Genomic DNA, 280670 nt, shown 5'->3' with positions numbered 1-280670 from the left:
TTTATAAAAATATTTTATACCTTGATTACTGAGGTTTTAGGTGCCCAATAAATTGTATAGCCAAGGCAGGAATTAGTCCTGACACTCAGAAAGTGTACATGAAAGATAAATATTTAATGTTATTAAATATTTAATTCTAACCTCATAATAGATTCAAGTATTCTAGATTAGAGCCAGGCATCAGTAGCTCATGCCTGTAATCCTATTCAGGAGGCTGAGATCTAAGGATGGCAGTTCAAAGCCAAACTGAGTGAGAAAATCTATGAGACTCTGATCTCCAGTTAAGCACCAAAACAAAAAAGACTGGAAATGGAATGATGACTCAGGTGGTAGAGAGCTACAGGCTTTGAGTACAAAAGCCCAAAGATAGCAACCAAGCTCTAATTTCATACCGCAGGATCAGCATACATACCCTAGTACTAAAATTCCTTTAATAAACAGCTAGCGGGGAGGAGTGGGGGAGGGAAATGGTGACAAAAACATGAGAAGGGGTAGCAATGTTTGTGGAGTAATGCATCTTCTATCTGGAGAATATAATGTAACCCTTCTATTAGTTACAATAAAAATATATTAAAGAAAAAAAACATCCAAGAGGTCAGCAATCCTTGGCAAGGCTAGGGAAAAACATAGCAACACAGTGAGGAGAAAGAAGCACAGTGGTCTACAGTAGATGAAGAAATCATACACCCCAACTTCCTTTTGCTTTCATTCATTCTATAAATAAATGCTCTAGGAGGCAGAAAATTTCCTTCACTATAATTTCAATGGGGAAGAGAGAAAAACTTTACACTTGTGTTCCCAGTGCAATCTTTATTGAAAAGTGCCCTAGGCTTCTGCTTAGTTTTTCCTCTTGGTTAATAAAGCTGCTTTGAGAGTTAAAGTTTGGCTTTTAAGAAAGAAAATACTATAGGTGCTCAGGGGAGGGATCCAATTAAAAAAACCCACAAATTCAGTCCATTCCTCAATAATTCTTTTAATCATAGATTAACAATTATAAAAATTATGCAGAGAATAGCCGATTTAGGTTCTAAGGCCAGAATGATAGATACATAAGAGGGTAATTAATAATGTTTGCTTTGTAAAAAGTTTTACTATTTGGAGTAGATATCAGTTAAATCTTTTGTAGAAATTTATTTTTAAAATAGATTGCCACCAGTAAAGCCAAGTAAATCATGACATAAAAAAAATTATGCAGAGAGCATAGGCAAGTGAAAACTTCCCACAAACAGGTACTAGGTCTTGCTTGCCAAGTCTGCTTTGTCAAGACTTCCTTCTTAAAAGTCACCTCAAGGTCATGGCCAGAAGGTATACTGGCCCAAACCAGTTCGGTGGAGGTGCAAGAACAAGGGCTCCAGGGAACAGACCAGCTAGCTCTGAATGGAGCACCTTAACCAGGTGTGTAGCTTGCCTTTATCTCACTCTGCACTAGGAGCTCCTTCATGTTTGGATGAGCCAATGCCAGAATGCACATAGTCTGAAGTTGGAAGCTGGGAGGAGACTGGCACTAAAAAGTCAGCAATATCTTGAGTGGAAATGAGTATCAGGACTGGAGGTGGGAAAGAGGAAAGAAGGGAGAGGGACGAAGGGAAGGAAGGAAGGAAGGAAGGAAGGAAGGAAGGAAGGAAGGAAGGAAGGAAGGAAGGAAGGAAGGAAGGAAGGAAGGGAGGGACAGGGTGGGTGAATGGACTAGGAAGAGGGTAGAGGACTAGAAGAAAGGGATCAAAAAGAGATGATGAAAGGAAGAGGGACAGGAGTGAATATGGTTAGTAGAACCTGGATCACTTAGGAAGGAGGTTATGCAAGAAGGAGAAAGAGAGCAAAGAAACAGGAATGGAAGTTACCTTGGAGAGAAGAAAGGACTAGGAGACAACCAGTGTGTTTATCTACTGCAGGAAAGAGTAGCCCTCATCAAAGTCAGGGGGAAAAAAAGCTCTTGTTGTTGTGAGGAAAGTAACTGCCACATTTAAGTTTTGATTCTACGTTGTTCCGACCAAAAGGTTAGGGCTGTCACTCACAGGACCTGCTGCACACTGCTGGGTTTGTTGGATTGCCTGTAATCCCGGAGAGGCAATGAATTGTAATGGTGATAATTCTCAGTCAAACAATACTTAATCCTTTCAAAGTGTTTCCTCTCTTGTTCCAGCCTGAGTCCCTGCATTGCCAGTAAAGCACTGAGGTGATCACCATTGTTCCTGTTCTACAGGTGAAGAATCTAAAGCTCAGATGAAATGATGGCTGAGAGTCACAGAGCCAGTAGTGGAATAAATAATCAGTAGAAATAACAGGTCAGTCAACATTCGCCAGTTTAAAGTAAAAATAATTGCAGCAAGATAATGTTGATAGGGATAGATAGCGCAGAACAAATGGCTTATTGAGTCTTTAAAAATATATGTATCACCAAATTAAAAACTCATTCCCTCCTTATCCATAAAGCCTGGCCTCATTTTTTTTTCTTATATCGGAGTATGTAACCATACTAGGTATATGGAATCCCTGAAGTTGGGCCACACATCTGGAACTCACATCTTGAACTCCTAGTTTGTCATGCACTAGCACAGGATTTCTGTAAAATGTTATAGCTAAAAGATATTTAGGACTCTGTGTGTGTGTGTGTGTGTGTGTGTGTGTGTGTGTGTGTGTGTGTGTGTGTGTAATGGGGATTGAACTCAGCCTGGGTACTGTCCCTGAGCTCTTCAGCTCAAGGCTACCGCCCTACCCTTGCACCAAGCCCTACTTCTGGAGCTAAGGATCTCAGGTCTTTTTGTTGCCTGGGCTGGCTTTGAACCTTGATCGTCAGGTGTCAACTTCCTGAGTAGCTAGGACTACAGGCGTGCCCACCACACCCTGCTATATTTAGGATTTTTAACAGATTGTGTGGTGTTTGGTATTGTTTCAACAAAGGGCAATGTCTGAAGGTAAAAACTCCTGGAATGTAACATGACACTGTGGATTGCAGACTCTTTCAGAGTTTCTGCACCATCCCAATCTTTACTTAGAGAAAACGATTGGTGAGAAACTGTTTAATTTAGGGGTGAGAAAGGAAAAGAGGAGTGGTACTAGGGGGCTTGAACTGAGGGACTTGTACTCTTGCTTGGTTTCTCTGCTCAAGGATGATGCTCTGCCACTTGAGTGCCACTTCCGGCTTTTGCTAGTTAATTGGAGATAAGAGTCTCTCAGATTTATCTACCCAGGCTGACTAGGAACCAGGCTCCTCAGATATTAGCCTCCTAAATAGCTAAGATTATAGGCGTAAGCCACCAATGCCCAGCTGAAATGTTGGTGTTTAAATGACTTATTTAAAAACTATTCACCCTTTCTGTCTGAGTTCTTGCTGTGTTGTCACCTTAGATACAGACCCTCTTTTCTCATTTATATTATTTCAAAAGCTAGTTTACCCCCTACTTTTATTCTTATGTGTTTGTTTTCCCAAACATCAGCTCACATAAGGCTAAGAAGCTTTTAGAGCATTCAATCTTAAAATCCGATTACATGGATCAACCTTCCTGTTGAAAACAACTTAAAGAAGAAAAATGGAACAAAACATAAAACATAGTTTTAAATCAACGAAGTGACACCAAAACAATAAGGAATTATCATGCACAAAATGAAAGAACATTTGTGCCAGTGGCTCACACCTGCAATTCTAGCTACTTAGGAGGCTGAGATCTGAAAATCATGATTCAAAACAGGAAAGTCTCTTGAGATTTTTAACTCCAATTAACCACCAAAAAGCCGAAGTGGAGCTATGGCTCAAATGATAGAATGCTTGAACACCAAAGTTCAGCAACAGGGCTCAGGACCTGAGGTCAAGCCCCAAGACCAGCAGCAGCAGAGGAAGGGGTGGGGACAGTAGTGAGGAAGACATTCAGGTTAAGAAGATATTTTTACCCTAGAGGCATTTGCATATATTTCCTAAATTCTAGTCTTTGATATTCTGTGTTTTGTTTCTGGGGCTCAGAACTCACTATGTAGGCTGGCCTCGAACTTGTGATTCTCCTGCCTTTACTTGCTATATTCTGGGAGAACAAGTGTGCACCACCGCACTCTGCTGGTAATGTTGGGAATCTAACAGAAGACTATAGAGCAGGCTTAAAGTCCACCACTAGACACCTGTAGCTCCCATTTAATGACGAGAACATGGGATACCATTGGGGTGGCACTCCCAGGACAGCTGATACAAATGCTCCTAAGTATACATTAGATACGCACGTTTCCCCCCATATCTGGATTTCTAGTCTGTTCTATGGAAATTGACTCTAGAATCTAGGTGTGCAAGCCCAGGCGTGCTTCTCAGTTCCAAACATATATCTTGAAAGTTTTTGTGCACAGAAAATACATTTCATCCCTTCTACTACTATAAAGAGCGTGGGATCTCAGAATAGGCTGTCCTGTTGTCTGTTGTCTTGTTGCAGTCAAACCTGCTGCACTGCAGGAAAAATGGGAGCAGAGCAAACCCCTAGCTTAAAGCATTTCTGATCATTCTTGGGCCTAAAGCAAATTCAGCAGTGATGAGAATTACCTGGGCATTTGTTAGTAACACACTGGTTTTATTTTATTGTATTGTAAAGATGATGTACAGAGGGATTACAGTTACATAAGTAAGGTAATGAATACATTGCTTGTCAAACATGGTTACCCCCTCCCCACCCTCATTTTCTCCCACTTTCTTTCACAGCCCCCCAACCTCCAATAACATACTTCTGGGTGTTCATTCCTTGGACAATCTGCTATTTTAGACTTAAAGTAAAATCCAGAAATCTGAGGTTTTTAGGTAACTCTTAGTTTCATGAAAAATTGGAACCATGGCTAGGGGTTCATATTACAGCAAAGAAATTACAAGTGAGGAGCTAGATTTGTGAAGATGGATGTACTGTGTTCATTCACATTTGAAAGATACAAGTGTTTACAAAATGATTTTAGATGTGCATACTATACTTCTATTGAGTGGGCAATGGGAAACATAGATATTCTAATTGTGAATGTATAGGGACTTTGTGAAGGAAACAGAAATATGCTCTAATTTCTAGAATGCTAGAAAGTGTATATCAGCTGAATACTAAAAGAAAAATGGAAGAGAATGAAAAAGGATGAATATGGTTGAAATAATTTGTTTGCACATGTGAAAATGGAACGATGAAACCTGTTAAAATTGCTTTAGGAAGAGAGTGGGGGGAAAGGAGAGTAACAGAGGGGGTGATGAGACTGATTGGGATGCATTGTAATCATGCATGAAATTTCACAATGAAATCTCCCCCTCTATGTTAAGAGAGAGAGAGAGAGACAGACAGACAGACAGACAGACAGACAGAGGCAGAGACAGAGAGACAGACAGAGAAACAGAGAGACAGAGACAGAGAGACAGAGAATTCCAAGATGAGAAAACAGTTTTGAGCAAATGAAGAAAGGTTAAAAATTAAAAAAAAAAACCACAGAACTGAACTCTGTTTCATTCTTTCAGGGAAAGTGTTGGGCTGAGAGTGTCAGAAGGCAGAGCAGGGAAGGTCAGGTGAGTGGATGCTCTGACAGCAGTCTGATCAAATTAAGGAATGGAAGGGATGAGGAAGAAAGGCAACTGAAACCTGAGACTCTTTTCCATGAGACAGAGAAGTCCAACATCAGAACAGCCAACCCCCATACTTTCAAGGGTCGCTTTCCAACTGCATAACTGACTTGAAAACTCCTGAGATTTTTAACTTCAAAATGGCAAATGCCTGGCTCATCCATCCACATGTGGATAGATTCTTCCATTTCCTTCCTGAAACTTTTAACACTTCTCTGCCTGCACTGACATGTACCTTTAGATCCAGCATCCTTCTTTTGGTTTGTTTTCTTGCTTGCTTCTTTCGTTTTTCCTTCTTTCTCTCTTCCCCCCTCCCTTTTTTTGTTTCCTCTGCTGGTACAGGGGATTGAACTCAGAGTCTAGCACTGTCACCCTGCTTTTCCACTCAAGGCTGATGCTCTAACCTTTGAGCTGCACCTCCACTTTCAGCTTTTTTGCTGGTTAATTGGAGATAAGAATCTTTTGGATTTGTCTGCCAGAAGCTGGTTTCCAAACATGGTCTTCAGATCTCAGCCTGCCAAGTCACTAAGATTACAGGTGTGAGCCACGAGTGCCCAGCCTATTTCATTGTTCAAGAATCGTGCTTATTCCTTCACTATGAACAATTTCTTTTTCTTATCACCAGCTTCCTCTATTCAAAATGTTTTCCCTTCTCTTTCACTTAGGTAACAGGTCCCTGTTTAAATAGTTTGTACTCAAAAAAAAAATCCTTTCTATTTCTTTAGTTTGCATTGTTCTCCACACATTACCTCATACAGTCCTCTCTAGGTTTTCTTCCCAGATCATTAAAATATCGAAAATATTTTAGATTAATAATATCTAAAAAATATCTAAGATACCCATTTGTGGTTTTGTTCTCTCTTTTTATGCCATAAGTTCTGTGACCTTGTGTCCCTTGCCACTCTTTAATCAATAGTTCTCTCCCAACACTTTCTTACCATTACTGTTTGTTTTGAAAAGATAGGGAGGAGGAAATCACCTTAACAACTACTAACGCAAGGCTTTCCATACCTCCTTCTCCAAGATCCTCGGCATTCTCAACCCCTTACTGCTTTTCCTGTCTTCTGCGGAGCTTGTACTTCAGTTTGGATCCCAGTGTCAATCAATATTGCAATGCTGCAATAGATAAATTGACTATTCCGATTACATCTCAGTTTTCTTTTCCTATAAAGTTAAGAACAGTAGCCTGCCTCTTAGGATGGTATGGAAGATTAGGGGTGTCTGTAAGTTAGCTCACTGTCTTGGGTTCCCCCAAATGTGGTAAGAACAAACTTACTTCCCCCAGGCCCCATACAAACACCTCCACTCTATGCCACAAAGATTCAAAACAAATCAAGTCATACAGTTACTATATGGAAGTTCTTCTGCAAAGCGTTCTCTAAGGAGATTTGGTTGGTGAAGATTCTAAAGCCACCCCCTGGAAGGGCTCCCACTATGGAAGTCCTAGGAGGCTATCAGGGCTTCTAATCTGCTGTCCCACTATCACTCCATTTTCCCTGTTTTCCTCTCCTCTTCTAGACTTGTGACCCTGCTGGGAGGCTGTTAGGAGTCAGGCATCTCAGGTCCCTCCCAACTCCTAAGCCCTTCAACAGGTCACCATATGATCCCTATACACTGCAAGTCTGAGAAATACTCATATGTAGGATGTAGTTTCTTTTTTGTGGGTCGTGGAACTTGAACTCTGGGCCTGGGTGTTGTTCCTGATCTCTTCGGCTCAAGGGGTAGGACTACTGCCACTTCCGCTTTTCTGTGGTTAGAGATAAGAGTCTCCCCGACTTTAGTGTCTAGGATGTATTTTTTTAACTTTTCTCCACTTATTCATAGTTAAGTTAACTTTCAGTCCCCAGAGCACCATTTCCTCTCTTCGTGTGGAAGCATCTTCGGAGGCTGAGCAGTTTAGTTGGCCCACAGGGCAGGTGGAGAATGAGATCAAAGTTAAGACCAATTCCCAGCAGGTCAAACATTCAATCCTTGAGATCTATGTCTGGCACCCCCAGCAGGTAGTATTGTGACATGAGTTCCACTGCTATGACCTTTCTACTTGCAGCTCACATGGCTTCTCTCTTAGGCTGACTTTATTCACCGCCTGCCACTTTCCACAGCAGACATTCCACATTCCTGGCATCTCCAACTTCCTTGGATATCCATTGCACTTCAAACTTCATTTTTATAGTTTGACCTGGTCCTGCAGGTACTCTGACCTCGTCACTTGGTGCCTGAACACACAGGCTTTCCTTTGAAATCTGGGCATTTTTATACCCATGAAACCAGCAGTACATGGTTAGTGGGTCTGCCGGCAGCTTGCGTGGTAGCTGGGCCTGCTTAGGCAATGGCTTGCAGTAGCCTCTGAGTACCTGGTCGGTTTATGACAGGTTATAACTCTGTTGCAGAGCGCTCTTAGCTCTCTTCTCAGACCAAAGTTGTTCGAATGAATTTACTCCTTTATATTCTGATAAATGGAACCTGGCCAAGCCTTAAGGCTTCTTTTCTGATGTCTCTGATAAGTGGAAGTGCAGGAGATGTGTGTGGCAATAAAATGTTGTGTTGTGTGTAGTTATGAGTTGCTGGCTTGTTAAAAAAAATCTGATATTTGATGTGTAGTTTATGCTATCTCCTGCTACCACTTCCAGTTTTCTCTGTGAAGTAGAATAAAGTTATTTCCTTCCCTGTAAAACTTTCTTCGTACCCCTGAGGATCTCTAGCTAGTTAGAGCTATTTACAGCTCGTTAGACTGTCCTTGCTGTCCCAAGAGCCAGGCACTCCTACCCACCCTCTACTCACCCATTCCTACTCACTGGAGAGCATTTAAGCTGTCAGTGCTTGACCAGCCATCTTAGGATAGTAAGTCTGACCTATGAAGCCAGTGATAATAGATAAAGAGGAAAACAGGCTTGTATCTAGCTTTCACATCCAGCCTTAGAAGGAGCAATGAGTTCACTTCCACCAGGATTATTAGGGATATTTTGAACACTTCAAAAAGAAGAGAATGAAGCTGGGCGTGGTGGCTCATGCCTGTAATCCTGGCTACTCAGGAGGTTGAGATCTGAGGATCACGGTTCAAAGCCAGCCCAGGCACTAAAATCTGTAAGACTCTTATCTCCAATTAACCATCAGAAAACTGAAAGTGATGCTGTGACTCAAGGGGTAGGGCAGTAACCTTGAGCTGAAGAGCTCAGAGACAGTGCCCAGGCCCAGAGTTCAAGTCCATGACTGACAAAAAAAAAAAAAAAGCTTTGGCTGGGAGTTTGGCCTAGTGCTACAGTGCTTGCCTGGCATGCACAAAAACCTGAGTTTGATTCCTCAGTACCACATACATAGAAAAGCTGGAAGTGTTGCTGTGGCTCAAGTTGCAGAATGCTAGCCTTGAGGAAAAAGCCCAAGGACAATGCTCAGGCCCTGAGTTCAAGCCCCAGGACTGGCAAAAAAAAATAAGAAGAAAGAAAGAAAGAAGAAGAAAAGAATGTGCTGGGTTCCAGTGTATCACACCTGCCATCCTCGCTATTCAGGAGGCTAAACTATAAAGGTCATAGTTTAAAGCCAGCCCAGGCAGGAAAGTCTTTGTGATTCTTATCTGTATAGGTGTTGCTGATGAAATCTAATGGAGAAAGTTCTTTAAAATTAGTTTCAAATCTCAGGTCAGGGCAGCAAATTAATAGAGAGATTTAGAAGTCTAAGCTGAGATTTCTTACCAAAACCTCCAGCTGAACAAGCCTGAACCAAGCCCAGATGGTGAATTCACATTCTTGCTGCACCTATGCAAATAACCTCCCCAAATCTAATGAGAACAGACTCATTTTGTGATCAAGAATCTTTGAGACTCTTTCGGTCAAAAGTGGGGAGACTGTATGGAAAAAATTGTGCTTAAATGAAAAATTATGTGTTGTCATTCATACTCACCTGGGCTGTCTAATTCTGATTCTGTGAACGCTGTTCTGCAGAGCTTTGAATTGTGGATCACTGGCAGAAATGCTAAATAATTCTTGTCCATAGAAATGCAAATGAATTCTGTCTGACTGCAAAACAACCCCAAAGCTCACTTTGGCTCTATTTGCTCATTCATTCTGATGTTCCTGATCTATAACTCTGTCTGCTCTGATTTTTCTTCTATCAGTTTCTTTATAAATACAATCTTTAATGGATGTCTATTCTTATATTTAGATGACAGGATTTTTATCTGCTTCTGAAAATTAACTTTTAATATATACTTGGAATTCAACAGCTGACCATGTATGCTCTGTCTTTGCCTCAGACATGGCGTCTAGGGATTTGAAGACAACAATATCAGAAGGATTTGTATGAGCTGGTGCTCATGTTTGTAGTCCCAACTACTCAGAAGTCTGAGATTCAGAAAACAGTTCAAAGCCAGTCCACACAGAGAAGCACATGAGATTCTATCTCTACAAAGGTCTTAGAAACAGACAGGCCGTCCAACTCATACCCCTGCTCATAGATCTCAGAATTACATCACTCATAGGCACAAGACGGGGAGAAAATATTTCTTCCACTCTGGCCTACAAAAACAAACAAAAAAACCCTAGCGCCAGAGGTAGCAGATGCCCAAGACACCATAATCCAAACTTTTACACTTCCACATGGTCCTACAGAATATAAAGAATTTAAATCTCTCGCTACCACCAAAAGGGGAAACTATGCAATGTCAGGGGCAGGCTGTAGTTTTAGGGTTAACAAATAAGGACAAATTTAAACTAACATTCATCACTTAACCTACTAGGCCTCTGAACTTAAAGAGCAAACCACTGAAGAATGGCTTTCCCAGGAAAAATACCTGATCATGCCTTGATTGCTTCATTCTCTGCTTGGGATCTTTAGTTTCCCTATCGCTGAAGGACTGCCAATGTGATCTTCTGGCTTGTTTAAGGGAAGGAGTTGAAGCTCGACGTTTGGTGATCACAGCCTCCTCATAGAGGGTCAACATAGGCTTTAGAACCTTCTGGTAACCGAGTGCCTGGCTCCCTTCTCTCCACACTGCCTTAGTGACTGGTTACTCAGCATCTAGGAAGATGCAACCCTCAGCTGGGTCTCCAGAAGTCTCCCCTCACTGTGGCCTCTTGATTATAAAGGCAATTGTCTTTATTTTCCAGCTCTTTTTTAAAAAATTACTACTTTTTTTTTATAAAAAGAAATACTGGCCTGGTACATAACCAATATTTCCCCTTTGGTCAGCTGAGGACAAGCTTCAAGATTTGGAATTACAGGAAGCAATCTCTTGCTCTGCCCTCTGGTCAACCTTGTTCTTCCTAAGAGTCCTGGTTAACTTTGATGGCACATCCGCAGCCAGCTGAGTTTCTATTAAATGTCTGAAATGAGCACTAAGAAAGCTCCTGCATGTAATTCAACTGCCATCAACACCAGGAAAATAATGATTTGTTTGAACCCTTTCCAGACCATTGGAGCTGAATGCAATATGCAGAATCATTTGTGTTTTGTTTTGTTTTGTTTTGTTTTCAGGAATCTTTGGATACTTACCTTGGCCACTTGATGTGATACTAAATTAAACAGAAACAAAAATGAATGGGCCAGCCATAGTGATGCATGCCTGTAGTCCTAGCTAGCAGATCATGAATTCCAGGCCAGCTCAAGCTACAAAATGAAATACTAGCACAAGCAAAATAGAGAAATAGACAGTAGCCCCAATGTAATTTGTAAGCCTTTCCTAGTGCTTAGTGTTTTTGAGACTTTATATTAAGATATTGAGGGGCTACTTTACTTCCTCTAAGTATGTCAATACTTTCTCCTGTCTTACAAGCCTTCCATACAACTACACTGTGTTCTGTCTCAGGAGAATAATCCGACAAGCCAAGCACTATGGATGGCTGTGACCTATGGGACTCTTAAAAAGGCATAAGGCTAGAAGAGGGTGAACTCCAGATAGGTGTATTTGGTAGGACCTACCTGTGACAGTCCAGTGGGGAGACTAGATGATAACCACTCAGGATAACTAAATGGTTGGCAGTCACCCCAGACTGCCACCATCAGAGCAGAGCTTAGAACATAAGAGAATTCCTCAGTGGGGCTACCAAGTAACCGAGAAGGTAAGCAAGCACCAAAGCAAGAGTTCGTAATCTTAGGACTGAAAGCAGATGCTCCTTCTCCACCTCAACTCCCTTTGTCTAGAGGCTAAGGAATTGCTGCCAGCCTAGAGGGAGATGAGACTTTCCCAGCCTGTTTGGCTGAATGCCCCACTCCATTACAGGTGTTGACTCCCCCAACACAGGTCCTTTATGTCCACATTGGGTGGATAGATCCTCTGTGGTATGCACTTACCACCTGGAGAAGAAATGAGTTTGATTTATATTTAAAATACATCTTGTGGGTCTGGGAAGTAGCTCAGTGGCAAAGTGCTTGCCTAGCAAATACAATATCCTGGGTTCAATCCCCAGTACCCCCCCCCAAAAAAAGACAAAAAAATATATTTTGATAGCTAGCAAATTAACTAGAAAGCCTACAGAGTGGGAGAAGATCTTCACTAACCATACAACGGACAAAGGTGTCATATCTAAAATGTATCAACAGCTCAAAAAATTGAATCACCCCAAAACTAATCTCCAAAGAAACAACTATTCCATTAAAGGATGGGCCAAAGACTTAAAGAGAATCTTCTCTGAAGAAGAAATACAAATGGCCTATAGACACATGAAGAAATGCTCAACATCTCTGGCCATAAAGGAAATGCAAAGCAAAACAACTCTAAGATTCCACCTCACTCCAGTTACAATGGCCAGGATCAAGAAATCTAATAACAACAGATGCTGGAGGGGATGTGGCCAGGAGGGATCACTACTACACTGTTGGTGGGAGTGCAAACTCGTTCAACCACTATGGAAAGCAGTATGGCAGTGCCTCAAAAGACTAAACATAGAGCTCCACTATGACCCAGCAATTCCACTACTTGGCATTTACCCAATCTTCCAGAAACAACGACATACTAAAGCCACTAACACAACGATGTTCACTGCAGCACTATTTACCATAGCAAAGATATGGAACCAACCCAAATGCCCCTCAGTTGATGAGTGGATCAACAAGATGTGGTATTTATACACAATGGAATTCTGTGCTGCTGTCAGAAAGAACGACATTGCCCCATTTGTAAGGAAATGGAAAGACTTAGAAAAAGCTCATATTAAGTGAAGTAAGCCAGACTCAAAGGAACATAGGCTCAATGGTTTCCCTCACTTGTCATACTCAGTAGAAACCTTGGGCTCTCCTAGCAGAGAGTTACAATAGAACAAAATCTAGATATATAAGGCCATATAGTATGACACTAAATAAAAGGACCTCCGGGATATAGAAACAAAAGCCATATAATGAGTGATCATTGTCCTTATGTTATCTCTCATCTTTTTTGCTGTCCCTTGGTTATCTCATATTGGTACAGTATTTCACCTTGTTATCTGATATATTGTATATATGCGTATTTGGTTATTTGAAATTGGATAGGGAAGGGGGGCAAACAAGATGAGGGGCGGGGGTCCGGGGAGTGAAATGGGGACCAAGACATGAGAAAGCGTGTCAATGTATGTGAAGTAATGCACCTTCTATCTGGTGAATATAATGTAACCCTTCTATTAATTACAATAAAAATATATGGAAAAATACATTTTGTAGCTGTTTCTCCTTATGCAGAGACCTCTAGTTTTATACTCTTCCCATGTTGAGGCCAGTGCCACCTTTCTAGCTTCTTCCTTTTCTGACCCTTAGTCTTTTCCTGTTCCCTATACTTTAATAAGAGCTTCATTGTGGCTTGCTATTTTTTAAATAAAACATAAAATCCAAAACATTTAAATTAAAAAATTATGAAAAAGGATAATTCTATGACTTGCTTTCAGACTAATGTGGACAAACATACCTAGTCATCAAATGCTGAGGCCCCCTTTTATCTTCTACTGTGGTGATAATGAATATGTACACTACATTCCCCCTTGTCTCTTCCTTCTTCCTGTATAAGCACATCTAAATCACAAACAGAAAATGAAATAGCCCAGCAATGGTAACTCACAACTGTAATCTTAGCTGCTTGAGAGCTGAGCGCTACATCCAGGTTCAAAGTCAGCCAAAGCAGAAAGTCCACTTAACTCCAGTTTGCCAGCAAAAAGCTGAAAGTGGTGTTGTGGCTCACTTGCTTTGAGCCACTCTAGCTTTGAGCTAAAAAGCAAAGGGATAGCACTCAGGCCCTGAATTCAAGTCCCAGGCCTGACACTAAATAAGTAAATAAATTTAAATCAATGTTTAATATTTCTGAATGAAAGGGTACATATATACATATTCGTATCATTTTGTATCTTGACATTCCTATGTGTTTATATTCACTTTTATGTTTTGCTTTATTGGTGGCTCTGACACTGTACATTTTTTTTGTCAGTCCTGGGCTTGAGCTCAGGGACTGAACACTGTCCTTGAACTTTCTCAGGGCTTCAGCACCACTTCCAGCTTTTTTTCTATGTACGTGGTATCGAGGAATCAAACCAAGGTCTTTGTGCATGCAAGGCAAGCACTCTATCACTAGGCCAAACTCCCGGCCCCACTGTAAATTCTTGGTGCCTTTTTTGTTGTTTGCTTTTTTTTTTTTTGCCAGTTCTGGGGCTTGACTTCCAGACCTGGGCACTGCCCTAGAACTTTCTCAAGGCCAGGGCTCTATCACTTCAGCCACAGCTCCATTTCTGGCTTTTTCTGTGTATGTGATACTGAGGAATCAAACCCGGTGATTTGTGCGTGTTAGGCAAGCACTGAACCACTAGGCCATACTCCCAGGCCCTCTTGGAAGGCACCTTGGTGCACTCTTGGTGCCTTTTTGTGGGAACAATCCAGAATTTGTTCCATTTTTCACACAGCCACAGGAAGGTATCATAATAAATGGAACTAGTATTTCTGGAAACAATATGAAGAACAAAATTTGCCCACGTTCCTATGAAAATACCTCCACTTGTTCCTGAGTTCTTTTTTTTTCAACTAATTTACTTTATTGTTATTATAGATGTGATGTACAGAGGGATTACAGTTACTTGAGTCAGGTAAGGAGTACATTTCTTCCCTGCAATGTCTTCTGTTTCCTCACTCTTTCCCAGTCCCTCCTTCCCATGTCCACCCATCAGTTATACAGTTCACTTTCACCAGGCTCCAGTGAGTTCCACTGCTTTACTTTTTCATGCTTTCCCCCTCAAGTTCTATACTCTACCCCCAACCTTCCTGAAGAGGTATACTTGAATGCACCATTCATAAAGAAAAGAAGAGAGAATCATTAAAAAATAGATAGATAGATAGATAGATAGATAGATAGATAGATAGATAGATAGATAGATAGATAATCTCGGTGCCTGTGGCTCATGCCTGTAATCCTAATTACTCAGGAGGCTGAGATCTAAGGATAATAGTTCAAAGCCAGCCACAGCATGGAAGTCCATGAGACTCTTATCTCCAATAAACTACTCAAAAAATAACTGGAAGTAGCACCGTGGCTCAAGTTGTAGAGCACCAGTCTTTTTTTATTGTAATTAGTAAAAGGGTTACATGATATTTGCCAGATAGAAGGTGCATTAATTCACATACATTGATACCCTTTCACATGTCTTGGTACCCATTACCCTCCCCTCCCCACCCCCCCACCCGTCTTGGTTTTCCCCCCTTCCCTATCAAATTTCAAATATCCAAATACAAATAAATTCAATATATCAGATAACAAAGTGAGATACTGTAACAATATGAGATAACCAAGGGACAGCAAAGGAGATGAGAGATAACATAGTACATTAAGGACAACAATCATTCGTTATATGGCTTTTGTTTCAATATCCTGGAGGTCCTTTCAGTTAGCTTCATTCTATATGGCCTTATGTATCAAGATTTTGTAGAGCACCAGTCTTAAACACAAAAATTTTCAGGGACAGTACCCAGAGCCAGAGTTCAAGCCCCAGAATAGAAAAAAAGAAAAAAAACCCAAACAATTAATATATATATATATACATATATATCTTAAAGAAAAGAAGACAGCCTCTTGCTTCCATATCATAGAGCTCATCTGTATATATGTATATACATAATTTTATGTTGTTATGATGAGGTGTGTAGGCAATGAGCCTTTGTGTTTTTGTGTTTATCTTTTAAGAATATCTTGGTTTTGTATCACATTATGTATCTAGAATCCTGTATAATTTATCATATCCCCAGTGTATTTTAGATCTAATTTCTGCATATCAGAGAGACCATGTGCTATTTGTCTCTCTGAGCTTACCTCATTTAACATGATTTGTGCCAGTTCCATTCATTTCCCTGCAAATGACATCATTTTATTCTTTCTAATGGCTATGTAAAATTCCGTTGTATATAGGTACCACAGTTTTTGGATCCACTTATCCATTTTGTGGTATTTGGGTTGTTCACATATCTTGGCTATTGTGAATAGTGCAGCAGTGAACACAGCTATGCAGGTGTCCTGGCTCATGATGTTCAGGGTAGATGCCCAGGAGCAGTAAGATTTCCCCTTGGGAATGGTTCCTCTCTAATCTTGATTGTGGAATATTGGGGCACCAACAGTTGGAAAGTGGAGGAGAACAGGAGGAATGGAGATACAGAGTGACAGAGTAAGCAGCCTTCTCCAGCAAAATAAGCAGAGCAGCCCGTGTGCTGGTGGCAGCAAGACAGTAGCTATGCAGAGTCAGGCATCGTCAAGAACAAGTGTATATGTCCAAGATCAGGAGCTGCGTTGGCAAAGGGCCAGTAATGCAATACACACGTGCTTGCGCACGCGCACACACTCACATACACCTCATGAACGTCAGTCCCTAACACAAGAGATGATACCAACAAACAGGCTTCTTTTTTTCTTTTTATTTTTGCCAGTCCTGGAGCTTGAACTCAGGGCCTCAGCACTGTTCCTGAGCTTCTTTGTCTCAGGGCTAGTACTCTATCACATAAGCCACAGTGCCACTCTGGCTTTTTCTGTTATATGATACTGAGGAATTGAACCCAAGCTTTGTTCATGCTAGGCAAGCACTCCACCACTAAGCCACATTCCCAGCAATTATTTAGAAAAGAAATAACCAACATCCATGTCCTTTTTATAGACAGAACATTAATTGTATTTTTACCATTGATTACTGATTTGGGAGGGGGGAAAAAAAAGAAAACAGGTGCCCAAGAGGTAGATGGTAGATTTCATAGTTTAGAGAAGATGTGGAAATAGAGAGATTCCATTGTTTCAACCTTAGGTCAGACATGTTTTGAAAAGAGTTTCTTGTCCCTAGCAGAAGAGAAGGAAGCTAAGTCCAAAATTACATAGCCAGAGCATTTTTTATAACTGTAGGATCTACACATAGTATAAGGAACTTCTGAAAGATTAGCACATTCAATCCCCTCCTCCAAGGAGTGTGTAGTATAGTAGAGATTGGAACAATGATACACAAATGGAATGTAGCAAATGATATATACAAACTCCTCTTTGCCCAAGAGAAAAGAAAGCCATGCTTTTTATGTTTTGGGGTTTTTTTTTTTTAAGAAAAGCAAGAATAATGTTTTGACTGAGTCTATCAAAAAGATTTGAATTAGAGATGATTGCAGAAGCCTATGTAAGATGCAATGAGATTTGAAAACTGTGATCATAGCAATGAAGCAAAAATCAGGAAAGGCATTTAGGAGATACTGCATGCCTAGCTTCTTCAAGATGTGTTGACTAGCTGTATGAGAGGAGATTGGGGGTGGGGGCAGCAGAGACATTTTGAGCATTAGGAATTAGAACAGGGAAGTAAGATGAACAGAAGTAAGGAAGAGCAAAGGAAATGGGGTGAAGATGGCAAGGTTACTTCTGGAAAGTCTGCTTTGTGTGGAACACTAAATAATGTATCCCATAGATTGGTGTTTACATAGGATGGTACACGAAGCATTCTGTCTGTCCATAGTCCTGCCTCTTGTTGAAAGATACACAGTGCAGCTTTGAAAGCCAGAACTTGGGATTCATGCCATCACCACCACCTCCTTCCTGTCCCCTCTTAATTTAGCTTTAGCTCCCTATGAGTAACTCCGATGCCTGCAGTTTGCTTTTCCTGTAAGTGCTGACGTGCTTGGGATGAGCCGACACAGCTGGAATGTAGGAGTACTCCATTATTAAATCTCTGTCCGAGGAGAAATGACTGAGTATGGCAAAGCAAGCTCTGCAGTTTTTTGGCCTCTCAGCACAATCCAAGAGTGTCAGATCTGGAGATTTATAGTCTCAAGTCACCAGTATCTATAAATCAAAGAAAGCATTCTTAATAAATGGAGTGTCTTCTTGGAATTCTCCACAAGTCAGCATAGACTTGCCTCAGTCTTCATCTACTTTGCAGTCATAAATTTTCTTCTCATTTCTGACAGCCTTCGTGTACTTGACTCTATTATTTAGTGTGTCTTGACACTTCTTAATATTTACTTTTCACTGTTTATAAAAGGCATCCCTTCTCATTAGAAATATAACTTGATTTGGAAACTAAGGGGAAAAAAAACAAGAAGTATGTGGCTCATGACAGGTAATAGTCTGAGGCAGTCTCCTTTTTCCTAGGCACATTTTGATTTTGAAACAGAACTGAGATCCTGCCTTGTGCATGATTTGGACTTCTGATAGGTTACCTATTATATTGTAAGCATTTTTACATTACTAAAATTGCGTAAGTCTTTTTACAGCTGTATAAAGCATCATGATAATGGCTTTGGTGTTTTTATTTGTATTATCTCATACACTGGTTGCTTAACATTTATGACAAGTTTTCTGGGCTATGCATGTGCATATGGATAGTTAGAGGAGGAAAAAGAAAAAGAATTTTAAAAAGTCAGAAGTTATGCTCAAAGGACATAATTGTCCCCTTCATCTCCCCATCTTTTTCTTTTTTATGCCAACAACAAGATTGAACTCAGGGCCTCAAGCTCTTGCTGAGTTTGTTTGTTCACAGCTGGCATTCTTCCAGGTAGCATAACCCCAATCTGGCATTTTTCTGGTTGACTGAAGAAAAAATTATTAGGCTTTTCTGCCCAAGCTGCCTTTGAAGTGGGATTCTCAAATCTCAGACTCCTGCATAGCTAGAATTACAAGCATGAGCTAAGGGTGTCTAGCTAAGTGACATAATTCTTCATTCAAACTTTCTACTTATACTTTTGCTACTAATATCTTTCTCTTCTGGGTTTTTTTGTATATTTGAGACCACCTGTGGCTCACATAATAGTCTGCCCATTTTAAAGACAAATTCTATCAAATTAAATAATTCATACTTTGTGTATAGTGGCCCTTCACATGTCACATACTGACAGCAATAATAAAGAATCCTGTCTTAGCAAAGGAAATGAGGTAGAAGTCAAGGTTTTAGGCAAAAAAGGTGCTGTCATGGAGATGTGCATATTCTTCAAATTCATTGACCATCTGTAAAGAAAAAATTTAAATAGCTTAGCATCAGAAGCTCACACCTATAATCTTAGCTTCTCAGGAAGTGAAATATGAAATTGCAAGACACAGGAAGAAAAACAGGAAACTCTTATCTCCAAATAACCAGCCAAAAACTCAAGTGGACGTATGGCTTAAGTGGTAAAGTGCCAGTCATAACAGAAAAATCTGAGTGAAAGCATGAGGCCCAGTATAAAATGGAAATATAAGGTATCACATTGTATCCACTTGTGTCTCTGCTAGTTATAAATTGATTCTTTTAAATCAGAATTATTCTTTTAAGTTGTGTATGTTTGGAGTTGAGAATGTGGCCTAGTGGTAGAGTGATTACCTAGCATGCACAAAGCCTGGGTTAGATTCCTTAGTATCACATACACAGAAAAAGTTGAAAGTGGTGATGTGGCTGAAGGGACAGAGCATTAGCCTTCAGAAAGCCCAAGGACAGTGCCTCCACCCTGAGTTCAAGCCCCAGGACTGGCAAAAAGAAAAGAAAAGAAAGGATGTGTATGTTTGATCTTTCTACCATTCCATGGAAAAATGTAAAAACGTGGGGCAGTGAGTAAAAGAGCTATCTTCTGACCTTGTGATTTTGTGACATGTTTCCAATGCAGTTTGCTCAAATTGATGTGAAAATGCTCAAAAATACTTCAGATCAAGAAGATGTGGTACTTTTGCCCAGTGGAATTCTATGCTGCCATCAGAATGAATGACATTGCCCCATTCGTAAAGAAATGTAAAGACTTATAAAAAAAATCATATTAAGTGAAGTAAGCCAGACCCAAAGGAACATAAGGTCAATGGTTTCCCTCATTTGTGATAATTAGTACACATCTAGGACTCTCCTAGCAGAGGATTACAATAGCGTGAAATCTAGATACATAAGGTCATATAGGATGAGACTAAACAAAATGAACTCTAGGATATGGAAACAAGAGCTTTATCATTGTGATTGTTGTTCTTAATGTACTATGTGAAGTTATTTCTTCTCTTTTTTCCTCTTATGGTTAATCTCATGTGGTTACTGTACCTGACTTTGTTACCTTTTATGTTGTATATGTATTTATTTATTTCTTTGAAATAGACAAAGGAAGGGGGAAAACAAGATGAATGTGAGGGGTGGAGGGAGGGAAAGGGGGACAGAAACATGAGAAGGGGTATCAGTGTTCAAGAAGTAATGCACTCACTAACTGACAAATGTAACTATAACCCCTCTATACATTATCCCAACAATAAAATACAATAAAAAATACTTCCATTCATAGATATAAGAAACTTCCTTTTTAAAGTTTTTTCTGTGAAGAAGATGTTTTAAATCAGAATGAATGTGTGATTTATATGTGTGAAAAGAAAATATTTCAAATCTTATCAGTTTCTTGTCAAATGTGTGATTTGTCTGCAAAAAAATCTATTACTTCTGTCTATTCCAGAATGATTTATATTTCTCAAATATAGAGGAGTCCTAAAAGGAACTCCACTGAAGGAGGTTAAATGCCACCAAGGATTAAATTGTGTCTTCAACCATACCCTGTTTTTCAGAATGGTCTTTCCATGAATCTCTCAGGGATAAGTCTGATTTTGAGAATCTGAATCAAGCAACATATCAGGGAGGAAAAAAAAAGAATTCTAAAATAAATCATGCCAAAACAATCATCCAAAACTTTCTCCCATACAGATTCTTGTGGGAGAAATGAGGGTGGCAAGAGACTTTGGGCCAACAGTTAAAAATCCTGTCTGACGCACTTGTTCCAGAATCAAGAAAGGAAACGAATCTGTTGCAATGCTCTAGAGAAATTCCTGAATGAGACTTCTTAAATTAATGTGCATAAATTCAGCATAGTAACTTTTATATTATATGTTCAGTTTTAAACACAGAAAGATAATGATAAAGGCATATATATAATATAACTGAACAATGTAATTATCTTAATCAAGATTTCTCCTTATTTGAAGCTTTTAATTAAAATAGAAAATGGAATCAGGCAGCGGTAGCTCAGTACTAGAATTCTTACCTGCCATGTGGGCGACACTGAGTTCAATTCCTAGCACCATAAAGAAAATCGTGTCTATTGGTTAAAAAAAAAGAAAAAGGTATCTGTGGTCATTAGTACTCAATAGTGGCAACATGCTTTATCTCTTATTATAATCATGCTTGGCATGATAGCATCTCTCTATAATCCCAGCACTGTGGAAGCTGAGGCAGGAGAGTTATGAATTTAAAGCCAGCCTGGGCTTCGTATTGAGTTTGAGGCCAGCCTAGGCTGTCTCAAAACCAAAATAACTTAATCATATAATAACAATATAATTAATATTAATGTAATAGTTAAGTTAATGTTCTATTCTAAATGGTCAGTTCCATGAGTCTCTGTGAAATAAAAGGAGTCATATAATTCAAGCTAAGACTATCCATTCTCTTCATTGTGCGTAGAAGTGAGGAAGGTCTATATAAATCCATAAACACCATGACTTACAATATAGTTATCCAAAATCAATGTTCTCTAATGATACAGAATTCTTCACAAAATACCCATGCGCAAGAGACACATGCTAGACTAAATAAAAACACCAGCCAGAATAATTTAGTGCAATGTCATAGGATCCTGGTGCTTTCACTATTATTTTTTTAATGATTGCATAAAGACAGTGATTTCCTCGCTGTGCGTGGTGGCTCACGCCTGTAATCCTGAGTAGACCTCCTAGTACTCAGAAGGCTTGATCTGAGGATCAAGGTTCAAAGCCAGCCTGGGCACAAAAGAACCTGCGATTCTTATCTCCAATTAAGTTCTAGAAAACAGGAAGTGGGGCTTGGCCCAAAGTGGGTAGGGCGGTAGCCTTGAGCTGAAGAGCTCAGGGACAGCGCCCAGGCTGAGTTCAAGCCCCATGACCCACAAAAAAAAAAAAAAGGACTAGGATTTCCATGTATCATCTTAAGACTAATTGCCAAAAAAAGAAAAGAAAAAGAGACACACAAACTCAGACTTAGAACATCTGAAAGTTCAATCCCCACACAGGAAGTGCTATCAACAGCAGTAAGATCAAAGCATAATCAAAACTGTGAATCATATGGACACACAGCTGGCTGGCAGAACACATAACTCCAGGGTAAATGGGCAACAGTAAGCAGTGCAAACCAACTTTTATCAGCCTGTAGCAGTGAGAACAATGTCCCTTGACTGCTAGCAGTTGTCAGCTCACAGCAGTTGAGCTTGCAGTGTTAGCCAAGGACAAAAGGCAGTGTTACAAAGTCAAACAAAATGGCAACCATCAGGGCTCTGCCGGAGAATAGGACTACATGTGTTGTCTCTGAGGACGAGGGAGATAGGACAAAGTGAGTCAGAAAAGGACATACAGCAGCTCCAGTGTGTGTGTGTGTGTGTGTGTGTGTGTGTGTATACATATATATATATATATATAAAGAATATATTGGGAGCTAATTTTATACACTCGTGTGTGTGTATAAACAAGTATTAGGAAGACTGAAATGATATAATTTGCACAGGGACATGAATGAGTCTGAAAACAAAAAGTTATACTGAGTGAAGGAAGTCAGGCCCAGAAAAACAAAAGGCACATGTTTTCTCTCATAAGTGGATCTTAGACTCAAAATACAATCTCCCACGTGAGCACACACAAGGTCATAACCATCTATACAAGACCAAGCTCACTAAAGTATAGTATATACAGTAGTAAAACTCCACAGGGAAATCCTTTGACTAAAAATATTATAACAAAAATAGTATCAGGAAGCCAAAACAGGGAGTGAGGGTCATTAGTGGGAGAGGAGAAGATGAATGAAAAACAGAAAGGGGGACAAACAAAGCAAGAAGGCTAATTGCACATATGTGAAAAAATAAAAAGAGACACTTTCTGTCACTTGTGGAGGGGAGGGGAGATAAGAGGTAGAATGACAGAAGAGTGACTGATAGACACACGTATAGAAAATTGAGCTCAGTGTTGCAGTGCTAGCCTTAAACCAAAAGCTCAAGGACAAGTGCCAGGCTTTGACTTCAAGCCCCAGGATTGACACCACAAACAATACACTGTACACAGAAATTGTAATCTCCTTGTACAACCATTTGCAGATAAGAAATACATTTTACAAATTTAAAACACCTTTTTTTTAGCACAACACTCTTTTTGTCCTTTCTGATTTAAAAAACGAAAATAAAATGTTCTTCAGCGGGGCATGGTGGCACACATCTTACAGTCTGAACGTGCAGGAGGACTGAAAATTCAAAGACAGTCTGGTTTACACAGCCGAGAAGTTGTCTCAAGAGCCAACACTGTCATAAGCCCATACATTTACTGAGGACCTCTGCACCCTCTATACATGCCTGAGTCTTCCCAGAGAAGCTGTTGAAAGGTTGGGGCCTGGTTCAAATAATAAAAGGCTATGTACCCCTTGAGTTCAAACCTCTGTACCACAAGATAATGAAGAGGAGGAGGGGTAAGGGAGGAAGAGGAGGAGAGAAGGAGGAAGGAAAGGAAAGACAGAAGAAAAAGTTGGGGAAGGAGGAGGAAAGGAACAGAAGGAGGTGTTACACTGGGTAGTGTTGAACTGAAGTTGTTAAACTTGAGATCTGGGTTCTCATTTATCCCTGTACTTTTCCCATGGCATCTCTCCACCTTTACAACTCATACATAGATAAACAAAAACAATTCCTAAAAGAAAGCTCAAGGGCTGCCGTGGTGCAGTTCAAATGGCACTGCAATTATCTAGCAAGTATGAGGCCCCATATGTAAACTCCAGTACTGTTGGAGAAAGAAAGGAACAAAGAGAGAAGGAAAGAAGGAGTGAAAGAGGAAGGGAGGGAGGGAGGCAGGCAGGTAGGCCAAGACTTGAAGGAAGATATGACAAGGAATATTTGGGCAGAAGAGTTGATAGTTGGTCTCAGATGGATCAGATTCATTTGCCCTGCTGACTTTAGACTCTACCAACACCTGCATCACAGAAATGCATGAATCTGGTTATGCAGGCATTCCTGAAGGAGTCAACTGCCACATTTGAGAAAGCACAGAAGCAAATTTTGACTTCAGTATAACAAGTTGCCAGTCAGTTAAGATTATCCCAAAATAGAACAGCCTGAGAGGTAATGAGCTCTCTGTCTCTGAAATTTTGCCAGTTCTGGCCAGATATGGGTAGACAGCGAGATGATAGAGGATGTTTTGGAGTTGGAATGGCAGATGGACTTTACGGCGTTTCACTCCTCTCCAATATTGAAGCAATGTGATTCCTCTGCCCACAAGTGAAAGCTGAGAGAGTTTCCAGTACTTCCCTTGAGGAGAACTTCCTGCCATGAGTGCATATATTTTTACCACCTAGGAAGAAATCACAACAGAAAGTGAGCAAGCTGGGTTAGATATTATCTTTACCCACGTTAAGGTCTGACTGTGGTTTCTCTCACAGGCTTGATTGCAGGATGAAAAAATGTTCTAGCAGAACATTATTTAGTTCTTCACACTTAGATTTTTAAAAATAAAACAATGAATCAAGCACTCCAGTTAATTAGTTCTTTCTGAGTTTTTCTAGATCTGCTAATCATGCTAGAATGACAAATAAATGTGTACTTCTTGCCAGAAGACCTTGAGAACCAAATTCTGAACTTCAGTGATTCAGGTTAGAGTTCTTTCCACCTGCTTAAAAAGCTGCTGTGTCAGGCCTGGAGTTTGGCCTAGTGGTAGAGTGCTTGCCTAGCATGCACAAAGACCCGAGTTCGACTTCTTGGTACCACATACATAGAAAAAAAAACGAAAGTGGTGCTGAGATTCAAGTGGTAGAGTGCTAACCTTGACAAGGCCCAAGGACAGTGCTCAGGCCCTGAGCTCAAGCCCAGGACTGGCAAAAAAAAAAAAAAAAAAAAAAAAAAAAAAAAAAGAAAGAAAGAAAGAAAAAAGCTGATGTGTCAATACTACATATTCTGCCTCAATGTCCCTGCTCTCTCCCCACTCGATCTCCCACTTACACTTTTTTGGTACCAGTACCTGGACTTAAACTCAGGGCCTCACACTCTTGCTTTTTTTTTTTTTCCAAGTCTGGTGCTGTACCATTTGAGTCACAGCTCTATGTTCAGCTTTTTGCTGGTTAATTGGAAATAAGATTCTGCCTGGACTAGCTTCAAAACTCAGTCCTCAAATCTCAGCCTCTTTAGACAATAGGATTAGAGGCCTGAGCCACCAGGTCCTAGGATCCATTCCTTTAGTTTGTAATCATAATTCATAATAATTATAGCTGCAGCAATCTAGAGCATAATGCAACAAAGTAGTCTATGAAGAAGTTGAATTTATTTTTCAGCTTGATCCCTTTATTTGATAATGTAGATGAATGAGAAACCCAAGTCTTTCTAGGAGATAGGAAATGAGCCTGTTCATGTTCACCCCTATGAAATATCCAGGTGAAATAAAGCTACTGTAGCATTCCCCACCCTCCATGAAAGGGTCCCTGCCCCCCCTCCAATCTCTCTATCCCTAATACCCCTTACACCCCGGAAACTGGGCCCATCAGATGTGGGGCAGTTAGAGGCAAGCAGCATCAATTAGGACACTGGTACCCCCACAGCGACATCACGTGGCCATACAGAGCAATCGTAGCGGAGGCATAAAGGGAGAGGATAACTAGCTTTACTAGTCATTTACACATGAATCATAGGGACTGTGACCCTGCTTGAACTCAGATGTCAAGGAGTAATTCATAACCATAACTCTGACCTAATTATTGGTTGTCAATTCCTTCATCTAAGCCACACATCCATGACCTTACTCAGTTTCCTATTCCTGAGACTTGCTAAACCAGATGATCTTTCTTTGTATGTTTACTTGTTCACATTGTTTATTTGCTTTTATCTAACTTATATGTCTACTAATTACCTGTCATCTCCTCTTATGAGAGTTTAACTTCATCAAGGCCAGAATCTTGCCTTTCTGATATGTCACTCCATCTACCGTTGTTATAAAAAATGTGCCTGGTAGCCAGGTTTGGTAATATACACCTGTAATCCTAACACTTAGAAATCAGAGGCAAAAGGATTACGAGTTCAAGGCTAGCCTGTGCTACATAGCAAGATCTTATCTTGAAAAAAAAAGAAGAAAAATAGAAGAGAAAAAGAAGTGCCTGACATACACAGATTTCAGTGTTGTTGGGTTATGTTTTCGCAGCACTTGGGGGATTGTTCTCTACCACTACTCCTATCAGATACACTAACACTGAGACCACATCCAGTCCAATTTCAGGAAATTTTTCAATGAATAGCTAAATGAATTATGCACCATAAAGTTACAGAGAAGAAACTATGCTCCCTGAGCTAGCATAGTAGTGCATGCAAGAAAGAGACTGTGAGTTCAAGGCCATCCTGAGATATATGACAAGTACATATCTAGATTTAAAAATATAAGTAAAAAGACCTGATAGCAATGACTTACACCAGTAATCCTAACTCGCCAGACTGAGATCCAAAAGCTCATAGCTCAAGGCAGAAAAATCCAGAAGACTCCATCTCTAAATAACCATCAAAAAGCCACCAAGCTCCAGGGTTGGGAGTTTGGCCTAGTGGTAGAGTGCTTGCCTAGCATGCACGAAGACCCGGGTTCAATTCCTCGGTACCACATACGTAGCAAAAAGCCAGAAGTGGTGCTGAGGCTCAAGTGGTAGAGCTCTAGCCTTGAGAAAGTCCAAGGACAGTGCTCAGGCCCTGAGCCCAAGCTCAGGACTGGCAAAAAAAAAAAAAAAAGCCACCAAGCTCCAGACAGCAGTGGCTCACCCCTGTAATCCTAATGCAAAGGAGGAAGAGATCTGAGGGTCACAGTTCAACGCCAGCCCAGGCAAGAACGTCCAGGATACTCTTATCTCCTGTTAGAACACCAAAAAGCCAAAAGTGGAGTTGTGGCACTAGCCTTGAGCTGAAAATGCTCACAGACAGTGCCCAGGCCTTGAGTTCAAGCCCCAAGACCAGCACATGAACAGACCCCCCCCAAAAAAAAGGGGGGCACCAAATAAGCAAACAAACAAGCTGAGCAAGCACAAAGCCCTGAGTTCAAATCTCAATGCTTGGGAAGGGAAATAGGAAGGGAGGAATGAAGGAACGAAAGAAGAAATAAACTTACAGCCTTGGTACTGCTCTAGGCAATTCATTTGCTTAGTTTTCCAACGTGCAGCCAAGGGCTCTCATCAATCCTCTTTCCAGATGAGGAGATGAAGGGCCCAAATGGTTAACTGGATGAGCTCTATCACCCTTGCCATGCTTGTTTTCCATTTTACTATTTGCCTCTCCCAAGAACACTTTCTTAAACATCTTTCCTCTTCCTAACTGGCATCAGTCCCCTTCCCTTGTTAACAGCATAACCTACATACAACTCTCAGTGCATTTAGGACATTCATCGTAACTCTCCCTCCTTGAAGGCAGTGATGACATCACTTTGTACAGACAGAGCACAGCCTGGAACAGATGAGATATTCACAAGTATTTCTCTGATAGGGAGTGAATGAAGGCGTGGGTAACCACAAATGGTATCACCACCCACACAGAAACTTTAGGCACTCCCCTCACTCCTCCCTGTACATCTTCTGCTTTTCTTCTGCAGGGAAAATCTCCAGCCCCTCGGAGGTTCTATGGTGTGCCACCGTGGTTGTTATGGAAAAGACAGACGGGAATAAGGCATTCCTATTCAAAAGAGGGCCAGGGGCCAGGAGTTTGGCCTAGCGAGGTAGAGTGTTTGCCCAGCATACACGAAGACCTGGGTTCCATTCCTCAATACCACATACATAGAAAAAGCCGGAAGTGGCTCCAAGGGTAGAGTTCTAGCCTTGAGAAAGCCCAAGGACAGTGTGTTCAGGTCCTGGGTTCAGGCCCCAGGGCTGGCAAAAAAAAAAAAAGAAAAAGAAATGGTCCAGTCTAGTCATGTGGAGAGGGAGAACAGCCGCAATCATAACAGCTGCCTTTCATATTTAGGGGAGGGCCAGTGGTGCTTTGGAAACAAAGAAGGGTCATCTTGGGTCCTGACACTGTTGTGGCTTGCTGAGTTTTGCAGGATAGTAGAAATGAGACAGAGTAACTCAATCTGTGGCCCACTGATGGGGAGGCAGAGACAGTGGGATCAAGAGTGAAACATGTGCCCATGTTTGTCCCAGAGCTAGCTCAATTGTAAGCACTTTAGGTTTTTTGGTGAGCTCTTTTTAAGACCATTAAAAGAGACAGAGGTGGAGGGATGCTGGTGGCTCATGCCTTTAGCTCATACTTGTAATTCTAGCTACTCAGAGGGCAAAGATATGAAGACCCTGGTTGGAAGCCAGCTTGAGCATATGAGTCCAACAAACTCATCTCTAATTAACCTGCAAAAGGCTGGAAGAGAGTTGTGGCTCAAATGGTAGTATCCAGCTTGAGCATAATGTGAGGCCTTGAATTCAAATCCCTGTACATGCACCACACACACACACACACACACACACACACACACACACACACACACACACACAAAGGAAAACTGTGATTACCCATGAGGAAAGTGTTTAAGGAAGAAGTGACCCACAGCCTATTTCTACATCCCACTGGAGCAGAGCCAGGATTCACTGGAAAGTGGAGAAACGTTTATGTATTTTTATTGGTGGTATTTTTTTTTCCTTTAACGTCCTTCTACACCCTCACCCTTTCACATAGAGTCTGGATTCGATGAAATGACTTTTATTGATGATGAGTGCCAAGTACTGTTTTAGAGCATATTAGACGAAAAGAAGAAGGAAACAACAAAAGCCTGGAAGGGAGGGCCCAGAGCTAGGCAGTGGATACAGAATTCGCTCCTAATTTGGATGTGAACGCTACACTGGGAAAGGGTTTATTTTAGGAGCAGACACGGGCACAGTGGAGGCAGGCGGCAGCAGGGCAGCGTCAGGCTGGGCTCTCTGTTTGGGGCAGAGCCCCGTCGGCAGCCCCAGGGCTCCCCGGATCTTCCCCGGTATCCTGCGGAGGTTGGGATTCCAGAGCAATCTCCAGCCCAGGCTGGCCTTCGGGCTGGCCTTCGGGCGGGGCTCCCGCGTTGCGGCCAGGCCCGAGGCGAGGCGGCTTGACCGGTGTGGGTAGAGGCGCTTCAGGGCCTTTGCGCCCAGAAAGGGCTCTCCGCAGGCTCTGGACCTTTTGCAAACCTGTGCGCCGCAGGCGCTTAGCCCTGGACTCCACCGGCTCCTCATCCGAGCTCTCTCCAACTTCGGCCTCCGGTTGCTCTGGACCCAGGTCGGACTGGTCAGCCGGGCCCGAGGACTCAGAAGCCTTCTGGAAAGCGCGGGCTGGGATTTCACCCTCCTCCTGCGGGAGACAAATGCGATCACATGGCCCCGGGGAGTCCCAGATCCGGGACAGCTCTGCGATTTCACCCGGGGAAGCCGCCCCACCCTTAACCAAGGCAGCCAGAATGGGGGAGAGGGGCGGAGCTGGCGTGGGAAGAGTGGGGGGGGGGAATGCAGAAGGAGGGAGGGCTACGAAGGCTCTCAAACACTTTGTGGAGTGAGCGAGGCCGGGTGAGGGTGGCAGACCAGGATCGGGGCCGCGTGGCACCACGCACATTCCCCACGGTTGTCTTCCTTTGGGCACGGGCTGGGACTTGGCCGCTGAGCGGCTGACGTGCCTGCGCTGGACCTGGGCGCGGATGGACGGGCGGGCGGCCCGGAAAGGGGAGGGATGGGGGCTGGGCGCTGGGGCCAGGAATGTGGGAAAGCCTGGGGAGGTCCCCGGAGGGCGGCCCAGAGGCAGGAAGAGGCCCCAGGTAGAGGGGACGCCTCAGGGCACTGACCTTGAAGAGCAGGACGTGAAGCTTCCCGCGCGCCACCAGCAGCCCGTGGTTGGCCTCCAGCCGCTGCACCTGGGCGGCCCGGTGCACCGCGCGCGCCTGGGCGGCGTCGGCGTGCGAGCCCACGCGCTCCGCCTTGGCCAGCAGCTGGGCCAGCGTGTTGCTCGTGGTGTCGTGGCTGCGGCTCAGGGCGCCCAGGCCGCTCTGGATGCGGCGCACCGAGCCTGCCAGGCCTCCCTGTCTCCGGGCCAGGCCGCCCTGCCGCTCCAGCAGCCCCTCCAGCATGCTGGCCAGCTTCTCCAGCAGGGTCACCACCGTCACCGCGTGCACGGGGCCTCCCGCGGGCGCCCCGGGCGTAGGCCCCGGCTCCACCGTGCTCTCCCCCATGAGCCCTGAGCGTCCCGCCGACCCGCCTTCCTGCTCTCCCTGCAGCCGATGGCGGCCCCTCTGCCTCCGGGCTGCCTTTCTGCCGGCTCCTCCCCAGCTCCAGTGGTGACTCAGGCAGGCGGAGTTGGCCTTCTCTTTCTCTCTCTCTCTTGGGGCTGGGGAAAGTGGAGGGAGGACAGGGGGGCGGGAGGAGGGCCGCGGACTCCTTTGGAGGTGCTCCGATGCTGCTGTCCCACCCAGGGAACCAACCATCGGAGAACCAGTTAGGCTCCAATCGCCCCCACTTTACTCTCCTGCAGTTCCTACCCCCAGTATGTGAACACACTCCCCCCCTCCAACTTTCTAAGTTTGAGTTCCAGTTCCCTGGCATGCCTCTTTCTGGTATGTTCTCTCTCCATAGCAAAGGGCGAGTCAGGGAAACTTTTATTTCATGCATCCAGTGGGCAGAGAAACTATGCTAGCAAGGCCAAAAGACACCCAGAGAGAGGGGTGCCTGCCACCCAGGTCCCTGGAGACTGTAGTGAGATGGGCCCACGCCTGCGCCCCTTCCCTCGGGGCTGGGCTGATGGACCAGGAGGCCTGGAATCTAGGCCTTGATGTAGGACTGCCTAGGTCCCACACTTGACTTTGTGGTTAGTAAAGCTGCAAAAATGAGCCGGCCTGTGAGTGGGCGGGGCATCCTGTGGGATTTTCCTACTAGTCATTGCCAAGGGTTAGCCCCGGGCTCCATTTCTGACTTCCTAGCTTTGCCGACTAGCCTTCTTTTTTCTTTCTTTCTTAATCTTTCTTGGGGCTGTTTGGTAAACCGTGGGTTCAAGTATGAACTGGTACCTCTTGGTTTTAATGGAGGTTTGGACTGTGACTCCTACTGAGAGGGTCGCCCTCCTCCCAAAATAGATGAGACTACCTGCTAAGAGCAAAAGTTGGGCATCGCTATCGCAAGAGAGAGGGAGGGTACACGGTGGGAGTTTTGAATCCGTAGGACTGTTGGTTTGTAAAAATCCCAAGCAAGGCTCAGCAAGCTGATTGTAGTTCCACAAATCCAAGCAATCCATTGATCAGAATCATCTCTCTGGCACTTCCTCTCCTCTTCAAACTTCGGAGAGTCTCTTCGTGAAAGAAATGGTAGAAGAAATCTGTCACTACTGTGGTCCTGTAAGATCTGAGGTCGGGCTTACATAGTAGTCAACTACGCCAGAAACCTGATGATGCTTGGTGTAAGAGAAAAATGGCTCCCGCAGGCCGGGAGTTTGACCTAGAGATAGAGTGCTTGCCTAGCATGCAGGAAGCCCTGGGTTTGACTCCTTGGTACTCCTTGGTGCTGTGGCTCAAGTGGTAGAGCGCTAGCCTTGAGAAAGCCTAAGGATAGTGCTCAGGCCCTGGATTCAAGCCCCAGGAGAAAGAAAGAAAAGAAAGGAAGAAAGAGAGAGAGAGAGAGAGAGAGAGAGAGAGAGAGAGAGAGAGAGAGAGAGAGAGAGAGAGAGAGAGAGAGAGAGAGAGAGAGAGAGAGGAAGGAAGGAAGGAAGGAAGGAAGGAAGGAAGGAAGGAAGGAAGGAAGGAAGGAAGGAAGGAAGGAGAGAGAAGGGAAGGGAAAAGACGGGAAGGAGAGAGAAAATGGCTCCAGAAGGAATCATCCCTGTATCTTTCTAGGGGGAGAGAGAGAGAGAGAGGGAGAGAAAGAGAGAGGGAGAGAGAGAGAGAGCGCCTAGTTAGGGATGTGCCAATGAGCCATCCCTTCAAACTGAGTTCAGTGGAAAACCCAACTCAAGCAGATCTTAACAGGAAACCCAATTCGAACATAAGTTAGCTACCATATTAGGCAAATTCTGATTTCCATAACTGGCTTCAGGGGAATGAGGGAGAGGCAGATGGCTGTACAGGAGAAGGTGAGAATCTTAGGCTTTCCAATCCCTCTTGGTTGAATGCAGTTAACCTATCAAAAGTCCTACTTTGAGGAATCATTTTCTAAGCCTCAGAACACTCCTTTGGCCCCACAAATCGAGCAGGTAAAATGAAAATGAGGTCTTGTGATTTCTGCCTCTCCTACCAAGATGGTTTGAGGAGGCAGAAACAAGAAGAAAGCATATCCTGTAAGGAAAACTATAGAAATATTTCAGATTTGGGACCAAGGTAGTGCAATCAGCAACTGAGAATTGATACGCTTTGAAAATATAAATGGATGCTTGTAGAGTGACTCAAAAGAGGTCACTGGGTTATTTGTGCCTTAGAATACTTTTGTCTCAGAGAGCAGTACAGCCTGATAGTCGTCAATTATTAAATAAAATGAAGCTCAAAGAATGAAAGATGTGTGTGTGAACTCATGTTATACAAGGAACAACCTGACCCTGGACATTATTTTCAGGTACCCCAACAAACTAGGGCATCCTTCAGGGACTTAATATTTGAATCAAAAGTAACTATGTGAGGGCTGGAGCTAATCCCCTATACAGCAGGGAATGAACTTCAGGGAACAGGCACTACCTTCCACCCTTTGTCACAGACATCCTGCCTGAGGAAGGGGTAAGGCCATTCTAAACAATGAGCTCTGTGCCACCGACAGCTATTAAAATCATTTTTAAAATCACTTAAAATCATTTTAACTGTGGGGCCGCAGGAAGTAAGAATTTTATGCCGACTTTATGCAGAAATTAAGATATTCAAATGGATATTCTACTTACAAATTCCTTTGATGGCAAAAATCAGGCACACTGCTTTACATGACCATTTTTATATTTATATATTTAGTGCATTGAATAGTGTCCCCTAAGAAAGATCTTCCTGAGCCTTAATTCTCAGCACTTATAAATATGACCTTAAGTGGATAGAGGACCTTTGCAAACATAATTAAGGATCTAGAGATAAGATCATCATGAATTTAGGATGGACCCCACATCTAGTGGCTACTGCCTTTGTGAAAAGAAAAAGACACAAAAACTTAGAAAAGAAGACAATGTAAAAAATACATATACATATACATATACATATATATATATGCAGAGATTGTAGCGCAGTCACAAGCCAAGGCATGCTAAGAATCACCAACATAAGTTAGGAGAGAGATGTGGCCTCCACTACTTCTTTAAAAGCAAGTGGCCTTACTGACATTGATTTCAAATCTCTGCCCTCCAGAACTATGGGAAATACATTTCTGTTGATGGTGATCATTTGTTATAGCAGCTATAGGAAACACATACTTGTAGACATCCACCAGGCAGGGAAAACAGATCATATATAACAATAACCAATCAAGTTGTGATAGGAGCACCATGCATCTAATGTAGGTCAGGCAGAAGTCGAGAATTTTGAAGGATTCCCTGGATGATGGAGACAACTGTTTGAGTGTGGGAGTTGGGCCACTCCTCAGAAACGTCTTGGGATGGAGCCCCTTTGTACATCACCTTTATAATAACAATTTTAAAGTTTTTAATGTCTTGGGACATTCCAAAAGGCAAAACTCCTGGAAACAGTTACTGAGTCGACTCTCTTGAACCTCTTTTCTGTAGTCTAAGCTAATACTACATTTCTCAACTACAGTCTCCAATCTAATCTTACACTTTACTAACTATGATAGTGAAAAATGACAAGGCAGATCTTTTGGGAACTCTCTGGCCTGAGGGATAGAATTGGGAAGGAAAGAGAGGCTGGAACCAAAATACCACAGGCAGCAATCCCAGATGGGTGATGATTTCCAGGAAATGAACTATTGCTGGAGCTCAGCAATTGCTTACATTTCCTATCAACACCCTCCTGGGTATCTGCAGGTAGGCCTGAGGAAGCTGACAACATCGCAAGCCACGCACATCTACATGGAGAATACGGTGCCATAAACTTAGTTGGATAGTGTTTAGGTACTAGCCTTCATTTGAAAAATAAGATCATTTATTTGGTATCTACAGAGGAGATAGTGGTTAATTGGTTAGAAAAATGGGAGAAGAGACTTTACCTCACACAAAGAACAGCATCGATTCCTCCATTTACCCCACTGCGGAACAACTGACACATTTTAGTCATACTACCCAGCACAAACTACCCTCCTGAATCTTTCTTATCCTATTTGAATTCATTTGATTTTTTGGAAGAACAGAAAGCTACTCTGAGTCAGACTGCATGTACAACAGTTAATTCACTAAGCCATTCAGGTATGGCACTTAAGGGGCTTGAAGAAGAGTAAAACTATTTCAATAGATTAATCTGCTCACCCATTCGTTTACCTGCTTACCCATTAGTTCAAAGATGAATGTGGTCCCTAAGAGGAGTGAGAATGATACTTGAGACTAATACCACAGGTTCCACTCAAACATAATGCTACCACAGTGGTCCATTTAATTGCCCTAAAGATAAAATACTATGTAAAATGTATCTGCCATCTGCTGTTTGACTTCACTTTGTAGGAGCTGCAGCTTAATCTTTGTTATTGTGGGGAGTTTTGGATGAAGGAACTGTTAATTAATGCAGGTATTGCATAGGCTTAAAAATGTCCTTGCTGTCACAAGTTATATCTAACTTGTATAATACATGAGCTAAAGAGCAGTTAGCAAAAGTACTTTTGCTCCTTAAGGATGTGGAAGTCTGCACTGCTCCCAGGCCTGTACCATGCAAGAGGAAACAGAACTAATCTTAGAGTTGTGCCCCTATTAAAGTCAATTCAGTCAATGACTGCTTTGCTATGGGATATGCACTCTGCATTTGTGGAAATAATCACAATGCAACATCCCCTTCTCCAACTAATATGAGCTAATAAGTCATATTTTAGAGAATTATTGTTGTTGCTGCTGCTGGGCACCACTGGCTCAAGCCTGTAATTCCTACCTACTCAGTAGGTTGAGATCTGAAGATCAAAGTTTGAAGCCAGCCAAACCGATACATCTACTGGACTCTTATTTCCAATTAACCAGGAAAAAAAAAAAAAGAAGTGAAGACATGGCTCAAGTGGTAGGGTGCTTATCATGAGCAGAAAAAAGCTGAACTGAGAACAGAAGGTACTGAGTTCAAGTCCCAAAACTAACACACACACACACACACACACACACACACACATGCACACGCACACACACACACACCCCACACATACACACAAGGGATCAATTGGGATGGGCACAGTTTCAAGTGTTTTGTTTATAGCAATTCAGTTAACCCTCACAATGCTTTGAGAAAAGCAATTTTACTATCCTTTTTCACAATAAAAAGACAGGAACACATAGAAGTTAGTTTAATTGATGAGGTCTGAGAAACAGCAGAATGGAGATCCAAACGGGCCATCTGCTCCTTAAACAAATAAACCATGCTACCAAAAATATCACAGCAGCTAGAACTGCAGTTTGAATCTAGTGAAGTCAATTTGATGGAAAAGAATGACAAACCACCTAACTTTTAATACATAGCCTTAAATATTCTCTCCGTTTCATGTGCTGCCCAGTGAGGAAGCTGTAAGGATTACAAAGGAGAAAGGAAATGTCTAGGAGCCTCTTAAGTGGCAAGTCAGAGTGAAAACCTAATCTAAAATAAGTTTTTGCCAGTCCTGGGGCTTGAACTCTGGGTCTGAGCACTGTCCCTGAGCCACAGCACCACTTCCAGCTTTTCTATGTATGTGGAACCATGGAATTGAATCTGGGTCTTTGCATAATAGGCAAACACTATCACTGGGCCAAATTCCTGGCCCTAAAATAAAATTTGTCTTCATTCTTCAGAGGCAGGAAGTGAAGCCAAGAGTGGATGGCTGCATTACAAAGCCAGACCAGCAGTCTGCCCAAAGGCCGTGTTACACTCATAGTGAACGTTAAGTGTGTTGAACACGAGTGATTACAGGCTAGGCCACGCCCACACCACCTGAGTCAGCGTGGAGCTTCAGCTTCACTAGTGCTGGTGGCAGCAGATATGTAGGTGTCTAGCATTGCCAGATTTAGCGAGCAAAAATACAGAACATCTAGTTAGACTCAATTGTCCAATTTAACTTGACAAATTGGAATCCATTTGAATGAAGCGATATGTAGGCACAAACTATGAATGGAATGTGAGTACATCCCATGCAACATACCAAAAATAACTGACTTGTTTATGTAGCATTCGATTTGAATTGGGCATTCTGTATTCTGTCGATGCGAGAAGAAATGCGAAGATGAGTGAAGAAAAATGAGCAGGGAAAGGCTACTCTGGGTTTGAGGCTCCTGGAGGGTTGACTTGAGGGTACTTGATTGGTCCTGGCACCTGCCAGAACCCTGAGGAAAGCAGACCCCTCCCCTATCTGGGCTCTGTTGGGAGGTCCAGGCCTCAGTACATACGTGTGATTCCTATCCAGGCCACTCCCTGGTACCCCCGGAGCACTCACTTAATCTAGGTCTTTCTACTTTTACAAAACACGTAAGCCAAGCTCCAATGGCTCATACCTAGAATCCTAACTCCTTGGGAGACTAAGATGTGACGATCACAGTTCAAAGCCAAGGCAGGAAAGTTTGTGAGACTTTTATCTCCAATTAACCAGCAAAAACCTGGAAGTAGAACTGTGATCCAAGTGGTAGAGTTCAAGCCTGGAGCAAAAAACGCTAGGGGAAAGCACCTAGGCCCTGGGTTCAAACCCTAGTACAGGCAGAAAGAGAGGAAGGAAGGAGAGGAGGGAAGGAGGGAGGTAGGGAAATTGATAGTGATTCTGATCCCATCAATGTCGCATAACAAATTGTTTCCCATTCCCATTTGTTCTCTCATTGTTGGAGTCTGTTCTAGAGTGAAATGAGATATTTTAAAATATAAGTGTGTCTTTTGAAGGCTGGATAACTTGGATAATGGTATATGACTGACATCAAGCAGGATCTCGGATGGATTTGATAAGAAGGAATACGGCCAAATATACACGAAAAGTTGCCTGGCAATCCTATCTGCCAATCAGCGCTTAGGCCCTAAGAAGCCCTGTCCACATCACCTAGCCTCTCTGATCTTCACACCCCTCCTCATGCCAACCACAAAGAAATGGTGTGCGACCAAGAACCTGCTAAAAATGCTGCTCGAGGATGCACAGGTGTTGGGGAAAAGTTGTGGACAAAGAAAACTCTTAAGATGGGATAACTGGTATTTTTTTAGTAGAAGTTGAAAACTTTTCCCCAACCTGGCCCCTTAGGGTCAGGGTGTGTCCCACAGCTCTCTCCTCAGCCCTGCCTGGGCTGGCTTTGAACCAGCATCCTCAGATCTCAGCCTCCAGAGTAGCAAGGATTGTAAGCATGAGCCACTGGCACCTGGCTCTGTCTCATTTTGAAAGTCACTCTCATTAGAATGAAAAGAGTAAGAAACATTTTAAGTGTCAACTTAAAGAAAGAAAAAGGAAAGGAAAAAAGAAGGAGAAATAGATGAAGACCTGAGTTTAAAAATCTCAGAAAACAAATTGACTTAAATATATGTATATACATTTAAAAAAACTAAATTTAAAGTCATTTAAATGATGATGTTGTAGGATTTCAAGTTCAAGTCCAGCCTAGGCTATATTGTGAGAGCTTATCTCAAAAAAAAAAAGTCAGTTTAAATTCTGATGCCAGAGTTGGGCATGGTGGCTCACACCTGTAATCCTAGCTACTCAGGAGGCTGAGATCTGAGGATCCCAGTTCAAAGCCAGCCCTGGCACTAAGATTCATGAGACTCATCTCCAATTAACTGCCAGAAAACTGAGCTGCGGCTCAGAGGGTTGGATGGTAGCCTTGAGCTGAAGAGCTCAGGGTCAGTGCCCAGGTCCAGAGTTCAAGTCCCACGACAGACAAGAAAAAAATCTGATGCCAGAACTGGTGATATGACAGAAGGTCTACCAGACAAGTACAAGGCCTTTAGTTTACATTTTACCTCCCATTAAAAAAAATCAGATGGTCAATGACATAAAAAAATCAATGATTACATTTAATAAGTAAAGCTAATCTCATTAGTAGAGAAGAAATGTTCACGGTATTACACCAAAAGAGACTACTTTCTAGTCACCACTAGTGAAAGAGTATGTACTCATTTTTTTTTTTTTTGGTCAGTCATGTGGCTTGAACCCTCAGCTTGAGAGCTGTCCCTAAGCTCTTCAGCTCAAGGCTATCACTGTGACACTTGAGTCATAGACCACTTCTGGTTTTTGGTCATTTATTGGAGATAAAAATTTCAGGGACTTTCATGCCTGGACTGGCTTTGAACCCTGATCCTCAAATCTCAGCCTCCTGAGTAGCTAGGATTACAGGTGTGCGCCACCAGCACCAGGGAATGTGCTTTTTTTTTTTTTGAATGTGCTTATTTTTAAACAAACAAACCAAACCGGGGGGAGGGGGGGTGGAGTAGTAAATTTGGTCTTTATTTTGCTTATCCGCTATGATCCCTCTCATATTACTCATGTTTTTAACCAATACCCACACTTGTCAGAATTTTCCAGGTGAACTGACTCAAACTGTACTATCTGAAGAATTTGAACCCCTGGCAAATTAGCTCAGAATTGTGCTGAGGTAGGAATTACCTTTTTCCACTAGAGATGCAGCACAAAAAGTCATGTCAGCCATGTCTCTATAGTGTGCTGCCCATATCCCTCCAGGCATTGATTAAAATGGATCCCAGTCAAGTATCACATTTTGGTAATGAGTGGATATCTGTTCAAGCTATGGAGGCTTCTGCAAAATGCTCTTTCCTGAATGAGAGACTCTGGACCACACCACAGAGCTAGATTCCACATCCACTTCCTTTTAAGTCTGGATGCTTATCAAACTACTTGCCAAAAAGAATCCATTTCTCTCAGAGACAGAACTAGTTGGTTGCAAGGGGCATGAACTCAGTTACACCTTAAAATGAGTTTGTTGAAAAAGATTCTTGGTGGCCATCCCAGTTTCAAAGCATACTACTGAAGGAATTTATTGAGTCTGGAGCCTTTCCTGAATTAACAAATTGGGGGAGCCATTAAAGGATAATATAGCTTATTTATTATTTCAATAGCTTTGTAGGCAGAGCAGGAAAGAAACCAGACCTTGATTCTGCACAATAATGGGACCCACTAACTCTGGGGAAAAGGCAAAATGTCCTTCTAATTGAGGAAATATATCCTTTCTCCATATGAGTTCAGATTGTACTCTCTAAAAATTAATGTCTATTCCTGGGAACAGTGCCTGAGCTACTACAACAATTCTATTAATCAAATGAGTTAATCTGATTCCTGCTCACACATGTAGGAATAGTGAAATGGAAATCTGGCCAGGAAAATCTAAGCCTATAACTCATTACAGATTGTCCTCTTCCTAGCCTACTTCCACTCCTATACACACAATTCTGCAATAGCAATCCTTTTTAACTGGTTGAAGTTCAGAGGTTCCTACCTCAAATTAACCCTCAAATTCCTCCTTCAGAATGTTCTGCAGTTGCCTTTTCCTTCTCCTACAGATGTTTTGTAATCCTTAACTTCTTGGCTTCCACCTCAAATGAGCCAGCACTGAAAGTTCTTTCAAAAACTTAACAGTAGCCTTCAACAAATCTGATGGACCTAATTTCCTCTATGTCCTAAGCCTGGATCCAGATTAATCCTCTCAAAACCCAAGGACCCTCAGAAATGCCTGCAAACTAGAATAGGATCAGAGAACCAGTCTTTCTCTTCCGATTCTCAGGAGCCTCCTAATCTCTTACCATTGCCCTTTCACTGACTTATTCTGCTTCTCCTATAGCGAGGCTTCCTGTGGCTACTAATCAACAAAGCCCACAGTGGGAAAAGGATCAACCTATTCTAGCTAAGGACTTACCACCAAATGATTACAGTTACTGGTTTTGAATCTTAGAAAACTTTCTTGTAAGATGAAGAGAAGGCATTGATCAGGACACACTGTATGCATAAACTGCTTTGTTGCATGGCAAGTCCTTTGTACAACTACTTGATGATAATAAAAAAAAAATTAAAGCCAGGCATGGTGGCTTACACCTGTAATTCTAGCTACTCAGGAGGCTGAGATCTTATGATCAAGATTCAAAGCCAGCCCTGGCACAAAAGGATCTGAGCCTCTTATCTCTGGAAAACAGGAAGTGGGGCTTGGCTCAAGGGCAGGCGGTAGCCTTGAGCTGAAGACAACACCCAGGCCAGAGTTCAAGCCCCATGACCCACCAAAAAAAAAAAAATGAAAAAGAAAGATGAAGAGAAGGCATCTAACTGGTAGCCTTTGGTTGGGTCTAACCAGTGATCACTCAGGGGTGAGGTAAAGAAATATATATGGTTGCTGTGGACAAATTTTACCTAGTCTGTAAGGGTATACTAGTACATTTTTCATTGCTGTGACAAAATACCTGTGAAACAACCTGAAGGAAGAGTCACTTTAGCAGATGGTTCCATTGTTTCTGGTCCACATCATATAAAGCAGAACCTCGTGGCAGGAGGGGGGCGGCAAAATTACTCACCTCGTGGCAGCCAGGAAGTAGAGACAGACGAACAGACAGACAGACAAATGAAGAGGAAGAGGAAAGGAATGGGAGAAGAAGGAGGAAAAGGGGGGAGGAGGAGGAAGAGGAAAAGGAGGAGGAGGAAGAGGGAGGAGGAGGAGGAGGAACAAGCCAGAAACACAGAGTCCTTCAAGCCCTTCAAGTCTCATCCCCAAATGAGTTACTTCCTTCAGCCAGATCCCACATTCCACTCCTCCTGGGATAACCCATGCCAAAGTGAGAGCACTCATGATCCACTCTCCTTTTGTGGGATGCGTCATATGGTAACCACACAGTTGTCACAGTCCTCCCAAACAGGAAGGATCACTAATGTCCTACCTCGCATCTACACGTATAGCTAGCTAGCTTACAGCTGGTTCTTACCAGCTCAATAAAACAATAGAAAGGGGATTGTGCCCATGCCAAACCTAAACCTCAGTCTTTCTAAAGGTACCTGATTCTGCCGTTCACACAAGGCTTAAGTAGGGTCACACAGCTTGGTCTCCCATGTCTCTCCATCCTTTAACCAGAGAATAACACATAGCAGACAAGGGCCTCCTAGACTAGTCAGTCCCAGCTGATCAGCTGACAGCCCGGAAGTTCATGAGAAAGTGTACATGGTTGTCATTTTAAATCATTAAATCTTGGGGTGGGATTTTTTTATGTAGTATTAGATACTGATGACAATATATGTGATTCTATAGTAATATTAAGGGCATACACATTGGTGCAGGGAGCTGCAAAACAAATAGAGAGGGGATACTTAAATCCAGAGTTAGTGTCTCTTCCTATGAAGAAACATTTCTTTAAAAACTTTAATTGGGCCAGGCTCTGGTGACTCATGCCTGTAATTCTAGCTTCTCAGGAGGCTGAAATCTGGAGATCACAGTTAGAAGCCAGTCTAGTCAGAAAAGTCCATGCGACTCTTATCTCCAATAAACTATTCAGAAAAGCCACAGTGGTGCTATAGCTAAAGTGGTAAAGGGCTAGCCTTCAGCACAAAAATGCTCTAGGAACATGTCCAGGCCCTGAATTCAAGTTCCCAAGAAAACCTTTAACTGGGAACAGTTGACATTGTCCAAAAAAAAATGCTAATTTCCTAGCTTATGAAATAGTAGCCCCTCCATATAGCACCTTAATAGAAACAATGGCATTATTTTTTAAAATAAAAAATTTTAACAACCCATACCAAGATAGATAGGTATAGACAGATAGACAGACAGACAGATAAAAATTTTACAAAAGACAAGAGGGATAAGGGAAAAGAATAGATTGGGGTGGTTAATTGAAGTATATTGTACATATGTATGAACACATTACAATAAAATCCTCCTTGAATTATTAATGTGTGCTAATAAAAGACGATTTTTTTGCCAGTCCTGGGGCTTGAACTCAGGGCCTGAGCACTGTCCTTGGGTATTCTGAAGGCAAGCACTCTACCACTTGAGTCACAGTTCCACTTCAGGCTTTTTCTGTGTATGTGGTACCAAGAAATTGAACCTAGGGCTTCGTGCATGCTAGGAAAGCACTCTACCACTAGACTAGGCTCCTGGCCCCCAAAACAACAACAAAAAATTAAAAATAAAATAAACCACTCTCTTTATAAGTTAAACAAAATCACCTCCAGGACTGCATTTTTTCATCAATAGTGACCGTGTTTAATGGCCTGTATCCTCTGTGCTTAGCATAAATGTTATCATACATCAAAAGTGCACTCACTGAATGAATGAATGAATCAATCAATCAGTCAATCAATCAAACATAAAAAGTCAGTTTGGAACTAGTCAGTCTGGTGATGACAAGGCTTTGCCTCTAGATGGCCTGGGCTAAGGAAATTTCTGATGGGCCTTCAAGGTTAATTCTTCCTCCCTCCAGGGAGTCTGGTCAGAGGCCACCAATCTCTGTCTCAGGAGTCACCTGAGTGCACCTGGGCCCTATCTTGGGACCTGAGCCAACTGCCCCTCTAGATGTGAAGCTTTGTTGCCATCTACTGTTCACTGTAAGGCCTGCAAGTCAAACTGAAGGAGGAAAGGGGAAAGGCAACCACTGTGGTTTGACCCTCTGTGAAATCTCAGCTATTTGGACATATACTCCCCCCAGCCACTCCCCCCATACATACACACATCTTGCATGGGTCCAAAATTAATGAAGGGAGCCCCTTACTTAAACTTCCTGTTGACTAAAGACCCTTTGACATTTCATAATCTTTTATTTTTACTTCATTTTAGAATTAGCAGACATTTGTATGTAGTACGAGCAAGTTTCTCCATGGCATTTTGATATACACACATAATGCACTTTGAACAAATTCACCTCCTCTTCTGTATTCTATTCCTACCCTCTCCCTTCCCTCCTCTTTCAGACAGCATTTGGTGGGTTTCATTTTGCCACTTTAGTGAATATTCATGTAATGTCCTCGGAGCTTCTTCACCCCTCAGGGTGAAAGCCCTTTCATCCATTCTTTTAGAAGCAAAGATCTTATTCTTAGTTTCCAGAAGTTGTGACCCTGCTCAAGTGACCCGAGCTTCACCTTCCATCATCTCAAAATAGAACCTCTCATTCAGAAACCTAATGACCACACCCAAGAATTAGAGATAGACAGGAGCAAGCGACTCCTGTCACGGGATGGATTTCTTAATGAGCCCATAAGAAAAAGATTCTGGGGGCCGGGAGTTTGGCCTAGTGGTTAAAGTGCTTGCCTAGCATGCATGAAGACCCAGGTTCGATTCCTCGGTACCACATACATAGAAAAAAGCCGGAAGTGGTGCTGAGGCTCAAGTGGTAGAGCTCTAGCCTTGAGAAAGTCCAAGGACAGTGCTCAGGCCCTGAACTCAAGCCCAGGACTGGCAAAAAAAAAAAAGAAAGAAAGAAAAAGATTCTGACATTGCTGAAGCAGAAACACAAACATGAACCCAAAAACCAGGGTTGCTGGGGTTATTGCTAAACATATATAGAATTTTTTAAAACATTTTTAGAAAGGCATGCACGTGACTATCATAAGATAAACATGAATCCTATTGACATTTTTGCACTTGGTGTGTGATTAATAGTGGTTTATTTTTAATAACATGGGATAACTATAATTTTTAAGTGTTTGGCACTTCAGCAGTCTTAATCCCCAGCCCTATCCCTTGAGGATCTGAGCCCAAGCCCCAAAGTCTGTGACCACAGGTCTTTAATTACAGTCTAGCGGGCATGTAAGCACTAGACAGTCCCTTCAGACTTTCCAGAAGCCTTCCTTCCTGCTGCCCACCTCGCTCGGGAGACCTCCTGAGTCTCTTGTCTCCGGACTCTGCCTTGTACCTTGTCCCCGGGCCCTTTGTCCAGGCTGCAGCCACAGCTGTGCCAGGCTCCATAGGGAGGCTAGGACTTGGCTGGTCTAATCTGCACAACCCTAGGACTGTCTCCCCTGTAAACCCACCTGCCTCTGGGGTGATTAGCAATAAGCCTCGGAAAAGCCTCTACCCCAGACGGATTATGTGGGCAGCATCACAGATAAACAAACCAACTTCCATGTTAACTCCACATCCCCTGAGGACATAGCACAGAGTTCAAAGTAAATTTGAGTTAGGGGAGAAGGTCAGGGGGTCAGATACACAAAACTGTATGCAACTCACCACTCGTTGCCACGATCCCTTTCCCCTTTTCTTTTTTGTCATATTCGGGCCCATAACCAGGCTCTCCTGCACTTGACTGAGCTGGGAACACCTGCCCTGGAGGCTCTTTAAACATTAACCATGGTAGTGGGTCACCAACCACCCCAGGCCTAATTTTTTCCCCTTTGACAAACAAGAGCCTCCAGCTCTGAGGATTCTTTTAAGAGGGAAAAAAAGCTCCCACTTGTTTACCAAATGTATGGTAAAAGTAGCCATTCAGTCCATTCATTCATTCATGTTTTTAAAATATTAACACAAATTACTTTTACAAAGGCAGTTCATTGAAATAGTTACATAGAAGCATATATATGTAAATATTGCAATATATATACAATATATATATAATGTTCTGTGATCAAATTCACCCTCATATTATTCCTTCTCAACTCCCCCCATCCTTTTTCAGTTTTGAGTGTATTTCATTATGATACTTTGATAAACAGATGATAGATAGATAAATTGATCCTTGTCTCTAAGTGCGAAACAGACACTAAACAAACTATATTGTATTGGTACTGGGGCTTGAACTCAGGGCCTGGGCACTGTCCCTGAGCATTTTTTTTTTTGCCAGTCTTGGGCTTGAGCTCAAGGCCTGAGCACTGTCCTTGGACTTTCTCAAGGCTAGAACTCTACCACTTGAGCCTCAGCACCACTTCTGGCTTTTTTCTATGCATGTGGTACCTAGGAATCAAACCTAGGTCTTCATGCATGCTAGGCAAGCACTCTACCACTAGGCCAGACTCCTGGCCCACTCTGAGCATTTTTTGCTCAAGGCTATCTATCACTTTACCACATGTTCCATAGCTCCACTTCTAAATTTTTGGTAGTTAATTGGAAATAAGAGTCTCTTGGATTTTTCTGCTCTGGCAGGCTTCAAACTGTGGTCTTCAGATCTCAGCCTCCTGAGAAACTAGGATTACAGGTACAAGCCATTCACCTCTGGTCATGGTTGTTTCTTATGGAAAATGTGCTCTGTGCTATAAAGGAGATGGGCTTCTGTGTGTCAGGCCTAAACTCCAAGCACTCATGGTAATATAAAAGAAACACATAAGGTACAAAACTAGGGGCCAGGATTGTACCCTAGTAATAGAGAGCTCGCCTAGGATGCATGAAGCCCTGGGTTCAATTCCTTGGTACCACATACTCAGAAAAAGCCAGAAGTGATGCTATGGCCAAAGTGGTAGAGTACTAGCTTTGAGAAAAAAGTGTCAGGGGGAAAACAAGATGATTGGGAGAGGGTGGGGGGAGAGAAATGGGGACAAAAACCTGAGAGGGGATATCAATGGGTAAAAGCACGTACTAACTGACAAATATAACTGTAATCCCTCTATACATTATCCCGACAATTTTTTTAAAAAGTGTCCAAGGGGGGCCGGGAGTTTGGCCTTGTAGAGTGCTTGCCTAGCATGCACAAAGACCTGGGTTTGATTCCTCAGTTACACATACATAGAATAGCCAAAAGTGGTGCTGTGGCTCATGTGGTAGAGCTTGGGAAAGCCCAAAGCAGTGTTCCGGCCCTGAGTTCAAGCTCCAGAATTGGCAACAACAACAAAAAAAAGTGTCCAAAGACAGTGCCCAGGCCCTGAGTCCAATCCCCAGGACTCGAAACAAAGAAAAACATAAGTAAGTAAGTAAATAAACCAGGCTGTAGCTCAAGTCTGTAATCCTAGCTACTCAGGAGGCTGAGATATGAGGATCAAGGCTCAAAGCCAGCCCAGGCACAAAAGGACCTGAGCCTCTTATCTCCAATTAACCTCTAGAAAATGGGAAATGGGGCTTGGCTCGAAGGTAGGGCTGTAGCCTTGAGCTGAAGAGCTCAGGGACAGTGCCCAGGCCCAGGGGTAGGGTGTTAGCCTTGAGCTGAAGAGCCCAAGGACAACACCCAGGTCAAGTTCAAGCCCTATGACCAACAAAGAAGGAGAGAAAGAAAGAAAGAAAGAAAGAAAGAAAGAAAGAAAGAAAGAAAGAAAGAAAGAAAGAAAGAAAGAAAGAAAGAAAGGAAGGAAGGAAGGAAGGAAGGAAGGAAGGAAGGAAGGAAGGAAGGAAGGAAGGAAGGAAGGCAAGCAAGCATAAATGTATTGCCAAGGATCATAATCCAGATGAGTAGCTGATTAAAGCTCCTTCTGGGAGAGTAGATTACAGAAGACTTTCATTCTAAATGAAGTTATTTTGTTGAGGGGGGATGTGGGGAGTGAGGCATGGTCTCATTAGGAAGCCCAGACTAACCCAAAACTCAGGATCCTCCAGCCTCAAAGTTTGTGAATCTCCTCGTTCGCTTCCTGAATGCTGGGATTGCAAGCACACAACTCCACATCTGGCTAAATTAAGTTCTTAAGAATGTTTCAGAGACTCTCAAGGACTAGAAAAATAGAAATCTAGAGAGCCAGGTGCTGGTGGCTTACGCCTCTAATCCTAGCTACTCAGGAGGCTGAGATCTGAGGATCATGGTTCAAAGCTAGCATGAAAGTCCATGAGACTCTTATCTCCAATTAAACAGCCAGAAAACTGGAAGTGGTGCTGAGGCTCAAGAGGTAGATTGCTAGCCTTGAGCTGAAGAGCTCAGAGACAGAGCCCAGGCCCAGCGATCAAGCCCCAAAACCGACCCCTCCCACTGCAAAAAAGAAAGAAAGAAAGAAGGAAGGAAGGAAGGAGAGACAGACAGACAGACAGACAGACAGACAATAGGGTTAGGGTACATGGATGGTGCACTAGATTAGTGAGAATGAGCCAAACAAGAGGGTAGACTGCATTTAGAAAATGTCACAGAAGGTACGATGCCACTGGCCAGGAGAAAGGAACACAGGTTTCTTAGAGAAACCTAGTAAAGGGCTAATAAAAGGCAAATGAATATGTTCACCCATTCGTTCAATCACTCATCCATCTGTCAGTGAGTCACTTTACTGGGCACTGGGGACACAGTAACAGAAAATAAAATAGATATTTGTTTTTTAAAGAGGAAACAGATATACAAAAAGCCATTACAAAATGCTAGTTAAAACACATGAACGGATTGTCAGTGGCTCACTCCTACAATCTTAGCTACTCAGAAGACTAAGGTGTAAGGCTTACGGTTCAAAGCCAGCCCAGGCAGTAAACATGAGATTCTTAGCTCAAGTAACCACCAAAAGCTTAAGTGGTAGAGCATGTACGTGATCACCAGAATAATGTGGGGTGTGTGTGTGTGTGTGTGTGTGTGTGTATTAGAGCTTGAACCAGGGCCTAGATATTTCCCCTTAGCTTTTCTTTGCTCAAGGCTGGCATTGTACCACTTGAGCCACACATCTACTTTGGGATTTATGCTGTTTAATTAGAGATAAGAATCCCATGGACTTTCCTGACCAGGCTCGCTTTAAATCATGATACCAAAATCTCAACCTCCTGAGTAGCTACAATTATAAGCATAAACCACCAACATTCAGTTTTTAAAATATATTAAAAAAATAAAATATATTTTTTAAAAAAGGAGCTAGAGGCATGGGTCTAGTTGGTAGAATGTCAACCATGAGCAAAATAATAATAATGAAAACTTTATAAAAAGCCAGAGTATAAAGCCTGAGTTCAAATTCCAGTAGCATACACACACACACACACAGGAAAAAAACTAGGGCTGGGAATGTGGCCTAGGGGAGAGTGTTTGCCTAGCTGGGTTCGATTCCTTAGTATCACATACACAGAAAAAGCCAGAAGTGGTGTTGTGGCTCAAGTGGTGGAGCGCTAGCTTTGAGAAAGTTGGCCGCGTTCAAGGCCCAGGACTGGCAAAAAAATAAAATAAAAACTAAAAATGAAAATGAAAATTAGAAATGTAGGCGTTCTGGCAGGATGTAAAAATACACATTTCCATACCTATATCTATATGTAATACTTACATTACACACACACACACACACACACACACACACACACACACACACGGGCCACCCTGCTAGTTGCCCAGGTAACAACGTCACCGTCATTATCCTAGGAGAACCGGGTGGCCCAGCACCCAGACTCCAGAGCTACCAGGGAGCCCAGGCCCCGCTCTGGCCAACTTCACCTCCTCCTATTGAAATATGAGAGTTACCTTTCCCATTGGCGCTGATTCCCTGCCAAAAAATAATACTAATAATAAAATGTTTCCAAGCTTCATCCAAAATTGGGTGTCACCTTTGAGAGTGTGCGTGGATGTGGGCATCACTGCTGCAGATGGCCCTGGAGGAGGGGTGGAGAATGGCGGCCACGCGTGGCCACACATCACCCGGGGTGTGTCACGAGCAGAAGGGAGGCTGCTGCCGGGCATCCAGATCTAGTCCAGGACCCCAGGGGTTGGGGGAGGATGGGATGAGACATCGTGCCATTGTGCCATTTCAATGCTGTGCTCTGGAAAACTGACCAGAGGAGAGCCACCTATTTTTCTCATCCTTCACAACAACTTTGAGAAAGTGCCGCTGTTTACCTCATGAATATATACACTGCTTGTTTAATGTTGTGTGTGTCTGTGTATCTGTGTGTGTGCTGGTACTGGGGCTTGAACTCAGGGCCTTGCATTGTTATGTAGCTTGTTTTTGCTCAGGGTTGGTATTCTACCTCTTGAGCCACACCTCGACTTCCAGCTTTTTGCTGGTTAATTGGAGGTTTTACCAAAAATCTCAGACTTTTCTTGCCCAGGCAGGCTTCAAACCAAGATTCTCAGATCTCAGCCTTCTCAATAGCTGAGATTACAAATGTGAGCCAGTAGTACCTGGCTTGTTTAATATTTTAAGGTAGTTATTAAAAACAACACTTTTAAAGACTCTAAAAAGGACGATAAAAGTATGTTCATACTTCTGGGAATGGAGCAGCCTGACTCCAGTTACCAAGTTACAAGTAGGGGACAAACACAGTAGACAATTAGTTTTTAAGTTTGGAAAGAAAAAAGCAATAAACTCTAAGAGTTTTTTGGGGTTTTTTTTTGTCATTGTTGTTGTTGTTTTGCCAGACCTGGGCCTTGAACTCAGGGCCTGGGCACTGTCCTTAGACACTTTCTATTCAAGGTTAGTGCTCTGCCACTTGAACCACAGCACCACTTCCAGCTTTTCCTGTATATATGGTACTAAGGAATCAAACCCGGGGCTTCATGCATGATAGGCGAGCATACTACCACTAAGCTATGCTCCAAACTCCAAAACTTAATTTGAAAGAAAAAAGGAAGCAACTCCGAGGCTTAAAATAAAGGGAAAAATGAAATTTCTAAGGCTTAATTTAAAAGAAAAAAAAAGGAAAAGGAAAACTCTAAGGCTTGAAGAGAAAAAAAAAAAAGGAAGCTCTAAAAGAGAGTTGGAGTTGGAGAGGGGTGTAGGCATGGGGGAGGGTTAAATGGCTCTAGGCCTGCTCACTGACATCCTGCCTTCCCTCTCCCCCCAGTTCTCCTCCCAGAATGCACCTCTGCTTCTCCTCCCTGAGGTGGCAGGCTTGCTGTCACAGGAAAGGCACTTCCACCAGAGAGACACTAATCAGGGAGTCCAGCCAGCTTGCACAGTAGGAGGGGGCCTTGGAGAGGTGCTGGGGGAGCAACTCACAGTGGTGTTCCCCCTCCCTCCAGCTTTCAAGATCTGTATCTCTAAAAACAAAGCCACATGCTCCCTCACCTGGGAACTTATTCTTGGCTCTTTAACCACGCGTTATCTTTAGTAGGTTACGCAACTTTTCATGGTTGTCTTCTTTTCTTTTTTTCTATCTGACCATGTATAGTCTGCCTATGGGCTGGTGTCTCAGTGCAGTCTTTTCAGATCAGCTGTTTGGGTTTGGCTCAGTGGCTATACAGTGAGTCTGGCTGGTCTGGAACTCTCCATCCTGCTGCCTCTGAGGATTAAAAAGATGTGCGTCTCTAGGCCCAGCTATGGTAGTTTTTCCAACTTTTATTGCTTAAAGTGTTCATAAACAGTCAACAGGACCTGCAGGTTGTGGCAGGCCTCTCCCCCAAAGCTTCAGTACAATGCTCACCTGCAAGAACACAGTTCTACTTGGTACCTTTGGGGAATTCAGTTTCCATCATTCCTTTTCACGCAGGCCATGGCTAAGGCTAACTCATATGACCAGCACCTTTCCACCTTTCCGTCCTCTGCCTCCTGGGTTCTAGCTGTTTCCCACTGCCCACCACTTGCCACATCACCATAAATATGACAACTGCTAACTATTTTGGGGGGGAGAGGGGCATTGGTAGTATTGGGGATTGAAATCAGGACCTAGTATTTGCTAAACAAGTGCCCCACCACTTGAGCCACACACTGATATTTTTTTGTTTTGGGTTTTGGGGTTTTTTAAATTTTTTTTTGTTTTTTTTTTATTGTTATGGTTATTTTCAAGATAGGCTGTCTCTAGGCACACATGGCCTGGGCTGCAATCTTATTTGTGCCTTCCTGTGTTGCTGGTGGCAACAGGCCTGTGCTATTACACCTTGGCACTGTCTTCTCCTCATTGCTGGAATAAACACAAGGGCATACTTGTCCACTACTCTGCTCAATTGTTGGTTAAAATGGAGTCTCTGGAACTGTCTTGCCCAGAATGGCCTTGGACCATGAGCCCCTGATCCTCTCTAAGAGCTCTAGGATTACAGGCTTGAGCCACTATGCCTGGTTAATTCCTACCTTTGTACTATCACTGCTCAAGCTATGGCCTCCAATCCAGTCCCAGTGCACATACTGTTTGTTACCTGCCTATGTGAGATCAATTCAGAGACCGAGAGTAAGGCTTTTATAACAATTTCAGGGCCAGGAGTTTGGCCTAGTGGTAGAGTACTTGCCAAGCATGCGAAAAGACTGGGGTTCGATTCCTCAGTACCACATACATAGAAAAAGCAAGAGGTGGTGCTGTGGCTCAAGTGGTAGAGCTCTAGCCTTGAGACAGTCCAAGGACAGTGCTCAGGTCCTAAGTTCAAGCCCAGGATTGGCCAAAAAAAAAAAAAAGGAATGAAACTTTTATAACAATTTGATAGAATTATAGTATGTCACCTTATTAATAAAAAAGTGCACTTAATATAATATCATATTCTGACTTGGATCCAAAAAGAGAAAAGGGACATTTGTGTGTAAATGCTGAAATATGGAGTTCATTGTTTAGCTATTAGCACTGTGCCAATGTTCACGTGTTAATTCTGACCAGTGTGTCCCAGTTACCTAAGAGTTTAGTGTTAGGGCAGCTGGAGAAGGGCACATAAATCTCACAACCTTCCGCTCTGTTAGTAATTTCTTCCTGAAAGCATTTAAATAAATGTTATGAATTTATTTATTTATTTTTTGTCAGTTGTGGGGCTTGAACTCTGGGCCTGGATATTGTCCTTGAGCTCTTCAGCTCAAGGCTACTACCCTATCCCCAGAGCCATGGTGCCACTTCTAAAGGTTAATTGGACATAAGAGTCTCTTGGTATTTAGTGCCCAGGCTGGCTTTAAACCTCGTTCCTCAGATCTTAGCCTCTTGAGTAGCTAGAATTACAAGTGTGAGCCACTGCACTTGACTAACTTTTATTTTTAAAGGGGTTTATATCATATCATTTTTTTAGTTTTGTTTTTCTGGAAATTTATCTTCATTTTACAATATGTTAACCCATACCCCGGTGCTGTAATTCTACCTACTCAGAAGGCTGAGATTTGGAAGGGATGTGTGTGTGTGTGTGCCGGGGCCAGCTGGCAGCAAACCAGGGTTCGCAGATTGGGATTCCTGAAATAGGGGCAAGAACTAGGAAAAATTAAGAGAGACAAACAGATGGAGTTCGGGAGGACTACAGCCCAAGTCAGCAGTCCAAGAAGGCTGTGAGCTCCAGACTGCCACCTAAGACTGTCCTGTTTATTTTAAGTTCCGACCTTAAATACTCTTCTTAAAACTAAGGAACTGCCAGAGGCTACATTTATACAAAATAGTAAACAAGTCACATATAGGATGAATGAGAAAGGATTAACATTGCTTAAAGTCATCCTGATAAGAACTGATTGACATTGCTTAAAGTCATCCTGATAAGAACTGATTGACATTGCTTAAAGTTATCCTGATAAGAGTTACTTCCTTGTGTATACAGTTGTGTAGGTCCAAGGTCAGGTCCAAGGTCAGGTCCAAGGTCATTGACCCCACAGTCGGTCCCCAACATGTGTGTGTGTGTGTGTGTGATTATTGGGCATTTGAGCTACATCTCCACTTCTGGCCTTTCGCTGGTTCAATGAAGATAGAGTGTCTTCTTGGATATGTTCCTGTCCAAGCTGTCCAATCGGAATCTTCACTTATCAGCCTCCTGAGAAACTAGGATTATAGGCGTGAGCCCAGCAGGATTTCAAATAACTAGAAAACCATGCTAGGGGCATGGTGCATCTGTTGGGGCCTGACCTTCATCTCTGAGGCCTGATTCTGGCTCAGCAGCCATTGAAGGGCTTTGGCCAAGCATTCGCTCCTTGCACCTCTCTTAAGGCATCTCTGTGTACATGACTCAACTGAGCCCCCCCGCAGCTTCGAGGGTCTCACAGCAGCGCAGGTCTTGCATGCTTTCCTGCACTTGTCCCACCCAGTACCTAAAAGTCCCCTTAGTGGTAACACAGTGGCCCTCTTCCTATTGGCTAGCTTCCCAGTTCCCACCTTCTCTCTCCCCAACAGTATATAACTAATTAATTGTCTGATGCAATAAAGAGAGAACAGCAGATCAGATCAGATCAGCAGAGATCAGCAGAGAGATCTGATGTGCTTTCATGGTTAACACAACTCCTGACTCAGCATGGTTTTTTCTTCCCCGGTAATTGGGGGAAGGCTGGCTCATCGATACTTACCATCGCGCTCAGCTCGGGGGGACTACAGGCTGGCCCTGTGTGTCCCTCCCCGTTCCCTGTGTTGCTCCCCAGAGAGCAACAGTGCATCGACAGTGCCAACCAAGCAAGCAGAGCAAGCACAAGGTCCGGAACTCAAGCCTCAGTACCATCCAAATGAATTTTAAAGGTCAATCTGTAATGAATTCAGTGTGGAAGCTGTTTATTTCTGTTTTCTTTTCAGTGCTGGGGATAGGCCCTTACGTCTCACACAAGCTAGGCAAGCACTCCACACCACACGAGCCACACCTCCAGCTCCAGATGGAAAAGGTTCCAAAGTGAAAGGAGCCTGTCACCGTAAAAGCTCACAAAACATGGCCCTACACACTTTGCATTCCTCACAACACTAAGTCAGGAGTGGGAGATGAAAATAGCCAGGTACACAGATGCAGAGAGGGACCCCATTACTGCCTGAGGTAAATAAAGTCACAGCCCCAAACTCTGTCACCTCTGCAATAGTGGCACAGGTCAGTGCTCTATCATATGTCAATGCTGTCACTTCCCAGAGCTCTATCATCTCCCTGCTGTCACATGCCCAATATGGTTACCCTAAAGGTCTATCACAGCAAGCTCCTGGGGAGCGTCACTCTACAAAGACTGATGGGACAGGCCCAGGGTTTCCCAGTGTGTGACGAGTCCCAGGATTAGCTCTTTTCACAGGCCACAGGCCCCTTGTCTCTGATGGTATCTGGAATATGACAAGGTCCTGGGGCGTGAACAGACTGTGGAATGTCATGTAGTGAGCAGATCTTGGCAGGGATGAGTTCTGGTTATGACAGAGCACGAAGTAATTCTGTGTGGGGTTTCACAGGGTCTGAAAAACAGAAGCATGCATGTCCACAGTGGACTCTAGTTTGGGATCTGTGTTGTAATAGCAATGGCTGTGTATACCAGAAGTGAAAATGTGCCTGGCTCCACAGACTCCATTTTCAGAGAAGTTTGTTTCTGAACTCCAGAGCTGCTGTCTAAGCTGGTCCTCCTCCTGGGGTTTGAAAAACCAGGACACACAGAATTCAGTTTCCAGGGGTTCTGCCTTGGGTCATCACCCCAGAGAGTTTCAGCAGGTTTCACATAACCTCCCTGAACCCCTCTCCAGCTTGGTAAATCCCAAGCTGGGCAAAGCTGCACCTGAGCCTGTCTCAGCTGAGCTTCACCGCAAGGACAGTCTGCCCACCTGCTGCGGACTTTCAGTTCAGATGTCATGTGAGGCCACAGTGCCATCTGCTGTCCATTGTGAGTCATGCAGGCTGTGCCAGTATTGTACTTGACTAAAGGCTACTGGAGAACCTTCCCTAGCCCAGTTCAGGATTATTTAAGGTCCCTCAAACCCCTAAGGACTGGTGCACCTCAACCTAACTCTGATGACTAAAGTCTCTCGCTCTAGCCAACTAGAGACTATGGCTTCTTGGTGGGTGAGTGTCCCTCACCCAGTCCCCAACCCTACCTCTGGTGACCAAGTCCTCTTGCTAAGACCCCAGAGAGTCCAACATGCTTCCCACCAGTTCTGAAATGGTGAGGGCTCCTCCTTAGGACTCTCTCAGTGACGTGGCTTCACATTCACTCCAGTGGGTGGACAGAACTTGTGGCTCATAACTCCTTGTAGTCAGGACCCTTAATCAGGCCTTGATGACCATGGCCTTCAGTGACCTGGAGCCTTCTCCTTTGGAATTCTCTGTGCCTGAGTGACTGGAGACCATGACCTATAGGTCTGGCTCCCCAAGCACTAAGCAGGCCACATCCGGATCTCCTATCTGTCCTCTGCATCCTTCTCCGGTCCTAGGAGAGGCCCATATGGCTCCCTTCTTGCACCAAGGCTCTCCATAATATGGGTCACTGCTTCAGATGTGCTACCCTCTTGCAGAGGGTATCCTCTGTGGGGTAATTCATCCCTATTCCTAGAATTCTGCCACCTTTGTAGGAAGTCCCGAGAGGACCAGACAGTGAAGCCTGGCCACCGCCCTGGGCTTCACCTCCTCTGGCCTCTAGGACCAGGTCATACACCTCTGTGCCAGCTTGCCACATCGCCCATAGACAAGGCTTTGATCACATCTGGGGCCTGGCTACACAAAGGCCAGATATCAGACCCACTGTGGTAGGTTCCTAGCCCCCCTGAGTTCACTTATTTATTTAAACAAATTGAATGAGCATTGATACATGTGAAGAATCACAACCATCCAGCTGTGGGGTGGTCATGCAGGGGATAGCACCACAGAGGGGGCGATCTGCATGGTTTAAGTTACACACACATCCAAGGTCTCCTTAATGCCTTCTATAACCTATTTTCTCTGTAGCACCCATCACCCTATCATCCAGAGAGTGAAGTGATCTGATATGGTGTGTGTAGGTACTAGAGCTGGAACTCGTGGCTCTCACTTGGCTTTTATGCTGCTGCTGCTGCTGCTGCTGCTGCTGCTGCTGCTGCTGCTGCTGCTGCTGCTGCTGTTAAAGGCTGGTGCTCTACCATTTGAGTCACACCTCTAGTTCTGGCTTTTTTGCCAGTTAGTTAAAGATGAGAGTCTCATAGACTTTTCTGCCCTGACTAGCTTCAAACCACAATCCTCAGCTCTCAACTTCCTGAGTAGCTAGGATTACAGATGTGAGCCACCAGAGCCCAGTCTAAAAGCTACATTTTGAAGGTAGATCAGAGAAGCCTGGATCCCTGCTGGTCGTTCAGTTGTTGTACCAGGCCTGCATTGTGGTGTGAGGACATGAAGAAGGACGAATGAGGCCTTGTTTAAAGCTATTCTCATGTTCAACTTTCTGTCCCTTATCAGGGAACTTAGTATTAGCGAAGAGGTCTAAGTTTTCTTAGACCTTTGCCCCTGGGGAGAAATAATAGACTAGGAGACAGAGTAATATGTAAATATGTGTCTTTTGTAAAAGAAAGAACACTTCCTTCCATTGGGAAAGGGATTTCCCTACATGCTGTCTGTGTGATCTCAGGCAAGGCACTTAACTCTGAGCCTGTTTCACCACCTGTAGAGGAATGGTAGAGACACAGTACTGCGCTGCCTTTCCTCTCACTTGGTCTGTGGAGTGAGTGGAAGCCACCTCCGTCGGGGTCAGGACTGTCCTCTCCTCACACCTCCCTTCCACAGGGGCCCCACCTTGCTCTCTGTGAGGCTTTCAAGCCCCGTTACCCTGAGCTAACAGTGTAGAGCTGATGTAGCTACCCAACCCTGTTCTGTTCTTGCTTATGGTACACACATAAACTCTGTGTCTGCATTTGTCATCTTTTTAATCCCCCCCCAAAAAAAAACTTGCTTGAAAGTAAATATACACCTAAACACAAAAGCACACATGTAAACACCATTCATTTGTGTGTGTGTGTGTGTGTGTGTGTGTGTGTGTGTGTGTGTGTGTGTGTGTAGTATGCTGGTACTGGGGGCTTGAACTCAGGGACTGGGCACTGTCCCTTAGCTTTTTGCTCAAGGCTAGTGCTATCCCAGTTGACCCATACCTCCACTTTTACCTTTCTGGTGATTAACTGGAGACAAGATCTCAGACTTTCCTGACTAGGCTGGCTTTGAACCACAGTCCTCGGCAGTAGCCAGGCTTACTAGTGTGAGCCACGAGCATCTAGCTAACAACACTTTAATGTTGAAGGCTTTTGATGCACCTTGCCAAATATATGCTTGTTGAATGCATGAATTATTTAATTAATAGAATATATGATTGTCTGCCAATACAAGTAGCTAAGTCACTGTCAAATATTTCCATCTTCTAAAGGAGAAAGGGTGGTGGGGTTCAAAGCTTCTCACATACCTTGTTCCTTTTTTTAAAGATACAGGTTCTTGTTTTGTAGCTCAGGCCAAGGCTGGTCTAGAGCATGTGAATCTCCTGCCTCAGTTTCCAAGTGCTGGCATGCACCACCATACCTCAGAAAGCTTCCTATTCTTTCCTTCTGCTTCCATCTCATTGCAATCATAACATTCTTTTCTTCTGACAATGAACAATCTGGTGGGGAATGGAAGACTGGAGAGAGCTGGAAATTGGATCTCACTAAATCAATGACCTATAAATCAGTGACCTATAAATACAGTATCTCTATGTGTAAGATAGAAGTTGATACTGCATTGTAACATACGCATATTTATTTATTTATTTATTTATTTATTTATTTATTCACTGGTCACCTGTGGCTCACATCTGTAATCCTAGCTACTCTGAAGGCTGAGATCTGAGAATCAAGGTTTGGAGCCAGCCAGAATAGACAAAGCTGTAAAGCTCCAATTAACCAGCAAAAAGCCAGAAGTGGAGGTGGAACACAAGTGATTGAGCACCAGCCTTATGTGGAAAAGACAAGTGAGAGCATAAGAGCCCAAGTTCAAGTTCCAATACTGGCACAAAAATAAAAAAATACCTTCAACATACATGTATATATGTATATGCGTGTATAATACAATTCTAAATGTTGAGAAGAATTTCATCCATCAGGCACTTAACTATAGACAGCATACATCAGATACTGAAAGACTTTCTCTGTCCTATGTATTAGTGTAGCACTAACTCATTAAAGCCTGACGACTTTAGGCTATGTATTATCTTCAGAAGTGACACATTTTATCCAGTCACACAACTACTGAGTAGCAGAACCAAGATTCTAATTCAGGTCACCAAAATCTAAATTTCTCTTAGCCATATCCACTCCTGTAGGAAATTGTACATACACTGTTGGAATCCTTTATCCTAAGAAACAATTTCTATTTCTGTGCAGTCTTAGCTTTCTAGGGCTCCCTAAAAAGTCCATAAGAGGGAGACATTTCTCCACCAATCCTAGGCTGCTGGCTTGGGAATTACAGATTCAATTTGTAGTCTTATGAGCAGCTCAAAGGGAGAAATGACTAATAAATCATTACCAATGTCTCAATACATAAAACCCAGGTAACTTTATGCAAATGCTGTACAAATGACCCTAAATTAACTAGAAAGTCATCTGTCCAATGAAGCAGTTCCTCTTGGGCCCTCGCCAGTCCTTCAACAAACCTGGCTCCTGCATTTCCATGGTAGCAGGAATTGTGTAAGCCTTAGGTTACACAGAACTTCTCTGGTAACCTGAAAATCTCCATATTCAGTTTCAGAGGTCTTAAAGTCCAGACAAACATAAAGAATAAGATGGTTCCCATTCCTCTTTTTGCCAGCCAGCAGTCATAATGACTGCTTGGTCACAAGTCACCCAGATTAAATCTGTGTCTTTATCCAAGACAGACACTGAAGAAAGAGTGTGGTAGACTCTGTGTGGGCCAGGTTTCCCTCAGGACTTATTCAGGTATGGTGCTAGAATCCAGGTTTTCATCATCAGTTTTACATGGGTGCTCGGCCCAGGAGAGTCACCTTGCTCAAAGCCATTGCTTTCTTTCCAATTTTTTTTAAAAAAATTATTATAAAGTTGATGTACAGAAAGGTTATGTTTAACGCAAGACAGGCAAAGAGTATGTTGCTTTTTTGACCATGTTACCACCCCTTCCCTCGCTCTCTCCCAATTTTTCCCTCCTATCCCCACCCACAAGTTGTAGAGTTCTTTTTCAAGTATCCAGTGAGCACCACAGCTATTTGATCACGCTGTGTCCTACCATTTCTGTGCCCCACATACCCTCCCAAAGACAGATAAGCAAACAAGACAAAAAGAAAGCCAAAAAAAATCAACAACGAAATAAAAACTTCTTGTTTCCATTTCGTGGAGTTCATTTCTATAAATATTATTTTATATGATCAGATGCACACAGACATTCACCTTTGTATCTGCTCCCAAGAATATCCTCCTTTGGTCTCACTGTCTGAGAATGCCTAGAGACCTGTATAATTTATCAAAACATTAATATATTTGTGTAAATACACACACACACACACGCAATAAGTTTTCAATTACGTATATTGTGAAGTACTAAACAGCTCAAAGGATAAGTCAACTTTAAAATGAGAGATTCAAGAATCTTTATTTTATTTGGGGGTGACATTTTTATCTATTACATATGAAAACATTCTTGCTGTGCTGCAATGCCACAGCAGATTTGAGCTGCTACCCAGGGCTGAATTATTCTCCTCTATAAGAAAAATCCTCTGTTAAATTAAAAACCCTACCAAACTGAAGTGGGGAAGAGAAGGGCCACTGCCTCTGCTTCCCCTCCCCTTCTCAGAAATCCATTGCTCTTTAAAGCAGGTCAGTTTCATTGCAGAGTGGGACATTGTGTAAGTATTTGTGACTGGACCAGCAAGGACCTCTGAAGCTTTTGTGACCATACTTGGTTTTTGTTTCTTCTCTGTTTTTGGTTTTGTTTTTTTGTTTTTGTTTTTTCCCTATCCTGTGGTTTTACAAAACTATTCAAGCTCCACTTCCTAAATTTTAGAAACTTTAATTGAAAATTCAAATTAAAAGTGCTGCTGGTGGGCCGGGAGTTTGGCCTAGTGGTAGAGTGCTTGCCTAGCATGCACAAAGACCCAGATTCGATTCCTCCGTACCACACACATAGAAAAAAGCTGGAGGTGGTGCTGTGGCTCAAGTGGTAGAGCTCTAGCCTTGAGAAAAGTCCAAGGACTGTGCTCAGGCTCTGAGTTCAAGCCCCACAACTGGCAAAAAAAAAAAAAAGTGCTGCTGGGCACTGGTGGTTCACATCTGCTGAGATTTGAGGATTATGGTTCAAAGCCAGCCTGAGCAGGAAAGTCTGTGGGAGTCCTAGATCCAATTAAACACCAAAAAACCAGACATGGACTCAAATGGTAGAACACCAACCTAGAGCAGAAAAGCTATGGGACAATGCCCAGGCCCTGAGTTTAAGCCAGTGCCAGCACACCCACACATAGTACTCATGACGAATCTTCACATGTTCTTTAAGAAAATCATGCTGGTTATCCCTGCTTCAGCATCCCCTGGGTTTTGATGCTGGACAGTCTGCTCCCATCTGCTTCCTGCCTTTCCTCCCTTGTTCTCTGGTGTAGTAATTTGGTAAGAGAAATGTATTCTGCTTCTTCAGCCCCACATCCCACATGACTTTGAAGTTTTATTATTGGAATAAAAATTCTCTGTACTGGCTTTTCTCTAAAACAACAAAAACAAAACAATAAAATTAAAGCAACTATAAAATTAAACCTAATAGTAGGGCTAAGCAAGGGGCTTAGTACTAAAGTGCTTGCCCGGCATGCACGAAGCCCTAGGTTCGAATCTTTGGTACCACATACACAGAAAAAGCCAGAAGTGATACTGTGGCTTAAGTGGTAGAGCACTAGCCTTGAGAAACTCAAGGACAGTGCCCAGGCCCTGAGTTAAAATCCCAGGACAGGCAAAATAAAATAATGGAAGCTCAGAATCTTCTTGTTTGTTTATGGTAAGATCTCTCACTATGGAACCCAATGGCCTCCAACTTGCCATTCTCCTGAGTTAGCTTTCTGATTGCTGACATTGCAAATGGGGGCCACCATGCCTGGCTTGTAGATGGTGATTCTGAGAGGACAGTATAGTAAATCTGCAGGCTCAGCTCCACCTGTGGTCCTGGATGATCTACTCTGGAAGTTAGTGCTAGGTATGCTCTGGGCTGGGATAGCCAACCCAGCTGGCAATGTCAGGATCAGTGGAACAACAGTGGAAAGGAAAGCATCAGCTGGCTTAATGAATTGGACTTTTGAGAAATGTGTAAGAAATAGTAACCACAGAAGAATGGAGTGGTTATTGCTAAGCTCAGCCTACACTCTAGAAAAGATAACAGAGTTTGAAGTAATTAATCAGCAAAGGCATTTACTGATTCTCTCCAATGAACCACTCAAAAGTCAATGCAGATCTGTGGCTCAAGTGGTAGAGCACTAGCTTTGAGCACAAAAGCTCAAGGATAGTGCTCAGGCCCCGAATTCACACACACACACACACACACACACACACACACACACACACACACACACACACACACACACTGAGAAATCAGGTCCACTAGCTGGCCAGCAATCTGACCGAATAACTGACTATGCTTCATGGCACTGCCTAGAGGAGACAGTTGGCTAATGCAGTGAATGTGAGGAGAAAACGCCACTCTAAGACATTCACAACAGTTCTCTTCTAAAAGCCAAGCCTGACAGGCAATACCACAAGTAAGAATGATCCATAGACAGCAGATGACAGAATGCTAGAGCATGCACTACAAAATTGAGGCCAGGTGTCCACATGTAACCATCAGAAGCCCGTTGGCACAACCCAATGGCATGAGTGAACTCCCACTCACCAAAGCTGACACAGTGTTTGGTACTATGAAGAGTTCAACCTGCCAACAGGAAAAAAATAAATAGCCACCTTCCCGATATACAACCATGCCTCAAGAGTAGCAAAGCTTCTTACTCATGAGTTGGCTATACTAGACTCTTCCTGCCTTGAGGTTGAAGCAACTTGTTTTGATGGGAACATATGCGTATTTCAGAAATAGGTCACATATTTCAAAAATGGACCTATGCTTTCTTCCCACCGGACTTCAGCCACCACCACTATCCAAGAGCTCGTAGTATTTTCAGACAGTAGGAGTTTCCTAACAGGTTGGATGAGTGCTCCCATTTTTGTTGAAGTAAGTGTAAAATGGAGCTCAGGGGACCCACTGGTCACATTACATATCACACTATCCAGATGTGACTGATACATTAATGCGACCTTCTATTGAATGCACAGCGTAAGATTAGAAGTCACACCTAGAAAGAACTGGAAACCATCTTCCAACATGCAAAATATACATTTTCTGTTTTTCTGGGACTAGGGCCTTTCTACACCGCCCAGGCTGTATATACTAGCCTGTCTCTGAACTCATAATGGTCCCACTTCAGCCTCTTGAGTACTGGGAATATAGGTGAGAACTGCAAGGCTTCTCCCTCTGTCTTACATTAACTGTAAAAATGTAAATAAAGCTGGGTACTGGTGGCTCACACCTGTAATCCTACCTACTGGGGAGGCTGAGATCTGAGGATCAAGCTTCCAAGCCAGCCCAGGGAAGGAAAGTCTGTGAGACTCTTATCTCTAATCATTCACCAGAAAATCAGAAGTGGCACTATGACTCAAAGCAGTAGAGAGAGCCTTTAGCAAAAGAGCTCAAGGACAGTACCCAGATCCTGAGGTCAAGCCCTACAACTGACAAAAAAAAAAGCCATAATCACTTGAGAAGGGCATAGATACCAAAGACTACAGTATCTATACCATCAGGTAAGCCACTACATTATTAAGTATGAAGCCAGGGCATTAAAGGCTTACACAACTCGCAGGCAGCAGGTTAAACTAATAAACCAAAAACCTCCAAGCAACAAAGTGGGCATGGGGCTAAAAGGGAACAAGGAAATAGGAAAATATATTGCACAAAGCTGAAAGGACAAGGCAGAGTGAATTTGGCCCTGAGTCTTTGGTGCAATTACTTTATATGGAAGGAAAAGGAGACCCACCAATCCAACGATTGTTTTAGAAGGTCCACTGTGTGGGAATTCTATCTCACTCTTTCCATTAAACTTTTTACTTATCACTTGCTCATTGTCTAGAACCTTCATTCTTCAACCATTCCCAGACATAAACTCAGCTCACACCCATCAGCGTAATAGTTAGGGGATCATCTAGGGCTGACGAGGGCAAGGCAAGACAAAGACCACAACTCTCTACTTTGCCTTTCCCTATCATTTTTGGTGTGTAGACAAAAAACAGAAGAGAGAAAAAAACAGGCATCCAGCAGCCATCTAAAAATGAATAATGGTGCTGCCATTCTCAAAGACATAGATATGAGGCTCACCAAAACTGATCTTTGCCAATCTCCCTTGGCAATTAATTGTAAAGACATATTGTTTCTGGCTGGTAGTAGTTTGTTTCTTTTCTGATCACTTCTGTAAGGAGTTCTGCGACGATTTGATAAGAAATACTGTATGCAGCACTGAAAGGTCTCTGACCAAGACTATTGTTTGTTAGGACCCAAAGGCAGTAGAAGCTTTGAACCCATAAAGGTGAATAGCTCTCCTGTGCAGGTTTGGTGATCTTCCTTTCTTCTTTCAGTCCCCTGTGGCCCAATGGGAGAGATAATCTGCTCCACAGCATTTTGGGTGACCCCTCAACTCTCAGAACAGAAGTGATCCTTAGCTTTCAGTATTCAGCGTTCTCTAGCTTTCAATAAAATCCCTGTCTCCTGGACAGGGATGATTCATGGGCTTATGCCTGGGCTCTATGTGGGTCTTTAGGATCCTGACTTTTTCTCTAGTTTCTTCAAGGGCACTGGAATCAGACTCTTATCAATAGGATCAGGAACTTCCTCTTAGTTACTAAGGACAGTAGGGCTGCATTGAAATTAACAAGGGAGGGGCCGGGAGTTTGGCCTAGTGGTAGAGTGCTTGCCAAGCATGCACAAAGACTGGGGTTCGAGTCCTCGGAACCACATACATAGAAAAAAGCTAGAAGTGGTGCTGTGGCTCAAATGGTAGAGCTCTAGCCTTGAGAAAGCCCAAGGACAATGCTCGGGCCCTGCGTTTAAGGCCCAGGACTGGCAAAAAAGGAGGGGGGGACTGACAAAAAATAATTTACACTAGCTCAGACCCCAGTTTCCTTCCCCCTGTTGTCTGGTGCTGGATGATCACTGGAGAGACAGGAAGACAGGACAATCCTGGGAAGTTCTCCACAATTGGGAAAACCAAGAAGGATGATAAATTCCAATAGCCATTGTTTACTCTTAGCACCCTGGAAGCTGATACTTAGTGTTCCACTTAGTGTTCTATCTTACTATGGAGCCCCTGGCCATCTGGTCTCCCTCTTGAGGAGATCCAGCATTTTAACTACTATCTTCTGTTGGCCTTAATCAGGTGGGGGGGAGGTAAGGGGAACCATGAGTCATTCTTCATATATTTCCTAGTACAAGAGAATAGACACAACAGACTGGGACTGCAGTTTGATTTCCTTGGGGAAAGAGATCATGGGCAAATATTGGGCTAGGCTCAGCTGCACAGAAAAGACAATGGCTCCCTTCTGGAGGCTGTAACCTCACATTGTGACTAACAATATGACCCAAGATTTTATGGGATGCCCAATGTAGATGGTGGGACTGGGCTTGTTACTGCTCCTCCTGTTCCTGGAGCTACTACCAACCATTGGTCACACTAGTAAAGAGGGACTAGAATGGGAATAGACCATCTGAATGCCCCCAAAAGAGAGAGCACAACTAAGGCCCACCACTCAAAATGGAAGCACAGGCACAATCGATGACACGAGTAAACAGTGATGAGAACCCAGATAGACCTCGCCCATTGTCTTGAGGAGGGGTGGAGAAAGACAAGAGACAGATGTCCTTCCTACCCACTCTGAGAGAAGGAAGGCACCGCAGAGAGTCTTAAGGCCATTCACCTCCTCCTCCTGCAGATGGGCAACATGCTTTTTGCTATGGACACACCCTTGGAATACATCTTCAAAACAATTTCACCCACAGTTCCTTAAAAGGAAAATGCTGAAATTTGTCTGCCCTCCTGCTTGTCTGCATTATCAACTGTAACACCACATTACAGTAAGATCTTTTCTGTTAGATGAGAGAATAATGTGCAGAAGCAGATTAAAGGCAGGATGGGTGGTGGCTAGGGGGAAAGCAAGATTAAAGGCAGACCTAGGGAGTGTGCAGAAGTCATTTTAGTATGTTAGTACGAACCACCTTCTTTGTTGAAATCATTTCAAAAATATCCTGCTCTTGGTAACTTCAATTTGTCTCTGTTTAAACTCAATAATTATTATGTAGATAAGATGTACTTGTACTTAAAAGTAAAGGGTTCTGTTCAGGGTCATTGGTATTTTTCTCAAGACTTGTAAGAAAACATCAGGGGTTTGGGGGGAGGTTGTTTGGTTTTTGTTGTTTTGTTTGTTTTGGGCATGAGCTCAGAGCCTGAGCACTGTCCTTGGACTTTCTCAAGGCTAGACCTCTACTACTTGAGCCTCAGCACAACTTCTCTGGCTTTTTTCTATGTATGTGGTACCAAGGAATTGAACCCGGCCCTTCGTACATGCTAGGCAAAGCAAGCACTCTACCACTAGGCCAAACTCCCGGCCCCAGAAAACATCAGTTTTGATTTGTGTCCTAGGATAATACATCACAGACAGGTTTGAAAGGGAAAATAGAAGTTCCAACTGTAAGGACTAAGGGAAATACAGGCCCGGAGGTGAGTTAGGATGCCTGACCTAAGGGGGACAAGTCTTACATTGCAGAACCTGGTAATTAGAGAGTCAGTCCTCTGACTCCTCTGAGAGGCTTACTATAAACAATGTGTGTGTCACCAATTTCATTGAAGGGTCCCTAAAATGTTGGGAAGGGGCTTTGAAAGAAGTTGTAGGTCTGTCACTCCCTACTAAGTTCAGAGACAAGTAGGAAATCTCATTGTTGGGAGTCTAGGGTGGCTGGTACAAGGTAAGCCCATAGGCGGGTAAGCACAAATCCTCCTGCCCACCCAGCTATGAGTATCAACTGGTAATCACACACGTGTAGTCTATTCAGAGGACAAGTGACAGGAAATGACTAAGTTGTCTTGTTGAGGCTCTGAACCAATTCTCTAAACCCATTGGTGACAGGAAAACATTGAGATGTCCTTTCTTCATCTTATCTTTAAGATGAATAACAAACCCTCTGTGGCATGCTGTCTGCTGGGTTTATTCTGCTACACTGAGATTCCACTAACTCTCAAACAAAAACAATGGGGATGTTTTAAACTCAACTGACAAAGGGATACTTGGAATCTGATTACTTAAATAATTGATAACTCACAGATCCGGGACTGTGACTTAGTGGTAGCGTGCTTGCCTAGCGTGTACAAAGCCCTTGGTTCTATTCCTCAGTACCACACAAACACAGAAAAAGGCGGAAAGGGTGCTGTGGCTCAAATAGCAGAGTACTAGCCTTGAGCAAAAGTGCTCAAGTACAGTGCCCAGGCCCTGAGTTCAAGCCCTAGAACTGTCCCACAGACAAGAAGGAAGGAGGGAGAGAAGGAAGGAAGGAAAGAAGGAAGAAAAGAAGGAAGGAAGAAGAAGGGAAGAGAAAGGAAGGGAAGGGAAGGGAAAAGATCATTAGTTCTAATAATGCTGACAATCCTACTGAGCATACAAAATGCAGTAAAACATACCTAAGTCATTTAATCACTTGCTAGCTATTTCAAAACTTTTACCCAAGGAAGGAAGGGAAGGGAAAGAAAAGGATAACTAGTTCTAATAATGCTGTCAATCTTACTTAGCATACTAAAATATTATATGCAATAAAACATAGCTAAGTCATTTAATCAGTTGCTAGCTATTTCAAAACTTTTACCATGGCTATTCTTTTTTTTTTTTTTTTTTTTGCCAGTCCTGGGCTTGAGCTCAGGGCCTGAGCACTGTCCTTGTACTTTCTCAAGGCTAGAGCTCTACCACTTGAGCCTCAGCACCACTTCTGGCTTTTTTCTATGTATGTGGTACCGAGGAATCGAACCTGGGTCTTCATGCATGCTAGGCAAGCACTTTAACCACTAGGCAAAACTCCCGGACCTTAATCATGGCTATTCTTAATCTTTTGTCATTACAGGTTTGATCCTTCTCTGAAGCATTTGCAGTCAAGCCCACAGAGGATGGTTCTCATAAATACTTACCTGCCAAACAGAGTTAGCCTTTCGATTTTAGTGGATTGTAGCTAAATCCTGCTTAGGAACTATTCCTATTGATCTCTCTGTTGCTTAAACTTAGCCAGATAGAGTTACAGGGACAAGATCCCTTACCCCATCTGTCATCCTCTTACACTCATGTGGGACCAGATCAACTAAAACAGCACATCATCACAGTAATGGGGGAAAAGAGAGAGAGAGAGAGAGAGAGAGAGAGAGAGAGAGAGAGAGAGAGAGAGAGAGAGAGAGAGAGAGAGAGAGAGAGAGAGAGACCTAAGACTTACCAGGACAAAGCGTATCCTGGCATACAGAGATAGTTGTGTAAAAAAAAAAAAAAGCTCAGATAAGACAGGATGTGGAGCTGGGCACAGTGGCTCATGCCTATAAGCCTAGCTACTCAGGAGGCTGAGATCTGAGGATCCCAGTTCAAAGCCAGCCCAGGCACAAAAAGGCCAGAGACTCTTATCTCCAATTAACCTCTAGAAAACAGGAAGTGGCACTGTGGCTCAAGGGGTAGGGCAGTAGCCTTGAGCTGAAGAGCTCTGGGACAGTGCCCAGAATCAGAGTTCAAGCTCCATGACCCACAAAGAGAGGGGGGGGGTATTGTCAGATTCCAAATGGAGACCCTTGTGCTTGCCCTTTCAAAAGTAACTAAAGCAGAAAGGTGAGAAAGAAGTAATGCATTAGTTTGATTAACTGTCACCAGGTTACCTGTCTACCTTCCTATGGACAGGAACTTCCACTCTCTCCTTTCACTTGCCCACTGTTTCCATAAAACAAAAATAACATCTACATAATAGACCATCTAAAGAACAAGAGTGAGTACTGGGTAAGCTGGCTCCACAATTTGGTTTCCTCCCTCAACAATAGCTTTCTTATGCGATCTCTGCTTGATCCTTCTCTGTGTATTTACAATCAGACCTAGAGAGAACGGTTCTCATAAATACTCAGTTGCCAAACTGAGCTAGCCTTTCAAATCTAGTGGCTTGCAGGTAAACCTTTCTGTGGTTTCTATTTAGGCCCACTGATTACCTTCCTATATCTGCTGTTGATTGGACTATGTAATTATAAAGGGTCTTGTTCATGTTGCTTCTTCGCCTAGAGCCTCCCAAACTTCCCTCAGTCAAGGAAATGGGATGTTGAATGAACCTGCAGTCTAACTTCTATAGAAGCCCTCTAGATCAGTCCTGGCAAAGGATCCCTCAACTGGCTACATCCTAATTTACACTCCTCAATCAGTAGGAAGGAATTAAAGCAGCCATCACCCTGTGTCCCTAATAGCAGTTGGGGTTACCTCTTGTGGGGAGAGGGTAGTAGAAGTCCATAGGTGATAGGAATATGCTTTGTTCTCATAATTCCACATTGCTCCCAAGGCCCACTGGTCACCTTGCCAAACCTGCCAGGGTTCCTTCCTGGTTCTCAGGAAACCTTCACCCCCTGACCTTGTCTGAAACTGTAGGACTGCCAGTGTCAGGATGATACCCCTACCATAAATCCTCAATGGGACAGGACGGGATTCCACAGAAGGATCTCATCCTCCCCTACTCAGTGGTACATGGAGTCCCGCTACAGCCATGATTAAACCCCATTCTGATCTGCAGAGGTCCCTGCTCTCCTTCCTTTCATCCTCTTGATCTTTCCTAACACTCAGGACTCAGTTTCCTAACAGTAGGAAAGCAGGAAGTGGGGGAAATAAGGGTGTATACAACTTGCAGATAACAGGTTAAGCTTAACAAACCCTACACCTCAGAGTAATGAAATGGGGACAAGGGGATAAAAGGGAACATGGAAGTAGAACAACCTGTTGAACAAGGATAGTGAAGTAGAAAGGTGATGTTGAGCAAAGACAGAGGAACAAAGAAGTAAGGATGAGGCACTGAGTCTTTGATGCCGTAACCCTGTATGTAAAGAAAAGGAAATCTACCAATCCAAACATTTTTCAAGGGCTCACCATGTGGGAAACCTAGCTATTTATCTATATTTCTTTTTTAAAAAATTTATAAAGTAATGCTGTGGCTCAAGTGGTAGAGCACTAGCCTTGAGCTAAAGAGCTCAGAGACAACTCCCAGATGAAAGTTTAAGCCCCAGGACCCACCAAAAAGCAAAAATTATATGTGTATGTGAGGTGGGGGAGAGAGGGAGAGAGAGCTCACACTAGGGCTTGAATTTAGGGCTTTGAGCTTTCCCTTAGCTTCCCCCACCCCTGGCCCCTGCCCCAAGTCCAAGGCTTGAAGTTCTCAGTTCTCAGCCTGGGTGCTGTCCCTGAGCTCTTGAGCCACAGCAGCACTTCTCAGGTTTTTTGAATAGTCTGTTGGTGATTCCGAGGAATCGAACCAAGGGCTTCGTGCTTGCTAGGCAAGCACGCTACAACTAGGCCATGCTTCTGGCCCTCTGGGGTTTTTGTTGTTGTTTTTAGTAGTAGTAGTAATAGTCTCACAGACTTTTCTTCCCATTCTGTGTTTGAACCAGAATCCTTAGATTTCAGTATTCTGAATAGTTGGGATTACAGGCATGAGCCACTGGCACTTGACTTTTTTTTTTTAATCTCTCAGTTTTAATTAAACTTTCTGATTACAGCTCACTTGCCTAAAAATTCATTCTCTCATTACTTTGTATCAAAATCAGTAGAGGTAATAAAGGTAGATTAAGAAGGAAAGATGAAGCTGGGAGTTTGGCTTAGTGGTAGAGTGCTTGCCTAGCACCATTTTCTTCTATGGTTCCACCATGAAGAGAGTTTCTGGAAATTACAGAGCCTTGGGGTCCTGCTATGGTGATGGTTAAAGTACAGTGAGCAGAAATAACCCATTTTGAAATATGTACTTATTCCTAACTAAATAAATCACTTCATCTTTAGGATAGAAAGAGTAATCAACTCATGACAAAGAATTCACTTTTGTGTTGGAAGCACAGGGCCATGCTGTGGATTTGACTATTATTGATGGGTTAGACCCTTGAAGGTGCTGAAACTATGTTTGTCCTGGGAACATAGTTTTATGGCAAGATAGAGGAGGAGATGGCAGATGGGGGAGTTAAATTAATAAATATTAAATGGCCAGATGCAGGCATTAAAAGTAAAGGAAAGCAGCTGGGAGTTTGGCCTAGTGGTTAATTGCTTGCCTAGTATGCACGAAGACCTGGGCTCGATTCCTCGGTACCACATATGTAGGAAAAGCTATGGCTTTAGCCTTTAGGGAAGCCCAAGAACAGGGCTCAGGCCCTGAGTTCAAGCCCCAGGACTGGCAATAATTAAATAAATAAATAAATAAATAAATAAAGGAAAATAAATAAAGGAAAAACCAAAATCAAGCCAGATGCCAGTGGCTTGTGCCTATAATCCTAGTTACTCAGGAGGCTGAGACCTGAGGATTGTGATTTGAAGCCAGCCTGGGCAGTAATGTCCCCATGAGACTCTTATCTCTAATAAACTACTCAAAAAAGCCGGAAATGGTGCTGTAACTCTCATGGTAGAACACTAGCCATGATCACAGAGTCTCAGGCAGTTTAAGCCCCAGAACCAGAAAAAAGAAATCAAAGAAAATTAAGCTTCCCATCCCACTACTCCTTTTAGATATTAAAAGAATAGGAGACATAAGCTAGTTATTCACACTTGTAATCCTAGCTACTCGAGTGCCTGAGATCTGGAGGATCCACTTTCAAACCCAGCCTAGACAGAAAAGTCCTTCTGAAATAACCAGCAAAAAAGTGATCAGTAACTAAAATGGAGAATGCCAGCCAAGCAAGCACACAAGCCTGCACAAAATCTGAATTCAAACCCCAGCACTGCCAAAGAAAAAAGAAAGAGGCCGGGAGTTTGGCCTACTGGTAGAGTTCTTGCCTAGCATTCACAAAGACATGGATTCGATTCCTCGGTACCACATATATAGAAAAGACAGAACTGGTGCTGTGGCTCAAGTGGTGGAGCACTAACCATGAGGAAACCCCAGGACAGTACTCAGGCCCTGGAAAGAAAGAAAGAAAGAAAGAAAGAAAGAAAGAAAGAAAGAAAGAAAGAAAGAAAGAAAGAAAGAAAGAAAGAAAGAAAGAAAAGAAAGGAAGGAAGGAAGGAAGGAAGGAAGGAAGGAAGGAGGAAGGAAGGAAAAGGAAAGAGAAAGAAAACATGAGTCTATCTGAATCTGCTCTTGCCTTTAAGATGTTAAAAAGTTGCAAAGTAGACAGATGCCAGTGGCTCACATCTGTAACCCTCACTCATCAGGAGGCTGAGATCTGATGATTGTGATTAAAAGCCAGCCTAGACAAGAAAGTCCATGAAACTCCAGTTACCAAACCAGAGAACCAGAAGGGACTCTGTGGGTCCAAGTGGTAGAGTGCTGGCCTTGAGCAAAAGAACTCAGAGACAGTGCCCAAGCCCTGAGTTCAAGCCCCACAACCAACAACCACACAAAAAAGAAAAAAGTTACCAAGCTTTTTGTAGGGCACAGAAAGAATCAAAGGTATGTCTGACAAAAAAAAGTCCTGAAGGTTACTTGTTGACCTTGGGTTTTAGTTCTGCCCCAGTAAGGCAGAATGAAAGTCTGAGGATAAGGACCACACACTACTCATGACCTACAGCGACTTTCACCTACTCAGCTCAGAAAATATGAAGGCTATAGATAGAAACCACCATTTTTAGTCTTTCAATTCCATTTTTAAATCGGGAAGCAGAAGGAAAAATGTGTTCCCTTTTTTAATATTGATCCGTATTTTATTCTGTCATGCTAAACTAAATCATTGTTAAAAACCCACACATTGGGAGATCTCTTAGCAATGCTTTTCATGCATGGATCTGCAGAAGCTGTGATTTTTGCAAGGAAACTGAGGGAAGCTGAGGAAATTCTTTCATCCTTCATCCTATGACAAGTCCAAGTGGTGGGTCCACTTTGGTGGATAAGGGGATTGTGCCACTTGGATGTACCTTAGAAATAATGAATGTTGAAGGGAAGATCACCAGGGAAGACCAGCAGACAGAGTATGGCCAAAAGAAAGTTTTTTTTTTTTACCAGCTGAGACTACACTAGACAGGTACCCCTCCAAAAGTGCAGTGCGCAATTTTGTCTCATGGTCCCTTTTAAGGCAGAAAAGCCCATTACCCGCCCCCCTTATTTGCTCTGGGGAGGAAAGTAACTAATAGTTCTTTCCTACAGGTGTAAGCCAAGCATGAAGTTACAGAAGCTAAAACAATACCGTAAGCAAGCTTGAGAGGGCTAAAACAATGTTGTGAGCAATCATAACTGGGACAACGTGACAGTTACCATTACATTTTTATAACTACTACTATGATCATTTTCACAACTGGTTACTATGGTTGCTATTTAGAAACAGAAAGGAACAAAGGCTAAATATTTATGTAAAAGTCAAACTAAGAGGAACTAGTCTCAGAGATGGGAGTGCAGCCCTCTCAGAGGGAGTCACAAATAACAAAATGGAATGATAAAAACTAAGAGTAAACTCTAAGACAGTGAAATGTTACTAACCCTATTACATGAACTTTCCTTCAGCTGCTCAGAGTGGTTTCAATAGAAAATTCCCTGCTAGCCAGGCGCAGTGGCTCACGCCTATAATCCCAGCCCCATGACCCACAAAATAAACAAATAAATAAATAATTCCTTCTATCAATGCTCTCCAAGAGTTTCCCTAAATAAAAGTAGCTCTCACTGGAAAAGTGGCTTAGTGGTAGAGTGTTAGCATACGTAAAGCCCTGGGTTCAATTCCTCAGTACCACATAAACAGAAAAAGCCAGAAGTGGCACTGTGGCTCAAAGTGGTAGAGTGCTGGCCTTGAGCAAAAGAATTTAGGAACAGTGCCCAAACCCTGAGTTCAAGCTCCAAGACTGTCAAGGGGAGAAAGGGAGAGAGGGTAAGGGAGAGAGGGAAGAAAAGTAGCTCTCTCATTTCAGAACAACCCCTAAGAGTTATTCCAGCTTCAGAATTCTCATAAGGTCCATAAGTCCTCCAGAAGAGATTACATCAACTGCATGATCCTTCTTGCCAATTGTGTCTCTACCCATCAATCTAAACTATAAAATACCCACGTATAAGGGTCATTATCTGGAACTGTAGGAATCTGTTATTCAGGAAGCACAAGTTCAGATTGTCCTGAACCAGTATTCCAAAACAAAAAGTCAGAAAAGAGGAAGATTATAAGGTCTAGGTTGAGAAAAAACAGTGACCAGATACATAGAACACAGATAAACTAGTCAGATAAAAGATAAAGAAAAGAATGTACAGGATGCTGGTGGCTCACACCTGTAATCCTAGCTACTCAGGAGGCTGAGTTCTGAGGATGGCAGATCTAAGCCAGCCCAGGCTTTGAAGTCCAAGAAACTCTTATCTCAAAATTAACCACCAGAGAACCAAAAGTGATGCTATGGCTCAAGGGGTAGGGTGGTAGCCTTGAGCTGAAGAGCTCGGGGACAGAGCCCAGGCCCAGAGTTCAAGTCTCCCTGCACCCCCCAAGAAAAGAATATGCACAAAGAATTTGATGGACCTACCTCATCAAATAAAGAGTACAAGAGTTCAATGACCTCTTGACTGTATTTTTTTTTCTTTTTGCCAGTCCTAGGCCTTGAACTCAGGGCCTAGGCACTGTCCTTGAGCTTCTTTTTGCTCTACCACCTGAGCCACAGCACCAACCACTTCCAGCTTTTTCTGTGTATATGGTACATATATACCTGGGATGAAGCTTTTGGGCACACTGTAATTTTCAAGCTGTTGTGATCCTCTAGAAACTTGCAGTCTAATCACTGTGGTGACCATAGTTCTTAGACAGTAGCTGGAATTGTTGTAAGGTGAGAATCCCTCCACCCAGAAAGAGACACCAGTATGGCTGAAAGAGGTTACTTTATGCTCAGCCTCCCTATTTCAGAATCATCTCTAAGTCTTCAAGTTTAATCCCGGCTGAAGGTTCAGTTAAGTCAGACATGGAGATAATAATGTTCCCACTTACTGAGTGGGTCAAGTCAACAGAGATTCAAGTTGAGCCTGAAACAAGGACAGAGTCAGGAGTTATAGATTGTTGACCCATATGCCAGGGTTGGTGTGTGCCATCTTGTCCTAATGGTAGGTGTCTCACCTTTCATATGCATAAATCACCGGGTCTGAAGTTAATTTATCTCATTATATGGATTTGGCTGTTGTTGGCTTTTTATGTTTTAATTTGGTAAGTTCAGAGGTGATCATGTTTTTTGTTTGTGTGTACCAACCAGTTCGAGGCTTGAACTCAGGGCCTAGACTGTCCCAGATCATTTAGCACCCTACAGCCACATTTCCACTTCCTGTTTTTCAGTGTTTAATTGGAGACAAGAGTTTCACGGATTTTCCTGCCCAGGCTGGCTCTGAACAGTAGACCTGAAATCTCAGCCTCCTGAGTAGCTGGGATTGCAGACAGGAACCATCAGCGCCTGGCTAGGTCGACATACTCCATTTGCATGAATTATCAGACTATCCAGATGCTGGTTGTTCATTTGCGTATAGATGATGTGAAGCCATTCCGTTTAAAACGGAATTACCTTACATCAAAACAACTGCTTTACAAGTCGAGAGCTGTTTTACACAACACAGAGTACCCCAGAACAGGCCCAGAACGTTCTCTGCGCGATAAAGACAAAAACAAAAGAGTCAGAGGTGCAGTTGCCAGGGGTCCAGGGGCGGAGCCTGGGCACCCACTCCGGCTTTCCCCGCCCTCTCTCTCCCGGTGGGCCTGGGAAGCTAGTCCCCAGGGTCTGAACGCAGGCCTGCACCCAGGCCACCCCCAGATCGCGCCGGCTGGGGCGCGGCCCCGTGACGCCGGCAGCCGGGCAGCGCCGGAGTCTCCGCAGCGGGCATCGCCCACACTCGGGCCAGCGGCCTTTCGGGCGGGCACGGTGGGCGTGGCCTGGCCGGGGGCGGGGCCCGGGCGGGGCGGGACACGCCCCTCCTCTCCCCACGGCCTAGACAAGACTCCCCGGTGCAGCTCGGATCAGCTGCTGGGGACCGGAGGAACAGGAAGGGGCGGAGCTGCCGAGCCGGCCGGCGTTCTCAGCGAAGGGTAACCCGGGTGTCCCCCTCGGAGCCACTGCGGGCCCTGAGGGGCAGACAGGGCCTCTGCGGGTGGGGTCTGAAGAGCCAGCCCTGCCTAGAAGTCAGACAATGTCCCGCCACGGACTGTCACCGGGCCAGGGTCATCCCAGGTCCAGCAGGGATCAGGGACTGGAGAGGTCCTCAAGGGCCCCTCATCTGAGACTCTTCTGGCTGGGACTCGGCCTGGCACTCATGCTGGTTCTGACTGACTCTCTGGTTCCCTGGGCCTCTGTCAGAGCGCATCCTCTTCCTGCTCAAAACCATCCTGCCAGGTTCAATGGCCTACGGCCTGATCTCAAGGATACCTTTGGATGGAGGAACCTCTCCTGCCCAGTCTGCAAGAGCCTATTCACTGCCATCAACTTCGGGCTGAAGGTGAGCACAAGGGGGAACTGTAGTGGAGAAGCTTGGGGGAAGGGGGAGCTTGGGGAGCAAAGCTGAGGTAGCATGAGGTCCAAATACATTGTTAGTGGGTCTCCAAAGGCATGGGTGGCATTTACCACATCTATACTGTTTGCTTTCCTTCCCCCTCCTGCATGCCTACATGCCACTCTCATCCTCCTGTAACCTTTATCAAGTAAAGAAACAACGTAAACAATGCCTGAGAAAGTCTGTGGGTCAAACATAGGCCTGAAGTGCCCACTTGCCCCTGAGCTAAAGAGGAAATAATGGTTTGGTGCTGCCTGAGAAACAGGGTGATGAGTAAGAGGCACTGAGGTCTCTATTGTGGTGGCACTGAGTACAACCCGGCCCCAGTTTAGGTACGGAGGCTCACCGCCTGGTGCCTTTGCTCTCTGTACTTCTCACTGGTACCTTCCATCCACAGCAAGAGCCCAGTATAATGTGGCTGGGCTCAGTGGCCACCAAGCTGTGCAAGATACTGAACATAGCACCACCCAATGTATGCCAGTCAGCCATCCACCTCTTTGAGGACGACATGGTGGAGGTGTGGACGCGCTCTGTGCTGAGCCCATCTGAGGCCTGTGGCTTGCTCCTGGGCTCCTCCTGTGGGCACTGGGACATCTTCTCATCTTGGAACATCTCCTTGCCGGCTGTACCCAAGCCAATCCCCAAGCCACCAGCCCCACCAGCCCCAGGTGCACCTGTCAGCCGTGTCCTCTTCCTCACAGATCTGCACTGGGATCACGACTACCTGGAAGGCACAGACCCTAACTGCCCAGATCCTCTGTGCTGCCGCAAGGGCTCTGGCCTGCCACCCACCTCTCAGCCAGGTGCTGGGTTCTGGGGCGAGTACAGCAAGTGTGACCTGCCCCTGAGAACCTTGGAGAGCCTACTGAGTGGGCTAGGCCCGGCTGGTCCTTTCGATATGGTGTACTGGACTGGAGATATCCCAGCCCATGATATCTGGCAACAGTCTCGTCAGGACCAGCTGCGGGCCTTGAACACCATCACGGATCTCGTGAAAAAGTTTTTGGGACCAGTGCCCGTGTACCCTGCTGTGGGCAACCACGAGAGCACACCAGTCAATGGCTTCCCTCCCCCCTTCATAGAGGGCAACCAGTCCTCACGCTGGCTGTATGATGCCATGGCCAAGGCATGGGAGCCCTGGCTCCCTGCAGAAGCACTTCGCACACTCAGGTACTGAAGGTCCATGGCAACCTGGGGAGGGAGGTGGATGAGTGACTGGAGGAGGGAACTTCTGTCATTTTCTCTGACTTCTCCGGTGTGCATCCTAAGCTTTCTCCAGTGCCCATTCTAACTTGACTCCACCTTTCCTTTCTCCCGTATCTCCAGCCACACTCTTTTCAAACAGCCAACCACATAACCAGTCTCCACACCCTAGGCTGCCATTGCTTATGCTGGTCCTCTCTAAAATGATTTTCCCCTCCTATTTAGACAACTTATTCTAACAAGTCCAAGTCACCTTCCCCTCAGAATGACCTGTGCTTCCTACCTGTGCTCACGTGTGTCTCCCCCTCAATTCCTAGAGCCCTCAGCACTCTAAGCTAGCCTGTGTGTGTGTGTGTGTGTGTGTGTGAGAGAGAGAGAGAGAGAGAGAGAGAGAGAGAGAGAGAGAGAGAGAGAGAGAGAGAGAGAGAGAGAGAGAGAGAGAGAGAGAGAGAGAGAGAGAGAGAGAGAGAGAGAGAGAGAGAGAGAGAGAGAGAGAGGAGAGAGTGTGTGTGTGTGTGTGTGTGTGTGTGTGTGTCCTGGGGCTTGAACTTAGAGCCTGGGCTCTGTCCCTGAGCCTTAAGGCTATCAGTCTACTGCTTGAGCCCTAGAGTCACTTCTGGCTTTTTCTGTGTATGTGGTACTAAGGAATTGAATCCAGGGCTTCATGTATGCAAGCTAGGCAACTACTCTGCCACTAAGCCACATTCCTATCCCATCAGCCACTCTTCTATCAGTACTGACCTTTGGTCTTCAGTTAGAACGTGAGCACTAAGGGAGGGTGTGATGGCTCCTTTCCAGCATGGAGCAGGGCAGGCACAACCAGGATTTTCAATGGGTGTAGACCCCTCTTGTTTGATTTTTGTTTCAGAATTGCAGGGTTCTATGCCCTTTCTCCACGTCCTGGCCTCCGCCTCATCTCTCTCAATATGAATTTTTGTTCCCGAGAGAACTTCTGGCTCTTAATCAACTCTACTGACCCTGCTGGACAGCTCCAGTGGCTAGTGGGGGAGCTTCAGGCTGCTGAGGATCGGGGAGACAAAGTGAGGGGCAGTGGTGGGACACTGGTGAACGTGGTGAAGGGTGGAAGGGTAGCTTGATATCCTGGTATCCCTAACATACATTATTTCTTGGTGGGGGGGGGGAGGAAATTCACTCTTAAAGAAACCCTCCATCAACTTCCCCTCTCTTTGGGTAGGGGTCCCTGGATCCCAATAATCACTCTTAACTCTCCCCTCAGGTGCATATAATCGGTCACATTCCCCCAGGGCACTGCCTGAAGAGCTGGAGCTGGAATTATTATCATATTATAGCCAGGTTAGCAGGGAGGGGGAGGAGGGGGAGGTATGGGCGTGGGAGTAGAGAGTCCATGGGTTGAGATTTCCTTGAACACCTCAGCGAATGCCTTGTGTGGTGGGGTTACTAGAGTGAACTAGAGAAAGTGGATCCTGACTCCCCAGACCTCTTCCTTCCCCTCCTGACAATCTTCTGAGGGCAGCTGTCTTCTGGATAGGTATGAGAACACCGTGGCTGGTCAGTTCTTTGGCCACAATCATGTGGATGAGTTTGAGGTCTTCTATGATGAGGAGACTCTGAGCCGGCCGCTGGCTGTAGCCTTCCTGGCACCCAGTGCTACTACCTACATTGGTCTTAATCCTGGTGAGTGGGGTGACAAGGAGCTTCTTTTGTCCTGAGCATAGTGGCAAAGAAGGGGGTGAGAGCCCAAGACCTCCCCAGAGTTGCCTCTGCTCCCTTCCCCTCTGGTCAGCCTTCCTTTCTTACAGGTTATCGAGTTTACCAAATTGATGGGAACTACTCCGGAAGTTCTCACGTGGTCCTGGACCACGAAACCTACATCCTGAACCTGACCGAGGCAAATGCACCAGGAGCCACGCCACACTGGCATCTCCTCTATAGAGCTCGGGAGACCTATGGGCTGCCCAACGCACTGCCTGCTGCCTGGCATGACCTGGTCTACCGAATGCGGGATGATGACCAACTGTTCCAGACCTTTTGGTTTCTTTACCACAAAGGCCACCCACCTGCAGAGCACTGCGGTGCCCCCTGCCGCCTGGCTACTCTGTGTGCCCAGCTCTCCGCACGAGCTGACAGTCCTGCCCTGTGCCGCCACCTGGCGCCGAATGAGAGCCTCTCCAATGTCCAGGGCTCATGGCGACGGCCCCTGTTCTGCTAGGGCCAGAGGGATCAGAGTGGGGAAAGTTCACATCTTAGGAAAGGAACAAAAGCCTGAGGGCTGCTGTGAGTCGACGTGGCAAGAACGCCGCATGGAAGAGCCCATCCTAAGGCCCCAAATATGCCGGGGAACAGGCCCTGCTTTCCTGGAGCCGGTTTGGCTGGATTTGGGAGAGGGTTTGGCCGTTCTACCTGTGCCTGGCACCAAGATTCTCCTGGATACTGTCCTCCCACAGCTGTGGAGCTTGAAGTCTAAATGCCCCCTGGGTAGCCAAACAGAAGCTGGGCTGCCACTGCCCAGGCCGAACCCTGCACTGCTGCTACTTGACCCTGTGAGGCTGTTCAAATAAAGAAGGACTTGGTACAGCATATCTCGACACCTGTCTCAGTTTCTTTTCAAGCAGGCTGGGCAAAGGGGCCGAGGGACCACCATCCCAAGGAGCTGGTAAGGTGGTGCAGTACACAGAGAGGAAGGCACGCAGCGGCGCAGACAGACTTTATTAGTGTTATCAGTACAGCAGAGGTGCCCATAGAGCAGGGGAGAGGGGACCCATGCCTAGACCAATCGTCTCCTCCTTCTCTCCCTGCTGGGCCTTATGAGGATGGGGCCTGGCCAGTTCCTCCTGCTCCACCTCAAACACTGGGAGGGGAGGGGGTGGAGAGCCCGGGGCTGGCCTAGCTTCCTGCTGCTCTCAGCATTAATCCAGTGTTATCACTTCCCAGCCCCTAGGCAGGGAACCCTAGTTACTGAGGAAGGGCAGCTTTGGGGTACCTGAGGCCCAGTAATGGCATCCAGAGCCCCTTCCTGCCCCCAAACCTTTTGAGTTCCCTGGGGCCCCAACACAAGCAGGTGGAGGGAGGAAGGAGGCTTCTTCATGGAGTCTGGGCTCCCAGACGTTTGGGTTTGATGGAGCCCCACAGCGACTGAACACCTCTGCGGACAGTCCACCCTACACGCCTGGCAACAGACTCTGCAGGGGGAGCTGGGAGACAGGAGGTGGAAGTCTGGGAGCGGGCATCCAGACACTTCTGGTAGCGGAGCTGCTCGGAGGCAAGAGGGGGCAGTCACTCTCCAGCTGGTCTCATGAGAGGTCACAGCACCACCCCGTACCCTACTTGCTTACCATGCACGCGGCCTGCACAGCCTCCGAAAGGCTGGCAGCGTTGGGCTCGCACCAGAACATGTGGCAGCAGAAGGAGGCTGGTCCGGCAGCCATAATGAATGCAAATGTGTGGACATCTCTGCCCACAGCCAGAAAGGAGAGGAACCGCACCCGACACTCCCCTAGCACTGCCTCTGTCTGGAGGGAAGTAACTCAGTTAAGAAAGGACATCCTTTGGGCGCTGGTGGCACCTGCCTGTAATCCTAGCTACTCAGGAGGCTGAGATATGAGGATCATGGTTTCAAGTCAGCCTGGACAGGAAAGTCTCTGTGACAATCTTATCTCCAATTAACCACCAGGAAACCAGAATGGAGTTCTGGCTCAAAGTGGTGGAGCCTTGAGTGGTGCTAGCCTTGAGCAAAAAAGCTCAGGGATAGTACCTAGGCCCCGAGTTCAAGCTCCATGACTGACAGAAGAAGAAAAAACAAAAAAACAAGGGACATTGCCCTCATGTAGGTTTCCCTCCCATGCCTTCTCCTCCCCTGGCTCTTTACCTGTTGGTGCAAGATGGTGAGGGTAGCAGGAGCCACACTGACATGACTTGGGGTCCACTGTTCACGGCTACTGGAGGACAGGACTGACTCTAGGGCGCCATTAATCACATCTACCCCTGGAAGAGATGAACAGGCCCATGGTACCATAAGAGTAGGGAAAGATACCCCAGCTCTCCCTTAGACCTGTCAACATTTCCAAGTCAAATCTGTGGCCCCAGCTCATTCCATCCCCACTCCACCAGCCTGCAGCCCTACCAAGTATCCTTTCCTGGTGCTCTTCAGTGACTTTACATTCTCCTGGGCTGGTTTTTTTCTTTTTTTTTTTCTTAAAATTTTTATTATGGTTTAATATTCTTCCCCATTTCTGTACATGGTGATTTTTTTTTCCTACCTTGAAACCTACCCTCAGTTTCTTTCTTTCTTTCACTGCCTCTGTCTTTTTCTCCTTCCTCCTCTGGAAAATTCTGACCAGCTGTGTGTGCTCATCTACATTCACACACTACACTGAGTCACACACACAGTCCCATATCAGCTAGGCCATCCCAAGACTCCTTTTTTTTCCCCCAAATAAAAAGATACTCATTAAAGAGATTTTGTTTTGTTTTGTTTTACTGTGTGACACTGAGATAATTCATTAGAATAGACTGTCTCTTTTTTGCCAACAAAACAACTGTGTGTGTATCTGCGTAAACAACTCTGTGTGTGTGGTGTGTGTGTGTGTGTGTGTGTGTGTGTGTGTGTGTGTGTGTGTGTGTCTGCATACACATATGCTAGTCCTGGGGTTTGAACTCAAGGCCTGAGAGCTGTCCCTGAGCTTTTCCTTTTTTTTCTCAAGAGGTAGCATTCTACCACTTAAGCTCCACTTTTGCCAACTGAGGTAGTTAATTGGAGATGAGTCTCTTAGAGCTGGAGTGGTGGCTCACGCCTATAATCCTAGCTACTCAAGAAGGCTGAGATCTGAGGACCGAGGTTCAAAGCCAGGCTGGGCACTACAAAGCAGGCCCAAAGTTCAAGCTCCATGACACCCCACCCACACACAAATCTTATCTTAGGGACCAGGACTAGTGATAAAGTGCATGCACAAATCCCTGGGTTCAATTCCTCGGTACCACATACACAGAAAATGCCACAAGTGGTGCTGTGACTCAAGTGGTAGAACGCTAGCCTTGAAAAGCCCAAGGAAGTACCCAGGCCCTAAGTTCAAGCCCTAGGACTAGCAAAAAAGAAAGAAAAAGAAAAATCTTATCTTACTTTTTAAAAAAATCTGTAATACACTGGGCATTGTGGTGCATACCTGTAACCCCAACACACAGGAGACTAAAGCAGGAACATTTCAAGTTCACAGGCAGCTGCAGTACATTGAACTACAGCTACAGGAACAAAGCCTTATCTCAGGACCATGCTTCTATCAAGGTCTTATCCTATTTTTGTTGGGGGGGGGGCAGTCCTGGGGCTTGAATTCATAGCCTGGGAACTATCCTTGAGCCCCTGAGCTTCTTTGGCTCAAAGCTAGCACTCTACCAGTTGAACTACATTCTGTTTTGTTTGTTTTAATCTATGCTGTAAATAGTGTTAGATAAATAACCTTTCCCTTAAAACATTATAGTCTCCATCACCTCAAATGACTTTTAAACATTCCATTCAGATGTTCCACTCTCTCTTAACTGTAGAGAACCAACACAGCATGCAGCCTGGCAGACATGTAAGTTCTAGTCCTGCTGTACAGCTGAGCTGGCTGTGTGAATGCTGTGTCTTGGTTCAGTGTCTGCACAAAAGGTATATTCTCCTGTGATGCATTCCCAGACCTTCTGGGCTCCCAGAAGTGGACTCTGTGGCCTCTTTGTGTAGACAAGACAAAGTAGAAGAGAAATGTTTCCCTTGAAAGTCTCTGGATACCCTGGTCTTGCTCATCTTACCTCTAGCTAGATGAAGGCTAAAATACTCTCCCAGGCATGTAAATCTTCAAAAAACTGGACCGGCTGAGGTATTAAGCCACATCATTTTACTGCTGCCTGAACTTCAAATGATATATGTAGCACTTAACATCTAATCTTGGCAAATGTACTGCAAGGCAGATGGGAAATACAAAGCAAGAGTCCACCTCCTCAGCACTCCTGTTACTAAAGGAGAGGCCTGTGTCCTGAATGCCCTGAGCCACTTGCCTGCCTGTCTGAATCTCATCCTTTAGATCCCAGCTGGGAAGCATTCTCCCAGGCAGGAAGGGTTGTCTGTAACAACTCCTAGCACAGTGTTTTATAACATCTGAAAGCCGTTTTGTCCATCTCAAGGACACAAACCACATTTCATTCATCTATATGTCTTTATTCCTTCTACACAACTTAAATGCTGGAGGAATTCCAGATATATGAGTAAACCACCCTCAAGGCAATACAGGCAAACAAACCAAACTGGTAAAACCAAGCAACATAAGAATCCACAGCTAGATGATAAGATAGGCAGGAGTAGATGAGCCTCAAACGCAAGCCATTTGGGCTAAGGATATCAGAGTTCATTGGGGTAGAAGAAACAGCAAACTCAAAATGAATATGCAAATAACCTTGGGGTGAACCTGGTCTAAGAGTCTGGAGAGGACTGAAAGGCAATGAAAAAATATGGAGTAAAATGTATATACTCACCACTAGCTCCATACTCACAATCTCCTAATCCTCTGTGTATTCTTTTTTATATAGCTTGTTATTTTCTAGCATAATTTACTCATCTTGTCCATCTCTCTCTACCAGAACATACATTTCTTGAAGACAGGAGTTGTTGTTAGTTCTGTTCTTAATGTATGTTAAGACCAACAATGGTGTCTGGCACAAATCAAGTACTCAATATTATCATTTGCTGAATGGATAAATATTTTTGCATATATGTACCAGTGGGGGGGGGGCTTGAACTTAGGGCTTTGTCCTTGCTTAGTTTTTTGGCTTAAGGCTGACATTCTACCACTTGAGCCATAACTCCACTTCTGGTCTCTTGCTGCTAACTTAGATATGAGTCTCTTGGATTTGAATGGCAGTTCTCAGATCTCGGCCTCCTGAGTAACTGGTGCCACAGGCACTAGCCTCTTTGTAAGGTTTTCGTCACAAAAATCATCATGATTGCTGGGCTGGTGGCTCACACCAATAATTGTAGCTATTCTGGAGGCTGATATCTGAGAATATCGAATCCAGATCAGGCAGGAAAGTCCATGGGACTCTTATGTCCAGCGAACCACCAGAAAACCAGAAGTGGCACCATGGCTCAAAGTGCAAGAGTGCTAGCCTTGAGCAAAAGAGCTCAAGGGACAGTGCCTAGGCCCTAAGTTCAAGCCCCCTGAGTGATTTTTTAAAAAATCACTATGATTTTAAGAAAAGAAGACAACCAGATTTTAAATCCTAGGATTACCATTTTCTGGTGAGTCTCATGCATTAATTCATGTATTCATTCACTAGACATTGTTGAGTACTTCTCCTCTTTTGACATGACACCTGATTATTCCTTGAAGGTGTTTCTTTTCTTCCTCCCACATCTTTCCTGCTCTCATTGTTCTGAGAAGCATCCTCCTTCTCCACCCATCTATTAAACATGGAAGACCTCAAGGCTCAGCTGAGCATTCCTTTCCTTCTCATTTTAGAATCTCACCTTCTGGGGTCAATCTCCTTATAACTTTGACTGTCTCTACAACCTAAGGATACCCAAACCTCCACCTAAGCCAGACCTTTCCTCAATGATCTAGACCTGTAGGTCAACTTGATCAGCATGTCTAACATGGAACTCCCAACAAAACTGCCTCTCTGAGATTCTGCAGCCTTCAGAGAATGGACTGACTATGCCATGAGATCCATATCCAGGAGCCGAGCTGTCATGTGAACACCTGTGCCTCTTACCTTCCAATCAGTTGGTCATCAAGCCTGTTGATTTTATATGTCTAAGTTACTTCTTGAGCCTATATACTCCTCTTCATCTCCATGGTTACCCTGGATACTCTCATGACTGATAATGACTATTCCAAGATACTTCCTAGATTCACCTCCACTTGCTCAACATCTTTTTTCATGATGTAGCCACCATATTTTTGGTACCAGTACTGAGGCTGTAACTCAGGGCCTGGGCATTGTCCCTTAGCTTTTTCACTCAAGGTTGGTAATTACCATTTGAGCCACACCTCTGTTTCCAACTTTTTGCTGATTAATTGCTAAAAAGAGTCCCATAGACTTTCTTATTTAGACAGGCTTCAAACCACAATTCTCAGATCTCAGTCTCCTGAGTAGCGAAGATTATGGTGTGAGCACTCAACGCAAATGCACTTCTTAAAAGCTTTTCAATGGTTCCATGGTTTGCATAAGTATCTCCCAAGGGTCCATGTGTTAAAGGCTCAGTTCCTAGCCCATGAGAGGTGGTGGCTAGCCAAGCACCAATTGCTTATCTAGTGGCTAAGATTATTGTGATCATGGTGCAAGACAAGGCCAATCCAAGCAGAAAAAAGTTTGCGAGATCCCTTTTAATGAAGAACTGACCATGGTGGCAGATACCTGTTACGCTAGCTATAGAGAAGCCTAATATAGATGAGTTGTGCCCAGGTAGGTGACCAGGCAGGTGACAAGATTCTAGCAAACACCAGTACCACCAAAAGAGGTGAGCCTAGCAGGATGTCTTAAGGTCATTTGGAATGAGCAGCTGAAAGAATCTGACCTCTTCTCTTTGCTTCCTGGCCAAAAGGAAAGTGGTTTTAGCATATGCTCTCCTGTGGTGTGCTGCTTCACCAGAGATCTAAAAACAATGGAGTCAACAGATCACGGACTTGACCCTCTGACACCATGAGCCAAAATAAATCTTTTCTCTTCATAAATGGATCATCTCAACTGTTCTGATAGTAAAACAAAAAGCTGACTAACAAAAATGACTTCTTGTGTCTCTTAGCATGAAGACCAAATCATTCACTATGTATGAGTCCCTCATATTCTGAAACCTGTCCAGCCTCCACCTGCTAGCTATCTCTCAGTGCTTCCCAAATACCAAAGTGCCTCCAACTTTGGACTCTCTCACACACTTCTCCCTCCCATCTAGAACAATCTATCCCTGTCATATCACTACCTCCAACCCACTTTACGACATTTGCTTCTAATTATAGTCTTTATGTCAGTTCAAATGTCACTTTCACAAGGAAGACGTTTGTGTGAAATTCTTGTTACACCTTGCTACTTTTTCACCTTGCATGACTCAATTTATTATTATTTTTTTTTTACCAGTCCTGGGCTTGAGCTCAGGGCCTGAGCACTGTCTTTGGACTTTCTCAAGGCTAGAGCTCTACCACTTGAGCCTCAGCACCACTTCTGGCTTTTTTCTATGTATGTGGTGCCGAGGAATCGAACCCGGGTCTTCATGCATGCTAGGCAAGCACTTTAACCACTAGGCCAAACTCCCGGCCCGACTCAATTTATTATTACATATTTATTTGTGTGATTATTTCATTCCTAATTCTTCTACTGTGAACTCCATGAAAGCAAGTTTATGGCCATTGTTCTCCCAGTGCCTGACACATTGTAGGCTTCAAAGTACCAAAAAAGCACACTTGCTACCTCAGTTCTTTACTTATAAGTAGGCATCACCAGATGATTACGCCTGTGATTCTAGCTACTCAGGAGGCTGACATCTGAGGATCATGGTTTGAAGCCAGCTCAGGCAAGAAAGTCTATGAGACTCTTATTTCCAATTAACCACAAGAATCTGGAAGCAGAGCTATGGCTCAAGTGACAGAATGCTAATCTTGAGTGAAAAAGTTCAGGGACAGTATCCAGGATAGGAGTTTAAGCACAAAAAAATAAAGTGAAAAATAATTTGAAAACTATTCATAATTACAATTTCATAGCATTATAAATAATTAAATGAGGGCTTTGAGTGCAGCTCAGTGGTAAAGCACGTGCTAAGCATACATGAGGTGGTATATAATCCCTAACACTGAAGAAAAATTATGTAAATAACTACTTTACAATTGTAAAGCATATTATGCTTTCTTCCCTGGACCCTTAGAGTTTATAATTGGTACTATAATGTAGTAAACCTGCAGTGTGTATATGTGTGTGTGTGTGTGTGTGTGTGTGTGTGTGTGTGTGCTGGCATGGGGGCCTGAATTCAAGGCCTCACTGTCTAGCTTTCCTGCTCATAGCTAGCACCCTACCACTTGAGCCACACCTCTAGTCTAGTATTCTGTTACTTAATTAAACATGAAGTTTCCCAAACTTTTCTGCCTTGGCTGACTTTGAACTGTGATCTTCCAGATCTCAGCTTTCTGAGTAGCTAATATTACATGTGTGAGTCATCACCAACACTCACACCTTTGTGGATTTATTACATGCAGGGTTTTGTGTTGTTGCTGTTGTTATTTTTGTTATTATTTGAATGCAGGGCCTGGGCATTGTCCCTTTGGTTTTTCCACTCACGGCTAGCACACTCTACCATTTGAACTACATGAAGCTCCACTTCCAGCCTTTGAGTGGTTTACTGGAGATGAGTCTCATGGACTTTCCTGCTCGAGCTGGCTTTGAACTTCAGTCCTGAGAGCTCAGCTTCTTGAGCAGCTAGGATTATATGTATGAACCACTGGCACCCAGCTCCATGCAGTTTTGACCAAACGCAGCCAAAAGAAAAAAATCCTCATGCATATTACTCTGCTCAGCTGATGAAGAGAAGCTCTGAGTCAGTCTATCATTAGAATATTGAACTGTATTCATCCTGAGTTTTCTCTCAGCCATGGTCTCCTTGAAGCCCTCCACCCATGGACACCAAGGATCTATTATAATGAACCCAGATCTAGGCTACTGCCTTGTATTTCCAGCCACCTAACACCTGTCTCCCATAAACACCAAAGTTTTTCCATGGGATAGATGTATAGGCTCATCTTCCTCTTCCACCAGCAGAGCAGGTGCAAAGGGGCAGGGCTCCATGTCTGGCTCCAGTCATGTGACAAATGCTAGTGAAGGCAAGCTCACTGCAGCTAGAGGAAGGGCTCAGAGCATAGCTGGGACTGAGATACATAAAGATGAGGTACATTTGCAGGGGAGGGGGTGGGGCAGGCAAGAAGAAATTAAACATGAGCATGATCCACTAGAAGAAACTGGAAGGCAAAAACTGGGAGCAGAGCCCTAGGATAAAGATGGTGGCCCTGCTGGGCACAATGGCTCATGGCTGTGATCCTAGCTACTCAGGAGGCTGAGATCTGAGGCTCAAGGTTCAAAGACAGCCCAGGCACAAAAGGACCTGAGACTCTTATTTCCAATTAACCTCTAGAAAATGGGAAGTGGAGCTTGGTTCAAGGGTAGGATGGTAGCCTTGAGCTGAAGAGCTCAGGGACAGTGCCCAGGCTGAATTCAAGTTCCATGACCCATTAAAAAAAAAAAAGCCCCCAAGAGAAGACACACATACCAACAGGTTTAGCAACAGGCACGTTCCCCAGGTAGTAGACTTGGAATTTCTGCACCAGTTCATTCTTAGGGGCAGGGAATTCCACTGTGGGAAGAAGAGGAGGGTCAGCTGTGGTGACAGATAACTTGCTGACTTCTAATAGCCAACACCAGGGCACGAGTTGGACATATGCCTGGCTTAGGGTCCCCTATGCTCCCACTCCCTCCACTGCCTCCCTTTAATCAAGGTCCTTCCACTTCAAGGATCCCAACTATCTATTCTCCCTGTAGTTTTGGGGGTGTTTTTGTTGTTGTTTTGTTTTTTTGCCAGTCCTGGGCCATGAGCACTGTCCTTGGGCTTTCTCAAGGCTAAAGCTCTACCATTTGAGCCACAGCACCATTTCTGGTTTTTTTCTATGTATGTGATACAGAGGAATCAAACCTGGGTCTTTCTGCATGCTAGGCAAGCACTCTACCACTAAGCCAACCTCACAGCCTTGCTGTGGTCATTTTTCTATTGGGTTGGCTTTTGAATGACCTATGTTAGTCAACAGGGCTAAGCTAGACCTAATGTGATTGTAACACTGACCTTGGAAAGGGACATCCACAAGTTTAGAGTGGTCGAGGGACAGTCCATTGACCAAGCAGCGTGCATTGCGCCTTTCAGCCATGATCTGAAGAAGGAAGGAAAGGAGGGGAGGAGTGGAGTGGGGGGTGGGGATTCCATTTAGAACTTCATCACCCTGGAACCCTCCCTCTCCTGATCAGCGACCCTACCCACACCCCGGTAAAGCAAATGTGGCAGCTAGTCCAGGGAGTGGAGGGGGCCGTGCCTTAGAGCAGATCTCATGCAGGCTGGTGGCGATGTTCTTGGCAGGTGCCTCACAGCGAAACACGTGGCACTTGAGCATCTGGGTCAGCTTATCTCGAGCTACGTAGGCAAAGTCCCTGTTGGGGGAGGGTCACCTCAGTGTCTCTTGGAACCATCAAGGGCTAAGCCTTTCCAGCACCCCACTCATATCATCCCTGCCAGTGCAGCATCTCCAAGGCTTCTGCCCTCTGGCGGCGTCCTGTAGGTGTGCCTTCTGGAGGGAGGGTAGACAGGCAAGCATGCAGAGATGATGGGTGGGGGTAGGGGAGGGGGAAACAGTCCAGCACAGCAGGTGGGATGGTATAGGGCAGAGGAGGTAAAAGAGCTGGGGTGCTTTGAGGTATCAGGTCCAGGATTTGAGGGGGGCACAGTTAAGGCAGATAGTCATAGTACCTCTCTCTGGGTCCGGCAGCACAAGAGAGGCAAGGAACAGAGTTAGGGAAGAATATTCTGACTGCTGCATAATTCCCCCTGCTCCCCCAGCCCTTGAACCCTGGGCCCTGGTCACACCTTCCACTGTCCCGCCCGACGCCCCACACACGGATGCTGACGATGGGCTGGGCATGCAGCAGTGCCTGGCTTTGTGGCTCCACCAGCTTTAGTGTCTCATCCTCCAGCTGCAGCAATAAGTCCTTCCCCTGCAAGCCCAGGAAGCAGATACTCAGCAATTCCTCAGCTGGAAAGGTGGCTGATCTCTGCCACCTGCAGCTCAGGAGAGGCTAGCTATCTCCAGGGAAACGGAGGTGAGGAAACCCTGTGTTTATGTCCAACCAGCCACCTTGCTCTAGTAGAGTTCATCTTTCCATGATGCCTTATCATCCTCAACTTTAAGCAACAACCCAGCCTTCATGATCCCCGCCTGTGGGATCCACCCACTCCACAGTCAGCCTCATGAGCGGGCCCATGCCCCCTCCCTCAGCCCTCTCTTGGGCAAGACAGATCTCCCATGCTTTGCAGTTCTCTGCCCACTCCCTCAGTTACTCCCACCACACCAGCTTAGGCCCTCACCTCCCCCCAGCCCCCAGACATGGGGTCATGCAGGTTGTTTTTGTGGTAGGAAAGCTGGCGGATGCAATTGTTGACTGCCACACTGCTACGTCCCGGGGCCAGCTCCTCCTCAGTCATCTCCACCCAGCCGAGGGAGCGCACGGCGAAACACTGCCAGACACAGAAGAGGGATGGGGGTTGTGGATCGTGGACCTTGGCTGGTACACTGGAGGTATCCTCAGGCACAGGACACAGAGAAGCCCTAACTCAGAGGATGGCAGGTGAGAGGCATTTCAAACTATGACACGAGCTCCCCAGACAGGAAAGGGAGAGAGAAGCACCTGAGCCAAGCTTGGCAGGGCCACTAAGAAGTCCCAGGCTGGTAGAGTTAAATAGTAGAGACACTGGACTCTATGCTGAGTCCTAACTGAAAGAACCTGAACCAGGGACCTGGGAACTTCATAGAGATCAGATTAGAGACACCCCCCCCACTCCCCCCTGCCACACACACACTAGAGTGCAGCATTGAGGGACCGTCCTGCATACAAAGGGCAGAATGGGTGATATTCCTCAACAAACCTTGATCCCTGGGTTGGCATTCCGTGGGGGCAGCTTCTCCTCCTCTTGGGGCAATGGTTCTGGACTGGAAGCAGATGAGAACATTTGTGTAGTGACCCTATGTATGGATCTGTCCCAGGCCCTTTCCTAGAGAGCCATCCCACTCCTCATCCTTTTATCTGGTGACTCACCTGAGACTCTGAGCTGGAAAGGGCACTGTCCCCTCCTCAGATTCCTTCACTCCCAAATCCATCGGGGCCTCCTCACTGGGCTCATCCTAGAAACAAGGGATTGAAGGATCAGGGCCAAAAGGAGACACCCCATTCTCCAGCTACCCCCATGATGAATGAAGCAGGTTCCTTCACCCACCTTCCAAAACTCTCCGTCCTCAAAGCCTTCTCTGTGTGCAAAGCCAGTCCAGGTAAGCTGGAGGAGGAACAGGAACAGGGAATGGGTGTCTCATCCTGATCTAAAAGCATATACCCCTCTATCTCTAGGCAAGAAACAACAGGCCAGGAAGCCTCACCTGGGACTCTTCTTGGGGGCTACTCCCCTGTGAGAGGGAGGCCCGGCCAGGGGGCTCCCACTGGGTGGTCCCTGTTGGGATGTGCCAGTAGTAGGTCCCTGAGGTGTCCTGGACCCTCATCCATCCAGCTGGCAGATCGGAATCCGTCTCGAAGGCGTTGGGGTTCCAGAAGGAATCTGTCAGGTGGGAAGGTTGGTAAGGATCAGTCTACCCCACAGACAGTCCTTGGATCCCCCTGTCACCAACATCCCCACCCCACCCTCCCAGAGACCTAATGGTTAAAAAGAGGTTAGGGAGGAGAAAGCTTTCTGCACAGCATGGCTCCTGCAGGACCACCAGGAGGTAATATGGCTCAGGTTTCCTCCTGGGTTCTGCAAAAACGAGGAAAACCAAGACAGCAGGGAAGGAAAAGAAGGAAGGGAGAGATGGAGGTGGAATGACCCCAATTAACTTTCTCTCACCTAATATACACGTCCATATCACAGGATAGACAAAGTTGTACACACTCACCAGCTCCTGCACACATACATATATGTGCAGACAGCACAGTCCTCTGCAGCCATCAACACAACTATGCAACACACAAGGAAATGCCAGCAGACATCACATACAGGTGTGCACAGAGGATCAGGTACAAACACAGCCAGACACTCAAACAGAGATGTGTATACATACAGCCGTCTATACCAGTTACTGTCCCACAAGTGCGCACACACATTCAGACATAAAAACACACCAACCCCTGACACATCTGTTCAGACATGACATTTTTGCTCTGACCCCCATCACACACAGATACAAGCGAGCATTCATACACATATATGCACATCATGCATGTGGGACCTACAGTACCACTCCTCTGCAAGCAGAGCTCCATCACCATCCCTGTACCTAGCCTAGGTTTCACCCACCTCTGCTCTTCCTGCCAGTCCCACCTCATGCCCACGCCCATGCTACCCCTCACCTGGGCTGTTATCCTGAAGGATGATGGCCAGGAAAAAGTCCTGGGAAAACATGGCGCTAATTCCCAGCCCCTCCTGCCTCTACCCTCCCTCTGTCACAGCCCCTCCAGCCCAGCCAGCTGGGCTCACAGCCTGGTTCTGGGCTGCAGAGAAAAGCTCATCCCGCCCCCTTCTCACCAGGGCAGAGCGTCTGCCAGGCTAAATCCTCCTCCCCCGCCAGGAGCTCTCTAGGGAGGGGCCAGGACCACCACAGGAGGGAACCTCCTTGGGGTGGAGATGGATGAGGAAGGGGGCTTCTCATGAGATCCCATCTTTTTTTTCCTTAGACTGGCCTTCTTCCCCCCCCCCCCCCCCGTGCCGAATCCCCACCCCACCCTCCAGCGGTCAGCTCAATACCACCATTAAGCCCAGTCTTGGAAACAAGAAGAGGCTGAGCCTTCTGGGAACATCCCAGCCACCTGGGGCCCTACATAAGCTACAGTTCTCAGCATCAACTGGGTGTGGCTTCAAGGCCCTCAGGGATCCCTTCCCTGCCTAGATCTGGCCTCACAGTTTGAATCCAACGGTGGTCCCCCAAGGCCCGGGACCTAGCAAGCTTGAGGCAGGGCTTGAGGCTTCCCAGTATCCCCCCTCCCCCCCTCACCTGCCAAGGCCCAGCTAGGGTGCAGCGTCTCCTCGGCAACCGCAGCACCAGGACCGGCTGGGAGCGCCCAGACTGCTGACGTGTTTCCCGTTACCAAGGAAACCAGGAATCCTGACTGGTCCAAGAGGGAAGCACTGAGGGACAGGCAGTCTCAAGACCCAGGCTGCTGGGCAACCAGGCACAGAGGGGCTGGGAGTAGGTGTGGTTACACTAAGGTGTTTGCACACCTGGTATGAGTAATTCAGGCCAAGGTGCCTTACCATTCTCAGCTTGCAAGTGGGGTGAGGCCACAGACACAGTGAGAAGGGGCTCTTTTCATCCATCCACATTCTAAGGCAACTATCACCGCCTCTCCAACCCCCACATACCCCCAGGTTAGGCCCAGGACTCAGCTGGTGCCTGATCTTCCTCCAACCCCCCACCTCCACCCTCCCATTGCCTGCAGGACTCTCCCGCAGAAACCCTCCAAGAACACCAGAAGCTAGGGTCCCCGCCATCCAAAGCCTGCTTCATGGAGGATATGACACTTCTGGAATCTGAAGGGGATTCCAGTTCACTGTCACATACACAACTCCACCTGCCATCCCTCTCAGCCTGTGCTCTCTGGCTTTAGAGAGCTTCATCCTTCCGATCTGTCCTGGAGGGGCAGCTTCTCCCCGCATGACCATCTGGGATGTCCTTCTGGAGCCTGGCACGTCTCCCTCCATGCACAACCCACTGGACCTTTGCTGCTACATGCATGCATTTAGTCTAGAAGGTACACTTTCACTGCTGCACTGATTGCTACAGACATGCACTCAAGAATTGAATGACTATGCCAGGTCTATCATTTGCTCAGAAATCCATGATTCATTTAATATTCTCTATTTCTCTCCGTCCCACTATACTCCAGCATTTTTGCCAGCATTCTTTTTAACCTGGGTTGCTACAATAACCTTCTAAGTGGTTTCCTTTTTTGTTTCATCTCCTCCAATCTGAGTTGCACACTACAGCTTAACCGAGTCTTAGGAGCTGCTAACCTAATCATGCTACTCTCCAGCTTAATACTTCTAACTGCTTTCTCTTGGCCTGCAGGATAAAACCCCAACTCCTCTTCAGGATTTATTGCTGTTTGTGCCCTGACAGTCTGCTTCTCAGCCTTCTATCTGACCACTCCCGACTCTGCTTAGCTCTCTCTGCTTGGGACATGTCCTTCATCCTCTCCCTAGCCTCATCTTCCTCCCTCCAACTTCAACTATAGATTGCCCACGCCTCCTTCAGACATCAGTGTTAAGGCTACTTCTAGAAAATGACCCACCTCCCTCCCCTCCATTGCATATACAAGCAGGTGCCCTCCTCCACTTACCCTACCTACCAGCTCATCATACTGCTAAGGCTGTCTGCCTATTTCTGTCTCTTCTTAGATGATGAGTGCCAAGATGTTCTTACTCAAGAACACATCCTAGCATTTAGGACAAAGCCTGGCACAGTGTATATGCACCCAATTCAGGTAATAAAATTTAGTCATTCATCATCCATTCACTTAATTCATTCAGTTATTTTGCGAAGATAGTGGGTTGAGGAGGAAGAATATTTTTGTTCAATCCTAACCCTTGGCCTATAGGGACTCAAATCTCTTCTATAGCTTTCAGGGTCAGAGCAACCTAGAGACAAAAGAGTTAGCAAATAACTCAACCCCTTCCTGGAGCTAAAATCACTCGCCCCTTGAGAGTGGTCTCACCAATTCCCCAGCCTGGTTGAAATCACTGCCCATGCCAAGCACACCCTTTCCAGCTCTTTAGCAGTCTACAACCCCACCGTAGAAGCTCAGAAAATCAGTCACCAATTAGCTCTGTAGGATTCACTAAGCATCCAAGGCTTTATTTGGCCAGGGACTCATGACCCCTAGGTTACAAGCTAGCCACCTGCTACCTGTAGACTAAAGCAAACATCAAACTCTGTGTAGCCCCTACGATGCTTTTGAAAACACCAGTTAGGCATTCAGATTTAGAACATTTCACATCGACATTTAACTTTCAATTTCCCGTGAACTGGCTCCACTGAAATTATGTTTTTCTCCCACCTCAACCTTGTAAAAACCAGCTGGAGTGAAATAGAGGCTGTTCCTTTTAAATGTAGGCAGTGACCATCGAGGGCTGCTAAAAATCACAAAATAAAAGCAAACAGACTTTGCTTTTGGTTGAAATGGTACTTCTTCCTTGCAGAAAAACACAGAAAAATGCTCAACCCTGAAGCTAAATGCCACCCAAAAAGTCAGAAAAGTCCAGAACATAACAGCACAAACAGCATGGTTTCTTAAAGATAATTAAAATAGATAAGGAGAAATGGAAAACTCATAGATCAAAAGAAACTGTAAGAGATCAACCATTTGCCTATATCAATTCATAGACTCTACCGTCTTTTAAAAGGCAAGGGAATATTATTAGCCAGTGGGGAGAATATAAATATTAACCAGATAGTTGATAATCGTAAGTAGCCACTCAGTTTTTGTGCAGATTAAATGAAATTGTGATTTCTTTTAAAGTGTTTGTTTTCTCCCTCAGAAATGCATATGTAAACATTTACAGATAAAGGTAATAATAGGGCCAGGAGTTTGGCCAAGTGGTAGAGTGCTTAGCATGCACAAAGACCAAAGTTTGATTTCTTGATACCACATACATGGACAAAGTCAGAAATGGTGCTGTGGCTCACATGGCAGAGTGGTAGCCTTGAGGAAAAAAAGCCCAAGGACAGTGCTCAGGCCTTGAGTTCAAGGCCCAGGACTGGCAAAAAAAAAAAAAAAAAAAAAAGTAATAACCTAGACAGAGGCCCAGAAGTAGGGATTGTGTCTACTATCAGGTATGAAAGTGACCCTTCCCTATTTATTTATTAGTTGGTTAATTGTTTATTTAGTTAGCCAGTGAACTTGTGTGCTACACAAGCATTCTACCAGTGACCTACATCTCCAGACCCCTGAATCTTGGCTTACACTCTAGTCCATGGGTTATGGACTACTATGTTACTTCTACCCTCTGTCCCTCAACTCTGTCTCTCTCTCTCTATGCAACATCAACAAAGCTGGAGACTGGGCTTATTTAAATGGGACACATTTAATGATGGATTTTCATAATATCTAGCAGCTCCCCCTGCAGAAACATACGGTTCCCCAACTCCTAGTCAAAAATCCTATTCCAAATACAATGGATACTGGCAGCGGCCATTGTGGCACTCTGCATAAGTCCTGTGAATCATAAGTGCAACACCCCACCCCAACTGTCCACACTGACTTGTGTGGGAGGTGCAGGCTGCTCCCTCCACACCTGGCCTGTTAAGTAGGGCAGGCCATTCCAAGTGTACCCTCAGTGCATTGAGCCATGTACGTTGGTGGTAGTGTATATACTGGTTGAAAGATCAGGCCCGGACTCAGACCTGGTTTAGATCTCAATCCTTTTGGGAATCCCATACTCACTATGACCTTCAAAAAGCACCTCTCTAGGCCTCTTCCTTGTCATCTGAAATGCTAGCATAGTAACCATATCTACTTCACAGTATTCTTTTTTTTTCTGGGGAGTGGGGGCGGTGTGGAGGTCATGGGGCTTGAACTCGCCTGGGCACTGTCCCTGAGCTCTTCAACTCAAGGCTATCGCTCTACCCCTGGGCCTGGGCGTTGGCCCTGAGCTCTTCAGCTAAAGGCTACTGAACCAAGCCCCACTTTCCATTTCCTAGAGGTTAACTGGAGATAAGAGTCTCAGGTCCTTTTGTGCCCAGGATGGCTTTGAACCTTGATGCTCAGATCTCAGCCTCCTGAGTAGCTAGGGTTACAGGCATGAGCCACCGGGCCTCGCTTCACAGCATTCTTAAGAGCAGTAAATACCATCAAGCTCAGCAGAGGGGCAGTTAATTCATCCGTGCTTGATAATCCAACCAGTCCACACATCAATTATGACAGCATGCATAATGAATAATAGATCAATCCATCATGGCATGATGAAGGATAGATCTGTCAAACTCCATTCAAGCTGAAAAGTTATACCCCGCCTGGCCCCTGAATGAAGAAGCCTAACTGCCTGCCTCATGATCTCCCATACCCCATGTCAATTCCACCAGGTACCTGTGTCCTCTGGGGAGCCATAGGAAGGACTGCCCTGGGATAAGGTGGCCCAGCTTGAGTCCTCATCACTGGCTGCACTGTTTCGCATGCCAAACAGGAGGCTGGCACTCTTGCTGTGTTCCCGAGGGCCATCTGTAAGGGCCTGGGTCCCAGAGGGGACTTGCACATTTTCCAGGGGCTCAGGCAGTCCTGGGGGAGAAGACAAGTCCTCCTCCTCCTCCTCCTCATCTTCATCATCCTCTTCGGCCTCTCCCGCTGCTTTCTCCACTCCCTCGTCTGACCCCTGCTCTTGGGTGCTGATGATGAGGCCAGATCCTCGAAGGCCTCTGTTGGCCGTGTTATGGGCTGAGAGCTCTAGCTCTGAGTATAGATGCATCAGGCCTTTGGGGCCCAGAGGTGCTGTTTCAGGCTCCTGATTGGCCTCTTCTGCCAGGGTCAGGGTCACGTTGCGGTTCTGGTCACGGTGGGCTGTGGCAGCCCGCCGGAGCTGGTTCTGGCCCTCCTTCAGCCACTTGGCATTGGCAGGGCCTGGCTCAGGCCCACCACCCTCCCCCATGGCACTGCGCAAGTCCTTTGGTCCCACAGCTGTGGCTTGCAGCTTGGCGTTAAGCAGCTGGTTGTGGGCAGCGTGCAGAGGCAAAGGTAGGCTGAGTGCAGGGCCTCCGTGGCTGTTGGCATTAATGGCCGACTGGCTCAGTGATGATGGGAGAGACATGGCCTTGGCAGATCCTGTGGGGTGGGGAGAGGAGATCATGTTGAGCCTCTGGACTGGACAACAGCATCCCTGCTTCCACCCCAGACCTGTGCAAATCCCTCATTTCCACATACTAGGCCGGCCAGCACACAACGATCCACGGCCCATGAGCTACTTTCCCACCAGAATGACAGGGGTCATCTTCTGCCCCTGTACCATCACCCCCCTCTCCCCCCACCCTGCCCCTGTCATAAGCCACGCCCAGATCTGTAACCCACCCCCTCTACAATCCCTAGCCTGAAAACTTTCTCAGATAGCAGGGCCAGTGACTGCTGGGTCGCACTGCCAGCAGAGCCTCTGCACAATGGCTCTCAGTGCATCTCTCCCCCCACAGCTCATCCAGCCAGAAGCTTACTGTGCCAGGGACACAGCTGGCATGGGGCTGGTTCATGCCAAGTTCTGGACACTGGACACGGACTACTCCTTTCCTCCTGCCATGCTACCACCCCAGGCCCCATCACGGTGAGCTCTCCAACCTGTGCTTGTATCATTGTAAATCAGGGCACTCAATAGACTAGGGTCCATGTGGAAAGGAGCATAGATAGAGAGTGTTAAGCTAGGCCTCTGAGGCATGGCCCAGAGGAAGAGCTTTCAGCTCCAATGTATGGCTTCTTCAGCCAGCCGAAGCTCTGTTTTGGTGACTATTCCTATAAAGTATCTCATCTAAGCCACCAGTCAGTCACCATGTCAGCCCTTATAATATCTGGATCCACTCAAGAGTTGGACCCCTCCAGCCATTTAGGCCTAAATGTCACCTCAGTAAAGCCTTCCCTAAGCACTCATTTTAAAATCTCAGCGCCCCCCCCCCCCTCTCCTCCACCGCAATCTTACTTTTCCCTGGTACCTATTACCATCTAACAAACCAATTTTAGTATTTACTTTATCTAGTGATTGTCTCCTCAGGCCTCTAATTTAAGTTCCACTATTAATGAGAATTTTTGACTTTTTGTTTTTTTGTGTGTGTATGTTGGTACTAGGCCTTGCACTCAGGGCCTGGGTACTATTCCTCAGCTTTTTCACCCAAGGCTGGCACTCTACTGCTTGAGTCACACCTTCACTTCCAGCTTTTTGTTAGTTACCTGAAGATAAATTCCTCAAGGATTTTTCTGTCTGGGCTGCTTTTGAGCCATGAGCTTCAGATCTCTGCCTCCTAGTAGCTAGGATTACAGGCATGAGCCACTAGTAAAGAGCATCTTCTATTTTTGTTTCAATGTAGTAGGCCTAGTGCTGAACATAGTGCTGGCCCTGAGCAGAAACTCAATAAATATTTATTAAATCCATGCATGAATTTATCCTTCCACCTCTCCTGAGCCCAAGAGATATAAAGATGCATCTCCTCTAGCCAGCCTAGCAAACACCTTGATTATGTCACTGTGTCTCAGTAGTAGTTCCTCAGATCCTAGCACAAAGCTAGCCATACATCTGTAAAATAAAATTTTAAAAGGTTTCTGTCTGTGTATTTATCTCACATAATCTGCTCAGGGTGGCTTCACCTCAGCAATAAGGAAGCTCTTGGTCACTGGAATACAGAAGGAAAAAAAAAAAACCAAGGCAGCTTTGCCTCCACCCAGAAGCACAGTAATTTTCCAAAAAAGGAAAGCAGATTGTGTCATTTCCTAGTTTATAAAATTAAAGGGCTCCATGCTGCCTTTGGAATAACAGCTATGCTCAATAGCAAGATACCCAGAGAACTATCTCAGCCAACCCCAGTGACCTCTCAGTGATCCCTCCCCTTCCAGCCTTCTTCACACCTTTTATTTCAGCCACATAAACACCTTTTATTTCAGGTTCCAGGATTCTGGAACCTGTCACACATGTCAAACAAGGCCCTGGGTCTTTATTTACACAGTTCCCTCAGTCTGGAATCCTTCTTCCCTTGTGAGAACCTCTTCTTATGTTTCAAAACTTGGCTCAGCAGTCCCTGCTCCTAAGCAATCTTTCCTATTTCCTTCCCACAGTAGGGACTGGACTGCTATTAGAATACCTGAGACCACATCTTACTCAATTTCACAGTCCAGTACTAAGGAGAGTATACTGTGTGTTGATGAGAATTGATGTCATCGTAGGAAAAGGATAGAAAGGGTAGATATTGGGAAGGGGAGAACTAGATTTGGGAAGCTTCTAACTGGCTGGGAATAGATACCAAAGAAAGCTTGTGTGGCCTCATGGGTTGAGGATGGGCAGAGACAGTCTTTGGGAGGGCGCTCAAGAACCATGTAAGAGCCCTGAGAGGGGGTGGGAGCCCCAAAAAACGAAGCTGAGATCCAGAAACAGAGACAGGAAGAGGATCTGCTTCAACCAATACCCTGATTCAGAGATCATTCAACAATTACATCTCCATAAGTTTTGGGAGGTGTTGGGTAAAGCCAGGTCTCTCAGAGGTCAGGAAGGGTGCTCTGAGAAGAGTGAGTGCTATGTGATGTTGGGACAGTAAAAAGCCAGGTTGACTTTGTAGAACAAAAGCACTGGGGGTGAGATGGGGAATGTTGTCAGTGCTGAGACCTGAGCATCAAGCCTGCCAACAGGGCCTCCATCACTTCACTTTCTGAGATTAAAAGAGTGATCAGCTACTCGATTTCTTTAAGAAGAAACAAAATCCAATCTCTCTCTATCTCTCTCTCTCCCTCCCTCCCTCCTTCTTCTTCTTCTTCCTCTCTCTCTCTCTCTCTCTCCCTCTCTCTCTCTCTCTCTCTCTCTCCCTCCCTCCCTCCCTCCTTCCCTCCCTCCCTCCCACTCTCCCTCCCTCCTGTTCTTTTGCTTCATACTCCATTCTGGAAGCATCTCAAAGAATGAAAACAATTAAATGAATTCTGGCTCAAGGCAGGAAGCTGAACAAAATCCTGGGGCCAAAAACTAAAAGTAGGAGCCATTAAGCCTAAAGAAACTCATACCAGACTAATGGAAACAGAAGCTGAGTCCTACTCAAAGTCAAGAGTCTTCTAACCAGATACTCTATAAGAGAGCAAGCACAGTAGTTGGTACTGGGGAGAGAGACAAATAATAAAAGGCTCCTCCCCTGGAGGAACTCTAGAGGGAGGGTCGCAGAACAACACAGTGCAATCTAACACTGTAGAAGTGTGCCTGATCCCTACTTGTATTCCATGTTTACTGCACAGATCATTATTATGCTGGGAGAACAAGGCATGCTCAAGTCTAAAGTTTCCTCTAACCCAGGAAGGAAGACTACTTAAGTCTCTTGAACCAATGCTTCAGCTCCCCCGGCCTCTCAAAGATGGTCTTCTGTCCTAGTTGACCCAGGAAAAAGAAGCTATTGGTTCATTTTCAAGCATACAAATTCAACAACTATGCAACAGCATTTTTCTTGCTAAAACCAAATGTTAAATCTATAATTTGGATCCATCCTGTCATGCCTTTCTAAGATTTTTTTTTTTTTGCCGGTCCTGGGGCTTAAACTCAGGGCTTGAGCACTGAGTTTCCTTTTGCTCAACACTAGCACCCTACCCCTTGAGCCACAGTGTCACTTCCAGCTTTTTCTGTTTATGTAGTGCTGAGGAATTGAACCCAGAGCTTTGTGCATGCTAGGCAAGCACTCTATTACTAAACCACATTCCCAATCCCCTTTCTAGGATTTTCTACTACCTTTTTTCCCTTTCACAAGTAAACCCTGAATCTATCTATTCACTGTTGCCATTTCCTTGCTTCCTATTCCTCAGTGCTTTGTGTGTTGTGTGTGTGTGTGTGTGTGTGTGTGTGTGTGTGTGTGTGTGTGTGTGTACTGGTGCCAGAACTTGAACTCACAGTCTGGGAGCTGTTCCTTAGGCTTTTCTGTTCAGGGTTAGTGCTTTACCTCTTGAGCCACAGCTCCATTTTCACCTTTTTGATGGCCAATTGGAGATAAGAGTCTCATGAATTTTCTTACTAGGCTGGCTTCAAACCATGATTCTCAGACCTTGGCCTTCTGAATAGTGAGAAATTACAGGCCTGGGCCACTGGAACCCAGCTCCTTGGACCTTTCTAATCCAATTTCCATCCCTAGCAAAATTCAGTAAAGCTTCTGCAGGTCAACATAGTCCTGTTGTCCTTTCATCCAATGGATTTCTGTGTTCTCAGCAGTATCTGACCACCTGAATTTTTCATCAGCTTTCACACACAGCTTCCACACTCTACATTCCTATTCTGCTTTTCGGGGCAGGGGTAGGGGTAGCGGTGTTTGTTTGCATCTGTTTTGGTTTTGGTGCTGGCGCTAGACAGAGGTTGAACTCAAGGCCTCGGTACTATCCTTTGGCTTTTCTTTTCTTTTTTCTTAATCTCACTTCTGGCTTTTTCCTAATTAAGTGCAGATACAAGTCTCCTGGACTTCCCTGCCCAGGCTGGCTTTGGATCATGATCCTTGGATCTCAGTCTCTAGAGTAGCTACCAGTACACGCGTGCACCACCAGCAACCAGTCAGTGGTGGTTTTCTTCTGACAACTCTTTGTTGGCTTCTTAGACTCCTTTGTTGCTTCATCTGCCTCTACCAGCCATCACAGGCTGAGTTTCTCATAGCTTATGCCCTTTTCTCTTATCCTATGTCCAATAGTGACATTCATTCATGCCCACAGTTTCAGTGTATCATCTACACACTGCTGTCTTCCAAATGTACAACTCCATTTCAGATCCTGCATTTGTGCTCTTCATAAATACCTTCAACATTCTACTTAGCCATTGCTATTTCAAAGGCCTCTCAAACTAATTTGTCCACTTGAATTTCTTATGTCCATCTCTTATCTGGTCTTCTTTTAGGCTCTAGAATTATGGAATGATGACTACTCATCCTTTTGCACAAACTTGCAGGAGGAATACCATCCCAATACATCCTTCTCCCTCACTTCTTACATTCAACCCATCTGCAGATGACAGTTTTCTGGAAACAAAAAAAAATCTGAATGTCTTCTACCCTACATCTCCATGACCATCCACATCTACATGAAGGGCAAAGACCTTAAGATCAAAATTCTCAGCATGCCTTAAACTACATTACTAGCCTGGCCCCTGCTTGCCTCTGCCCCTCCAGCACCCAGCTTTAGCCTCAACTACAAATGTTTGTGTTTTGTTTTATTTTGTGTGCAGAGGGAGGCAGGTCATGGAGATTGAACTTAGGGCCTGGGTGCTGTCCCTGAACCTCTTTTGCTCAAGTCTAGCACTCTACCACTTGAGTCACAATATCACTTACAGAGAGGGGAGCCTGGGTTTTGAAATCAGGGCTTCACCCTTTTTGACTCACTGCTAGAACTCTAACTCTTCAAACATGCTTCCAGTTCCAGCTTTTTTTTTTTTCTTCCTGGTTCATTGCAGATAAGAATCTCTCAGATTTTTTTTCCCAGGCTGGCTTTGACTCTCAATCCTCAGATCTCAGTCTCATGAGTAACTTGAATTATATAGGTTTAAGCTACTAGGGCCAGGACCATCATGTTATTCTTATTTGATTTCCCTCTGAGATTACCAGCTCTAGTCTATTTAGCCCATCGATCACATCTTTGGTACCTAACTCGGTGCTACCTTGTACATATCACGTGCTCAAATCCTATTTGTTGAATGAATAAATAAATGATCAGGTAAATATTTAAAATGACCACTCAGTGCTGTGTTAAAAATAGTTATGGAAAGATAAGCAAGAGGATGTGCTATTACTGCTGGCAAAGAAGAAAAGGGAGAATGGTATAGATTTAGTTTGATGTCAGTGGATATAAATATTTAGATAGTGGATATCACAGCTTTTGGTGATACTAAATGGACAGAGGAGAGGATGAGCAGTTAATCTGGAATGTTTCCTAGAGCTCTGGCCTACATAACTACCTGGAAAGCAGTCATTTCTGAGATTTGAAGGAAGAATAATTGGAAGTGGAGTAGAAGAGGAACCAGAGAAGATAATTCAGCCAGAGCTGCAGTTTGGGAATGCCTGCTGGATCTCCAAAGGGATTTCAAAGGATAGTTATATATATGCATGAGTCTGGATTTAAGAAGAGCTTTCTGGGCCCGATATATAAATTTGGGAATCATCAGCATATATATGAAATCTTGAAACCTTGGGAATGAATTTAAAAAAAAAAAAAAAACACCCAGGGAGAAAGTGCAGAATGAGAGAAAATAGGACCAAGAGCCTCTTCAGTATATACAGAGAGGAGGAGAGAACACAGGAAACTGAGAGGGAGTAGACAAAGCCTAGGAGAGAGATATCAGGGAAATGATCCAAGGAGAATGAGCTGGTGGCCCTCCAGTGGGATACTATTAATGGGTAAAGGGGATCACAGCAAAGTGTCCCTGGAGTTTGCCTTAGGAAGAGGTCCCCAATGACCTTGGCACATCCGGAGCTCCAGTGGATATCAAGACAGAGCAGAGTGGTTTTAAGAATGAATGGGGAGTTAAGAAGTGTAGACAAGGCGAAGTGCAGACAACCAAATCTGGGACTGGGGTGGAGGGAGGAGGAGAGGTGGTGGGGGAGGGATGTGTGCAAAATGCAAGAGATACACATGCTTCAACATAGATTTCCCAATAACCTCCGAGGTGGAGGTGGAAAGCCAGCTGCTCCTTATGGAGAACTCCCGACCGAGCTAGGCCTCCAGACCGAGCTGGGGACCTAGCGGGCCCCAGGGCACACCCCTCCGGTGGCAGAGGGCAACAGAATGCGGCTTGACAGATCCTAGGCCTCGGGCCTCCAGCTGGAATCTCGTGGCCCGCGTCCAACCCCGCCCTCCCCTCCCCCACTCGCCCCGCGCCCCTCGCCTCGCGCCCCACACATCTGCACCCTAAGCCACCCCCCGAGTGGGGGGCACTGGAGGTTAAGGATCAGGGGCCACTAGGCGGACCGCGTTGGACCCCGCGAGGAGGAGGAGGCAGGGGGACGGGGGTGGGGGGGGGAGAAAGCACGGACTGGGAGGGAGGGAGGGGGCCTGGGCCTGGCCGGGTCTCGAGGTGGAGGGGGCGGGGGTGCTGGGCACTGCGGGGATGGTGCTGCACCCCCACACACACCTCTACCATCCCGATGGCTTAAAATGGATGACCAGATCCGGCCAGCTGGGGTTACCCCTGCAGCTCCTACCTGCACGGCGAGGCCCCAGGCCCAGGTGGCGGAAGGTGGCCTCAGGCTGCGGCGGCGGCGGCGGCGGGGCTCAGGCTCCACCGCGGCTTCTCCATCACAACATCCCCCGCCCAGGAGCGCGCAGGCCGCGGGGCCGCGCCCCGAGCGGCGGCGGCGGCGGCGCGCGCGCGGAGAGAGGGGGGGGAGGACAGGGGGAGGGGCGCCATCTTGGGCCCGGCGCGCCAGCCCCGCCCCCGTCCAGGCTGCAGCCAGCCGGGGGAGAGGTGGGGGATGGAGAGATGAAGGGGTGCTCAGTCTCCCCTCCACACACACACACACACACACACACACACACACACACACACACACACACACACACAGACAGCGGGGTGCGCCCCACGGCCCCAAGCCCTTATCTCTCCCCTCCCCACCCCCTGACGCGCGCGGGGTGCCTGGGGACCGCTGCCCGGCGCGGCACCGCCCTCCACCGCGACGCTCCAGACTCACCCTGCGCGCCCCCCGGAGCTCCGGCGGCGCTGCGCCCCCGGCGTTGCGCCCCCGCCGCGCGGCGCACCCCGAGGCTGCAGCCCGAGCTGCTGTGGCGGGGGCCGGGATCGCAGCCGGGGAGCCGACGTCCCGGTGGGAAGGCGGGGAGGACGCGGCGCCGCTGATAATAATAGCTCGTATTTATTGGCCGCACACCCCGTGCCAGGCCCCGTGTGCAACCCGTTTCCACGCGTGGATTCCTCGCGCCGGCCCGGGCGGTTGGCCGCGGTTACTATTCTCTCTATATATCGTTTTGTTTTCTTATTTTTGTTTTTATTGTCGTGTGTGTGTGTGTGTGTGTGTGTGTGTGTGTGTGTGTGTGTGTCCCCGGGATGTAGGGGCTGAGATTCAGAAAGGCTAAGGCGACTGACTGGCCTGCAGTCACAGTGAGTGGCCAGGCCAGACAGGAGCTTGGCGGTGTTTCACCACCCCATCCTTGCTGCGCAGACCCAGCCTAGGCCTTGAAGATGGAAGAAGGAACAGCTACCCAGTCAGAATACACAAGAGGAAGGTGGATGTAAAGGAAGCTCTCAGGGGGACACATTGTTTGCTGCAGATCCTCCCTAGACGGAGGAACGGGTTCCAATGGTCAGACCCCAGACCCAAAGACTCTCAGGCGACCCACGGCTGCAGTTACCAACCGCAAGTTTTATTTTGTCGAATCTGTTATCGTCCTATTGAACAACTGACTGGAGATGTCTCTATACCTAAAAGGATCTCTAGATCTCAATTTATGGTTTCAGCTCCTTTTTATTAATGTCTTAAGGAGTTTCTCTAGGAACACACAGACACACACGCACACGCACACACAGTCTGAATGCAGCTTCATTTCATCATTTCCAATAAATGGCACCACTATTGATTATCTAGCTCATGCCAGAAACATCAAGGTTGTCTGAAAATATTTCCTCTTGACTTGAGATAGATATAAATGTTTTAACTTTCTATTACAGAAATTTCAAATATATAGAGAAGACTAAACGTAGAGCTTCCCTGTGACCCAGCAATTCTACTCCTGGGATTTATTCAAGAGACCACAAAGCAGACCACACTGAAGCTACCAGCACAACCATGTTCAATGCACAACCAATATATGGAATTAACCCAGAGGCCCCTCAGTGGGCAGATAGAACAGTCACTCTTCTTTACATTCTTTTTCTTTTTCTTTTTTTTCTTTTTTTCTTTTTTGCCAATCGTGGGGCTTGAACTCAAGTCCTGAACGCTGTCCTTGGACACTTTTTGCGCAAGGCTCGTGCTCTGCCACTTGAGCCACAGTGCCACTTCCAGCTTTTTCTGAATAAGTGGTACTGAGGAATTGAACCCAGGGCTTTGTGCATGCTAGGTGAGCACTCTACCACCAGGCTACGCTCCCAGCCCTTCACAGTATTTTAATTATCTTTAAGTAGTTGTACAAAGGAGTTGCTATTTTAAAAAGCAGTTTGTTAATATATCTTGATTGGTGCCACCCCTTTAACATTCTCACCCATCCCTCCCTATCCACCCTCATTTACTCTTTTAACAAATAATTATAATGCATGAGGCACTGTCCTTATTACTGGGAACACCTAAGGAACAAAATAGAGTTCCTCACCTCACAAAGCTTGAAATGTAAGAAAGAAAAGAGACATTGAGCAAGCTAGAAATATGATGAGTATCTTGAAGTGGTACATGATACTATGTAAATGGACCTAATTTAACCTAGAAGGTCAAAGAGACTTCCACCGGAAGTGACTTTTAAGTGAAGGGAAGGGATGAAGAAGGCAGAAGTCAATCAGAAGGAAAAATTATTTCAAGAAACAGAAGAAGTACAACAAAGCCAGTGTAGTTATAATTTGGATGGTCCCCACTGAAGTATACATTGAAATTTAATCCCTACCTTAAGGTATTACGACGTGGGGCCTTTAAGAGGTCATAAGGTACCAGTGTTGGTGGCTCATGCCTGTAATCCTAGCTACTCAGGAGGCTGAGATATAAGGATCATGGTTCAAAGCCAGCATGGTCAGGAAAGCCCTTGGGATTCTTATCTCCGGTTAGCCACCAGAAAACTGTGGCTCAATGTGGGAGAGCTCAGGGACAACTCCCAGGCCCTGAATTTAAGCCCCAGGATGGACAAAAAAAAAGGAAGAGTGGGAGAATGGGGAATTATAAAAACCAATTTGACTCTTTTTTTTCTTTTCTGCCAGTCCTGGGGCTAAAACTCAGGACCTGGGCACTGTCCTTGAGCTTTCTCAAGGCTAGCACTCTACCACTTGAGCCACAGCACCACTTCCAGCTTTTTTTTTTTTTTTTTGCCAGTCCTGGGCTTGAGCTCAGGGCCTGAGCACTGTCCTTGGACTTTCTCAAGGCTAGAGCTCTACCACTTGAGCCTCAGCACCATTTTTGGCTTTTTTCTATGTATGTGGTACCGAGGAATCGAACCCGGGTCTTCGTGCATGCTAGGCAAGCACACTACCACTAGGTGAAACTCCCGGCCCCGCACTTCCAGCTTTTTTACAGCATATGTGGTACAGAGGAATTAAACCCAGGGCTTTGTGCATGCTATGCAAGCACTCTACCACTGGGCCTCATTCCCAAGCTCCTCTGTCATTTTGTTTGTTGTTTGTTTGTTTCTTTGTTTGTCAATCATGCCATCTGGGCCTGGGCAATGAGCTCTGTGCTTGAGTTCTTCAACTCCAGTCTAGTGCTCTACCACTTGAGCCTCAGCCCTACTTCCGGTTTTCTGGTGGCTAATTGGAGATAGGAGTCTCACAGACTTTCCTGACCATGCTGGCTTTGAACTGTGATCCTCAGATCTCAGCCTCCTGAATAGCTAGGATTATAAGCGTGAGCCACCAACACTGGTACCTTATTACCTCTTAAAGGTCCCACATTGTAATTCCTTAAGGTAGGGATTCAATTTCAATGTATACTTCAGTGGGAACCACTTTTATACATCATATTTATACATCACATTTCACCATGTGATACATTGTGCCATCTTGGGACGCTGTAGAGTTCCTACCAGCAATACAGCCCTTACCAGATATAGATCCTTGACCTTGGACCTGCAAGCCTCTAGAATTATAAACTAATCAACTTCTTTGTTGTTAGTATTTGTTATACAATGGGTTTTTCAGTGTGATCATCTTGAGCAATAGCTACAGAAATAGATTAAGTCATGTTTAGAAGAAGGGCATAAAAACTGGAAAGGTACCACATCAAAACAGGTATGTTAGGCTGAGAGTTCTGAACTTTAAGGGGAAAGGAACATTGTCAGTGTAATCATCAAAGAGTTACATGGAAGCACCGAGAGTGTAGTTCAAGTAGCATAGCACCGCCAAACTGACTTCAAATTCCAGTACTACAAACAAACAAAGTTAAGTGAAGAGAGGTAAGCATGAAAATTGCATATTCACCTTGGCACTTTAGAAGATCATTTCTGGCTGATGATGGAGAATAGATAGGAGAGGAAAATTGGCCAGTTAAAAGCAAGAAGGTTCAAATAGAGGATGATGATGGTTAGACTAAAGATGGACACATTTGTGTAAGTTTAATAAAATACTCAGAAGGTCGAATTCAAGGACAACATTAATCAACTGAATTATTAGCTATAGAATTGTGGGAAAAGGGGTGGGGGAAGGAAAGGGGGACAAAAACATGAAATGGGGTATCAATGTGTGAGAAGTAATGTACCCACTACTTGATGAATGTAACTATAACCCCTCTGTACACTACCTCAACAATAAATTTTTTTTAAAAAATTGTGAAAAAAGATGGCATCTAGATTTGCTTTTTGCTTGACCAGATAAAAAATACCAGAAATAATCATTTATGTGCAGATGGCTCGCCTTCCAAGCTCTTGAGCAAGAAGATAACGTATTTAAAGGAAAGATCTTCAGGTAATCAAAGGCTCACAGATAGTATAGTGAGAATGGGGAGAGGTATCTAACCAGCTCAGTTCACATAAAAATCTTCTTGCTAATGCATTTGTTTCAGTCTTCCTGAGTTCATGATCTACTCTTGGACCTGCAAAGCTTCCAAGCCAAAGAAGAATCAACTTGTGTCCACACCCACCCTACTGTACCATTATTTCTTCCCCCTCTGGCATAAAAGTAATTAGTAGCCTGCAGATCATCTTGGATGTGATATATGGGTTCCTCCGAGAGAGAAGTCTGTTAAGATGATCACAATGGAACCATCAGGAGATATGGATTAAAGAAATCTACCCAGAGTCATTTACCAAGAGTAATGGCTTAGTGTCATTTGATTTGCTATGCTAGCCAACTAGCTTTGCCAGATGGCATTCAAGTGACCTATATAAAAAATAGAGTTTTCGGGGCCGGGAGTTTGGCCTAGTGGTTAAAGTGCTTGCCTAGCATGCATGAAGACCCGGGTTTGATTCCTCAGTACCACATACATAGAAAAAAGCCGGAAGTGGTGCTGAGGCTCAAGTGGTAGAGCTCTAGCCTTGAGAAAGTCCAATGACAGTGCTCAGGCCCTGAGCCCAAGCCCAGGACTGGCAAAAAAAAAATAGAGTTTTCACCCAGATGCCCATCAGTAGATTATTGGATCACAAAGATGTGGTATTTATACACAATGGAATTCTATGCTGCTATCAGAAAGAATGACATCGCCCCATTTGTAAGGAAATGGAAAGACTTGGAAAAAATCATATTAAGTGAAGTCCCAAAGGAACATAGGCTCAATGGTTTCCCTCATTTGTAATAATTAGTACAAACCTAGGACTCTCCTAGCAGAGGATTACAATAGCTCAAACCCAGATACATAAGGCCATATAGGATGAGGCCAAATTAATGGACCTCCAAGACATGGAAACAAGAGCTTAATTATGAGTGACTGTTGTTCTTAATGTACTATTTTTTTTTCTCTTCTCTTGTGTTGCCCTTTGGTTAATCTCATATTGTTACAGTATCTGACTTGGTTACCTGGTATATATTATATATATATATATATATATGTTTATTTGTTTATTTGAAATAGGAAGGGGAAAATGAGGGGAGGGGTGGGGGGGAAATGGGGACAAAAACATGAGAAGGGTATCAATGTGTGAGAAGTAATGTACCTTTTATCTGGAGAATATAACTGTAACCCTGTATACATCAAAATAAAAAAAATTTAAATAGAGTTTTTATTCCCACCAATAGGAAAGATGCTTCTTCTTTCTTCTTCTTTCTTTCTTTCTTTCTTTCTTTTTTTTGGCCAGTCCTAGGGCTTGAACTCAGGGCCTAGTCACTGTCCCTGAGTTTCCTTTGGTCAAGGCTAGCACTCTACCACTTGAACTATAGCACCACTTCTGGCTTTTTCTGTTTATGCAGTGCTGAGGAATCAAACCCATGGCTTCATACATGCTAGGCAAGCACTCTACCACTAAGCCACATTCCCAGCCCCACAAAGACGTTTCTTGAGAAAAGCTGGTTAGTTGATCTAACAAATACCTTTCTTCCAGGTGGTTTTCTTTTAAAAGATATATAAGAAAGTAGGGCTTTCTTATTACAATTATTAATTACTAAAATACTAATTGTTATCTTATTAATTATTAAAATTACAGGCGTGAGATCTCAGAAGGCCGAGATCTGAGGATCATGGTTTAAAGCCAGCCCAGGCACACAAGCCTGTAAGACTCTTACCTCCAATTAACCACGAGAACACTGGAAGCAGCACTGTGTCTCAAGTGGTAGAGTGATAGCCTTGAGCTGAAGGAACAGCACCCAGGCCCAGAGTTCAAGCCCCATGACCCATACACACACACAAAGATGCATTTTAAAAATAAACTTTCCCCATGTAGAACAGAAAGTAGTAATGAGAATTCAGTTTGAAGGACTGGAAAGAATGCTCTCAAAACCTTTCAATAGGACAGAATAGCACATCAGGTGAGAAGAGACAATGACTGAGAAATGAACTTGGAAAAACGTCAGCATTGAGGGAGCCAGTGAAGGAAAAGAAGGTCAAGAAGGAAACTGAGAAGAAACAGAAGAGTAAGACAATGAGCAGGAGAAAGAAATGTCGTGGAAGAGACCCCAGGGAGGAAAAACTTTCAAGGAGAAATAAATCATCAATGGTATCAGATGCAGCAACAATTTCCAATAAGTCAAGAAAAAAAAAGAATTGTTTGAACCTGGTGATCTGGAGATCATGAATCCCCATTAAAGCTGATGGTAGAAAAGCTGGAGTGTAAATCTGGGGGTACTATAGCTGTCCATCCACCAAAGCCCATAGAGCAAGAGGCTAGCCCGTCAGGAGGGGCTGACTCTAAATCAGATGAGACAGGCCATGGGCCCCAGTCTGGTATATTTCCAGGGCCCTCCCTAAATCAAAGGAGTAAGTTTACCACTGGAAGATGGGTTGTATTATACTCATTTTGAAGAAGAGGTCATTGAGGTTAGGACATGGAAGCTCTGAGGAACGGCTTCCAGACAGTCGATAGCTTCCCCCACCCCCCTCAAAAAAAAAAAAAGCCTCTAACCTCATCTGGGTTTAAAAGAAAGAGGAAGAAAAGAGTCCCACTTGAAATCTTTTCTGGTAGCCTTGTCAGTTTATGACCTGAGAAGAACCAAGGACTGTAACCTCTATGAACATGACATTTGCTAGCCTGTGTGGTGCAGATTCCATGGAGGAGTTGAAAAAGTTCATAAGACCCTGCCTTCCAACAGATATCTTGAGGGTCCAGGGTCCAGGCTTCAAAATAAAAAAAAAAAAAACACCCCATCCCAATTGCTGCACATCTGCCATTGTGCTCTACAACTGTGTTTCATGGTACCAATTTCCTGAATCATTTATTCTCTCCTCCTGCTCATCTCTAACACATAGTTAGTATCTTTGTTTCCCTGACTGGAAGCAACCAATGCTTGACTTTTTGTCTTTTGTTTACACTACCTGGAACCACAATCTGAGCCCCCCCCCCCACTCTCCAAGGTAAGGATTCTGAGCCCGTTCACTTAGTACATGCATAGTCATTCAAGGACCTTGGGTCTAATCTTAGCAGGTTTTGAGAGTCTTAGCTTTGCCTTTTACTTGCTGTGCAAACCTAGCATTTCCTCTCCAGTGTGGTCTTCTTTTTCATAGTCTATATAAATAGTTGGGAGAAAGTCTGTGGTCTAGGTTTAACAATCTTCTATGCAAGTTTGTCTCTTAACCCTCCTACTACTACTTCCCAGGGTCTTGTTTGAACTTCAGAACCTCAATAAAGGAAATTACAGGGAGGGGAGTACAGAAAGGGTGGGACAAAAGGTCAACAAATGCAGCAGTGGTACTCATTAGATGCTATGTTGAAAATAATCTGTACAATTTGTGGGTGGGAGGTGGAAGGAGAAAACTGGGAGAGAGGAAGGGAAGAAATGATGCTGTACAAAAAGAAATGTATTCATTACCTGACTTATGTAACTGTAACCCCTCTGTACATCACCTTTACAATGGAAGTTTATATATATATGTATATATATATATATATTAAAAAGAACCTCAATAAAGAAGTTACTCAAGTATTTCTATAAAGCATTTACTCAAGTAAACACTGTTTCACAACTGACGCCCCATGGTTCACAGGAAGAAGGATGGAGCTTTATTAGGAAGAAAGTGGAGTCAGGTCAAACTCTTGTTGGAGGCTGCTTACTGACTGCAGCCCAGTAGGCTTGATACTCTCTGGGGCTGGGGAAGGGTCTTAGCTGCAGTCAGTTTCTCCACATCACTGTAGCAGTATAAATTGGGGCCATGGATGAGGTATAAGCTGGGACCATTGGCAGAACATGATTTAGGGCTAAGGGACTTTTCCATGCACAAGGCCCCATCAACCTTCTCATGAGGCCACGAAAGCTCAGTCCACTTAGCTTGAACTCCTAACTTCAAATCCAGCCACCACAGCTGCCGTCCTGGAAATAAGAAACCATAAAATAGCTTCATGTCATAGCGATCTTGACTCAGCCCTTCTCATGCTCTGGTGGCAATCAATGCCACGGAGAAGTAACACCAAACGCCTCTCACCTGCCATGATGTAGAGTCGAGAAGAGCCAGGGCAGGTAAAGGCTGCATCCACAGTCTCAAGGCTGCTTCCATAGGGGCTCCCAATTTCCTTCTCCAGCCGTTTTGGATAACCACTGACTAGAATATAGCCTCCCTTGACCAGGAAAACATATACCTGAGTGCCCTAAAGGACAAAGAGCAGTTGTCAATATAGAGCTGGAGATTCTTGGCCCAGTTTTCATCTCAAGCCTTTTTCTGAACACATACCTGGATCAGATAGAGTTTGTCCTCCCAGGAAAAGGCAGCATCCACTGAAGAAGGACCATTGGGCCACTGATGAGCAATGGGCCAGCTATGCCACCCATCCTTGCTGGTATCCAGACGCCAATAGTGGGATCCTGTAGAATGTCAGAAGTGGTGCTAATTCTGGTACCAAAAGCCCACATACTAAAGATGTTATGATGACTCATGGGAAAGATAAAAAGTATCAGGGAGAAGAAGGAAGAGGAAACATGAGAAAAGGAAGTAGAGCGAGGGCCAGGAGTTTGGCCTAGTGGTAGAGTGCTTGCCTAGCATGCACAAAGCCCTGAGTTTGATTCCTCAGTACCATAGACACAGAAAAAAAAAAAAGAAAGCCAGAAGTGGTGCTGTGGTTCAAGTGGTAGAGCTCTAGCCTTGAGAAAGCCCAAGGACAGTGCTTAGCCCTGAGTTAAAGGTCCAGGACTGGAAAAAAAATTACTAAAGGAATTATCTAGCTATCCATTCACTCTTTTACTTCTCAGGCCCCTTCAATTGATCTTCTCTACTGAAAATGTTCTTTCCTCCAAACCTAATGGTTAATTCGCCTGACTGACTGCTCACCACTCCTTTCTTAAATCTGTCTGTCTGTCTTTCTCTCTCTCTCTCTTTCTCTCCCTCTCTCTCTCTCTCTCTCTCTCTCTCTCTCTCTCTCTCTCTCTCTCTCTCTCTCTCCCTCTCTCTCTCTCCCTCTCTCTTTCTCACACACACACACACACACACACACACACACACACACACACACACACACACTTGCTCTCACTCTCATCCCAGTGAGGGGCTTCAACTCAGGATCTGGACACTATCCTTTAGCTTTCTCAAGGCTGGTCTCTACCATTTAAACACAGATCCACTTTTGACTTTTTTTTGCCAGTCATGGGGCTTGAACTCAGTGCCTGAATACTGTCCTTGGACTTTTCTCAAGGCTAGAGCTCTACCACTTGAGCTACAGCACTACTTCCAGCTTTTTTCTATGTATGTGGTACCAAGGAATCGAACCCAGGTCTTCGTGCATACTAGGCAAAGCACTCTACCACTAGGCCAAACTCCCAGCCCCACTTTTGGCTTTTTTTGTTCATTAATTTTAGGTAAGATTCTCACAGACTTTCCTGTCTGTCTGGCTTCAAACTACCATCCTCAGATCTCAGCCTTTTGAGTAGCTAGGATTACATAGGATTACGAGTGTAAACCTTACTCCCCGCCATGCCCCCCCTCCCACTTCTCTTGTCAGTCCCAGGGCTTGAACTCAGGGCCTGAGTATTGTCTCCAGATTTTCCTATGTATGTGGTACCAAGAAATCAAGAACTGGTCTTCATGCATGCAAGGCGAGCATTCTACCTCTAGGCTAAACTCCTGGCCCAAGCCTTACACTCTTAGCTTTTTCATTCGTGGCTAGCACTCTACCACTTAAGGCACACCACTACCCAGCTTTTAGCTGGCCAAATACAGATGGAGTCTCACAGACTTTCTACCTGGGCTGACTTCAAATGGTAATCCTCCTATCTCAGCCTTCTGAATAGGTAGGATTATAGGCATAAGCCGATGGCACTCAGTTCTTATCTTGGTGACTTTCCAGATTTGTATTAGGCAGTTAGAATCCCTAATTTGAACTTTTCCACATGCCTCACTATATTGGTGATTATACCCACTCCTGGAGCTTTGAATATCACCTATAAGCTAAAGGCTTTTTGTTAAGTCTCCTCTTCTCTAACTGACCCTATGTTCAGGTTCAGGCTTAATGCTATTAGGCATCAAAACCTAACATGTCCAGACTGATTTTTACCTCAAACATGTATACACATGTACACATACACACAAACACTTCTTAATGTTTCCCAATTTTCGAAAAAGAAATCGTCAACCATCCCACTGTCTACTCTCCCAAAGACTCAGTTATTTCTTGAACCTTTCCTTTCTCGTCTCCACTATCACCATAGGCCGCTCTATCTAGTTTAAATTCCAGGACAGGTACAAAACAAACCAAAACAAAAAACTCATCTTTTCAGAACACTGATCCCTGGTCTTCTTTTTCACATTAACCTGTTTTTCATAACTCCTAATACCATATGAAAATGTTCTCTTTCTTCTTTCTTTGCTATTGTACTCTCTTCCCCCCCCCCCACCACCACTCTAGTGACTTTCTGAGGGCAGACATCCTGTCATGTCTCAGGGCCTAGGACGTACTTTTCTATGTTTTTATTATTTACCTTACTTTTGTATCTGATCATTCATATCAATGGCTCTCATGTGTCTAATAAATGTGTTCTCTTTACAAACTGGGGTATGTCAAGACAGGTCATGCCTGCTTTCCCTTCCTGCTGAACCTATCCTGTTCAGGCCTCCTAGTTTGAGAATAAGAGTTGTGTTTCTCTTTGTTCAGAGGAAGAAGTGACGAGTCTCCAAAGCCAATCTAGATTGACCAGCAACCACTTCAGCATGTTCTGGTATGAAAACATGGGGTCGAGCCATTCACTCTCCCTCTGGGAATCAGATCAGAACAGAATAGCTTTAGGAATTATCAGGAGGGTCTGAAGCTGAAAAATCATGAAGTAAAGAGAAAATGGAAAAAACACGATGGTCCCATGTGCCATCCAGAATTGTAAAGAACAGAGAGGGTAGAGGGGAAAGGAGGCAGATTTAAAGGAAGAGGCAGAGAACCAGCTTCATAATGAGCATTTTGGTGTTGCCACCAAAACCAAGTAGTCCTCACCTAGATATTTTTAGAAATATAATGGTGCTGTCCTCATGGTTGTATGCCCTCATAACAGCTATGGAAAATCTATGATGCTTTTCATCTAGGAGTCCAGCTGTGTCCTCTTTGTAGCCTTGTGGATTTGAAGCCCCATGATTTCTCCACAGCTGATTTTCTTTATATTTCAGTGTGAATAGTGTGCTACTGTTTCCTTGAGTTTCATTCTCTCTCTGCCTCTCTTTCTTTCTTTCTCTTTCTCCCACCCCCCACTGTTTACCCAGTGATTGCATGGTTCCACCATTACTGCATATTCACCTGATACTTACATGCTCTTATTATGTTACATGTTCTTAGTTTAGTTCTGTATTGTCATTATAAGTGTGTGTCATTCTAGTTACATATTTTCACTATAGTATACATTCCTGCTGAGGGTGGATGTATGTTTTCAGTAGAACTTGGCAATCATAATAGATCAGGTTTATCCTGGAGTTAAGGACAAAAAAAATTGTTTTCACTCCTCTCTGTTCTCGGTACTCACCCTACCTTCATATCTGATCATACATATATCTTAGTTTGAGTGTAATGAAGTTGATCATATCCTCTCTTGGAGATGGGAGAAACGATACATCACTACCTGCCTGACGAGTCTTAGAACATCCCTAGATTTCACTAGATGACTTAGTACCACAGGTCAAGGCAAGAGATGGGTGTGTCCATTGACATTCAGCGGAGGAAATGCCTTGAAGCCACCTCCCCAAAGTCAAGGGTATTCAGTGTTTCCTATCTGTTTCTCAGCAATGGAAACATGTCATCCAAGGCCCAGCTCTAGGAACTGGGCACCTGAGAAGAGATGGAGTTCTTGAAGATTCATTCAGGAAGAGCCCGAATATCCAGAAAAACAAGATCAAAGGGACACCAGGAGGCACAGACATGTAGGGACGAAGACACAGCATGAGTGAGCCAGAGGACTGACTCAGCAGCATACAGGGCAAGGAAGACATGAGGAATCACTGGAACTGAGAAGTCCACAGAAGGCATCGATGGCGTGGGAGTAGATGACCCTGGGAAGTGATCATGTGGATGAAGTGACAGGTCTGGGCAATGAGAGACAAAGTTGGAAAGCGTGCATCAGAGGAGGCATGGGTACAAACCTGTGAAAGTGGAAGACAGAGGGAGACAAAATAGAGGACATAGTATTGAAAACAGGATGCAAGTAAAAGAGGGAAGAGGACAGAAACTGAGGAGGTAGAAGGATCTCTCACCACTGAAGGCATACGCAGCACCATGGTTGTCTGACATCAGCGCAGTCAGGACCAGATTCGGGTTACAGCGAGTATACTCAAGACCATGGTGGGTGCTATTCACTTGGCCAGTTCTATTCCTGTGTCTGCTACCATGGCCTGTGGGAAGGAAAAGGAGAAAGAAACAGATCAGAAGACAGAGTGGAGGCTAAAGAGGAACAGATGGCTGGGGTTCGTCAGAGTGTGGATTTCCTCATAGAGGAAGAATGGAAAGAGTCAGAATGAAAATGAATCAGGGTAAAAGTCAATGTGTTACAATCGAGTTAACGTGACATCTGGGGCGCATGGAGTCCACAGGCTCAGGAAAGACAGATGAATTCCAGCAGGTGCCAGGGACTCACCTCTTCCTGGGCAGGACATGAAGTAATCTCGGGCATCCAGAGGGTACCTGGGAGGAACCTCTCCGGTGACAGGGTTGAAGCGCAGGAAGTTGTTGCCCTGGAAGCAGTAGTAGCGTTCAAGCCACCTCAGGGCAGCAGTGCAATTCCCAACAGCTGGCCAGGAACGTTCTTTTACGGTTTTTGTAGCCAAGTCCCAGAACCACTCGCGGTTACCTTTGTCCAATACATGAAAAACAAAACAAAACAAAACAAAAACCAACCATTTAGTGATGTTAGATTCTGACTGCAGTTAAGAAGAGTGACCCTCCAAACAAAAACTCAGCAGTAAGATACATATGATCAGCTCAACAATAGAGGGAGTCCAGAAAGTTCTCAAGGAAGGTGATTCTTAGACAGAAAGTTGAAGTACTAAGAAGACATACACGAGTGGGAAATGGAATTCTACAGAGGAGAGAGCCTAAAGTACAAGCAAATGGAGTAGATGGGGAATGACACCATTTTAGAAGCTTAGTGTTTAAGGCAAGGGAATGATAAAAGTCAAAATTGGAGAAGCAGGGCTGGGCATGGTGGCTCACACCTGTAATCCTAGCTACTCAGGAGGCTGAGATCTGAGAATCAAGGTTCAAAGGCAGCCTGGGCATAAAAGGACTGGAGACTCTTATCTCTAATTAACCCCTAGAAAATGGGATGTGGGGCTTGGCTCATGCAGCCTTGAGCTGAAGAGCTCAGGAACAGCACCCAGGCCAAGTTCAAGCCCCATGACCCACAAAAAGCAAACAAATAAACAAAAAACTGGAGAAGCAGGAGCGGTTTGACCATCATAAACTTTATGTGAAACCAAAGAGCATAGGTTTGTCCTAGGCTCACAGGAAACCATGGAGGAGGACTTTTCATCTAAGTGCCTTCATTAGAAGGATGCCCTCTCTTCCTCCTACCTGATGATGAGACCACAACTGTTTTCCCTGTTTTCCTTACTGAAACCCCAGCATGGCTACTCTCATCACTATTAGCATCATTACTCCTTTTCTTCTGTTTACTCCTTCTCCAGGCTCTAGGACTCTGGCTTCTAACTAACCTTGGAAGAAGAGGACGCCTTCATCATGACATTCTCCACGGTGACATTCCACAGCAGCATCCACTGGAAATGGGATTCCAGGAAATTCATCTTGGAGCAGCTTTGGATATCCATTCTGCTTCTCTTCAGGAGGATACACCCACACCTTGTCACCCTGCAGCCAAAAATACCCTCTTTTAAACTACCCTCTTAGATAGTGCCACTCTGCAATTACTTACAGTGTTTTTGACCTCTTGTTCTTATACAATATCCCTTGGCCTCCCCACCTCCTTTCAGTCTATCTATAGACAATGATGTGATATCTCTTGCACAATACATACTTGGAGTTTTACTGTGCAAACACAGTTACTATTACTATAACATGCATGTATCTGGCTTGTATATAACCAGATATTCCTGAGGCACACTTAATCTATTGATTTTGGTTATCATATAATCATTCATGCATTCATTGGTTCATTAAGTCATGCAGTCATTAAAGGAGCAATTACTAAATGACTATTACATGCCAAGTATTGAGAGGCACTATGGATTGAGGGGTGACTAGATCTCCTGTATAGAAGCAGAAACAATTTCTACCATCAGAGCCATGTATCCACCCACATGATCTAAAACAAAACAAAACATGCAAAGAGCGTTGGGAATCCAGGGGAGATACCTAAGTCTGCCTGGGAAAGCCACCAAAGGATTCACTGTGAAGAGGAAGAATTTGGCCCAAGAACTGAAAAATGAATGGGCAATGAAAAACGTCTGGGACAGGGGGGTATGGGGGGGAGGGTAATGGGTACCAAGACATGTGAAAGGGTATCAATGTATGTGAATTAATGCACCTTCTATCTGGCAAATATCATGTAACCCTTTTACTAATTACAATAAAAAATAAATAAATAAAAAAAAAAGAAAATGTCTGGGACAGAAAAGTGAAGACAGCAGTATATACAGCCCCCAAATGGGAAAGCATAGTAAGCCCAGAGAACTTTATGTAATCATATGACTAGCACACAATGAACATAGCAGGGGAGGAGACAGCCAAGGACCAGAGCCTTGAAAGCCCTGTAAACATGGTTTGCAGTAGACAGCACATAGTGGTGCCTTTGACACAATAAAAAGCATGGGAGGAACATGATTTGCAAGGACAATGTTAAATTTACTTTGGGGGATGCTGAGTCTCAGATACCTGTGAAAAATCTCAGTCAGGGATTTCTGCCAGGAAATTGGAAATAAATATCTGAGTCTCAAGAAAGGAGCCCAGATCTGGTGTTTGGGTTGAGATCACCCAGGGAGGGTGTGTGGAATGCATTGCTAAGCAACATTTGGGGAATCATTGAGGATGAACACCTGAAAAGAGAGAGCAAGAAGGATGTAGAAGCTGGAAATCAGGGCAACTCCAACCACACATGGCACATTAGGAGACTGTTCTCCTTCCTCTAAGGAGATGCAGCATGTGCCATGGCACTTGACTTAGTGAACACAGAAGTCAATATTTCATCTTTCACCTACTCCTTTAGCCAGGTGTTGGCAAGAGCTTGTCCTACATATGAAGAGGATTTGGTATGGTATGTGGAAGCCAAGGGAAGAAACAGATGTAAAAAAAGATGGCCTACTGTGTTAGGTATAACAGAGCCAGCTAGACTAGGCACAGGAGAAGGAAGCTTGGTATATATCAGAAAGAACCCTGTTGTAGTTTGAATGTGTCCCCCAAAGATCATTTGTTGCAAACTTTATCCTTAATGCAACAGAATTGTTGGGTAGAGCCAATGAAGAGGTGATTACATCATCATGAATGGGTTAACTGCATCCTTGTATTAATGTGACAACAAGAGTGAGGGCTGGGAGTTTGGCCTAATGGTAGAGTACTTGCCTAGCATGCACGAAGACCCACCCAGGTTGGATTCCTCGGTACCACATACATAGAAAAAAAAAAGCTGGAAGTGGTGCTGAGGCTCAAGTGGTAGAGCTCTAGCCTTGAGAAAGTCTAAGGACAGTGCTCAGGCCCTGAGCTCAAGCCCAGGACTGACCAAAAACAAAACAAAACAAAATAAAACAAAAGAGTGAGTTAGTTATCACAAGAGTAGGTTGCTATGAAAGTGAGTGTAAACTGTTTATGTTCTCTTGCTCTAGCCTTGTCTTGCCTTGGTGCTGCCTTTCCAACCATGCTCTATCATAGCAAGAAGTCCTTTGCCAGATGCCAATTCCATGCTCTTAGATTTCACAGACTCCAGAGCCATGAACCAAATAAATTACTGCTCATTTGAATCATCTTGTCTGAGGCATTCTATTACAGCAACAGAAAAATCTACTAAGACAAGCTCCGAGCCAGAGAAACCTGAGAGAAGGTCACAGATTGATTCCAGGTTGATTCCAGTTCTTTGTGGACACACTCTGCCCTTGGCCTAGCAGTACCTTGATCAGAAATACACTGTTGAGACTCCGACGGAATGCAGCATCCACAGAGCTAGTAGAATCCTTCCATCTTTCTGTGATCAACTCCCGGACCCATTTGTGACCTTTCCACACGAATTCACCTTTAAAAAAAAAATCCAGATTCACTGAGAGACCCATAACAAAATTTTGTGTGACTGAAATAGTTACAGAGAAGCTGCAGGTGAAATCCATGGATATTTCCTGCGTCTTCACACTAACGGAGACTCTGAAGAGGAATATATCCGAGGCCTGCAGAGCTCCTCCTAGATATTTTTGTGTATTTTCTGTTGTTTGAGATAAGGTCTTGTCATGTAGCCCAGGCTGGCCTTGAACTTATGATCCTCCTGCCTCAGTCTCCCCCATCCCTCTAATATGCTGGAATTACAGACATGTGCTACCAAGCCCAAACTCCCTCCTACCTTTGAAAAACAGCATGGTCCCGTTGCCATCCAAGGTGGTAGCATCAAGGCTCCAGCCATCAGAGCATCGTTCTAGGGTAGAGGTAAGGAATTAACAAGGTGAAAATCCAGGAAGATGATAAAACACAGAGACATACTTGGTAGGAATTGGAGCCTCACCGCTCACATCTGGGTCTGGTTTGGTTCCAGTTCCTTCTTCGGCAACGTCCCCCTGGGCACTAGCGATAGAGAGAACAGATAGATACCCGGGGTCCACTGTGACCCAGATCTCTTCCTTAGCTCTTGACCCAACCCTAAAGCCTGGTCCATGAATCCAACCCCAGACCACAATCCTCTATTCCTTGTCCCAGCTTTACTCACGTTGGAAGAGGGCTGGCAATTGCCAGAGACCAGCACAGGCCTAACAAGGCCAGCACAGTGGGTACTCTCAGTGTCCCAGCCATGCTGAGGTAGAGAAGCCACAGGACAGTTTTGGACAGCAGGGACTCAATTTATATAGAGTTGGTGGCAGCACCACCCCCACTTCCAACCCTACTGGGAATAAGCTGTGTCCCAGGACTGTGCTAATATTGGTTGATTGCATCACCACCAATAAGGTCAAGGTCTGAATAAAACTGACTCCAGGAATCCCTCTTCCCGGCAGTAGCCCCCATCCCCCTGCAGCAACCCCCACCCCCCCTGCAGCCAGGACAAGCCCAAGCTTGCAGTTGTTGTGACTCTCACCACACACTGGTAAATGAATCTGGGTGCCCTTAAACCTAGGAAGGGAGTAGAGTAAGGATTGCCATCCAATGGTTAAGTTTACTTCTACAGTGGAGAGGTGAGATTCTAGTTCACTAGAATCTGTGTGTGTCAACTAAAGCTCTCAGGCAACTAAAGAAACAAATACTTACATGTGCTTAGCAACCACACACTGACAAACTTACTCTTAAATACTCAAGAGAATAGCTTTCCTTAAGTTCCAGCCACTAGGGGTTTTCTGGCTATCCTAAGCCTTTTCAGCTTTATCTCTGAATACTAGTTGAGGGGTCAGTGATGTCACACCATTGCCAAATGTCCTAGCCTCAGTCCCTACTGGTAAAGAATGTCGCAAAAATGCCTGGAAGGCAAAGGCTGACCATAATGAGGCAGAAGAGGAGGTGTCTCTCCAATAGGGGGTATTTCCATTACTAGTAATTAGTCCTTCTTGGTAGTTTCTACCTTAGGGGAGCAATACTTTATTTACCCATCATAGAACAAATATAATTATAATGAAGTTTTCACAATATTTACAGCTGAATTTTGTCTTAAATGTTGCCTTCTCAATACACATTTTCCTGACCAGTTTATCCAGTCATTTCAGACTCTTTCCATATTTTTGTTATGTTATATGCTAAAACTTGAAATCATTTCAACAGTCTGCCTTAAGTTGTGCTTATTTGTTTTGTTGGCAATTGAACCCAGGGCCTTGTACATGCTAGGCAAATGTTCTACCAATGAGACACATTCTCAGCTTTGTTTTATAATTCTATGTTTTGGTTTATTTGTTTTGCTTGTCTTGTTTATCTTTTTTTTTTCAGTCCATCTTGGGACTTGAACTCTGAGCCTGGGCACTGTCCCTGAGCTCTTCAGCTCAAGGCTACCACCCTACCTCTTGAGCCACAGTGCCACTTCTGGTTTTCTGGTGGTTAACTGGAGATAAGAGTCTCACAGACTTTAATGCCCAGGCTGGCTTTGATCCTCAGATCTCAGCCTCCTGAGTAGCTAGGATTACAGCCACCACACCTGGCTTCTTACCTTTCTATCCCATTCTATTTACAATATAGTTAGGTATAAAGTAGCATCTAGTTGCTCACTAGTGAATGAAAAATATATCTCAAATGCTGACTAGTGTTGCTATTGTTGCATCCTAAATCCTGACAATGAAAATTAAATGACATTTTTTTTTTGCCAGTTCTAGGCCTGAACTCAGGGCTTGAGTACTATCCTTGAGTTCTTGGACTTTCTCAAATCTAGAGTTCTACCACTTGAGCCACAGCACACTTCTGGCTTTTTCTGTGAATATGGTATTGATGACTCAAACTCAGGTCTTTGTGCATGCTAGGCAAGCACTCTTCCAGTAGGCAGAACTGCCAGCCCCTAAATGACTTTTTTTAAGGTAAGCAGACTGTTAGTAACCAGATATGTTGTGACAAAGGACACTGTGAAACCTAGGTATTACAGATTCCCTCCCCCCCACACACACACTTGCCTTTTATCTGACTGTCCTGTGTCCCTCCCCACTGTCCCAGGCCCACATCTTTCCTTCCAGAGATCATACCTGCCATCTCTGGTACCTGTTCTCCTTGGTCATGCCTGGGGCCTTCTAGAGCCTGCCTCATTTACACCTGAGATTTGGCTGCTGTGCCAGAAGAAAATCATAGCTAGGATCAGCAATGGGCCAGGATGGATTCCTGGATCACTGTTCCCTAGCCAAGCCTGAAAGGTCCCCCGGGCCTGTCAGATGGCTCCATGCTCCTGACTGCAACCTTAGCAAAAGTTCTAGGATCCCCCCTCCTTTTATGTGTGGGAGGGTGAGGGGATAAAGCTGGGGATTGAACTCAGACTCTTGAATATACTCTGCATGCACTCCCCCATTAAGCTATACCTCAGCCCTGACAGCTTTTCTACTCTACAAAGATAGTACTCCACAAACTAAAACAAAAACAATGAAGATTTCTGGGCCCTCTGGAACAAGCCACCAGAGTTTTGCCATTGGTCTCCTCTCATTACTTACAAATGAAAATATGCTCTTAACGTATTTTCCTAAGAAGTCACCAGGCAAAGCTGAAAGTCTCAAAAAGCAATGATACAGCTTCCATCTTACCCTATCTTACCCTACTGCAGGGTATCTCTGACTAGACTTGCTCTACCCCAGCTGCCAGGCACTGGGCACTGGGAACTGTGATTCTTAGACTCTCCTTTACATTTTCTTTCCTCTCCTGTCTCACTTAGGGTGGCTTACATTCATTATCAGGACCTCCAGGGATTCGGCTCTTGGAGCCTTTCGCATACATGTGGTCTGGGTTAAAGCTCAAATTCTAGAGGGAGCTGAGAGGTAGAGGAGTATATCCATTTGGAAACCAGGGCTGTGGATGTGGTGGCCACCCTGGCGCTGACATTGGAGCATGAGAACGTGTGTCAAGTAGCCAAGGTAGGGCTGACCTTTCTATCAGTTGTCTTCCCTAGAAAAGGTCTCCTTTGCTATGCAGAGTTCTTCCTATCCTCAGGCTTAGATAAGAAGTGTGACTATATGAGCACCCAAGTGCCCCCTGGAGGCCAAAGGAACCAGTTCACGCTCACCAATCAACTCCAGACCAGGGCCCATCCAGTTTTGTTGTTTTTTTCTCTCTCAGAAATTGGCTCTATCTTTTCTTGCTCCTCTCAGCCATGGCTGTGAGGGATTAGTGCCTCACCTCTATCGGTTCTCCCTTCACCTCCTCCGCAAGCCTCTGCTCTGCAGAGGATATACGATCCTCAGTCTTCTCTCTTACACCTCTTCCCTCCCTGAGGCCTCAATCTCTTGCTTGATTTCTTGGGGACTTCTAAGCACATAGAAAGTCAACATTTTTCTTTTTTGCTACAGTCTCCTTAATCCAGTCAGCTTTCTGACTTCCCCCAGGAAGGTCTGAATGTGGGTTTTCAGCTGTCTTCATAGACAGAACTTTATCCTAGATGGCAGGGACCACTTTCAGCTGGGCATAGATAGACCAGTGATCCCTTGGAATGATTATGTCCAGCCTGCTGGGTCGTTGATCCGAACTGACATTTCTCCTGGGGCCAACTGAATGCTGGGTGAGCAGGGCCTGGTGCCTCAGCTGGATGTTCCACAGCAGAGACCAGATGTCCCCTTCCTTGGATAGAGGGCTTAGGGATAAAATTCAGGCAGCTAAAAAGAGCACACTGTTGTTGGGCGTGGTGGGACATGTCTGTAATCCTACCTACTCAGGAGGCTGAGATCTGAGGATCAAAGTCAGTCCCTGACTTTGAAGTCTGTGAGACTCTATCTCTAATTAACCACTAGAAAACTGGAAGTGGGCTCCAGTAGTAGGGTGGTAGCCTCTTGCTAAAGAGCTCAGGGACAGCGACCAGGCCCAGGATTCAAGCCCCACAATAATCCAAAAAACAAAAACAAAATAAATGAATTCCAACATGCTTTTTTTGGCTATAATGGATTTCTGAATAGCCTATTTTTGTTTCTATAATAATAATGGTAATAGGAATAGAATTCACTCATATCTGTTAGGTACCTATATGTGACTGGCACTGTGCTTAGCATTTGATATGGACTATTTCATCTCATCAAATACATATGTGTATATGCATATGTAAAACTTGACATGGTTTAAATGCTTTTATCCTTGCCAAATTCATGTGCTGGAAGCTTAGGTGGGATCTTGTGTTTAAGATAATGCCACTGTAAAAAAAAAAAAAGAAAGAAAGAGTGAGAAAGAGAGAAAAAGAAAAAGGGAAGAAGGGAGGAAGGGAGGAAGGAAGGAATTCAGTCACCAGATATCAAATCTACCAATACCTTGACCTTGGACTTCTGTTTCCAGACATGTGAGAAATAAATTTCTGTCCTTTATAAATTACACAGACATATGGACACCAGTGGCTCATGCCTGTAATCCTAGCTACTCAGGAGGCTAAGATCTGAGGTTCATCTTTCAAAGCTAGTACAGGCACACAAGTCTGTGAGACTCTTATGTCTAATGAACCACCAGAAGACCAGAAGTGGTAGAGCTCTAGCCTTGAGTTGAAGAGATCAAACCCCACAACTGACCAAAAATAAATAAATAAAATAAAAATAATAAGCAAATAAAATTATGCAGTCATTGGCATTTTGTTTTAACAGCACAATAGACTAAAACAATACTATTTGTCCTATTTTATGAATAAGAAAACCAACATTGGGTGTTTTGGTGTTTTATTGCTGTTTTGCTTTTTTGTACTAGGGTTTAAACACAGGCCTCCCATTACCAAGGCCCATTTTGCATTGGTGATTTTGTAGGTAGGACCTCATTTTACTCCAGGCAATCCTACCTGCACTTCCCTGATGATGACAGGCACCCAGATACCAACCTTCACCTGTAGTTAAGGGTGCCACCACATCCAGTCATTGAGATGGAGTCCCATGAACTTTAGTGCTCAGACTAGACTTGACATGAGCCCCAATCTCTAACTTCCCAAATAGCTAGGATTGGACCACCTGGAAATATTAAGTAGCTTAATCAAGTCACCTTGTTACCAAGTCTTAGAACCCTAATTTGAACTTTGGCTACCTGACCCCTCTGGCTGTGTGCCTAACTCCATAAAGGAATGTGCTAGTAAATATTTAACAGCTGATATCTGAAATGGGGAAAGCCCTGATTTGTAACATTTGCTAACTTCTTGATTAACCTTTCATAAACAATCAAGTTACAAACAAGATATGATAGGAATTGGAATGATGTGCAATAATGGACTAATGTATAGTTTTCTCAACCACATGATGCATGTGGTGTAAATAAATTCAGAGCAAAGGCAATGCAGTAAAACACAGCAAAACAAGATGTGACAGGTTTTGAGAAATCTTCAACTTGAACAAAAGGGATTCATATAGTTTAATTTTTTGGTGGTAATAGGGCTTGAACTCTGGGCGTGGGCACTGTCCTTGAGCTCCTCAACTCAAGGTTAGTGCTCTATCACTTTGATTCACAGAGCCACTTCCAGTTTTCTGGTAGCTAATTAAGAGATAAGAGTCTCTCAGACTTTCATGCCTGAGCTGGCTCTGAACCACAGTCCTCAAACCTAAGCTTCCTGCATAGCTAAACTTTTAATAATGGTAGGCTTTTAACAACAGCTCTCCAACTGATGCAAACTTGATAATCAGCTTTCACGAGCCTTTATGAACCAGGTCTAGCACCTCATCCACACATTGAACACTAGTTTACCTTCTCTCCTTCATTGCTGCTGCATCAGCATCTAGGATGCTTGAAATTCTGCATGTACTTCAGATCTAAAGAAGTATGTTTTCTGCTTCACAATAATGCAGGAAATTTGCTCCTTTCTCTAGGCCTCCTTAGTAGTACAGACTCTGTCTTTGCTTGCCTGCTTTCTGAAACAGCTTCCCTGAAAAACAGTCCTCATAATTACTCCATAGCAGAGCTCTTCATGTGCCCCTACTTAGCTGTTCTTTATTTCTTCTTGGACATAAAAATCAATTTTAAGCTGGGCACAGTGGCTCACACCTGTATTCCTAGCTACTCAGGAGGCTGAGATCTGAGGATTGAGGTTCAAAGCCAGTCCGGGCACTAAAGAACATAGGACACTTACCTCCAATTAACCACTAGAAAATGGGACATGGGGTTGTGGCTCAAGGGATAGGGTGGAAGCCTTGAACTGAAGAGCTCAGGGACAACAACCAGGCCCAGGGGTGAGGTGGTAGCTTTGAGCTGAAGAGTCAAGGACAGTGCCCAGGCCCAGAGTTCAAGCCCCATCACACACACACACACACACACACACACACACACACACACACACACACACTCCATTTTAATTCTGCTAACCAGAGAACACCACTACAATGGACCATAATGCATACACCTTTGTGTATTTGTCTAATTTTTTTTTAGAATACATTCCTAGAATTGAAAGACTACAGGTGATTTTTAAGATAGCCAGTCTTCAGGTTAGAAATACTGAAAGCTTTCTGTTTTTCATTCTCATTTCTCTCCTGACCTCACCATTCAGCTCCAATTTATTTCATCAGGCACTCCACTTGTTCCTATTGCTTAAGCCTTTCAGCACTTTACTCTTATGCTCTAATTCTAATCCAAAATCTTGGCCTGAATTAAATAATCCAACTCAAGACTAAGTCTCCAACATGGTTCCTTCTCTACCTCCAGAAGCCTTCCCTCCAGAAGTCATAGAGACTTCCTTACATGTTCTGAGTCTCCACAGATAATCCTCAAACACTCCAACACCTCCAGTCTCAGGACCTTTGTACCCACTCTTCCTTGGAAATCTGTCTCCTTTTATCAACATGGCTGATTCTTTACTCATTCCAAACCTGCAGGTTGCTGATTAAAGAGGCTTTCTGTGTCCACCCTGTATAACTCTAAACTCTCTATCATCAGACTGCATTCTTTTTCTTCACTCAAGCAATGATGACATATTTAGTTCCTCATCCTTTACTTGTCTCCTTTCCTAGTAAACTACAAGCTCCATAAAGATAGAGATCATGTCTGTGTACTTTCTCAGGGCCCATCACATTGTTTAAACAATACTGAAGACTAATTATTCGATAAATATTTGTTTAATATGGAAATCCTTCTGTACAACACCTTAATAACAATAAAGCTATATTAAAAAAAATTAAGCCAGGTGCTGGTAGCTCACATCTACTCAGGAGACTGAGATCTGAGGATTGCAATTCAAAGCCAGCCTAAAAAGTCTCACCTCCAATAAACTACTCAGAAAACGCCAGAAGTGGTGCTGTGACTTGAGTGGCAGAGTGCTAGCCTTGAACAAAAGCTCAGGGACAGCTCCTAGGACCTGAGTTTGTTTTATGCTGGCACAAATACACAGATACATACTTGTTTAATAACTAGATTAACCTTTCAGATACACAGAGGTGACCGACAGCCCTCTGTCAGTACAAGTTCCATATGTTCCAAGTAGTACGTCCTTTAACTTCTACAAAGATCCCATCAAGAAGACCCCTTCTACAGGAGCACGGACAGCTCTTCCTTGTCCTAGGCCCAGGACGTGTACTATCTAGGGCAATGTACCCTGACCCAGAGAGAGCCAGAACTGTCATTCTCCACCTCACTGAGTACCTTCTCCACTAATCACCATGCTTGGGCATGGGGCTCAGAAGATGGTGCAACTGGCCAGCTGGGAGTATGACGGATACAGGTTTGAGTCTACACTCTGCTTCATCAACAATATGCCCCCCTCCTTTTTCTCCCTGAGTTCAGTCTTTTGTAGAGAGGAAAAATCATCATTTCTACCTCTCAGGTCACTAAATAACATTGTTTCAATTATCTGTAGAATTAGTAGCCAAACTCTGACAGAGCAGAAGTTGAGAGGGGAATATGAGGAAAGAGCAATCACTTTGAAACAGAGGGTGATGGCATGGACCAAGACCTCAGTACTTTCGATCTGAGCTTTACATATTCCCTCGTCTCTTATGCTGTTTCCCTGGGTGAGCTTCAAGTCCCTAGATCTGGACCAGGGCTTCATGGATTGTTTTCAGACCTTGAAATTGTGTTCCATACAGCTGCTGCATCTTCCCAAGTCCAAGGAGGATAGGCCAAAGCCTGATCTATGTCCACAGGAGACTCAAGGATGCAGGGTCTAGGGATAGGAATCTGGAAAGTAGCAGAGGGCCCATCCTTTCTTTATTCTTTCTCCTGTAGTTTCAAAGAACCAAGCCCAGGTGGGGAGTCTGGGTCCCATGTCTGTCTGTTTACCCACCTCTTAGACCAAAGTTAGTCCCAATTCCCCATCCCTTCACAGCCTCATCCCAAAAGAACCCAGCAAAAACATCCTGGTGAAGACATTTATTTAATATGGGGTGTGGGGTATTGCTGTCTCTTGTTAGTGTGTATGGGGTGGTAGGGAGACAACCAGAGGGACTTCTGTCCTGGAGAAAGAGGCTGGTATGGCCCCAGGCTGGGGGAGGAGGAGAAGGGTAGGGGTGGTGGTAAAGAGCAGACTGAGGGTTTACAGGGAAGGTGTGTAAAGGGGGTAGGGTGAATCTCTGCACACATCCTTGATACCATAGTACAGGCCCACCCAGTCACCAAAGCAAGTACCAAATAAATAAAGTGCAACCGTGGGGGTAGGGGAGGAAAGGGAGGGCACCAGGCGTACCCACGCCCACAGCCCACATTCAGTGCTGCCAAGTCTGGCCCACCTCCCAGCCAGACCGTCTTGTCCAATCACCCCTGTGTCCATCCCTCTATGAGCCAGGCAGGGCCCCTGTGCAGCTACTGGAGGTAGCGATAGGCTTTAAAGCAGTGGTTGCCAGCATCCGCCACCACCACATGGCCATCCGAGGTCAGTGCCAAGCCCTGCGGGCCATAGAGTGGCTCTGCAGATGTGTTGATGTAGGACAGAAAGGAGCCAGAGCTGTCGAACACCTGGGGAAGGGGATGAGAAGGAGTGATGAAGTGAGAGGACGTTCTGGCAGAGCAGGGAGGGGAGGGGGCACTCTCACACCATCCCCGAGCCTTCACTCACCTGGATGCGGCTATTGCCCCAGTCAGCCACGATGATATTTCCATTGGAGTCCACAGCTACTCCTGTGGGGGCGTTGAACTGCCCATTGCCCTCGCCGTGGGAGCCAAACTTGAAGAGGAACTCTCCATCCGCATTGTACACCTGGTGGGGGAAGGGGCTAGGGACTGGGGACCTGGCCTTAGACACAGGGCAGGACTTGGAGGACGGGCTAAATCTCCAGCACTGAGGAACCCCAGATCTGCACACTCTACTGTCTACTGGACATCACAGTTGATATCCACTAGGCAGATCAAATCTAACAGCACACATCTTCCCTGGGAAGGCAGCTCTTCCAAATTCTGTCTCAAGGATCACACTACCCAGTGATTTTTTTTCCCCTCCACCTATTTCTCTGCTTAACAGCCAACAAATTCACACAACTCCTGATTTGGACTCAAATCCCTCTCTCAGATGTGTACCCTATGTATATACTACAACATCTTTATGTGGGTTCTCATCTGGATAGAGCTTCCTGTCTAGTTCTACCTCAGTCACAGTAATCTTTCTAAGACACAAAGAATTATATCACTCCCCTGCCTGTAATTCCTCACAGCCGTGGGGAAGAGCCAGCCCCTTAACAAGACACATATCCCTCATCTTTACCTTGTGCCCATTTTCTCTTCAAACCTCGCCTGAGCTACCTGTGGTCTCTATATGCTATAATATCTATAATATGCTCACTTCCCACTCCTGGCTCCTCTTGGTTCCTCTGTCTCATTCTCCCTCCTTCTCTACCTTCTGGTTAATTCCCAGTTGCACTTCAAGACTTCCTTTGAATCAAATGCCCTCCCACGGGTCCCTGCACCTCTCTCTCACAGACTCTGTCACAGCATATTGTGATTCCCTGGTTACCTTCTCTTCCTTCCTAAATTCTGTAAGTTAGAAAACAGGGAATGTGCTTGCTTGGTTCATTACTGTATCCCTAGCTTACAGCACTAGTGTCTGGGACAAAGTAGCCATGCCATGAATGTTTATTGGTTTGATGAATGATTTCAAGGGCCAAGGGGGGAGGGTAAGGGAGAGAGAAGTCTTAAGGAAGAGAGAAGGGACAATGCACAGTGATTATGGAGGTAGGGAGGACACCAACCTTTACTGAATGGTTATGGAAATCCGTTACTACAATCTCATTCTTGTTGTTCACAGCCACAAAATGGGGCCCTAAAAATAGAAAGCTGTCTTTAGGGCACTGAGCTTAGGTACTGACTAGAACAGAAGCATACCTGAAATGATAAGACTAGGACGTTAGGAGTGGGGGTTGAGATGGATGGGGCTGAGATCTCTGAGATGATGAGATTGGGGCATAGAGAAGGGAAGATCTCTAGGATCAAGATATAAAAGGAGAATTCTTTAGGGCCAGGGTACCCAAGGGAATTTTAGGGACTGGGGCATCAATAGGTCTTAAGAGCTGCCCTCCCATACCTGCAAAATGGCGGTCGGTGGCCCCACGCCCCCCAAAACGTCCAACTAGCTTGCCATTGGGCTGGAAAGTGAAGACACAGCAAGACTTGTTGTCGACTACAATGATATGCCCATTCCGATCTACGGCCACTCCTTTGGGCCCCATTAGGCGGCCAGCTCCAATCTTGGTCTGGAAGGAGATACCAGAAAGTGCTTTATCCTGACTGGCACAGAGAGAAACCTCAGCCTAGTATCAAAGCAGAGGCTTGAACTGGGGATGAACTGGAGATCAGGAGGCAGGACTGGACCACTTCAGGCTCTGAACACTTGGAGGTGAGCTTCACTGCTACCAGAGGTACCAAAACAGTAGGCTTCTCACCTTAAACTTGCCTTCAGGGGAGAAGATGCTGACCCAACGGTTATCATAGTCTGCCACAATAATGTCTCCATTGGTGTCCACTGCTACGCCTGTGGGACGCTGCAGCTGCCCAGGTGAGCGCCCTCGAACCCCAAAACGGAACTTGAACTGGCCCTCATTGGAGAAAACCTGTAGCAGAGGAGGAAGGGAAGGGGAAGGGAAACTGTGGGCACAGAGGGAAAGGGGCAGGTTCCTGAGAGAGGAGACTCTCCAATCAGCCTTCAGTGACACTGTGCTAAGTGTGACAGGAGACATGCTGTGAGGGGGAGGGCAAGCATGTGAAAGGAGTCAGGGAATGGAAGGGAAGGCACCAAGAGGACATGAGCTAATAGCACCAGGAAGGCAAGTGAACAGAAGCCAGGCAGTAGAGGAAGAGGAAACAGTGAGGAATTTGTGCAAGGTACAGAGTCTACTATAGCCTCTACTTGAGGACCTATCTAGGGTGGCTAGATTACAAAAAAACACTCAAGAGAGCAACAAGAGGTACATTTATCCTGGTGTAATAAGGGGTAAAATGTATGTCTGTCTGTCTGTCTTTTGTTTGTGGGACTTGAACTCAGGGTCCTGGCATTGTTCCTGAGCTTTTATGTTCAAAGCTAGTGCTCCACCACTTGAGCTACAGCTCTACTTCTATCTTTTGTATTGGTTGTTAGACATAAGAGTCTCACAGACTTTCCTTCCTGGGCTGGCTTTGACCCACGATCTTCAGATCTCAGCCTCCTAAGTAGCTAGGATTACAGGCGTGAGCCACCAGTGCCCAGAGAGACCTGATTTTTTGAGAGTGCCTTGGCTACCAGGAGAAGTCAAGACTAGAAGCTAGGAGTCCAGATGAGGAATGATTATGGTTTGGACCAAGGAAATAGGCTGGAGGGAAGTAGATGGGCTCAAGAAAATTACAGGAGGGTGATTCAACAGGACTTTGCAGCAGACTGGAGAGGGACGGGTGAGAGACGAGAAAATATGCAGGATCAGGCCACTCTGGATATGGAGCTAACAAAGTACCCTTCCTACAAGACAGGATAAATCCTTCACCTCTCTTCTTTTATTATCTCCTTCCACTCAAGATGCTCTGTTCTTTCCATCCTAAAAGCATTTCCTTTAATCTTCATTCCTCTTTAAGCTAAACCTTCTGGCTCCTTTCTTACAGCCAAAACATTACTCATTGCATAATTCTCATATGCTCTGCTTTGTTACAGGCTCTGGGGATACAAGATGAATCAGAGCCAAAAGCTGCTTAGAGACCTCCAGTTCTGGGCTTTGGCCTGAAGATCTCTGATCCAGACTTGCTCTCCTATTGGTAAGTTAAGACTCCATATCCTAGCCCCATTCTCATGGTTGGGTCTCTGGGGATGTTTATACTGGTCCCACTAAAACCTATTACTTCCTCCTCATGTGGAAGCTCTCACATAGCCGTGCAGCAGCACAGTTCTTGTTCCTCTATCTGGACAGTGCTGACAGCATGAGAAAGGAAACTAAGGAATAGATGCAAGGGAGCATCAGATTAGCAGTATGGTAGGATTCAGACCTCCTCCAATGAGAGCAGCTCAAATTCAGGCTCAACCTGGATGGGACTTTGGGAATCTTCTTCCCTTCTCATCTCCCTATTCACCTGGCAAACTCCTACTTATCTTTGGGTTCTCAGAATTTCCATGTCACTTCTTCAAAGGACATTAATGACCAGCCCTCACCTTCTTCAAATGAATATGCACATGTAAAGTTAGGTTCCCATGATGCATAATTTAAGTTCTCTTCACAGCAAATATCACTTTGCAGTCAAACAATTGCTATATATCTATATTCCCTTCTAAGGACAGAAGTTCTGCACTGGCAGAAAGCACATCTGCTTTGTTTGCTGTTGCATTTTTCAGGACTGCTATCCCTTATGGTACACTGTGGACATTCAACAAATGAATGAGTTTCTCAGCAAAACGTCCGCTGGATGTCTCTGCTTGAATACTGTAAAGCTATCCACATCTATATATGTAGATGTGGAACTCACCAGCTTCCCTCGCCTACTCTTCATTAGCAACATCATCCACCCAGCCCACCAAACAAATCTGGACCCTCCCCCCAAAAAAATCACAAGACAATAACAATGAACTAGGGACGCCAGTCAAGTATGGAAATTGCTATAGCAGAGGGCTGGGGGCAGTCAGAGAATATTGCTAACATTCTGCCTGAAAGGAAAGAGGGTATCTTCCTAGAAGAAATGATAACACTTTTGGACTAAAGACGATGACACGGGAATATGGATTTGTGCAAATCAAATTTTCCCTTAAGGCTGGGAGTGTGGCCTACTGGTAGAGCACTTGCCTACCATGCAGGAAGCCCTGGGTTCAATTCCTCAGTACCACATACACAGAAAAAGCCAGAAATGGAGCTGCGGCTCAAGTGGTAGAGCACTAGCCTTGAGAAAGCCCAAGGACAATACTCAGAACCGGAGTTCAAGCCCCAGGACTGGCAAAAGGAAATAAATCCTTGGGGTCGTGAATTTGGCCTAGTGGTAGAGTGCTTGCCTAGTATGCATGAAGACCCGGGTTCAATTCCTCGGTACCACATACACTGAAAAAAAAAAAAAGGCAGAAGTGGTGCTGAGGCTCAAGTGGTAGAGCTCTAGCCTTGACAAAGTCCAAGGACAGTGCTCAGGCCCTGAGCTCAAGTCCAGGAGTAGCAAAAAAAAAAAAAAGAAAAAAAGAAAAGAAAAAAATCCTTAAAAATCGTATCTATGCTACTACATAGATGTTTCCCCTCAATGAGGGGCTCTGCTTTCTCCTCCATCACAAAGGACCCAAAGGAAGAAAAGCTCATAAAAGGACTCCAAGCTTCAGCAACAAAGCGGGAGGGGGGGGCCGGGGGGAGTTGTCCCACTCCACCTGGGAGTCCAGCCCACACCAGCCCTAACCGCTCTGGAGCACGAGGAGCAAACATTGAGCTTTGGCTCCGAGCAGCTATGACATCAGTTGGAGGTGAAGGTAGAAGCAAGGAGAACTATTAAACGAGCGGCAGGTATTTGAAAGAGAGAGGGGGTTATGTCAGGCCTTCCCCTCATTACTCATATGAAAAAGATGGACAAGCACAAACCCTAGGAAGAAAAATCAGCAGTTGTTCTTTTTTATGCATGTGAGCATATGAACAGCCAGGTGATGCATGACAGAAAAAGTGTCTGAAATCACAAGGTTTGGGCTGGGAAACATCCCTGGCCTAATGGGAAGGAAAGGAGTCCAGAGAGGAAGATGGACCTGCATAGAACTCCAGTGCTGCCTCCACCCAATACCTCCTCACTATCCAAGCTCGGCCCAAATAGTTCTCTGTGCTACACTGGGCCTCTTCATTCCCCTGCTCATAGTAACAGGGCAAGTATAACAGTGGCCAGACAGTATTAGGAATCTGGTCACACAAGATTTTCTGGCACCTTTAGCCTATTAGGCTTAAAAAAAAAAAAGGCTGGGGCCAAGGAAGAAAAAACACTGAGAAAAAAAGACCACTGCCATCTGACCTCAGGTATCGAGTCCCTACTACTCAGCTACTGGCACCCCTATTGGGGCTTCCGGTCTATGAACAACACTCTCCAGGACTTTCCCACTTCCTCACCTGTATTTACAGCCTCGGCTAACATGAAATGCTTCACTAAGGGTCATTACATCACTTAATACTCCCAGCAACCCTGAGGTATTAGGTCTAGGCCTTTCCTAATTTTACACAGGAGTTAACTACAGCTCAAAGAGGCCACATGACATGTTAGTACCCAGTGGAGCCAAGACACTAGCCAGGTGTCTGATTTCAGAGCCTGGGAGTTTAACTGCTGCACTGCCTCCCCTACTACTGCCACTGAACCAGACTCTGAACTGCTACCAAGAGTAAAGAGTAGAACAACCATGTTTCCTGCTTTTTTTCTTTTTCTTTTTTTCTTTTTTCCAGTCATGGGGCTTGAACTCAGGGCCTGGGCTCTGACCCTGAACTTCTCTGTGTCCAAGGCTAGTGCTCTATCACTTGAGCCACAGTGCCACTTCTGAATTTTTCTGAGTAGTTTATTGGAGATAAGAGTTTCCAGGACTTTCCTGCCCAGACTGGCTATGAACCATGAGCCTCAAATCTCAGTCTCCTGAGTAGCTAGATTTACAGGCATGAGTCTCTGGCTCCCAGCTGTTTCCTGATTTTAAAAAGCTCACAGAGCCAAGCGCGGTGACTCATGCCTGTAATCCTAGCTACACAGGAGGTTGAGATCTGAGGATCGAAGTTTGAAGCCAGCCTGTGCACAAAAGTCTCGGTGAGACTCTTATCTCCAATAAACTATTCAAAAAAAAAAATGGGAAGTGGTGCTGTGGCTCAAGTAGTAGACCACTTGCCTTGAGCACAGACACAAAGAGGCCTAGGGACAGTGCCCAAGTCCTGAATTCAAGCCCCAACAGCAGGGGGAAAAAAAAGAAAAGAAAACTCACAGGCTCACAGAACACACAATACTCAGAGACAGAGACAGGACCACCTATTTGGTTTCTAGCCACTGAAGGGCACCTATGTGGTCAAATCAGACCCATTTAATTGTCTAGGTGATTTCAGAGACTCGAGACAGATAGCATTCATGCAGAAGCCAGGCTGAAATGTAGGAAGATAACAAGGAGGGCAGACTAGCATCCTCCCTACTGGGAGAAAAGGAAAGAAAGTACACCTGCCATTTGGAGGCTGGAGAGACAGAAGAAGGAAAGGAGGAAGGGAACAGATCCTTGGAGTCCGCAAGATGCCCCTGCCTGTGTCATGGCTTGGAGAAAACGGCTGCAAGCATAAGAAACTGTGGTTTCTGATTGAAAATATTGGCTACAGCTGTGGCTGTTGGTGACACATAGCTCTTTCGGGAATGGTACCCTTTCTGGTGTTGGGAAAGAGCAGCGAAGGGCTTACCTGTATACACTGGTTGTTGCTGTCTGCTACCACTATGCGGCCACTGCTAGCTGCAGAAACACCTTGCAAGTTGGTGAACTCTCCTTTCTCCCTTCCCCGACTGCCTATGGGAGGGAAGGGATGCACAAAGAATTCACTCTGGGGTCCCTTGTCAAGTCCCTCCCTCCTCATCCTGACCCCTGCCTAAACCAGCCCTCCCCGCCCCCCACCCCAATCTGGCTCCACTCTTGGCCATCTGTACCAACACGAAAGACGAGTTCATCCTCAATTGGGTTGTCCTTCCGTTTGCCACCTGTGCTGTACATGGAGCTGGGCCTACGCACTGCCTTCTGGCGCACATGGCTGCCTGGACCGCCTGGAGACTTGACCCGACGCTTCACGTCATCAGGAGAAGGGGGCAGGTCCCCGGGACGTAGGGCACGCACACGGAAGGGACTGCCACGCACTGGCTGTCCATAGAGCAGCACCGAGAGGAGCAGCTCTCCTTCCGTGCGCGCCGTGTACACCAGCTCGTATGTGCCATTCTTGTGGTCCACCACCGGCACGGGAAGGCGCGTGCCATCGGCCCCCGTAATCTCCGCGCGCAGCTCGGCGCTGCCTGTGCGTACCAGCCGCCCATCTTTGTCTTTGGTTGTGACAGTGAGTGAAGCAGGCTGGCCCACCAGTGCCTGACGCAGGCCCTCGCCGGTGGCCACTGTCTCGTGTGCAGTGGCGCTGGTGGTGAGCAGCGCACCCAGATTCAGCACGGATCGCCGCAACCCATCAACTTCAAGGACCAGTTCCAGCTGTGCATTCTCATGGGGCCGCTCCGGGAAGGCCTGAGCCGCCAGGGCTGCCAGCCTCTCTCGCATGTGCTTGCGTACCAGCAATACCTCTGGGGCCGAGCCCAGGCGCAGGGCTTGCTCGGCAAAGCTGCAGCTACTGCCGATGTGTTCCTGACCTTGGCGCAGTGTGTCTAACTGGGTCTGTAACACCTGAGGAGGCAGGAGGAGAAGCGTGAGTGCACACACTGGCAAAGAGACCACTGAGGAGACTGTATGGTACAGCCATGCAGAGAGATACAAGAAGGGGAGTGTGGACAAGGGCTCCAGATGTCAGCCAGCACCTACAGTAGGGCTGTGACAGGAGGCAGGTGATGGATGCTGAAGGCCAGGGACACCATGGAGACAGACAAGGCCACACCTCATAAAAGACAATGATGGGAAGGATGGGTGCATGAGTAGACACACCTTTTGCTTGGCTCCGCAGATGGTCTCTAGGTCGCTGACCAGAGCTTGCTTGCGCTGCTGCAGTGCCTGTTCCAGGTCGTCAAAGGCAGCACTGATCTGGGCCAGGGCCTCAGCCTTGCGCTCTTGGAGCTGCTGGCTGATGCCCCCGACTAAGGCAATAGCTGCAGACAGCTGTGGCAATCTGGGGAAGGGAAATATCTCACACAGGGTCACTGGCAGCTACCATCACCAAACCCCTCTGCCCGAGGATCTCAACTGCTGCCCTCTGGGACATCCTCTACTTGAGACCTCCTCTGACTTCTACCGCTGCCCTTCTGAGACCCCCAGGCCCCTTCCTCTTGTCTCGCCAGCATTCCTGCCCAGCATCCATTGAGATGTCATCCCACAGCCTCCTCCGCCCAACTCCCAGTCCAGTGCCTACCGGCCACGCACGGCCTCAAGCTGGCGCTGCAGGGCCGCCTTGTGCTGCTCCACCACATCCCGCAGCAGCACCGTGCCATGTTCCCGATGCTCCCCCGCGCGACATTCACCACACATGGCGGTCTCACAAGCTTCACAGTAAAACTCCATTGTCTGGTGGCGGCACAAGGACTCCAGTGAGGCAACGGCCAGTCACTGCACTTCTTTGCACCCTGCCCCCCAATCTGCCCTCCTCGCCCCCACTTTCCATGCCCCCTCTACCTAGACCACTTATCCAGAGAAGATCACTCAGACACATCCACTTGCACCGCCCCTCGCCCCTCCTTCTCCTCCCACCCCAAGTCCTGGCCTCACTGGGCCTCGCTTGGGCCCACCTTGCCTTCATGGTTGGGGCAGGAGAGAGGGCGGCCGGCCACTGCGCTGAGGGGGTGGGGGTCCTCGGGGGCGTGGGCTCCATCAGGTGCCTGTTGCATTGCCTCCATGAGGCTGCTGATGAAGAAGTTGTTCTGTAGGGCCGAGACACCCTGCTCAGGGAGGATGGACGTCTGCCGGCACACTGGACAGGACAGTGTCAGGCTCTGGTCAGGGATGTAGTTCTGGAGGCATCTGGCCAAGGAGAAGAGAGTCAAAGGGAGGTGGCAGCAGAACCCCCTCTAACAGGTGATGAGCCCCACCTCAAGGGCGTGCTATCCACCTCCTTTTGGAACCTCTCAGGCACGTAACACACCTCATCTGCCAGCAGGTGCAGAGGGTTCTGGAGAATGAACAGAAAACACACCCCTGGCCTCTCTGAGAGGAGCAAGCGTGTCTGCATTCTTCACAGCATGCACAAACACAGGCTCACCTTTCAAACATGTTTGCAAAACCTCAAGAAAACAGGTAACTAGCCCTACCTCTTATTCCTTTTAACCCCTTCAACATTTACTGTTTACCTTGACAAATCTGTGCCAAGCTCTTCAGGGAAAAAAAAATATGTCTCAGAAATAGAGAATTTCAAGAGGTAACTAGTGTAATGATTAGGAGTAAGGGTCTCATCTTGGAGGCATCTGGCCAAGGAGAAGGTGCTTAGCTTCAACTCCCAGATTAATGATCTAATACACTGCATCATTAGATGGTCCCTGATGCATTATTTTTATGAGCCAAGCAGTTCCTGTTGGTAAGCTGGAGATAGGCAATCATCAGAGTTCTTTAGAGGATTAAATGTATAGGACTCACTTACATTGGAGGAATAAAGGTAAAATGCCCGACCCATCAAAGCACTATGAGAATGAGTACTACTATTGCTTGTCATTAATGCAAGAAACACAGAGATGTGATCATGAGGCAATGCATCTAGCTCAGGTGGGTGGAGAAGGTGGCCCAGGAAAGCTCTGAAGGTGACACAAAAGGAATCTTTGTGGATAAATCACTGAGCAAAGGTACAGGGAAAGCAGCAAGAGTGATTCACATACAGAGGGCAGCACAAACCACAAAGTGTGGACACAGAAGTAGAACAAGTTGGAGGTGGCTAGAAACAAAGTCCAAGGTAAGAAATAGTGAGAGGAGCCCAGGAGATTAGCAATTAATCCTAGCAAGGATAGGGTCACTCAAGCATAACCAAGCTCCTCCTCTCCACCTCCCCTCCCAACCCTGGAAGGTGGAATTAGAAGGGAACAGACAACAGGCAAGGTGCGGTTGTACCATCATTCAGTTACCACTTTCTAGGTATGTATGTGTCAGAGGCTGTGTTTTGCACTGTCAGGTAACAGGCTCAGAAAGAGCTAATGGTCCGAGGTAAAAGAGCTAATAAGCTCTGGAGCCCAGACTTCAATTCAAAGCAGAGCATATGATTAACCAATGATCTTCTAATAATCTATGGCAGTGTAGAGTAGGTGGTGGAGCAAATTTGAGGAGTATTTAAAAACTACAGCACTGTGTACTTGGGTGTGAAGAGGAAGAGAGACAAGTCATGGCTGGACCCTGGTTTCCTAGCTTAGGTAACGGAAGGAACAGTGGTAACATTTACTAGAATGAGAAATCGATAGGAACAGCCTTGTTCTGGTTGGATCTACTGTGATGGCAGGCTATCCAGGTAAAGAGGTCCAGTAAACAATAAGAAAGAAGGCAGATCAGAGACAGAGATGAAGATGCCACCAATGCTGAGAGTGAGAGGGTGAGATCAGCCAGGAAGATACAGACCAAATAAGAGCAAGGAGAGACCCCTTTCTATCATAGGCATGAGCCTATAATGCTGGCTACTCAGGAGTCTGAGATCTGAAGATCATGATTTGAAGCCAGCCCAGGCAGAAAAGTCTATGAGACTCTTTTCTCTAATTAACTAGCAAAATGTTAGAAAGAGACATGGTTCAAGTGGTAGAGTCCTAGCTTTGAGCAAAAAGAAAAAAAAAAAAAAAAAGCTAAACAAGAGCACCAGGCCTTGAGTTCAAGGGCAGGGGAGGGGGAGAGTATCCCTAAAAATAAACCAGGAGAGCAAAGGGGCCAGGCAGAGAAGTCAGGGGAATGACAGCATGAGGGCAACAAAATCAGTCCAGAAGAAAGGAACAAGTCACCAGGGTACAAAACACCTGAGAAGTCAGGTAGAGAACAGGACAGAAAATCCCCTCTGACTTTGGCAAATCTGAGGTTACTTTTCTCTGAGAGAACAATGAAGGCAAGAGTGGGGGAAGAAAAGCCTGGCTAATGGAAATCAGAGAGTGAAGGGAAGAGTAGGTATCTGGACAAGGGATGGACTGAGTGGGTTACTGTTGTAAATTTGGAATAGGATATTTCCCCCACAGTGCTGGGGATTAAAAGCAGGACCTCATACATGCTAAACAAGCATTCTGCAGCTAAGCTCCATCCTCTGACCACTGCAATGGGGATGCCGAGCATGTTTCTACATTAAGAAGGTGCCAACAGAAGGGGAGAAGTGGAAGAAAGCAGAAAAAGAGTAACACAAAATCTTGGGGAAGGAGAATGGTCTAGTTGTCCTAATGCGGGAGAAGTGAGCCCATCTTCTGATGGAGGAAATAGAGAAGTGGACAGAGAAGAGTAGTGGGGGGGGGGGCGGATCTAAGTCAGAAGGAGAGTGGGTAACTTGCCTCCAGCAAGATCAACTACAGAGTGAAGGAAGGAGTCAGGGAATAGTGGTGCCTGGGATTTATCACTGAAGAGGTGTGTGTGGGGGGGGAAGCTACTAGAAACAGACATCAGATTGAAGGCGAGATCACAAATCTTTGGTGGGGAAGACATGTATAAAGCACAGTCTCCTATTCTCTTCAGTGTCTCCTCTTCATCTTCCCTACACCCTTTGTTCTTAATTAAAATTTAACAAACACTACATGCCAGGCACAACTGCAAAGTGCTTCACAAATATTAACTTATTTAATTGTGACCTACTTTTCCCTTCAGTCCTCTCAAGTAGAGAGTGGTTTCTGCCTCATACTCCACATTCCTTAGGGCCAGAAGGTGGAGTCCCTCCTCTTCCCAATTGGAACCTTCTATGTGCTGTCAGCTCACGCCTTTGAAGCTCATGCTTTCTGTCAATACTACCCTCCTTGTCTCTGCTGACCTAACAGTTTTCTCTCACTTGCTGAAGACTTTCCTGACTCACTCTCTTTTCTAGCATCTCCCCTCCCCAAAACACACATACTCTGCCACCATTCCTAGCAGCTCTGATGACACAAAATTACCCATTACCATTGTGATTTCCTCATTCTTTGACCTCCTCCCCTCGATGATTTTTTCCTCCACTTAATCTTTGCTGTCCACTCACAAGTTCCCACCACCATCCATATCTCATCAACTGTCACCTCTTGAACACTGAACTCTATACTCCTATCTTGCCCCCTGCAGCTAGCTTCTCTTTCCAGCTCACAGCCTAGCACTACTTCCACAAAACACCTTCAGACTCAATAGTACCTCCTTTCTGTGGCTTGCCATAATTTCTAAGCTGGTCTCCTGTTTCCACTTTTGCTCCTCTATAATCCATTCCCCCATACAACCAGAATAAGCTTTAAAATAACAACCAAAAACAGACCCATGGCCGGGCACAGTGGCTCACGCCCGACTCCTACCTACTCAGGAGGCTGAGATCTGAGAATCACGGTTCAAAGCCCGCCCAGGCACTAAAAGGTCCGTGAAACCCTTATCTCCAATTAACCACTAGAAAATAGGAAGTGATAAGGACCTCCAGGATATAGAAACAAAAGCCATATAATATGACTGTTGTCCTTAATGTACTATGTTATCTCTCATCTCTTTTGCTGTCCCTTGGTTATTCATATTGTTACAATATTTCACCTTGCTATCTGATATATTCTATGTATGCTTAATTGGTTATTTGAAATTGGATAGGGAAGGGGGTAATCAAGATGAGCAGGGGGAGGGGCAGAGGGAAATGGGGACCATGACATGAGAAAGGGTATCAATGTTTGTGAAGTAATGCACCTTCTATCTGGTAAATATAATGTAACCCTCCTATTAATTACAATAGAAAATATATGGAAAAAAGAAAACAGGAAGTGACCCTGTGATTCAAGGGGTAGGGCTGTTGCTTTGAGCTGAAGAGCTCAAGGACAGCACCCAGGCTCAGAGTTCAAGCTCCACAATGACAATGACAATGACAAGGACAAGGACAAAAATAAAAAATCTACCAATAGCTATTGGTTGGTTGCATTTTGAACAAAATCCAAATACTTTCCTAAAACAGACAAGTGTCAAAGAGACAGTGTATTTTTTCTCTCATATGCAAAAGCTACATATAAAATATCAGGATATGGGGGGCCAGGAGTTTGGCCTAGTGGTAGAGTGTTTGCCTAGCATGCACGAAGACCCGGGTTCAATTCCATGGTATCATACACATAGAAAAAAGCCAGAAGTGGTACTGAGGCCCAGGTGGTAGAGCTCTAGCCTTGAGAAAGTCCAAGGACACTGCTCAGGCCCTGAGCTCAAGCCCAGGACTGGCAAAAAAAAAAAAAAATATATATATATATATAATATATATAATATATATTATATATATATCAGGATATGATAAATTATATAGGAATCAGGCATTTCCACACAGTGAGACCAAAGGAGGAAACTCATAGGACAGGAACAGAAAGGCACAATGCCTGTCTGCATCTGAGCATATGATCATACAAAATAATACTTATCAAAATGAACTCCAGGAAATGAAAACAATGGGCTTCTTTTTTTTCCTTTTTGCTTTTTATTTTCTTTCCTTTTGTTCTTCTTGTTCATTTATAAGTCTTTGGGAGTACAGGGGAGCACAGAAATGAAGGAACAAAGGTGAACAGATGCAGCAGTGGTATTCACTAGACACTATGTTGAAAAATCAACTTTATAACTTGTGGGTAGGGATGTGAGGGAAACACTGGGAGATAATGCCGAAAGGGGTAACATTGTCTAAAAGGAAATGTAACTGTTTACCTGACTTACGTAACTGTAACCCCTTTGTACATCACCTTTATAATAACACTAAGAAACCAAACCAAACAAAGAAAAAAGAACAAGTGTCCCCCTGACTCCCAGTGTCCACAGTATCGCTGCAGCTTCTTCTGTCTGCTTGCTTTCCATCAATCTCTGGAGCATAAGCTCTTTGAGGATAAATGGATGAGTCTAAGTAAAGAATGAAGGCTCTGCAGTCAAACCTGTGTTCAGACCCCAGTTACTGATAGGTGATATAGTCTTCGACATCTTTCTTTCTCTTCCTCTGGGCTCTGTCCCTGAACTCTTCAGCTCAAGGCTACTGCCGTACCCCTGGGCATTGCCCCTGAGCTCTTCAGCTCAAGGCTACCACCCTACCGCTTGAGCCATAGTACAATATGTCACTTCTGGTTTTCTAGTGGTTAGCAGGAGATAAAAGTCTCATGGGTATTTAGTTCCTGGGCTGGCTTTGAACTGTGATCCTCAGATCTCAGCCTCCTAAGTAGCTATAGGATTACAGATGTGAGCCACCTCACCCGCTCCTTGGACACATTTCTTAGTTTATTTAATATCTGAATCTTGGTCTCTTCTTCTCTAAAATGGGGACAATAACATATCTATTGTGAACACTAAGCAAATAAAAAATGTAAATCACTTAGAAAGTCCCTGGCAAAGAGAAAGCGATCAATACATTGTAGCTATTATTACTATATTTTTTCAGTCACTGATTTTTCTCCCCAAGTGTTCAGTGATCTGGCACAGGAGAAAGCACAGAGATGTCCCAGTGTGGCTCTAAGCCAGCACTGAGTTTCTACAGAATAGTCTTAGTCAGCAAATGACATGAAGTTGGGTAGAATAGGTGCATCTATGCCAAGTCAGATACACTGGGACAGAAAGAAAGGGAATTGAGACTGGAATTGGTAATAGGAGAAAAGGGAGCAGTGAATGGGGATTAGCCTTGACAATAAGTCAGAGGTAACACAGGTGCAGTAGAAGCCAGAAGTGAAAGCCTGGCATCTAGGACATTAGTATCACTACAGGGGATGACAAGATGGAGGTCATGGTTGGGAGAGATTGCCACTGAGGTACAGCAGAGAGTGATCCTGGAAAAGCATTCAATAACCAAAAGGTATAAGACTCAAAGTCCTCTGGCTGATGGGAGAACGTAAATAGTGGTGGAGCTGGGATTACAGGTATATGCCACTATACCAGGCTGGAGCTAGAATCTCAAAGATCAGGGGTGGAAGGGAAGCATGGTTCATGCAGCGCAACCAGGTTCAGTGGCAGAGGGAAAGGTCTAGATCCAGAGGCAATGGTGCTGGTGCATAGCTCACTGCATCAAACCCTGCAAAGCCTTCTTGTGGGTCTCCAGGAGAATTTCCCTAACAGGCCTATCAAACTCCACCCAGTCTGGTCACTTCCTTCTACAGCTTTATTCCAGGGAACTTTCAATGACACTTACTCTGCTCAGACTTCTTCTAGAATTTCTTACCAAACATGAAAAGGCCTTTCCATGTCTTCCCTTCTCCCTAGAGTGCTTTTTGACCTCCCCAGTAGCTAATTAAACCCAGTTCATCCTCAGGACTGCACCTCAGGGAAGTGGTTTTCCAAAGTACAACAGATCTCACATGTTCAGCCACAGAGCTTAACACTTGGTTGCAACACCTTCTAAGGATGTATTATTATATTTATCTATAATCTGGCTCCTTCACTATATACTCTTTATAGAGATCATATCTGGTTTTGCTCATCACTGCATGCTCAATGACTGGGACAGGGTCTGGCTTACTGCAACTGGGCAATAAATATTCATAGAATGAATAATGAAAAGATACCTAGCTGCTGGAAGTGATTGCTTTTTACATGTCTGAAGACTGGCAGGGAAAGACAGACCTAGCTTCAACTATTCTCCTGCTAATCACAAACTGCTGGTGCCAGAGCTGAGTGTCTCAGAACTGTCTGGTCTCGTTGATGATGACAAAGGCTGTCTTGAGCTGTAGGAAAGGCAGGATCTGGATAGAACCTGACCCAGTGACAGTTTAGAACATCTGCTCTCCTTGCACATTCTTATCCGTGAACCCATCCCTCCTGCAGGATGGAGTTCATCTGTGCTTCCTCCCTCCACCACCACCACCACCACGCATGCACATTTCCCTATTTCCCTCTCTTACTAAAGGTTTACACACACACTCCCCTCTGAGTAGGGGCCTCACCTCTCCCTGGTAAACCCCCTCACCTTTCACAGAAGGTATGCAGGCAAGGCAGAACTTTTGGGCACCGGTACCGATCCAGGCAGATACTGCACACTAGGAATTGCTTGTCCATTGGCTGCACATCAGGGCCAGGGCTGTCCTCTCTCTTCGCCATGGTGATCACAGATAACTCCCACCACTTACACCAGCCTGTGAACACAGAGACATGGTCAGCAAAGGGAGGCCAGCTTTCTCTCCTCACTACTCAAAGCCCCTGCAGGGAAAGGCACCCCTTTCTTCCCTGCCAGGGAAGTGAAAGGGCAGTGAGAGGAAGGAACAAGGCAAAGCGGATGAGCTGGGAGATCCCTGAGTTTAGCACTGTTTCAGAGCACAGACTTGGGGTCAAACTGGCTTTCAACTTGGCTCTGCTGCTCTCATAAAGTAGGTAATGTCAGACAATTCATATAATCTTTCCAAGCCCCAGTTCCCTTATTTGTAATTATGCAAATAATAATCTCTCCCTCAATGTTTCTTTTGAGAATCTGAAATCGTGCATGCCTACTGCACAGTACAGGAACAATCATTTTCGCTGACATACTCACTCTTCATCTCTTCTGCCATCCCTGCACCAAGAAACCTTCCAGTTCCAGGTGAAGTGTCTCCCCTAGGACCACATTCAGCCTTTATCCCTACACCCAGAACCAACTCTTAGCACAAGTGCACAGTATCCAAGACTGGAATTGCCTCCCAGTTTATCCCCTTCTCTCCAACCCCAAAGTTACAGCCCTAACATAGGCCTTCACTCATTCTCTTTTGCAGACCAATCTCCTGAAGCCACGAGTTTCCCAAATGGTGTCTTGCTCTCCTTGTTTGTACCTTCTCATCGATTCCCTTTGTAACCAGAAAGAATTTTTAGGAAGCACAGATTTGATCTTGTCACCACCTCCCTTCTAAATTCCTTCAATGCCCCTCCATTGTGCAAAGGATAAAGTCCTCCATTATCCAGAGGATGAACTGGCCAACAAGGCTTAGTTTTGTCTCGACCCCATACCTTCCTCTCAATCTCATGTCTCTTGATTCCATGACAGACACACCAGTGGAGTTTTCTGGAAAACGCCACGCTCTCTTTTGCCACACTTTATGCCCCTCTGATGCTTACCTGCCACCAACATACCACTCGCATAAATGCCACTTCTTTGAGAAGACCTTCTATGATTTCCTCAAATGTGGTTAGGTACCCCATCTCTCACTTCTCAGCAAGTTCTCTGTATTAATCTAGTGATGAATTCAGCTAATATTTCTTTAGTAAGTACCTACTCTGTATAGGTGCTGGGGCAATAAAATATAGACAGTTACTCTCCTTGTGGTCAGCAGTAATAGCAATATTTGACTTTGAGGCAAACCTGGGGGGAAAAAAAAGTTTCTGAGACTCCACCTCAAAACCAATGGCTGGCTACATGTCATCCCTGGTGACACAAGGAAGTACAAGAAAGAAAATCACAGCCCAGGTTGGCCTAGGCATAAAGCAAGACCTCACCTCAAAAACAAATGTAAAAAGGAGCTCGAAATATGGCTTAAGCAGTAGCAGCCTTGTCTAGCAACCACGAGCCCCTAGCAAGTTCAAGGCTTATAGCTGCCAAAAAAGATTATATTCTTTACATGTATTTGTGATCAAGGAAGGACTCTGCAAAGGGGAACTTCAGCAGAGCCCTGAGAGAGACAGGTGGCAGGAGTGAGGTGAGGGAACAGGGATGAACGTTCATAGCCAAAAAGCTAAAAGTAAATAAAAAAAGTGTTTGGGTACTATGTGGAATAAGACTATAAAAGACTTGTAGGCAATATTAAAAGTACGATTTTAGGGGCTGGGAATATGGCTTAGTGGTACAGTGCTTGCTAGCATGCATGAAGCTCTGGTTCAATTTCTCAGCATCAGGGGCCGGGAGTTTGGCCTTGTGGTAGGGTGCTTGCCTAGCATGCACGAAGACCCGGGTTCAATTCCTCGGTACCACATACATAGAAAAAAGCCAGAAGTGGTGCTGTGGCTCAAGTGGTAGAGTTCCAGCCTTGAGAAAACTGAAGGACAGTGCCCAGGCCCTGAGCTCAAGGCCCAGGACTGGCAAAATAAATAAATAAAATCAACAACAACAACAAAAATGCTCAGCATCACACAAACAGAAAAGGCCAGAAGGCAGATGCCTTAACCTCAGCTATGTGGGAGAAATAGCTGTAAGAGGACCAAGGCTTAAGGCCAGCAACTGGTAAAATAGAAACCCTATCTGAAAAAATAACTAAAGCAAAGAAAGGGCTGGCATGTGACTGGAGAGTTACAGTGCCTGCCTAGCAGGCATGATGATCTGAGTTCAATCCTTAGTACTAAAAACAATCCATTTTTTTCCTGAGGTTAGGCAGCTGATAGCTCAATTCCAAAATAAACATCAATAAATTAGAAAGGGATTCTGGGAATTATAACAGATGAGGAGAAAGAAAAGCAAAGGTGCAATAAGAAAGACCAGTCAGGAAGCACCTACAGTTTTTCAGATGATAATGCTGGGTATTACAGAGCTATGGGAAGAAGGCAGCCTCACCTGAGGCATATTTGCAAGGCACAAAAGGACATCATGATGGATTGGCTGCAAGGAATGATAATGAGGAGAGGAAGGGCCAGAGAACAGAGAGCCAAGGCTGAAAAGGAGCTGTTGGGGTCTGCTAAGTTTGAGATATCTGTGTTATATACAGGTAGAGTCAGTAAAGAAGAAGCAGGATAAAGGTGCTCAAGGGACAAGCATGGGATGGCTATTGACTTGGAATTACTGGCATATTAATGGCACTGACAACAATGAGAATGAATTAGACTGCCTCAGGACAGAGGTTGGAGAGTGATGATAAAAGGGTTAGCATAAAAAAGTAGAGCTGGCAAAGGTGGAAGAGAGCTCACAGGGGCAGAGGAAGAAGCAAGAGGATAACTTAAGAAACCAAAGGAGAGAGCTTCCAAAAGGATCCCCGCCCCCCCACCCCTTTAATCTGGTTGTAAGTGGAAGTGCTGCAGTAGAAGCCAGGTCAGAATGACTGATGAAAAGATGAGTGATGAAGTTAATACGGCAGATGCAGACAATTCACGACAGAAATTTGGCCAAGATGGAAGGCAGAAAAATAACAAGACTGCTTTAAAGCAGGCAGTGAGTAGATCCAGACCACCACCAGAACACCCAAGTCAGATGCTTTATAGGCCACTCTACAGACAATGAATGAATGAATGAATGAATGCCAGACTCAGCTCAGAACTCAGAAGCCTATTGTTGTTTAGGGAAGGATGGGAGAAAAGCTGAACAGCATGAGTAGAGTGTGTGTGTGTGTGTGTGTGTGTGTGTGTGGTATGGGGGTGGGTGGGTGTAAAAGGGTAGGAAGGAAAGGGCGTGACTAAGAACATTCTCTCCTAAAGTGGGCGCTAGGTTCCTGAGGTTTTTCTCCATATATGACAAGTTCTGACTCTCAAGACTTATTACCAGGCCCCCATAGCTGGTCAGAGGGCAGACTGAGGGTTGGCAGAACAACAGGGAGGCCAGCTGGAGGCAAACTGAAGCTTTTATCTGGAAAAGGGGAGGGCTGGGCGGAAGAGTAGGAGTGGTCTGTTGGGCTCTGCTGGGGCAGCTGGATGTCCGAATCCACCTCTCTCCAAGCCCCAGGGGCTCTCCCAGCCTGTCACTCTGGGGGCAGGGATTGGGCTACATCCAAGGAGCCACAACTCCTCCCTTCTTTCCCCACCCAGATTTACAGGGCATATAGCTGCTGAGGCTACATCCCAGCCAGAATCTAGAATTCTCTTCCTCCCTTGGCCTATTCCTTCCTGCTCTGCCAACCCACTGTGCTCTAGAGATCTGCCCCCAGTAGGCAGGGGTTCAAGTGGACTGTTGATCAGCAGACGCTAGGAAGGTCGTGGACTAAGAGATCAATTTTAGCTTCCTTACTTAGTCTGCCTTCCAGCCTTTCCTGCATACTTTATCCCACCCATCCTTTATAGCTCAGTTTTAAAGGCAAACACACTGCCTTTCAACATTCACTCAATACCTCTGCTGGGGATACAAAGATAAATAGGGCCACAGCTCAGCCAGCATGGATTCTGGATTCTAATAAAAAAAAATTTTTTTAAGATTACTTGCAATGTAATGTGGCTAGGACCACAATGAGAAAGCACAAATTATTCCAGAAACACAAAGGAAGTACTATAACTTAGATCAAAGTCTGTACAGGGGTTCAATGTCAAGTCGCATCCCAGTAGAGAATTACAGGATGGTTTGAAGTCTACAGGTTGGATGGCTTTGGCCTTAGGAGGCTACATTTACTCGTGACAGGAGATGGCTAGCAATGGAGGTGGGGTTGGCAGGTAGGAGTTACAGCATATGCTTCGTGGGCTGTACTAAGGAACTTAGACTTGAACTTTTTCTGCTAGGAGATTAAAGCTTCATCCAAAAGGCAAAGGAAAAGTTTGGTATCAGTTGTCAGGAGGAGTTTGGGCATGGAGTGACATTAATTTAGAGGGGTCAAGAGTCAAAGGTTAGGAAACTGATTTGATTAGGGAACAGGCAAAGGGAAGACTCAAAAGATTTCAATAAGGAGAAATCAATAGAAACTGGTTTTATACACTGAGTAACAACAACAACAACAACAAGAAACTAAAAATGCTTCTGAGTTTTCCAGTGTCGAAAGTGGAAGAAGCACAGTTTGAACGAGTAGTAAGTTCCCTATTTAATATGATGAATCCACAGAGCTAACGGGAGAGGCATTTGGAAAAGCAATCTGGAGATGAGGAGAGAGGTCTAGACTAGAGTTATGGATTTGGCCATCATTGGCACATAGAGCTTCCTGAAGCCCTAGGAGTGAATGAAATCACCAGGAGGGCCTGTGACAGTGCTGAGGATAGGCTAACACTTAAGATACAGACCCAGGTGCCACATGTGGTAGGGTATAATCCCAGCACTCAGAGGAAAACTGAGGCAAAAGACTTGAGATTTCCAGGCTGTTGTGGGCTATATAGCAAGGCTCCAGGTCAAAACAAACACACAAAAACAGACAAGAAATGTATAGGCACAGAGAAGACTGAGGATATATAGCCAGACGAGGCAGAAGTAGAAAGATAAATGTCTAAGGGTCAAGGGAGAAAAGAGATCTCCCAACAAGGGAGTGACCTTCACTGAGAAACGCGGCAGGAGGCCCCATGATATAAAGCCCCAAAGAAGTTATTATTAACCTCAAGAATGTAGTTTCTGGGAGCTGGAGAAGAGGAAGTCAGATCCAGGGAGTTAAAGAAGAAGTTGATTTTGAACAAATGAGGACAGCTAGTGCCGACTCCACTCGATCTTTGACATCTGCAAGGACATTGTTTTCAAAGCTCCAAGTTCTCTGAATTCTCAAATAACATCCAATTTCCCCAGAACACTTTCTCCTAAGATCTCACAAGATTCTCAGTGTTCATGATTTGCACATTGTGAGTAGTGGTAACTAGATATTGTTGAGAAATGCTCTGGAGAAGTCAGCTAGTCTCCTTTGCTAAAAATGACTCACTTCTGCTCAATGGCCTCCAGGTGTATCTAATCATTGGAGGCCTCAGCAAAATAATAAACATCTGCAATCTAGCATATTTGGGACTTCTCAGAAACAAACGAACAAACAAAGCATGGGAAAGGTGAAGTCTTCAAATTGAAGAAACCCACTCAAACTTGGAGGGATGGGAAATGATGAATTTCATGGCATCCATCTCCAGGATGTCTGGCTACATAGGTGGTGAATTGATCATATGGTTAATGTTCTCTGGATGCACTCTAGTGTAAGTCCTAAGCCTGGGAACCAGAGTCACAGCTGAATCAGACATGCTCCCTATCTTTCCTAAGTTCCACACACAAACACAATTACAATATGGTAAGTACCATGATACTGACATGCTCAAATTGCTGTCAGCATCTCGAGCTTGGTGGGCAATACAGAAGGATCCCAGAACAATAGATATTTGAGGGAAAATCAGGAGACTGCTAGCTACATGGGGGAAAAGAGAATAAAGGAGGAGAAATATGAAACAATGCACAAAAGTAAACTAGTAGGACAAGACAGCAAAATTCAAAGAGGTTGTACTCTTCTTTCACAATCTACTCAGTATAAGTTTGCTGCATCTTCTTCAGTTGTTCCTCCACTGCCCGTTCCTTAAACATCTAATTCCATAGGGTTTTGGGCTTAGAATCTAGTCTCCTCTCACTTTTCATACTCTGCCTGGGCAAACTCATTATTTCCCATGGTTTCAGTTACTATCCAATTTCTAATAATTCCCAAAGCCTCATCTCCTGTTCCTAAAGACTCTCTTGAATGCCAGACCTTTATATCATGTGTATCTAGGCCATCTCTACCTGGGTGATGGAAAGGACTCGTCCAAAACTGAATTCATTACCCCTGACCTGTTCTTCCTGCTGTATTTCTCATCTCCACAAAAAGCACCATCGTTCACTAGCCTGAGCCTGGTAATCTCAATTGGGACTTCTTTTTTCTCCTTTCAGATACAAGCTTTCACCATATCCTAGATGCTGCCTCCAGTTTCCAGATTTACAAACTTAAGAGACTTGTCACTAATACCACGAACACAGATGACAGTGTGGATAGCTTTCTACCCTACATACCCTTACTTGCAAATTGGAAGGGAGAGAGTTTTCTCATTCTCAAAATCTAAGACTCCATGGATTTCTTTCAAACTCTGGGCTAGTATGGGTTGTAATATGTGCCCATGATTAAACCACATCATATGCTACAAACATGATGTGACTGCTAATTTCTACCATCAGGCTAGGTGTTTGAGGGTGGTCACAGCTGCTGCCCTCACCCACTTTCAAAATAAATGTTTGCTAAGGTGAAGTCACCCTGACGTTCCCTCTCAGCACCCTCCACAACCATAGTCTTCCTGAACACAGGCTGTACTATCCCAACTATATGGTCCATGGGCTCAAGTTCTCTCAGCAAGAATGCCATTGTCCTCTAAGTGGCCGAGGTGGTACACACAACACAGAAAGTACCAAATATATGTTGGTAACAGGAGAGCCATTTTTCAATCTTCTAATTCCCTCTCATCAGAGAAAGGCCAAACCAAAGGAAATAACAAGAAAAATAAAGGAAGGAGACTTCCACTTGATATAAGAAAGCTTTCCCCCACCCCAGTAGAAGGTAGTAAGTGCTGTCACTAGAAGCATGCAAGAGAGAAAGAGAGAGAGGGCATCTGTCAGTCCTGCAGCTTTGATTCCAATTCTGCAGCAAACCAGAGCCCTCAGGCTTAGGAAATGAATGGACACTGGTGAACTGGACAGACTATCAGGAAGAGATCTGTGAAGACAACCTCTGCACCCATTCTAACATTCTAGATCTATCTTCCTGCTGGGGCCAGTCTGAATGGTTGTGGTCCCCAGACCCCCGCCACAACAGGATCATATCCAGAGCCTGCCTTCAGCCGGACTGACCTCCCCAGGGTGCAGCCTGCCCTCCAATCTGCAACCATCTGTCCCTGCAGGTTTGCAGCCCAGGATCTGAAGCCAAGTCCAGGCGGGAGGAGATCAGAATCAGGGAGGGGCCCAGGTGGCAGGAGAACTAGAGGGGTCCTTTCATCCTGGCTGATGGGCCTCTGGGTGCCCCGGGAGGATGGAGAAGGGAGCAAGGGGTGGAGGTGTCTGCACGAGGGAGAAAGGAACCCTTCAGACAAGCTGGGCCACAAGATTCCAGAGTCTCACTCAGCAACCCCATCCACCCTTCACCCCGCCCTGGGCCGCAGCATTCGGCACCCGCCGCCAACACATGCAAGCCCCAGACCCCGCGCTCCTCAAAGGAGCCATCACCCATCCGCCCGCGCCACCCCCCACCCGCAAACACGGATCTCACGTGAGCGGCCACAGCCCCAAAGACGCCCCCCCACCGCTACCACGGACACGCCTCACGTGGACGGAGACGGGAACGGCTTTTGAAAAGCATCCTTGCCCCCACCCACAGACGCTCGGACGGACACACGGCCGCTCCGACCCGGACCGGACCCAGGCTCACGGGGACACCGAACGCACCCTTGGGGCCCGCCCGTCGCACTCACGGCGCTGGGAGCCGGATGGAAGGGCAAGGCCCGGACTGCGGCCGCTCGGAGGGGCCCGCGGCGCTGCCCTGCCTGCCAGCGCTCGTTCGTCCGGCCCTGCCCGCGGCGCCGCCCCACGTCCAGTGCCTCCGCCCGTCCCCACGCGGGCGCCGCCGCCGGACCAGCCGCACAGGCCGGAGGGAGGGGCCGGGGCGGGGCTGCGGATCAGCCGTGGGAGGGGGCGACTCCGGCGCCGAAGCCCCACCCAGTCCCCGCCCTCCGCGGCGCCGGCCCCGCCCTCCGGCCCCGCCCCTCCCGGCGCCCCTGCGGCTCCCGCGGGCGCTGCCTCTGCGGTACGGCTTGGGAGCCCGGCCATCCAGGAGCCGGATCCCGGATCTCCAGTCCCGGATCTCTGCCAGCTGCCTCCAGCGCCCGAGGCCGCCGGGGAAGGGCGGTGTGGTCAGGCGCAGGTGCCTTCAGGAATCGGCTGCGGGAGCAGCAGGATTTGGGACTGTGGGAGCCGCCTGGAAGCACCCTCGGTATGTTAGTTTGCCTTCCGCCGAACAGAAAAGAGCAGGGCCGCCTGCATCTCGGCACTGATCTTTGATCAAAATTAGGGCAAACCCAGAACCCCGCGAAAAGGGGCTTCCAGGATAGGAGGGGGACTTCATTTGGTTCTAGATGCCTCAGGAGACCACCCCTTCCTCCTGAGGAAGTCATGATTCTGACCTTATAGGAGTTCCTTTCTTCACACCAAAGCTCCAGAGCAAGTCTCAGAACCATTGCATTATGGAAAAGCAGCCCCGATAGAAAATAATAAAAATTATAAGTTAGCAGGGACTGTTTATTATGTGCCAAACATAAAACTATAATCATTTTACATACGTTATCTTACTTAACACTCATGAACATAATAGGTAGCTTCTTTTATTAGCTGTTTTATGACTGAAGAAATAAGAGTTCTAGTTCCCCAGGCATTAAAGTTGATCACTCAGAAAATGTTGGAACCAGGCTTGAGTCCTGCTTTTAGGTTCTGCCTGTTTTTGGAGACTCAGTGACTGCCTTTCTATTGAAAAAACTCTGCTAGCCCATAAAATGGGGGCTTAAGAGGATCCCCACACATACACACAAATAGTCAAGTTCCAGTCAAATAGCTGCTAACCAAAGTTCAGGAAGCCTGCTTGGGAAGTGCGGTATGGATGATAAAGGGCAAAGCCATACTCATGTGGATCCCAGTGCCATCAGGGCAAAGCCATACTCATGTGGATCCCAGTGCCATCAGACTACTGGCAGGGCTTCCCCATTCACCTTACCCTCCAGAAGTAGATGAAAAGAATGTTGAAAAATCTTGGAGCTAGCCTTGAACAAGGGGCAACAGACGAAACCAAAGTGCTGCTGAGTTCCTGATTAACTCACTTGGGTTCAGCTTGGAACCCTGGAGTGCAGCAGAGACAAGGGAACAGACCTTAAACTCTACCACTGAATTCCAGCAACCACAAGGAAAGAGCCTCAGGGAGGGTTCATGGTTGTTAGCTCCAGGCTAGGGCTACAAGATTACCTAAATTGAAGGAACAAAAGTGTGTATTACAGGAGTAAAGCTCAAATCCTAGACTTCTCCTGTGCCATCAAACCTAAGACTTAAAGGTTTCACAGGCTTGCCTTCTCTGAAGAGCACCAATCTTTAACCAGCCTGCAGGCTTCCTTTTGCCATGCCTTCTTCATTCAACTGAACTGTTACTTGGTCCCTTCGTGGATGTGGATCTTTCTGCCTGGCTGTCATCTACTCACTTTTTTAGGTCTCAGCTTTCAAACCAAAATCACCACCTCCAAGCTAGCCGCCCCTTGTCTGAGCTCTGATAGCATGCTGTGCTTCTGCTAGTACTTATGACCGCATCATAGTTGCCTGGTTACTCATCTATCCACCACTAGGTTTTAAGCACTGTAGGAAGGGACTATTTTATTCACTGATGTGTCCCCAGGGTCTAAAGCAGTGCCTGGCAAAATAAAAGCACTCAGTAAATATTTGCTATGTGACTGAACACATGAAGGTCAGCAAGCCCAACCCCCTCTGGGCCCTACTAAGCTCTGTAGCTGTCTTGGTACAGACCTGAAGGACAAATAATGCCTTAGTTCCAAATGGAACAGAGGGAGAACAGGCCTTCAGACTATTTCTGAAACCTGTAATTTCAGGTTCCTGGCCCCCAGGAGTTGAGTGCCTGGTAAGACTAAACATTTCTCTACCCAGTCCACCCTCCTTCTGTGCCCCACAAATTGACCTCACTGGGCCTGCTTTTATGAAAGGTTTATTCCTAGTGCTAGACCCCAGTCTTCCTGGGCTCCAAGCACAATTGGGTGAGTGGGCAAGGGGAGACCCAATCAGATGTAGGGTCAGAAATGGGGCTCCCCTATATCCCCATTCCTTTGATCCCAGTCCCCTTCACTGCAATGGTCACGCACAGAGGAGGGACAAAGAGTATTGGAGGCAACATCATTGGCCCAGGGGAGCGCAAGAAGAGCTGCCATTGGCTAACAAGGTCTTCTGAGACCTTGTCATTGGTCAGGGGGCACACCCCAGGAACTGGGGATGGGCCTGAGGAGTGATGTCATTGGCCAGGGAGTAGTTTTGTCATAGCCTTTGGCTGTGGAGTGAAAGGAAACAAATCTGGGAATGATGCCCAGTGGCCAAGAAGATAAAGGACAGGGCAGCAGCTTCTTCAGAAGAGGTGTGGCCCTCTTTACACCACAGCAGTATGGGCAAAATTGGTGTCAGGCCCCAGCAGAGAAAGGGAGCCCAAGCCAAAAGGTAAATGGCAAGGAATGTCCCATGTCCAAACTCCTCCACCCTGCGGCTGCCCCTCCCAGTGTCCTTCTGTATAGCCAAGTTGGGCTGGGAGCAGCTCACTGCTCCTCTAGCCAGGAAGGCTTCTCAGCTCCTGGAGGCCGCAGCTTGATGTTGAACTGCTGCAAGGTCTGCTCCAGTTGCTTCTGGTTTCCGGCAAAGTAGGCGGACACGGCATTGTGGAAGAGCAGCAGCTGCTTGTGCATCACCTTGATCTGGGGGTCCAGCAGGATAGACTCAGGCACCCTTCTTGAGGGGCTACGAGCATAGTCCAGGGACACTCGGGTTCTGCTCTAATGGTGCTCTTGGGGTGGGAATTGAACTCCACCCCAGGAGTCCAAGAAGAAAGGTCAATATGATAGAAGAAAGAAACCTCACTTGGGTCGCTGGGCCTAGGGTTCTTTTACCCCAGCGGAAGGGCAATTTTTCCCCCATCTATATCCCTGGGACAGTCACAAAATCCCCCAACAGAATAATAATCAGTGATTGGAAGGAGGGTGACCTGAAATGGCTCATGGTTGGAGGCAGAACATATTTTCTAGCCAAACTATATTCCCCACCCAATAATGGGAAGACTCTGAGGGGAAGGTTAGTGTGAGATGGGAGGATGGCCTCAGATCAAGGGGGTTCAGGGTAGGCACCTTGTTTTCTTCCAGAAACTTGAGCTTGATGGCCACATCTCCTCGAAGCTTCTCATACTTGTCCCGATGGGCCTGGAATGTCGCCTGGGCACTCTCAAGTCGACCACGTGTCCCTGCATCTCGGGGACCGAGACTCAGCTCCTCTAAGTCTGTTCGGTAGGCATCATATTCCAGCCTGGAAAGGGGGTGATAAAGGCTGGTCTCTACTCCTTTGTTCTTACACATATTTCCCTTTCTTTGTTGAATCATTATTCCCCCCTGGATGCCCAGACTTCCAACCATGCCAACCAACTTCCCAAATCTTGGGCCCTGCCAGTGCTCACACCTGGCAGCTTCATACTGTTTTACAGTCATGAGTGTGTCTTCCATGGTCTTGGTGACTAATGTGTTGATGCTAGAGACAAAGAAGTTCACAGCCCCCAGCAGTGTCTCCCCATTCTTGCACAGCAACTTCTGTGTCTCTGCATTGTAGCCAAATTCTTCCTGAGGGCAGAGGGAGGGACAGGCCATGAGTAACAGTCCCTACCTAGGTAGAGCTGTCCAGTTCTTCATTTCATCTCTTCCCAAAGAGGGATAATAGCCACCAGAACAACAACCAAGGACTGTCTCTAGCAAGGCTCTCATTGTCAGAAAGTTAGTCGGGCCATCCTGGGGTAGGAATGTGGGGGGAAGGGATTCTTGGAGAAGTTTACAAGACAGGAACAGGGAAAGCTAGTGCAGCAGGCAGGGAAGGAGCTCTGATTAGGCTGAGCACCAAAGGCAAATTCTTGATGATGTAGAGAAGGGTTATTTGTGAAGCACCTAGTGTGCTACCTCCCCCACCCATGCCCCCTCCAACTTCTGGACCTCTGTACAAACCCTTAGGCTGCCTCCACAGGTGAGTGCTGCTGGGGGCAGGGCTGGGCCCACCCTGGAGGGGTTCTCCCTGAGGGCTGCAGGAGGGAGGGAGGGAGGGAGGCTGAGGAGTGACTGCTGGGAAGGGCTGGGGCCCAGTCCCCCCACCCTCTTTGTTCTGGCTGAGGCACCTGAAGCTCTGGGGACTTCTGGCTGAGGTCAGCAAAGGCATCACCTAGTGCATGCTGGGTCTGCAGCAGGCTGTAGAGGTGGGCTGTCAGTGCCCGGCCCAGCTGCAGGACACTTTCATACTTGCGCTTCGTCTCACGCAGCAACTCAATCTGCAACTCTAGCTCCAGGTCCACAGTTCGGGAACCTCGGCCAAATCGCTCTGATAACAGCTGTTTCGTGCACTGATTGGGAAGTGGGAGGGGAAAAAGTCTGAGACCCCAGGCCATGCCACCCTTCCAAAAGGTAACCAGCTACTACAGCACCTCCTATATCCTAGTCTGAGGAATTTTAGGATCTAGGGAGGAAAGTATCTTTTTCCCTAGGTTTGGGAAAAGAGAGAAGTGCTTGAATCCTCACCTTGTATGTGTTGATGCCCCATTTCTTGACGATGTCAAACTTCTCTCCAGCGATGCCCCGAGCCACCTCATCTCCAGGGCCAGCAGGAGTGGTACTGTGAGATGGATGGCGGCCAGACCCTAAAGGACCAAGTTCTCTGACACCAGCCTCTCTCAGACACAAGCAGACACTTCTGTGGCCCTGCTTATATTTCCCTCCCAGTACATAAAATGGACCTCACTGAAGAAGCAGCTAAAGAGACTAGATTTTCCTATGCAATGGGGGAACTAGAAGCCTATACCTTGAGAAACAAACCCCATGCCAAAATGTATCTGGTATCCCTAGGGTGGAGTAGGGGTGTTGCTGGTATGCACAGCCAGAGAAAATATAATGACTGTAGGCAAGGAGGGGTCAAGGATGATGAGTCTAACAGGAAACTTGGTCAACACGTCCACATAGAATCCTAGGGTGAAATTCTCTCTAGTTTCTCTAGAGAGAAAAGTAAAATTCCAAGAAGCTTCATGAAGTTCCAAATCAGCCTCATGTTCCAGAGCTAGGGTATTCCTTTGCAGCAGAGATCTTACATAGGCTCGAGTGGCAGTAAGAGGACTACTCAGGGACTACATGCCAGTGGGAAGCAAATGGATAATACTTGGAGCTGGCCTGCGGCTGAAGAATCCAAGGGGTTCAAATGCACAGAAGTTCCCAAGATCTTCAGACTATATTACAGAAACTTTCTAGACATGTCCATCCTATGCTCCTCCAAACCAATCCAGCCCCATTCCCCTTCACACTTTCTGCCTCTGATCATTCATACCTGTGGGGATGAGTCCATCACCAGAGCCCCCATAGCCACCAGACACAATGCTGGTTTCATTGAGGTTGGGTCCTGATACCATCACCTGCTGAAGGTCCTATAGGCCAGAGAAGAGGGGGCGCTTCAGGAACATAGGGGCAGCTGAAACATTTTGGGGGTGGGAACAAGCTTAGATTGAAGCATCAAAAAGAGTACACAGGGAAGTCTGCACAGAGTCAAAATATGAAGATTTGTTAAAAAAAAAAAAAATGAAAGGACTTAGGTAAGAGAATGATAGTGGAATGCAAGCGAGAGCCCAGGGTTTGAAAGCTGGGATGGCTAAGTTGACCACACTGAGAAGAATCAAACAGAAGCACCTGCTCCAGCCCGTCATCTTCAGGAAGCTGCCCAGCCTCGCCATTCCCGTGGATGGGGATCTCCATCGTGGCTGCCTTCCCTAGGATCCCGTCTGTCATGGCTAGAGAAGGAATTGGAATCAAGGTCTCCACCCTTTGAGCGCAGCAAAGCCCAACACAGTTCTGGAAACTGGCCAGCGCTCCAGAACGAGGAGGCTTCCCCTGCCCTTTCTGAGGTTTCAGAGTTTGTCCTGGGATTTGAGTTTCCCTGGGGTTCGCCAATCCTACTTCTTTGCTTTGGGTATAAGTGCATTACTTCCCTCCACGGTGTGCAAAATGTATACACACGAGCCCTCCCGTCTCAGGTGTCTTCTCACAACCCCCAACTTCACCTTCAGTCATCTGGTCATTCAAAAGAAATACATGAAGTACGCGTCCAGGCAATGGGAATAAAGCCGTAAACAACAGAGCAAAAAAAGTCTGTGCTCTCTTCCAACTTATCGCCTGCACAGGTGTGTTCACTCCCACCAGGAGTCGAACCCCTGGCCGGGATGCAGGTGCTCCCGAGCTTTATAGGCATGTTCTCCAAATGCTCCACCTTCTCCGGTGCTCCTTTCGCTTTCCTCCGGGTGGTCTCCCTCTCTCCTCCCTCTCATCCTCTTCCCCAGCCCTCGCCACCAGGCCTTAGTTCAATCAATTGGTGTTATGTTGTCGGGGTCTGGTGAAGAGCCTCGCTTTCTCAGGGTCGAGACGACCCCTTCCAGAGTCAGTTATGTCTCCCAGGTGTGTGTTTCCCTGCCCCCCCTCCCCCGCCCCCCCATACACCTGGGCATCAGGTGTGTCCTCATCCTTGCCTAGGGCTTAGGGCGGCTTGCCCTCAGGGCAGGTTCTTGCGTTCCACTTCCCCTCGCTTAAGTAAGTCCCACTCACCTGGGCCGGCCGGGCCGCTCTTCCCCTCAGGGCGCCAGGCCCGGACCGCGCGGGGACCTCAGGTTCCAGTTCCCGTCGCGATCCTAGCAGCAGGTCAGGGATTCGGAGGAAGTGACGCCCTCTCTGGGCAGACGAAGCCGGCCACGTCGCAGATTATAAGGGCGGAAGTGACGTTCGCGGTGGTGGGCAAGGCGATACTGAAGTCCCGCCCTCAAATCCTGGAGGTGGGGAGGAGGGAATGGGGGGAAGGGCGGGGAGAGAGTGCGGTGACAGTTTACTTCCGGGGCGGGACCTAGATGTATCGGAAGTGACGCCGCCGCGCGTCCTCAGCGCGATGGATCAGCAGCAACAGCAACTGAGAAACGTGAGTGAGAGTTCAAACTTGTGCGGGGCTAGACGTCGCGTTCGCGGCCAGTCCCGCGTCTCAGGGGACAGAGGTCGAAGTCCGCAGAACCAGGCATCCGAGGGCTGGGAAGATGGGCTGTGGGATGCGGTGCTGGGGAAGCCCGGCGGCGGCGCCTTGCGTGGAGCGCGGGGCCCTTCTAGCTCTTTCTGGTCTCCTTCTCTCCCAGTTGCGAGACTTCCTGTTGGTCTACAATCGGATGACCGAGCTCTGCTTCCAGCGCTGTGTGCCCAGCCTACACCACCGAGCCCTGGACGCCGAGGAGGTGGGGAACTGTGAGGGAGCGTTACCTTCCATCCTCACCTAACGGCGGAGTACTTTTCTCCTCCCCGCCAATCCCCGTCCTCTGACCCCAGGATCTCACCCTAGACTGGGGCTGGAACGAGGCGCCGGGCTTAGAGCGGACCCCTTTGGCCTCCACTTCCATTCTGTCTCCCTTCCAGGAGGCCTGTCTGCACAGCTGTGCCGGGAAGCTCATCCATTCCAACCACCGCCTCATGGCCGCTTACGTGCAGCTTATGCCTGCCCTGGTACAGCGCCGCATCGCAGACTACGAGGCTGCCTCGGCTGCGCCAGGCGTTACCGAAGAACAGCCCCGTGCCTCGCCGGCAGGCAGCTAGCCATCCAGTCTCCCGAGGGGAGGTGCAAGATGGACCCTCAAACCGAAGGACCCAGCGGGACCTTGGGCTTGGTTGAAGTTTGTACAGAGAGATTGAGGCCGTTACCTGAAAGCGGTACCGTGGTTGTTCCTTAACCTGGAGCCAATAACCCGCTCTTACACTATTTTGTTTATATTCTGGGCATGGAACCTTTTTTTTTTTTTAATTGTTCCTTGGTTTGTTCTGTCATTGAGTGCATGTCAGCAGACTTCAAGCCCTGACAGAAGTTGCTGTAGAGAAGACAGACTGCCCATGAGGCTAACTTCAGAAGCAAAATATGCATTGCTTTCCCCCCCACACTTAGATTGTTTTATAAGAAATAATTGTACTGGATCATGGGGGGTGGGTACCCACTGAGCTTTTAGACATCACTTTTAAGAAGTCATTGACCACAGAGACGAAACTCGTAAAGTTTCAAGAGTTGTCCAATAATTTTAGCCTTCTGTTTGGATTGTTACTGTCTTCAGATTTCTTATCTCCATGGAATTAGCAGTAAATCCTTTAAGCAAAAAAGGATATTGTGTTTTTTGTTTTTTTTCTTAAGGGGCAATCAAGAAGGGAAAAACCACGATGCAGTCAAACTTGACGAAGAAGTAGATGGTGGTAGTTATAAAGGGGGAATGAACTATGTAAAAAAGTATAATATGTGTCACCTTGTTAATGCTACCTTAATATTTTGTTCTCTTTTTTTTGCCAGTCCTGAAGCTTGAACTCAGGGCCTGGGCACTGCCCTTGGACACTTTTGCTCAAGGTAGCTCTGTGTCACTTGAGCCACAGTGCCATCTCTAGCTTTTTCTGTGTATGTGGAACCGGGGAATCTAACCCAGGGTGTCCTAGGTGAGCATTCTACCACTAGGCTATGCTCCCGTCCCATTTTACTGCTTTCCTAAAATCTTATTCCACCTTTCTACGCTCTGTTCAACAATGTTCTCACAGTATGTGCTCTATGGATTTTTTTTTTTTTTTTTTTTTGGTCAATCATGGGGCTTGAACTCTGGGTCTGGGCACTGTTCCTGAGCTCTTTAGCTCAAGACTACCCCCGCTACTCCTTAAGCCACAGCACCACTTCTAGTTTTCTAGTAGTTAATTGGAGATAAGACCATCATGGACTTTAGTGCCAGGGCTGGTTTTGAACCTCAATCCTCAGAGCTCAGCCTGAGGAGCTAAGATTACAGGGGTGAGTCACTGGGCCTAGCTACTGTGGATTTTTTTTTTTTTTTTGGCCAGTTATGGGGCTTGAACTCAGGGCCTGTGCACTATCCTTGGACTTTTCTCAAGGCTCTACCCTTGAGCCACAGCACCACTTTCAATTTTTTCTATGTATGTGGTCCTGAGGAATCAAACCCCGGTCTTTGTGCATGCTAAGCAAGCACTCTACCACTAGGCCAAACTCCTGGCCCTGGATTTTTTTTTTTTTATTAGCATACATTAGTTGTGTAAGGAGAGATTCCACTGTACCCCATCAACTTTACTCTGTCATTATGTTTCCCTTCTAGCCTCTCCATTGTTTTTTCTTTATTGTCCTCATTTTTATGTCTATTCAGCATTCTGAATAACATATGCTCCTCATATTCTAGCTACCTTTGACCTCTGTTGTATTGTTTTCTTTTCCTCCATGCAAGCTGCTAGAAAAAACATGAATGCCACCAAATATTTGCAATCTTCAATCTCAACCAAGTCTTCATTTCACTAAACCCCCTTTAGAAATCTCTGATCTGGGCCTGGAAATGTGTTTTAGTGGTAAAGTGCCTAGTATGCATGAAGCCCTGGGTTCAATTCCTTAGTACAACATACACAGAAAAAGCCAGGAGTGGTGCTGTGAAAAAAGAAGTTCCTTGTCCATTCCTTCCCCAAATCACCATGACAGTTATTTTACTCTTACTTCTGTCCTCAAGTATCCTTATCAGGTAATGTTTCATTTTTTACAGAGGAATTATATGTGGACATTGTCTTCAATAATAACTTCCAGCCATTCACAAAGCAGATGTTCTGCTTACAGATCAGAAAGCTTAAATTCTCAGGTAGACTCTTTATTAAGATGTAGATCTGAGCCTCCAGGCCTGGTGGTATATGTCTGTAATCCTAGCTCATTTTTTACAATTAGCTTTTGAGAAAAGGGCTCATGTGTTCTGCTATCTCTTGAATAGAAAGGAAATACAATAGGAATGGAACATTGTTAATGAGAAATTTTCTTGTAACGTAGCTTTATGTCTACTCAGTATAACTATAAATGCAAGTAAAACAATTTGTGAACATCCTAACTCCCAGAGATAGGACATTAAAAACCGGAATATCGGGGTCGGGAGTTTGGCCTAATGGTAGAGTGCTTGCCTATCATGCACAAAGACCTGGGTTTGATTCCTCAATACCACATACATAGAAAAAAGCTGGAAGTGGTTCTGTGGCTCAAGTGGTAGAGCTCTCTAGCTTTGAGAAAGCCCAAGGACAGTGCTCAGGTGCTGTTGGTCTTCCTTAGATCTTGCCATAAAGTGGCAGCCATTGCCATAGTGAACAATGGCATAATCCTTCAAGTACAACACAGACATAGCCTCCCTACCTCCTTACCATCCTTCCAGTGCTAGAGATTGAACAAAGGATTTTGTACATATTAGACAAGCACCCGGATATGACCACTTAGACACATCCTTGGATCAGAAATAAAGGAATAAACTTTGACCAGCTTGCTCACATTAGCATAAGCATATTTGAGAGTGAGAGAGGGAAGTGGTGTTCCTGTTACTAGCTTCAGAACTTCACTTCCTGCTCTTTGACATCATTTTTTTTTTGCAGCTGTTCATCCATGTAACTCTCATTATTTGTTTTACTACCATTAATTACTGCTCCCTTGTTAGTTTCTTCTGAATAGCTATTTCTTGGTATATTGAGTTTGTAAACTTCATGTTTAGACACTCACAGCGTTTAGGTCTGTTAAGTTCCCTTGATTAGGGCAGAGTGGTAGAGTGCTTGCCTAGCATGCACAAAGACCCAGGTTTGATTCCTTGGTACCACATACGCAGAAAAAGCCAGAAGTGGCGCTATGGCTCAAGTGATAGAGCGCTAGCCTTGAGAAAGCCCAAGGACAGTGCCCAGGCCCTGAATTCAAGCCCCAGGACTGGCAAAAACAAGTTCCCTTGACTCAATCTAAGGAATGTTTTCTTTCATAGCCACCCAACAACTACAAATTTAAAAAAGAAAAGAAAAGAAAAACACCTAAACCCACTATTACTTGCACCTTAACTCCTGCTTTGCTTATTGGGCTGATATTTTCCTGTCATTCTTTGACATCACTTCACAACAACATTCATTCTCTCCAGTTATTCTGTCCATTAGAACTTTTCTTGACAGCTTGAACTCTATTTTCTTGCAATAAGCTGTGTTTTCCTGGTTATTTTTAAAATCTCTTTTTGGACCCTTAAATAAAAGACATTTGTGCCTGCCTTTAGATAACTAAACATTACCCAAACTACCATTGAGTAGATTATACACTATGGTTGCCAAATTCTGATACCTCAGCTCTTACAATCTAGGTTTATTTCACAGTTTGTAATTACAAGGACAGAGTTCAAACATAATAATTGGCAAATTAGATGGGCTCAATAGTGCAGTTTAAGCAAGAGAAAGACCTTTTATCAGAAGATACAAGTGAACTGGTAATTTGAATTAACTGCAAATAAGTTATAGAGGTTTGTTTTGTTTTTCCAACAAGATCTTAGTTATGACTCCCCAGGTTCTCAAGTCATCCTCCCACACTCAACTCCCAAGTGCTAGGAATTATAAGCATGTCCAAATACTTTTAACTCTTTCCTGTCTACCTCTATTAATACCAAAAGCAGCAGTCTTTTACTAGCTTTTTTGGTTGGTTGGTTGGTTTGGGGCAGTACTAGAGTTTGAAATCAGGGCCTCACACTTTCTAGGCAAGCTCTTACTACCATGATTCTAGCCCTTTTTATCTTCAGTTTGGACTGCTTTGAATGTATTGGGATTTAGCTTAGCTACTTTTAACTGATGTGCTGACTACATAATCCTCTGAGATCCAGTCTACTTGGCAGCTTTCTGATGCTTCTGTCTGGGACATAAGCCTTATCATTGTAACCAATGTGGAGCTTCCTTCATTATATAACCACTCCAAAGAATGATACAGGGATTAGTAGGGAAGGGGCATGGCTCCCTAGCAACAACAAACTGGAAGTTATTTATCAGAAAGGTGGCCTGTGGCCAGGTCTTGTTACAGGCGAGGCTGGGAAATAGCACTTTAATTCTAGCCATTTTCCCATTTGAAGATGGGGGGGAGTGGGGGGGAGGGAAGGCTGTTCCTAAGTAAACAGAGTTACCTATCAATTCCACTTCCACACTAGCCAAAATGAAGTAAAATATAAATAATGTACTTGCTTCACATGGGTGGCTTTTGTCTATAATCCTAACTTAGCTATTTGGAAGGCTGAGATCAGTAAGCTCATAGCTCCAAGCCAGTCTAAGCATAGACTTGATCTCAATAGAAGAAACAGAGCTACATGTAGCTACAACACCTGACATCCTAGCTACAACAGAAAGTAAATAATAGGATTGTGCTCCAGGTACATGTCTGGGTAAGAAAGGAGACTCTATCAAAACTAACCAGTGTATGTAGCCAGTCACTGATAACTCATGCTTGCAATCTTGGCTACTTAAGAGGCTGATTTGAGTATCCTTTCCTGCACAGCCCAAGCAGTAAAGTCCATGAGACTCTTCTTTCCAATTAACCACACACACACACACACACACACAATCTGGGGGTGGAACTGTGACTGAAATAGTAGAGTGCTAGCCTTGAGCAAAAAGCTCGGGAACTGTGCCCTGGCCATGAGTTCAAGTTTAATGGTACATCATTTACTTAACTGGTGCTCATCTACTTAATAGTATCTATGACTTTTAGACTCCTTAGCATCACAAAAGGCTTTTTCTGGTCAGGTCCTATGGTATTCAGTTATTGATTCTCTTACCTTTGGTTGTAAATATGATCATTTTATCTGCAGTGCTTGAGTACATCATGCTAATCCTGAACTCTGAATTCTGCCTAATTCACACACACACACCCACACACACCCCACTAATACTGAGTTAGGTTAAGCTCTGCTGATAAAGGAGTGTGGATGAGATATAGCAGCTCTTCTCTGGGAACTTAATGTGACATGAAAAAGATACTATAGGAAAAGTAGTCACCAGTTGTAAATGTCATCGAGAAATGTGTATTGTAATGGAAACATACCACAGTAAAATTCACCTTCTTTGTGGGATAGAGAGCTTCTCCAAGAAAGTGATTTTGAAACTGATATCCAAAGAGCGAGTTCAAATTAATTGCACAAAGCAGAAGTCCTTCCTTTCATATATTACGACTGTTTTCCTCTCTTCTTTCTCCCATTAGCATAGGCATTAACTATTTCATTGTTATGTTTCCATGTATATATACAATGTATTGCCTGCTATCCCTGTCCTTTACCCTCCCCTCTTTCTAACACAATTACAGCAAGTTTCATTATTCTATGTTCATACTTGTCACAATTGTTTTTTGACCATATTCGTTCTCTTTGACCCTATTCAGCTCTCATTAGTTCCTAACCCCCCCTCCAAAAAAAAGTGTCTATTTATCACCTTTTCTCTTGGGCATACTCTGATGATTCTATTTAAAATTATAACTTTGAATGCTGAGGCAGAAGAATCACAAGTTCAAGGCCAGTTTGGCTACACAGACAAAAACAAAGCAAAAGCCCAAACCTAGGAATTCATGTTCCTTGACTCCTCCTCCAACTTCTTATCCTGTTCCTTCACACAAGTTGTGTATGTTATTCATTGTTTGTTGTTTATTACCCGTTTTCCCACTAAAGTGTAAGTTCCATAAATGAGGACTTTTTTTATCACCATTGTTTTTTACACTGGTGTACCCAGACACCCAAAACAGTCCCTGATGTAGTTGATACTTAATATTTGTTTGAATGAATGGATGCCAGAGGGAAGGGGTCACAGAGCAAAGGTATATAGCAAAGGTATATAGAAACAAGGACCTCTCACTCCCACAACCACAAAGAACTGAGTCTTGCTGTCAAAACGAATACACTTGGAAGTGGATCCCTCCCCAAGTGCCTCCAGGTCAGCCCAGTCAATACTCTATTACACCCTAGACATCTAAGTTATAGACCTGCAAAAGCCTACGACGGTTTGGCTTTTTAAAAATTAATTATTTTTTATTTTATTGCTGGGGTGATGTACATAGGGGTTACGGTTACATTCATCTAGTAGTGGGTATGTTAATTTACTTATTGAACATTGTTACCCCTTCCCCTGTTTTTCTTCTGCTTTCCCTCCCCCCACCCCTCCCACTCATCTTGCTTTTCCCTTCCCTTCTCTTTTTCTTTTCTTTTTTTAAATTGTATTTTATTGTCAGGACAATGTATAAAGGGGTTACAGTGACATACATCAAGTAGTGGGTACATTACTTCTTGAACCTTGATACCCCTTCTCATGTTTCTGTCACCCTTTCCCTCCCCCTTCCCATCCCAGTCATCTTGTTTTCCCCCTTCCCTATTTCAAATAAACAAATAAAGAGTTTGGCTTTTAAGCTTCTTACTTCCTGATAATCGGTTACAAAGCTACATAACTATGTATAGTTTAAAATTCTCCAGGAAAACAAACAAACAAACAAAAAGGCAGACACATAGGCTAAGAAAACTATCTTATTAGCTGGAGAAGCAGAAGGCTGGCTGTATAACTCAGTGATGGTGTCAAATCATGATCATCAAGAGGAGCTCCAATTTGCCTCTTAGTTCTAGCCATGAAATAGATTGGCTGTGACTCTTCCACATTGGTAAAGGTGATATTTAACTCAGTCTGTCAGAGAAAGTGAGGTAGAGAGAGGGAGAGGGGGACTGGAGGAGGGAGAGAGGGAGAAGAGAGCTTTTACTTGAACAAGTGAAAATGGCTGGTCATATCCTGGAAGAACAGGTTTCTTTTGTGGGGAAAAAAAAGATTGTTTAGTTTGGGATATTTTAAGGTTTTTGTTTTTTGTTTTGTTTTTGCCAGTCCTGGGGCTTGTACTCAAAGCCTGAGCACTGTCCTTGGCTTTGTACCACTTGAGCCACAACACCACTTCCAGCTTTTTCCTATATGCCTACCACATACATACCACATACCTGAGTGCATATTAGGCAAGTACCCTACCACTAGGCCAAACTCCTGGTGTTAAAGTTTGAAATGCTTAATCAGATATCCAATTGGAGACATTAAGTAGTTGGATGTACAAGTTTGAATTTCAGATTTGAGATTTGAGATGGAGAATGTGTCTTTTACAAGGCTTTTGTCTTACACGGGTTTCCTTGGGGAGTTGGGGGAGTGGTTTGCAGCGGGAGGCAGGTCCCAAAGTCATACATTGTTGGGACCTGCACCACTTTAGATATTCAGTAACTGGATAAACAAGACACACACCCTCAGGACCTGCCAGTGCTTCTAAGGAATCGAGTTGTTCATTCTCATAACCAGCAGGTTCCTCTGACCCGCCCTCCCCACCCCACCCCCACACCCCTGGGTTGAAGAGCAGTAGTTTTCAGGTTTTCTTTGGGTCCCTCCCCATCAGGTTTGTTCCCTGCTTCTAGGCCCCGCCCACGTTCCCCTCCTCCTCTTGGCCAGGCTCTGGCCTTCCTAGCCCTGGGTAACGGTTCTAACAGCTAGGGGGCTGGGGGACGCTGGGGGTCCTGGCTCAGGATCCGTTCAGAATCCGCTTGCCTGGGTTTTCCAGGAGCAGCACTACAGCCCCTACCTTCTTCTGGAACCCACCTCCTCCCGCCCCCACCTTCCTCTCCCACCCCACTCCTTTGTTTTTTCTTTCTCTAGGCCTCCCCATCCTCTCCTGGGCTTTCCGTTCTCAGGATCTTCCCAACCTAGGAACAAAGGTGTCAGGGGGCCGGAGCCTTGCTGTCTCTGAGTCTTCCAGGTGATTGCCAGCTTCCACTCTGTTTCAGTGCGCCTCTCTCCAAAGGATGGCACCGTGTGGGCCAACCTCTCGGTGTGGGTGGCTGTGATGAAAGGGAGCCTATGCGGGGGACCCAAACCTAAGTTCATTCATTCCTTCCACAGAAGCTGCCCAATGAAGCCTCATGAGCAGACCCATCACTCTCCCCTTCCCTTCACTCCCACAGCGCTTAAGCCAGGTGAGGGACGCTGCTGGGTAGGAAGGAACTCTTACATCAGGCAGAGCTCCTCCTCCCTCTCATCAGGATTGTTTCTTCCCAGTCTTTGGGGGAGATTGTGAAGGTCTCATCCTCCCCTGATCTGGCCTCTGCCTCACAGCTCCATCCATTTCCCTATTGTCGATTGGTTTTTCCTCCTTTCCCTACCACTCCATTGACCTGGCCCAGAACTTGAGGGCTTCTTTCCTACCTCTATTCTGGACTGGGCCATGCAGGTGAGGACCAGCAGCAGAGAGCTTGGGACTGGCAGTTGAATCCTGAGCTGTGGGCCAGGTCACTTCGACAGCAGTTGAATGTCCATCTCCTTTATCTGGAGAGAGAGAAGAAGGTAAGAGAGTTTCCAGATGGGTCTTCGTCTGATACCCACAAGTCTCGGTTCAGCACTAAACAGCCCCGGGCCACTAAGAAGAAACGGAGGCAGTTCCTGAAGGAAATAGAAACATCTACACTGCTGGAGCTCCTGTATGCTGAAATCAGAGCTCTGTTTTCTGCTGTGCTGCAGGATGGCAGCGCTGCAGCTTGGCGCTACCTGCATGCGGTATTAGGTCTCCTGCCTCCATATCGTGAGCTGCTAGCCAATTGCCTTGACTTGCTGCCCCTCCTGGAGCAGCTTTACTGTTGGGCACCCAGGGTCCTAGTCCAAGTCCAGCTGGACCTCCTGGATGCCATAAACAAAGCCTTTCCACCGGACATGTCTCTGTTATATCGTGCCTCCCATGTTGACTGCTCTCCTCTGAAGAAGAGATTCCATCAGGAGTCTCCTTGCCCTGCCTGCCCTTTCATGCAGGCCCGATGGGGTGGGAAACAAGAAAAGAAGGATTTGGCCACATGGTCACGACCATTGACACTTCCCGAGTTTCAGCACTGCCTGGGCATAGTTGGCGCCCAAGTAGCCCTAGGAGAAACGCATTGGCTGGATGGTCTTAGTCTCCTACCTCTGGCCCTGGCAACAGACATTCCTGTGCAGTATGAAAGCACTGACACGGACTACACAGGCTCCCATTTTGAAAGAAAACAGACAAAGTAAGTGAGTGAGTGGTCCAGACTGGGACTAGGGCCAGGGGAGAAAAAGAAATCAGTTCATGAGTGTCCAGAGGGCCCCTTAGAATGCCTCCACTGTGTCTCCCACCAGTTACCTTGACCCTAAGCTGAGTTGATGTGTGTGAGGCTGATCCTGTGAGGGGTTTTGATTATTATTTTTTTAATAATGAAAAAAACAAAACCAAAAACAGCATCCCAGTGTTAATCCCCATAGGGAAAGGCAGCAATTAAAAATCAAAAGTCCCGCCATCAGGAAATCAAAGTTTCAGGAAATAGCTTGGCTTTCCAAAGTCAGTGTAAAGAATACATTTCTTTGTGGACAGTGTTATCCTTTCCCTCCCTCTCTCCCAGTTTCCCTATAAAGTGTCATCATAACAATTGATCCAGTATGATGATTTGCGTATTAGAAAAGGACAGAGTCTTTACATGTTAGTATGAATCAGTTGGTCCAGGGGCTTTGACAGTGCTGCACAGTGCCCCCTCACCACAAGCACCTGATCTAGCTCCTTTCACAGACTACCACTGGCTGGGCCCATCTCTGGGTATCTGACCTCTCTGCTCTGCCTTTTTTTCCTCTATAGGTCTCAGGTTGACAATGAAATTCCCCCGAAATCCCTCCCGAAGGAGAGTCCTGGCATTCTGCATGAGCTTTCCTTTCCGGGTAGCCAGGTAATGGCCGTCATGAAGACAGAGAAGTCCCTGAGGACCATGCACTTCCTCTACCTCAACGTGGCTCCCAGTCGGCACTTCAAGTAAGAGCCAGAGCCCAGGCCCCTTTTGTGTCTCTTGCTTCCAGACCTCCTCCTGTCTAGTTCCCTCCTTTCTTTCTCCCTGCACCTGTTCCTGTCCCTACTTCTTTCTCCCAGTATCCCTTCTCTGCCTCCTAGTTTCCCTCCATCTCTTCCCAGCAGCTTACTCCTCGACCAGATGCCTGTTGTCATTTGCGGTTACTGCCATTTATTTTCATCATCCTTATTTTTTCTTTTTTTGGTCTTCCCCACACTTCTCTCTTCTTTATATGATTCTAGAATGAAGAAAATGCTTGAGTATAACCTCTAAAGAATATTCAAGGGTGTTTTCTTGTTTGCTTTCCAACTCGAAGGCAAGAATCAGATATTTACATCTTTAGTGTCTTTAGTGTCCGGGAAGCTTTGGTCTTTCAAAAGCATCCAGCTCCTTAGACTGAATCCTTTGGTTTTTGTTAGCTTGTTTGTTTGCTTAACTTCTACTTCCTGGTCTTATTTTATCTCTGGGGCTATCAAAACAAGTCTCTTCCTTCTATATGAGCATAGAGGTTCATTCACTTACTCCAACTAGATCTAGATGTCATCCCTTTTTGAAAGTAGTTTTTGGATGTGTGTATTTGATAACCATTGTAGATATTTGTGGAGGGCAATGTTATAGTTCAGTACTTGTGTACAATGTGATCGCAGTCAGATCACAATAGTTGACACTCTTGTCATCTTACTCATGTATCAATTCCTTGTGGAGAGAGCACTCAAAATCCTCTCTACTAAAAATATTCACTTAACTGTTGTCAACAGTAGTTTTCCTATTGTGTTACAGAGTATGATAACTCTCTCCAACATATGTCCCAGACCCTGAGACCCACCATTGACATGGCCACCTTTCCTCACATGTGAACATCTTAGAAATGGTGATGCATCTTACAAATTGATGGGTTATCATGACGGAAACATTTTTTAACCTTATTCTTTTCATAAAATACTGTTGTACCTGGCAGTCGACTGTGTCTTAATTTTTTTTTGGTCAGTTGTGGGGTTTCCTGGGCACTGTTCCTGAGCTCTTCAGCTCAAGGCTACCTCCCTACCCCTAGGCCCAGGCATTGTCCTGCGTCTTAAATTTTATGGATATATGAACCTGACATACGAACTCAGAAATAAAGTAGGTGCCATTTGCTCCCTGTTTATCCTAGGTTTAAACTTGTTCTTAATATTATTCCTTTGATTTTTCTGGTTTGAAAATCATTCTTCTTTCTCTTCTCCTTACTTTCTTCTGTCTTTTCCCCTACATCACTTTTGCTCTGCCTCAATTTTCTTTTGTCCCTTCTTGAAATATGTGCAAACCTCTTTGGTTCTTTTTGTTGTTGTTGTTTTGCAACAAGCCCTGGACTTAAGCTCACGGCCTGAGCACTGTCTATCCTTGGACTTTTCTCAAGGTTAGAGCTCTATGACTTTAGCCAAATCGCCACTTACTACTTTTTCTATGTATATGGTATTGAGGAATTGAACCCAGGTCTTTGTGCATACTAGGCAAGCACTCTACCACTAGGTCATGCTCCTGGCCTCTTTGATTCATTCTTGATCAGATCTTCTTTGCTTGATGTTGTTAAATATATTCCTAAATATTTTTTTATTTTGCCAGTCCTGAGCTTGAACTCAGAGCCTGAACACTGTCCTTGGACTTTCTCAAGGCTAGAGCTCTACCACTTGAGCCTCAGCACCACTTCCTGCTTTTTTTTCTATGTATGTGGTAACAAGGAATCAAACCAGGGTCTTCATGCATGCTAGGAAAGTACTCTACCACTAAGCCAAACTCCCAGCCCCCCCTAAATATTTTTGTGATCCTATTTTAAATAGAATTTAAGTATTTTTTTAAAAATTGTATAGATTCTCTTAAAAATTATATAATTATAAACTTAAGTTTATTATTCAAGGTGAGGAGTCACATTGTGAAGTTGCCACATATGCATATAATGCACTGTGTATTCCTATGTTCTATTGCTCTTTCTTATTCCCACAGCCTCCCTTTATTTAAAAAAAAAAACAACTTCCTGAAAATTTTATTTTGTGTTGGCACTGGAGTAACTAGGATTACAGCACAGCGACTCAAGTAAATATTTTTAGTCTAGATTTCAGTCTAGATTCCGCATGTGTGACACCACACTGCATTTGTCTTGGTGAGTTTGACTTATCTAGCTTACTGATTAAAGCTGTCTTTCAATTTGTTTGTGTTTGTAAAGGCCTTATGACCTGATAGTGGTGCCACAAAACCAGGTGAACCCTGAGCACTACATCTTCTCTCCCTTTGGGGTGCTGTATGTACATCCGCTGGACGGCTGTGAGGTCATGACGCTGGGTACGTGGCACCGTCACTCTGTTCTCTGGTATCTGCTGCAGTTCATTCCGTTCTTTAAGTATTGCCTCTTGCGCAAGGCCTTTACGTGGTAGGTAGGTGTTGCTGGGAATGGGATTGGGCTACAAGATGCTTGGTGGCCGCAGCTTTTTTTTGTTGCTGACCTCTAATTTGTAGTTGGAAGAAGAACGTGAAGTTGCTCGCACTGCACCAGCTCCAGACTTTCCTAGGAACTCAGCTGCTCCTCGCCGTGCCCCACTTTGGAGCTGGGTTACTCCATATTAGCAGGTAAGTTACTAAAGATTCACCTTGAACCAGGCATCAGGTGCTTCAGTCTGTGATCCTAGCTCTTCAGGAGGCTGAGATCTGAGAATCATGGTTTGAAGCCAGTCCAGGCAGGAAGGTCTATGAGATAGTTATTTCTAACCTCCAAAAAGCCAGAGTTGGAGTCATAACTCAAGGGATAGAGCATCAGCCAGAGGGATAAAGCCAAACCAGAGCTCAACAGCCCTGAGTTCAAGTCCCAATATCAAGACAAAAATAGTAAACAAAACATAACTTCAATAGATGTTTTTTCTTTTGCTAGTCCTGGGGCTTGAACTCAGGGCTTGCGCACTGTTCTTGAGTTTCTTTTGCTCCGGGTTAGCACTCTACCATTTGAGCCACAGCACCACTTCCGGCTTTTTCTATGTACGTCATACCAAGGAATTGAACCCAGGGCTTAGTGCATGCCAGGCAAGCACTCTACCACTAGGCCATGTACCCAGTCTGTAGTTATATAATCTTAACCATTTTTCCCACAAATTTTATATGTCCTGAATATATGTGTATATAGTTACATGCTTTTCTACATCAGCTTTCCCAAGCATCGCACAATCAAGTATCAAATCTTAAGTATCAAATTTAAGTGTTTGGCTCACACCTGTAATCTCAGTTTGAAGCCAACCTGGACAGAAAAATGTGTGAGACACTCATCACCAATTAACCAGCAAAAAGCCAGGAGCAGAGCAGTGGCTCACTTAATAGATTGCCAGCCTTGAGAGAAAAAAGCTAAGGGACAGAGCCCAGGCCCTGTGTTCAAGCCTCAGTACTAACACAAACACAAATTGGCTATTCTTATTTTCAGTGCTTCCTTCCCTCCCCCTTTTGAGGCTTCAGCTCCTCTTCCAAACTCATACCTATGGCTTCTGATTTGATGGCACTGAAGGAATGAGGTGGGTGGGTGAGTGGAAGACATCAGAGACTCGAAGGACTGTAATCTGGAGACTGTATCTCAAGAGGACAGTCACTACTCAATTCCAAATAAGATAGATTTTGTGTGATCAGCCCTGATTCTTTTTCCGGATTTCTTAGAAGTCCACATTTTTCTTGTGAGATTTCTTTAATATTAACCATTTGGCCCAAATTTTAATTAAAACATTGTACCAGCCAGCTATTCAATGGTATATACTAGATTTTTTTTCCAGTCTAAAATGGACACATCTTTGTCATTTTGCAATCTCTTCTCTAGACAGTTTCCACCTTCCAGTCTTGCCTGATTAAGAAGGTAAAGACTTGGGAATGAGGATACATCATAATTTAGATTCTGAAAACTAGTAAAGCACTTTACTCCTTTTGGCTTAGTTTACTGATCTGCAAACTAGGATAATTTCTGCTCAGCCAGGCACCAATGGCTCATGCCTATAATTCTATCTACTAAGGAGGCTTAGGCCTGGAGGGTACAGGTCAAAGCCAACTCAGACAGGCAAGTCCTTGAGACTTCCAGTTAACCTCCAAAAGCCAGAAGTGGAGCTGTGGTGCAAAAGGTAGAGTGCCAGCCTCAAGCAAAAAAGCTGAAAGACAGCACCCAGGTCCTGAGTTCAAACTCCAGATCTGTCACAATTTTTCTTTTTTTGTCAGTGGCGGGACTTGAACTCTGGGTTTGGGTACTGTCTCTGAACTCTTCAGCTTAAGGCTACCATCCTATGTCTTGAGCCACAGTGCCATTTTCAGTTTTCTCATGATTAATTAGAAATACGAGTCTCCCTGGACATTTGTGTCCAGGCTGGCTTTGAACCTTGATCCTCAGATCTCAGCCTCTTGAGTAGCTAGCATTACAGGTATGAGCCATGGGCTCCCTGCAACAAAATAAAAGAAAAAAGAAAAAAAAGGATTTATGCTTCTGCAATGCTAATAAGAATTAAAACACAGTTGCAGATAAGAAGTGACATAGCCATCAGTTTCTTAATCTCCACTGAATAAAAGATAGCATTTTGAGCCAGGTGCCAGTAGCTCACTTTTATAATCCTAGCTATTCCAGAGGCTGAGATCTGAGGATGGCACTTCCAAGCCAGGGCAGGCAGAAGAGTCCCCATGAAACTCTTATTCACAATTAACCATTCAAAAAACTGAAAGTAGAGCTGTGGATCAAAGTGGTAGAGCACTAGCTTTGAGCAAAAAGAGCTCAGAGACAGTGCCTAGGCCTTGAGTTCAAACCCCATAACAACAACAACAACAAAAAACAAAAAACAAAAAAAAACCCCACATTTCTTATTTTTCAGAACTGTTTTAGAGACATACACTTCTCTGGGAATAATAGAGAAAGTGAACATGAGAAGTTGCAATTTAATCACCTAGGGTCCTAAGACTCACCTGTCAACATAAATGTTTAGAACCTACAGCTTCCTTTTTCCCAAGGAAAAATCCTTATTTGTCTGTCTCTTCCTCTAAGCCAGAACTCGGGATCTACTTGTCCCTCTCTCCTAGAACCAAGGTTATGGATATAAACTCTGCACATATCTTACATTTCCCCCTCCCCGCCTCCCCAAACAATTCCCTAGCTAGCACCTTTCTGGGCTTGAACTCCTCCAGAGAATGCTGAAGAAGAGCTATAACTGCTGAGCACTGGGACTTTCACTATCTTTGCACACATTTGTGAAGTGTGGGTGCACAGGTCTAGGTCTGAGATGAGATCACAGGGGTCTAAGGAGCCAGCTCTGTTGAACTCCTCCCTCGCTTCCAGGCTTCTGCAGGAGCTTCACACTGTGTCCTGGCTGCCCAAGGACCAGAATCGGTGCTATGAGCTGCTGGACCTGCGGAGGGCTCTGGCCCGGGAGAAGTACAGGGCTCTGCGGTTGCTCCGTTACTTCCTGAATCTCTGTAAATCTATTCTTCAGCTGGTAAGAGGCTCCCATTTATTAAGACCTTTTCTCCAAACTGAGTTCCCTGGAAGTTCCAACATCCTCTTGGTTAAGCTTCTCCCAGGAACCCCTGTGTGACTCAGACAGCTGTTAGATCAAAGTCACTGACCTAGTTCTGGCTGATTTCCCTGGGATCTGGAACAGGTGAGCAAAGACTGAGATTGACATTTTCCTAAAGGTTGGTTTTAGCATAAGAGCAGAAAGGATAAAGAATAGAAGAAGTTTCTTTTGTTTGTTGTTTGTATTTGGGAATCTGGATCTTTTCTTTATACTAGGATTATCTTTTATTGGGGGGAGGGGTTTGAACTCAGGGCCTTGTGCTTGCTAGACAGTCCTCTACCATCTGAGCCACCAGACTTTTTTGTGTTAGCTATCTTTTTTTTTTTTGTGGGGCCGGGGTGGGGGGGGAAGGTGTCTGTTATGGGGCTTGAACTCTGGCCAGGAGCACTGTCCCTGAGCTCTTCAGCTCAAGTCCCATTCCCCTTTTTCTAGAGGTTAATTGGCGATAAGCCTGGGCTGGCTTTGAACCTTGATCCTCAGATTTCAGCCTCCCGAGTAGCTAGGATTACAGGTGTGAACCACCTCACTCGGCTTTGCGATTTTTTTTTTTTGCCCTACATGATCTCAAATTTAAGTCCTCTAATCTCTGCCTCCTTAGGAGATATAATTAAATGCGTGAGCCACTCCACCTGCCTCCACTTTGAATCTTTATTGAAGGGTTGTCCCTGCCTGTAATCCCAGTGCTCTGGAGGCTGAGGTGGGAGTATAAAAAAAAAGATCACAAGTTCAAGTTCTACATGGTTTACATAGTGAGTTGAAGCCAGCTGGTACTTCATAGCAATTCTGTGTCAAAAGACAAAAACAAGGGCTGGGAATGTGGCCTACATTTGAGGGCACTACATAAACAGCAATACATAAACAAAAAAAAGCTGGAAAAAATGATAAAGTGTTTAACCTTGTGCAGAAAGAAGTTCAGGGACAGTGTCTTCAGTGCTGAGATCAAGCCCCAGGACTCCAGGGCGGGTGGACAGGGGGAGCGTTTTCTGATGGTTGCTATTTCACATACTAAAAATTAATGGTGGATAAAAGATCTAAATGTGTAAGGAAAAAAGGACAAGCTTTTCAGGATTAAGCAGGTTGAGGGTTCTCAGGACAGGGAAGGATTTCTAAAGAAAATACAAAGTTGTGGGCCTAGAGGGTGGCCTAGTGGTAGAGTGCTTGCCTAGCATGAGCGAAGCCCTGGGTTTGATTCCTTGGTACCACATATCCAGAAAAGGTCAGAGTGGTGTTATGTCTCATGTAGTAGAGTGCTAGCCTTGAGAAAGCCCAAGGATAGTACCCAGGCCCTGAGTTCAAGCCCCAGGACTAGCAACAAAAAAAAAAAAAAAAAAAAAAAGGGAAGGAGAGAGAGAGAGAGAGAGAATACAAAGTTGGCCCAGAATGTGGCCTAGTGGTAGAGTGCTGAGTGCTTACCTAGCATGCATGAAGCCTTGGGTTTGATTCCTCCATACCACATACATAGAAAAAGCAAGAAGTGGTGCTGTGGCTCAAGTGGTTGAGCACTAGCCTTGAGAAAGCTCAAGGACAGTGCCTAGGCCCTGAATTCAAGCCCCACTGGAAAAAAAGAAAATACAAAGTTATAAACTACAACAAGTCAGTGAATTTGTCTATTAAAATTAAAAATACAGTGTAGTAACATCAGTGAGGGCTAGAAATGTGGCTTAGCGGTAGAGTGCTTGTCTAGCATGCATAAAGCCCTGGGTTTGATTCCTCAGTACTACATAAACAGAAAAGGCAGGAAGTGGTGCTATGGCTCAAATGGTAAAGTACTAGCCTTGAGCAAAAGAAGCTCAGCGACAGTGCCTGGGCCCTGGGTTCAAGCCCCTGGACTGAAAAAAAAAAAAACAACACAAAACGAAAAACAGTTAAATGAAAAACTAGGGGTTGGGGGAGTGGCTCAAATGGTATAGCACCTGCCTAGCAAATGAGAGGCCCTTCCCAGAAAAGAGGAGGAGGAGGAGAAAAAAGATAAGGAAGAGAAAGAATAGGAGGAAGAAAAAGTAGAAAATGAAGAGAAAGAAAAGGATAAAGAGGAGGAGGAGGAGAAGAAGGAAGAAGAAGAAAAAACATGCATGTTAGAACACTGAGAAGCTCTGTATGCTACTGCATGGAGTGGGAGAGTCTACCCTATTGGCAGTCACCATAAGAGGTGGGATGGATGGGGGAGGGAAATGGGTACCAAGACATGTGAAAGGGTATCAATGTATGTGAATTAATGCACCTTCTATCTGGCAAATGGCAAATATCATGTAACCCTTTTACTAATTACAATAAAAAAAAAGAGGTGGGATGGGAGATGGAGAACAAGAATTACCACAGCTGGTAATTGAATTGTTTTAGAGCCACGCCTGTAATTGGTGCTAAATGAATGCATTCTGCTGCCCACTACTAGAGCCAGAATACACTGGAAATATTAATGAAAATGTGTCAATTGTGGGTACTTGGTTGATATCCTTTATCCATTGCTAAGAGATTTTACCTCCAATAGATGTTCACTTTTGCTGGTTGATTTTTTTTTTCTGCTTCTGTTCAAATGATCTTGGGAATTTTTTTCATTTAGTTTGTTCATTGGAATTGCTCATCTGAGGACAAAGTTTTATTACTAGGATGAATCTGCTTCCCTCTCCCTTCCTCTCCTTTTCCCCTTTCCTCACTCTTCCCACCATCCCTTTACTCCTTCCATCTTTTCTTCCTTTTTCCTTTTGTTGAATGAATTTTCATTTTGCTTTAATTTTACCCTGATTTGGAGAGCTTCAGGATAGTAAGATAAAGTCTCATATACCTTTTTATCCAGTTTTTACAGTTGTTACATTTATTATTTATTTTCTCAAAGAACATTTTCTGTCTTAACTATAGCATAATTGCTAAACTTAACATTTTTTAAAATGCCTCCATTCCTGTTACTGCCTTACTTCTAAAGTTCTCTTCTATACACAGATTTTTGTTTGTGTCAGTACTGGGGCTTAAACTTCACTTTCCCATTCTTGCTTAGCTTTTTCATTCATAGCTAGTGCTCTGCCACTTAAGCCACACCTCCATTCCAACATTTTTCTAGTTAATTGGAGATGAAATCCTGCAGACTTTTCTTCTCAGGCTGGCTTTAAACCTTTTTCTTCTAGGTCTCCACCTCCTGAATAGCTGCTAAGATTGTAGGTGTGAGTCACTGGCTCCTGGATACAATCTTTTTTTTTTTTAAGCCAGTCCTGGGGCTTGAACTCTGGACCTAAGCACTAGCCCTGAGCTTCTTTTGCTCAAGGCTAACATTTTGCTACTTTAACCACAATGCCACTTCCAGCTTTTTCTTTTTATGTGCTACTGAGAAATCAAACCCAGGGCTTCATGCATGTTAGGCAAGCACTAAGCCACATTCCCAACCCTCTTATTATTTTGTTTTGTTGGTCATGGGACTTAAACTCTGGGCCTGGGTGCTATCCTTGAGCTCTTCAGCTCAAGGCTTCTACCCTACCCCTTGAGCCACAGCCCCACTTCCAGTTTTCTAGTGGTTAATTGGAGATAAGAGTCTTACAGTGTTTAGTGCTGGGGCCGGCTTTGGACCACGATCATCAGATCTCAGCCTCCTGAGTAGCTAGGGCTACAGGCATGAGGCACCACGCCTGGCTTAATATCCTTTTTATTTTCAGATTTCCTTTGTTAATTTGGTCTTTTTTTTTTTTTTTGGGTATGTCTCTCCCATAAACAGATGGAAGCCATTTTGTCTGGGAGACTGTCTTACAGTAGGTTTATGACATAGATTCCATTTATTTTTTCCATCCTGTCTTGGTGTTTTCTATTTCCTGTGAATTCCATTTAAACCTTCCTGTTTCTTGCCTTTCCTTGGATTGTTTACAACTTTATTGTTACTGCTTTCCTCCAATGACTTGGATGTTATACATTTTATTCTTCTATGGTTGTTCAGGTGTCACCCAGTGTCTGCTGATCAGTCTTAGGTTTCAAATCTTGATTTTGCCTCTTTGCAGACTTTTCTAGCCGAGTGGGTGGCTGCATGACTCAGTTCTGGGCAAAAAAAAAAAAAAAGTATGCATGAAAGGAACTGGAAAAGCTCTCAAGAGGAGATGGATCCAACTAAAATTCCTTTGTGAGCCTTTCCTGTCTGTTACTTGTAGTGCAAGTTGTGGTGGTGGAAAAGCCATCACCATGGTTGAAGAAAGTCAAACCGAGGTGGGGGGAGGAGCATAGGAGAAGCTTTGTGCTAACTGCAATTATTGAGCCTATGTGCCATCTATAGGGGCTTGAACTCAGGGCCTGGGCACTGTCCTCTGGCTCTCTCAAGGCTAGTGTTCTACCACTTGAGCCACAGCACCACTTTTGGCTTTTTCTATGTATGTAGTACCAAGGAATTGAACCCAGGACTTCGTGCTTGCTAGGCAGGCACTCTACCACCAGGACACACTCCAAGCCCAAGGGTTTTTTTTGTTTTGTTTCATTTTAAGTAATCAACTTGAACAGAGCTATTTTATAATTTACCTCAATAACATCATAGGTATTATGAAAAGGTTGTTCCTCTACAATTTTCAATTTGTTGCTTCAGCTATTACTTCTCTGACTGAGCACCCTTTTTAAAAGCTTCTTCATTCCTACTATATATGCTCTACAAAATAGATCTTCAAAAGTGCTTCAATTAGGATCATCTCTTAGACCAGAAATCAAGGTGGTGGGGCTAGGAATGTAGCTTAGTGGTCGAGTGCTTGCCTAGCATGTATGAAGCAGTGGGTTGGATTCCTCTGTATCACATCAACAGAAAAAGCTGGAAGTAGTGCTGTGGCTCAAGTGGCAGAGTGCTACCTTTAAGCAAAAAGAAGCTCAGGGAGTGTTCAGGTCCTGAGTTCAAGCCTCAGGGCTGGCAAGAAGAAGGAGGAGAGGAAGAGGAAATCTGAAGAGGAAGAGGAAGAAGAGAAAAAAATCTCTCTCTCTCTCTCTCTCTCTCTCTCTCTCTCTCTCTCTCTCTCTTTCTCTTTCCTCTCTAATTTTCCATAAGGCATCAATAGTATCATTTAATACTAATTTCTTTTCTCTCCTCTCAGTTTCTCTAGTCTTCTATTAATCTTACATTTACAAATCTTGGAATGTGAATTCTGAGAGTTGTTACATTCTTATTTTAAATCTACCCATTTAAATGAGCAGTATGATTCACAAATTTCTTTATTTGTCCTCTTGGATTCATTTTCCTTTGTTCGAAATACACCATTCCTTTTTTTTCCAAGGAAAATATGTGGGTGGTAAAATTTCTAAATCTTTGTGTATCTAAAATTGCCTTTGTTCATTCTCCCAACTTCACTGATGCTGTAGATTTTTAAAAATCCTTCAAAACTTATAAGTTGTTGCACCTAGTGTTGGTGTAATAAACAGCTATAGTGAATATATATGCATATATATTATAGTGTTGTTGCTTATATGACTTCACACTGAAAGTGGATTTATATTTACTATGGAGCTACCCTTTTTGGCCACTTAAGTTAAGCAATTACAAAAACAAAAAGAATTAAACCATGACAGAGGGTCACCTTTATGCCAGATGAGCCATGCGCAACTCTGGGTAATGGCAGTACACTGGACTATGGGCTGTGAAGGGGATGCTGTGGGGTTCAGGACATTGTGGGAAGTACAGAAGAGGACACTACACCAAGTCCGAGAACATGTTTGGTGTGTTGTGCCTTACTGAGGGCCCAACTGACTAAGTTTTACGTTTGTGGGTAGCAGAAATACAACCCACAAGCCAGGCGCAGTGGCTCACATCTGTAATCCTAGCTACTTGGGGGGGCTGAGATCTGAGGATCGAGGTTCAAAGCCAGCCCGGGCGCTAAAGACTGTGAGATTCTTATTTCCAATTAACCACTAGAAAATGAAGTGTCACTGTGGCTCAAGGGGTAGGACAGTAGTTCTGAGCTGAAGAACTCAGGGACAACACCCAGGCCCAAGGTAGGGCGGTAGCCTTGAGCTGAAGAGCTAAGGGACGGCGTCCAGGCCCAGAGTTCAAGCCCCATGACCCACAAAAAAAAAAAGAAAGAAAAAGAAAAAAGAATACAACCCACAGACAGCAGTCACTTCTAAACCATGCACGCTATGGATCATCACAAAGAACACGAGAGCAACAGATGACCAGTGCTCCATTTGGGTCAAAAATAGCCTTCTGTGTCTCTCTGGGGTTCTGCTCAGGACAAGATCAGAGACCCGACAACTTCAGTCAGCCTTTATAGGTTAAGAAACCTCCTACCTCTGAGAAGAACCCCAAAGGAAGTTCCTAGGATTTTCCCCACACTTCAGTTTCTTCACAGAAAGTCTGTGTCACTGCCTGGAAACAACTCCTAGGAGAAAATAAAGCAATGTCACTATTCTCAGCAGCCCACATTGCCTGGCTCTGATGGTCAGAATCCACCTCCTGGTGTGACTGCTGAGTCTCATTCTTCCAGTCTTCCCTGCACCACATCCAGGCATTGTGATGCCCTCTGAACATAGACACAGATAGGTCTGGCTCACTAGCACAAGGGATCTTTTGAATCTACATTCTCTGTTTTGTACCTTCTCTGGTCACTTAAAATCATCTAGGGACAAATCTCTGCCAAAAAGGAGCTTTTATCTAGGCACTGCTGGCTCACACTTGTAATCCTAACCACTCAGGAGGCTGAGATCTAAGGATCATGGCTGGGAAGGAAAGCCACTGAAATTTTTAACGCTAGTTAACCACCCAAAAGCCAGAAGTGGAGCTCTGGCTCCAATGGTAGAGTGCCATTCTTGAGTGAAAAAGCTAAGAGACAGCATCCAGTCCCTGAGTTCAAACCCCAGTACTGGCAAACACACAGAAAGAAAGGCGCTCTTTATGTACATAGCTAAGTTTCAGACATCAAAACTTGATGGTTTGCAGAGACCAGTGAGTGGATTGTTTATTATCCATCCTTTTTTCTTCATTGGGTTTCCTCCTTATGCCCTGCCAGATTCATGAGGACACATACCAGATGCAACACGGCCTGCAGGAGCGAGTGGAGAACTGCAAGAAACTCAGGAGCATCCAGGGCTCCTTGTATCTGCACAAGGTCCTGTTGCAGCAGCTGCAGCAGAAGCTGAGCCAGACAGAGACCTGGTTGCTACAGCTGGGAAGCTTGCACCGCTTGGTCAACTTCATGATTTGTCAGAGTGTAGTTTCAATCTTGGAAGATGAGATCACCTCTTTTGTGACCAGTATTATCCAAGTGAGGTGGTGGGTGAACATGGGAAGACAGCCAAGGGCCTGCAGTGGTGGTAGAGGAGGAAGCCATGTGCCCCATGCCCTTCCTTTCCAGGCACCTAGGGAAAAACCCTTTCTCTGGTCTCGGCTCATCTTTAATGCACACAGGCAGCTGACTCCGATGCCCCCTATTGAAAATATCATCCACAGTCTCACTGAGGGCGTGCAGTCTATCAAGACCTCTGCCCTGCAGGTATTGTGGATTGAGCAAGCTACTGGACTGCCTAGTTAATATCATCAGTCATGCAATGAGAATTCTCAGTCTGGTTAGAATTTCTTATTGTTTACCCATTTTTGCCTCCTCTCTGTATCCTGGTATTGAAGGTAATACAGTCCTCAGACCTGAAGACCTCCGAGGATTTCCTGTGTAGTGAAGGTATTTAAGGAGACTCTGATGGGTGTGTGAAGGCTGGAAAGAGGGGGAGGACAAATACAGAGCGTGGGAGGTAGACACGTGGTTTAGCCCAGAGAGTTTCATCCTTCAGTGTGGATCAAGCAGCTCTCACCATGTGTTGAAAGGTAGGGGAGTTGGAGTGGGGTGTTTTTGTTCACTACCCCATGTGATTGTGTGTGTGTATGGATTTAAAGAGTATGAATTCATTGTCCTTCCCCTAGTTTGCCCCAAACTCCATAAGGTTTATCTCCAGTGTAATAGGTACATTTTATTTACTGTTAGAATTGATTGCTAAGTTAATGTGCACTTGTTTGAAGAGTTCCTTATTCAATACTTGCTTTATTTTATACAGTGGCTTTTCATTCAGATTAAGGAATTCATTAGTATTGTGAACCTTTCAGTCCTCAACCTGTTACTCATCAGAGAAAACATTCATCTCCATATTTCCTTTGTTTATTGATACCCTTTCTCATGTCTTGGTCTTGGTCCCCATTTCCCTCCCCCCACTCCTCTCATCTTTTTTTTTTTTTTTTTGCCAGTCCTGGGACTTAAAGTCAGAGCCTGAGCACTGTCCTTGAGCTTTCTCAAGACTAGTGCTCTACCACTTGAGCCACAGCACCACTTCCATCTTTTTCTGTGTATGTGGTACCAAGGAATCAAACCCAAGACTTCATGCATGCTAGGCAAGCACTCTACCATTACGCCATGCTCCAAGCCCTCCACTTCCTCATATTCCCAAGACCAGCTATCTTTAGTTGCACTGGGTTTGCTGTTTCCTGGTGACTATTTTCAAATGACTTGAATTGTATGGCACCAGTCCCACCCTTGACTCTATATAGTCTCTTGGTTAAGTCTTCCCGTATGTATAACAAGACTTAATTCAAATGTAAAATATAGGCTCAGTGCTGGTGATCCACACACCTCCATTCCCAGCTACTCAGGAAGCTGAATAATGCAGGGTCAAGATTTGAAACCTGCCTGGGTAGAAAAACCCAGGCTTCTTTATTCATTTTTTATTGTTATTATAAAGGTGATATACAGAATGATTACAGCTACATAAATCAGGTATCTAGTACATTTCTTTTTGGACAGTGTCACCCCTTCCCACACTCTTTCCCAATTGTTACCTCCCAACAGTGTCTACTGAGTACCACTCAAAACAGGAACTTTTTCTTTCTTTTTTTTTTTTTTGTCATGGGACTTGACCTCTGGACCTGGGCATTGTCCCTGAAATCTTCAGCTCAAGGCTACTGCCCTACCTTGAACCACAGCGCCACTTTTTCAAAGCAGGAACTTTTAAACAATGCACATTGATAGAAACAGATTTTTATTTTTTTTTTGCCAGTTTACTAGATCCTAAAAATGTTAAGGGGGTGGTACCAGGCTCAGATAGTGACAACTGGCCAATTCAGCATCTCCTCTCACTTCCTCTTCTATTCCACAGAGGATTATGTCCTATAAATTACAAACTCCCAACTCCCTTGCAGCTATGTATCATATGACTTCCCATTCAGGGAGGGAAAAGACAGAGATCATACCATCCACTCTGCAGACTCTGCACAGCAGAGGCAATGTGTTTTGTTCCTAGTGTAGGGGAGACATTCTGATTTGCCAATGAACAGAAAGTCTCCAGATGCTTCACCGAGAGTGGCTCATTACTCTGTAGCCCACTTAAAACATTGCGCATTTCCCTTTCTGCTTGTACAGAATAAATTCCTTCCTGTACATGTTGAATTCTGACTAGAAAGCTCTCTCCATGGGTCTGATGAACTGTGTTGATGCTATTGATGTGCGTAAACTTAGGGGCAGGAATCAGATATGCAGGGACATGTGTTATACAGACACTCTGAGAGAAAGGCTGTGTGGGAGCTCTGGGGGCTCTCATAATCCGTTAACCTCCTATGCTCCACTAGAGGAAGATAATGAAGAGGACGTGGACCCAGACACAGAATTCCAGCTACCCAAGTTCCACAGCCAGTCCATCAATGCTGTTCGAATGTTCTGTGGCCCCTCAATAGGATTTGTGTTACCCTGGAAGTCTCAGGCAGACAGAAGTGATATCCTGGAGGTCTGTGGGCACCGAATACGGGGCCATTATTTGCCCAACAATTATGACCAGCTGCAGGTGGATTTGGACAACAGCTTCCGAATCCAGCATGCTCTAACCATACAAAAGGCACTGCTGAAGGTAAGAAGCAGAGATTTCTGGCCTGCAATTCTGCTCGCTTCTTTTCCTAGCCACTGCCTCTGTCTTAGGCCCCCTGTCTTCCCCTAGGACATGCTGTGGGAGGTACAGGAATTCTGCAGGGAACATGAGTGGGTCACAGTCATTTATGAGTTCCTGAACGCCTGGGGGCCTAAGAAGCTGGAGGGCTTTCGAGGCTGTGCTGTCAAGGACTACATAGCACTGGTGACCAGCCTGAATGTCTGGCATACCCAAGTCTCTGAAATGTCTGTGGAGTTGCTCACAAAAGGCAAGCTGCTGCTGCTGAGCTGCCAAGATATACAGAGACAGCTAAGTGAGTATTGCCGGGCTCTGTTCCTTCTCTCTAGTCACGTAGCCTGCCAAGGGCCATGGATGTCCAACTTTGGCACAGGCTCCTTTTGAACAAAGAAGCTTCCCAGAGCCCCAGTTCCCAGTCCCTTCCCTTTTGTCATCAAATATGATTATTCCCATCACATATGATTTGATTCCCATCAAATATATGATTACTGACAGATAGCCTCTATTATAGCTCCATGTATTCCCTAGATTTCTCAGTAATCATGTTTCTGTTCAAAATTATTTTGTTTTAAAATATCTGTTTAAAAATTTTTTTTTGAACTCAGGGCCTAGACACTATCTTTAGCTTTGCTACTTACAACTGGTGCTCAACCACTCAAGCCATCGCTCTACTTTTTAGGTTTTTTGTTTTTTGGTTTTTTTTTTTCTGGTGTTTAATTGGAGATATGATTCTCACAGATGTTTCTGCCCAGGCAGACTTTGTTTCTTAGATCTCAGCCTCCTGAGTTGCTACATTTATAGGCATGAGCAGCGCTCAGCACTCACTGCATTTTTAGGGTGTACACATAGTTTATACCACATGTGGTAGAGAAAAAATTTAGCCTGTTGCTTGGGCTGCTGATCTGTTTCTTCAGTCATACTCAAGAATCTAGGGTGTCTCCTCCCTGAAGATAGTGTGTCAGAGTTTTATCCCACAGTGTGCATGTGTACAGACTCACTCTCTAGCCCATCTTTCCTCACTCTATAATTCTTAACTCCCGTGGGTGAAGTGGAAGAAAATGATCTACCTAATTAAAAAAGAGCTCTTTTCATTTTTAAGTGGCCGCTTTGGTCTAGTTCAGTCTATTGTGGGTAATTGATCATACCACAGCCTCGGGTTATTTTTATTCTTAAGTGTCCTCTGCTCTCTTTTCCTTCCCCAGATGCTGTCTGATTCTTCGAGGGCGGGGGCTTCCAGGTTGCATGGTCTTCTTTGTACATCCTTTATACATCCTTGTGCGGTTCCAGGTCTCTTGTGCTTCTGGTGCCATGTCCTGGGCTGTGAAAACCGTGACCTAGTAGAGTCTCTAGTGCCTTCCTTCCCTGGCTCAGCCCCACATTGGTTCTTGCTAGCAGATCCTCAGGATTTGAATCAATCCCTCACTGAGTCTGGCCATGCCCATAGCGTTTCTTTCATGGTCACCCACCACACAACATAGGAACCTTATTCCGTCTTACTGGTGTTCAGCTCCTCTGTTAGGTTTGGTGTCTCCTGCCATTTGGGAGCTCTGGGGATTTTGTTGCCAGTTACTATGGTTTGAACTAAGGAACCTGAGTGATGTCCCTTCACATTTTTTAAGCCAGTTCTGGGGCTTGAACTCAGGGCCTGAGCATTGTCCTTGGGCTTTCCCAAGGCTAGAGCTCTATCACTTGAGCCACAGCACCATTTACAGCTTTTTTTATGTATGTGGTACCAAGGAATCGAACTCGGGTATTCATGCATGCTAGACAAGCACTCTACCACTAGGCCAAACTCCTGGCCCCTCCCTCCACTTTTTCTGCACAAGGATAGCACTCTACCACTTGAGCCAGAGCTCCACTTCTGGCTGTTTGGTGGATAATTGGAGATAAGAGTCTCATAGACTTTCCAACTGGCTTCAAATCAGAATCCTCAAAACTCAGCCTCCTCAGAAACTAGGATAGTAAGCATGAGCTATCAGGGCCTGGTCAGAGACTGCTTTCTACTATAACACATCATTGCATGATTTCTACTGTGTAAGTGACTGGTTTGTATTGGCTCAAGGACACCCTAAAAGTTCCACATAGAATAAAGGACTCAGCCACATTCGCTCTGCTTTCTCCTAGGCAATCTAAGTTTATATCCTTTTGTTGCTTCCTACCTCAGGTCAAATTCCAGTTGTTGATGCCCCTGAGAAAATCTGGTTTACAGCTAGGAGTTTGCCTATTGGTAGGGTGCTTGCCTAGCATGCATGAAGACCTGGGTTTGATTCCTTGGTACCACATACACAGAAAAAGCCGGAAGTGATACTGTGGCTCAAGTGATAGAGCAATGGCCTTGAGAAAGCCCAAGAGCAGTGCTCAGGCCCTGAGTTCATGCCCCAGGACTGGCAAAAAAAAAATCTTGTTTACATCGCAGTGTTGTCTACTCTTTATATCTCACCCCCTGTGTATTGGAAGGATGACGCATGCCTCAGCCTAGGAGCTGAGCTTGGAGAGTCTCATGGGCAAGGTTAAGAAGTCATCTGTTCATTTAGGAGATAGGGAGTTTTCTAATCCAGTTAGGCTTCCCAAAGATAGCAATAACAATACCTACTTCCTGTAGAATCTAGGTACTATTAGACAACACACACACACACACACACACACACTCTTGCTGCTTTATGAAAGTAAGAGGTCTTAGAATTGGGGCCTGGAAAGAGAGAGCTTGAATGTGCTTCCCTGTGAAGCCTTTCCTGTCTCTCTTTGCTCCTCAACAGATGAATGCAAATTCTAGCTCTGTGGGGAGGGGTGCTCAGAGCTGGCAAGGCAGGGACGGGGCAATCTTTGATCTGGACTCCTTTGGACCCTGCGCCTCTCCTCTAGATGTGTGTGTTGTCTTTCTTGTTTGTTAGTTTCTTGGTTTCTAGTTCAAGATCAATTGGTCTCTTCAAATGAGCTGCCAGGAAGTAAGAAGCCTGGCTGGTTTTCACTTGCTTTGTGTGAAAGGATCACTGAGCTTCAGTTTCTGTGTGCAGCCAGAGCATGCTAATGTAATCACTCAGGACAAGAGCAAGGACTAAATGAGACATATTATTCCAACACTGACTACAGAAAGCAGCAGTGATTTTTCACTTCATCCTCTTCCATCTTCTTTCATCCTTCTTGCTGATCACATTTTACCTTCTTACCTCTAACTGTGGGCATCATGTTCCCGAGCTTCCTTCGACAGTGAACAGCATACTGATCCTCTGGTAACTTAGCTTCACAGGAAACTAGAGGTCATCCTTTACTCCTCCTCCTGCTCCTTAATCTGCTACCCCAACATTCCAAACCTTTCCATCCTTCTGTCCCCTAACCATCTCTCAAATCGGTTTTTCCATTCCGTTCCAGCTGTAGCTCCCGGTCCTGAGCCCTGATGTTTTATCAAGCCATTTCTCCTTTGTGCCATGTGGTGGCACTGTTTCCCTTGCCCAGCCTTTTCCTAGCTGCTGCTACTGGTCCAAATATGGCACCATTGCCTAGCTATCTTATGGGCCAGAGAAATAGTTTTAAAAGTATAAGTACATCTTTTGGCATTCTGTTAAACATAGGCTATCCTCTGTGATCTCCCCAGCTTTATGCTTTGTTCTTCTCAGCCTTGGTGCCAGGATCTCCTGGTTTGTTTTTCCATGGTTCAGAAAGTACCATACCCAATATGGTTCCCAGTACCTGCTCTTAGAGCCCACTAGCCCATTTTTCAGTTACAGAGATGTTAATGGGAGATAGGCAAGTTTACTTTTCAGATAATATTTACATACATGCACACTCTTATATAAGGTGACCTTTAAAAATTTGAAATAAGATTAGCAGCACACTAGCAACCTTAAAATATACTCATATTCTGCTGTTTCTTGAATAATCTGATGAATAAACTTAGGCCCGTGTCTACGTTTAGATATTTTATTCATATTTATAAGATATAATGGAATGAAGGCTATATATTTTACACTCAGGCTGCCTGAGTTTAATTTCTTTTTCTTCTACTACTGTGTAGTACTCTTAGCAGCTTAGTCTTCTCATTAAAAAAAAAGTATAAATAGGGCTGGGAGCGTAGCCTAGTGGTAGAGTGCTCACCTAGCATGCACAACGCACTAGGTTTCATTCCCCGGTAGCACATACTCAGACAAAGCCAGAAGTGGTGCTGTGGCTCAAGTGGCAGAGCAAAAGTGTCCAAGGACAGTGCCTAGGCTCTGAACTCAAGCCCCAGGACTGGCAAAAAAGAAAAGTATAAATAAAATACTCAAAGAGAATCAGTAAGGATAGGATTGGATAATTTTTAGTATACAGTAAGCCCTTCATATACTGAATTTGGTGAAATACCGTATTTCTACTTTGCATTTTGCTCTTTGGGACATATTTTAACTTAAGAAGCATCTTGTAATGGGTGACCTGTCAAAGTTCAGAGGGCATCATTTTCCTTTTTAATTTTTTTTGTAAGTCATGAGGCTTAAACTCTAGGCCTGGGCAAAAATTGCTCAGGGATAGTACGCTACTATTTTGAGCCACAGCACCACTTTTGGTTTTCCTGGTGGCTATCTGGAGATATGAGTCCCACAGTCTTCCCAGCCTCAGCTGCCTGTGAACCATCAATCCTATGATCTCAGTCTCCTGAGTAGCTAGGAAAACAGTTGTGACACAATAGCACCTGGCCCATTTTTCTTCTCAGTGGTACCTGAAATAATGTGTGCTTCATAATTAAGAATATCAAATCTAAGATTCTAAGTGTCAGATGGCTATTGTTCTTTGTGACATTCTGGGATCATCTTTTTTTTTTTTTTTTTTTTTTGCCAGTTGTGGTGCTGAACTCAGGGCCTGAGCACTGTCCTTGGGCTTTCCTCAAGACTAGAGCTCTACCACTTGAGCCACAGCACCACTTCCAACTTTTTTCTATATATGTGGTACCGAGAAATCGAACTCGGGTCTTCGTGCATGCTAGGCAAAGCACTCTACCACTAGGCCAAACTCCCGGCCCTCATCTTTTTTTTAATTAAAGAATTTATTAACATTGATTTTTATATCATATTTTTTTTGCCAGTCCTGGGCTTGGGCTCAGGGCCTGAGCACTGTCCTTGGACTTTCCCAAGGCTAGAGCTCTACCACTTGAGCCTCAGCACCACTTCCGGCTTTTTTCTATGTATGTGGTACTGAGGAATCGAACCTGGGTCTTCGTGCATGCTAGGCAAACACTCTACCACTAGGCCAAACTCCCAGCCCCTTATATCATATTTTAAATGTCATGTTTAACAAACAAGTATTCAAGAAAGGAACACAATCACTGGCACTTAGGTTTTAGAAATAATTAAAATTAAGCTGAGGGTTTGTATGTCATAGATACATACTAATCTATGTAAGAAAATATTATGTCTATAGAGTATGTCTATAGAGATTTTTATGTCTATGTAGTTATGTTCATGTCTCCAAGACCATGTCCATAGCATTGGGTATGCAAATATTGAGTCCTCACTCTTGTACTCTTTGGATTTAATAGCCACATATTAAGGATACCATGCGCTTTTTGTTCCTTTGGTCTTGACTTGTCTCACTCAACATGATTCGCTCTAGCTTCATCCACTTTCCAGCAAATGCCATTATTTTATCTTGTCTGTTGGCTATGTAGAATTCCATTGTATGTATGTATGTATGTATGTATATATATATATATGTATGTATATATATCACATTTTTGTATAGGATCATCATCTAATCCCATACCCACCTAAGCAAATTTCCTTTTAACACTTGAATGCAAAAAAAAAACAAAACAAAACAAAAACAAACAAACCAAGCTGAGCATTGTGAACTCCTGTAATCCCGGCACTTGGGAGGAGAGTTTCAAGTCCTAAGGGCTCTCTAATGATTCCAAAGCTATCTTGACAAGGTCAGTGAGACCCTGTTTCAAAACAAAAAACAAAGTCAGATTACAGTCTCTTCTTTGACTTTCCTGTGCTAGGGGTGAGGCAGTAAGACTGGGAAAAAAATCACACACTGACTCAGGCACTTGCTATTCATGAACATATCATTTCCTTGCCTTGGTACCTACCATACCAGTGGCTCACACCTATAATCCTAGCTACTTAGGAGGCTGACATCTAGAGCATCAGAGTTCAAAGACAACCTGGGCAGAAAAAATATGTAAGATTCCGTCTCTAAAATTAACCAGCAGAAAGACAAACTGGAGGCTTGGCTCAAGTGGTAAGAGTGCCCGCTATACAAACAAGCCGAGTTAGTGCAAGGCCCTGAGCTGAAGCCCCAATATCACCAAAAAAGGGAAAAATACAACCCGAACTACTCAACACAGTCAACTCCAGTGTCCTTTTCCTCAAGGAAGAATGTGCCAGAACCCTATCCCTGCACTGCGCCACACCAGGGACTCCTGACTGCTCATTTGTAAATTTGTCTCTGTTCCCATCTTGTGAGAAAACTTTGTTTTCTCATCATTCACCTTATTATATTTTTTTGCAGAGTGAATTGGTGGTCTCCCATTTTTCTAGGCATGTACTCTGCCCATTAAGACATGCCTCCAGAATATTTTCTTTTCTGCGTTTAGTTGTTTTTCAAATTGAGTCTTGGGCTTTTTGTCTGGACTGGCCTTGTCTCTGAGCTTCTTTTTCTTGCTCAAGGCTAGCACTCTACCACTTGAGCTAGAGCACCGCTTCTGTGTATTTCTGTGTATGTGATACAGAGGAATCAAACCCAGGGCTTTGTGCATGCTAGGCAAGCACTCTACCATTAAGCCACATTCCCAGCCCCTGGAGGAACTTTAGTCCTCCACTTTCCACCCCCTGAGTAGCTGGAAAGATAGGCACACACCCCTATACTCAGCCCTTGCCTGTTCACTCTATATACTAGGTGCAAGTACAAAGCAGCTTGTTGGAAACTGGGTAGAGGTATAGTCAGCATTTAAGGAGTGTGGGAAAGAGTTCTTGATGTGGATCCCCCATCAGCCCTTTCTATTTTGGACACATAGTCTTCCCAGAGCACCCCCTTTTTTGTGTGCCCTCTAACACCTAACTCTTCTGCCTGCAGAATCCGGGCTGGACAAAATTAGGAGGGACCTTCTCAGACAGGTACAGGATGAATGTTGGAAACGAAGTAAGAAACTAATATCCGACCTCAACGACTATGTGCACATCTTCCAGACCATCAGCTCAGACATTCACACCATTGCACGATGCTCCCAGAAGGTGTGCTCTCCCCACCCGACCCCCTCAGCTGACCCAAGGCCCACTCTGTCCATCTGCCCTGAACTTCACTGAGGCCCAATGCGCTTGGTGTGTCAAGTAATCTGCACTTGGGAAGTCTTGCCTTGTTCACACAGCACTGGGTTTCCTCATGTCAGGAGGCCACACTAATGCAGTCTCGCTTCCAACGATAAGGTTCTGCTCTCTGGGCCAATCAGATAAGGGCTCTGTTGACCTATCAGGGTGGTAGCTCATGGGAGACAACTAGACTGCTTTTATAGACCTTGGTCACAGGGGATCCTATTCCAGATCACCGCTGATCCCAGATAGTTCAAAGGTCATGGCTGAATATGGAGCCTCCACTGAGGAGGCAGGGATATCCTTTGTGGGGGTGGGTCAGAAGGGATAGGCGGAGTTGTAGGGGTGCTGGACTCATGCTGTAACCCCTGCAGTTGAATGAAGCAAATGAACAGTACACCCAGCTGGAAACTCGAACAGAATATGTCCGATCTCTCCATGAACTGCTTCGAAGCTACTTCAATCTATTCAGTGGTGAGAACGAGGCGCTAGATGTCTCGGTGAGAGGACACTTCACCTTGTCTTCCACTAGCTCCTCTTTGTCCCCCATCTCGCACAAGCCACATCCACTCATGACCCTATGATTTCTCCTCCCCCACCAGCTTCTGGAAATGTGGGAGACATTTCAGTTTGAGAAAAGCCAGGCCACTGAGTTCCTGTTGAGCAAGCAACATTCCATCCTGCCTAAGCTGCAGCAGCTGATGTCAGCAGCCGTGGCTGAGCTGGAAGACCTGCTTGACAAGGCCCTGTCTGATCCCTTCATGGACCCTACGCAAGACCAGAGGAGCACTGAGCAACAGCTCGTATCTCTGGAGCATCAATACGAGACAACCACCAAATACTTCAAAGAGCTCCGCTATGCCTACCTCACGCTAACTGGTAAAGATGACCGGCAACTCCCTCTACGAACAGCCCTCTGTCAACCCCTGGGACCCTAAGTAAACCCCAGGAATCACAGGCCTCCACTGATTGCTGGATAAGCCAGGAATGCTGACACACTGCTGTAACTCCAGCAAGGTAGAGATAAAAGGATTGTGGTTTGAGAGCAGCCTATACAAGTTAGCCAGACCCTATCTCAAGCCAAGCTTTGTGAATAAATAAACTTAGCCCAAGGGATGTTCAGGCAGATGAAAATGAAAAAAAAAAAAAAAAAAAGAAAAAGATATGACCCGTATGAGAGTAACAGCACCAGCTTAACAAATGTGAGGCTTTGAATTTAAACGCTGGTACCAGCAATCCTGGAACCCCAAACAGAAAAACAAGCCATGTGTGAGGGTGCATACCCTGTGGTCCCAACTATAGGGGAGGCGGAGGTAGAAGGATCATGATCTGAAGTCAGCCTTGGGCAAACAAGACCCTAGATGAAAAACAGCTAAACAGAAAAGGTTGGACATGACAAATCATAGAGCACCAGTATTGCAAAAATAAAGAGTCATGGTGTGTGTGTGTGTGTGTGTGTGTGTGTGTGTGTGTGTGTGTGTGTACAAAACCTTCATATACTGCATATTTCAGATGTTGTACTAGGGGTAAGGATATAAGGGTCTCATGATGGGGAAAATAAATCGTTGAATCTGAGTGTGTCCTTCAAACGTGATAGGCTCAGGGGCTGAAATACCATGTGGGAGAAATATGTGTCTTCATTCTAGAATCAGTCTTTGTGTAGCTGGGCTCACTGTGGTCCTATTCTAAGCAGCAGGCCGCAGATAAGAGCAGGTGTGAATGTTGCGGAAATTGCCTCTGTCCAAGGTAAAGCAGAATTTCAAAGAACACGCACATGTGCAGTCTGTGGCTGCATGCTTGAGTTTTGGTCATTCTGGAGATGGAACAAAGCAAACTTTTCTGCCCAGGCCAGCCTCAAACTGTTACCCTGCAGATCTCAGTCTTCTAAGCTTAGGAGTTCAGTTGTGAGTCACCTAGCGTAAGAATGACCCTCTTATAGCGACAACCTTAACTGTTACTTGATACCTTAAGACCATTAGAAATGTAATGTACACTACTATAGAGTTATGATTAGTTACCAGTTATTTCTGGCATATATCTCTCAACTGGTTGTAAAATAGTTAAGAGCTAATGCAGAAGCTTTGCAGATGAAATAACTACCAGTAGTAAAAACAACAGTGTTATCATTTATTCTTATATGGGTCACATCTTTTTTTTTTCCACTTTTATCTGCCTGAACATCCGTTGGGCTGAGTTTATTTATTCATTCATTTAACATATGTTTGTTCAGTGTCTATTCTGTTAGCAGGTTTGAGGTACATTAATGAGCAAATAGGAAAACACCCATTGTACTCAGTACTACTATCACTTGGGGAGAAAGACAATAAATAATAAACTAAATTAGGTAGATCTTAGAATCTTAGAAAGTAATAGTGATCTAGAAAAAAGAGATTCAGGGTGCTGGGTAGATGAATAGGGATTTTTTTTTTTTGGTTGTGAGGCTTGAACTCAGAACCTGGGCACTAGCCCTGAGTTTTTTTTGCCCTTAAGGATAAGGCTCTACCACTTTGAGTCACAGCTCCACTTCTGATTTTCTGGTGGTTAATTGGAGATAAGACTGTCACGGACTTTCTTATCTGGGCTGGCTTCGAATCATGATCCTCAGATCTAAACCTCCTGAGTAGGTAGGATTACAAGCATGAGTCACCAGTGGCTGGCTGCAATGTGCATGTAGGGCAGGAGGGGGGATCCTAAGGCCTGAACTCAGGGCCTGAGGACTGTCCCTAATCCTTTCTTACTCAAAGCTAGCTCTCTATAATTGGGCTACTCTATTTCAGGCTTTTCGGTGATTAATTGAAGATAAGAGTTTCATGGACCTTCCTGCTTGCCCAGGCTGGCTTTGAACCACAGCCCTCAGATTCCATCTTCCTGAGTAGCCAGGACTACAGTCACTGGCTGGCAGATAGCAATTTTTAATAGAATAGTCTGCAGAGACTTCATTAAGAAGGGGCTGGTTGGACAAGGCTTTGGAATTGGTTAGCCCCATTGTTTTCTGTAGGAAGAATATTCCAGAAAGAATGAACTGCAAGGCAAAGGCATACCTGGTACTTCCAAACCACAATAGAGAGCCAGAGGAGACCCTTCCCTTTCAGAGCCATCATGTTTCCCAGATATTCTTTCCTCAGAATATTTGCCTTTTAGATAGGCTCCACTAACTTTGCTGTTGAGCTCAGTAGTTTAACACACATGGGCGGCAGCAGCAGCAGCAGAAGCGGCATTTTCTGGGCCCTCTCTTCTGTCTTTATGGGCTTTTGAGCATGTTCCAGGACTCAGCCAGCCCTATCCCACAGGCCAAGTCAGTCCTATATCTTTGCCCGCCCTCGGGACCCATCCTATACTGATGCAGCAGCGTATCTGGCACCTGTACCGAGTCATCTCTGAGAATCTCAGCGAGTGGAAGTGCCTGGCTTTTGCTAAGGTGCCCACACTCCTTCTGGGAGCCCCTCCCCCTGGGAGGGGAAGGGAGGGGGGTGCTCAGGAATGGCTTCCAGCTGACAGTGAGTCCTTTCACATGCAGTTCAACCTGTCCATGGCCCAGGAGAAGACAGACATCTGGCTGACAGAGGCAGCACGGATGAGCTCAACTCTGGGGGTGCACAGCCCGGTGCTGCAGCGCTGCATGCGCATACTCGAGGAGTTTCGCAGCTACCTGCCCTTGCTCACCAAGCTCAGCAGTCTCCACCCTCAGAGCCTCAACTGCCAATCCCTCTTCCGAGGTGTGTGATTGCTTAGTCAGGGGAAGGGAAGAAGACTCTAGGAGCAATCCAACAAAGCAGTTCCCTGCTGCTCCTGCTGGAAACTGCTCTTCAGTTGTTTTCTACTCTTGCCCCCCCCCTCTCCTTTTTACCTCCCTCCCTCCCTTCCTCCTTCCCTCCCTCTCTCTCTCTCCCTTCCTTCCTTTGTTGTGCTGGTACTGGGCTTGAACTCAGGGGCTACAGCCTATTGTTTAATTGAGAGTCTCATGGACTTTCCTGCCTAGGCTGGCTTCAGACTTTGATCCTCAGGTATCCTCCTGTGTTGCTAATATGAACCACTGGTCCCTGGCTCTCATACATCTTTTTTTTTTTTTTTTTTTTTTTGCCAGTCCTGGGGTTTGAACTCAGGGCCTAGGCACTGTCCTTGGACACTTTTGCTCAAGACTAGTGCTCTGCCACTTGAGCCACAGCACCACTTCCGGGCTTTTCTGGGTATGTGGTACCAAGGAATCGAACCCAGGGCTTTGTGCATGCTAGGCAACCACTCTACCACTAGGTCACACACCTGGCCTTCCCATATATCTTAAACTCCTTTCCCTTACAGGGACAAAAGAGAATTCTAATCTTCCTCATTACCATCACAAATGCTTGCAGTTGATAGGATGGGGGCTCAGGCTAGGCTTCTGAGTTTCTGGCTCTAGATCTACAGAGTAGGTCTTAAGGTCAGAGCTGCTTTCTTGGTTCTTGGTTTAAGGCAGCAATGAACTCTGGGATATAGCATAAACATTGTCACATTCAGAGTATTGCTATGACTTATCTCTTCTACCTCCAGCCTTAGGGCTAGGCAATCTCCACAATATGGAACTCCTGACACTGGGCCAGCTGCTCGCATGTTCATTGCTAGAATTTGCAGATCGAATTAACCAGGTAGGGTCCACAAGAAGGGAAGGAAGGAGGTGATCCAAGCTAGTAATAAAGTCCACCAAGGCCCTTTGAGACATGGCAGATGTTGACAGGTGGATTAGATGGATGAGTGAGAAGTTGAGATTGCTGACCTGCCTAGAGGTTAGGAAGAATCCCACCTCCGCCCCCAAGTATCCAGATGAGAATCAGATGGTCTCTCTAAGTTCTAGACTGTACATTAACTAAATGTAACCTCTACCCCCAGTGAGTCAGGGAGGAAGAGGGTAGAAGCCTCAAAGTGGTGGACACATAGAGTAGCAAATGTTTCTCAATGTTTAACCTCCCTAAGGAGCTAGGGTTGACTGAGGCACTATCTGCCAGTGGGTGCCCTGTGAGAGCCTGCTTAGCAATAGTGGTCCTGGGCCTGATAATGGCTGTCACTGAAGCCCGATGGTCCCATCTTCTTCCATCTGTGAGACTTCCACTACTCTGAGTCATGGCCCTTGAGCTCTGCCTCAGACCCAGTACTCAAGTCCTAGCTCCAAGGCTGTCCTCTAAGCCATCAAGCCAGCTCTGATTCCTGAAACATGGCTGTTGTAGATCTGGCAGCTTGAAAAGGAACAAATGCACGCCCAAGGGATCCTCCAGCAGCTGCAGCAGTACTGGGAGGCACGCCAGCTGCGTCTGCTCAACTTCATTCTGAATGTGCCCTATGAGCCCCCGGAGTCAGGGCATCCCAAGAAGCAGGCACTCCGAAGACCGCAGTGGGAGGTGGTACGCAAGGACAGCAGCACCTTCATCCTATCAGGTGAGATTCGGCCCTTGTGACCCAGTGAATGCATCTAGCTGGGTACCACTTTCGCCTACCAACCCTTGTCAGATCTGATTCCTTTAGCCAGAGCTCCATCCAATATTTCTGTGAGGGAGCCCTCCCCACCCCATACCCCACCATTTCTCTCTCCTACCCAACTCCTGCCTCTTTCAGCAAAGGTTTATCCTTGCTGGCATGCTCAGAAATTCCTCAGGGGAAATTTTTCTTCTCCTTTCAATGCTCTGTCCTCTGGATTTTATCCTGCTGTCTGATTTTTATGCCTGACTTATTTATTCCTTTTCTTTTATTCCTTCCCTTATTAAACTTGCCTGCTCCCTCTGTGCCAAAGACAAGACACCCTGAGATTTAGATAGAACCCATCACTTAGAAGCTCTCAGGCTAGTCAGGCACAGACAGTAACACAGATGCGTGAATGATGGAAGCACCTTGCTGAGAACAGTAGAATCTCAGAGAAGAGACCAGCTCAAAGGACCAAGGAGAATCAGGGGCTGGGAGTATGGTAGAGTGCTTGCCTAGCATCCATGATGCTCTGGGTTCTTTTCTTTGTGTGTATTTGGGGGAGGCTACTAAGATTTAACACTAAGTGTTGTACCACTTGAGTCACCCCACCATATTGATAATTAGTAGTTTTCATACTTCGGCATTTGTTAATGGGTATGTAAATAATGGGTAGGTATATGGGTGAATATATTTTATAATAAGAGAAGAGAGCATTCACAAAAGAGTTTTGAGTTTTTTTAAGCCACTGTCTCCTCTGGGACTGGGGAGAAATAGGAGGGAATCTCTTCAGCTTCAAATAATCAGAAATTAAGCTGCAAGAATCAAGTTTAGTAAAAATAGAAGTTTTAAGTACAAAAGCATAAAAATATTTTCTCTTGCTGGGTACGGTGGCTCATGCTTGTAATCCTAGCTACTCAGGAGGCCAAGATCTGAGGATCACGGTTCAAAGCCAGCCTGGGCATTAAAGTCCATGGGATTCTTATCTCCCATTAACCACCAGAAAATAGGAAGTGGTGCTGTGGCTTACAGGGGAGGGCAGTAGCCTTGAGCTGAAGAGCTCAGGGATACCACCTAGGTCCAGAGTTCATGACCCACCACCACCACCACCACAACAACAACAAAAATAAAAATTTCTCTTATAGTCCCACACAGCACTGGTGCAAAATTAGAAAGAAAATACTCTATTTTATAAGACTGTAAGTCTAAGATCATTAGACCACCTATAGAAGAATAATTGTGCATGCTTCTAGAAATGTAAACACTGGGTGGACTGAACAAAATTCTGTGAAACTGGAGACTGCATTTCTGCTTCTCTCACAGGTTTGCAGCCCAAAGAGTCCTGGGAGAGGAAATGGGACATATGCTGTCTTATAAGTCATGTTAAGAATTAACTCAAAAACACATAAACAATGGAGAAGAGTTTTCTGTGAGAAAGTGACATGCTCAGATTTTAGTTTAATATGGAGAATAAGCTGAAGGAAGGCAAAGAATGAAGATAGAAAGTACAGATAAGAAAAGATTGTAACCCAATTGAAAACCAATAGTGGCCTAGACTAGAATGATGCAAAGAAAAGTGGCTGGACTAAAGTTCTACATAAGGCCAACTTGGCAAGATTAATTAGTCCAGCTTTGACATGGATGACAGTTATGTGACCTCTCTACTCAAACCTGGATGGCATGGCTGGTCATCACCACTCAAACTCTTTTTTTTTTTCTTCCTGTCAGTCGTGGGACTTAAACTCTGGGCCTGGGTACTGTCCCTGAGCTCTTCATCTCCCTTGAGCCACAGTGCCATTTTTGGTTTTCTGGTAGTTCATTGGAGATAAGAGTCTCATGAACTTTAGTGCCAGGGCTGGCTTTGAACTGTGATCCTCAGATCTCAGTCTCCTGAGTAGCTAGGATTACAGGCATGAACCACCGCACCCAGCTTCAAACCCTTTATCCATCACTTCTCCATGTCTGCTGTTTGGCTAGGAATATCTTCTCCAGCTATGTTTATCACACTGACAAGCAACATCTAAACTCCTTGTTCATAACTCTTTTATTAGGGAGCCCTGTGTTTTGGTGTTGACTAACACACAGTAAGACTGGATTTCACCATTAATGCTTAGTACCGAAGACTCAAAAAGACATCCTCTTTCATTTTTCACAGGAGTACATTTTACACTGGTGTTTTTGCCCATCTTTGACTCTGATTCTCCCGCTTCACAGATCTGCTCCTATATTGGTCTCCACTGCTGTTCTACATTATCCATAGGTCATTTGGCTACTAGAACTTAAGAGTCATAGTGCAGTGTACAGGCTCTGGATTGTCTTGCTTTGATAGATCCCTGAGTTCAGACACGAGGCTGGATAGACTGAGTTCTCCCAGTCTTAAGCTCACAGATTTTCCCCATTTTTGCTCCACGTTTTTCCTTCCATTTATAGGCTTCCATTTGCGCCAAACATTTCATGTGGCGGGTATTTTCCACTGGTATCTTCTCTCCTTTCTCTACACCATGCTTCCTTTTTTCTAGATATGTTGGTCAAGGACCAAATTTTATGGTGTCCACACACCAAAAAGATAACAACATCACTCACCTCAAATGAGCCCAAGATGATGTAAAGTATATTGCAAGGTTAGGGATCCTTAATTCTCTCTTCAGATTCTTAACAAAATGAGAACAAAAACAAATTTGAAAAGGAAAGTCAGACTATGTGTTTATTTTTATATGGTATAGCCTGCTGATAGCTTTTATCCTAATTGAGATTTATCACAACTTCTTTTTTTTTTTTTTTTTTTGCCAGTCCTGGGCTTGAGCTCAGGGCCTGAGCACTGTCCTTGGACTTTCTCAAGGCTAGAGGTCTACCACTTGAGTCTCAGCACCACTTCCGGCTTTTTTCTATGTATGTGGTACCGAGAAATTGAACCTGGGTCTTCATGCATGCTAGGCAAGCACTTTAACCACTAGGCCAAACTCCCGGCCCCAGAGATTTATCACAACTTCTACATAGCCTTCCTCAAAACCTGCTGTCAAGTAGTTGTATGGATTATGGTCTGCTTCATATCCCTTAGAATACAAGAGATGGGCCTTTTTGCATCTTCACATAAGGAGGGCATGTAAATATTTACCATGTAGAAGGATAGATAGAAATGCTAAAAATTCAAATACTTTTTTGAGTAGAGCAGAAAGTCTTTTTCTCTGGAAAGTAATGCTGAGCATTTTCTCTCCAACAGGCGGTACTGGGAGAACTGCCGTCTCGATTCTCCAACATTTCCCCTCTACTTACTTTTTCTAATTCCCAGCACTAGAATGATGAGATGTCTCTTTAAGCAACACTAGAAATCCAAGTGATAATATCCTAAGAGAAAATTTTGCTCTTTGCTTTTCCTCCAACTTTTCTTTCATCTCCAAATGGGTTTTTTTCTTGCTGTAGAAACATGTAGGGATTTGAAGCCATTAAAACCCTCTTCCCAGTATGAAGGCTCTAGGCCTTCCAAGGAATTTTGTGGAATTACACGGCTACCTGATAGCATCTAACCAGGGAAATCAGCTAGTCTGGAGTCTTCCCACAGTACCTAGAGAAAAAGAAGTTTATTCTCCTGTTTAAGAACCCAGTACTCCACTGGATTTATTATGTTGGCCGATGAAGTCCTTGAAGATAAAAGGAGTGTTGAGGTCCCTGTAATTACCTCCCCTAGAAGGTCACGCTGGTCTACTTTTTTAGGGGGAGGGGGAAGGCTTGAGGCTTGAACTCAGGGCCTGGACACTGCCCCTGAGCTGCTTTTGCTGAAGGCTAGCACTCTACCACTTTAGCCACAGCTCCACTTCCAGATTGAAGCATCAAACCCAGGGCTTTGTGCATGCTAGGCAGGCACTCTACCACCATGCCACATTCCCAGCCTCAGAGCTATTCTGAAATAATATCAACTCAACTAAGCTGTGACCAGCCACTCAACTTTTTCTTCCTCAGACTACAACAATCTACAAGACTCAATCCAGGAAAGTCTTCAGACATTGTTCAAGATGCTGGCTATCCACAAGTCAGGACAGTTACACAAAACAGCTTTGGAGTGGGTGACCATCATGCATAGCCTGAGTGAGTGCAAGCTTCCCACTGGGTTGTTGGGTGGAACGTGAGCCAGGAAGGCTCTAAGGGATGGGAAGGAGAGAGAGAAGTTGCATGGAAAATCTGACAGAGAGAGTGAGGCCCTCCTTCCGGGATATTTCTTTGAATAAGGTGAGCAGATCTTTATTTACAAGGAAAGTATTACTTCCCCTAATAAGGTCCCCGGGGTCTTCAGAGCCGAGTATTTTGGTTGGGCCACTGGGACAGACCCAAGAACTCAGGCTCCCTTGCGAAAGCACGAACCCCCGTGTATCATCTAGTTTTCTTCTGGCTGCTCACACAGGTGCCCTGCTGGAGGTATGGGTGACTTTCCAGCAGAAGTGGATTTTCCTGAATAAAGTTCTCCACGAGATGAAGATCCAATTTCCCAATGCTGACCTGGTAGGGAAAGAGAGTCTTGGCTACACAAGGGCTCCCACAGCCACAGGGCTCAGTGCAGGAGATCGCCGCCACTTCACGTTAGTCCTCACCTTCACCCTCTTCTTCGCCCCCCAGCATGCCCGTTTCAAGACCATGGACGATCAGTATCGGACCCTGATGCACATCTCCATAGTTGACCCCACAGTGCTGTCACTCATAATACCCAGTGCCAAGAGGAGCCCTTACTACCAGGGTCAGCACTTACAGCAAATGCTGCAATCCGGGTCGGTGGAGCTGGAAAGCATCATCATGGCCCTGGAGAGTGTGCTCTATGAGGTATGTGCTCACTTCCCCCGTCTCTTCTTCCTCAGTAACAGTGAGCTGGTGGCCCTCCTGGCCACCCCTCTAGAGCCTTACGAGGCCCAGCCATGGGTACAGCGCTGCTTTCCTCACGTGCACTCAGTAAGCTTCCTTTCCAAAGCAAAGGATGAGAAAAATATTCAGCGCCTGCACCAGGACCTGGACCAGGACCTGGATCTGGACCAAGACTCAGACCAGGACCAAGACCAAGTTCAGCAGCCAGCCTCAAGTAAACAGACTCAACTGGAGATGTTTGCTGTGCTAGGGGCAGATGGCGAGGAGGTGAAGCTGCTGGAGTCCCTACCTCTGCATCCAGATATCCCCAAGTGGCTAGCCACTCTGGAGAAGTATCTGCGCTCAGCTCTGGTGTCCCTGCTACAGGACTGTGTCGCTGCTCGCCTTGCTTTGAGCCCATCCCTGGAGTGTAAGAAACTGCCTCAGCAAAGTCAGTTGCCCCTGCAGCAAAATGTCCATAATTGGTTAGATTTAGCCCAGGCTTTCCCATGGCAGTGTATAGTGGTGGCAGAGGAGATAGTGTGGCGGGCTGAGATGGAGGAGGCTCTGCTTGAACCAGGGCCTCTAAATGTGACTCCCATGCATATGCACAAAGTGGAAGTCCTGGTACAATTTCTGCGAACCAGGAGAAGCTCCCAGCGTAGAAAGTCCTACTTGCCCTCTGTCCGCCAGGTCAGCCTGCTCAGTGCTTTGCTGGTCGTGGCAATAAGTCACCGGGATATAGCCCAGCTGTTGGAGAAGCACCAGGTTAACGACCTGAAGGACTTCCACTGGGCTCGTCAACTCAAGTATCACCTGGGCCCTCCTCACTTGATCCCTGAAAGTCCTCTGCAGAATCTTAAGACAGTTTTGTCAACCGAGTCCTCTCTGTCACCGGCTGCATGCTGGGTAGATGTGTTGGGCCGGTCTGTCCTATACAATTATGAGTACATGGGTCCCAGATTGGGGCCTCTACCTGGCCTACTGCCTGAGCGCCCAATGCTGAGTCTAATACTGGCCCTGGAGCAAGTAGCCTGTGGGACCCTGCTGGGTTCTGATGATATAGGCAAGACAGAAATTATAAACAGCCTGGCCCGGGCCCTGGGCCGCCAACTGGTAATGATGTTCTGCTTGCCTCAGATACACGCCAGGTGTCTGAGCAGCTACCTGAACGGCGCCCTGCAGTGTGGTGCCTGGTTGTTTTTGGAGGCAGTTCATCACCTGCCTCCTGGCTTGCTCTCTGCCCTAGGCCAGCGCCTGGCTGAACTGCACAACTTCTATGGCCCACTGTGCCAAGAGGCTTCCCAAAGCATCAGCACCAAAAACCCCATGGAGCCCCAGTGCCTTGGTAGTAGCTTATTTGAGAAGCATCGTGTGTCCATGCGCCTTGGCTATGGCTGTTTTCTGACCATGCGTGCCTTGAGCCCTGCTTTGCCTGCCAACTTGCACCTGCTGCTGCGCCCTGTGGCACTGGCACTGCCTGACCTGCAGCGGGTAGCAGAGTTGGCCCTGCTGGGTGCAGGGGTGCGAGATGCTTCCCGCCTGGCTGCTCGCCTGTCCAAATTCTTTTCCCTAGAGTGGGAGCTGGCACCTGGGCCCCTGCCCTGCCGCTTGCCACTGCTCAAACAGATACTCGATGACATGGTCCAGGTGCTAAATGAGCCCAAGGAGGACTCGCGGTCCCAACAGCTCCGTAAACTAGTTTCCTTGGAGGAAGCTGCCCTCCTGCGTGCCCTGCTGCGCTCGCCGCTGTTCAGCACCCTTGATGAGCTCCACCTGCAAAACCTCCAAAAGCTGCTGTGTGGGGTCTTCCCGAACGCTAGCTATGTGCTGGAAGAGCCTGTGGCCCCCAGGTTGACCAAGCCATTAGTGATGGAGGAACTGCGGCAGGTAAGCCTGCTTCCTAACCTTGAAATTTTGGGGTCCCTGGAGCAGCTCAGCCAGGCCCTGAGCCGCTCCTCGGGCATTCTGCTACTGGGTCCTGCAGGCAGTGGCAAGACTACTTGCTGGAGCAGCTTATTTAAGATCCAGAACCGGCTGGCAGCCATGGAAAACACATGCACCCACAGCTACCAACCTGTGAAAATTACTCACCTCTACCCTAGTGGGCTCAACTCCCAGGAGTTCCTAGGATGGCTAGAAGGCCCCTGTTGGAACCATGGCATTTTCCCCAGGCTGCTTCATTCAACCCCTCAGTGTAGCAGTAAGGGATCAAAAGAAGAGACGAAAGAACTGATGGGAATCCAGCACTGGATCGTCTGTGACGGGGCCTCGAGTTCTGCGTGGCTGGACTCTATCACTTGCCTCTTGAGTAATCCCCCCCAGCTCAGCCTCCCCAATGGTCAGCAAATAGCACGACCACCAGGTACCTTCTTGTTGTTGGAGGTGGCAGATGCCACAGGTATGTCCCCTACAGTGATAGGCCGGTGTGCTCTAGTCTGGTGTAGTGGGGAACAGACCTGGCAGTCTATGCTTAGTGCAATGATGACAACCCTGCCCCGTGACTACCGCCTGCAGCGCCAGACAATCACTGAGCTCAACCACATGGCTGAATTTCTGGTGCCTGCTACATTCCGATTTCTTGCTCGCAAAGGGGCCACATCTCTGCTGCAGATTCATGGGCAGCAGACCCTCTGCCCAGGTGTAGCAGAAGTTACCAGCCTGGCCCGCATCTTCCGTGGACTACTTGACTCTCACCTGCATCTCTATGAAGAAGATAACCTACATAGCTCAGGTAGAAAAATGGAAAGGATGGCTTTTTAAAACAAGACAAGGGTTCTTGAGGGGAGCGGGGCGTGCCTGCAGCCAGAAACATATGTTCTGTAGTGGAACTGGAAGTGAAGAGAAGTAATATGGTCAACCTCTCCTCTTCTCTCCATATTCCGTGTGTGTGTGTGCGTGTGTGCGTGTGTGCGTGTGTGTGTGTGTGTGTGTGCTGGGACTCCCATCTGGTCTTGGTGATCTGCGCAGACGACCTCAGTGGTAGAGATCCTATGGCCCAAAGCTTCCTGTCTTCAAAAAGCAGCTCTCTGAACCAATGCCAGGTTGAAAGCAACGAGACGTCCAATAAGCACAGGGAACATCTGCTGGCTGTCAGCAGCTTTCTTTTTGCCCTGATCTGGGGCTTTGGATCCCACCTTCCTTCCAGGTAATAACAGTCATAGGATATGGATGGTGCAGAGGGCTGGGGTTGTCTTGCTCACCGGGGTTCAAACTCAAGTTAATGTTACTGTGAGGTTGGGGTATCATATATGTATGTTACTGACAGTTCTATAATATCTGCTTGGCTGTTGTGTGTGTCTATCTGAGCAGGCTCTGGCCCTTCTTTGACACCTTCATGAGGAGTTCAATTAGTTGCCTCACCAACTATCCTGAGCCACCACCCTCAGCATCAGTGTTTGATCTTCATGTAAACACTGAAGATGGGACACTGGTCCCCTTCACTGGCCACTACCTGAGCAGCCGTGTCAAGGGAAATCTGGGGTCCTTCCACTCTTCTGCCCAGGTATGAGGACAGTGGAGAAGTAGCTAAGGTTTGGATTTAAGGGAGTAAACCCATGTTCATTCTTTGACCCAAGAATACATGGCGTGTGTTCTCTGAGTATCACTTTAGGACAAGTCCGTTAGAACTATATTTTTATCTAGATGCCTGTCCTATCCTGGAATTGCCTCAGTAAAAGCTCTATTCCTGTCCCCCAGACAGAGCAGCTCTTATATGTGGTAGACCTCCTTCTGTCCAAGGGGCAGCCAGTGCTGCTGGCTGGAGAGGCAGCCACAGGGAAGTCAGCCTTTGTGGAGGTCCTCGTGGAGCCAAATCACCCATATATATCCAACTCCATCCATCCCGCCTTCAATTCTACCCATCTCCGCCAACTCCTGAGCAGAGGAGTCCAAGGCCAATCACAAGCCACCCCCTGCCCTGAGCATCAGCAAGATGCTAAAGACTCCCTCCTTTTCGTGTTGGAGGATCTGCACCTGGCCACTTCGGGTGAGGAGCTGGGTGGAGGGATGGAAGGAACTACTGCATCTTATGAGACTGCAAACTCCACAGCAATATTTATTGACCGACAAAATATATGCATACAACTCAGAACTACAGTGTTCCTTCTCTAGTGTCATCTCATTCTTATTCTGGGAGCAGTCCCATCCGTGCACACTCATGGTCTCATCTGTTATTGCTTGGTTGTTTTTTGTTCTGTTCTGTTTTGTTTTGTTTTTGCCAGTCTTGAACTCTGGATCTGGGTGCCGTCCCTGAGCTCTTCCGCTCAAGGCTAGTGCTCTAGACTTGAGCCACAGTGTCATTTCCAGTTTCCTGGTAGTTAACTGGAAATAAGAGTCTCATGGAGTTTCATGCCCAGTATGGCTTTGAACTGTGATTCTCAGATCTCAGCCTCCTGAGTGGCTAGGATTACAGGCATGAGCCACCGGTGCCCAGCATTACTCCATTTTTTACTGATAAATCTCTTTTCTCTATCCCACATTTAATTTTGAAACACAGACATATTTACTCAACTATTTACTGCACATGTCTACAAAGGCCATAATTTGATTTTTTTTAAAAAAAATGGACAAAGCTCTTAGCAACCTAATCAAGAAATAAAAAGGAACTGCTAAATTCCCCCTCAAAAGGAAGAGATTTTAGTAAATATATTAAAAAGCATAGAAGACTGTAGAAATTTTTATGTTAATAAATCCAATAATTTGGATGAAAAGGACATCTGCCTTGCAAGACGCAATTTGTCAACTCCTGAGTTAAGAAAAAAAAAAATAGAACAGAAGCCAGGCACCAGTGGCTCATACCTATAATCCTAGCTACTCAGGAGACTGAGATCTGAGGATCATGATTCAAAGCTAGAATAGGCAGGAAACCCCATGAGACACTCATCTCCAATAAACTACTTAGAAAAAGCCTAAAATGGTGCTGTGGTTTAAGTGGTAGAGTGCTAGCCTTGAGCACAAAGAAATTCAGGGATAGTCCCCAGGTCCAAAGTTCAAGCCCCAGGACCACAAAAAAAAATTAGCTTCATATCTATTAAAATTTTGAATTACTCATAATAACTGTTCCTGGTTATGGGTGGATTTCACAGTTCAAATTATATCCACCATTTACCCCAGTATTTGTATGATAGTGGAAATGCAGTGTGCATCTGGTGTTTTCTGACAGAAATAATTGCTCATTCCCCTAACGGTGATCTGATCCACTTTCTATCTCAGCTTCCAAATCATACTGCAGTATTCGCTTTCTTTTGGCTAACAAATAATTGATCACAGAGGTAGGATTTAGCAAAAGAAGAGACAAGAAACTGGTCTATGTTAGGGAATGTGTGGAGGGAGAATGACTCGATCAGATGTCACTAAATCCCAACACATCAGCACAGGATTCTTTTAGCACTGGCAGGAGGAGGCAGGACTAGAAGAAAAGGGGACATCTTCATGTGGACTGGAGCGCACCCTCACTGTTCTTCATGTCCCCCAGACCCAGAGAAGAGCTGCCTTCCAGTGCTAGAGACTCTGCGCCAGGCCATGGACGGCACTGTGTATGCCCACAACTCCTTAGAATTGCAGACGCTGCAGCCCTTAGTCAACTTCCTTGCCACTATTACAGTGCCAGGGTGCTCTGAGCGCCCGCTCTGCCCGCGCCTCTTTCGGCTCTTCACAGTGCTGGCCCTGAGCAATGTGACACTGGCCACCATGTTGAGCAGACACGCTCCAAACATCCAAGCCTGGCTTGAGCGCTTCCCCTCTGTGGAGCGGGAAGGGACTCTGGCAAGAGCCCTGGTTCGGGCTTCCATAGAGGCCTGGGAGGCTGTGAGCAATCACTTCAAGCCTTCGCCTCTCCACCCACACTACCGCTTCTCCTTGCACTCTGTCAGCCAGCTTCTGGGAAGCCTGCAGCTACTGCCAACCAGAATGAGCTCAGGAGGCCTTGTAGACTCTTACAGCCACCAGGAACACCTGCGCAGGGTATCAGGCCTTCGCGGCACTCGCCTGGCTGCTATGACGGTCACACGCAACATGGTGCGCCTTTGGTTGCATGAGGCCCATAGAACTTTTTGTGACCGGCTGGACAGCCATAGGGAACGTGACCACTGTTCCAAGATGCTCCTAAAAATAGCCCAAGAGGTCTTCTGCTGCGGGATGAAGCCCCAGCACCTGGGAAGTGACCATGCGGAGGAAAAAGAAGCGGAGGAGGAAGAGGGGGAGGAGGAGGAAGAGGACGAGGAGGAGGAAGAGGAAAGGGTTCCTGAAGTAGAATCTGAAGGGGAATTAGCCCAGTGGGAGGATTTAAACAACAGTGAAACAGATGAAGAAGAGGACCCTTACAGCCTTCAGGCCACCACCAGCTCACGCTCCACTGAGCAAAGCCACAGACTGTCCAAAAACTCAATAAGCAAGGAAAGTCCTGAAAGTAAATATCACAAGACAAAGCAAGATGAAGGCACAAGGGCTTCAATCCATAAGCAGTTGAAGAAACAGAAGATATGGTGGAAGAAGATAAACCAGAAAGACGTGGTCTCTCCTTTGTTGCTTCCCGTGCTGCTACTCCGTCCCCGGGAAAATCCTTCAGACCTGGTCTTTAGTCAGAAACTGATACTGGGAGCCAACTATGAAAGCCCCAACTCATACCTGGAACGGGAGTGGGAGAATCTGGAGGAACAGCTGGCTACCACGGCTGCTACGCTGGGTCTGAACCCCCACCTTGCCCGCTGCCACTCCTTAACCCAGCACGTGGCTCGTCTGGTCCGTGTGCTGGCCAAACCCCACCAGCATGGCTTACTGCTCTCAAGAGTTCTGGGTACCGGACGCCATACAGCCATCACTCTGGCCACTAGAATCTGTCAGGCCCACCTCTTCTGTCTGCCATTTGAGTCAGAGGAGGCCATTCTCCAGTGTCTGCGAGATGCCAGCTGGCAAGCTGGAGTGTCAAACCAGCCAGTGGCACTGGTGGTACCCAAGAGTGTGAATATTACCACCCTTTATCGCCTGATGGCCCTGGCAACCTCGGGCACTTTTCCTGACCAGTACACAGAGGCAGATTTGGATTACATTGAAGATCGAGTCCCCAGGGAACTCCTTGGTCTCAAATATAACATTAAGAAGGAAGTGGTGTTGCACAGGTAAGGTCCAGAATCCCATACCTGAGTCTCCTCTGCCATTACTCTGTCTTGGTCCAAAAGATCCAAAGTTATCTGAGAACTCAGAGGATGAGGGCTAAAGGGGTTTGGGTTGGAAGTGGAAAGCTGGATAGGCAAACATTGTCAATAGGAAGACAGCAGCTGAGCTCTTTGCCTGCCTACAGGTTCTTCCAGCAAGTGTGTTGCCACCTGCACATGTTTTTCCTGATTGAAGATGGCCAGGCCCCAATGCAGCTACCCTCCCCTCTTCTTCTGCGGCTCCTTCAACTGGCCTCTGCCAGCATTGACCGCTATGAACCCTGGGACCATGCTTCCCTGGTCAAGGTTGCCCAGTACTACCTGGAGAGTGCTAAGAGCCCACCCCTTGATGACAGTGAGCCATTTTCACTTGTTCTTACCAAGTTCTAATAAGAGTTATTATTAGACCAGACTCTCCCCCCCCTTCTCTTCTCTCATTGCATTCCCTTGACATTTTCTGTCCCCCTTCATGAGCTAGGAAAGGGACTCTTTTCTCTCCCATTCACCTACAAGTACACAAAGCCACACTAAAGCCATGCTCATTGCAGAATCCTTGAAGTGTCCAGATCTCCAAGCCTCAATCCCCAGTATAGCCAAAGCCATGGCTCTCATCCATCTTTCGGCTTCCTACTACCATGCACACCTGTGCCCTTCACTGCCACTTGTTACTCCCAGGACCTTCCTAGACTTCCTGGACACCTTCATGCTACAGCAGCAACAAATGACCCTGAAGATGAAGGCTAGAGCCTACCGGTAAGTTATCCCATTCCCTACAGTGCTCCTCCTCCTGTAACCTAGAGACAATTCACTACATCAATGTCTTTCCAGGCTTCATAATGCTGTGGAGAACCTGAGAACACTAGTTGACCAGCATAGTGTCCAGACCAGCCGGGTCTTGAACTTGGAACAGGAGCTAAAATGCTTCCACCGGGTAAGAGGGAGAATATTGTGGGACCTATACAGTTGTGTCAACGCAGAAAGCACAAAGGGAAATTTGAGAGGCACCAACCAGAGCGAGCCTTGTTCTTACTTCTCTTGAGTCTCCCTTTCCCCATGGGAACTCTAATTCTTGCTGCCTCTTCCCTTAGATCTCAGGCTCAAAAGCATCCCATGAGACAACTGAGACCAGACTGTATCTTGCCTCTGGTTGCCCCTAGAACATAGACTATAAGCAATATGGCATACTCTCAAGATTTCTGGATTCTAGTGAGGCGTGTGGAAGAGAATTACAGTTTTACTATAACCTCTATGCTTACTTCTTCCTTTGAAACCACTATCCCTGCTAATTGGTTCACCTTTGGTTGCCATCTTGCTTCCCTTCCTCCTATACCATGGTGTCCTCATGAAATATACAATGCACAGAAAAGAAATGAGATTAGAAATGGTGTTAGGTGGAATATCACTCTTACTCCAAAGAAGCAAGGGGATTTAAATAGTATACGAGATATAAGTGTTCTCAATTTCCTTAACTTGTATTTCTCTCTCACTCCCTTCTCCCAACATCTGCTGTCCCACTTTTCCTTTAGAGCTCCAATACAGTTCTCAGGAATATGAGCGGTTTTATTTGTTTGTTTTGTGGGTCATTGGGCTTGAACTTGGGACCTGGGCTCTGTCCCTGAGCTCCTTTGCTCAAGGCTAGCATTCTTACCACTTAGAGCCATGGCACCGCTTACGGTTTTCTACTGGTTAATTGCAGATAAGAATCTAATGGACTTGAGTGCCTGGGCTGGCTTCACACTGTAATCCTCAGATCTCAGCCTCCTCGGAGTAGCTAGGATTCTACAGGTGTGAGCCACCAGCACCCAGCTCTTCTACATTTTTGTTGTTGTTTTGGGTTTTGGCAAGTCCTAGAGTTTGAACTCAGGACATGAGCACTGTCCTTGGGGATTTCTCAAGGCTAGCACTCTGCCACTTGAGCCACAGTACCACTTCCGGCTTTTTCTGTGTATATGATACCAAGGAATCAAACCCCGGGATTCATGCATGCTAAGCAGGCACTTTATCACTAGGCCACACTCCCTGCCCCTTCTAGATGTTTTATCTGTAAGAGCTCATGTAGCCAGGCACCGCTGGCTCATGCCTGGAATACTAGCTACTCAGGTACTCAGGAGGCTAAGATCTGAGGACCATGGTTCAAAGTCAGGAATAAGAGGAGAACCAGAGAAACTAGTTAGTAAACCAGCATAGTTAAGGGGTGTTATCTTGGGTGTGAGTGATAGGTGTTGGAGGTGGCGTGAGAGCCATATAAGAGATATAATTGAAAAAAAAAAAAGGTCTCAAAGACAAGCTAGGAAGTGGGTCTAAGCATAGCAACCAGCTTGGTTTCTTCCTTGAGAAATGTGACTGTGCTTTGCAAGTTTTCTGGGGAAAAGAGCTCAAAGAGAATAGGAAGATTACAGGAACATTAAGCATGCATAAACAATGTTCTTTGGGGGGGGGGTGTGGATAGAGTCTTAAGAGGCCTGCCAGGCATCCAAGTGGAGATTTCAACGAAGCAGATGGTAATGGGTAGGAATATGGCTACAAAGAAAGATTTGAACAGTTTTTTCACATGTTAGTATAATATACTATGTTTACAATATATCGGTAAAGGAAATGTCTGAGAAAGAACAGCCAGAGAAGTTGGAAAGAGCTGAAGGCGAAGAAAGGAGCTTCATTCCAAAGGGAGGGGGGAAGTCTTCTGAGATGATGTCTGCCCAAAAGTCTAAGTAAAATAAGGAGCAGGGCATAATAGTTGCCCAGTCCTGTTTGGTGAAGCACCCATTTCTCTGGGGCTGTGCTATTGGATGTCTAACTCACAGACCACTGACAGACAGACACAGACCCTCCTATCAAGCACATGGTATCCCCCCCATGCCCCGCCCCCGGGAATGTTCCAGGCTGTGGTGGTACAGGGCCTGTTTCTCTGTTCACAGACTGTGGGAATGTTGCAGCATCAGCTTGACCAGAGCAAGCTCCAGTACCGGCGGCAGCTAGCAGAGTGTCGGCATCAGGAAAACCTCATTGACAACCTAATCAAGCAGCGGGATGCCTTGCAGGCTCATTATGATGCCTTCCTGGAACAGGTAGGCTCTTCCTGCCACCTGCCCTGCCCTGCCCCTCTCTGGAGAGAGGACAGCCCCTCCTAGGATGCACAGAGGAAAGAGGAGGTGACTCTTGTTGAAGACTCAGGTAATGAGATGGTGTGGGGTGGTCTCCTTGTGAGGACTCCTTGGGACATAATGAGTCTTCCAAGAAATACCTTGAAGAAAGAGAAGAAATGCTTAGGTTTGCTCTGCAGCATGCTCCTCTCCTTGTTTAGATGGGCAAAGCATTTCTGGGTCCCCTGAGCCAGCTGCAGGTGTCTGACTTTGAGGAGATCCGGAGCTATCGAGCGCCACCAGAACCCGTAGTCCGAGTGACAAATGCACTGTGTGACTTGTTCCACCGGGAAACTGGCTGGACCAGCGCCAAGCAGCTCTTGTGCACCGACGATTTTTATCAGGTAAGGATGAGGAGGGCGAGGAGAGAGGCAAGAAGGGGAGGCCTGGAAAGGTGAGGTTAGACCTGTTGGGTCAAGGTCTAGAGCATTCAGGTCTTCTCTTTCTGTACAACCTATGTTCTGCAGGAGCTGGTGTTCTTCCCCAAGGAGAAGCTGACAGACTCCGAGCTGATGAAGTTAAAGCAAACTCTGAGTGCTCCAGGCATGAGTGATGCAGAGCTTCGGGTAGTAAGCATTCCCACAGCAAACCTGGCAATCTGGCTGTGGGCCGTTTTGCACTATGGCATGGCACAGCGCCGGGGGCTACCCACAAGCCTGCTGCTGCAGCAGGTGGAGGCAACACTAGTTCGAGAGGAGGCTCGTTTAGGCCACTACCAGTTTCTAGCCCAAGAGTTGCTGGATCTTACTTTGGACCTGGCTAAGAAGCTGGAGGAAGCCCAAGACTCTTACAACCGTATGCTGGAGAGCCTCAATCAAGCACACTACGGCCAGTATCACGAATGGCCCATAAAGTCTGCACTGCTCACCCCCATGCACACCTGGACTATGCACCTCCAGGTAATCAGCCCCTCCCAAATGTCATATTCTCAGTTCCTTCTGCCCCTTAGGACCCCAAGTTTTCCTCCAAGATCCTACCTTGTCCCTCTCCACACATACACCCTCTGCTGGCTTCCCTCACTGACCTTCATGCCCTCTGCTCTTTCCGACACACCAGAAACTCAGGGAACTCTGCATGACTATGTTCGGAGATGCCCTCCTGTGCTCAGCTGCTATCATCTACCTGGGTCCCTTCCCACCACCCAGGCGCCGGGAGATGCTAGAAAAGTGGCTGGCTCTGTGCAGGGGCTTTCAGGAGGCCCTGGGCCCAGATGATGTAGCACAGGCACTGAAACAGAAATCTGTCATCATGCCACCAAAGGTGCCTCTGCTGCCCACACGCTGTCCCTTCAGGATCCTCTCTCTGCTGAGCTGTGAGGCTGAACAGTTCAAGTGGGACCGAGACCAGAAGCCCCAGGCTAGGTCCGCCCGCTTGATAGGCCTGCTGCTTAGAAGCCGAACTCACTACTACAGCTGCCGTTGGCCCCTGCTGCTTGACTCCAGCAAACAGGCACTCACGTGGCTGGACCCACTGCCGATGAAAGAGAATATATGCTTAAGCTCAGAATCCACCAGTACCTTTGGTAAGCCAGGGGTAACGTTACCAGAGGCGTCTGAGTTGTCCAATGCTTTGAGCCTCGTGTGCTCTTCTCTGTCATGATGAAGACGCTAAGTTTGTGTGGCTAGCATCGCCCAAATTTTACCAGCCTATAGTCTATTAACAAACTCCATCACCTTTACTTTGTTAGTGATTTTGACACATTATCATGGTCCCAGACTGGTTACCCAGGCCATTGATCTTCTATTTTGTTGTTCTACTTGGTATTATTGGAAACTTGCTCATAATTCAGAACTTTGCTGCTCAAATGTATCCAGTGTTTGAACTTCTTTTTTATTGTTATTGGAAAATTGATGTACAGCGGGGTTACATAAATCAGGTAATGAACACATTTCTTTTGGGACAATGTCACCTCTTCCCTCACTCCCAATTTTTCCCTCCCATTCTCACCCATGAGTTGTGTAGTTCATTTTCAACACAACATCTGGTGAATATCACTGCTGCATCTGCTTACCCTTTGTTCCTCTGTTGTCTCTGCCCCCCTTTACCCTCTCAAAGACAGATAAACAAAAAAAGACAAAAAGAAATGAAAACAAAAACAAAGAAAAAGTCTCTTGTTTTCATTTCCTAGTTTGTTTCGATAAATACTATTTTATACGATCAGAAGCACATAGGCATTGTGCCTTTGAGTTCCTCTCCTAAGAATATCTTCCTTTAAGGGGTATCAATGTGTGAGAAGTAATGCACCTATTATCTGGCAAATGTAACTCTAACCCCTCTATACATTACCTCAAAAATAAAAAATAAAATGAAAAAAAGGAATATTTTCTTTTGGTCTCACTGTATGTGAATGTCTAGAGTTCTATGTAATTTATCATGTCCCAGTGTATGTTATATCTAGCTTCTGCTTATGAGAGAAAACATGAGCTGCATGTTTCTCTAATTTTGGCTTACCTCACTAACATGATTGGTTCTAGGTCCATCCATTTCCCTGCAAATGACATAATACTTGTTTTAATGGCTGTGTAAAATTTATTTGTGTATAGGACATTTTTTAATCCATTCACCTATTGTAGGGCATCTGGGCTGGTTCCATACCTTGGCTATTGTGAATAGTGTAGCAATGAAAGTGAATGTGCAAAGTGTCTTTTCAGTGTCCTGACTTATGGTGGTTCTGGGTTAGATACCTGGGAGTGGTATGGCCGGCTCATAGGGAAGGTCTTTGTTTAGTGTTTTAAGGAACCTCCAAACTGCTGTCCAGAGTGGTTGCACTAGTTTACATTCCCATCAATGGTGTAATAGGGTTCCTTCTCCCTCACATCTCCATCAACTTTTGGTGACTGAATTCACGATGTTGGCTAATCAACCTCAGGTAAGATGAAATCTTAAAGTTGCTTTGATTTGCATTTCCTTTATGGCCAGGGATGTTGAGCATTTCCTCATGTTTCTTTGCTATTCTTACCTCTTCATCTGAGAAGTCTCTCCTTTGCCAGTGTTTGAAATTCTAAGGGAATAATTTTATTGGCTTTCTTCGGACCTATCAGGCAAGCATGTTGGAAGGCACATTTCCTAGAAGGAAGACGGAGTGTTTTCCTGAAAGAAGGGGTTGTAAGAATGTAGAGATGAGGGAAAAAAATGTACTATGACTTTGGAAAAGGGCCTTTGGTGATAGTAATGAAGTTCATGACTTTGAAATAGGATCATCTTACCTATGTGTATGGATTCAAAACCCTCTGGTTGGCATCTTAGAAAAGGCAGAAGAGATGGTAAATACATAGAAGAGAAGTCCATCTCAAGGGAGGGACAGATTCGCTGTGTACAGCCACTAGCCAAGGAATACAGACCTAGAACTATCAAAAAATCAAAGGCAAGAAAAGATGGTCCCTTAGAAGGCTTTGGGACAGCATGTCAGACTTGTGGGCTCCACAAGAGGTGACAAGAGAATAAAGTATGTGGAAATTTGTTACAGAAGCCCTAGAAATGAATCCACACATCATAATTATATGATATCTGCCATATAGATATCCGGTACATAGATAGCCATTGACCACCGATGTCTCTTTGTCCAGAAAGTAAAAGCTCTTCCAGTAGTCTGAGTAGCCACATGTGATAGACAGATTTTGATCTCCACAACCTTTGCCTTTTTTCTCCTTTACCTTTTTTTCTCCCTGATTCCTTTTCCAAGTGCTGAGGATTGAACCCATAGCCTCGTACTTGCTAGGCAAATGCTCTTCTTCTGGTGTTGACATCATTTATAAGATATGAAAGACCTTGTAGATATAATTAAGATTATTAATCAATTGCTCTTAAAATAGAGGTCTTATCCTGGATTAAATTTGTGGGTCCTGTAATCAAATGAGCTCTTCTAAGCAGAAAGGAGGAAGAAAAATATTTGAAATACAAGAACAAGTCAATAAAATGTTCCTGGGTTTAAAACAGAAAAGCTATAGGGCAAGTATAAGAAGGAAATCAAAACTTACTGTCCAAAATCAGTAAGAGCCAGATACACTGGTATGCACCTGTCATCCCAGCAATTCAGGAGGCTGGAACCTGACGATTCCTTGAGCCACAGTGATTGAAGACAGTATGAGCAACATAGTGAGATAAACATTTCAAAATCAAAGCAAAACATTACAAAAACAAAACAGTAAATCTAAAAATGGATCTTAAGCCTGGAATGAGACTACTATGCCTAGAAGTCACCTTGATTTTACTCTAGTAGAATATTGTTCCGATATTCCAGCTCTGCTATGCTGGACTTGTAACACTACAGAACTGTGAAATTATAAATGATATTGCTAAGTTTGAAAGTGATTTATTTGCAATAAAAGGGGATATACTAATCCGTGAACCTGGCAGCCTCTATTTATAAAAGAACCTAGAAAAAAATCCCTGGAAAAAAATCCTATCTAGCTGTAGTAGAGGAGGCAATGAGTCAACTGTGAATGGTTGTTATGATCATTGCTTAGAGAAACACCTGTGCCCACCACATCACAATGCCTTGCCTGATGGCCAAGCCTTTCACTTATGTCACCTCCCTCCCCGCCCCCATACTAAGATCCATAGTAATGAGAGCTCTTTTAGTTGTTACTAGCTTAGGTAAAAGGAGAAAGAGATAATGACTTCTTTTTTTTTTTGCCAGTCCTGGGCTTGAACTCAGGGCCTGAGCACTGTCCTTGGGCTTTCTTAAGGCTAGCACTCTACCATTTGAGCCACAATACCACTTCCAGCTTTTTCTATGTATGTGGTACCAAGAAATCAAACCCAGGTCTTCCTGCGTGCTAGGTAAGCACTCTACCACTAGACCAAACTCCCAACCCCCCCACTTTGACTCTTCTAATCAACCAACAGAAGGGGCAGAAATATGGCCAATTTTAGTGATGACTAACCTCCTCCCTAGAATTCTGGAGTCTGAGCACTTGCTATGTGCCCTTCTATGTACCACTGCAGTTCAGCCTATGAGGTCCTCACTAATGCCAAGTCAATTTGGAAGATAAAGAAATGAAGTCTTAGAGCATAAGAAGCTATTCTAAGAGATCTTCTTGAAGATCTATCCTCTTTGAAATGGAATCTTTGGATGAAGGGCGCCCGCTACAATTGCAGGTTCCTCCACTCCTCTCCGTCTTGTCTGTCCTAGAGAATACCTTCCTGAGAGATCTAACTAGAGATGAAGAAGATACAGAAGATGACGAAAGTGAAGAGGAAGATGAGGCTGAGGAGCAGACAGAATCAAAGGAAGAAGAAAGTGAAACCCAGGAGCAGCAGGAACAAGAGGAGACAGTGGAAGAGGAACAGGAGACTGCAACCCAGAGTCAGGAGTGGAAAGTCACTTTTGTGGCTGAGCCTCTGCCTCCCGTCTGTCTTTATGTCCTCTCAGGTGCTGACCCAGAGTTGGGTCTTCAGCTCCGGGAGGCTGCTGCCAATGGTGAGAACCTGCCCTCCTCACCTATCATGCCCTCCCTTTTAGTCTTCCCCCAATCCTGTGACCACACAGACCCCTCTCCCCGTCAACGCCTGTCAGGTAGCACTTAACTCCTGTCCTTCCTCCCCCTATGTGGAAGGGTAAGGGAACGAACCGGATCAGAGCCAGATCTTGTGCAAGGGGTTGGATGGCATGGGTATTGGCATTGTGGGTAGGTAGTTGTCCTTGCTTCCTCTCACAGGCCAGCCTGTGCTCCTAACCAGCATGGAGCTGGGCCTGGAGTGCTGGGAACTCCAATGGCTGCTGCAACGAGACCAGCTGAGACCACCCGAGGTGCAGCCTGGCTTCTGTCTCTATCTGAGTACTACCCTCCCACTTAATGCCTTGGAAAACGGTAAGACTGGGAGCAGGGTAAGTTGCTAGTGCAGCAACTTTGTGGACATCCTAGGCTCCTAGGACCTGCCCACAGATGGCTTCACCTAGCCCAGAGCCAGCTCAGAACTGTTGTGGAGAACCATACTTCCTGTCCTTCCCATTCCCCACCCCCCATCCACCCCATGCCATATCTCTGCCAAGAAGAAAGGATTAAGCATCTTTTCCATGGCCCTCTAAGTGCTAGGTTGTGAGCTGCTGAAGGGGATGAATGTGCTGGATTTAGGCATAAACATGGATGTACTAGAAGAGCAGATGCTGCATGAAATTTTGTGCAGAGAGGCTCCCGAGCTTAAGAAACGCTGGCAGGACCTACAGACCACACACCTGGATACCTGCGAAGCTGTTAAAGTTGATGAGGTGCTTGAGGGGCCCGGTCCGTGGGATAGGATGAGCTTTGGAAGGACCCAAGTATTGAGGCGGAGATGAGCTGGGAGATGTTTGGGGACCGTGAGCAAGGACCAGATCCATCCCATAAATTATGTGTGCAGGAGCGGTTGTTGACAGCACTACTGTACCGGAGTACAGTGCAACAGAAACCTTCCAAGTTTCTGCGGGACATGGTGAGAGTCCAGGCAAAGATATGTCAGCTGCAGGCCCAGGTTGAGGAGTTAGAAGAACAGAAGACGAGGGAGATTGTGCTGTGGGTCCCCTACCAGCAAGTGGTCTGGCACGGGATGGCCATCATAGAGGCTCTCAGCTCCCTACAGAACCTACTGCCCCTTTTCCATATGAGCCCAGAGAACTGGCTGGCAGCTACCAAGCGGGCTTTAAACAGCATGCAACCATACGACAGCCGGCACGGAGAGGACTTGGCCAGTCACCTGCTGAAGCTGAAAAGACAACTGACTCGTTGCCTACTGCGAAGCACCACGGCGATACTAGGACTGACCCATGTACCCTTGGTGGGTGCCTTAGGTGCCCTGGCTCTGCTGAGTGTGAGAAACCAGGCACCAAAGCTAGAGAGGCTGGCTCTGTGGCCAGGACTGACGAGCTCTTTCATCAGAAATCCCAGCAAGTCAGCGTCCAGTGGGGGTCGGCCGGCATGGCTGGCGCTGAGTGCCTGGCAGGAATGTGCAGTATTGGAGCGGTTAGCCCCCTTTACCGGGCTGCGTGCATCCTTGGCAGAACACCCTAAAGTCTGGCAGGATTACCTGTCACTGTCATCCACAGTGCTGGGTCCTGCACCTGGGCTAAGATCGGAGCCACTTAGCCTCTTTCAGAAGCTGATTCTGTGGAGGGTCCTGCGACCCCAGTGCCTGGCAGCTGCCTTGGCGGACCTCACCACCAGCCTTCTGGGCCAGCCCCTGGATGAGAACCTGAGTGAGCCCATCATACCCTTTGAGCACAGCCAGCCTACCCAGCCCATACTCATCTTGCTTCCACCACCCAGTCACCCCACAGCCTTGGGGCATCCTTTGACTTTCATCCAGAAGCTAGCAGCCATCCACACACAGGTATGAACCTAGCCTCCCAGCAACAGACTAAGCAGGCTCTTGGGGGCTGGGTGCCAAGTTTGGCCTGGGGGAAGTGAAACCCCCTCTCAAGCATTCTACTGGCTCTTTCTGAATTATTAAAGCACATTTTGGATTACTGTGGCTTTTTAAAAGATTATTTTGAACTGGGCTCGGTGGCTCATGCCTGTAATCCTAGCTACTCAGGAGGCTGAGATCTGAGGATCATGGTTCAAAGTCAGCCTGGACACTAAAGACCATGAGACTCTTATTTCCAATGAACCACTAGAAAAGCCGGAAGTGGCACTGTGGTTCAAGGGGTAGGAAGTAGCCTTGAGCTGAAGAGCTCAGGGACAGTGCCCAGGCCCAGAGTTCAAGTGCCACAATTCACCCAGTATCACTATGAGTCACTATGCCATCTTTCTTTCTTTTTGTCTCCAGAAGCAAGTGCAGGTGATCGCCCTTGGCTCTGATGCCTGGGATCCAGTCTCTGTGGTCATCAGCAGTCTGTGCCAGGCTATGGTCATGGGGTACTGGTTGGTGCTGGATAACTGTCATCTGATGCCCCATTGGCCAAGAGATCTGCTGCAGCCCTTGCTGAACTTATTGGATGGTGCCACTGGTGGGTCTACTATCTAGAGGTGGCTTCCAGAATGAGGGTTTCTACAGGTGGGCCTCAGCCTGAACACTCGGGCTTCAGGACCAACCTATCAGCCCTGAGCCCAGTCCCTTTTCTTTGGCCTTGTGTCTGAATCCTGTCGCTCCAATCTCAGGTCTGATCCTGGACTTGGGAACCCACCCACCATTTGAATTCTTGATCTCTGTTTCTGTTCTAACTCTAGTGGTTTCAGACAAGGAATTGGAAGCACCTTTCACTCAACCGGACAGCAGGACTAGGGCCATTGTCCACAGAGGTTTCCGTCTTTGGCTTATTGTGTCTACAGAAGCTAAAGCTTCCTTGCCAGGTGAGGAGCAGGCTCCCACAGGTTATCAAGTCAGAAGTAAGACAGCAAGCTGGGCAGCACTGACTCACCACTTTGCTTCCTCTTCAGATGTGCTGACTCAACACTCCTTGCCCATTTTCTGGGACCAATCCCTGGAGCTGAACCACATCTTGATTAACAATGTGGAATTAGCCCAGCAAGAATCCACCATGCAGCCCCCAACCCAGATCTTTCCTTTGCTCCTCCTACATGGCCTCCTGCTGCACCGGCAGCTCTATGGGATGAAGCTGCAGGCACACCGGGGGCGCTGGTAAAAGATCTACCACCCATCATCCTATTCAGTTAGTCTAGCTAGTCTCTCAACAGTGTTTTCCACATGAATAAAACTAAGTTGTATCTCCAATGAGTGAGGGGAAGGAAATCTTTAGGACTTTGAGATTCCCGAATGAACTGAGTCTTAAAAACTAAAGCAAAGCCGGCCTGGTGACTCACACCTGTAATCCTACCTACTAAGAAGGCTGAGAACCGAGGTTCAAGGTTCAAAGCCAGCCCAGGCACAAAAGGACCTGATACTCTTATCTCCAATTAATTTCTAGAAAACAAGAAGTGGGGCTTGGCTCAAGGGTAGGGCAGTAGCCTTGAGCTGAAGAGCTCAGGGACAGCACCCAGGCTGAGTTCAAGCCCCATGACCCACAAAAAATAAAACTGAAGCAAATCAGGTAGAACTGTGGCCTTTCTGAGCAAGGGGAAGTAAGCTCTGGAGGGAGACTTCAGTGAAGCTGAGCTAAGGCATGCTGGAGTGACTCATGTGGGTATTTCCTAGCTACCCAGGAGATAGATCTGAGAGTCATGGTTTGAAGCCAGCCGCAGCAGACATTTAAATACAAGAGACTTTTTGTTGTTGGTCACCAGGCTCAAACGCAGGGCTTGAGTGTTGTCCGTAAGCTTTTTCACTTAAGGTTAGTGCTCTACCACTTTGAGCCACAACTATACTTCCAGGTTTCTGGTGGTCAACTGGAGATAAAGCCCTGGATGGCTTTGAACTACTGTTTTCAGAGTTTCCTGAGTAGCCAGGATTGCACCTAGGTGCCACGAGCACCCAGCTTGACGCTTATCTCCAATTCACTAGCAAAAACCTACAAGTGAAGCTGTGGAGAGCCGGGGAGAGAGCGGGCTGATGCTAGTCTGAGGACAGTGGGAAGCCACAGAAGAGTTTTCCTTAGGAGAGGATATTTATGTTTTAGAAGGTTCTCTCTGGCTTGTGGAGAATGGGCCAAAGGAGGTAGCCCTGGAGGCAAGCACAACAGTTTTGGCCTTTAAAAAAAAAATGGTATTCTAGTAGTTTCCAAGGAGGGGATCATAACGTGGGTGGTAGAGGTTGGGATAGGATTGGAGAAGAAACATGACGAGGGGAAGAGGGAGCTGGGAATGACAATTGGGTGACTAGTGACACTTCTCAGTGGACTAAGAGCTGGAACAGCTTTTCTAGGGGGTGGATGGTGATTTCAGATAGAAGTAAATTGTATCTGCAGTTCCCAGTCCAATGATTAATGAGGCCACATAGCCCTGGAACTCAGAAGAGAGAGGTTTGGGAAGGAGAAATGATTTGAATCTTCAGAATATTGGTATTCTTTTTTAAAAATTCTTTTTGTGTGTATGTGTGTGTATGTGTTTCCTCCCCCAGGAGTCAATTAACCCTGACCCAAGTCCTTCAGATCCAAAATGAGCTGTGGGCCAGCCTCAGCAATCCCAACGTTGCCATGCAGGAGCTGGCTGGTAAGATCTGCCTCCTGTCTGTCCTCCAGGATCCTGGAGAAAGGGGGGTGTGAGTCTTTAAGAAGGCCATTAAGTCACACATTTGGCTGGGAGGGCTAGTAGAAGCCAGAGGGACTGGAACTGAGAGACTCTGGCCTCATCCTCAGCTTCCATTTTCTACGGAGGTGCTCTGGGAGACACCGAGGACACAAAGGCCCAGGTTAGCCTCACTCAAGCCTGCCTGAGTCCCAGCAACATGAGTGGGGTCCAGCCACACACACCTCAGTATTTGCTGGCCACTTTGATGCCTAGCCCAGGTAAGCCTCAGGCAGGTTATCTGTGTCGGGGTGGACAGCAGTGCAAAGAAGGCAGATAAGGGATCATAGTCACAGTTTGGGGATGGAGATGATGGCCTACTCCTTCAGCTCTGGAGTAGGGGTCAAATCTACGTTGTCCCTCAACCCTCACCTCCAACTCCCAGATCTAGGGAAGCTGGATGCCATGGCCGAATTCAAGGCTCAGATACACCTGCTACCCACACCATCTGAGCCAGGGGTCTGTGGCCTGAGTGAGGCCTCCAGAGACTGGCTGCTGCAACGCCGGAGTCAAGCACTCCTGCATGCCATGCAGCAGTGTTCAACCTCCTGGGTTCCTGCAGCTGGCCAAGCCTCCCAGCAAGCAGAGAGGCGGCTGCGGCAGCGCCTAGTGCAAATCAAGGGGAGGCTGGAGTCCTTGGAGAATCTGCTGACCAAACACACCCCTGAAGACCATTCTGTCATGTGTAAGCTGGGCCCCCACAGAGTGCAGCCTCTTCAAGACTTCCTCCAGAATGAGGTGCTGGAACTGAGTCAGCTGGTGGTCTTGCTCCAACGTGACCTTGACTGCCTGCTGCAGCAGCTGAAGGGCAAACCCCCATGCTCCTCTCGCCGCTGCACAGAGGTGGCCCAAGCCCTCTGGGCTGGCCAGTTCCCCAGGCCTTGGCGATGCCATGCACCACCTGGGCTGCAACCACCCTGGCAATGGCTACGGCAGTTGTCCCGCCGTGGGCAGCAGTTGATTGTCTACCTGGGTAAGGATGGGGATGAAGGGTACGAGACACCGCAGCGCATCTTTCACCTGTCCGCCTTTGGTCACCCCCGTCGCCTGCTACTTGCCCTGCGTTGGGAGGCCACCCTGGCCCACACCAGCATTCCAGCTAGTCAAGGTTCAGGTTCCAGACATAACCAGAAGGAGCTGAACCATCTTCTGCACCTCCGGGTATCTTGGCGTCACCCCTCTTTTCCCCATAGGCCTCTCAAGAATCTATTGACATTCCATGTTGACTACCCCAGTCACTTTTCTGATCACACTCCCTCCCACCCTATCCCCGCCCAGCTCCCCACTTGTGTCTGACTAGTTTTTGGTGCCCCTAGGTGGAGAACGGCCCCAACCCCACAGTTCCCGAACTGGGACTGTTGCTGATCGGATTACAAGTCCTGCACGCCAAGTGGGACTCGGAGGAGGGGGCCTTGCTGGACACCAATTCCACCCAGCCCAGCCCTCTGCCTCCTGTCAGCATCAGGGCACAGGCCCCCGGCTCCAGTAACCTGCCAGCCCCAGATGGCCTGGCCGTATACCGCTGTCCTGTGTACATGGCAGGGCCCCTTGGCATCACCAAACTGAACAGTAGGAACATCCTGATGTATCTGCCACTTCCCACCAAGCTCAGCCCTGACACCTGTGTCCTACGGAGAGTCCACGTGTGCAGCCCGCCCTTGCCCTGAGCCCTCTCCCCAAAATAAAAGCTGCAGTGGTTGCAGGAATGATTTCTGGGTTTTGGAAGGAGGGTGGAATTTGCTCAGGAGACACAACAAGACACAATGAGGGGAGACTACTGTATTCGCAACTGAGAGGTGAGGGGTTGTGTTTACTGTGAGGTAGACATGGCATGAGCTGAGCAGCTGGGGAGAGGACAGGGCCAGGACACTCATCATCCAAGAGACTCATCATCAATTAACCACCAGAAAACCAGAAGTGGGGCTGTGGCTCAAGGGGTAGGGTGGTATCCTTGAGCTGAAGATCTCAGGGACAGTGCCCAGGCCCAGGGATAGAATGCTAGCCTTGAGCTGAAGAGCTCAGGGACAAGGCTGAGGCCCAGAGTTCAAGCCCCAAGACCCACAAAAAGAAAAAAATAAACTAATGACATACAAGGTGCTCTGTTCATTCAACAATTATTTATTCAGTCTCCTTCCACACAAGGGATTCTTCCAGACACTGAGGAGGCTGCTGTCGTCAACAATCATAAATGGTGAACAGATGTTCATGCCTACATCCTCAGAAGGCTGAGGACTGTAGTTTAAAGCTTGTCTGGACAGACAAATCCAAGAGACTCTTAATCTCCTTTAAGCAGCCAAAATCCAGAAATGGAGAGTATGGCTCAAGTGGTAGAGCAACCAGCCTTGAAAGGAAAAAGCTAAGGGAAAGTTTGAGGTCCTGAGTTCTGGAAAAAGGTAAGTTAAAAGAGCAAAACATAAAAGGAAGTAGTACATTTACAAGGGAATAAATATTTCCTTCCGTCCTAATGGGTAGGTGTGGATAGAAGGAACAGAGACAGGAGGAAGATGGATGACCAACTTGATCTCTAGACTCTGCAATCTCAGAAGGGAAGGGGGAATATCAGATAAACTGAGGAACAAAAGCAAAGGAGCTTAGCATTCACCTATTCCATCCTGGAACTCTTGAAGGGAACTGTTCTCTCTCAAGGACTCATCATGGCCCCAAGCATTGTAGGAGGGCAGAGTGTCAGGCCATGAAGAAGTATGGTGATGGACCCAGCATAGGATAGATACTGAGAAATGAGCCTTTAGTCTGGAAGAAATATGAGGTGGAGAGTCTCTTCAGCACCAAAGACAAGATCCATAAGGTCTCAATAGCTTTGAAACACTAGACTACAAATTCATCAGCTTTAGAAGCAAACACTGGCCGAATGCCCAGGTATGAAACTTTGCCAGCCATTTCTACAGGCCTACTTATACACATCCAAGAACCAGCAGCATGCCTGGAGTCCATTTCTTCTGACATGAAAAAGTGCTATATAAGCCCTCCCCTCTGTTCCTAGCTGCCTCTTTAGGGAGTAGTAGAGGTGAAATGGAATTCTGAATTATCACCATTTATTTCAAAGAGCAGGAGAGACTTTATTTCTAGGTTCCTCTTCTATATAGTGGAATAAAAGAAAAAGTAAGATTTGTGTCAGGTGCTGGTGGCTCACACTTGTAATTTTAGCTACTCAAAAGGCTGAGATCAGAATACTGAAGTTTGAAACCAGCCAGAGCAGTAAATTCCATGAGACTATTTATTTCCCACAAAAACAACAAAAATCAAGTCTGGTACTTTTAAAACAGTCTGTAGAGAATGACATTGCTTCTTTTTACTTCCATAAAAGGTTAATACAATTTGCCAGTCACTTAGAAAGTCTATTTCTTGAATTGATATAAGGTCATCAGGTTTTCTACTTTTATTTATCTATGTATTTTTGTAGGTCGTGGGGCTTGAACTCTGAGCCTGGGTGTTGTCTCTGAGCTTTTCAGCTCAAGGCTACCACCCTACCCCCTGAGCCACAGTCCCACTTCCCATTTTCTAGTGATTAATTGGAGATAGGAGTCTCACATTCTGGCTTGATCCTCAGCTCTCAGCCTCTTGATTAGCTAGGATTATAGACATGAGCTACCGTGCCCAGCTTCATGTTACTTTTTGTCTATCAACTACTGAGAGATGTATTAAAATCTCCAAATATAATTGTGCATTTTATCTTCCTCCTTTTGTTTCTTGTTAGGCTTTGCTTAGTGTATTATGAACCTATTATTATTGCTTATGTTTTTCATTGCTATAGCTTTCTGATGTAGTAATTATCATTGTAAACCATGCCTGTTAATCAATTCTATTTTTAATTAATACAGTTACTTCACCTTTTTAGTACTTTTATACTGTTGATCTGACATCTTTTCCTATCCTTTTAATTTTAATATACTTGCTTTGTATATATTTTATATTTATTATCTTTCTAATTAATTTCTTTAAAACATTATAGTCTACAAGCAGTTGTAAGAAATAATACAAGGGAAAAAGTAGCTGGATGCTGATGGCTCATCCTAGCTACTCAGGTGGCTGAGAGCTGAGGATTATGGTTCAAAGCCAGCCCAGGCACAAAAGTTCCTAACTTTTATCTCTAATTAACCACCAGGAAAACCAGAAGTGGTGCTGTGCTCAAAGTGGTAGAGTGCTAGTCTTAAGCAAAGAAACTTAGGACACAGTACCACTCAGGCTTGGAGTCAAGCTCCACAATTGACCAAAAGGACAGACACAAAGAAAGAAAGTGGGGGTGGGAGAGAGGGAGGGAGAGAGGAAAGGAAAGGAGAAAAGAAATAGAAACCACATAGCCTTTACCAAATTCACCCAACCTGTGACATTTTATACTAAAAAACAATGAGATATCAACATTGATATAGTCAAGATACAGAAGTCCCAGCACTGCAGGTCTCGCATATTGTTCTTCTGTGGCCATACTCTCTTCCTTCCCATTCCATTCCTCTTATATAGCCTATTGTGTTTTCTAATTTTTGTCATTTCAACAATGCTATTAAAGAAGCCAAGTGCGGTGGCTCACGCCTGTAATCCTAGCTACTCAGGAGGCTGAGATCTGAGGATCACGGTTCAAAGCCAACCTGGGCACTAAAGACCCATAAAGGACTGAGACTCTTATCTCCAATAATCACTAGAAAAGGGGTAATGGGGCTGAGGCTCAAGGTGGTGGCCTTGAGCTAAAGAGCTCAGAGACAACACCCATCCCCAGGGGTAAGGCAGTAGCCTTGAGCTGAAGAGCTCAGGGACAGTGCCCAGGCCTAGAGTTCAAGCCCCAGGGCCCACAAAAAAAAGAATGCTATTAAAGGGAATAGTTAAGTGTATAATCTATAATTTTTTTGGACTGGCTAGGTTTTTTTTTTTTTTTGAGGGGGATCAAAGGACTGTATACTTTTTTTTTTTTAATTAACATAAGAGACTGGAGGGAGATTCATCCAGGTTGCTGCGTGTATCAAAGACGTGCTCCTTAAATGTACCTGACTTATGTACTTTTAATCCCTCTGTACATTACCTTTATGACTTTTTTTAAACAAAAATAATTTTTTAAAGATGAATTCCTTTAGATTATTGACTAGTATTCCATGACCATACCACTTTTTCTTTCCTTCTTTCTCTTCTTTTTTCTCTTTATTTTCCTCCCTTCCCTCCATTTATTTATTTATTTATTTATTTTTGTTGCTCATGGGATATGAATTCTGGGCCTTGGAATCTTCTCTGAGCCCTTCAATTCCAGGCTACCACACTATCCCTTAAGCCACAGTGCCACCACTTCCGGTTTTCTAGTGGTTAATTGAAGATAAGAGTCTCACAGACTTCAGTGTCTGGGCTTTGGGCTGGCTTTGAACCACAGTCCTCAGATCAGAGCCTCCTGAGTAGCTAGGATTACAGTTGTGAGCCACTGCACCCAGCCCTTTCTTTTTTATGTTGGTACTGGAATTTGAATTATAGGCCTGAGGACTGTCCCTTAGCATTTTTTTTTTTTCTTTTTTGCCAGTCCTGGGCTTAAGCTCAGGGCCTGAGGACTGCCCCTGGATTTTTCTCAAGGCTAGAACTCTACCACTTGAGCCTCAGCACCACTTCTGGCTTTTTCTAAGTACGTGGTACCAAGGAATCAAACCTGGGTCTTCGTGCATGCTAGGCAAGCACTCTACCACTAGGCCAAACTCCCGGCCCCTGTCCCTTAGCTTTTTAAAAAGCATTTTTTGCCACGCACTGGTGGCTCACGCCTGTAATTCTAGCTATTCAGAAGACTGAGATCTTAGAATCACAGTTCAAAGCCAGCCCGGGCAGAAAAATCCATGAGATTCTTATCTCCAATTAAGCACCAAAACAGCCAGAAGTGGAGCTGTGGCTCAAGTGGTAGAGCACTAGCCTTGAGCAAAAAAAGCTCAGAGATGTGTTGCCTAGGCCCCAAGTTCAAGCCTCAGGACTTCTACTCCTACTGCTGAGAAAACGTTACATACTTCCAAAATATAATGGCATACAGCATTCCCATTCCAAAAGCTAACTGGTTGGTGATTTGCTTACCTTTTGATTTTCAAGGTCATATAGTTCAAGTGATAAACTTGACCATCATGGAAAAAATTCAGGGAACTTAAAGATCCAAGTCTAGAAGTAGCACAATTTCACGAGTATTTATTTGGCTAGCCTAGATTTAACCTCATGTCCATCTTATAGTTGGGGAATACAGTCCGGCTGATTTTTCAAGAATAAAATGAATATGAAGAATACTCTACCATAACATGCGTATACCAAAGACACCATATATTTTTTTTCCCTAAGAGAGGTATGAGTCTAGTAAGACATAATTAATGGAATATGAGGGGAACGAGGAACTGTTTTGGAGCTATATTATACATTAGCCCTTATTTTCCATCAGGGCAGAGAAATATTAGCTGCTGGTGGTACTTTTCATTATTTGGCAGGAAAAATGTTTGAACTTCCCATGGGCTCTTTGACAATGTGTTGTGAGCTTTCCCAAGAAAGCTGTGGCTATGTAAGGCACATTTGAACTAGAAGGCTATTGAAAGAGGAGTTAAAGAGCTAGAGGCAGTGTGGGTTATGTATCACAAAGAGCCAATCAATGTCAGTTAATGCACATCTAGGGGTACTGAACACTCTACAAAACTCATTTAAATACTTGCCTTGGTAGAACACACTGGTGTTGTATTACATAAATTTAATCTTTCTTAACATGCCCCTCTCCATTCCACTCCTAGAACGAACAGAAGAGAGAAAAAATACAAAAGAGACCATGTTCCCTCAATCCACTAAGCTGGAAAGAGGGTTTGAAGGATGCTGAGATGTGGGAGGGTACAAGAAAGAAAAACAGTGCTAATCTTTTAGCTTCTTCTCAGTCATGGCATATGGAATAACAGAAAACATTTACACCAGAAAACTAAAATGTGTAAGGACCTTTGAAGTATACAGCCAAGACAGAGCTGTGGTTAGTGGCAAGATTCCCTAGAAATCTAATAAGTAGACTACTTCTATTAATCAAGACAAGAATATCTCTTGTGACCATTCAACCAGGTGGCCAAGCATGGACAGTGGCATGGTTACAGGTAGAAATTTTGCCTAGAAGGAGCGGGGGGGGGGGGGGGGAGGGGAGAATTAAATCAGACTTCACATTTTTGCTTTGTGACCAAACTTTATATATATATTTTTGCTCTGAGTAATATCTCCATTTTCTGTCATGAGCAGTTCTTTCCCCCTTTTAAATTCATGGGTTAAGGAGAAAGTGTGGACCAACATCTGGTAAGAACTTCCATGGCCTTACCACTTCAAAACCTATGCTTCAAGATTATCTTGGTAGACAGAGGAATAGAATAAGAAAGCCTTTGTTGAATACTGATTCACCAGTCTACTGTTGAGAATTATTTTCCCTGCCTAAATGCACAGTGAAAATGTTTGTGTGCATGTCCAAAAAGAGGACATCCTCCCCCACCCCGTACAAAAATGGTAACATTGGTGTGGATATCTAGAAAATGAAAACAAGCTCACCAAGGAAAATGGATTCTAGGAAGATGGAGCAGCATGTGTAAAAATGCTTAAGTAGGGCCGGGAGTTTGGCCTAGTGGTAGAGTGCTTGCCTAGCATGCATGAAGACCTGGGTTCGATTCCTCGGTACCACATACATAGAAAAAAGCTGGAAGTGGTGCTGAGACTCAAGTGGTAGAGCTCTAGCCTTGAGTAAGTCCAAGGACAGTGCTCAGGCCCTGCAAGACTGGCAAAAAAAAAATGCTCAAGTAGAAATGGCTTAGAATACAGAGTGATGAGTAGAAAGCCTGTGTATGGCTGGAGTTCTGAAAGGGAAAGAGTGGGTTGAGAGCAAATCCTGAGCAAGATCACACAGGGCCTGGGAAAGAATCTGGCCTTTGTTCTTGAGCAATGAAAATCCACTGAATGATTTTTACCAAAGAAGTGACATAGTCTGATTTACATTCTAAAAAGATCAGTTAACTGTGTGAAAATGAATTGAGGAACAGAAGCAATTAGATCGGGAAAGCAATGACTGTAGTAGTCTGATGTCTGGTTAGACAAGTTACCTGACAAGGATGAGCTGGAAATGAAAGGCTCCAATTATTACTCTGTGAAAAGCTGCAGAGGGCTTTGTGCAATTACATAACTGGTGAGTGTTTGCAGCAGTGTCTCTGCCAAGATCATTTTGTTTCGTTTGGAACTGTGTTCCATTAGGACTATATTACAGAAACTGAAGAAGCAAGAACTCTACTCAGAGAAGTCTAAAAAGGGATACTGAATAAGCATGAGGCACAGACTAATGTTCAAACCCAACTTTATTCACATTACTCCTTGGAGAGCACAACGTGAAGGAATGGGGGATGGGTCCTCTTTCCCTGCCATGGAGAAAAACTGCAACAACCCTGGGACATTTCTAGTCTACAACCATCTTACAGGTCCTATGATACGTGTAAGGGACAAACATAATCTCAAGTAATTAGAATGTGTAATTCTGTCACAATAAGTGATCTGCACCTAGAGTAGATTTAAGTCTCTCCCCTTCTCTTAGTCCAGTCTCCTATGAATCAAGTAGCCTTCTCTGGGGGATGGAGGCAGGGCTTTGCTGTATGCTTGGGTGGCCAAGCCCCCTCTACAATGGAGAGTTGAGGGAAAGAGGATAAGTAAGTCTGGCTTGACTGGGTCGACTTTGTGGCCTAAGAACCTAGGAAGTATTCAAAGGAGGCTGTCCCCTGGAGATGGGTAAATGAAGCACTACTCTGGGTAGTCCCCTCCAGAATTGCCACCCCAGCCCATAGAATGCACTCCTTGCTTGTGTTGATTTCATTTCTTCTTCAAAATGGTCCTACTGGACATGGGCAGGTCCCAAACCATACAATATGTCCCTCTTTTCTGCAAGGAAAAATCCAGGCATTGCTTGCTAGGGCAAATTCTGGGGATGTGGGCCAATGCCAAAGCAGCAGCCCCACCTTTGAAACAGGAGGTATGCATTTCCAGGACAGGAGTTAGCCTCTAGGCTCATCACTTTTTAGCCATAGGAGTAAATCTGATGCTTCCCATAAAATGCCATTGAGTCTTCAACTAGAGGTAAAAGGGTAGATACCTGTCCCAGCAAAGGAGGGACTGAGGGTAGCACTCTATAAAGCAACTTTATACCACTCTCCTCCCATCCAATCTTCCTTATTTATGATCCTGAACCCCTAATGTGCTTTTAGTGCTGCCAGCATTCATACTGTTATTTCCCTAGTTTTATTTTTGTTCTTTTTAAAAAATATTTATTACCTGTTTCACTTTCCTAGAAATAAAATTTACATTCTTCTCCTTTGGAATTTCTGACCTCATCTCCCTATTCTGACTTTCAACTAATAATTTTCTGCTTCTTTGAAAAGAAAAAAGTCAATATAACCAGGAGAGCTTCTAGGGCCCTACTTCATCCTGCTAAACTAGACACTCTGGGAGAAGGCTGAGACAGCTCCATTGTAAGGTATCTTGCAGGTGACTTTATGGCACCTACTGACAGCCACTGACTCCTGCAATTGACCTCATTTACCTACTCTACGTTCTCCTTCAATCTGATCTGCTCAGACCGGTCTGTTTTTTAAACAGAGGACATATTGTTATTTCTTAATAACAAGCCTACGCTCTTAACACTAGATGTAGAAGCTCAGGAGAATCTTGCTTTTGGGGACCACCAATAAGAGCTGGGCTGAAGTAAGGAAAACCTAGTGCGAGTCATATCTGGAGATTTTTTATTCAGGTGGCTGAAGTCAGAATAGGCAAATCCAAATGATAAGGGAGGAAAGAGAGAGGGAGAAGACAGACCTCAACTTTCCTGCTGACCAGGAAAAAATAATGCAGACCTACCGTTAGATATAATTATCACGAGGGCCAGGAGTTTGGACTAGTGGTAGAGTGCTTGTCTAGTATGCATGAAGGCCCAGGTTCTTTCCCTCAGTACCACATATATAGAAAAAAGCCAGAAGTGGTGCTGTGGCTCAAGTGGTAGAGCTCTAGCCTTGCGAAAGCCCAAGGACAGTACCCAGGCCCCGAGTTGAAGCCCCAGAACTGACCAAAAAAAAAAAAAAAAAAAAGGGAAAAATGCAAATATGGAACTATAAAGGGTGATATGTATCTATGCTCTGCTACTCACACATTCATTGTCCTTACGGCTTGCTTCCCAGAGTTATGCCAGGAGGCTCCTGCTTTATGGAGCATGGCAGATCCTACAAGGAAGCCCCAGGAACCTGACAGGCTAAAGACCACAAAGGCATTTTATTGGCTACATGCCAATCAGCTATTCACCAGCTTCATACCACCCCTAACATGGAAGTCTTTCTAGTAAGCCATAGAAACTTCCTGCTATTTTGAAATGTGTGCCACTCTGCTCTACTTCCTTTGTTAATCTCCTCGATCCTCTCCCTCCCTCAAGAAGTTGGCTAGATGCAAATACAGCTCCATTCGCAATACAGGACCTCTAGGTTTACTAATCATCTCCATATAACCCCACATTCACATCTCCCCAGGGATTCACCCCTGAATACACCCAACACTTTGCCATACTTGAACTTGATCAGCTTCCAAAATTAATAATTCAAGGATTCTAATTCTGATGACAACTCCCTAATTTTCCAGGACATTTGTTTGTCTACTCAAATACAACAACCTAATTTCATTGCCCCAGCTGTGAGAAATCAACAATCCATCACTTACAAGCTGAAAGCCTAAAATTCCTTTGCTTCCTAACCTTTGATTTCACCTGCAAAGAATGAGCTCTGGATGATCCCTCAGCCATTCACCTCTTCCAGTTATATCCAGGTTCTAGAAGATAGAGGTAAATGCAACACTGGGTTGATTGGTATATGAATGCCTCATGAAATGAATCATTGAACTCTACCCCAAATTGCCCAGCATTCCTCAGTCAACAAATTGATTCCTCTAAAAATATATATTATTTATTTATATAGTACCCAGGAGCCGAACCAGGGCCTCATGCCTGCTGGGCAAGCACTCTACGCCACACACACTAAGCCACTTTCTTAGCTGCAGCAAATTCATTCTTTTCCCTTTTAACTTCCAACCCAGCCAAGGGATGCCTTTCAAGAACAGTAAAATGTACAAGACGTAAGGGCCATAGCTAGTTAACATTCAGCACCTCTTATGTTCTCAACCCTGCCTATAAATTTCCTAGGTTATCCCTCAGAACAATTCTGCAAGACAGCAATGTCCCCACTATCTAAATGAGGAATGGAATATTTGGAATTTAGACTCTCAGCTCAAAGTGACAGGCTAGATTGGAATTGTCAAAGCAGGAGCTGCTTGTCCGCAGTTTTTAAGGTCTAGACAAACTGAAGTTGAAGGAGTGGAATCTATGGTAGAGTAATGGCTGGTCAGAACAGGTCAGTAGACAGCATGGTAGAGAGACCGGGAAAAATGTGTGTCACCTGAAGCTAGAAAGAGGAGTCAAACTCAGATGCACCAAGTCCAAACCAATGAGTTTTCATGATATGCAGGTGATCCACGATTCCCACATATCCCGTCTTCTCACAATAAACACCTTTTTCTTTAACGTTATCTTAGTGACTTTATACTTCTTATAGCTCAGAAGGCTTCATTAGACAGAAACTGAGCCAGTAGTTCTATCACAGTTTGTTCTTGGGACAGAGGGAAGGCAGCATCAGATCTTCGCTCACAGCCTGGCAGAATCCAGTCTTCAGAGTTTGACCCTTGCCTCCTCCATTCCTTTGAAGCAGTGCCAAGGGGTCACCTGCGCTTGTACAGACATGGCTGAAGTTTCAGGCCTGCGAGCTGAGCTTTGGGTCCTACCTGAGGGGGCCCAGTCTTTTCAAAATCAAACAAAAAGAAGTGGCTGTTGGTCAAGTCCTATGGGCAGAAAAGAATCAGTTAGCTCCAAATTCTTATCAGATACCCTCAAACACCTCCCTCTTTGAGTGTGTGGCTCACATCTGTAGTTCCAGTTACTTAGGAGACAGAAATTAGGGCTATGGTTCACAGACAATCCAGACAAATAAGTTCACAGAATCCCATCTTAATCAAAAGATCTGGGTACAGTGTCTCATGTCTGTCACCCCAACAACGCAGGAAGCTTAAACAGGAGGATCACAGCACAGGTGTGGCTCAAGTGGTAGAGCACGTGCCTAGCAAGCATGAGGCCCCGAGTTTGAACCCCAATACCATCAAAACCAAAATCACCTCCCTCCATGTCCTTGCCCCACCCAGAAAGCTTCCCAGGGTTCTCTCTAGAGTTGTGTGCTTGGGAAGCAAAATGTCTATTTCTGTGTCTATGTCTTCTTTCCTAAGCATCATTATCCTGAGAAAGAGCAGCTATGAGATTGATAGAAGCAGGATTTCTTATGGTCCTCACCTTATAGAGGATCTTGAACCCCAGTTTAGTCACGGCCCTCAGAAAGGCCCGAACATCCTCAAAGCGACTGCTGACCTCGGCAACCTTCAGGAGACCCCTGAGAAAAGCAGGAAGTTCTGTGTACATAAATTCACACAGTAGGTTGTGGGTGGCGGGGTGAGGATGTATCTTTCTCACCCTGGCTTCAGCACTCTATTTGCCTCCTCTAGGAAGTCCCTGATGTTGGTTCCCATCAGTGAAAGGCAAAACACAGCCACGTCCACAGACTCATCCTCCAGAGGCACCTGTGAGAGTGGGAGCCGTGAAAGCGGAACATGATGTTGGAAGGAGAAACTCAGCTTTAAGAGTTAGAAATTGATACTAGGATGAGGCAGGGGGAGGAACGGAGGGTGAATGAGAGAATATGGGCCAGCTACATGGAGAAGCTCACCTGGGCCATGTCACACACAGTGACCCTGGGGTCTAGAGAGGCCAAGTCAAAGCAGTGTACAGGGTTCCGGATACTAGATGCGAGGCGGCAATCCCCACAGCCAAAGTCAGCCACCACCAAGGATGCTGGCCTGGGAGTGGAAGGGAAGGGTTCAGTCTGACCTCTTGAGTCTTCCTAGCTTCTTTCTCACAGGGCCCCCCTCCCTATGCCATTTACCGCTGGCGAAGATCCTTGGCAATTCGATCTACTGGGTGTAGTGGCCACTTCTTCACTTGGCTCTGGAAACCTCGATGGTAGAGGAGGAAAGCCTCAGGGTCCTCCTGGAAGAGGCGCACGGCAGCACTGCTGGGCCTGGAGTACAGCTGTTCATTGAGGTAGCGAAATCGAGCCCCATCTAAACGCTGTGTCATACGAACTCTCAAGGCCGTTGCCCGAGCCTCTTGGCTGTCTGGTCTGGGAGTAGGAAGCACCTCTGTCTCCACTGTGGAAGCCTCAGCAGGAGCCTGTCCTGATGTCTGAGGTGGCCGAAATTTGTTTTTGTGTCTCCGCTTGTTTTTCTGTCGGTTCCGCCATTGCTTGCGGCTCAGGGTGTGGGGGGTGTTAGGGGAAATCAAGCCAGGACTTGGATTGGGTGGATCAGTGGTAGCACTTTTCTCCCAGACTTTGTGTCCTGTAAGGAGGGAGGTGTGGACAGGTGTTATCTAGGGCAGATTCCACTAATTTCAGAGTCTTAGTAAGTCATCCTGGACATACCCTTCTCCAAAAGAGATTGTGGCCTGGATAAGAGTGCTTTGCCTGGGAGTGGAGCTGTAGCTCAAGTGGCTGTGTGCCATTTTTGAGTAAGGGACTATATCCAAGCCCCGAGATGAAGGCTCTGTTCTGGAGCTCCCACATATACACAAACAAATAACTGCCTTTTTATTTTTTTTTTGTCAGTCGTGGGGCTTGAACTCTGGGCCTGGGAGCTTTCCCTGAGCTCTTCCGCTCAAGGGTATTGCTCTACCACTTGAACCACAGTGCCACTTTCTGTTTTCTGGTGGTTAACTGGAGATAAAGAGTTTCACAGGGTTTAGTTTAGTGCCCAGGGTGGCACTGAACCATGACCCTCAGACAGCAGCCTCCTGAGTAGCTAGGATTACAGGTGTGAGCCACCAGCGCCCAAAAAGTTGGGGTTTGAATTCAAGCTGTGGCTTATCATTTCCGATCAAGGTTCAAGTGTTCTACCACGTGAGTCACAGCTCTACTTCCAGCTTTTAGGTGATTAACTGGAGATAAGTTTCATAAGACTTTTCTGTCCAGGTTGATTCAAACTGATTCTCAGATCTCTGCCTCTTGATTAGATGGAATAAACATGCTTCCTATTGCTTAGCCTCAATCCTAATGGCATGTCCTCTGAGATATAAGCCATCAGCTGACACAGCCCTACCCCCCCCCATACAGATCCAACAGTACCTGATTGATCAGCATTGTCCAAGGGCTGGGTTAGGTGGGCTGGGGCTTGTTTCTGGCACTTCCGCTTTCTTTTTTCTTCAGCACAGTCACTGCCAATAGTCTGTTTGTAGCATTTCTTCCTATTTACTTCCTTGTCCTCAGAGTCACTGGGAGGTGGATCCTGTGTTTGACATTTCTTCCTTTTCCCCCCTACTCCAGCAGAAGGCTTTAGGGAGTGTTTCTTCTTCCTTTCTCCATTTTCCTCTTCAGAGTCACTGCCAGGTAGGCTCAAGGGTTGCTGGGAAAGAGATGCTGCTTCCAGGGCCCGTAATGTGGCCAAGAGCTGGCGGCGCTTGCGGCCCTAGAGGAAAACAAGGGATCAAAGTAGGGACGAGGAGAATGGCCAGGGCCTGGAGAATAAGAAAAGAAAGATGGGGTCCTGGTTCAAATATTAGCAAATTCTTCCCAGTCAGCTTCATTATCTCTGTGTGTGTGTGTGTGTGTGTTGTGGGGCTTGACCTCTAGGCCTGGGAGCTGTCCCTGAGCTCTTCAGCTCATGGCTAGTGCTCTACCACTTGAGCCACAATACCACTTCCGGTTTTAAGGTGTTTAACTGGAGATAATAGTCTCAGGGACCTTTGTACTTAGGTTGGCTTGGAACCAGGAACCTCATATTTCAGTCTCCTGAGTAGCTAAGACTACAAGTGTGAGCTACCCGCACCCAGCTTACTTAGCTTTTTGTAAAGCCTGCCAGACCAGGAAGGGCTTTCATGCAGCCAACTCAACCTTTGGGAGGCTGAAGGGCACAAAAACCACCCACCTACTTTATTCAATGAGCCAATGGTCATCAACTCAAGTTCTCAAGAGGAAGGTGCCAAGGCCACAGGCTACAGGAACAAGGTGAGATCAGGGCTTCTAGCCTTCCATTTCAGGCTTTTACCTCCTTTTCATAAGACATATAGAAGTATGAACACAGAAGTAACAGAACCACGAATATCTTTAAATGTCAAATATTTAATATGACACAGTAAATATATCTCTAGCTGCAGTGTAGAGATCTACCTAAAGAGAAGAAGCTGCACGCGGGCTAGGGGACTGGATTAAGGCAACAGCTATGGGGACGAAAAGATGAGACAGTTGAAGCTCCCATTACCACCATGTTGGAGGAGGCTGACTGAAGAGGACAAATAGCCTGAGATAGTTACAGGAGTCTTCGCATCTTCCATGGTTCAAAGAAAAAGAACTACCACTAACTGACCTCTAACTACTACTACTGACCCTGGAGGTTCACTGTTACTCGGCCCAATCTATAGCCTCACACTGCAATCAATAACCTTTCTAAGACTTGGGCGGGGAGAGGGGGTTGGAGTGAAGTGGGAGGGATGTCGGTGAAAGGGAGAAGAGTGGGGAGGGAGAGTATGTCTACAACTTCTAGCTCACCTCTTCAGCTCCAACAGCTCCTCACACTGTGCCCTGACCATCCCCATCCCTTTCCCGCAGTTTTCCCGTCCCAGGAACCCTGGTCTTCACGCCAACTTCTGCCCACTAACTACTTCAACTTCCATGCCGTTTTCTCCTGGGAAGCCCTCGGATCTTTAGCGATCGGGCCGCAGGAGCCCCCCTCACCCCACTACACGCACCGGCCCGCAACCAACGCTGGGATCCACCCGGGTCTGAGGCGCGCGGCCTCGAACGAGGTAAACACGGCCAGGCCCGAGCTACTCACCTTGACTTGGGGGGCCGCTGCTGGCGGGGTCCGGGCGGTCGCCTGCCGGAGCCCCGCGACCACAGGCCCCGCTTCGGCCCATTCGGGCTCCTCGAACATGAGGCCCGCGGGCGAGGGGCGCGCGCGCAGCTCCACGTGCGGAGCGCACCGGGCCGGCCGAGTCCCGGACGGGAACCAACGAGTAAGTGCCGGCGGCGGCTAGAGAGGCCTGCTCGGCGCGGAAGCACCATCGAGTACAGCCATTGGCGGGCTAGAAGGGCGAGGGAGGAGGTCGGAAGCCGGAGGAGGTTCGGAGCCCGAGGAGGCGGCCCGCGCTGGCCGGAGAGGGCCAGGGGCGGGGCGGGGCCGGGCTGCGGGCGCGGCCGGACGGGAGTTCCCCGGAGAAGGCGCTTCCAGCCTGAGTCCCGGTAAGTGCGGGGGGTAACCCGCGCCCCCTGTCCAAGATTGGGACTGCGCCATCCCATTGCTCCTCGTCCCTTGAGGAGGGACCCGGCGCTGCCCGGATAGGGAAGGAGCCCCTGGTCGGCTGCTGCGGGGGCACTCGGAGCCTGAGCCGTCCCCTCCCCCCACCCCTTCCCACCCCGGCGCTGCCCGGGGCCGGGCCTCCGTGCCTGCGCTCCAACTTCGCTTCTCCCAACCTTCCCTACCCTGCCCGGATCCGCCTATCCCTCCCTCCCGCCGCAGGGTCGTCCGGCTGCCCGGAACTCCGTCCCGGACCACCACTCGCCCCGGGAAGCAGTACCCCCCCCCCCCACCGCCTGCACACAGACACTTCTAGGAGGCTAAGCTGGGACTCGCCTCTTTTTCTCTGGCTCTCTCCTCCCAGTCCCCACGCCTCCCCAGTCCCGGGGACTCAGCGCCAGGACGCTGCCATGGACGACATTTTCACTCAATGCCGAGAAGGCAACGCGGTGGCTGTGCGTCTGTGGCTGGACAACACCGAGAACGACCTCAACCAGGGGTGAGCTGAGGCGGCTGGAGGGTGAAAGCTGGAGGTCTGTTCCCTCCCTTATGTAGACAGCTCACGTCGGGTGGGGCTCCCAAGTTTGCCATTCTACTTGGTGAGTGCTCAGGACCAGCCTGTGGGAGAAAAAGGTCTTTTTCTCCACAGAGGAAGACGTGTTTGAGTTGTCCTGATTGCTGAGTTAAGTTCCCTAAGGCTGCACACAGCTTCCTAGGTTCAGGGAACTGCATGTGCAAAGGCTAAGAAGCAAGACAGACAAGATTTTCTGCTAGAAAAATATTTGGAATTTCATGTGGCTGGAGGATAGATGACCATACTGGGCTAGAGCACTGGGCACAAGGAGAAAAGGATTGCTGTTTACAAGCAAATGGTAAAGCTGTGTACGGATGAGTAGTTGTCCATTGGTAACGTTTTGTCTTAGATGCCTTGTGAAAAGCAGATAGCAAGGAGGCAGTTATCTAGTTCATCCTAGAACTGGATGGATGAACTGGAATTGGGATAGGTGAGAAATGAAAAGTGATGTTTCCAGAAATCATAAAGATGAGGAATTGACTCGATGTGGGAAGTAGGAAGGTCAAAGATGATGACCAGGGTTCTGGTCTGGGCACTTGGATTGTTGCTTTTGCCGTGATGCAGAAAACGGAAGGATGAGATGTTATATTTTAGCGATGTTGGGTTTGTGGTGACAGTACAGCAACATGGAAATATTGAGTGGGTTGTTGGTTATGCAGACATGGAGTTCACAAGAGTTCTTACTGGGATGCACAAATTTGGGAGGTGTTACACACACCGGAAGACATGTGAAGGATAGTGCCTAGGAGAGCGCAGGCATAAAGGAGTAACTGGAAATTGAGGGGGAAAATAGGAATATGTGTGAATAAAGCCTGGAGAAAAAAAGGAATGTTTGAATGAAGGGGGAGTGGTCAGCAGCAGTGCAGGTGACTGAGCTGTCACTGTTGATCTTACAATTAGGATGTATTTGATGATCTCTGAGTGCTGTTTCAGAATAGTAGATGAAGAAACCAGAGTACATTAGGTTCCTTCAATTAAGGAACTACACTGAGCATGCCTTGCGGGCCTGTGAATCAGACCTGATATGTGTCCTCAAGGTGGCAGGCTTGTGAGTTTGAAAAGTGAATGAGAGGTGAGGAAATAGATGCAGATACATGCTGAGATAGGAAAGGAAGAAAAGAGTAGTTGGTGTTTCAGAAAAGTTGATTTTTAACTTTTTCCAAAAAAACCCCTCATTTTTTTCCTTTAACAACTATCTTTTGCTTTTTGAGACAGGGTCTTACTGTGTAGTCCATACTGACCTCTGATTTGGGATCCCCTAGCCTTAGCCTGAGTGTTGGAAGTTTAGGTGTACACCACCCCACTCAGTTTTTCTTTAATGATGGGAGTTTAGTTTTTAGGTCTGAGCATTTTAGATCACCTGTTAGTGACTCTAGGCTTCACTGGTTCCCATTGGATGCATTTCCTTTCTCCATAATAATATGCAAAAATCATGTTTTTCTTTAATTCATAAAGGGTGCTCTGATAGACAGCACTATAAACTATTTTATTGATGAGGAAATAAAAACAAAGTCCCAGTGGGTCTGGTATCCTGGAAAACTACTTACTGCCAAGGTGAAAGGGTGGCATTGAATAAAATTGGTGGCAATTTGCAGGGATAGAGTGTGTTAGGTCATGCCAGCTACATGACAGATTTGAGGTGGCTAATCCCTACCAGGTCTCTTTGAGATGAAAAAGTTTAGGCACAGAGGTGACAGGCAGCTTGACCCATGGGTAAAAACAGCTTGTGCCTGCTCCAGGGTCAGTGAATGCTGGAGGCTGATAGAGTTGATAAAGTTGACTGATAGAGCAGGAGGTGTAATTGCTTCCAGGGGAAACCAGCTGCAGCCGGAAAAGCTTCTATTTGTGTGAGCAAAAGAGGACAAGCTGTGGAGAGGGAATTATTAAGTTAAAGGCCACACACACCCCATTCCCTTATTGGGGGGGGGCATCCGGGAGGCCATACCCCTGATCAGTTCCAGGCCTCACAGGAAGTGACCACAACACTTAGGCATCTGGCAGAGGCCTCAAACCACAGACCGCCCCTGGCTCCGCCCCTTGGATCTGCATCCCAGGACTGGAGGGAATTTCCTTTTATGGCTCCAGGCTGTCAGGCTGATCCAGCTCTCAGCCAAATGTCCCGTTTGTATACTTTTTTTGCCCTATAAAATATGTCTTTGGGAGAAGAAAAATCCAGTATAGTTTTTAGTTTAAAACTATTATCATTTTCTTCTCTTTTCTGTATGAGCTTGCTAAATAGAATACTGTTTTGTTTGGTTTGTTATCTGCCTTATCAACAATCAAAAACATCCTTTTAACTATAAACCCCTCCTAAGCATCATTTTAATTCCATTCCATTTTTAGATGTTAGTTTCAGTACTGGAGCCAAACAGTAAACTGGTTCCATCATCCATGATGGATCTCCCCCATTATATGCATCATGCATACACTGAACCCCAACTGCCAGCCCATGTCCTGAATAAGCAAAAATTTATCAGGCAAGGTAGCTCACCATTAAGAGTTTTGTAATCTAGTGCAACAAGTGCTATAATAGGGTATCAGCAAAACAGTATACTGCAAAAACAACATATTGCAGAAGAGGGACATGAGGGGGTAACCACAGGATGAGTGGTACATGCACCTGCCAAGGAAGGCGTGGAGCACAAAGAGGTGGAGATAATCATACACTTTCTGGGATAGTTAGATGGATGGTTGGGTGTGAAGCTCAGGGAAAGTTATGAGTGGCAGCTTCAGGAGTTGCTAGCCCAAATGAGAATTGACCTCTCTGTTTGCTATTGATTTTTCATGAAGCAAAACCTTTGTCCTACCCTGCTGCCTCCAACTCAGTAACGATTGCCCCTTTCTTAAAGGGATGATCATGGCTTTTCTCCCTTGCATTGGGCCTGCCGAGAGGGCCGCTCTGCTGTGGTTGAGATGCTGATCATGAGGGGAGCACGGATCAATGTGATGAACCGTGGGGATGACACCCCCCTGCACCTAGCAGCAAGTCATGGACACCGTGATATTGTACAGAAGGTATGCGTGAATTCGTCACCCACATCACTTACATGACATGAGGTCAGTCACGGGCACTGTAACGTAAGGTAGAATATATACTCTTCCTTTTCCCATACCCTAACACTTGTGGAACTACATGCTCTGCTTTTTTTTTTGTTTTTTGCGTTTTGCTTTTTGTCTGGCCACGGGGCCCAGCTGTTGCAGTACAAAGCTGACATCAATGCAGTGAATGAGCATGGAAATGTGCCCCTGCACTATGCCTGCTTTTGGGGTCAAGACCAAGTGGCAGAGGTGAGTACACAGGCTCAAAAGCCAATTGGGGTAGAGAGAAAGCAAAGTGAGCCTAGAACTTTAAGCGCATCCTATCATTACTACCATGCAACATTCATGGGGATGTGTGCTTCATCTGTGTATTCATGGTTGTGACTGCCAGGGAGGCAGCAGGGAGACTATCATTACAACCACTTTCTCATTCCAGGATCTGGTGGCTAATGGAGCTCTTGTCAGCATCTGCAATAAGTATGGAGAGATGCCTATGGACAAAGCAAAAGCACCCTTGAGAGAGCTTCTCCGAGGTCCATCTCCCCACCCTAGCATATGTATTTTGTCTCTCCTTGTCTGTTTCCTCGTTCCATACGAGAACTCAAACTAAGACTGATTTTCTTCCCCAGAACGGGCAGAGAAGATGGGCCAGAACCTCAACCGTATTCCATACAAGGACACATTTTGGAAGGGGACCACCCGCACTCGGCCCCGTGAGTCACTGTTGTGGCAGGAGGGGCTGTAACACAGAATAGTTCCAGGCTATTGGGGCTGGGTTAGAACAAAGCTGGCACCTGACCTGCCCATAATTTCAGGAAATGGGACCCTCAACAAACACTCCGGAATTGACTTCAAACAACTCAACTTTCTGGCAAAGCTCAATGAGAATCATTCTGGAGAGGTGACCCTTACTTTTACCTCTTCCTCCCTAAGTCCCCACATTACCTGCTCTGCACTGTTGCTAAGGCTTTCTCTCCATTTAATGAGCAAGGAAGTGGTGTCCTTGAATCTTAATCTCCCTTGTCCTTCAGCTGTGGAAAGGCCGCTGGCAGAGCAATGACATTGTAGTGAAGGTGCTGAAGGTTCGAGACTGGAGTACAAGGAAGAGCAGGGACTTCAATGAGGAATGTCCTCGGCTCAGGTGGGACAAGGCTAACTTGAAGCTGATGGTTCCAAGGATCATCAAGTAAACATTTTGAGAGGGGAGATCTATGCTGTATCTCACCCAGGGACACTCTTTTCTTTTCCTCTTCCAGGATTTTCTCACATCCAAATGTACTCCCAGTGCTAGGTGCCTGTCAGTCTCCACCTGCTCCTCACCCTACCCTTATCACACACTGGATGCCATATGGATCTCTATACAATGTATTACACGAAGGCACCAGTGAGTAATGTTGGTTTAACTGGGGAAAGCTTAAGGGAGGGGGTGGAAGTCACTAAGTTGTTAACCCTTGCCTCTTAGATTTCGTTGTGGACCAGAGCCAAGCTGTGAAGTTTGCTTTAGACATGGCAAGAGGCATGGCTTTTCTACACACGCTAGAGCCCCTCATCCCTCGACATGCACTTAACAGCCGTAGTGTAATGGTGAGGCCACTGGTTTATATCTGGCCTAAGTATCAAAAGCCCTTAGCCTATCTAGAGTAGCACTCACCTTCCATGTCTTCTTCCTCAGATCGATGAAGACATGACTGCCCGAATCAGCATGGCTGATGTCAAGTTTTCTTTCCAATGCCCTGGGCGCATGTATGCACCAGCCTGGGTTGCCCCTGAAGGTATGTAAAGGCATCATGTTGGGAGGTAGAGAAGGACTAGCTCAGCAAGAATGGCAAAGGCAGAGACAGGATAGGCTAGGCAGCCAGAACAAATACTGTCTCTCCAGCGTTGCAGAAGAAGCCTGAAGACACAAACAGACGCTCAGCAGATATGTGGAGTTTTGCAGTGCTTCTGTGGGAACTGGTGACCCGAGAGGTACCCTTTGCTGACCTTTCTAATATGGAGATTGGAATGAAGGTGAGTGCAGAACTATATATGCTTATATTGTAGTGTCCCTAGGCTCTTCTCATTGTTGGAATATACAGTAATCCTGTCCAATTCTGAAGCTCACCTTTATTTCCTTATATTTGCAGGTGGCACTGGAAGGCCTTCGGCCTACCATCCCACCAGGTATTTCCCCCCACGTGTGTAAACTCATGAAGATTTGCATGAATGAAGACCCAGCTAAGCGACCTAAGTTTGATATGATTGTGCCTATCCTGGAGAAGATGCAGGACAAGTAGGACTGGAATGTCCTTGCCTGAACTCCAGAGGTGTCAAGGCATGGTTGGGGGAGCACGCTTCCCCAAAGCAGCAGGCCTCTGGTTGCCACCCCTGCCTCCAGTTATGGTACTACCCCAATTATGGGGCCTATCCCTTGCCCCCATCTCTACCATTGTGGCCCCAAAAGGGGCTGGGCTCAGAGCTTTGTCACTTGCCACATGGTGTCTCCCAGCATGGGAGGGATCAGCCCCGCCTGTCACAATAAAGTTTATTATGAAAACAGGCTGGTGTGGGACATGGGGACAGACAAGCACATCTGGGTGGGGTGGCTCAGGTGAAGTAATGCGGCTTCTTCACATTGATGCCATACTCGCTGAGGGCAGGGGTCAAATCCTCCATGGTTAGAGTGTACTTGCGGTCCTGAGGGAAGAGGGAAGAGCACCAGCTGAGCACAAGAATCACAGATTGCAATTCCAGATAAGACTGGAGTAGGCCTTACACCTCCCCTAAGATGCAGCTTCCCCAAAGGGATTCCAGGCTAAGTTATTCCTCTACAGCTGTGGAGGGTAGTTACTGATTCAGTGAGCCACCCTTCACACCTTGCTCTTGCTTCTGGAGCTGCCAGAGGCTGTGCCCTTCATTTTGCAGTGTTGTAGGGCATCATTGGCAATATCTGAGATGAATTTCTGGGCAGCTAAGGAGATGAGCCGAATTCTAGAGAGAGAGGGAGAAACCAATATGAGGAGAACGATAACAAACTGTCCCTTCACTCAATGCTTTAACCTGCCCCGGGTTTACTCACATTCGTGGATCTGAGGCTTCAAAACCAGCACGGTTCAGGTAGTAACCAGTGACAGCATCTGGAATCTGAGGAACCAAATTAGACAGCTGTCAGTGCTAGGGCTGGCCTTGCTGGGCTGACAGTGGGTGAGGGAAGAGGGATGAATCTTATCAGAAAGGTAGCCTGAGTGACAGAAGGAAAAAAAGGCGGGGCTGGGGGGGGAGGTCCTGGAGAACTGGCGCGACAGTGGGTCAAATGACCCAGTTCAGGTGAGAAGCCCACCGTAGGTGTGTAATCCTCCAGCTGCATCAAGAAGTCCACCAAAGGCGTGCTGGACACCACGGGCTTCACCTCTCCGTTGGCGGCACTCGGGAGGACGTAAACCCCGTTGGACATCGCCCCCTCCGGAGGGGCCGCGCCGCCCGCCGTCACCGGAGCTGGAGGAGAACACACAAACTGAGACACAGGAGGGAGCTGGGGGCGGGAGCCGGCTAAGCCCACCTTGTGCCCTCTGCTCCCGCTCGCCGCCCGCCCGGGTCAAAGTCGTGCCCCTCGCCCTCGGCAGTCCCAGCCCTCACCCGACCCGCGCCGCTCGACCGGCTCCCCAGCTCGCGCCGCCACGGGTCCCGCGCCCGTCGTCGCGGCCCCGGGCCCCCCCGGTGTCCCCACGGGGCTGGCCTTGTTCTCCGCAGCGGTGCCGGCGGGCAGTGCAGCGGGAGCCGAGACTGCGGGCGCCGGAGCCGAGGCGGCGGTGGCCGGCGCCGCCTCGGGGTCCGCGCCAGAGCCGCTGCAGCCGCTCATCAGGCCGGTGGGAGAGGCGGCGAACAGAGCTGCTTCCGCTTCCGCTCACGTTACGCACTCCCCGAGTGACGCCTCACACCAGCGGCTCGCCCCGCCCGCCCGCCCGCCCGCCCGCCCGCTGCAGTGGTGAGCTCCCGCCCTTCCTTCCGGTTTCCGGATCCCTGCCCTGTGGGCGGATTCGCTGAAACAGACAGGAGGGCGGAGACCTCGCAGTGGAAAGCTTTGCCTCCGCCATTCCACCCTCCTCTCCACGGTGTTCTCAACAGGCTTCTCAGCCGGGGTGTGTCCACGACTCTTTCCTCGGCCGTGGCACCTTTGAACCCGATACTCAGACCTCGCTTTGCGGGGCAGCGGCCCCACACTCCTCGCCTGGGGTTTGCCTGACACTTTGCACCCTTTGTAGTTCCCTCATTAGTGGCAGGCCCGGAGCTGGTGGCTCACGCCTGTGAGGGACCACCAGCTACTCAGGAGGCGGTTCAAAGCCAGCCAGTGAACCACTAAACAGCTGAAAGTGGAGCTGTTGTCCCAGCAAAATCGCTCAAGGACAACCCTCCCCCTCCCTCCAGAGTTCAGGCCTGAGAACTTGTGCGCGCGCACACACACACACACACACACACACACACGCACGAGATTGTTGCGGAGAAGAGAGTGTTTCAGCCTGAAGAAGCATCATATACAAAAAACACAGGGAGTGAAAGAAGGAGGTTTTCGGTTCAACAGGTATTTATTTAATTCCTGTTTGCCAACTCTGGGCTAGGGCCTGAGCTTACAATTTCTAGGACACAAATCTAGTCTGCTAGGCACCAACGGTCTTGGAAAGGGTGGCAAGCATGTATACTTGTGATTTCAATACTATATGGTTGTTAGTCTCTTAGAGGAAGGCGCAGTGTACAGTACAAGGGAGAAAAGGGAACTAAAATCTGCAGCCTACTTGCAGGTACCAGATGCTCTATAACGTCTCAATTTTTTAAAAAAAAAAATGTTTATTTTTGGTCAGCCATGGGGCTAGAACTCTGGGCCTGGCACTGTCCCTGAGCTCTTCAGCTCAGTTACTGCCCTAGCACTGGGCCTGGGCATTGTCTCTGAGTTCTTCAGCTCAAGGCTATGGCCCCACACCCCTTGAACCACAGCTTCATTTCCCCTTTTGTTGTTGTTTTCTAGCGGTTAATTGGAGATAAGTATCACGGCTGCCTTTAAACCTCCATCCTAAGATCTCAGCCTCCTGAGTAACTAGGATTACAGGCATGAGCCACCTCGCCTGGCCATCTCACTTAAGTTTATTCCCTGATTGTGAAAGACAAGTATTGTTAATAACAAAAGAGGAAACAATTTCAGAGGGATAAACTTAGTTGGCTTAGAATCTATCTGTATCAGAACCAGGATTCAACCAGGTTTGGTTTTGGAAAATTAGGATTTTTCTGTAATATCAGGTGGAAAATATGTCAGGTGGTGTAAAGGTGGTGACTGAATAGCTTGAGTTAGGGTGAGGCTTCCTTTGAGGGTAGGGAGTAGGGAGGAGAAATAATTTGTTACTTAAAAAAATTGTGAGCCATGCATGATTTTTTTAAGGGGGGAAATGCCCATGCTTTACCCAGTAATGTTGGAGATAATTTTTATCAAGTAAATAGCTTTATAGTATTTGTGTTTTACTCTGAAAGATGATTTAGTGGTGAGCAGGAAGGACAGACATTGCTTTTGGTTTTAGTTCCAAGGGTTTCCTATAATTCAGAGAATGACTTAAAATCAGTAGCAGTGGAGATAGAGAAAGGTGGATATGTTCTAGAGATACTTAGAAATATAACTGGGAGGACTTTTGGATTGGTTCAGGTATATTTAAGAGGTAAAGTCAATAGGATATGTTAACTGAAAGTAGTATAAGATGAAGAAAATGAGTCAATGACATCTGGCTTGGTTCAAAGAAGCATAGTACTTAGCAAGGCAAAACAAGATGTTTTTGGGGCTGGGATGGAGGGAGATGAGATGTTGCATATCATGTCTTATATTTGAGGTATCCTTTAATATTGGGTAGAAATGTGATCTGATGAGATGGCTCTAGATGCCAGTGGTCTGTTCCAAGAAACAATGAGTAAACTAAGAGCAAAAGAGAATAGAGCAATGAAGAATACCCAACATTCCATGAGGAAGCAGAGACAAGTTTATGAATAAGGAAGGTAGGAGTGATCAACATGAAGCCCTGGAAGGAGAATTCCTAGGAAATAGAAAGATTCTTGTGCACAGATTGATAATTATGCAGTGGGGGTAAAGCAGCATGAGGCCCTTGCCTCTCCACATCTGGGAGGGAAGAGTAAAGAATGGGTGCAATAATCTCAATGCAATGAACTGAGGGACGAAGTTGAAGTGATACAGTGTTCACAGTATATAGAAGAAGTGGGTACTAGATCTGGGCCTAGTGGTATCAGTGCTAACAGGCTGAACCCCACCCTGTTTTCACATCCCTAACTGAAAAGAGCAAATGGGGGTGGGGAGAAAAGAAAAATGCTAGTGATTACATCTTGGGAAGGAGCTTAAAGCAGGAGTTGGGAGACCTGAGCATGACAGCCCAGTCAGATGGGGAATGAAGTCTAGCTCACAGCATTTCAGGACTGGGGAGGTAAGCTATCTACAGAAATCAACAGTTGAGGGTGCAGCAGGGGTTCCAACATGGCAGAAAAAGGAACTGAGCCATGAGCTACAGTGCATGGATGAATTGGTCAGATTTTCTGACAAGAAAGGGTCAAGGGTTAAGTAGAGTCTTCAGCAGGGCTGGAAAGTTGGGTGTTCCCCAGCCTGTCACAGGATCCCAGCCAGGGCCAGAGCAGAAACCCTGACCCTCCACTTCTTCATTCAGACAGGATTCATGGCAGCCATGCGTTACCTAGAAAGGAGGTGGACAAGAAAGTTGAACCTGCTCATAAGGTATTAGTAAATGACATTTCCTCACCTGGTATTCACATCCCAAAGGCTATCCCACATTAGAACTGCCCCCCAGGTTATCTGTCCTTATGTTCCTACAACAACAGCCACATGATTCTCTTTCATACTCACATCAAAGAGTCCTGCCCCATGCTGCTGGTATAGCCTTGGGTTGAGAAAGCCAAGAACAGGGTGGCCATTGAGGATTCTGTGTTCATTTATCAAGGATAAGATCCCCCCAAACACTGGAGTAGAGGCCTGCAAGGTGAAGATAAATAGAGGCTGGGGATTCAGAGTAACTGAATTTTTAGGGAGGGAGGCTCAAAAGGATAAGAAGTCTCAGAAGACAGAGATTCTACATATAAGGTCTGGCAGGCAGAGAGAGTGAGGACAGTTCCCGAGTGGGAGTCTGATGCCAGGCTGGTCCTTTATGTGCCAGTACTGGAGCTTGAACTTAGGACCTGGGCATTGTCACCGAATTCTTTGGCTTAAGGCTAATGCTCTACCACTTGAGCCACAGCTCCACTTCTCGTAGTTTGTGGTTAGTTGGAAGTAAGAGTCTCACAGACTTTTCCTTTCTGGGCTGGCTTCAAACTGTGACCCTCTGATCTCAGCCTCCTCAGTAGCTAGGATTACAAGCATAGGCCACCAGTACCCAGCCTGAGGCTGATTCTTACCGAGGTTCCAGACACCCATGGAATGGGCACACTGTTGCTGACGACCCAGTAGCCATCAGAAAGTGCAGCAACATCTGGGTAGGCCCGGCCACTGGCATTGAAGTAACTGGATGGTGGCAGTTTGGGGCTAGACTTAAGGAACTGGGCTACAGCTTCCTCCTAAAAGATATTTTTTGAATATTAATTAGCCTGTGGCCTGTCCAGCTGTGTGTTGAAGTGGGGGTCCCCAAGCCCCCCATCTATCCACACAAACATGCACATACCTGATATGAAGGCTGTGGGAACACATTGCTAAATCCACCACCACTGATATAGTCAACTATCTCATTTGTGATGAGGAAAGGATTTTGGAAGGAAGTGCCTCCCACCGTGGTCACATAGGGGCTAAGAGAGAAAACAACATTTATATAGTTAAGGATCTCTAAAATGTGTGGATATGGGTGGGCTGAGTCATGCTAGGAGGCCATGCACGTGGGGTTGACTGCAAGGTTTCACATCGTTCAGGCATAATGAGAGTTGATTATGCATATAATCAGACAGTAAAAGTGGCCAGAGACTAAGGAAGAGAAATACTGGGAGCTATGTCCTTATCAGGAGACTTTGGGCCTGGGACACAGGAAGTGAGAGGGTGGGTAATGCGGAGGGTTAAGTCTTAGGAGCACTTAGGAGGGTCAAGTTAAAGGTTCTACAACACAAGGTGAATGATTTGAGGTATGAGGTGAAAGATTTGTGGTCATGGGTAAAGTATAAGTTGGGTTGCTTACCTGGATGCAGGGAAGCTAGGCCGGAACTTGTGTCTTCCAGAGACAGACCAACAACCTGCTCCACTATCACCTGAGGGGAGGGGGGGCATGTTGGCATTCATATTAGTTGATCAGATCTTAGTATTTAGGTTCCTGAGCTAGATAGGAAATGTCAGTATCCACTGTTACTAAAGTAGTTCACAGTTCAGAGGTCACACCAAAAGATCCTGTTAAGAGTCTGAGTTCAAGTCACAAATTAGAGACCTAGTCAGGGGTCACTATGGGGTTAAAGCTTCTAGGGGTGAGTGAGTGGGTAGTGATCTAAGTGAGTGAGTGATCTAAGTTTAGGTTACCTGAGGCAAAGAGCAGGGTAAGACCTCGAGCAGCAGCCTTCATAAACTCGGTGTTGACCCTCTGGATGTAGGCACCGCTGAGGGAGTCCTCATCATCCCCATAACTTACAGTGTGCACATATGGCAGGGCTGACTGGTTATTGAGCAGCAGGAGCCACTGTAAAAAGGGCTCCTGTGCTTCATGCCGGCCTAGATTATTTTAAAAATGAAAGAAAGGGGCGCAAGTGGGAGAGGGTTGTCAAGATCTACCTCAAGCTTAGGTCATTCCCCTAACAGAACAAGGATCCAGCCCCACCCGCTAGTCCCCTTGGCAGTACCAGGGCTGCTGTAGACCCATGTAGAGATGTTGGCTCCAGCACTCATCAAGTATTCCACATCAAGACTGGCCTCAATCCCGGCCCGGCCCCGGCCCTGTTTTCCAACCACACGAGCCACTGATTCCTGGTGGGCAAATTTGCCACCAAAGAGATGCATGAATTCAACCAGGTCTGAATTATGGAAGTACTGTTCCAGGAACTGTGGAAGGAGTTGGAGCAGGAATCATGGGGTCAGAGAAGAAGCCTCAGGATGGTAAGACATTAAAGACATCTTGGGGAGGCTGTGAAGACCCTGAAGCAATTTGCTTGGCTCACCTGGGCACAAGCCTGGCTGTTGTTAGTGCTACCAGAGCCCACATCTTGTTCTGTCAAGTTATATCGCTGACGGATCACAGAGGGAGTCACTCCTAGATGGATGCCAACACTTTCTGCCACTTGCGGTCCAGGGCGTTGTCTCAGGGTTGAAGTAGGGGGAAAGCGGTGTAGGCCCCCCACTGTGGGAAGGGGTCAGGCTTCAGATCTTACTGTTCACTTTACCACTGACATCTCCCGACACTCCTCCCACCCCCCAGGTCCTGCCTTCCCCAATCCCCACCAGACCCAAAGCGTTTACCAAAATCCACATGAGGGGCCAAGGCCTGAGGAAGCTGATAGGAATGTAGGGACCTTACAACATGGGTGTCTGCAGGTCCCCCCACAAAGCGATGAAACTCAGCTCCGGGGAGCAGTTGCTCTGCCTCTCTGTAGTGTAGAGGTGAGAAAACAGGTAAGAATGCATGGAATGGAGCAGAGGATGAAGCCTGAGCACCAACAGTCATTTCCTCAGGCATTAACTACTACCCATGCATTAACTACTACCCATGGGCTCTCAGCAAGTTCTCAACACCATCCCCTTGAAGTGGCTCCCTGATAGGAAAATTGGTATCTGCCATGGGGTAATCATTCCACTGGGCAAGCATTCCCTCTCACCGGACACTCAGAGAGCATGTAAGAAAGTCCCGTGTGGTCACTGAATGGCAGTTTCGAGCTCCAGCTGCTAAGAGCCATTTTTGGACTGTGAGGCTGGTAAGCAGTGATGGTCGGACCAGCTCAGCCACATCCTCTAGGGTTAAGTATTTTCCTGCAAGAATTCAGAAAGGAATCTTGTATTAGCTCACTGATTTCTCAACTTACCTCTGTGGACCTGGACCAGGAAATATCAGGACTCTGGTGAGGTGATGGGCGGGGTGGAGGGGGCTATACAGGTGCTGGTGGTGAGGGGAAGAAAAGACGGGAGAGATTTGAAATAAAATAACCAAGAAGTGTGGACTCAGCCTAAGGGCTTCTGGTTTCAAATGTACCACAATATTCATTTGCTGTGGTTGGAGAAAAAAAAAAGCAATGGAAATTACTAATTTAAGATTTTCCATTGTAACCTCATCTGCAGTAAAAGTTTTCAAAGCTGTTTTTTTGGGCCAATCCTGGGGCTTGAACTCAGGGCTTAGACACTGTCCTTGGGCTTTCTCAAGGTTAGAGCTCTACCACTTGAGACCCAGCACCACTTCTGGCTTTTTCTGTGTATGTGGTACCAAGGAATTGAAGCCAGGGCTTCATGCATGCTAGGCAAGCACTCTACCACTAGGCCACACTCCCCTTTCAAAACTCTTAAAATCAATTATAAAGCATTTAATTTTGTTCAAATCTTCATACTTGTTGGCTTTAAAATTAATGTGATGAGTTATTTTATTTTCTCCATGATGAGTGATCACCTTCATTCATTCACACACACACACACACACACACACACACTCACAAATTTCCCTGTCATAAAGGACTTTAACCAGCTTGACCACTGAAGAGATTGTTTCAGTGTGGGGTGTACAGTGGAAAGTGGAGTGTTGCACTAGGAACTGCACTAGGAACTGTTAGGAGAAAGGACAGTAGCCAATGAGAAAGAATAGCCAACCAAATTAATAACAATGCTGGCTGGCCAAAAGTGAAGTGAAGCTGAAGTGGTAGCCTCCGGGTCTGAGCAGAAGAGGAAGCAGAAGTTGGGTTTAAGAATGAAAGAAGCAATTTAAATTGAAAAGCATGTACGTGAACCAGGGGCCATCTCATTTGCCTAGTAGACTGAGGAACACAGGTGGAAACTTGGAAATAGTGTGCAAATTTAGTTTTTAGCCTAACTTCTGGTGTGCTGTTTCATTCAGCCACTGGGGAGTGCCATGAGCAGCACCAACCCCGACAGATCAAAGGGCCATGTCCCTCGTACATCCCACTTCCGGCCCCCAGTCCCAACAGGACAGGTACCGTATTGAGGAGATCTGGGATCCGACACAGCTTGCACCACCTCGGAAAGTCTCTCCAGGTTCTGCTGTCTCAGGGCAAAAGTGAGACTCAGCTCTTCCTCAGGGTCCACGTGGCCCAAGGACACCCAGCCTGGGGGCAGCCTGCAGGGTCAGGAATAGAATAATCCTTAATTAGGATAGGAATGGGAAATACAGGTCATGGAGGGCTCTGGATGAACAGCTGAGGCTTTGAGTAGGATTCCCAAACAGAAATGGATCACAGCAGGGGATCAGGACTGAGTTTGGTAACCGGAGGATGAGGCTACAGAGTAGTACCAAGGTGAGGAAAGCTAGGCTGAGGAACAGTGGGCATAGAAATGGGAAGGGGGAAAGATGTAATCAGAGTTAAAGCAACTCACGTCAGACGCTGGTCAGGCTCTGGACTGTAAGTGCACTTGCAGGCGGTGATGAGAGCAAGGAGCCCCAGGAGGCTGCAGGGACGGCAGGCAAGTTTCATCAGGATCTGAATTGCCATTGTGTTCCCATCCCCTCTATGTATCCCCTCCACTGTGAGCCCCTTCACCTGCCTCCCACCAGTTTCTCACCAGTCTCGGAGTCTCATCTTGCCTTACTGATGATCTGAGATCATGTGACCAGTCATGTGGCCCTGTTCTATTTCCACCCTCTCTCCCTAGTAACTAGTGACGACTATGGCTCCTCCCTCTCAAACGAATGCTCCCCAGTGCTCTTAGGATTTTTTTTGCCATGTAATACATTTAGGACGGGAGCTCCCTACCTGTTGCCCACATCCTGCCACCTAGGAATCACCAGGGAGTGGGCTTGGAAGACACACAGGTATGTTCTTCCTAGATGGAGAGTATTAGGAAAACTATTTTCCTCCCAGAGCCTAGACTTACTCATGTAAAAAAGTATATAATTGCAGTGAGAATTTACACGGAGGAAGTAAGTTGTATCTCTGAATGTAAAACTCTTATTATAGATATGTAGTGGTTCTAACAGGGAAGGATTTCTCTGCTGAGCTGCTCTCATGTCCATCCTCGCATCTTTTCTTTTTTCTTTTCCTTTTTTTTTTTGTTGGTGGTGGGGCTTGAACTCTGGGCCTCCACGCTGTCCTTGAGCTCTTCAGCTCAAGGCTAAGGCCCTACCCCTTGAGCCACAGGGCCACTTCTGGTTTTCCAGAGGTTAATTGGAGATAAGAATCTCATGGATGATGTGGAGTTTAGCCTTGTGGTAGAATGTTTACCTAGCATGTACAAAGACTAGGGCTTAATTCCTTGGTAACACACACTTAGAAAAAGCCGGAAGTGGTGCTGAGGCTCAAATGGTAGAGCTTGAGCCTTGACATCGTCCAAGGACAATACTCAAGCCCTGAGATCAAGCCCCAGGACTGGTAAAAATAAATAAATAAATTAATTAATTAATTAATTAACTGGAATCCTGTTATTGCTATAATGGGGGAGGGAAGTGGGGACAAAAACATAAGAAGGGGTATCAATGTGTGAGAAGTAATGCATCTGCTTATCTGGTGAATGTAACTGTAATCCCTCTATACATTATCCTGATAATTTGAAAAATAAAAAAGTTTCATGGACTTTAATGCTCAGGCTGGCTTTGAACCCTGATCCTCAGATCTCAGCCTCCTAAGTAGCTAGGATCATAGGCACGAGCCACCTCGCCCATTTCATGCATCTTTTCAGACTCTTGGTCTTACACAGTCCCAGATTCTTTCCCAAAGAACCAATCCCTCTCTGCTGCCTTGTTGCCTCTGGCAGAAGGCTGAGTACAAGGAGATAATCAACCTCAGACTAGGTTCCTGAGCTCCCAGTGCCATTTCTACTCCAGATGCCCCCATGTGCACTACCCCTTTGCGTTCCCTGAAGTGTTCATGGCACTGCCAGCTGCCTTCCATTCATCCCCACAAAACAAAGCCGGAGACTGGATACAAACTGCAGTTTATTAAGGCTCCAGAGTGAGAATTGGCACTTGTTCTGGGCAGGGGCAGGACCCAAGGGAGTTGGGTCCAAAGAGTTTGGAGGGGGCCTCTTCCATCCACCTGGCCCCCAATAAATAAAGTTCAGCTCCATCACAGGGTGCTGGTGCAGGGCAGGAAGTCCTCACTGAGAACCTAGGGCTGCCACTTCCTTCATATTTCTCCCCACACTATGGACTTGGCCACAAGCCAGTGACCAACAGACCCTCTGGTCCTAGTGCTCTGAGGAGGCTGGAGTGAGATGTGGGACCTGGCCCCACTGGAGTTTAGGGTACAGAGCTGGGGCTTGGTGGTAGCCTTCCCACAGCCAGTCATAGTCCGAGGCTGCTCAGGGCAGGCTCAGAATGGGGCCTGCATTGGGGACACTGTGTGTATCCCAGGTCGGGGCCCAGCCCGGGCCACAGCTAGATGTGTAGCTCTGTGTCATCAGGTGGCTCCAGGCCAGACTCTGTGCTGAGTGCTGAAGCTGAAGGGCCTTGGGCCACTCCAAATGGTGAGACAACAGGTGAGCGAGCAGCCAAAGGAGACAGTGAGGGTGAGAAGCTGGGGGACATGGCGGCTGAAGACAAGGATCCTTCATGACTGATGGGGGAGCGATGAGAGGCTGGTGGGAAGATGGCCCGGGCTACAGCTGTGCTAGCGGGCTTGGGGGGCACAGACTTGGCTCCTGGATGGGCCACAGCAGTGATGAGGGGTGGTGGGTCAATACGGGGAGCTGGGGGGCATGGCCGAGCTTCATCCTTGAGCCGAGCGATCTCTGTGAAGACACTGGCTAATGGCTGGAACTGAGGACACCAGCTCAGCAGGTAGTCCCAGTTATAGCTGCCACGGAGCTCCTCTTCGCCAGCTACAATGGCTGTCAGCGCACCTGCCACACATGGCTTGCCATCTGCTGGGAATCCATAGTCTCCAGTGGGTGCGGGGCTCAGGCCACAGCCCCCAAGGAAGGCTGTGGCAGTTGCTGGGGTCCCCTCCTCTCGGTACAGAGTGGCTCCTGCACCTGGCAGCAGTAGCCCTGCCTTGCGGCCCTTATACCAGGTGTCAGGGGCAGGTGGCTCACAGGATGTGTCACTCAGTCCATCTGCGTCCTGCTGGATGCCTGAGTCAGGACCACGGGCAGCCAGGGAAGATGCCACACTGGCCACGCGCGGGAACTCGTTGATCATGCGGATCTCGTCATCCTCTGCTGCCTCCGCTGAGCCTCGGCCACTTGAATGTGAAGGATCCAGGGAGCCACCACGTGGATAAGGGCCTCCAGATCCTGGTCCTCCATAGCTGGGGAGAGTCTGGTGATACAGGTGTTCTGAGGGCGGAGGACTGGGTGGTTCCCGGCCCAGCTTCTGCAGGGAGCCACTGGCTAAGGGTGCTGCCTGTGACATAGGGCCAGGAGCTGACTCAGCCTTGCGGTTACGGGCCCGGACAAGCCCTAGAACCAGGGCTGCCAGCGCAAGTACCACCACAACGCCCAAGGAGGCTGCCACAGCCCCCACCAAGAGCAGGTTAAGATCAGGTGCCAGGCCCAATGCAGTGTGGGTGATATCCACAGTCACAGGCACTGTGGCACTCCGGGACCCAGGCAGAGGCCCCCGGGCCACTACCTCTAGCCTCAGCTCCCGTGGAGTTTCACGCCGGGTCCGGCCCCCAGCCCCAGAGGTGGCTGTTCCACTGCCTGGAGCCCGACTGTCCACGCGAAGGTACAGGGCACCTGTAGTCTGGTTGATACCAAAATAGGGAGAAGAGGAGGCGAGGGAATAGAGCACCAGCCCATCAGCACCTCCGTCCTCGTCTGTAGCCTGCACATGACCCAGGCTGTGGCCTCGCTGGGCACCTTCTGGCACTTGGAAGTGGAAAGCTGGAGCTAGGAACACGGGGTCATACTCATCCTCTCCAGTCACCAGCACCGACACAGTGACAGACGCTGAGAGATTGCCAGCATCAGCAGCACCCACCAGCAGCCGGAAGCTTCCTGTGTGCTCATAGTCGAAGGGCACTCGTGCCCGCAGCTCCCCACTGGTGCTGTTTAGTGCAAATGCCTCGCGGCCCTCAGGTCCTGGCCCAGCCTCCAACAGACTATAGCGGAGCTTCCCAAAAGCCCCGGCATCCCCATCGATCGCATGCAGAGTGGTCACAAGAGTGCCTGGAGGCTGGTTCTCAGCCAGGCTGGTACTGAGCAAGCTCAGTGGAAAGGCTGGACCATGGTCATTTACATCCTGGACCTCCACTGTCACTGGTGCCAAAGCGAAGTGTGCCCCAGCAGGGTCAGTAGCCTGCACTACAAGCTGATGTCGAGACTGGGTCTCACAGTCCAGAGAGTGAGCCAGTCGCAAGGCACCAGAGCTCTCCTCCAGCTCAAAGAGCCCCAGAGGGTCACCTGAGCTGAGGGTGAAATGCACAAGGCCATGAGGGCCAGGGTCAGCATCAGAGGCCTGCACATGCAGCAGCTCAGCGCCTACAGGCATGTCCTCGGGTACCGACACGCGGTAGGATGCTCGGGTAAAGACAGGTGGGTTATCATTGACATCTAGTACAGTGACAGTGACAGACACAGCTGAACTTCGGGGTGGCTGCCCTCGATCAGCGGCAGCCACAGTTAGGTTGTACTGTGTTAGGGTTTCAAAGTCTAGTGGCTCAAGCAAGACCAGACAGCCCAATGCCTGAGGACCTGGTCCAACACCCTCCCCAGCCTCAGCCAACCGGGGTTCCAGCTGGAAGACTCGGCCCCTGTTGCCACTAACGATGCTATAGTCTACAGTAGCATGAGTGCGGCTTCCATCAGCGTCTGTGGCCTCCAGGGTGAGTAGGGTGGAACCAGGGGGCAGATCTTCAGTCACAGCCACACGGTAGTGTGGCAAAGTGAAGCTTGGGGCATAGTCATTCTGGTCTTGCAGCTGGACATGCACTGTGGCTCGGGCTGCTCGATGTGGAGTTCCATGATCTCGTGCTTCCAGCACCACATCCACCACTCCCGGTCCCTCAGGGCCAAAGGCCTCTGTTCCCACTGTTGTGAATAAAGTTCCTGAGATGAGAAGAAAAGGGAAAGAAACACCCACTCAGCAGTGGCCAAACTGTGTGAGCGGAAGGCAGATTCACCTTCCGGGGATACGCGATGGCTTTGGAAGTCAGACTCCAGGGATTGGCCTGTGTGCTAAATCAATATGAAATATCCTCTAAGATATATGGCTCAGGAACGAGCACACGGACAGGCAGTCAGGTTTATATTAAAGACAGAGAGGGTAAAATGTGCTCTCTGAGTCAGAGGTCTAGGAGTCAAGATACTAGGTAACAAATTCTAGAAATGAGGTCTAGTATATGGCCAAATACAGTTAAGAGATCAAGGGATGGGGGCCAGGCATTTGGCTTAGTGGTAGAGTGCTTGCCTAGCATGCACGAAGACCCGGGTTCAATTCCTCGGTACTGCATACATAGAAGTGGTGCTGAGGCTCAAATGTTAGAGCTTTAGCCTTGAGAAATCCCAAGGACAGTGCTCAGGCCCTGAGCTCAAGCCAGGACTGGAAAAAAAAAAAACAAAACCAAGATCAAGGGATCATACTATAGGGTGTAGGGAAGACATACCATTATTGGGGTCAACACTGAAGCCCTCCACGGGAGAAGCCAGATGGTAGGAAATGTGGCCATTGACACCTGAGTCTCGGTCCGTAGCTGAGACAGAGAGAATGGCACTGCCCGGGGGTGTATGCTCAAGCAGCATTACCTAAAATGTGAGAAAAATTGTATATGGCCAACCATCCCAGCTGCCCTGCTGTATTAAAGTTCGATCCGGTCAGTCATGTTTGGCATCCACTCCATCTTGAGGCCTATACTTATTAAGATGTGGGTGAAAACTGCCCACCTTTCCCCGCCCCCTGGTCACAGGATACAGAACCCAGACCTAGTTTGCAGGACCTGGAGGGCAGGTCTGAGATGGGACATTCCTGTCCCCCAGGATAGGAGTCTAACATCCACCCGACCTCAACCACTGCTAGCTCTGTCTCCTCCCTCCGGAAGGAACAATGCCAGGCCCAAGTGTGGGGGCACGTGGGAGTCAGTACCTGGTAGAGACTATGTGAGAAGGTAGGTGTGTTGTCATTGACGTCCTCCACAAGCACTGTGAGGTTGGCATGGCCCTCGTGAGGTCCGTCGTGCGCCAGCAGCTGCAGATTGTAGTGATCACACTGCTCAAAGTCTAAGGGGCTGGTGAGGGAGACACGCCCTCCATAGCGGCCAATACTGAAAGGATCCTGGGGCCCAGAGGGGCTCAGCACATACCACAGCACTGGTCCAGAGTCCACATCATTTCCCGTTACCTGTGCAATCTCGGAGCCCAACAGTGCATCTGCGAAAACACCAGACACAGGAGTTTGGCAGGGTCCTATGTACTCTTGGAAGCACTCTCTGCCAGCTTTATTCCTTTCAGTTCACACAGACCTTACCTTCTGACACTCGGAGCTCCCAGGGCTGGGGGATGGTAGGGCGGTTGTCATTGGTATCGATGACCATCACTGTCAGTGTGGCTGAGCCCACCAGGGCCGGGCTTCCTCTGTCTGTAGCCATCAGTACTAGCCTGAACACAAAGCACAATCAGATGGCTACGAATGAACTTGGGAAAGGCTAAGATAACCCAGATAAAGGAAAACTCGGGGTGTAGCCTAGGGACTATGAGGGATGCAAGATGGGGCTTGAAAATATACAGGTCCGAAGAAGCCAGGTCTCACCGCGTTTCAGCCCAGATCTCCCGGTCCAGGATAGCTGTGGTAGTGATAGTGCCTGTGGCTGGATCTACATGGAATAAGCCTCGTGCTGGTTGGGATGCAGCTAGACTATAAAAGATCTGCCCTCCAGAGCCTTGATCCAGGTCGTCTGCCTCCACCTGGTGAGTGCAGGAGATGGTTGGCACTAGCCTGGCCACAAACAAATCTGACCATCTCTTCCCTCCTACCTTCCTGTCACATCCCACACCTGCAGCAGGGGCCCTTCCAAGGGTCGCGATTCCGGCAGGAAAGCCACATAGTGGGGTCGCAGGAAACGAGGAGCATTGTCATTGGCATCTTGCAGGGTCAGAGTTAGCACAGAGAAGGCAAAGGCGCCTCCACTCTCTGCCTGCAGCACCAGTCGCAGACGTGGGCTCGTCTCAAAGTCCAGCCCCTCTGCTGCACGAACTGTGATAGCTCCTGTTCGGGGGAGGGGGGACAATGGCATCAGTGAGTCCTTTTCCTTATCTCGGAGTCTTCTCTTCCAAGGTTGTGTACTCAAGGGAACCCTTTCCCCCTTCAGTCTCCTCAGGAAACAACCCCCCCCCCCCACACACACACAGAGTCCCTGATCCCATTCCCTACCTGTATTAGGCTGAATAGAGAATATCCCTTTCTCATTTCCACTGAGAATGCTATAGATGATTGGTCCACTCGAGCCTCCTGCATGGACAGCCTTGGGGGAGACAACAGAAGTCCCTGTAGAGAGAATGAGAGAGGGTGGTACTGGACTGTGAGCACTACAGGAATGAGTAACTCTGGCCCATCCAGGGATACAAATTTAGGGACACATGGCTGGTGACCAACCTGGGGGTGCATTTTCACGAAGCATAGCTTCACTACTTGCTCTGGGAAAGCGGGGTCCACGTTCAGGCTCCCCCTGCAGTCCAACAATGACCACTCCAGTGGCAGAGCGAGCTGGACGGCCAAGATCGGTAGCCACGATGAAGAGGACACGATCTCGGGGTCCCAGAGTGACTGGAGAGCGGGTCACACGGATTTCACCTGTGTAAGAGTCCACGGTGGTGCCAGGAGGTGGTGTGCCTGCCAGCCGGTATAGAATGGAGGCGTTGGCACCGGCATCACGATCTTCAGCTCGCAGTGTGGCCAGAGCCAGCGTTGGGGTACTAAGGCTGGGGCCTGGACGGGGGAGGCGCAGACGCAGAGGACTGGTAGGGAAAGTGGGTGCATGGTCGTTGACGTCCCGCACCGTGATGGTGACAGGTACTGTGCTGCTCAGGGGCCCAGCAGCTGCACTATCCACTGCACTCACTGAAAAGGTGTAGCTGGGAAGGTGCTCTCGATCCAGTGCTGTGGCCGTGCGCAGTTCCCCAGAGGTAGGCTCTAGCAGGAAGGCTCCTGCTGTGCCTGCACCCAGGTAATAGGTCACACAGCCATTAGCACCAGCATCAGGATCGTGGGCCTGTAGTTGCAGCAGCAGTGTCCCTGCAGGTGCATCTTCTGGCACCTCCACTGAGTAGGCAGGAACAGAAAAGGCTGGGGCATGGTCATTGGCATCTAGTACAGTCACTGTCACAAGGAGAGTAGCACTGAGAGCTGGCTGGCCTCCATCTCGGGCCTCTATCCGCAGCTGGAATGATGGTTCTACTTCCCGGTCTAGTGGTCTCACGGTGCCAAACTCCCCAGAGGCAACATCTAGGGCAAAGGCACCTGATGGGTCCCCATCTGCAGATATCAGCAAGCAAACATATATGTGTCAGACCATGAAGATGGGAGAGCAACAGAGGTGATGAGGAGATAAGGGGATGGGAATGGGACCAGGACAGAAACGAAGAATCTGAGACAAAGAGGAAAACAAACACCGAAGGTAAAGATATGAACAACACAAATGTTATCAGAGTGTGATCTGGAGAGTCCTTGGAGTGTTCTGAGAACTTGTCACATACAGAAGACCAAACTGTTATCATAGGTGTTATGTGCCATTTTTATTCGTATCTCACAGTTGTGCAGAGGGAATGCTTCAGGATGTGGTAAGATCTTTGCTTGGTGGATGAAATGTGTGCATACGTATTCTTGTGTTTTCCATTATATTCTGGGTAGAACAAGTAGAAGTATAATTTCTAGAAGTATAATTTCAGAAATTGTTCTGGCTTCCTGTTATACCTATGATCTCTGCATTATTGTCCAACAGATTCTTATTTGAAATCTGAACATTTCCCTTTGTACATTCTGACGTACCAAATAGCATACTTATTGCTTTGTTTCTCCATGATTTTTTTTCCTGCTCCTCCTGGACTTGTGCTCAGATACTAGGTGCTGCCCTGAGCTTTTCTGCTCAAGGAGAGTGCTCTCCTTCTTGAGTCTCAATCCACTTGCAGCTTTTTAGTGGTTAAGTGGAAATAACAGTCTCACAAAGTTTCTTGTCTAGACTGGCTTTGAATCGCAATCCTCAGATCTCAGCTTCCTGAGTAACTGGGACGCTAGAATTACAGATGTGAATCACTGGTACCTGGTGTTAATGATTTTTAAATTTTTTATTGTTTTAATATCTAATAAAGAAAACATAGATAAAATTCACACATTAACTTTTTAGAGTTATATCTGAGTGTGGTGGTATACATCTAAAATTTCCAATATTCAGGAAGCTGAGGCAAAAGGATATTGTTTGCGGACAGTCTAGGCAACATAGTGAAACCTGTCACACATACACATACATACACAAAGTCCTGAGACCAAAAAGTGTGAAAATCACTATTCAACAGGAAGAGAGAAAAAGGAAGGAAGGAAGAAAGGAAGGAAGAAAGAAGGAAGAAAGGAAGAGGAAGGAAGGGAGTGAGGGAGGCAGGGAGCAAGCACAGACAAAGAGGGAAATTAAGAGCTAGAGAAGCATACATAAAGAAGAATAGAATTATGTCATTTTTGGGGAAATGGATGGAGTAAGAGACCATGTTGAGATAAGCCAAGCTCAGAAAGACAAGTATACTATGTTTTTTTGCTCATATGTGGTAACAGAGATAATAAAAATAATAAGTGAGGAGCCGGGCATGGTGGCTCAAGCCTGTAATCCTAGCTACTCAAGAGGCTGAGATCTGAGGATCGCAGTTCAAAGCCAGCCTGGGCTCTAAAAACCTCGAGACTCTTATCTCCAATTAATCACTAGAAAAAGGGGAAATGGGGCTGTGGCTCAAGGGGTATGGTGATAGCCTTGAGCTAAAGAGCTTAGGGACAGTGCCCAGGCCCAGAGTTCAAGCCCCATGACTAATAATAATAATAATAAGAAGAAGAAGAAGAAGAAGAAGAGGAGGAGGAGGAGGAAGAGGAGGAGGAAGAAGTCAGGATTGTAAAAGGAAGAATGTTGGAGATAATCAACAGGTGGGAAGAAAAGAAGGAGAGGGGATTAGGAGGTAACTGTGATAGGAGTATTATACACACTATACATACATACACACATATGAAAACAGCACAATGAGATCCCCCAAAGCTCTTAAAAAGAATAAATCTGATTAAAGCACATTATATATATATATAAAAATGTATATAGCAAGTATCACAATAAAATTTCTTTGTATGAATATGCTAATAAGAGTAATAAAGATGGTGAATATGATCAAGCTGTATTATATGTAAGTATGGAAAGACAATGAAAACTCCTTTGTACAGTTAATGGATGCTAATAAAATGAGTTGAAGCAAAAGAAAAAAATTGACCCTCACCCCCCAATTAAACAGCTCTCTAAACCTGGCATGGTGGCATGCCTCTAATCCCAGAACTCTAGAGGTTGAAGCACAAAGATGTCCAAGTTCAAGGGCAGCCTGAGCTACAGAGCAAGATATCATCTCAAGAAAATAAAATTAAAAATTTGAAAAACCTGCTAAAAAAATTCAGTAACCTGGCTATAGTTTTCAGTGTAGTTCCAATTTCACCACATTACAGGTAGATTCTTGGGATAGACATACGAGGAAACAAGCATGTCTTCTTTAGTCTACTGACATTCTGTTATGAAGTGTCTCTTCATAAGAAAGCACATTTCATAAGAAATAAAGGCCAGAAAAAAGCTAGAGAGGCAAAGAAAGACATACCCAGAGATATAATGATGTATGCATGAGGGAAAAAAGTACAAGACATAAAAAGAGGGGGGGAAAAAGACCCAGAAATGTTGACTGAAACCAACAGAGGCCAATAAGGAGCAAGAACCAGGCAAGGAGGTTGTGAGTTAGTAGATATGAGATGATTCTCACCCAGGATGTGGTACTCTAACTTCCCATTGGCTCCTACATCTGGGTCAGAGGCCCGTAGTGTGGTAAGAGTCTGGGGGTCTTGGCCCTCCGGCACTTCCAGAGAAAGGTGAACATTTCCAAAGGTTGGAGCATGGTCGTTCTCATCTTCCACAGTCACACGTACTGTGATATGAGTTAACAAGGGGGGTGAGCCTCCATCCCGTGCATATACTGTGAGGAAGCAAAATTAATGAGGTCTAGCCTGATCTCAGAGCACTTACCCATGTTCACAGATACACATGCAAGCTAGAAAACACCTGTCATGCCACATATTCTAGGTACCCTTGTATGCATGTGTGAATACATATAAGAAGCTGTTCATTTCCTTTCCATCTCCTCTGCTTGGTACCTGCAAAATCTATCTCCTTAGTGATGGTGAGACTGAAAAGACATGAAATGAGATATCAAAAGAGTTGGGCTCAAGTTCCTGCTTTGCCAGTGCCAAACTATGTTAGTTTGAGCAAGTCACTTCACATCTCAGAACACTCCTGTTAAGTGATTACAGTAATCTCCAGGAGACATAGAGGGCTTAGCTGTGACAATAGGCATTTGAAATTCTGTATGGTCACAGAAAGGTCAATTCTGAAGTCACTTCACCTAGCATCTATCTAACTCTTGCCACTCCATAAGGGTCTAAAAAAACCCAAAAAACCACATAAGCTTTGCTATCCTAAAAGGAACTTCTAGAAGGCAGCATTTTGGGTGCTCTGTCTATGACTGTAACACTTCTGGCTCTGTCGTCTTGTTAAAGTGTACCTGTCAAGTTGATCTCCTCTTGTTCCTCCCGATCCAGGGCACGAAGAGCAGTGAGAACTCCAGTATTTGGGTCCAGAGAGAAGCTTTCGCCAGAAACACCTCCATAAGTGACTTGCCCATTGGCCCCTGAGAAGGGGCAGCATGGGGAGTGATCAGAGGATAAACATATCCTGTATTTCCTCTGTCCATCCCTCTTACGATTCATGCTCTCCCCAGGTCTTACCCAGGTCGGGGTCAGTGGCCCGCAGAGTGAGCACAGGTGTACCAGGGGGGCTGTTCTCACGCAGGACGACGCTGTACTCCTGTTGTTGGAAAGTGGGTGCCTCGTCGTTGACGTCAACGATGCTGACAGTCAGGAGCTGGGTGGATGAGCGAGGCGGGGAGCCGTGGTCCGCAGCCACGACGGTCAGTATATGCTCGGCTCGCTGCTCCCGGTCCAAGGGCCGCACCACAGACAGGGCTCCTAGGTGAGTAAGATGCAGACCGGTAGCAACCTCGGCACGCCCTGCATCTCCGCACCCTCCGCGCCCACACCCCACGCCCAGTTCTCACCGGTGCTCCCGTGCAGCCGGAAGTGGCCGTCCCCCCCAGCCGCCAGGCGATAGGACACGCGTGCGGCCTCCCCCAGGTCAGGATCTCTGGCCACCACGTGAAGCGTGGTGGGCCCGGTCGGCTGGTCCTCCGGGAGGCGCACGCGGGAGGGCGAGGCGAACACCGGTGCGTTGTCGTTTTCATCCGTCACGAAGACGCGTGCGGAAACGCGAGCAGCGCGGCGGCGGCTGGCATTGGTGGGCCGGTCCGTGGCTTCCACGAGCAGCAGCAGCGCGGGCGTGGTCTCCCGATCGAGGCCGCGCGGAGCGCTGAGCGCCCCGGTGCGCGCGTCCAAGCGAAGAGCCGGCACCGGCGGCTCCTGGCGGAGCAGACGGTAGCGCACTTCGCTGTTGGGGCCCGGGCCGTCGGCGTCCGACGCGCGGAACGTGTACAGCGCCGCGCCGGGCTCAGGGTTCTCCTGTAGCGCCAGCGCCAGGGGGTCGCGTGCAAAGGCAGGCGCGTGCTCGTTCTCGTCCTGCACGCGCACCTGCACCCGCAGCAGCCGCGCGCCCGCGCCTCCAGGGCCCTCGGCGCGCACCGTGAGCGCGCGCCAAGCCGGGCCTGCCTCAAAGTCCAGAGGTCGCGCCAGGTACAGACGCCCGGAGGTCGCATCCAGCGCGAAGGTGCCCTCGGGGTCGGCGCCACCTACCAGGGTGTAGGTGAGTGCGCCCACACCAGGTGGCTCTGGCGGTGCCACGGAGCCCAATAGGGACCCCGGCTGAAGCCCCTCGGCTGCTGTCACGGTCAGCACGACGGGTACTGGAGCTGCGGGGTCAGGCTCTGCCAGATCAGGCGGTGGCTCGGCCAGGCGGCCTGAGGGAAGCACCTGTGCAGGGCCAGGGAGGGAGGATGGAATCAGGAGGATCCGTGTAAAAGAAGGTCTGCACTAGGAAAAGGCGGTAGGACTAGCCTGAGAAGGCCCATTGACCAACACGAGAAGCCCGCACTAATGAATGGAGGGGTGGTGCCAGAGCAGCAGCTAGAACAGACATACCTGCACCAGCAGCTGGAGGCTGGCACTCCGAGAAGGGCTGCCTTGATCGTGAGCACTCAGTGTCAGCACGTAATGGGGCCGCTCTGCACGGATCAGGGATGCTGCAGTGAGCAGTTCCCCGGAGTGAGGGTGCAGAGAGAAGAGCTCTGAGCCAGAACCTGGGGGCAGGAAGAAGAAGGATGAGGGGTTGGCTCTCATGAAAGCCATGAAAGCAATGTGATCATCCCAACCATTCCCTTTTCCTTACCACCCCTCCCCACCCCATACCAGTTAACATGTAAAGGATGGTGCCATTCTCCCCCTCGTCTGGATCCTTGGCCTGCAGTGTTGTCACTGGTGTTCCGGGAGGCACGCGGTCTGGTACCTACAGGGACACAACTCTTACAGTCAATGCCTTCCTAGGTGGATGACTCTGAACCCAATACCCCTCACCTGTGTGTAGGCTGAGCTTTTTTTTTTTTTTTTTTCTTGGTTTACATCTGTTCCAGAAGGCAGTTTCTCTTACCTACACCTCGAGTTCTATAGGGAGATGGCCCCTCCCTCACATTTCAGGCTAGAATGCTGCCACTTCACATACCTGGATAGGAAGTCCCCCACCAGCAGCCCCAGAAGCCTGCAGGAAGGTGGGACTGTTGTCATTGAGGTCGAGAACTGCAATGTGCACTGTGCCTGTGGTGCTTCGAGGAGGGCTCCCTGCATCCTGCACTTGCACCAGGAGCTGGTAGCTGCTCTGCTGTTCTCGGTCCAGGGTTTGGAGTGTGGTCACTTCTCCTGGGAGTGCAGGATGGAGAGAATGAGGAGCTATTTAGGAATGCAGAGCCTGAAGACTATAGGTGAGAAGCTACAGTTGGACAGTGTGAGAGGAAATGCCAGGGCTAAACCTCAGGCTAAGTCCTGGTTGTCATAGCAAGAATCTGACTCAGGGCCTGAAGATCCTATCTGGGTGTTCAGCAGTCTGAGGATGAGGCTGCTGGATCTTAGAATTTGGGTCCCAGTGCTTACCAGTCTGAGGGTGGACGCGGAAGGCTTTGCTGTCTTCTGACAACTGTTGCAGGCTATAGGTCAGACGTCCATTAGGTCCTGAATCTCGGTCAGTGGCAAAGACCCGGCCTACATTGGTCCCAGGGGGCTGGTTCTCAGGCACAGCCAGGAAGGTGGGATCTTCAGACAAGCGGGGACTGTGATCATTCTGGTTGAGGATGTTGACCCTCACTGTGGCTGTTCCTGTCTGTTGCCCTAACTCAGCTCTGGACTCAGATATTGCCATTACCTTCAGTGTATATAACTCCTGGGACTCACGGTCCAGGGCTGCCCGTAACCATAGCCACCCACTCTGTGATTCGAGGCCAAAGGGGCTTCTGGCTCCATCTGCTGCAAGGTGATAGGTGACAGGGCTCCCATCTGGTACCTGGGCCTGTACCTGCAAGACCTGAGTTCCAGGGTTGGTACTTGAGGGCAGATCCACACGGTAGCTAGGACTGTCAAATCGGGGAGCTAATCGATGGGTCCCCAAGTCCTGTGTCACGACCCGAAGTCGAAAGTGGCCAGTACGTGGTGGGGAACCCCCATCCCGTGCCTCTAGCTCCAGTTCATGATCTAGCCTCCCTGGAGGCCCCAGAGGTCTCATAAGTCGTATGTGGCCAGTAGTGGGGTCCACAGCGAAAGCTCCATCACCTCCAGCAAGCAGAGCATAGGTGATTCGGCTGTTAACCCCAGAGTCCGGGTCCACAGCCCGCAGTGTGTAGATGGGAGTCCCTGGAGCAGCATTTGGTGGCAGGAATACAGTGTCTTCAGGTGCAGGGAAGGCAGGGGCGTTGTCATTCACATCCTCCAGCAGCACACGCACCCGAGCTATGGCATAAGCGGGGGGCACCCCACTGCCTGCTCGCACCTCCAGCTCCAGCACTGGTCCCAGAAGCTCCCTGTCCAGAGGGCGAAGTGTTTTTAAGAGTCCTGAGGCTGAATCCAGGGAGAAGAGTCCCTGGGGATCTCCAGCTGCTAAGGTGAGGATCACAGGCCCCGAGCGACCTAGGGAAGAGGACCGAAGGATGAGAGAAGTGGCATGGGAGCACCTGTTGAGTTAGGGCCCGGATTCCGATCCCAAGAAGGGCTGGAAGGTACATGTGTCACTTACAAAGTATTAGGAAGGAGGCAGGACTTGGCAGGGAAGTTTGTTAGCACTATGATGACATTCATGTACCATGGTGTTCTGTATTGGGGACGGCTGTCATATGACACTCAAGGGGTACCTTGAGTTGGTACCAGAGGACCTTATTGGGGGTATCTGATACCTGGTGGGTTGCGTGCCTGTACTACGCCCACACTGATGCCTGGTGCCACATCTTCTGGCACAGAAAAAACATATTGTAGTTGTTCAAATGTAGGTGGTGTGGGGGTTCCATGCACAATGCTGATGTTGACTCGAGCACTGGGTTCAGCCTTCAGGCCACCTCCATCCTGAGCCCCGATCTCCAGCTGCACCACAGAATTAGCCCGTCTGGTTAAGGGCCAGGCGACTGTCAAAAGCCCTAGAAACGGTATAGAAGCAGAGCTATATAAGGAAAGCATAGGGAATGATTATGAAAGGAAAACACAGTACATGATTTAAACAGGGGGTGGGGGTTGAGGTGAAGGTTGAGAATAGGTCCTGGTAATGAGAGAATCCTCACCCGAGTGCTCATCCAAGGCGAAGAGCGGAGGGCTATTGCCAGCTAGGATGCGGTAGGAGAGTCGTCCATGGGATCCCTGGTCAGGGTCATGGGCACGCACCCTCAGCACAGCTGTGCCTGGTGAGCTCTGGACACTCAGACTGGCAGCATACTCGCGTGGATAAAACTGAGGTGGGTTGTCATTCTCATCCGACACAAACACCTTCACATATACCATGGACTTGAGGCCTCCCTGGTAGGACATGCAGTCTTAGGTCAGATGGACTTGCCTGGCCCTGGTGACAACTCCAACCCCAATATCCCTGCCCAATGTCTGTCTACTCACCCCATCCACAGCGGTCACTGTAAAGTCAAAGCTGGAGGGGCCCTGGTCATGATCCAGAGTCCGGGTGGTGCACACATCACCACTGTGAGCATCAATGCGAAATGGGGGGGATCCAGAAGCTCCAAGTCCAGCGCCCAAGGAATAGGAGAGGAGGCCAAATGGGCCACTGTCAGCATCTGTGGCAGTCACCTGAAGAGAGGCTGAGGTGAGTGATAGCCCCTCTTTGTCCATAAAAGTCAGGGCAAAGAGGTAATTAGAAGTAGCTGATACTGGGTGAGTGGCTCATGCTTGTAATCCCAGTGATGGGGGAGGTAGAGATTGCAAGGACAGAGATTCCAGGTTTGCCTAGGCAATGCGTTGGCAAGATTTCATCTCATAAAGTAACTTAGGCATGGTCCAAGCTATGTGGGAGGCTGTAGGTGTGAAGATGGCTAGCCCCAGATAAAAACACGAGACCCCAGCTGGGCGTGGTGGCTCACTCCTGTAATCCTAGCTACTCAGAAGGCTGAGATCTGAGGATCAAGGTTCAAAGCCAGCCCAGGTACTAAAGAACATGAGACTCTTATCTCCAATTAATCTCTAGAAAACGGGAAGTTGGGCTCTGACTCCAGGGGTGGGGGAGTAGCCTTGTGATGAACAGCTCAGGGACAGCGCCCAGGCCCAGAGTTCAAGCCCCATGACCCACAAAAACAAAACAAAGCAAAACAAAACAAAACAAAAAAACACAAGACCCTATCTCCAAAATAACCAAAAGTAAAAGAAGGATGGGGAACATAACTCAAGTGGTAGAATGCCTGCCTAGCATTTACAAGGCCCCGAGTTCAAACCCCAGGACATAACCAGAGAAACAAAGACAGAAAAAAACAAAAGTAGCTGGTACCAGAGTCCGTGAGTGGTGAACATATGGAAGGACCAAGTGGGAAGGGACCAAAGGCCCATATGAACCCAGACCCCACCCAAGAATGTCTGGTCATAGTTTTTTGTTTTTTAAATGAAATAGTCAATACATAACCTTGTTTGATGTGTGTTTGTGTTTAAAGATGCATTATTTGACATACAATGTTGATTCATTAAGTTAGACTCACAGCCACTAACTTACGCCTGAATGCAGCTCATCTAAGAAATGCATTTTTTTCCTACACATGCCACAATGCGTGTGCACTTGATAGCTTTCTAGTATTACACTTGGGGACTTTTCTTTTTTCCAGTTCTGGGGCTTGAACTCAAGGCCTGGACAGTGTCCCTGAGCTTCTTTTTGCTCAAGGCTAGCACTCTACCACTTGAGCCACAGCTCCACTTCTGGCTTTTTCTGTTTATATGGTACTGAGGAATGGAGCCCAGGGCTTCATGCATGCTAGGCAAGCACTCTGTCACAGAGCCATATTCCCAGCCTTAAAGCCTTTAAGCCCAGCTTAAGACAGGATGTCTTTATGCCAGGCAAGCTGGCACTGATCTCCCAATCCTACTACCTCAGCCTCTCGGTTGCTGGGATAACAGGCATGCACCTCCCGACCTAGTTTATAGGTCTCATCTTTATTGAGTTGAATCATTACTGATCACCATAGGGTCTGCTCTATTGAATTAGGGGTATGGTTCCACCTTTAGCCTAGAATAGGGCTAGGTACACACACAGTAGGTGATCTATATATATTTGTTAGTTGAGTAAATGGACCATTCCGATCTCCCTGCTTTGTAACAACACTTTCTTTCATACTGTTTTCTACACTGATTGCACAGTAGGCTCTCAATAGTGGGTTAGCTGGTGGCTGACTGCTGTAGGCTGTGACAAAGTGCTCTTTGTGGATAGATGGACCTCAGGGTCATGATACGTTGCAAGAGGAAGCTACAAAGTTCCCATTCTCAGCCAGAAAATGTGCTCAGAGAGAAAGCTAGCCAAGGATTTCTGACTGTTGCTCAGGCCCTCAACAGAAGTGATCTGTGCCATTGTTTACCCTCCTAAGAGACATTAAGACCCTGCCATGGCTGAAGCCTGGAAACCACTCCTGCTCTAACTCATTACTGTGGCCGTGGGCCCGGATATCCCAGGAGACAGAATTCCCCCTGCATCCATTCCTCTCAGCACTGGCACATCTGCAGCACCATTTCTAGAAACTGGGGAAGACCTTTGCCCTCTGACTCATTTCAGGAAGAAAGCAATAAACAGTGGTCAGGAAAGTTGTTGGAAAGTGACCCAAAATACACATGGTCTATTGACTGAAATGACCAAGTCCCAAGTGAATTTTCTGACCTACACAACTCCACCTATAAGACTGCATTGCAAATGCACAGAGAGCAGGTTCTCAGCTCAGTTCAACTCAGTCATTGCCTCATCCATGCAGCCCAAACCAGTAATGACCCTCAACCCCTCTTGTCTTGTCCTTACCCAACTGCTGGCTCACATGAGATACAATATTTCAAAGAGATAAGAAAGACCTTGTGAACTCTCTAGCATTTCTCTCCAACTCTAAACTTACTCTATCTCATATCTGCTCATCGTGACCATAACAAAGTACAGCTCCTGCCTTGACTTCCAATTCCATTTCTTCCCTCTCACTGCTCTACCCCTTAACCCCAGTGTTACTCTTATCTGTGCTTACTGATTGCTTTTACACATTGTTGCTCCCTAGAATCGCTCCATGGCCTCTTCTCACCCTAGCCGGGGTGGGGAACATCCGGCCTGTGGGTCATATAAGGCCTGCAAAATCATTTGGTCTGACCTTGCCAAGGCAACCACAGGCGGGACTCAAAATTAAGTAAAGCTAGGAGCTTTTTTTCTTAGCAACATAAACATCAATACTAGCTAACGTCATACACCAAATGGCCCTTGGCAGAAAAAAAGTTCCCCACTCCCTGCTTTACACACTTTCTCAGAGCCTGATCTCTTCTCACTTCCCTAGCTTTAACCATCATCTATATTTTCACCCTCTTGCGCTGCACGCCTGTATAACTTGTATATCTAGATGCTTGCTTAACATCTGCACCTGATGCTTCACAACCACTTTAAACCCAACTTGTTCAAACAAAACTTCCCAAACCTGCCCTAATGACTCTTCCATTACTTAGTTGCTCAAGCCAGCTATCAGTTATCTTTTCTCCACCTGATATATCAATCTGCTGGGGACTCAGTGAGTCCTTAGCCTTTCCATTTGTCTATTTACCTTTGTTGTCGTTGTCACTGTCCTGAGGGAGATCTGAGTCATCTCTCCATGGATTAGTGTAATAATCTTTTCACAGGTGTCTGACCTCAACCTACACTACACCAAGGTTTTTCACCCTTGGTAGTAGTAGTAGTAGTAGTAGTAGTAGTAGTGTGTGTGTGTGTGTGCTGGTAATGAAGCTTGAACTCAGGGCCTGGTTGCTGTGCCTTAACTTTTTCTGCTTAAGGCTGGTACTTTATCATTTGAGCCACAGCTCCATTTCTAGCTTTGTGGTAGTTAACTGGATATAAGAGTTTTATAGACTTTCCTTTCTAGGCTGGCTCTGAACTTCAGTCCTCAGATCTCAGCTTCCTAAGTACCCAAGATTTCAGACATGAGTAACAGGAGCCCAGATCCCTGGAACTGTTGGTATTTTGAACCAGATACTTTGTTGCTGTAGTTACTATTATGTGTACTGTAAGATGATTAACTGTATGCCTGGCTTCTACCCACTAGAGGCAGTATTATTCCACTAGTCATAATAATAAATAATAAGCATGGCTAAATGCCTCTTTTGCAGGGCAAAACTGTCCCCAACTGTAAATCATTGACTTAGGTTTTGGGAAACCAAATCCGATCATTTTACTCCTGAACGTAAAAATTCCAATGATCCCTACTGAAAAACAAAACAAAACCCAAACTCTTTAGATTGGCTCCTGCAGTCTCATCTTCGGCTCTCTCATCTCATATCTTATGCTCCAGAGATACTGAGCTACTTACAATCCCCTGAATAACGGAGGCACACGCGCTCTCTCCCTCCCCCCCCCTCTCTGTCTCTCTCTCTCCCTCCTTCCCTCCCTCCCTCTCCCTCTCCTTCTCCCTCTCCTTCTCCCTGCCCCTCCCCCTCTGCTTGGAATCATTTTCCTGCCTGGTTTCCTGATACCTAAACTCCTCCTCAGTCTTCAGGCACTCAGCTCAAGGGCCCTTTCCTTTGGGAAAGCATAGGATTGGGAGTGTGACCTAAGTGGTAGCTGGGGGTGTGACCCAAGTGATAGAGCACCTGCTTATCAGGCAAAGGCCCTGAGTTCAAACCCCAAAACTAGCAGTAAACTTTCTTTGCAAATGAGTCTCCCATCTAGACTACAAACTACACATGAGGTGAGGACTAGGGTTTGATTCATTCATTTTGTATTTAGTATCCCTAATACAGTTGCTGGAACAGGTAGGCAATACATATACTGTGACTTGAGCAAATGTTAAGAAATGGTAACAGTTATGAAGCTCCAGTAGTCATTTTACCCCTTCTCCTCCATGGTTACTCATAATAAAATCTCTAGGAAACCACCTGGAGCGCTTCCCTCTTGCTTCAGGAACTGGTGAGGAGGGAAGAAATTTGGAAGCAATAACCCATTAGTCCTGGCCAAGAGGAAGAGTAAACACGTGGGAGAGTGGGTGGTGGGAGCCAGACAACAGCAGGCAAGCTGCTCTCCAGAGTCTGGCTAGCAGACAAGGGTCAGCCAGGCCCAGGCACTAGCCTTAGAGGTTGAGCCAATAGCCAGCCCCTGAGGGGATACTGAGGAGTCTGGAAGCCTCCCTGCCTGCAGTCTTTTCTCTGAAGCTATACTTTGTGGTGCAGTCAAAGCAGTTTTTTCCAAAAGACAGATTATTCCCTAGCCATGGTACTATATCTAGGGCCTACCCACCTGTAGGAAACAGGTTCCAGGCTGGGTCCCCTCAGGCAGTGAGGCATTGTAGAAAGTTCTCTGGAACTGGGGTTCATTATCATTCACATCTTGCAGGGTCACACTCACTGTGGCTGAAGAGGCTAAAGGGGGAAGGCCCCCATCGGTGGCTACTACAATAAGCTGTGGCTGAGGTTCCAACTCATAGTCCAGCGAGGCGGCTGTGGTGATGATGCCTGAAGTAGGATCGATGGAGAACCAGTGAGTGTGGGAGCCGGGAGCCAAGCTGTATGTCACTTGACCATTGGAACCTTGGTCAGGATCCCGGGCTGTCACCCGTACCACAAAGCTGCCAGGCAGTGCAACTTCAGGCAGAGCTTCTGGCCGGTAGAGCTGGCGGTCAAAGGCAGGAGCATTGTCGTTGACATCGGTGACATGCAACACAAAGGCAGCTTCGGCCCTCAGTGGCGGTGAGCCTGAGTCTGTGGCTGTAACCCGCAAGTTATAGGCATCCCTCTGTTCCCGGTCGAGTCGCCGAGCCACACATACCAGGTAGATGATGCTGTCTTGGGTGCTAAGGGCAAAGTGGCCTTCACCACCCTCCAAGGACACATTGACATGAGCAAAGTCACCATCATCTGGGTCTGACACAGAGATGCGGGCAACAAGCTGTCCGGGTGGGGCAGCCTCAGACACTCGGGGAGAACCGTCTGCACTCAGGAAGATGACAGTCATGGAGGGTTGATTGTCATTGGCATCTCGCACATGCACAGTCACAAAGGCCGAACCCAGCTCTGGGTGAGCTCCCCCATCCCGTGCCTGCACCACCAATTCGTGGACCCGCCGTTGCTCAAAGTCCAGTGGCCTCTCTAGTCGAAGTAACCCTGTGTGTGCATCAATGGAGAAAGGCCCATCACCCTCGCTCTGCCTTCGGTTGATCTCATAAGTCACAGCCCCATTGGCACCGGAATCTGCATCAGATGCAAACACCTGTAAGACAGGACTTCCTGGGGCCAGGCTCTCCGACACTACCGCGTGGTAGCGGCTCTGATTGAAAGACGGTGCATGGTCATTGATGTCCAGTAGTGTTACATCCAGCAGGGCTTGGGCCCTCCGAGGAGGAGAGCCACCGTCATAGGCCTCCAGCTGTAACATGTAGTGCGAGCGGTTCTCCCGGTCCAGCTCCCCAGTAACTACTAGCTCAGGTACTGGATTCCCATCAGGACCAGGACGTGTCTCCAGCCGGAAGGTCTCTCCAGCCCCATCACCAGATAGCGAGTAGCCCTGCGTTCCTAGGCGTCCAGCATCAGCATCATGAGCAGGCTCCAGTGGGTAGCGGGTACCAAGAGCTGTATGTTCAGGTAGCTGCAGGGCAGCTCGAGCCTGCGGGAAGGCAGGTGCGTGGTCATTGATGTCAGCCACTCGGACGGTGACTTCCACAGTGGCCCCATCTGGAGTGACTGCTGTGAAGCGGTAGCGGTCTCGCCGCTCGCGGTCTAATACACGGGCTGTACGGACAACCCCACTGTGCTCATCGATGGCCAGGTCTGTACCCACACCGCTGCCCTCCTGGGCAGAGATGAAGTACATAGGAGGAGCTGCCATGCCCGCTGGAAGCCCTGCACTGATGTCCCCGATCAGCGTGCCTGCTGGCTGCTCTTCATCAATCTGCAGGTCCAGGCTTCCAGCCTGACCCCAGGCTCCTGGTAACGCAGCCCCCAGCAGCACCAGCAGTGGCAGCAAAAGGAGGGGCCTGGAGTTCTTCATGCCAGGGCTGGAGGGCCCGATGCCCAGCTCCTTCTGCATGACGAGGGCAGCCCAGCAGGAGCTGGAGCTCCAGCTCCAGGCCAGACTCTAGGCCCAGCTTGATTTCAGCCTTTGGATCAGGTCTGCCTTGGACCCTCAGTGCAGCTCAGGCTCCTTGACCTAGGAGAAAAGCAGAAGTGATAAGGTCACCCCTAGGGAAGGATCTGTAACCCAGAAGGACTGTGAAACAGGCCAGACCTACACTCAAACATGTTCAGCCCTGGGGCCAGGTGCAGTATCTGTAATCCCAGCTACTTGGGAGGTGGAAATAGAAGAATGACATTTCTAGGTCAGATTGGGGCCAGAATTTAAAACAAAAAAGTGAATGGGACTATCTCCATAAAACAAGCCACGTGAGGTAAAGCATACTGATAATTTCAGGTATGAGGAAGGCAGAGGCAGAATGATTTCAGTCCAAATTTAGCCCTGGGCCAAAAAAAGCAAGACCTTATCTGAAAAGTAACTCAAACATGGCTAGAGGAAGCCAGGTACGGTGGCTCATGCCTGTAATCCTAGCTACTCAGGAGGCTGAGATCGGAAGATCAAGGTTCAAAGCCAGCCCGGCACAAAAGAAGCTGAGACTCTTATCCCCAATTAACCTCTAGAAAACGGGAAGTGGGGCTTGGCTCAAAGGTAAGGCAGTAGTCTTGAGCTAAAGAGATCAGGGACAGCACCCAGGCCCAGTTCAAGCCCCATAATCCATCAAAAAAAAAAAAAAAAAAGGCTCAAAGGGTAGAGAATTTGCCTAGCAATCCCAAGGTCCTAAGTGAAATTGCAGTGTGCCAAGGCAGGAGGGGCTATGGTCAGTCCCCATCAAGCAAGGTCCTTGCCATCTCTAGCCCTAGGGGAATCTGTGTTTTGGGATTCATCAGGCTCT

At 46.2% G+C, this 280670-nt stretch overlaps 13 protein-coding genes across 18 annotated transcripts; 4 read left to right on the top strand and 9 right to left on the bottom strand.

Annotated features, from left to right (window-relative positions):
* Nucleotides 1-28632: 28632 nt before the first annotated feature.
* On the bottom strand, nt 28633-30273 carry Cavin3 (caveolae associated protein 3). The gene is made up of 2 exons (XM_090348280.1): nt 29751-30273; nt 28633-29266 (listed from the first exon to the last, which is right to left on the bottom strand). The coding sequence occupies exons 1-2, from the start codon at nt 30132-30134 to the stop codon at nt 28853-28855; spliced, it is 798 nt and encodes a 265-aa protein (XP_090204406.1). The 5' UTR covers nt 30135-30273; the 3' UTR covers nt 28633-28852.
* A 44252-nt stretch (nt 30274-74525) lies between these two features.
* On the top strand, nt 74526-78818 carry Smpd1 (sphingomyelin phosphodiesterase 1). Its single transcript, XM_090348279.1, has 6 exons — nt 74526-75002; nt 75454-76226; nt 77128-77299; nt 77497-77573; nt 77770-77915; nt 78041-78818. Exons 1-6 carry the CDS (start codon nt 74697-74699, stop codon nt 78448-78450), a joined length of 1884 nt encoding a protein of 627 aa, XP_090204405.1. The 5' UTR covers nt 74526-74696; the 3' UTR covers nt 78451-78818.
* A 112-nt stretch (nt 78819-78930) lies between these two features.
* Nucleotides 78931-104045, bottom strand: Apbb1 (amyloid beta precursor protein binding family B member 1). 3 transcript variants are annotated; one of them, XM_090348275.1, is made up of 14 exons: nt 103922-104045; nt 96129-96857; nt 90434-90609; nt 90277-90333; nt 90099-90184; nt 89929-89992; nt 89371-89520; nt 88873-89000; nt 88325-88439; nt 88081-88165; nt 87514-87597; nt 80107-80222; nt 79574-79750; nt 78931-79490 (listed from the first exon to the last, which is right to left on the bottom strand). In XM_090348275.1, the coding sequence occupies exons 2-14, from the start codon at nt 96841-96843 to the stop codon at nt 79323-79325; spliced, it is 2121 nt and encodes a 706-aa protein (XP_090204401.1). In that variant the 5' UTR covers nt 96844-96857; nt 103922-104045; the 3' UTR covers nt 78931-79322. The 3 variants fall into 3 exon arrangements, with proteins under 3 accessions (XP_090204401.1, XP_090204403.1, XP_090204402.1); XM_090348277.1 differs by lacking the exons at nt 96129-96857; nt 103922-104045 and adding an exon at nt 92039-92111; XM_090348276.1 differs by lacking the exons at nt 96129-96857; nt 103922-104045 and adding an exon at nt 91398-91499.
* Nucleotides 104046-111927: 7882 nt separating this feature from the next.
* On the bottom strand, nt 111928-121437 carry Hpx (hemopexin). Its single transcript, XM_090348274.1, has 10 exons — nt 121312-121437; nt 121111-121169; nt 120952-121023; nt 120512-120633; nt 118109-118262; nt 117034-117246; nt 116654-116791; nt 112670-112800; nt 112424-112586; nt 111928-112311 (listed from the first exon to the last, which is right to left on the bottom strand). The coding sequence occupies exons 1-10, from the start codon at nt 121392-121394 to the stop codon at nt 112052-112054; spliced, it is 1395 nt and encodes a 464-aa protein (XP_090204400.1). The 5' UTR covers nt 121395-121437; the 3' UTR covers nt 111928-112051.
* Nucleotides 121438-129500: 8063 nt separating this feature from the next.
* Nucleotides 129501-154440, bottom strand: Trim3 (tripartite motif containing 3). Of its 3 annotated transcripts, none has more exons than XM_090348272.1 (12): nt 154280-154440; nt 146246-146411; nt 138972-139203; nt 138599-138750; nt 138178-138358; nt 137190-137922; nt 136949-137052; nt 132014-132181; nt 131656-131824; nt 131324-131394; nt 130198-130338; nt 129501-130097 (listed from the first exon to the last, which is right to left on the bottom strand). In XM_090348272.1, exons 2-12 carry the CDS (start codon nt 146374-146376, stop codon nt 129945-129947), a joined length of 2235 nt encoding a protein of 744 aa, XP_090204398.1. In that variant the 5' UTR covers nt 146377-146411; nt 154280-154440; the 3' UTR covers nt 129501-129944. The 3 variants fall into 3 exon arrangements, with proteins under 3 accessions (XP_090204398.1, XP_090204397.1, XP_090204399.1); XM_090348271.1 differs by having other exon boundaries at nt 154306-154440; XM_090348273.1 differs by lacking the exon at nt 154280-154440 and adding an exon at nt 153689-153871.
* Nucleotides 154441-156571: 2131 nt separating this feature from the next.
* Nucleotides 156572-161384, bottom strand: Arfip2 (ARF interacting protein 2). The gene is made up of 8 exons (XM_090348268.1): nt 161248-161384; nt 160339-160439; nt 159983-160079; nt 159187-159305; nt 158790-159011; nt 158090-158247; nt 157765-157939; nt 156572-157338 (listed from the first exon to the last, which is right to left on the bottom strand). The coding sequence occupies exons 2-8, from the start codon at nt 160435-160437 to the stop codon at nt 157183-157185; spliced, it is 1026 nt and encodes a 341-aa protein (XP_090204394.1). The 5' UTR covers nt 160438-160439; nt 161248-161384; the 3' UTR covers nt 156572-157182.
* A 153-nt stretch (nt 161385-161537) lies between these two features.
* Timm10b (translocase of inner mitochondrial membrane 10B) lies at nt 161538-162926 on the top strand. The gene is made up of 3 exons (XM_090348270.1): nt 161538-161611; nt 161820-161915; nt 162094-162926. Exons 1-3 carry the CDS (start codon nt 161582-161584, stop codon nt 162268-162270), a joined length of 303 nt encoding a protein of 100 aa, XP_090204396.1. The 5' UTR covers nt 161538-161581; the 3' UTR covers nt 162271-162926.
* Nucleotides 162927-170077: 7151 nt separating this feature from the next.
* On the top strand, nt 170078-227593 carry Dnhd1 (dynein heavy chain domain 1). The gene is made up of 44 exons (XM_090348267.1): nt 170078-170269; nt 170413-170486; nt 170741-171548; nt 172148-172318; nt 174550-174753; nt 174840-174950; nt 177664-177820; nt 184852-185106; nt 185197-185334; nt 185466-185517; nt 187449-187723; nt 187811-188054; nt 194804-194961; nt 195411-195536; nt 195639-195915; nt 198327-198454; nt 198554-198752; nt 199564-199658; nt 200235-200442; nt 204421-204546; nt 204860-204957; nt 205072-208024; nt 208261-208438; nt 208603-208795; nt 208990-209278; nt 210767-212408; nt 212591-212799; nt 212993-213197; nt 213273-213375; nt 215360-215509; nt 215746-215928; nt 216052-216483; nt 216641-217143; nt 220747-221006; nt 221245-221397; nt 221617-221795; nt 221927-222892; nt 223331-223511; nt 223732-223854; nt 223942-224143; nt 225518-225609; nt 225756-225905; nt 226070-226845; nt 227001-227593. The coding sequence occupies exons 2-44, from the start codon at nt 170423-170425 to the stop codon at nt 227349-227351; spliced, it is 14367 nt and encodes a 4788-aa protein (XP_090204393.1). The 5' UTR covers nt 170078-170269; nt 170413-170422; the 3' UTR covers nt 227352-227593.
* A 9566-nt stretch (nt 227594-237159) lies between these two features.
* Nucleotides 237160-241814, bottom strand: Rrp8 (ribosomal RNA processing 8). 2 transcript variants are annotated; one of them, XM_090348265.1, is made up of 8 exons: nt 241654-241736; nt 240752-240870; nt 239949-240288; nt 238713-239166; nt 238497-238626; nt 238244-238350; nt 238067-238163; nt 237160-237564 (listed from the first exon to the last, which is right to left on the bottom strand). In XM_090348265.1, the coding sequence occupies exons 2-8, from the start codon at nt 240773-240775 to the stop codon at nt 237445-237447; spliced, it is 1272 nt and encodes a 423-aa protein (XP_090204391.1). In that variant the 5' UTR covers nt 240776-240870; nt 241654-241736; the 3' UTR covers nt 237160-237444. The 2 variants fall into 2 exon arrangements, with proteins under 2 accessions (XP_090204391.1, XP_090204390.1); XM_090348264.1 differs by lacking the exon at nt 240752-240870 and having other exon boundaries at nt 241654-241814.
* A 107-nt stretch (nt 241815-241921) lies between these two features.
* Nucleotides 241922-248266, top strand: Ilk (integrin linked kinase). Its single transcript, XM_090348263.1, has 13 exons — nt 241922-242060; nt 242480-242614; nt 245539-245704; nt 245882-245977; nt 246165-246261; nt 246358-246441; nt 246544-246629; nt 246760-246869; nt 246985-247112; nt 247191-247312; nt 247401-247500; nt 247608-247738; nt 247855-248266. The coding sequence occupies exons 2-13, from the start codon at nt 242526-242528 to the stop codon at nt 248002-248004; spliced, it is 1359 nt and encodes a 452-aa protein (XP_090204389.1). The 5' UTR covers nt 241922-242060; nt 242480-242525; the 3' UTR covers nt 248005-248266.
* On the bottom strand, nt 248239-249597 carry Taf10 (TATA-box binding protein associated factor 10). Its single transcript, XM_090348266.1, has 5 exons — nt 249344-249597; nt 249048-249202; nt 248787-248851; nt 248584-248698; nt 248239-248404 (listed from the first exon to the last, which is right to left on the bottom strand). The coding sequence occupies exons 1-5, from the start codon at nt 249564-249566 to the stop codon at nt 248315-248317; spliced, it is 648 nt and encodes a 215-aa protein (XP_090204392.1). The 5' UTR covers nt 249567-249597; the 3' UTR covers nt 248239-248314.
* Nucleotides 249598-251191: 1594 nt separating this feature from the next.
* On the bottom strand, nt 251192-257496 carry Tpp1 (tripeptidyl peptidase 1). Its single transcript, XM_090348262.1, has 13 exons — nt 257442-257496; nt 257256-257327; nt 256859-256998; nt 255539-255689; nt 255183-255310; nt 254885-255063; nt 254570-254768; nt 254253-254441; nt 253921-253990; nt 253420-253540; nt 253157-253315; nt 252612-252737; nt 251192-252441 (listed from the first exon to the last, which is right to left on the bottom strand). The coding sequence occupies exons 1-13, from the start codon at nt 257456-257458 to the stop codon at nt 252301-252303; spliced, it is 1692 nt and encodes a 563-aa protein (XP_090204388.1). The 5' UTR covers nt 257459-257496; the 3' UTR covers nt 251192-252300.
* A 1297-nt stretch (nt 257497-258793) lies between these two features.
* On the bottom strand, nt 258794-279862 carry Dchs1 (dachsous cadherin-related 1). Its single transcript, XM_090348260.1, has 20 exons — nt 278009-279862; nt 273169-273357; nt 272844-273075; nt 272466-272702; nt 271177-272202; nt 270752-270945; nt 270442-270538; nt 270175-270332; nt 269142-270006; nt 268813-269052; nt 268590-268715; nt 267795-268004; nt 264403-265281; nt 264181-264294; nt 263804-264015; nt 263560-263714; nt 263278-263408; nt 262897-263180; nt 262421-262559; nt 258794-261863 (listed from the first exon to the last, which is right to left on the bottom strand). The coding sequence occupies exons 1-20, from the start codon at nt 279791-279793 to the stop codon at nt 259252-259254; spliced, it is 9885 nt and encodes a 3294-aa protein (XP_090204386.1). The 5' UTR covers nt 279794-279862; the 3' UTR covers nt 258794-259251.
* Between the last annotated feature and the right edge of the window lie 808 nt (nt 279863-280670).

Source organism: Megascapheus bottae, chromosome 16 (assembly GCF_031878675.1).
Source record: "Megascapheus bottae isolate mThoBot1 chromosome 16, mThoBot2.hap1, whole genome shotgun sequence".
Classification (NCBI taxonomy): domain Eukaryota; kingdom Metazoa; phylum Chordata; class Mammalia; order Rodentia; family Geomyidae; genus Megascapheus; species Megascapheus bottae.
Note: the sequence above shows the minus strand (reverse complement) of the source record. Positions and strands in the feature narration are given on the sequence as shown.

Excerpts from the sequence above, each read along its gene's own strand:
- Rrp8 (XM_090348264.1), bottom strand. The coding sequence starts at position 241,752 with ATGTTCGAGGAGCCCGAATGGGCCGAAGCGGGGCCTGTGGTCGCGGGG. Across the intron at positions 238,351-238,496 it reads CTGTGTGTGACATGGCCCAG|GTGCCTCTGGAGGATGAGTC; the intron begins GTGAGCTTCTCC and ends CCACTCTCACAG. Across the intron at positions 237,565-238,066 it reads GGTTCAAGATCCTCTATAAG|GACTTGACCAACAGCCACTT; the intron begins GTGAGGACCATA and ends TTCTGCCCATAG.
- Cavin3 (XM_090348280.1), bottom strand. The coding sequence starts at position 30,134 with ATGGGGGAGAGCACGGTGGAGCCGGGGCCTACGCCCGGGGCGCCCGCG. Across the intron at positions 29,267-29,750 it reads TTCACGTCCTGCTCTTCAAG|GAGGAGGGTGAAATCCCAGC; the intron begins GTCAGTGCCCTG and ends TGTCTCCCGCAG.
- Apbb1 (XM_090348275.1), bottom strand. The coding sequence starts at position 96,843 with ATGTCTCTCCCATCATCACTGAGCCAGTCGGCCATTAATGCCAACAGC. Across the intron at positions 90,334-90,433 it reads GCCCCCAAGAAGAGTCCCAG|CTTACCTGGACTGGCTTTGC; the intron begins GTGAGGCTTCCT and ends TTCCTCCTCCAG. Across the intron at positions 88,440-88,872 it reads GTCGGGCGGGACAGTGGAAG|GGACTTTGCCTACGTAGCTC; the intron begins GTGTGACCAGGG and ends CTCCCCCAACAG.
- Tpp1 (XM_090348262.1), bottom strand. Across the intron at positions 254,769-254,884 it reads ACAGCCAGGCTTGTGCCCAG|TTCCTGGAACAGTACTTCCA; the intron begins GTGAGCCAAGCA and ends CTCCTTCCACAG. Across the intron at positions 253,991-254,252 it reads TACCCTGCTCTTTGCCTCAG|GTGATAGTGGAGCAGGTTGT; the intron begins GTAACCTAAACT and ends CCCTCCCCTCAG.
- Taf10 (XM_090348266.1), bottom strand. The coding sequence starts at position 249,566 with ATGAGCGGCTGCAGCGGCTCTGGCGCGGACCCCGAGGCGGCGCCGGCC. Across the intron at positions 249,203-249,343 it reads GGTCGAGCGGCGCGGGTCGG|CTCCGGTGACGGCGGGCGGC; the intron begins GTGAGGGCTGGG and ends GTTCTCCTCCAG. Across the intron at positions 248,699-248,786 it reads GAAGCCTCAGATCCACGAAT|AATTCGGCTCATCTCCTTAG; the intron begins GTGAGTAAACCC and ends CTCTCTCTCTAG.
- Hpx (XM_090348274.1), bottom strand. The coding sequence starts at position 121,394 with ATGGCTGGGACACTGAGAGTACCCACTGTGCTGGCCTTGTTAGGCCTG. Across the intron at positions 121,024-121,110 it reads ACCAGACCCAGATGTGAGCG|AACGATGCTCTGATGGCTGG; the intron begins GTGAGGCTCCAA and ends CCTCTACCCTAG. Across the intron at positions 112,801-116,653 it reads TGCTGCGTATGCCTTCAGTG|GATCCCACTATTGGCGTCTG; the intron begins GTGAGAGATCCT and ends GACATTCTACAG.
- Trim3 (XM_090348272.1), bottom strand. The coding sequence starts at position 146,376 with ATGGCGAAGAGAGAGGACAGCCCTGGCCCTGATGTGCAGCCAATGGAC. Across the intron at positions 138,359-138,598 it reads CTTGAGGCCGTGCGTGGCCG|ATTGCCACAGCTGTCTGCAG; the intron begins GTAGGCACTGGA and ends TCCCTTCCCCAG. Across the intron at positions 130,098-130,197 it reads GGGGCAATAGCCGCATCCAG|GTGTTCGACAGCTCTGGCTC; the intron begins GTGAGTGAAGGC and ends CCCCTTCCCCAG.
- Smpd1 (XM_090348279.1), top strand. The coding sequence starts at position 74,697 with ATGTCCCGCCACGGACTGTCACCGGGCCAGGGTCATCCCAGGTCCAGC. Across the intron at positions 75,003-75,453 it reads CCATCAACTTCGGGCTGAAG|CAAGAGCCCAGTATAATGTG; the intron begins GTGAGCACAAGG and ends TTCCATCCACAG. Across the intron at positions 76,227-77,127 it reads GAAGCACTTCGCACACTCAG|AATTGCAGGGTTCTATGCCC; the intron begins GTACTGAAGGTC and ends TTTTTGTTTCAG.
- Ilk (XM_090348263.1), top strand. The coding sequence starts at position 242,526 with ATGGACGACATTTTCACTCAATGCCGAGAAGGCAACGCGGTGGCTGTG. Across the intron at positions 245,705-245,881 it reads ACCGTGATATTGTACAGAAG|CTGTTGCAGTACAAAGCTGA; the intron begins GTATGCGTGAAT and ends CACGGGGCCCAG. Across the intron at positions 246,870-246,984 it reads GAGGAATGTCCTCGGCTCAG|GATTTTCTCACATCCAAATG; the intron begins GTGGGACAAGGC and ends TTCCTCTTCCAG.
- Timm10b (XM_090348270.1), top strand. The coding sequence starts at position 161,582 with ATGGATCAGCAGCAACAGCAACTGAGAAAC. Across the intron at positions 161,612-161,819 it reads AGCAACAGCAACTGAGAAAC|TTGCGAGACTTCCTGTTGGT; the intron begins GTGAGTGAGAGT and ends CTTCTCTCCCAG. Across the intron at positions 161,916-162,093 it reads GAGCCCTGGACGCCGAGGAG|GAGGCCTGTCTGCACAGCTG; the intron begins GTGGGGAACTGT and ends TCTCCCTTCCAG.
- Dchs1 (XM_090348260.1), bottom strand. The coding sequence starts at position 279,793 with ATGCAGAAGGAGCTGGGCATCGGGCCCTCCAGCCCTGGCATGAAGAAC. Across the intron at positions 272,203-272,465 it reads ACAGGCACGCAACCCACCAG|GTCGCTCGGGGCCTGTGATC; the intron begins GTATCAGATACC and ends CCTCTTCCCTAG. Across the intron at positions 263,715-263,803 it reads TGGAAGGGCCCCTGCTGCAG|GTGGAGGCAGACGACCTGGA; the intron begins GTGTGGGATGTG and ends TGCACTCACCAG.
- Arfip2 (XM_090348268.1), bottom strand. The coding sequence starts at position 160,437 with ATGACAGACGGGATCCTAGGGAAGGCAGCCACGATGGAGATCCCCATC. Across the intron at positions 160,080-160,338 it reads AAGATGACGGGCTGGAGCAG|GACCTTCAGCAGGTGATGGT; the intron begins GTGCTTCTGTTT and ends TCTGGCCTATAG. Across the intron at positions 159,012-159,186 it reads GGGGCATCAACACATACAAG|TGCACGAAACAGCTGTTATC; the intron begins GTGAGGATTCAA and ends CTTCCCAATCAG.
- Dnhd1 (XM_090348267.1), top strand. The coding sequence starts at position 170,423 with ATGAAGCCTCATGAGCAGACCCATCACTCTCCCCTTCCCTTCACTCCC. Across the intron at positions 170,487-170,740 it reads TCCCACAGCGCTTAAGCCAG|GTGAGGACCAGCAGCAGAGA; the intron begins GTGAGGGACGCT and ends TGGGCCATGCAG. Across the intron at positions 171,549-172,147 it reads TTTGAAAGAAAACAGACAAA|GTCTCAGGTTGACAATGAAA; the intron begins GTAAGTGAGTGA and ends TTTCCTCTATAG.